A 288,358-nucleotide genomic window follows, 5' to 3' on the forward strand; every position below is an offset into this window, starting at 1 on the left:
TTTATCGAAACAGGCATCTCGCTTCTCTCAGTCCAATGATTCGCCCCCTTCCAAAGTCTGTCAACTAGACAAAATGTCTAGCAGGGCACAATTTATCACTAAAAAGTACAAAACCACTTTTACGCCCTCTTGTGGCAAGAACCAGTGCCTAATCGGACCAAACTTGTAGTCATTTACATACATACTTGCATTCCAAGTTTTAAACCAATCCGATATTTCTATCTGGCTGTGTTATTTATTTATTTTTTGTCAATGATTGTATATGTTCCCCAAAATGGTGCAATCAAACACTAAAAAATTAATACCATATATAGTGTCCTGTGAGGTACTCACTTCTAAGCTTAACTGCTGTCCTCCACTGTAATCCCTTCTTTTATTTCCTAATTGCATTAGTCATTTCAACATTAAGACATGAAAGGGTGATGTAAATGCCCCCTCCCCAATTGTGGTGCAAGAGGCTTCTCTTTTTCCCTCCTCTCAATACCTGCTGTAAATACAATCCAGAAGCAACAGTATCCGGATGGTAAGCACCATTGAAAAAAACCCTAAAAAATATCCTGATGGTAGAGGAACTTGGGTTGTAAACTTCTCCTGACAAAGTGGAGGAAGATGACCTCTAAACTATCCATCAACACCTCTTTGAGAAAAGCGAACTATAAGGTGTTCTGGAGGTGGTCCCCATTTGTCTCTTACTCATACATACAACTGTAGAGGTTCTTTACTTTATGTATTTTGGGATTGCCCGTGGACTTAGAACTTTGGTGAGAGGTTTACTAGGTAATCCACTTGTTGGTACACGTCTTCCATACAATGGATGTCTCTACAGTATTACTAAATGTCTCATGACCTCTATCTGAAAAATAATCACAGATCAATCCAATCTATCTTACTGGTGGGTAAAAGCACCATCGCCAAGGTATGTCGTATTCCCACTCTGTCTGTAGCATTGATGATCACAAAGATCTCATGGACCATGAACAACCATCTGTCCCACATGTTGTCTGACACATTGGATAAATTAGGGAATATATGGGTACTATGGAAGCGCTATTCATCTCAGTAGCCTCACTGGTGCTGGAGCCTCCCCTTCCCTTTCTTGGCCCAATGCTTTTTTTTCCTTTCACCTATACTTCACCTCTTTTTCTTTACTTCTAATTTTTAGGCTCTTTTGTTGACATTTTCATTTTTATTCGAGTGTCTAATACGGTTGTCTGATGCTTCCAGTAGATACCAAGTGTGACATTTGAAGGTAATTTAGCATCAAAGGTAGCCGTTTTCTGGACTAAAAAGAGGTGTTGGTGGCGCTGGGTGCCAAATAAACAGCATAGCGGGTAATGGCAATCCAAAAAAATTGGCTTTATTCAGCTTGTCAATGATAACAGGAACAAAAATAACAAAAGAGCCTAGCCCACACACAGGGCAATACCACGCTTCTTGAACTCTGACTAATCTACTGAGGGCAAGATACTCTACTGAGGTTTGTTCTCAGCAGTCTGGCTCACATTGAGCTCAACCAAATCCCTTCTGAAACCCAGTTCTCTTGGGACAGATTTCCAGTCTGTCTCTAACTGGTCGAAGATCCACCTGCTCCTGCAGGTCACCATCAGCACTCTCTCTCTCTGGAGTTGGGCTTCTTCTGGAATCCAGTCTTCTTGGGACTGACCTCCTCTCTGTCTCCAACTGGTCCACAGTGCACCTGCTCCTGCAGGTCACCAGCAGCACCCTCCTACTGTGTGCACTCCCCCTGGAGTTGGGCCCCTTTCTCAGGTATGGGTGTGGCCAAGGTCCTTTTCAACCCTGCTCTACAATGTCCTCTAGGTTCACACCCTCACACGAGGCAGATTATTTCTTCTATTTTGAAAGCTTAGCACATATATACTATATAGAACATCATGTGCTCTACCTGTACGTGTTATCTCATGTACACCTGAGACGATCGGCCATGTTGGCTGCCTTGTTTCTCTGTATTCTCTGCAAAAACATAATGACAACCATAAAACATGCCAGAATTGCTGCTTTCTGACCATTTGGTATTGGTGTAACTGAATTGGGCAAGAAAATAACTTTATCATGCTCTTTATTTCACATCATGATCTGTGCAAAATTTCTATTGTGAAATTGCTTTTTTTTTTTTTTTTCTCAATTCCCTCCCAGAAACAGTTAATAAAAGTTATTCAATGAGGGAGCGTGGCCTAGGCATGGTGGTGTGAAGAAGCAAACTTACAGATCTCCCGTATCCCCAAGCAGGTTTGCATATTTTCCTCCGGGTGCCTACCTTCCTCCAGGTCCCTCCTGCGATGGTGAAGCGTCTGGGGCGCAAGGCAGCTGCTTCCTCCAGAGTGGAACCGCATCTGGCCCGATTTTTGATGCCTGCACCGCACCTCCCATGAGGCGACCTGAATCGACCGCTTCAGGCGGCGCTATGTCGGGGCCCCGGGGGAGGGAGGCATTTTTGCTGACCTAAGCCAGTCCAGGACAAGCTGTCCTGGACTGGATTAGCATCAGCGTCTCGGCAGCCCGCACGGGAAGCGAGCGGTGGTTTGGGGCGGCCCTGTGGACGCAGTGCTGCTCCAGTGGCCGCCCCTCATGCTTAGCAGAGAGCAGGTCCTCTCCCTGCCTGCTCTCTGTCTGCTAACTCCGCTTGGCCTTGCCCCCTGTCCCAGGTGGAGGGGGGGCGGCTTTCTGACGTCTGCCTCAGGCGGCACAAACCCTAGGTTCACCCCTGCCTGCGGCCTCCTCGACGTCTGCAGTCGGCGGATCCAAAATGGCGCTGGCGCGTGCCGACACCATACTGCAGCGCTGCTGCCGGAGCCTTCTGTTTCTCCTCCAGCTCCCTCCTCCAGGTCTCCACTGGCACCGGACCCCCAGTCATCTTCAGGACTGCAGGATGCACGGCCCCAAATGGCACTGATGTCCCCCCCCCCCCCCGGCCTTTCAAGATAATGACCGCACTGGTGAGCAGGCTCTCCCCCCTCCCCCTGCAGTTCATGCTCTGGTCTCAGCTCCATCAACTCCCCTGCAGCACCTGCTTCCCTCCTCCTCCTCTGGGTCTGAACTCCTAGACAATAACACTGGCTGGGCTTCTCTCCCTCCTGGACCTCAGCAGCCCCCCTCAGCAGCTGAGGTGCTACCTGCTACTCTTAACCAGACTGACCTCCATTCTCCCCTGGTGCAACTTGTCCTGGGTGCCAAGGTCTCCCATCTTGGAATGCCCCCTCCCTCGGCTGGATCTCTCTCTGGGTCTCCCAAGGCCATGGCAATGATCCCCTCTGTGATGCAACCTGCACACCTCACAGGACCACCCCAGGGACTTGTTCAGATGACCTCCACCTCTTACTCTGCTGTGGCTGTTGCCTCTAACTTGGACCCTGATTACTCATTGACCCCTGCTGCCTTCTGCTCCCCGTCAACTTTGGAATCTTCTGATTCTCCACGGCAGGACGCAGCTTTGCGGTTGCCCCGCTCTAAGTGCCCTAAACTTTCTGACATTTGGCAGCTCCTTCATGCATTTCCCACTAAAATTGACTTGGAGGCCTTGATTTACAGAGTGGAGGAGAGGTAGGAGAAAATCGTGGCGGAATTTGTCTGAGATCCAGTCTCTGTCAACGCAGGTTTCCGCTCAACAGCAGGTGGCAACCGATCTGGACCTCAGTCTCACTGCAGTTGAGCAATCCCTTACTTCCTAGCACCTGTAACATGTCTGTCTGTAACATGAGGGCGCAGGAACATCATTAAGCTGATGTGCATATCGGACTCTATTCAACCTGCCGAGCTCCACGAGGTTGCCACCACTGTCTTCAACACCGTCCTGAACCGGCTGCTGGACACTGCGATTAATATTGACTGGATTCACCGGGTTCTGGGCGTACGCAAGACGCCTGCATTGGAGCCATGTGATGTCCTTTGCAGGGTGCATTTCTACCGGGAGAAAGAGGACATATTGCAAGCGTCATATCCCAGTTCCTTTCCAATCCAGATACGACTTCTCCTTGACGTTTCCCCTCGTCACCTAGCCATGAGACGTCTCCTCAAACCAGTTCTACAACTGATCCTGGACGCTGGGGCCTCCTATAGATGGGATCATCCCTTCCACCGCAATGGTGCTGTGTTTGCCCTCCATTTCCCGGATCAGGCCGCGGCGCTGGCCCATTTTCTGGATCTGCCAGATTTACGTCTTCCAGACTGGTTGGACTATCCTCTCACGGCTGCCCAGGTCACTGATCGCTCTTCTTCCTCTTCCCTGCCATGTCGGCTGGACCGGCCTGCTGATTCCCCACAGATGCTGCCTTAGGTTCCTCTGGTGCCAGCCTTCCTGTACGAAATTCGTATACTCTGTTGGTCCCTCTTTCTACTGACTCATTGCTGAGTTTACAGTTTTTGACTTTGACTGTCGCCTTAAGTTTTCTGCCCTGCTGGTGGTTGTAGTTGGTCCCGACCAGCTGTGGCTCCCAGTGGTGTTTGCCGCCCCCTCTCCTCCCTCTCCTGACTAACTTGCCCAGTTCTTCATTGGTGTTTCATGTTGCTGCTTGGGGTAACGCTGACCATACATATTAGTGCATCTATGACAACCTAAACAGCCCTCTCAATCCTTGAACATGCATGCTCAGAAAGACTAAGATTTTATCAAAAAGATTTCTAATAACTATGCTCTGTTCATTTAGCCTTATTATTAAAAAATAGTTAAATATTGAACTCCTTTACCTTAAGGCCACGTTTACCCAATACCAGTACGATACATGGCTGTACAGGCTGCAGACTGGCCCCACTGCAGTATATAATAGAAAGAGCACAGGTGAAAAATGCTAATAAAGCACCCACCCTCACACCATCCATGAGGGGGGTGGATGTCAGCACTTCACACAAGGTGCTAGTCATGTAATAATGATGTGAGACACACACGCCAAGGAACAGTCTATTGGTCATACTCCACTCTATTAGATCAGATGGACTGTCCTGTATCACCATACATACCCCACAAGTACCAGCATCCTGCAAACATTACAGAGTCTGGCTGCATCCTGCAAAAAAGATTAAATAACCATGAAGTGTTAGTAATGTGTTTTTTTTTATTTATTAGGGACTCGAAATAGCATGTCGAACCTTTACGATGGTTTGCGAGCTTGTGTATTTTGTCTAAAATAATACTAATACTAATACCTTATGGATTGTAGGTATGTGTGTGGTTGCTTTCTTCGCATTTTGCACCTTTGCTTCTTCTGCCGTATACTACAATGGGGCATGTCTGCAGCCTGCACACCAATGTTTCATCTGATATTGGGATTTCCTTTATTCTGTGATGTTTTTTGTATATTTTGTCCTTTTCAGTAATACTTTTTCCTTTTAGGAAATGCCATTGATGTCTCTTCACATCAGTGGTTAGATAGGAGGGTCTCCTTCTGTCATCAATGCAACCAAAGGCTCCTGACAGGCTGTTCTGGCAACTTATGCCTAAAGCCTTATTCACATGTCCACATATCACATAGACACGTTAAACCAAAGTCTTTGGTTCTGTGAAAATAAAAAGGACGACATCCAAATATATCAAATGAAACAATAAAAAAAAAATTGGTCTGCTTTTCATAGATTTGCAGATCAACCACCAAGGCCACACTGCCCTCACATAAGGATGAAACCTCTGCAAACTTTCTGTGAAAAGCGTGGCCGCTCTGTATTTTCCTGCAGTGCTTTTATTGCCTAAAGAAGGCCTGTAAGATTTGCTGTGTGTAAAGCCATTTAGCCTTGCACGGACAGGCATAACAACCTTTAATACAGTGAAATGCAATATATTATGTATGTACATTCACGTAATAGCACAATGAAGTATTATAGTAGGATTACACCATTTAAAAAAAAAAAAAGTAAAATGTAAAATAAAATGTTCAGACACAAGAATTTCTGAAAAATAAACCCCTTTCTTCCCATTACTCAATGTAGCTGTGTCCTTAAGGGGTTAAAAAAATAAAATAAGGCAATATATGATGATTGAAGGTGTTATAGCCATAAAACTTTGTTACTCCCAATTACGTGAAATCTTATGTATTTACACCTGATTTATCTGCATATTTATGGATGTATATTTTCAGTGATTCTTTTAAGACCTTTAACTACCACCCCCCATATTGTACAAGTTCATTAGAAAGTATCATTACTATTTCCATATTCATGGTTCAGCTAATGAGCCCTGTGTATATGGACTGAGCTCAGCATAAATGAAACATACTGCTAGAAATGCAACTACTGACAGCACAGACAGTAAGACATTTTAAGATACTAAAGGATTCTGAAAACCGTCAGACTCGCCATTTGTTTCCTTTCCTTCGTCAAATTCTGTTTCTATATCTGCAGTGTCTGTGTTACACATTGACACCAAAAGATCAACTATTTTCTGTAACAAATACTCCACTGGGAGTTGACAGGAAAACATAGATATACTTTGGGGAGTTTATATTTCAAGAACGTAAAGTGAAAAGCATAGCAATAGTTTATCGGAAGGAAAATAAACAGAAATAAAAGGAGAGTCCTGTCTATGTCCATACTGAGCAGACAAAATCTGAAGGCCATTGGTTGTACATAAGGCAGTCGAACCTCTTTCTGAGTTCCATTATGGAAGTGGTACCTAATAATCTCACCCCCACCATTATAAATAACTTTCCATATATGTTCTGGTTGCCACTTTCCAATAACACTTCCCCATGTCCTTTACAGCCAGAGGTGTTTATGTTGCCACAATTAACACACTTTCCGTGTGAACTGTCTCACAATGAACTGTACATGTGCAATTTGAGGACTGACAGCCCCCCACCCCCCAGATTGACTTGCTAATTGCATCTGTCAGATTTGAAGAGATGCCTCCGAGCTGGTAGAGCTCCTTGTCTCTGGGGGGCGCCGACAATGGGAAAAAGGGAGTTAGGAGCCTATAAACTGCTCCCGGCTACAGGCCTGGCAAAGTTAAACAAGCAATAGTATGGAAATAGGTGATTTTAGGAGACATACCAATACCATTTACAGATACAAATGTAGCTCTCGTTTAGGCTTGTCTGATGTCGGATTTGTGACTGATATGGGCTTGTCAGCAAAGAAACTGCATGAAACATTTTTTTTTTCTTTTGCAGAATGAGATATAACAAGGGTACGAACAATCTTACTGGTACTCAAGACATTCCCCACGCTATTACAGTGATATAACATGACATAATAATTTAGCACTTTTGTCAGGCATGATTTATTATATAACACTTGCTATAGATTATACTAGTTTTTACTTTTCATATGAACTTTAATGTGGACACCACATTGTGATCCAAAGAAGCCTCATCGGCTTCAATCCATTTGTACTGGTTTGGGTACTAAAAGTGACCCTGGAGAAAAGTCCATCAAAATCAATCGCTTTGGGTGACTATGTTTGTATATGGCCGGCATTATTCTACTTCCTCCATTAGCATAGACATGTTTGAGCAGAGCGTGCTTGTACATTTCTGGCAGAGTCAGGAGATGTAGCTGTGTTTTATGCTGTGTATGGCCAGCACAAAGTGAATTTCTGCCACTGAACACTATTTTGTCTTATTAGCTGTAAAGATGTTAACTTGTCTGTGCATTAAGAAGTGTAATTTCTTAACAGAGCTTTATAAAGATGTGGACAAGAAGACTCCATGTGCACGTACTCTGGCTATGTCACCTCCTGGAAAACGTCTTTCTAGAAACTTGGAGTAACACTGGCGACAGCTGAACAAGAGAACGAACTGTGTATTTTGGATTTTAGTAAGCTAAGCCACAGTATTTAATGTCAAGCAGCAGCTGCAAATGCAAATCAGATTTTAGGGTGTATAAAAAGAGAGACAAAAATCTGAGATCTCAATGACATATTACCCCTTTACAAATCCCTAATAAGACTAGGGGATCCAGTTTTGGGCTCCACATTCCATAAGGTATATAGGAGAGCTATGGATGGTTCAGAGACAGAAAACTAGATGCAAATTTTCACTTATGAGAGGCTAGAAAAATCAGGCTTATTTAGTGAGGAAGAAACAATCCCTTAAAGGTGATCCTATTTACATGTATAAATATATGTGTGGTCAGAACAACTGGCACATACTTTATTTTCTGCAATATGTCTACAATGGACCAAGAAACATTCTTTATGGGTGGAGGAAGGGAGATTTAGTTATAGGAAAGGGTTAACTTTTGTTCTCCTCTGAATCAACTTTTCAGGATTTATAGGTTGGATTTGATGGACAGACGCCTTCTTCAACTCTAAGGAATCTCAGTTTAGCTGCTTTAATATTACCATACCAGCCTGTGAAGCTTCTACAGTCTTAAGGTCTTTCCTATGCTGATCCAATAAGCAGACAAGGAGGGATATTTAAACCCTGTTCCTGCTCATCCAGGTGCCTGCTGTATGGTTGTACTTAGTGTGGCTTCCATATCCTGATCACTTGTGCTGCACTGCTCTATATTATAAAGATGTCAGAGGAACCGCACACTGGATAACTATAGAGAATATGGGTGCTAGCAGTCAGAGAGTCCTGCGACTCGTACACAATGTAAACAAATGCTGCTGCACACCGTAAATAGGTGAAAGGGTGAAACAAATTTTATTTGTAGTACATTAATTATTGGTACATTAGCGCCATGGATTGATTTGACAAGCATAAAGAGAGTACTAGATCAATAAATGGACATATAACGTTTCGGTCATTTTCGACCTTCATCAGATCAGATCTAGTATACGAAAAGCAGAGTATGCAGCAGGGTCATGGCGCCAGGGTAACTTTAGGGTAACTGCTCTATATTGACCTTTGGCTTGTTACTGGAAATGTGCTTGTCTTCTGATTTTGGCTCTGATGTTACCTCTTGGGCTGATTTTTGGCTTGGATATGATTCATTCGTTCTTCTAATTCATTCTTCTGGTTTTGCCTGCTTTGCAATTTTATTGTGGGTTCTGGTTTGACTTCAGATTGTGGAGTATTTATTTCTTAAACCAGTTTCTGTAGTGATAACTTGGGCAAACAGGCATAACTAGCAAAGACTGAGCCCCAAACTTTTGACTTGGGCTCCACCCTCACACTACATAGCCGTTTCTTTTCCTGGCCCCCACATTGCATAATGTTAGATTTACACATGCTATAATGTCCTAAAGTGGCCTCCAGACAGTATAATATTCCATAGTGGTCCCTACACACACTATAGTGTCTCAAAGTGACCCCTCCACACAGTACAATTTCCCATAGTGGCACCTAAACACAGTATCATGACCCATAGTGGTCCCTCCAAACAATATAATGTCCCTTAGTGTATTCGAAATATTCGTACTCCAGCGTTGATTGGCCGAATGCTATACAGTGTATAGCATTCAGCAAATCAACGCTGGTTCTGCAGAAGGCTCGTCCTTGCTAGTCAGGAGAGCTGGCAGCTTTCTGTTACGAGGGAGCTGACTTTTTCCCATAGGAATGAATTGACCGGCGTTGATTGGCCAGTGTACAGCATTCGGCCAATCAATGTTGGTTCTGCCAGAGGCTCGTCTGTGAGGAGGCGGAGTCTAAGATCGGACCACAGCAGTCTGCCAAACAAACCTGGTGAGATGAATCTTGCGGGGTTCACCGAACAAATACTCTATCCACAGGCCCGTGGACCTACTTACCAATCTCAGCAGGTAACAGGGGTAGCAGGTGGGCCCCTAAAGGCGCAGGCCCTGTAGCAGTTGTTATGGCTGCTACGGCGGTAGTTACAACACTGCTTGGGCCCCAAATTCAGCATAAGTCCATCTGGCTGAAGGAGTTTGAGTGCCTGGGATCTATCTCTCTCTCAGTGCGGTGTAAGTTTAAACAGACCGTTCTACTGCTCTTTGTTGTCAGCCAGTTCCTGCAGTTTCTGTTATTTGCTCACATAGAGACCCTATCATAGCATCACCCTTATTAATTATGTTACTTTACTGAATGCTGGTGATCTCTGTTGGATGACATGGGTCTCTTTTATGTACATTAGGTGGCCCAAGTCTGAATATCCTTAATTCTATCATCCGTACTTCAATTTTATGCCTGTATTGACTAGAATATGTGCTATATGGTTTGCCAGGAATTACCCTATTTAGTGAAGAGAGTGTGTCCATCTACGACTGCTGCAGGCTTATTCCATTATGGATAGCCCAGGCATTCATAAAGAAGAAAATTAAAACCCTTTCATTTCCCCTGTCTTCTCATTTCCCCTCTCTCCTCTTGTTCGCTGTACTTCAGTAAAGCTTCGATCCTATGATTCTTCCTCCCCAACCTTTTTTCCCTCTCCTCATTCCTTGTCTGTAATTCTTTGTTGATCGTTTGTGTTTATTTTTAAATGCTTAAAAGTGTACATGTAGCAGGCGGTGTGATGTATAGTGTCTTATAGGTTAACTTGTAGGGTGTCATGGGATTTAGGGTAACTTGTAGGGTGTCATGGGATTTAGGGTAACTGGTAGGGTGTGTCATAGGGTATAGGGTAACTTGTAGGGTGTCATGGGAATTAGGGTAACTGGTAGGGTGTGTCATAGGGCATAGGGTAACTTGTAGGGTGTCATGGGATTTAGGGTAACTGGTAGGGTGTGTCATAGGGTATAGAGTAACTTGTAGTGTATGCCATGCTATGTGAGTATTATTTATTGTGTGCTGCTGCTCAATCTACACTGCTTCTATGTGATCAATGATTGTTAATAGAGTATTTTTAATTTAAACGAGTATGTATGAAATACTCCAGAATGAAAAACTCCTCTAAGGTCAATACAAATGGTAATATCTCCTTCTTCTAAGCTCATCATCTGAAAAGATCAATGTAAAATCAATTTTTTTTGTTCATGGATCCCAATAAAACCAGCTATCATAATGTTTATAGTACTGTTCCGCTTAGTTACAATGTCCTTTACTATTATCCTATTAAATTTGGTTCCCACTGTATGGCCATTGAATTCACAAAAGTTTGTAATAAGAAAGTTATGTTTTATTGTCTTTTAATAGAATGGTGAGAAAAACTGAGTGTTTAAAGTGCATTTTTGTGAATCTCTGAACCAAGTAAAATGATCAGAATTAGTGCACAGGAAACGTGGAGGAGTAACATCTATCAATAGTTTGCAGCTGTAGGTTCTGGAGACAGTTTGGAACCTGAAAGTGGTGACCTGGCTTCTGTATATGGAAAGTGCTTCACTTTTTCCTTGTACTGGTTTCCACTTCTTCATTTGCATGCAGATCATTGCTTAAAGCTTTTAGTATAAGGAAAATGTTCGTTGTTGTACCGTGTTAGCCAGTGGGTTGGAAATATAAAAAACAAGAAAACTTGATAATCTTCAGTAGTTGATACCTTATTAATGGCTAACTCATAATGATGACAAATGGCTGACGTTTCGGAACGCTAGGCTCCTTTATCAAAGTAAATTTAAAAACATTTCTGAAGGATGCATATATATATATATATATATATATATATATATATATATATATATATATATATATATACAGAGCAGGCACAAAGGGTGTTAGATTTCAGGAGGAAGGGGGGGGTTTATAATGAGATAATGTAAACACTTACAGGTCCTTATCAGTTCACACGTTACTGTAAAAAGACATGAAACTCTGTGACGCATTAAGTCCACACTCGAGTGTTAGAAGCAGTGTCATGAATTTATACTCATGTATGCGTCTTTCTCTCTTTGATCTGAAATTCCCTCTCAAAACCAAAATTTTCATGTGATCGGTGATGTTGTGGTCCCCACTACAAAAATGCTTTGACACGGGAAGGTCAATTCTTTGTTCTTTAATTGTATGGCGATGTGAGTTCATATGCGTTCTAAGTTGCTGTCCGGTCTCTCCAACATACAGATCAATGGAACATTTGGTACACATAATTAAATACACTACATTGGATGTGCTGCAGGTGAACGTACCTGGAATTTTATATTCCTTGTTCGAGTTTGGTATCTCTATCCTGTCAGTGGTCGGTATGTGGGGGCAGGTTTTGCACCTCTTTATTTCCACATGGAAATGTTCCTGTGTTAGTTGGGGGTGATAGTGAGCTACTGACCACCATATTCCTGAGGTTTGGTGGCTGTCTGTAGCATAGGAGAGGGGGGTCTGGAAATATGGATGTTAGACGGTGGTCTTTTTGTAGTAGTGGATGTAATTTGCGTGTGATACCTCTCAGCGTCTCCAGGTGGGGGTTATATGTGACAACCAGGGGCACTCGATTTAAAGCTTTTACTATTCTAAATTTTAAAGGCAATGGCAAAATATAATATTGGTGGTTTTAGCAGCTGTCCAGGATTCAAGGCTCTCAGGATACCCAAAGTTTTAAGGCAGGTGTGGAAAAATGAGGCAAAGTAAGAATGCTTTAAGATATAGAGGTGTCAATAGTTTATTTTTGTCAATTAACAAAAGTGAATGAATAAAAAAAGAAATCAGATAATTCAAATCAATATTTGATGTGACCTTCCTTTAAAACAGCACCAATTCTTATACTTGAAACGGTTCCGTTTTTGAAAAAGAAACTCAGCACACAGGGTATACTTGGCAGTTCACGGGGCTCAAGCAAATTTATGACTGGGGGCCCCCTAATCAAAATTTTTAGGTCACACCGCCTCTGAACCACCCCCATTTCCAGGTCACAAAGTCTGGATAATATATTGCAGTGCTGCACACTACGTTGCTCCCCTGATGCAGCCTAGTATGCTTCCCTTAGGCCTGGACAGGAGTGGGGATTGGTGAGTAGTAAATTTTGGCTGTTGCCCATTGCACAAATCAGATAGCAGTCAATTTTGAAAAAAACCCAAAAAAACAAAAACCAAGCTGTGTTCCAATGCAATTTTGTGGGTTGTGTTATGGCCAATGCTGACATTTCTGCTGGGAGCTTGTTACAAACATCTTGGAGAACTAACCACAGATCTTCTGTAGATGTAGGCTTGCTTAAATTCTTCTCTCTCTTCATGTAATCTCAGACAGACTCGATGATGTTGAATTCTGGGCTCTGTGGGGGTTATAACATCAGCGTTGGACTAAGATGTATAAGGACCACCAGTCCAAAGGGGTAAGAGATAGTACGGGTACTTATTTAGACCAGAGAAGTCCTGCTAAGAATTCTAGGTAAGGAGTAAGTAGAAGCAAGTATGACCTCACTGATCCTTCTAAGGCCTGTTCCCACGGAGTAACGCGCCGCTGATTCTGACACGTAAACACGTGTCAGAGTGAGGCGCTTCAAAACAGATCCCATTGACTTCAATGGGTGCCGACTTACACGCACTACACATTGAAATCAATGGGAGGCTTTTTAATCTATTGATCTCAATGTTTAGCGTGCGTAAGCCGGCACCCTTTGAAATAAATGGGATCTGTTTTGAAGCGCCTCGCTCTGACACGTGTTTACGTGTCAGAATGAGTGGCGCGTTACTCCGTGGGAACGGAGCCTAAAACTACAACTCTCAGCAGATGCTGATGATCTGGGACTGCTGGGGGTTTTAGTTCTCAGAGGGTCAGGGAAGAGTAAGGGCCTGTTTGGATGGCAGAAAATGAAGAAGAATAATCTTCATGTTCTGGCCCTTCACCTTCCCACAGCGGAAAACAGAGCTTCACCTGCTGATCAGCCATTTACTGCCTCCCACACAGTATAACATCCCTTTTTTTTCTAGCTCGCTTCTACTACTGTATCTCTAGTAAACTTGGATTCTGCCAGCTTTGTTGTATAAACTGAGACAGAGTCAGCAGAGGGCAGGAACTTTTCTAAGCTAAAAGGATTTTCTGGGAATATGTATTGCTAGCATAACCTACAGTTAGGCCATCAATGTCAGATTAGGGGAAGTTTGAGGTGCAGTTCCATACTTTTTGAAGTGGCTGGTATTGCAGATCAGAGTTTGAGATGCAAAAAGTTTTAGTACCAGACACAGTCGCTTCAAAATCTACACAACTGTGCCTTGTCCAACAATGAACAGGATACTTTACTTTCCAGGAATTGGATCCCAACTGATTTCATATTGATAGGCTACCCCAAAGATACCCCAAATCAAAGACCCATAAGTCCTTTTAATTCATAGAACTCACTGCAGGACCTTTATCTATTGCTTCAAAGATGGTTTGGGGGACATGACAGAAAGTTCAAGTTATTGATTTGCTCCCCAGGTTCTCCAGATCTAAATTCAATCATGCATCTGTATGCTGTAGTGGAAAAACAAGTCTGTTCTATGAAGGCCCCCCTCGCAACTTACAGGAATTGATGTAAGGCTAATACCCCACATAGAGGGCTGCAGTGAAAAAGTGTTGCGGGAAAAATATGGTGGAAACGCCTTGCAGTTTTTCTCACAGCGCTTTTCACAGAAGGTCCACAGAGTTTTCCTTTGCAGACTTTCTGCTTCAATTATACCTGTAGGGAAACCGCCGGCTTTATCGTAGATATAATTGACATGCTGTGATTAGTAAAGACACAATGGTTTTGGAAATCACAGCATTTACACTGCATGTATTTTTCTGCAATGCGTGGATGGGATTCTACTTGGGACTGCCCCATTTTGTGGGGACTATAAAACACTGTGGTTTTTGCCAAACTGCGGCGTTTATGCCATATGGGACCTCAGCCTTAGGGCCCGTTCACACGGAGTAAACGCGCGTGTATTTTGGCAAAATACACCTGTAAAAATAAGACTCCCATTGACTTCAATGACATTTTTTTACATGTGTAAAAAAACACGTCAAAATACACGTGTAAAATGTCATTAAAGTCAATGGGAGTCTTATTTTTACACATGTACTTTGCCAAAATACACGCGCATTTACTCCATGTGAACGAGCCCTTAATGTCTTGGTACCAGATACCACATGATACCTTAAGAGGTCCTGTGGAGTCAAAGCTTGGAGGGTCAGAGCCGTTTTAGTAGTAAGAGAGAGAGTCCAGATATTTTAATGCAGGTGGTGATGTCTAAACCATGTACTGCTGACATTAGAAATAGAATTTGTTATATGTTTTTAAATACTGCAACACAAAATGCTAATGTGCTCCATGAGCAGAACTACACTAAGTGGTAAACCAATGGAAAACAATGTGTTAATGTTCTGCTAAACTAATTTTATTGCCAAATTCATGGCATGGAAAATAAAAAATAAATAAAATAGCCAGCTCCCATCGGCATGTGGACAAATGCCTTGAAGGGGCCACCTGGATGGGGGTAAATTACACACCCACTGGGAGGTTATGTCCGATTTGTGATTCGCTGCAGGACATATGGGTAGGAAGCAGAAAGGTTTTAATGAAAAATAAACTGTAGAAAGCCTATTAAAAGTGTAATAGTGGAAGGCTATGGGGCACATCTTGGATTTAATTTCAGTTTAAATAGAAAGTGGCACTAGGATCACTAAAGAAGTGATAGGTTATCATGTCCCTTGTAAAGAAAGAGAATACTCAATATCTGGTTTTATCTAATACATATCTTGCATCTATCTTTCTTGTCTATCTTGTGTTTTTAATTTCATATCTATCTATTGTGTGTATCATCTATCTATCTATCTATCTATCTATCTATCTATCTATCTATCTATCTATCTATCTATCTATCTATCTCCTATCTATCTATCTATCTATCTATCTATCTATCTATCTATCTATCTGTTTTACTTTAGGAAAGACTGTCAGAACTGGATTAAGGCTCCTGATCTGTCAAGCTTGATTCAAACATGAAAAATATAAAACCAGTACAGCACTTGGTAGAAATGAACTTCAGCCTTTGTTCAATACTGGTTACAATCCACGTTTTTGAGGTTGACTGCTTACTCAATCTGAATGCTGTCCTCAGACTCAGCTGGATTTAGTTTCCTGCATACATTACTTGACCAGGAGCACAGCTTGTGGACTGGCAGGCAAACCATACAGCAAGCTATTGTATAGCACGATATGGCGGTATAATTACAGCAGTGTAGTGCATTATCATCTTAACATTATATAGTTCTATAATTGTCATCCTGGTTTGTCTTGTTTCCCTTTATAGAATGAGGGTGAGGGCGCCTCATATAAAAATTATATGTTACTATTAATCAGCACAGAATTTTGGACCTAGTTAGAATCAAAAAGTTAATATTGTGTGAGATTCTTTTCTAGTGACCATAGTACTATCACTCCACTGCGGATTTTCTACTTCAATTATATCTGTAGGGAAAATGCCAGCATTTCACTAGGTATAATTGACATGCTGCGATTTACAAAAGCGCAAGTTTTTAAAATCTTTTCACCCATGTCAAACAGCTGCAAAAAGGGGCAAAATTGCATGTGTATTGTGCCACAGCCGCAAGAGCAAAATAATTGCTCGGAATTCCATATACAGTGGAACACATTGCAGGTTACTTTTTTCAGATTGCTTTGTCCTAGCGAGAGTTAGGACACTCTTTTGAGTGAATCCACCTGTAGATTTTGCATTATGTCTATCACCTGCAGTTAGAGGGATATGCAGCTATAAAGGGTGTCTCCAACCAGGGGCGTAATTTGAGGGGGCATGCAGTCACATCTGGACCCAGGAGCCTTTGGGGGCCCATAAATATTGAGGTTCCAGCTTCTGGCCCATAAACCAAGGAAACCCAGGTTGATCAAACTTCTTTGATTTTGTATCGATTTCCAGGGCCTTAGTTATAGGGGATATTAGTCTCTACTGGCCCTGAACCCTGGGGGCCGCCCAAAGACCCCTCTGCCATATAAAATATTCCACTGTTCTAAGTGGTACAATGTAGGACTAAGGCCCCATTACAAATTTTGCACGGGGTCGGGGAGCTTCAAGTTACACATCTGATACTAAAGCTGTATCCCTTTCAAGTATGTGAGATATCACTATTAAGAATTCGCTGTAGGAAGGTTAGGGGACCCCGTATATTAGATTGTACCAGGGCTGACAAGACTTTAGTTACACCACTGTCTCCAACTTTGGGGGACTTGGCATTGTCGGACATTCTATACACACCATAATAACTTGAATGGCAACTGTGTAATGCTATGATTCCCCTGTGGTGGCGCTGCAGAAGGATGGAAGACTTGCTTCCAGTTTCCTTTGCAGATTGTAACAGATTACTGAGGATCGAAGCAATAGGATTTTCTGTGATCAGCTTTTCTTCAGATGACTTTAATGAAAGGGACTTCTCCAAATGGACAATCCCTTTATAGGGAATCTTGCACCAGCACCCAGTATATCAACCAAGCCCAGCTGATAGATAAATAGATTAGGATTTCCTGAATCAAATTTTTTTTCCGCTTTGTGAAATGGTGCCTCCATTGCCAAGATATTGTCTCTTTTGTCAGTATGCTCTTTAGAGCAATAAGTGTATTGCTGTTGCTCCGAAGAGATAGGCAGTAATGCCCTAATTGCTCCAAAGAGATCATTTACATATTGACAAAAAATAGCAATAATTCGGGAACAGAGACCCTTAATTACAAGGGTAAAACACTCTTTGCTTCAGGTACCCCTAAAGTATCAATCTCTGGAATTGGTTTTATAAGCTGGGTTCTAGTGATAGACTCCCTTTAAGTTTTTCAACAAAATCTGGCCTGTAAAAACCCGAGTCATAAAAAATTCATTAACAAATTTCCAAATCAACTTTCTTGTTACCAATGTCTTTCGAAGGTCTACATTCTTCCCGCTCGATGCTGTTGTATGACCAGGCAGTGAAAGTGTTAATACTATCAGTAGCAGCAGGATAATTCTGCTGCTATTTCTGTCTGTCTTGTTTCAGATGTATCTCTGCAAACAAGTTAAAGTTTGATATGCAACACTTCATAAATACCAATTACGGAATTATTAGCACAACCTCATATAATTATCCGCTGCATAATTAAATCATTACCTAATCTTGGCCTCCACATACATTCAGCGCTTCTATTCCTGGCTCGGCCGCTGATTGCAGATGATTGTGCGGTGTATAGGAAGTGGCGCACATGGATTTTACTGATGCCTGATTGAGAAATACACTATTTTGAAGGGACTTGATGTGTACCGTAGAGTTCTAGAAAACACAGGGTATCTTAGACTCTATTAACAATGGGATCTTATTGATATAAAGTACCGTAATAATTTCAGTGTGGAATATACTTGTCAAATATTTATAATGTAGGACATTTTGGTGAAACAATATTCATCAGTGAATGTCTTGTATCTGCAGGCAGCGCCGCACCTCCCATGAGGCGACCTGAAGCGACCGCTTCAGGCGGTTTTATGACAGGGCCCCGGGGAGGGCGTCATTTTTCCTCCTAAGCCAGTCCAGGACAAGCTGTCACCGAGCAGTGGATTGGGGAGGCCGCTGGAGCAGCGCTGCTCCAGCGGCCTCCCCTCACGCTCAGACAGAGAGCAGGTCCTCTCGGGGCCTGCTCTCTGCCTGCTAGCGCCGCTCCGCCCCGCTTTGCTTCAACCCCGCTCGGCTTTCTTTAGTCCGCCTCGGGCGGCGAAACATGCAGGTTCACCCCTGTCTGCAGGTGCTGGATATCTGCGGTTACAGGATAAAGTCCTCACTGAAATGATTGTGGTGCTTTATATCAATAAACATACCATATCTTGATCACAAAGAATAAGAGCTGTGCTACTTTACACATCTTTCATGGTCACCCTGCTATGATATACAGTATAGACCAAAAGTTTGGACACACTTTCTCATTCAAAGAGTTTTCTGTATTTTCATGACGATGAAAATTGTAGATTCACACTGAAGGCATCAAAACTATGAATTACCACATGTGGAATTATATACTTAACAAAAAAGTGTGAAACAACTGAAAATATGTGTTATATTCTAGGTTCTTCAAAGTAGCCACCTTTTGCTTTGATTACTGCTTTGCACACTCTTGGCATTCTCTTGTTGAGCTTCAAGAGGTAGTCACCGGAAATGGTCTTCCAACAGTCTTGAAGGAGTTCCCAGAGATGCTTAGCACTTGTTGGCCCTTTTGCCTTCACTCTGCGGTCCAGCTCACCCCAAACCATCTCACCATCTCAATTGGGTTCAGGTCTGGTGACTGTGGAGGCCAGGTCATCTGGCGTAACACCCCATCACTCTCCTTCTTGGTCAAATAGCCCTTACACAGCCTGAAGATGTGTTTGGGGTCATTGTCCTGTTGAAAAATAAATGATGGTCCAACTAAATGCAAACTGGATGGAATAGCATGCCGCTGCAAGATGCTGTGGTGGTAGCCATGCTGGTTCAGTATTCCTTCAATTTTGAATAAATCCCCTACAGTGTCACCAGCAAAGCACCCCCACACCATCTCACCTCCTCCTCCATGCTTCATGGTGGGAACCAGGCATGTAGAGTCCATCCTTTCATCTTTTCTGCGTCCCACAAAGACACGGTGGTTGGAACCAAAGATCTCAAATTTGGACTCATCAGACCAAAGCACAGATTTTCACTGGTCTAATGTCCATTCCTTGTGTTCTTTAGCCCAAACAAGTCTCTTCTGCTTGTTGCCTGTCCTTAGCAGTGGTTTTCTAGCAGCTATTTTACCATGAAGACCTACTGCACAAAGTCTCCTCTTAACAGTTGTTGTAGAGATGTGTCTGCTGCTAGAACTCTGTGTGGCATTGACCTGGTCTCTAATCTTAGCTGCTGTTATCCTGCGATTTCTGAGGCTGGTGACTTGGATGAACTTATCCTCCGCAGCAGAGGTGACTCTTGGTCTTCCTTTCCTGGGGCGGTCCTCATGTGAGCCAGTTTATTTGTAACACTTGATGGTTTTTGCAACTGCACTTGGGAACACTTTCAAAGTTTTCCCAATTTTTCAGACTAATGATGACCACTCGTTTTTCTTTACTTAGTTGCTTTTTTCTTGCCATAATATAAATTCTAACAGTATATTCAGTAGGACTATCAGCTGTGTATCCACCTGACCCAACCCCATTTATAAGGCAAGAAATTCTGCTTATTAAACCTGACAGGGCACACCTGTGAAGTGAAAACCATTTCCGGTGACTACCTTTGTAAGCTCACCAAGAGTGTGCAAAGCAGGAATCAAAGCAAAAGGTGGTTACTTTGAAGAACCTAGAATATAAGACATTTTCAGTTGTTTCACACTTTTTTCTTGAGTATATAATTCCACATGTGTTAATTCATAGTTTTGATGCCTTCAGTGTGAATCTACAATTTTCATAGTCATGAAAATACAGAAAATTCTTTTAATGAGAAGGTGTGTCCAAACTTTTGGTTTGTACTGTATGGAGTGCTGGGACAATTTGTCTTGACTTTCTGAGCCACTATGATGTCATAATTCCACTATTCTGGCTCATCCAAAGAGAAGTAGTAAGACTCCATTGGCTATTATGGAATCTCTGGGGGTTTACTAGTTTTTGGTATTTCTGACTGTAAGAGCAAAATTACAGACTTCACTAGAATACTCAATAGCTTGATGCAGCCATGAACTCAAAAGTTAATTCATTCTTGGTATCCTTCAGTATTTAGAATAGTGATATATTTTATGTGCCATTTTTTGCCTGAAAATGGATCAGTGGGTTGGGTCTCAAAAAAAAAAAAAATCTAAATTCCAAATCAAATTCTTCTATTTTTTACCAGTCCATAAGGAGGCAGACTGACATGGATGCTGTTTCCAATCATGTGACCTTAATTCAGAACCAGCTTGAAAACCTGATGTACAGTCTGCTCAGAAATATGTAAAATTAAAGGGGTTCTCCAAACTTTTTTTAAATTTTTTTTATAGCGTATCCTCATCAGATGGAATTTTCTGCTTCTGATATTAAATTGCGCACCAGAAGTCCCTGATCATATATTTGTGTCCTATTTGAAGATAGGCCATAAACAAATAAGTACATACGGAATCCAGCACCAAACGCGTTGTTTTTTCTAAAACTTAGCCTTTATTTTCAATGGTTAAAAACCATACATCATGGAAAACATTCCAATTCTTGTAATCACATCAGGAGATGATAACTGACGCGTTTCGAGGACTTATGATCCTCTTAGTCGCAGCCTGATATGGTATAACACATGCCCCTAATATAAAGGCCTCAGCTCTTCCGACAAATTCGGAAACACCTGAGGTTACACATTTGCAGATGACCTGAGCAATCCAAAATCGTATGGTGATAAAAACAAATACAAATTAAAAACAAACTTACACCTGTATAGATAACTCCAAGAATTTAACAATGTTATATATGAAATTCATCTGTTACTCAAACAATGTATAACATACGAATTGCAAAAGATCTTCCATGCAAGAAAACCTGAAGCGATTAACCATCTCACTATCGTACCGGATGCACCGTTGGAGCTTCTGGACCCGGGCATCCGCGATTGTTTGTGGACACTACACCCTATCAAGTCTATGGACATTTTTCATCTGAACAGAGTGAGTGGGCTGTGATTTTCCTTTTCCCTGTGCCCCCTTTTTGTTGCACATAAACAAATAAGCCAGGACAACCCCTTTAATCACTTCCCGCTAGTGACATTTTTCATTTTTTGACTACCCGCCTTCCAAACCCCATAACTTTTTCCTTTTTCCGTTCACAGAGCCAGTTAGGGATTAATGTTCGCAGGACAAATTGTTCTTCATAATGGTACCATTTATTATACTGTACACTGTAATGGGAAACAGTAAAAAAAAAAAAATTCTGAATGTGGTGGAATTGGAGAAAAAGTGCATTTGTGTAAATTTCTTCCGGGGTTTATTTTTACGGCCTTCACGGTGCAGCCAAAATGACATGTCATCTGTATTCTATGTTTCAGTACGATTCCAGAGATACCGCATTTATATAGTTTTATTTGCATATTAAACCCTTAACAAAAATCCACAACTTTGCAAAAAAAAAAATCGCCATATTTTGACACCCGTAACTTTTATATTTCTGTGTATGGGGATGTGTAGGGAATCTTTTTTTGCAGGACCAGGTGCACTTTTTAGTTATACCATTTTGGGAATTGGTATTGCTTTGATTACCTTTTATTCAAATTTTTATCTGAGGCAAAACAGTGAAAAAAATGGTGGCTCGGCACCTGATTGCAATATATTTTATAGGTTTGTAGACTGGGAGTTTTTGGACACAGATACCTATTGTGACGTGTTTAGGCCAGAAAAAAAGATAAATCTGACAGGGTTAGTGGCCTCACACAATGCTCCTTTTAAGAAAAGACCAGGGCAGCATAAAAAATTCCATTTCCAGCAAATTTTGTAACAAATGGCACTTAAAAAGTTGCAAATCTCTGGCTCATTAAAAGGTGAAAATTATACCTGGAACATCAAAGGGGCAATCCCATTTGGGACATGAATATGCCATAAAAGTCCTATTGATGTCACTCTGACCTCTGGGACCCACATCTTGAGAATTGGGGTCCCTGAATCCCTTGTGCAGTGACTGAAGAGCATGCCATGCATGTCTAGCATTCTCCAACCACTACTTTGGGACATTTGCAAGAATACCCCTTTAAGGTTCCAGTTATAGTTTCCATCTTTTTATGAATCTGTAATATCTGTTTTCTTGTGTAGCAATCTGTTATGTTCCTTTCACTTCTCTTCAGTTTTATCTAATTGTAGCCTCGTTTTTTAACAGTTTTCTTGAGTATAGTATTTATGACATGTACATAATATGGGAGTGTTTTATATAGCACATCTCCAATCTCTTACCCCCTTTTTCTATGTTTCTAAGTCTCCATTACCCTTTCATACCATGGTAGCAGCAGTAGTGGCAGCCACAGGGCCCCAAGACATTAGGGGGCCCGGCGGGCCCCTGATGTTTTTTTTTTAGGTCGTTACTTGCTTCTGCATACATACTACATCAGGTTCAGACACTACAGTGCGTTTTTAAACAGCCGGGTGTCAGACCCCACTGATCTCTTTTTGATGACCTATCCTAAGCTAATGAAGAATTGGACTACTCTATTTATTGAAATCTTCATTACAGAAAGTGGGGTAAAACAATGCCAGGGGCACAACTTGTTCCAGTTTTGGTTCACTTAAAGGGGCTCTATCAGCAAAATCATGCTGATAGAGCCCTACATATGCGTGAATAGCCTTTAAAAAGACTATTGAGGCACTGCCAAAGTTATATTAAACTACCCCCCCCCCCCCCGTTTTAAAATAAAACCCTAAAAAAGAATGTTATCTACTTACGGATCGTGCACGCTGGGCGGGCATTCAGGGTGTGTCTTCATCTTCATCCCCGCCTCTTCTTCCTCCGATGTCCTCCGCTCCCGTCTTCCTCCGGCGCTCGCGAGCGGACACTGATATAAAAAAAATGGCCTGGTCGCCTGCGCAGTAGCATGCAGCTTCTACTACGGCTACTGCGCAGGCGCCCAGGCCATTTTTTCATATCAGTGTCCGCTCGCGAGCGCCGGAGGAGGACAGGACCGGAGGACGAAGAGGCGTGGATGAAGATGAAGACACACCCTGAATGCCCGCCCAGCGTGCACGTTCGGTAAGTAGATCATATTCTTTTTTAGGGTATTATTTTAAAACGGGGGGTAGTTTAATATAACACTTACGGTGCCTGAATAGCCTTTTTTTAAGGCTATGCATGCATATGTAGGGCTCTATCAGCATGATTTTGCTGATAGAGCCCCTTTAAGTTGTCACAGATAAAAAAACAAAAAGATACCAAAAACATTTCCCTCAACATAATTTAGCATGAAAAACTGGTTGCTGGTGCCAGCTGATACATCTTACCGCCAGTGTAGTAATACATATGTGATCTATGCTGTGGGGAATAGCTGTGCCCAAAAGTGCAAAGTCCCTATATTTACAATGTTGACACTTATTTTTCAAGTCTTCTGCAGTTCGCCCTGGCATGCTGGAGATCAATGTCATCAGGCAAAATCCTGCCTGATGACAACCCAATCTTACCTAGTCATTGTTTGAAGTTCATCACAATTTCTGTGTTTTTGATTGTTCACCCAATTTTAGAGGATTGAGCAGGGGCGGATCCAGGGCCGGGCGAGCCGGGCAACCGCCCGGGGCCCCGCGGCGCGGCCGGGACCTAACAAAATGGTCCGGTCGGCATGTCCCGACTCCAACTGAGCTCAGCGTTAAAGCAGGAGCTGACAGCTCCTGCTTTAAACGCCTATGTATTTCAGCTCATCGGCGGTAGGACGCCGATGAGCTGAATGCATAGGCGTTTAAAGCCAGAGCTCAGCTCAGCTCCTGCTTTAACGCTGAGCTCCGGCATTTGTAGCCGCGATGTGATGACGTCATCACATCGCGGCTACAATAATTGTATGAGGGAGAGAGCTGCGAGGGAACGAGGAATGGTGAGTGTGTGTGAGAGTGTGTGTGAGTGAGTGAGAACGGCATGACACTGGGGCAGATGGAGGAGGGAGAACGGCATGACACTGGGGCAGATGAAGGGGGAGAACGGCATGACACTGGGGCAGATGAAGAGGGGGAGAACGGCATGACACTAGGGCAGATGGAGGGGGGAGAATGGCATGACACTAGGGCAGATGGAGGGGGGAGAATGGCATGGCACTGGGGCAGATGAAGGGGGGAAGAACAGCATGACACTGGGGCAGATGGAAGGGGGAGAATGGCATGACACTGGGGCAGATGGAGGGGGGAGAATGGCATGACACTGGGGCAGATGGAGGGGGGAGAATGGCATGACACTGGGGCAGATAGAGGGGGAGAGAACAGCATGACACTGGGGCAGGTGGAGGGGGGAGAACGGCATGACACTGGAGCAGATGGAGGGGGGAGAACGGCATGACACTGGGGTAGATGGAGGGGGGAGAACGGCATGACACTGGGGCAGATGGAGGGGGGGAGAACGGCATGACACTGGGGCAGATGGAGGGGGGAAGAACAGCATGACACTGGGGCAGATGAAGGGGGGGAGAACAGCATGACACTGGGGCAGATGGAGGGGAGAACGGCATGACACTGGGGCAGATGGAGGGGGGAGAACGGTATGACACTGGGGCAGATGGAGAGGGGGAGAACGGCATGACACTGGGGCAGATGGAGGGGGGGAGAACAGCATGACACTGGGGCAGATGAAGGGGGGGAGAACAGCATGACACTGGGGCAGATGGAGGGGGAGAACGGCATGACACTGGGGCAGATGGAGGGGGGAGAACTGCATGACACTGGGGCAGATGGAGGGGGGGAGAACAGCATGACACTGGGGAAGATGGAGGGGGAGAACGGCATGACGCTGGGGCAGATGGAGGGGGGGAGAACGGCATGACACTGGGGCAGATGGAGGGGGGGAGAACAGCATGACACTGGGGCAGATGAAGGGGGGGAGAACGGCATGACACTGGGGCAGATGAAGGGGGGAGAACGGCATGACACTGGGGCAGAGACGGGGGGAAATGAAACTGTGGGCAGATAAAGGGGGAGAATGGCATGAAACTGGGGACAGAGATAGAGGGGGGGACATGAAACTAGGGGTAGATGAAGGGTGTATATGAAAATGGGGGGGGAGATATAATTTACAGGTGACTGTAGGAGGATTATACTGTGTGGAATCACATGAAAATTGAATGAGAATGGGTGGAGTCAACATAAAAGTGGACGGGGCCTAATTTGCTGCGGCACGCTGCGCGCGCCGCACGTTTTGTTCCCTCTTTCTAGTCTTCAACAGTTGGGAAGTACAGGTTAGAAGTGCGAGACCCCCAGTAAGTAGGGCCCCGCCAAAGTCAATTGCCCAGGGCCCCGCAAACCCTGGATCCGCCACTTTTGAGTACAGGATTCTCAATGGGATTGAGTACAGGTTCTCAATGGGATTGATATCTGGGGTGTCATGAACCCAAAATTTCAATGTTTTGTTCTTCGAGACACTGCTTTGTGACATGATGCTCAGGTTATTCTTGGAGAGAAGTGGCTTCTAGAAGGAAGACTGACTGGAGAAGAAAGGTGAGTCCTACCATGAGTCCTGTGGCATACCAATAATAAAGCTTCCTGAGACCCTTCATACATGAGTGCGGTTGCTTTCATCCAAAGAACTAGCTAAGAACACTGCCATGAATAAAGAATGGGATCTACACATCCTCCAGGAGCTAATTGCTGATAAACAAATAAACAATGCTTTTTACAGCATGGCGGAGCACCATGTCACAAGGCAAAAGTCATAACTAAGTGGTTCGCTGAACAAAACATTGAAATTTTGGGTCCATGACCAGGAGATTCCTCAGATGTCAATCTCATTGAGAACCTGTGGTCAATACTCAAAATGCAGGTGGATGAATGAAGACAGAAATTGTGATCAAATCCAAGCACTGGCAGGTAACAATGGGTTGTCTTCAAGCAGGATTATGTCCAGAAGCCGATATCCAGAATACCAGGTCCAACTGCAGAAGTCTTGAAGAAAAAAAAACAAAAAGGGTTAAAACTGTATATACTGTATCCTTACATAAACTTGGTGTATTTGTCAATAAGTGTAATAACCTATGACATGCTTAGAATTGTAATTCACTATAACAGAGGAACATCTGACTAGAAAACAAATTGTCAGTGTCAAAACTTTTGGCTGTTACTGTACATGAACAAAGAATATACTCAGCTGATGAATGTCAATAAGACAAAACACTATTACCCCTCGTTCACATCTGTGTTTGTATTCTGTTCGGGGGAGTACGGAATACCAAACGCAATTGCAAGCTCTGTGCAGTAAAAGCACACGGACCCCATAGACTAAAATGGGGTCCGTGTGCTTGCCGCCAGATCTCCACACAGAACATATGGAGAGGAAAGTACTTCACAATCTACTTTCCTCTCCGCATGTTCAGTGCAGAGATCACGTGACAAGCACATGGACCCCATTATAGTCTATGGGGTCCGTGTGCTTTTACTGCACAGAGCTTGTAATTGAGTTTGGTATTCCGTTCGGGGGGTGGTCCCCATGTGGACCCCCTGAACGGAATACAAATGCAGATGTGAACGAGGGGTTACACTGCACAGTCCTTGTGGCTCAGACTGTTGCAGCATTCCAGTGTTCTCTGTTATCAGCCACATCAGAATGGTAGTGTTGTTCTCTGATATCAGGACAGGGTAGTGTTGTTCTCTGCTATCAGGACAGGGTAGTGTTGTTCTCTGCTATCAGGACAGGGTAGTGTTGTTCTCTGCTATCAGGACAATGTAGTGTTGTTCTCTGCAATCAGGACAGGGTACTGTTGTTCTCTGCTATCAGGACAGGGTACTGTTGTTCTCTGCTATCAGGACAGGGTAGTGTTGTTCTCTGCTATCAGGACAGGGTAGTGTTGTTCTCTGCTATCAGGACAATGTAGTGTTGTTCTCTGCAATCAGGACAGGGTACTGTTGTTCTCTGCTATCAGGACAGGGTAGTGTTGTTCTCTGCTATCAGGACAGGGTAGTGTTGTTCTCTGCTATCAGGACAGGGTAGTGTTGTTCACTGCTATCAGGACAGGGTAGTGTTGTTCACTGCTATCAGGACAGGGTGCTGTTGTTCGCTACTATCAGGACAGGGTGCTGTTGTTCTCTGCTATAAGGACATTGTAGTGTTGTTCTCTGCTATCAGGACAGGGTACTGTTGTTCTCTGCTATCAGGACAGGGTAGTGTTGTTCTCTGCTATCAGGACAGGGTACTGTTGTTCTCTGCTATCAGGACAGGGTACTGTTGTTCTCTGCTATCAGGACAGGGTGCTGTTGTTCGTTACTATCAGGACAGGGTAGTGTTGTTCTCTGCTATCAGGACATTGTAGTGTTGTTCTCTGCTATCAGGACAAGGTACTGTTGTTCTCTGCTATCAGGACAGGGTAGTGTTCTCTGCTATCAGGACAGGGTAGTGTTGTTCTCTGCTATCAGGACAGGGTAGTGTTGTTCTCTGCTATCAGGATAGGGTAGTGTTGTTCTCTGCTATCAGGACAGGGTACTGTTGTTCACTGCTATCAGGACAGGGTGCTGTTTTTCGCTACTATCAGGACATTGTAGTGTTGTTCTCTGCTATCAGGACAGGGTACTGTTGTTCTCTGCTATCAGGACAGGGTAGTGTTGTTCTCTGCTATCAGGACAGGGTAGTGTTGTTCTCTGCTATCAGGACAGGGTAGTGTTGTTCTCTGCTATCAGGACAGGGTAGTGTTGTTCTCTGCTATCAGGACAGGGTAGTGTTGTTCTCTGCTATCAGGACAGGGTACTGTTGTTCACTGCTATCAGGACAGGGTGCTGTTGTTCGCTACTATCAGGACAGGGTGCTGTTGTTCTCTGCTATAAGGACATTGTAGTGTTGTTCTCTGCTATCAGGACATGGTGCTGTTGTTCTCTGTTATCAGGACAGGGTAGTGTTGTTCTCTGCTATCAGGACAGGGTAGTGTTGTTCTCTGCAATCAGGACAGGGTACTGTTGTTCTCTGCTATCAGGACAGGGTAGTGTTGTTCTCTGCTATCAGGACAGGGTAGTGTTGTTCTCTGCTATCAGGACAGGGTAGTGTTGTTCTCTGCTATCAGGACAGGGTAGTGTTGTTCTCTGCTATCAGGACAGGGTACTGTTGTTCTCTGCTATCAGGACAGGGTGCTGTTGTTCTCTGCTATCAGGACAGGGTAGTGTTGTTCTCTGCTATCAGGACAGGGTAGTGTTGTTCTCTGCTATCAGGACAGGGTACTGTTGTTCACTGCTATCAGGACAGGGTGCTGTTGTTCTCTGCTATCAGGACAGGGTACTGTTGTTCTCTGCTATCAGGACAGGGTAGTGTTGTTCTATGCTATCAGGACAGGGTACTGTTGTTCTCTGCTATCAGGACAGGGTAGTGTTGTTCTCTGCTATCAGGACAGGGTGCTGTTGTTGTTACTATCAGGACAGGGTAGTGTTGTTCTCTGCTATCAGGACATTGTAGTGTTGTTCTCTGCTATCAGGACAGGGTAGTGTTGTTCTCTGCTATCAGGACAGGGTAGTGTTGTTCTCTGCTATCAGGACAGGGTACTGTTGTTCACTGCTATCAGGACAGGGTGCTGTTGTTGTTACTATCAGGACAGGGTAGTGTTGTTCTCTGCTATCAGGACATTGTAATGTTGTTCTCTGCTATCAGGACAGGGTACTGTTGTTCTCTGCTATCAGGACAGGGTAGTGTTGTTCTCTGCTATCAGGACAGAGTAGTGTTGTTCTCTGCTATCAGGACAGGGTAGTGTTGTTCTCTGCTATCAGGACAGGGTAGTGTTGTTCTCTGCTATCAGGACAGGGTAGTGTTGTTCTCTGCTATCAGGACAGAGTAGTGTTGTTCTCTGCTATCAGGACAGGGTAGTGTTGTTCTCTGCTATCAGGACAGGGTAGTGTTGTTCTCTGCTATCAGGACAGGGTAGTGTTGTTCTCTGCTATCAGGACAGGGTACTGTTGTTCACTGCTATCAGGACAGGGTGCTGTTGTTCGCTACTATCAGGACAGGGTGCTGTTGTTCTCTGCTATAAGGACATTGTAGTGTTGTTCTCTGCTATCAGGACAGGGTGCTGTTGTTCTCTGTTATCAGGACAGGGTAGTGTTGTTCTCTGCTATCAGGACAGGGTAGTGTTGTTCTCTGCAATCAGGACAGGGTACTGTTGTTCTCTGCTATCAGGACAGGGTAGTGTTGTTCTCTGCTATAAGGACATTGTAGTGTTGTTCACTGCTATCAGGACAGGGTGCTGTTGTTCGCTACTATCAGGACAGGGTGCTGTTGTTCTCTGCTATAAGGACAGGGTAGTGTTGTTCTCTGCTATCAGGACAGGGTACTGTTGTTCTCTGCTATCAGGACAGGGTAGTGTTGTTCTCTGCTATCAGGACAGGGTACTGTTGTTCTCTGCTATCAGGACAGGGTAGTGTTGTTCTCTGCTATCAGGACAGGGTGCTGTTGTTCGCTGCTATCAGGACAGGGTGCTATTGTTCTCTGCTATAAGGACATTGTAGTGTTGTTCTCTGCTATCAGGACATTGCAGTGTTATTCCCTGATATCAGGACAGGGTAGTGTTGTCCTCAGTCATCAGCCACATCAGGACAGGGTAGTGTTGTTCTCTGCTATCAGGACATTGTAGTGTTGTTCCCTGATATCAGGACATTGTAGTGTTGTTGTCTGCTATCAGGACATTGTAGTGTTGTTGTCTGATATCAGGACATTGTAGTGTTGTTGTCTGATATCAGGACATTGTAGTGTTGTTCTCTGCTATCAGGACATTGTAGTGTTATTCCCTGATATCAGGACAGGGTAGTGTTGTCCTCAGTTATCAGCCACATCAGGACAGGGTAGTGTTGTCCTCTTTTATCAGCCACATCAGGACAGGGTAGTGTTGTTCTCTGCTATCAGGACAGAGTAGTGTTGTTCTCTGCTATCAGGACAGGGTAGTGTTGTTCTCTGCTATCAGGACAGGGTAGTGTTGTTCTCTGCTATCAGGACATTGTAGTGTTGTGCTCTGTTATCAGCCACATCAGGTCACGGTAGTGTTGTTGTCTATCAGGACATTGTAGTGTTGTTGTCTGATATCAGGACATTGTAGTGTTGTTCTCTGCTATCAGGACATTGTAGTGTTATTCCCTGATATCAGGACAGGGTAGTGTCCTCAGTTATCAGCCACATCAGGACAGGGTAGTGTTGTTCTCTTCTATCAGGACATTGTAGTGTTGTTCCCTGCTATCAGGACATTGTAGTGTTCTCTGCTATCAGGACATTGTAGTGTTGTTGTCTAATATCAGGACATTGTAGTGTTGTCTGATATCAGGACAGGGTAGTGTTGTTCTCTGCTATCAGGACAGGGTAGTGTTGTTCTCTGATATCAGGACAGGGTACTGTTGTTTTCTGCTGTCAGGACAGGGTACTGTTGTTCTCTGCTGTCAGGACAGGGTAGTGTTGTGCTCTGCTATCAGGACAGGGTAGTGTTGCTCTCTGCTATCAGGACAGGGTACTGTTGTTCTCTGCTATCAGGACAGGGTAGCGTTGTTCTCTGCTATCAGGACAGGGTAGCGTTGTTCTCTGCTATCAAGACAGGGTAGCGTTGTTCTCTGCTATCAGGACAGGGTAGCGTTGTTCTCTGCTATCAGGACAGGGTAGCGTTGTTCTCTGCTATCAGGACAGGGTAGCGTTGTTCTCTGCTATCAGGACAGGGTAGCGTTGTTCTCTGCTATCAGGACAGGGTAGCGTTGTTCTCTGCTATCAGGACAGGGTAGCGTTGTTCTCTGCTATCAGGACAGGGTAGCGTTGTTCTCTGCTATCAGGACAGGGTAGCGTTGTTCTCTGCTATCAGGACAGGGTAGCGTTGTTCTCTGCTATCAGGACAGGGTAGCGTTGTTTTCTGCTATCAGGACAGGGTAGCGTTGTTCTCTGTTATCAGCCACATCAGGACAGGGTAGCGTTGTTCTCTGCTATCAGCCACATCAGGACAGGGTAGCGTTGTTCTCTGCTATCAGCCACATCAGGACAGGGTAGCGTTGTTCTCTGCTATCAGGACAGAGTAGTGTTGTTCTCTGCTATCAGGACAGAGTAGTGTTGTTCTCTGCTATCAGGACAGGTAGTGTTGTCCTCTGTTATCAGCCACGTCAGGTCAGGGTAGTGTTGTTCTCTGCTATCAGGACAGGGTAGCGTTGTCCTCTGTTATCAGCCACATCAGGACAGGGTAGTGTTGTTCTCTGCTATCAGGACAGGGTAGCGTTGTCCTCTGTTATCAGGACAGGGTACTGTTGTTCTCTGCTATCAGGACAGGGTAGTGTTGTTCTCTGCTATCAGGACATTGTAATGTTATTCCCTGATATCAGGACAGGGTAGTGTCCTCAGTTATCAGCCACATCAGGACAGGGTAGTGTTGTTCTCTTCTATCAGGACATTGTAGTGTTGTTCCCTGCTATCAGGACATTGTAGTGTTCTCTGCTATCAGGACATTGTAGTGTTGTTGTCTAATATCAGGACATTGTAGTGTTGTCTGATACCAGGACAGGGTAGTGTTGTTCTCTGCTATCAGGACAGGGTAGTGTTGTTCTCTGATATCAGGACAGGGTACTGTTGTTTTCTGCTGTCAGGACAGGGTACTGTTGTTCTCTGCTGTCAGGACAGGGTAGTGTTGTGCTCTGCTATCAGGACAGGGTAGTGTTGCTCTCTGCTATCAGGACAGGGTACTGTTGTTCTCTGCTATCAGGACAGGGTAGCGTTGTTCTCTGCTATCAGGACAGGGTAGCGTTGTTCTCTGCTATCAAGACAGGGTAGCGTTGTTCTCTGCTATCAGGACAGGGTAGCGTTGTTCTCTGCTATCAGGACAGGGTAGCGTTGTTCTCTGCTATCAGGACAGGGTAGCGTTGTTCTCTGCTATCAGGACAGGGTAGCGTTGTTCTCTGCTATCAGGACAGGGTAGCGTTGTTCTCTGCTATCAGGACAGGGTAGCGTTGTTCTCTGCTATCAGGACAGGGTAGCGTTGTTCTCTGCTATCAGGACAGGGTAGCGTTGTTCTCTGCTATCAGGACAGGGTAGCGTTGTTTTCTGCTATCAGGACAGGGTAGCGTTGTTCTCTGTTATCAGCCACATCAGGACAGGGTAGCGTTGTTCTCTGCTATCAGCCACATCAGGACAGGGTAGCGTTGTTCTCTGCTATCAGCCACATCAGGACAGGGTAGCGTTGTTCTCTGCTATCAGGACAGAGTAGTGTTGTTCTCTGCTATCAGGACAGAGTAGTGTTGTTCTCTGCTATCAGGACAGGTAGTGTTGTCCTCTGTTATCAGCCACGTCAGGTCAGGGTAGTGTTGTTCTCTGCTATCAGGACAGGGTAGCGTTGTCCTCTGTTATCAGCCACATCAGGACAGGGTAGTGTTGTTCTCTGCTATCAGGACAGGGTAGCGTTGTCCTCTGTTATCAGGACAGGGTACTGTTGTTCTCTGCTATCAGGACAGGGTAGTGTTGTTTTCTGCTATCAGGACATTGTAGTGTTGTTCTTTGCTATCAGCCACATCAGGTCAGGGTAGTGTTGTTGTCTATCAGGACATTGAAGTGTTGTTGTCTGATATCAGGACAGTGTAGTGTTGTTTTCTGATATCAGGACAGTGTAGTGTTGTTGTCTGATATCAGGACAGTGTAGTGTTGTTGTCTATCAGGACATTGAAGTGTTGTTGTCTGATATCAGGACAGTGTAGTGTTGTTGTCTGATATCAGGACAGTGTAGTGTTGTTGTCTGATATCAGGACAGTGTAGTGTTGTCTGATATCAGGACAGTGTAGTGTTGTTGTCTGATATCAGGACATTGTAGTGTTGTTGTCTGATATCAGGACAGTGTAGTGTTGTTGTCTGATATCAGGAAAGTGTAGTGTTGTTGTCTGTTATCAGGACAGTGTAGTGTTGTTGTCTGCTATCAGGACATTGTAGTGTTGTCGTCTGATATCAGGACATTGTAGTGTTGTCCCCTGTTATCAGGACATTGTAGTGTTGTCCTCTGCTATCAGGACATTGTAGTGTTGTTGTCTGATATCAGGACATTGTAGTGTTGTCCTCTGTTATCAGGACAGTGTAGTGTTGTTGTCTGCTATCAGGACAGTGTAGTGTTGTTCTCTGCTATCAGGACAGGGTAGTGTTGTTGTCTGATATCAGGACAGTGTAGTGTTGTTGTCTGATATCAGGACAGTGTAGTGTTGTTCTCTGCTATCAGGACAGGGTAGTGTTGGCCTCTGTTATCAGCCACATCAGGTCAGGGTAGTGTTGTTGTCTATCAGGACATTGTAGTGTTGTCGTCTGATATCAGGACATTGTAGTGTTGTCCCCTGTTATCAGGACATTGTAGTGTTGTCCTCTGCTATCAGGACATTGTAGTGTTGTCCCCTGTTATCAGGACATTGTAGTGTTGTCCTCTGTTATCAGGACATTATAGTGTTGTCCTCTGATATCAGCCACATTAGGTCAGGGTAGTGTTGTTGTCTATCAGGACATTGAAGTGTTGTTGTCTGATTTCAGGACATTGAAGTGTTGTTCCCTGATATCAGGACATTGTAGTGTTGTCCCCTGTTATCAGGACATTGTAGTGTTGTCCCCTGTTATCAGGACATTGTAGTGTTGTCCCCTGTTATCAGGACATTGTAGTGTTGTTGTCTGATATCAGGACATTGTAGTGTTGTCCTCTGTTATCAGGACATTGTAGTGTTGTTCCCTGATATCAGGACATTGTAGTGTTGTTCTCTAGGACAGCCTCCTGCCCTTTCATCACTACTCTGCCACACATCTACGAGCTGCTGTTTGTCTGTGTCACCTTTAAATTAAAGTAACTCCCCCACTTCTACGAATGGTTTCGCTCTAGTCTTGCACCCTCTTCCCTCACACATCAGTGGTCCGCAACCTGTGGCTTCCCGCGAACTACAACTCCCAACATGTCCAGAGCGGCTGAGCGTAGCTGGCAGAGCACGTAGCACACAGACGTCGCCAGCATCCTGTCGGTCTCCGGTGTGTAGGACTTGCTGCTCCCCCAGTCACGGAGCCGCTGGCCCGGTGTTCCCCTCTCTCCTCCTCGGTCTGTGCTGCTGTCACTTGTCCCGCTCAGTCCCCGCCTCCTGCAGGCCACGCCTCCTGCCTGTATTTCCAGCGCTGTCCAGGGCTCGGTGCTGTTGTCTCTCTCAGTGTCTGATTGAGCCCAGGCTGTGCGGGGGCTCCCTGCGGGATCAGAGCGCTCCCCCGCCGGGACTCCACTCCTCACATCCCCCTGCTGGGACTCCGCTCCATCCCCAGCCCAGCCTGGCTTTATTATGTGTGTCTGCAGTGCAGCCCCAGCAGCAGCAGCAGCAGCGGCGGCGGAGAGAGCAGGAGGGGACAGAGCCGGGACAAAGAGCAGCCAGCCGGCCGGGCGGCATGAGATAGGGGATCGGGGAGGCTGCGGTGGATTTACCGCGGCGCATGGGGGCAGCTAGCGGCGCCGGAACACGGGACACACCGGCTACACCACACAGCGACCGGAGGGACACTGAGCATCCCCCGCACAGAGGGAGACACTGACCCGGACACCCAAATAGGCGGGCGGTATAGCAGGCGAACCCCGACACCGATACGGGGGGCGATAGTATTATCCCGGGGGCAGGAGGGGGCACCAAACAGTGCCAGGGGCAGAGAGAAGTGCTCCAGGAGACGGGACGTACAAAACAGAGGACATAAACTGGCTCCAGGACAGGAAAGAGTGCCCATAGCCCGATCCCCAAGCAGGGTGCCAGGCTACAGTGCCCATAGACAGACACAGGGCACGTAGAAGAGACAGAGGATAGTGCCCACAGCACGACATATATGTATTAGAGGAGGGGGCACCAACACTGGCAAGTAGTGCCCAGGAGGGAAGCCAAAGTGTGGCAGCCAGGAGACAGTATATATATCTATATACATATATAGTACAGCCGGGCTATTACACGGTGCCAGCTCAGTAGGGGGCAGCGGCTACAGACTGGGCACCTCATAGTATTATATGCCAAGTATTAGCCGGGGGCGAGCGGGTCCTCTACAGAGGGCATTACCTGGAGCCTCAGGAATCACTGCCACCTCCATTGTGCCATAGGAGCTGCTGGGCACCTAGACAGAAGCAGCCAGTGCCAGTGCCCGCCATAGCTGCCCAGTCATAACATCCATAGACCTAATTGAATTATCCCCCTCCCCCAGGCGGCTATATAGAATTTATCCTAATTTCATCCTGCAGCACTTGTGTGACTACCCCTAGGGCCTGGGGTGGGGGGCATCAGTGCTCCTCCCTCCTCCATCCCCCCCTCTGCACCCAAGGGAGTCACAATCCCACACAATAGGAACTTTAACACAATAAGTGAAGGAGAGAGAGAAGGGGGAGACTTGTGAGAGGGAGCCGGCTGCACTGCAACACGGAGCGGAGGAGAAGCTGCAGGACTTTCACACAAGTGGGGGAGACTTGTGAGGAGCCGTGGAGATGTCCAGGAGGAAACAGGCCAAGCCGCGCTCCGTGAAAGGTAAGGGCTGACTTGTGGACTTTGTCCAAGTCATGTGGAGGCAGGGACCCCAGCTCACGGGGCAGTCTGCGGTGCCAGCAGGGGAAGCCCGGGCACCCGCTGCCCCCTCAGGGCACCGCACAGCTCCGGGAGATGCTCCGGCTCTCTGAGGAAGTCGCCCCGTAATCTCGGCCTGTATCCTTCCGCATTGAGCTGCGGTTCTGAGCAGACACGTGGGTTGGAGACTGTCTGCATCCCATTCACTGGGCACAATAAACAGTTCCTCCCTTCAGAAGATGGGACAGCCCCATTACTGTGCTCACTGCTGCACGGAAAGTTTCCCTTTATTTCTATGTGTGGGATACAATGAGACTTAAAGGGACAGATGTCTCCAAATGGGCAACTCTGTCTCTATTTATTAGTATCTATCTATCTATCTATCTATCTATCTATCTATCTATCTATCTATCTATCTATCTATCTATCTATCTATCTCCTATCATCTAGCTATCTATCTATCTATCTCCTATCTATCTACCTCCTATCTATCTATCTGTCTCCTATCTATCTATCTATCTATCTATCTATCTATCTATCTATCTATCTTTCTTTCTTTCTATCTCCTATCTATCTATCTATCTATCTATCTATCATCTGTCTCCTTCTATTATAGTGTTTCGTTACATCATTTAAAGGGACGCTAACCCAATACAAAGTATGTTCCATCTATAATACTACTAGGATACACATGTATGTAAATGGCCCTGGAGGGTCTCTGACCTGGAGATATGAAGTAGTGATCATGGCGGCAGACATGTTCTGGACTTCCTGTTAATCCCCTTGAAGAACCCTTTAGCCAGTCTTTGCTCGGCCTCAGACGACTACTTACAGGGAACAATAGTTCCACTTTTCACGTTGCTAGACGTTGCGTACAGTGATGGATGACTCTTATTTGGAATTTTCCTTTTCCTTTATTGGTTGCCTTGAAACTTCAGCTCTTGAAGGATTGTGGAATTGATATTTTTTGTTCTTTGATTTCTCCATTTGCTGGTAAATTTTGATAAACGTTCCATGATCCTTCTGCCCTCTGTGCAGGTTATAGTTGTTTCAGACACAGTGATATGGGGGCCACAGGATAAAGCTGTATCCTGCTGTTGTGTAACTGTGCTGAATATTGTAACTTGTTTTTTATTTTGTTTTGTGTTATTTAGTTTCTCCTTATGTATAATATTTTGTATTTGGTTGTTATTGTATATGTCTTTGTAGAATAACATCTACCCATGTGTTTGGCATCATGTGAAACTGTTATGTTTCTGGTTGAGCAGTGAAAGCCTTGTGTAGATCCAGGTAGCCTATATAGCTGGATATTTGCTTCAGCCACCAAACTTCTTAAGTTATCTACTAAAAAAAAATAAAAGTCAAGAAATAGTGTTGTAAGTGACTTCCAAAGTCTACAGTAATGTGAATGATGACTGCAGAATACGGGTGACAATGGTTTGCCCCCATGCCCATGCTCCATCTGTCACCCGGTGAGCAGTCATATGACATGTATGACCATAAGCATTTCGGGTACATGCTTCAAGTTCAGGAAGAAGGAAAATGGGACCACAGCTAGGTTGTGAATTTTCTGGAAGGCACTGCTTTAAGCACTTGCACTCTTGACAGGTTTACCCAAAGTATCCATGACCCCATAACTTAATGTGTTCTTTTCCAGTTTGGAAGTTTTTCATAAAAGGGTTCTTTGGGTCTCCAGGCAATTTTTATACTATTGACCTATCCCATGAGAATCAGATTGATGCAGAGTCTGGGTGACAAACCCCCATCAATCAGCTATTCGGCGGCCATATGGGGGATGGTGCTAATGTCTGACCAATGGTTATTTTAGAAACAGCTGAGTAGCATAAACAGCAAAAGAAGTCATATACTCAACCCCACTGATCCTTAGGCACTCATGATACTCCTTGGGTTCCTACTGCCTCCTGGTCACTCTCAGCCCTCAGGCTATGCCCACTCAGCGCTCACCACTGGAGCCAGTGACTGACTGAATGGACTTTTACTTTGTGTTGTGAGTGAGACCAGAAAGCAGAAATTTGCAGGGGGCGACGGATGGGAAAATTTGACTTCTTTTATTTATATACCTTGGAAAAACCTTTAAAAAAATATTTGGCTGTTGGGCGATACAAGGTTTGGCATTGCCTTATGTCATTATTTAGACCGTTTTAGTAGTATTTGATAGTGCATTTTTCCTCTTTAGAAGTTATTAGAGTACCTAGAGTAGTAGTAGTAGTACTAAAGACCTAGTGAAAGGGAAACCTAATAGGATTGTCCGACTTGTTAAATCCCCACTACTCCTGCAGCAGTTTTCCTCTGGACCTCCACCGATCAGCAGTGATGTCATCATGTATGACAAAGGCCTGCTCCTAAAAAGTAAGCATAATATTGGTGGGGGATTCAACAGTAGAGTACTGTTTTTGGGTTGATTTATAATATTACCAGTTTCTTCTTACTTTCAGTCTCAGGGTAGCCTGCACCATGGCACTCAGAATACTTACATCACTCTCTTATGGAGTCCTAGATATTCTGCTTGCCCCCACATGGTGCCTCCATGTGGCACAATGGCTTCCCCTAGAAGCAATACTTCTCAGGCAGTATAATACAGTATGGGAGATAGCACTTTTTTTTTATTCTCGCCCATTTCTGTATATTATGGATCTGTAATGGCAGTGTATAAAACCCTAGAGGTATAAAGGTTGGTATTGAAATAAAAACTTCCTACCAGTGGATGCCACTGATATTTTGCATATATCTCAGATATTTTACTTGGGATAAAATCAGTTCTTAAGTAAAATTCTCTTGCTGAATATATTCTGAAGTATCATTTATTTATATTGGAAATTGTTGTACATGTGAAAATATAGCAAGCAGTCTTGTGGGATATATAAAGCTTGTACACATGCACCCTCATACTCTGTATGCATAAGTAGTACAGGACAAATACCGGTCCCTGGTGACATCACTAAAACACCAATGGAACCAGTGTAATCCAGGGGAAAAGCCTACTGGATGAAACGTTTGGGTTTTTGGAGCAAGAACCTCAGTCCCTCATAACATAGTGATAATACTTACTAGGATTGTACCAAAAAAGACATGTTATGGAGGTCTGATCACCTGAGAGGGGTATTATGGTGGTCCTGGTGGTCATCAGCACTCACAATTCCTGGACTCTGAAATAACTGAGTGCTCTTATCTAGGGGCTCTATAACTTCCCATTCATTTCAACTTTGGTTTATGACCGTCCCAGCGTCTGGACCTCTTCCGGGCACACTATGAGATTCTGATTGATATACTTTTATTTATTTTTTTGGATAATCCCTTTAAGTTCAAATAGGTAAGAAATCTTTGGCCAGTCTTAAAGAGTTAGGTATTTTCCTGGTGAGGAGGGGTTTAGTTTGTGAACCTTTTATCTTCCCCGAAGTATCCAGTATGTTGTCACAAGTGCATAAACTAAGAAGATGGTGGCATCGTCGCGGTAGAAATCTGCCAATTTATGAAATTACAGACCATTACTCTGCATGTAGCCTGGGGTTTCATAAATATGGCTGCTGTCCTCCTTAGTTTGTGTTTCCGGGGTAACAGCTGTTGTGACAGATAGAAATGATGGCTTACTTACGTGTTTATTCTTAAGTTTTTCTTTATCATTACAGAGGCTGCAATTAGGTGCAATATTTTATCACGCTGATATGGCCTCCAGTTTCCGTGGAGACACTTAAAGCGAACCTGTCACCACGAAAATGCAGTTCACGTTATGGAGGGGAAGGGAGGGGGGTGAGGCTGAGCAGATTGATATCTAGTTTAGTGGGAAAGATTCATTATGTTCTGTCATTTAGTCATGTGGGCGTTCCTACTTAATGATTGACAGCCTGCAACATGTGACTATGCATAGAGCGATAGCTGTCAGTCACCGATAGCGCCGCCCCCATGACTAGATGGCTGGTTTTAAGGTTACAACGGCAAAGATATAAATAAATAGATGACAGATTTGACATAACACTATATGTGTATCTCCTCAGCTCTTTCTGCTCCATAACACACAGCCTGCAGATCAGACTTTATGTTCATGGTGGCAAGAATCCCAAGCACAGCATCAACGGCGCGTCTTTTAGGAATCGTTCCTTGTGTGACAGTGGCTTTTGCTGGACAACATAAAGACTGTCAAATGTACAATTCATTGTGCAGCTGTTTCTGTTTGTGCCTTTACATAAGGCCTGTGTACACCTCACAACCTAGTGGTATAATTATATTTGTTACATTATTTCTTAATAACATGGGTATAGTATAGCATAGTCTCGTGATATGGTGCGCCACACACGTAGAATTGGCTGATTTCACTATTTGTAAACTTACATGAGTAAAATGCCAAAGTCTCAATAGGTAAACTCAGTCCTGGCATTTTATTTGGGCAGTAATCGGATTAGCAGCAATTACATGTCACTATGGTAACAGATGATTGAGCAGATTGACGACTACTCCATCTCTCCACTGTACATAGGAGGAAGCAGTAACGTGAGACCTTTCCCCCAGATGCCGGTGGCCGACACCTACTATTAGATGTCAGTGGTCTGATGTATGGGGGTGTGTGTGATATGGCAGCTAATACCCTTATTTGTATATATTATTCTCTTTTTGTAATAGGGAATTGGAGATCTACTTGGTTACACTCACATTAACACTGGAAAACATTTAGAAATTGTCGTTTTTTAAAATGTAGATATTGAATTTATGGCACTTAAAGGGGTGTTCCCATCTCAAGGATCCTGTCTTTACTGGTAGCATATGTAAATTGGAGACTTTTCCTAAATATATTGCTTTTGAAATGCTGCTTTGTTTTCCTGCCATGTGAAATTATTCCTTCTATTTACACAGTGTTTCCATAAACACAGACCTGTGTGATAGGACAAGTGACTTCTCACACTGTTATCTACAGTAGGACAATTGCAGTTTGCTTATAAAGCAGAGTCTGCTATCTCTCTATGTAAACACACAGATAACACTGAGTCTGTTCTCTACAAGCATCTGCATATTAGCTGATCTGCAGAAGTATACAATACTTCATTATGTCCCTCCAGCAAGAAGGGGGGGGGGATACAGGAAGTGAGAAGAAGAGACAGCAGGCAAACTGCTGAAACTGTGAGATGGGAAAACCCCTTTGAATATAGTTGGTGCAAGGCTCTGTTCCGAGTGCATATTAATCCCTTAGTGATGTAGCTAAGATTAGTTGTCAGTTTTAGAAAACTTTTTTTTTTTTACATTAGTGTGGTTGTATGAGGGTTTGTTTTTGCAGGAGGAGTTGCAGTTTTCTTAGCAACCATTCTCAGGCAATGTATGTAACGTTCAGTCTATTTACTTAAGAGGCATAAAATTGTAAGATAAATAATCTTTCTTTCAAATGTTTTTTTTTTTTTTTGTTCTTCCATCATTGACCAGTCATCATGCGTGCATTCTTTTTTGTACCAATTAATAAAGACGTTGGTCACACCAAATATACGTACATTATTTTAGTTAGTAGTGCACATTTCTTTATGCACTGAGCTGTTTAGTGAGGTCCGCCATCCAGTACGCAAGGAGTTTTGGTGGATTGCCTTTCAAAAAAGTTGAAATCTTGCATTTTTACTGTCTTGGGTCTAATGGAAAGATAGTTTGGCATACTTAGGACAGCTGGAAATAACTGGTAGTTGTCTTCCACAGTCAAGATATTCTTTCACGATCAAGACCTAAAATCTGTGTATATTTATTCATAATTGTGTAACTTTTTTCTACCAGGTTTTCTTTGGCTTTTGATACCTTACACAATCATGAAGGCTCTACAATAAGGCCCGGTTCACATTTGCTTTCGGGGATTCCGTTCCGCTTTCTGCATTAAAAATGCAGAGAGAAAAGTCCTGCAAACAGCACTTTTCTCTCCACATTTTCCGTACAGAAACTACACGGATCCTATTATATACTGTGGGGTCCATGGGTTTCCTGAGATAATCGCTTTTTTATGCGGATTAGGTTTCCATTCAGGGGTCCACTTGGGGAAACCCATGTGCAGATGTGAACCGGGTCTAAGATAGTGGGGGTGAAAAGAAATGAATCTGAATTAATCACAATGGATCACAGCAAATCAGGACAGATCTATCATTTGCATTTGGGGTCCTATAAAAGTAGAAGCTATGACATCAATGTGAACAGAGCCCTGACTGGATGTTGATGGGGTTTTTTTGTTCATCGTTTTTTTTTAATCAGTCATATATATTTGAATTTCTTTTTCAATTTAGGGTTCAAGATTTATTCAAATAGTGGAAAAAAAAATCTTTTCTTAAGACACTGGTAATTGTTCTAGGCTTGCAAATAAAGGGAACCCCAGGGTTAAAGCAGGGTCTTCCTAGTGACATATGCTGGATGATGAAACGAGAGATGAAGATTAGACGTACCACTTAAACCACTGGAAGATGAAAGAGGAATCATTTTACTCCACAAAGGCACATTACTTGTAAAGAGCTGGGGAAGGCAGCGTGAGCTAATTGGAGTGTTTGTTTTCATCTCTGAATGTGTGTGTGTTTTTTAAGTCTTTATTGCCTGAAGTTAATTGATGGAATTTTGTCTTTTAAAGAACCAGCCATGCTTGGTAAATTTGTTTCTAAACCAGCTTCTAAGAAAACTTGCTTTTATCTGTTTTTGTGCAAATTGTCTTTTTTTTTTTAAATGGAATATTTATTAGGCCTTGTTCATATTACGTTTTGCATCCTATTATGATGGGGCACATTTTTTGTTGGTTTACACCCCTTTTGTAGAGTAATAGAGTAGAAAACCTTGGATTATTTACTTTTTGAACGCCACTGGCAATAAAAATTGTTGCAAGTTGCGTTTACCCCTCCTTTGCCATGAAAGAGATAATGATGAGGGGTGTGGGGGTGGATGGAGCCCCCCCCCCGCTCCTGCCAGATTTATTGTCATTTACTCCAGAAAACTGTCATAAATTACGCCTGAAATCGATGCCAGATATGAGTGACACCTCTTCTGCCATGTATGAGATATGAAGAAATATGTCTTCTAAGGCTGAGTTCAGAGTTTATTTGGACCGGATTTTGATGCCAGAAGCAGCCTCAGAATCCGGTCCAAAAAATGCCTCCTGCGGCTAGCCGCGACTGGATCCCGGTGCAGTACACCAGCATCCAGTCATGGCATTTCGCTCTGGATTAGTCCCAAATGAATGGGCCTAGTCTGGAGGGAGTCTCATGCTGCGGCAGATTCAGCCGTGGAATCCGTGTCAAGATAGGCGGCTCGCTTCTTTTTTCCGCGAGCAGCAAAAAACTGCCAGCGGAAAGAATAAGTGAATGGCTCCCACTGAAGTCAATGGGAAGTGTTTTTTGTAGCCAGATTCTAAGGCAGATTCTGCTCAAAATCCAAAAAATCTGTGTGAACTCAGCCTTAGATGTCCTCCTCTGATTTTATTTCAATTATAGGTAAAACGTCCCTTAATAAAACAGAAAGCAGTTCTATAAGTACATATCCTGTTGTATCTCGATTCCATTGACCTGTGTTATACAAAAGACTGGATCTGCCCTGCTCCTGCTCTTCACATTACAGTGGATGCTCATATTGAGGGTGATTTGTTGTAGTTTATGTATTAGTTGTTATTGAGGCTAGGTCCCATGTTGCGAGCCGCAGCAAAAAAACAAAACAGTACGGAAAAAACAGCAGTGTTTTTTTGCTGCAGCGTTTTTCACAGAAAGCCCACAGAGTTTTTTCCCCTGTATGGAAAACGTCAGCATTTTTGAAAACCCAGCTTTTTTTGCAGCTGATTTTTTTCTGCAATATGTGGATGGGATTAGCCAGAATCCCATCCAATTTGTATGTGATTTAAAAAGCAGCGTTTTTTTCTACAACGTTTCCATAGTTTTTTTGTAACGAAGGGCCCCGGCCTGAAGCAATTTATTTTAGTAGATCTTTAAAGAGGTTCTCCCGGGTAAATACTATTTTCTAATTAGGCCATGGCTGGATGGTAAGGAACGCCCCCTCTGACAGTACAGCGCTATCTATACTGTTAGGAGGGGCGTTCCTCACAGACTGTCACAAACACCCTTCTGACAGTGAAGAGTTACCGTGATGGCACGAATAGCTCTTCACCAGGGGCAAATAAAGGGAAAACTGATAGTGTGCTGAATTCAGTGCGCTGTCAGATTTCTAGTGGTATATAAAACCGCATGTGCCTGAGGAGGTAGAATGACGGGGTTCCTTTCTAGCCTATTGTTAGTAAACTAAAGTAACTTGATCACTGTTAAGCTGGAGATATCCTTAGGTTAAAAGTTTTTCATGTAGTATGGGACTGGAAAGAGGGGGATGAACATGCTAGACTTGAACATTCCCAATCCTGTCAGAGATTTCTGGGCACTGCTTATTTCTCTTACCCTAGTGCAATAAATGTATACACTTTGTACAAGAGCATGTGTATGGTGCAGTTATGAGAAATTTCTGTCAGGGCCCGTTCACATCTGCGCCCGGGGTCTCCACTTTCAGGTTTCCATTTCCTGCCCGAAACTGGGTAGGAGACGGAAACCTGCCAGCATTTTTCAAACCCATTCAAATGAATGGGTTTGAAAAGTGTCCGGCCATGAGTGCTGGTGAGCGTTTTGTGCTCTTCGCGGCAAAACCGTTTTTTTTTTAACCGGACACAAAGTCAGACATGCAGGACTTTGTGTCCGGTTTAAAGAAAACCAGTTTCGCCGCAGAGAGCACAAAACGCTCACCGGCGCTCATGGCCAGACACGGTTTGAGACCGGACACTGGTGTGAACCCAGCGTCAGCTGACACACCTGTCAAGTGTATGGCCAGCTTTACCTTTGTGTCACTTGGTTTTGCTTCGAAGTCCTGACTGCTGCTTCTATCAAAGTTACCAAATAGGGAGCAGCAGAATAGCATTTACTCTACTTTGTATCAAAATACAGTCTTAAGCTAAGGCCCTACGAAGTAAAACATAGCTAAAAAATGTCGCAAAATGAATTGCAATTTTTCAGCAGCTTTTTTCATTGCGTTTTGGCTGCATTTTTCTGTGCATGTTTTTTTCTTGCTTCTTCACTTTGCTGCATTTTACAGTATCAGCATTTTGTTTTCCCCGCTGCGTTTCTGCAGCAGCCAAAAATGCTGCTTTTCTGCTACAAGGGACCTTTGCCTTACGCTGTATTTGTACTTGCTGCTTTGCGCTAAAATGTGTTCTCACTAAGGCATTGATTTGTGAAGTGGCATCATGGCCAAATGATACTCGTGTATAACTCAGTGATGTGGTCATAACCCGGTGATATGAATCATCATTGGTGGATGGATGATTTAACCTCCTGTGGCTAATTAGCTATATAATCTAATTAGGGGGAATTATCTACCAACAAAATAAATTCTAATTAAGAGGCTTTGGTTTTTTAGACCTGTGAAATATTTCACTGTTTTATCATTTAATATGCCTCTTCGGTGTTCATGTTATTGTAGGTGTAAAATCTGGTCAATGGTTTGACTCACAGCACAGTATTTTCTGTCCCCCCCCGCCATCAGTACATGACACAGCCATTGGTAGACTTCCTTTTAGTACAGCGAAGGGACATAAAAAGGGGAGCCCATGTAAAGACCTGATCACCACTGCAATATTTACTTATCACAGTCTTCAGTTCAACGGACGCGGTAAGAAGGTATAGAGGTAATTTTATTTAAAGAGAATTAAAAAACTATCCTACCATGAGTGTATTGTAACTGTATCCATGTATTGCAACTCAGTATTCTAGCACTGAAAGCCCTTTCATAGCAGGTCATTTGAGCCATACATTTTGAACCCTTTTATTATGGACAATTATTTCTTGTGATCACCAATATGACCTTTAGTCCAGAGCCTTTATAGTCTCTCCAGTATGTATCATATCTCTCCTGGCACCTCTGAAATGCCCACCTTCCCTACCATGCTGCTCTTCTCTTATTTCTCTGTATATCCTTCCAGTGCTGCTGACAGTAGTATGCAATATCTAAGAGACATGAATTGGAGTGATATAATTGGGGAGTTCATGCACTGATTAGCTGTACATTTATTACGCTATTCTGACTCTCACTAGCTGACTATGTGTGTGTTCTGTGTGCAGAACCTCCAGTGTACTTCTATGAGGTGCTGCTTCCTATTGTTCCCTCCTGCTTGTATGATATGTCAGTTCTATGTCACTAATATGTGACTGCAGAGTATTAAGACACTACCCTCTCTGCAATCCCAAAGAGATCATGGGAAGTATAGGATACAGTATGGGTACCTAGATGGCAAACAGTTTAGAAATGACACATCAACTAAAATGGGCATACGTAAGGCATATATGCTGCATGATACACATGGAGACTGCATCCTGGTACCAAGAGAAGGTTTGGACCTCTTCGGCTTGAACTGACATTTCATAGAAGTCCTGACCAAAATAAAATGCTGATGTGAAAGTGGAGAACTAGAACATCCTTATTCCTTGACATACACAGCATTTTGCCGCCTTTTTGTGCACATTTTGTTGCTGTTTTTGAGAGTAATTTTCGAATGCTGTGGCAAGAAGGTATTTTGAAGGCTACATACATTTGGTTTGTGTCAATTTTGTGGTGTTTTGGGGGTTAGTGGCCTTCTTAAAAAAGGATTTGCAATTTTTTTCCATAGGCTTCTCTATATGCATATGTCAAATTTACTGAGCAATGCCAATGGCCATACATAAATTAAACTATTACTGCTTTACTTATAGCATTAGCCATCTGTGTCTGACTCTGAGACCCTGCAGGTAAGCAGAATGAAGAGGCTAAGAAGCATTCTCCTTCATTGTGTATACAAACACAGTAGTTTATCCATATAGGAGGCTGTGACTAGAGATGAGCGAACAGCGTTTGATCAAGTACATGTTCGATCGGATATCAGGCTGTTCGAGATGTTCGATTCGAGTCGAACACCAGATGGCAAACTCACTAAAAATTTGATTCTCCTCCCACCTTCCCTGGAGCTTTTTTTGCACCAATAACTGCACAGGGGAGGTGGGACAGGAACTACGACAACGGAGGCATCGAAAAAAAATCGGAAAAAGTAATTGGCTGGCTAATTCAGGTGACCTCCAATTTATACAAATAGTGGATTTAATATCCGGTTCATATGAGACTGTGAACTATGTGACTGTGAGACAGGGATAGATGTACAGGCAGGGTTAGCTAGGGATTAGCTTTATTTAGGTGGGAATGTCACTCACCCAGCTCTTTGGGGCTCTATCTAACAGAGCTGAGTGTGCAGCAGGGTTCAGTGTACACTCTGCCCTTCTACATCTCTGGTTTCCGGAACATGGGTCCTTAGCCTAAAGTAGTTTAGTAAATATGTTCAAAAGAACTTCTACCTCAATCTTATACAGAGATTACATAAAGATGTATTATATGGCTTTGTATACTGTGTGTACCATCATTCTAGCGTATTATGCATTACAATTAAATTGTATGCCGCTTGAAAAAAATCATAAACTTGCTGGCACTGAACGCAATGTTATATGTATATAAAAGGGGGTCTTCTGGACTTAAATATTGATAAGCTATCCTTGGACTATTTATACCTAGACATTCTATACATTACATGGCTGTTTATTCCTGGCGGAATGAAGGCTTAGAATGGGTTTATCAGTATGATCTGCAGGGGTGCCATATCTGGTACTTAACTATTTGCAACTCAGTCCCATTCAAGTAACTGGAACTGAGGTGCATTACTAAGCAAAGCAGCTTAAGTCTGAGGCAAATGTTGCAGAAATGCAGCTTTTTCTTTGTTCCAGATTTTGCTGGGTTTCTTTGAGACAAAGCCGAGAGTGGCTTGAATAGGAATGGGAAATTTATAGAATCTCTTATGCTTCTCCCTTCTGTTAAATCTGCCATTAACTTTCATTTTAAAAACCTCAGGAAAAGAAAGGTGCTTTTTTTTTTTTTTTGAGGGCTTGGGCTGAGGCTCCACGTTGCGGAAATGCATCTTTTTTTCGTTGCAGATTTTCATGCGGTTTTTTGAGCCAAAGCCAGACTGGCTAGAAAAGGAATGGGAAATACATAGGAAGTTCTTATAATTTTCCTTTCTGCTTAATCCACTTTGGCTTAAAAAAAAACGCAGCAAAATGTGCAACAAAAAAAGCTGCATTTCTGCAATGTGGAGCCTTGGCCTTAGGGGTCATATTTTTTTTTTCCTGCAGCGTTTTTCACTCTGTTTTTGCTGAGTTTTTTTTAGTGTTTTTTCTTCCCTTATGAAATCTATAGGGAAAACATGAGCATTTCTGCAGCTAAAATTGATCTACTGCATTTTTCTAAAACCTTTCCACAGCATTTTTTTCTGCAGTGTGTGGATGGAATTAGCCAGAATCTTATTCACTTTGCTGCTACTGTAAGGCTAAGGCCCCATGTTGCAGAAACTCAGCGTTTTTGTTGCATATTTTGCTGTGGAGTGGTTTGAAATGGAATGGAAAATACAAAGGAAGCACTTAGACATTTCCCTACTGTTAAAAATCCACTTTAGCAAAAAAAAAAAAAAAACCCGCAGTCAAATGTGCACCAAAAAATGCTGCATTTCCGCAACATGGGGCCTTAGCCCAAAAACGCTGAATTTCAGCAATGTGGGGCCACAGCCTTAGGCTGGTTGCAGATGTCCGTGGCTGAGATCAGTGTGCTGTCTGTGTTTTTCCAGTATAGCAAAATGACCCATTCATTTTAATGGGCCTGTACACATGACCGTGTATTACACGTTTACATGTGCCGGATGACAGTCTGGGTTGCCAAATATAGAACAAGTCCTATTCCTGTCCTATTATGCGACCATGCTTCCAAGACTACTATTTATTTAATGAAAGGGGCCATGGAAGCACAACCGGTGCACGGGCGGCACACAACTGACATCCTCGTGTCCTCGTGCACCACCCTTGCTTTAAAGGGGCTCTATCATTGGGAAGTCATTTCTAACTAATCACATCCTTGCATAGTCTTTAGAAAGTCTATTCCACACATACCTTTAGTATGTAGATGTCCTCAGTGGTTTCTGAATAAGTCTGGTTTTATTCATATGCTAATTAGACTGGTGCACAATGTATCGTGCACTTCTTTTTGCTATTGTTTCCTATGAGTGTATACAGCACTGGCTGCTGCTGATGACTCAGCTTCCTGTTTAAACACACACATAGGAGATAATAGCAGAGACAAGTGCTGCGGGGAACTTCCTGAGCTGGCTGGAAGCTAATTAGCATATGAATAAAAATTGACTTATTCAGAAACCACTGAGGCGATTTATATACTAAAGGTAGGTGTGGAATAGCATTACTAAAGCCTATGCAAGGATGTGATTAGTTAAAAATGACTTTTCCCAGTGATAGAGCCCCTTTAATACAGAGCCGGATGTTTGGCCACGGTCGTCTGCGACCGACCTTAGCATTGCAATGTACAAGTCTGTGTTTAGTGAAGATGCTGTAGCGCTCATCTGAACAGTGTGGTCTCTTCACCCAGTTTTGGGGGGGCACGTATCAGATCCCCACTGATCTGATATTGACAGCCTGTCATACAGATTGAACATTAATAATATAGAGCTGAAAAAGCCTTTAAGTATGAATATATTAGATAGATAGATAAATATATAGTACATTGTTATTTGTGCTGAACTATCAGACGTCCTCGATTATCAGTCATTCATAAGAAAAGGTAAAAAGGAGAATACAGCACAGAGGAATCTTCTGCAAAAACATAAAGAAAAAATTTATATCTATTAAAAAAAATTGCAAAAAAATGCTGCTATTTTCATTTACTTTTTTAGATAAATTTGGTTTCCATATTACCAGGTAATGCACTATTATGTGTTGATAACTTATATTTAGATACAAATAACATTAACACTTTGCCAAACTATAAATAATTGTTAAATTATTCTATTCTTCTAAACATTTCTTTGCATCTTGCTTCCTCCCATAACCCTCACTAGTCAGTGCTCCAGCATTGTCTATATTAAAACGTGAAAAAAAAAATCTCCAACTCCATATCCGTTTAATGAAGACATTAATTTTAATACCTCTTTCTATGTGAATGTCACGGCTATGTAATCTATACTTTGGTAGGACCACCTCTATTGTGCAGCGTCTGGCATCCACCAGGTCACTTAATCTGCATGAAGCTCTGATGGAATAGCTACATAATTTCAGATCATCTTGGTAATGGCGCTGGACCCAGCATGCAAACAGCTTGCGAGGCCTTCGCTCCAGGTTATTAGCACAACTGTTCTGAGCAGAATTAGAATAAAGCCTTTTCCTTGCCATAAAAGGTTTGTATCAGGTGACAGCGCACTCTTGCCTGGTCTTTATGAAGGCCGACAGGACTCAAGTGTCGGTGCTAAACCACCTGTCTATACCGCAATGAAGAATAGCAGAAAATGTATGGAGCTTAAAATTCAACGTTTGTGGCTAAAATGTATTTAACTCCTTCGCTGTGCAGAGAATCCATAACAGGAAAATATAGAACACAAGGCGGTCAGGTTTATATTTGTGTACGGTTACACACAATAGAAAGCATCTTGTGGATTCATTATCGTGAGTGGTAGCCGGCTTCAGCTTTCCCGGTCAAGGTCAAATTAAATGTGCTTTATGAACATCTGCTGAACAAAAAGCCCAGTGGTCAGGGGGCCTGGGTACTTGGAAAATATTGTAATAGACAATAACTTTTTAGTTGCTTTTAGAAACAAGCCCGTCCTTGTAGGCTCTGGAACAATGATAAAGAAAAAAAACAACAACAAAACAATCATTTACACTATGTAAAGTCTATGAAAGCAAATGAAAAGAACATATAATGTGTGGTTTTACATAAATATGGGTTAATTACAGAATAGAGAATTAATAAGAAAAGGCTCCCTGCTTTGTTGCAGTAGGACAAAGCGCCTCAGTTTGGTGAATGCAGGGCTTCTAAACTGTTCTTCACATCAGCCGAATAGTGTTATATGTTATTTCCCCTCAGAGGTGAATGAGTAGTAAGCCGCTCCAGCAGACAGCCTATGATCTGTATACCGGTGGGGAATTTAAGGCTAGGTTCACATCTGCCCTGGGATCTTCATCTTTGGTGTCCACCAGGGGACTCGAATAATGGAGAGCCTGTCCACTAAAATAATGGTTACTGAAAAAAGTATTTTGTGCAGGATTTTTCTCTCTACCGATTTTGGCCGCTCTCTGTGGCGGAGACTCTGACACAGGTGGGAACCTAGCCTAAGTTTGTTAATACACTCTGTGCTTAAGGTGATTGGTTGGATAGGATAGGTCTGGGATTTTCAGAATATTACCAAACAGTAGTCAATGGTATAAAATTTTTAAAAAAATAAATATTTACTTATTAAATCATCTACTGCTCAAGCACTGCCGCCCTGGTGGTCCCTACTGGTCCCATCATTCATGTGACCACTTCACAACTGTGGATATAGGATCAGGTGCCCATCGTTGAAGAGGTTGTTGGGAATTTTTAGTAAATTGCCTAAAGGCAAGTTGGGGTATAAAATAAAATATAAGAAGGAAGTTACCGCTATTGCTAAGGGTAGTGTTTGCCTTCAGAGGTCACATGAATAATGCAGTGACTTCATTACTGCAGGACCAAGGGGAGCAACTGGAATGGCAGTGCTGCAGTGTTTGGGGGAAGGGTAATTCTTAAAAGAAATATATATATATATTTTGTGAATGTGGTAACTAATGAAAAATTGATTAATCATTGATGCAACCCAATGTCATAAAGATCAGGATAAGGACAAGATACAACTGCTGTACATGGCTGTTCATCATAAGCTGTTGCCATCAATTTGAGATCTCTCAATGGATCAGTCATGATTCCAATTTATCTTGATCTAAAATACATATCAAGAAATGCCAAAACCTCTGATGAGAATTGTTATAAGCTAGAATTATAAGCTAAAATTATTGTTAGAATTGTTATAAGCTACAATTTCATCTACTACAAAACCCAATATTTTAGCTCTTTGCTATGCAGGTCCTCTAATACCAGCCTCAAGCAGAATTGATCCTCCTTGCCTTTATATTACCAGAGCTCTTCATTTAAGTCTGATCGATCTCCCTTAATACGCATTGTAAATATTTAGTCACTGTAAATATTTCATGATATTGTTTTTCCAACACTTATAATGAAGGCCATGGAAAGGATGAGTTTTAGTATATAGATGCTGTATGGTTACTGTATCTGCTGAGGGGATTATAACGTACATTTATTTGCAGGCCACCTCTGACTATAGTCCAGTATACGTATATAGTGTGCATTACAACAGTGCCGCAGTGCCTTTTGGAGTTTGAGCTTGGGTAGGTTTGTTAAAACTAGGAGAACTGAGGATAAAGGGATTCTATCATTAAAAAAATAATCAATTTTTAACTAAAAGCACATCGGTATAGCCTTTACAAAGGTTATTCTACTCCTACTTTTATTTTTCAGATCCGCGCCACTGTTTTTGAGTTTTGTCTTCTTTCTTCGTTATGAAAATTGGTCTTCAGAACCCCTCTAAATTTTAGTAGGACAATCTTACCTTAGTTTTATGGAGTTTCAAAGACCCACAGGAGGGTGGCATTGAGGTAAGGGTAAATTCACATGATACAACCACACCATGCTTTTTGGTTTTCAAACCAATATGCAATATGTTTTCAACGGCTGGAGAAATTCTAACTGGGATTCATCAGGATGGATTTCATCTGTCCTATCCTTTTTGCTTTCTTGGAGTTGTCACCAGTAGAGTTTAGCAGCAGCTTATTCCCCGGGTCTATGAATACAACATACAGGTTCAGCGTGGAAACATGCAATTGTTGGCTAACAGTTGTCCTATTTCTGATCTAGGGTCACCCCATGTATCCAGTTGTATGGACATTCAGTAGATTGTAGTAGGTTCTTATGCGTGTCTTTATGGACAATGACATTAATTGGATTTTTGTGTATAGATAGAAATGAAGAACCAATGTACTGGCACGGCATGGTGGTTGGACGCTATAGCTGCTACTCAAGAGCAGAGGAGAGAGGTTTAGGAGCCCGGGGCATAGCAATATGAAGTAATTGCCCAGAGGGCACTTGCAATTGCGACATGCACCGGTTTCAGACTTGTATTGCTTTTACTATGAACATCTCCGCAGGTAGACTTCCTACCCCATCTGTCCACCAGTTTCAAGGGGTCAAAAGTATTGACCTACTCTCTTTAACACCCATTTCTCAATAGATCTTAAGGACAAATGTGTAATTTGGTTGGAAGATATTTCTGCTTTAACATCACATTTTGTCAGATTGATACATTTTAGGATACACCAAAAACTAGGATCTTGTGATGCTAATGCGTTATCTCTTCTCAGAGTAAAGGCCACTGCTTACGTGTCACCACCAAGAGTTGTTGCTATGAGATATTTGAGGATGAGCAAATAAACAACTCAAACAGATATTAATGACATTTAGTTAAAGTATTTGGTCCAAGTGGGTGATGACTCTTACATCAGTGCTTAAGCCCCTTCCTCACAATAACTCCGTATGGACGTCCATCTTGTTTGTGCTTGCTCTGATTTTCCACAAACAGCTTAGCAGTCTGTAGTCCCCCATAGATATCTTCTTTTTCTCTGAATCGTTATAAACTTTGATGTTGTTTTCCTATTTATAGGCCTGTCTCCGGGGATTGTCCTCCCTTGATACTCTGGTCCTACGTAGGTAGTATACCATCTGGGAATTTCTTGGCTCTGCAACCCACTTTTTCCTTGGTTACAAAGTCAAGAACAGTCATGTCTTTATAGCATATTTCTCTGTGGGATATCTTTCCTAACCAAGTCTAATTCCTTTTGGTAAATGCAAATGAATGTATGTTTGTGTCATGCAAACTAAGGGCGGAGTGGCACATAACATACAGATTCCTACCACAGCTGCAGCAGTAAAAGTTGTTACGTTGGACTTCGGAGCTAAGGAGGCTTTGGAGCTGTCTTCTGCCAGGGTATTTAAGTCTTTGCTGTGTTTACCATGTAAGTCAAATAATAGTTTTTTTTTATGTAGGTTACATATCTTGTAATGGTTAGACTTCAATTTTCTTTGACAGGTTGATCAGTTGAGAGCCCTCTCATAGATTTTCTTGCTTTAGAGTATGATGTATAAGTGGAAGTTTTTACTAATGTCTCGTCTTGTTGGGTGCAAGGGTTCTAGAGACTTTGATCAATTTCAGATTTTGTAGTTTATTGCTAAAATGTCAAAAGAGAAAGTGTATTATATGCATGCATACTAACATGGTTATCTGCTTTGTGAAATGGGATTCACCATACCCATCCTTTGTCGGACTTTCTGTTCCTAAGCAGTAGGACAGCATAAATCATGAGGAACGCTTCAAATGTCGAAAAAAGTTAGATATTTGCCTAAAATGATCAGGAATAGTTCCTGATCATGATTTACCACCCACCAAATTGCTATTTCTATGTGGTCCTTCTTGACCTTCTTGCACCATCCCTTGTACAGATGCATTCTTTACATGATGAAGCAGTTGAAAATTTGTACAAAGGGTGAGACAGATGACATGGACATATAGGGACCATCTAGGGGTGAGACAGATCACATGGACGTATAGGGACCATGTAGGGGTGAGACAGATCACATGGACATATAGGGACCATCTAGGGGTAATACAGATCACATGGATGTATAGGGACCATCTAGGGGTGAGACAGATCACATGGACGTATAGGGACCATCTAGGGGTGAGACAGATGACATGGACGTATAGGGACCATCTAGAGGTGAGACAGATCACATGGACATATAGGGACCATCTAGGGGTAATACAGATCACATGGATGTATAGGGACCATCTAGGGGTGAGACAGATCACATGGACGTATAGGGACCATCTAGGGGTGAGACAGATGACATGGACGTATAGGGACCATCTAGAGGTGAGACAGATCACATGGACATATAGGGACCATCTAGGGGTAATACAGATCACATGGACATATAGGGACCATCTAGGGGTAATACAGATCACAACAACAGTCATTTTTCTGTTGCACAGCTTGAAGCAGGCTAGGACAGCTCACAAGATCTCCTGAATAAAAGCCTCATGTCAAATTTTGGGAGGTTTTAAATCAAGGCCATGTTTTCTATTGGAAAATATGTACTGTACTATACTATAAATTGCCACAAACTTCATGCCTTACCCTCAAAAATACCATAAATGTGAACTGAGCCTAACTGAAATGAAGATCATTGCATGCCAAAGAACAAGATCTGCCAGTTTGCAGTGAGCAATGCTGGTCTACTTTGCTACAAGTTAAGGAATGGTGGTAGTCTCTCTTATTTTAGTTATAAGGTGTTGTAAAAGTTTCTCCCCTGTAGTAAAATCGCTCTGGGTGTCAGCGGAAGGAAAATGAAACCTTAAAGTGTTAATATTGGAACCATCCATTGTATTTTGTGCGTGCTGCACTGAGCTGAACCAGCATCTGTCTCTTGGAAGAAAGCAATGGAAAGAGTTTTAATCTCAGAATTGGCTGTGTGTCATTTACTTCCAGAGATTTCTCCTTCTTGTTAGGACGCATTTCCTCTCAGGACAGGATCTGCAAAATACATTTCCGCCATATGCGTCCTGTAGCTTTTCATCTTCTCTTTTCTGAGCAGAGCAGCCGAATGACGGGAACTGAGTTCTGAGATGCTTTCTGGCAAGTATGGAGTTAATAAGGCAAAAAGAGCATTTATTCTCGTTTTCATAAACATTTAGGACTTTAATAATCGACAATTAATTATAATTAATACTCTGAGAAAAGAGGCCCATTTGTACTGCTATCCTGTATATACTTGTGATTTTAATTGTACACTTGTTATGAACGCCATGTGGTCCGCCAGTATACCATATGACCCCCATGATGACTGTGCACACATAGTTCTATAGGCATCTCAGTGTGAATGTTGTAGCTTAGCATATAGAAAGTGACTTACACTCCACAGAGGAGATGTGTGTGATTTGGACGGTCACAATTTGGATCATGTGATATAGTGGCGGAAACGAATGGACATCATAAGGCTACCTTCACACGGAGTAACGGCGGGCTCAATTTGAGCTTCTTTTTACAGGTGTAGAACTCCGAGGGTCGCGATAACGTTGCAGTCACGCGGCGTTTTTTTTTTTACTATGAGCGCATACGCGGCGTTTTTTGCTCGCGTACACACTCTGTGTTTTATAAAGGAGCGTGTACGCGAGCAAAAAACACCGCGTATGTGCTCATAGTAAAAAAATGCCGCGTGAATGCAACGTTAACGCGACCCTTGGAGTTCTACGCCTGTAAAAAGAAGCTCAAATTGAGCCCGCTGTTACTCTGTGTGAAGGCATCCTAAGAGGGGGAGAATTAGAATCCCAAGAATGTACGGCATAGATATTATATATGGATGAAAAGATAAAACTTTTTCTGGGGAGTTACTTTATAAAGAATGGAGGCTACATTATATGCATTATAAGCATGGATGTTGATGACAGTAACTTGCAATATATTTTTGGACAGAACTCTTCTTTATGGATGGATTTGGCTCGCCAATATTATTCCAAAAACTCAATACCTACAAAAGATGAGCAATGAGAAGGGCAAAAGAAGGGTTTACATATGACTTAGGCTACGTTCACATCTGCGCCATAGTCTCGGTTAAAGACTGCTTGCAGTATCCTCCTCTGGTTTTAGTCTTAAAAAGACGGACGATCACTGGAGCAATGAGGTCTGTCGGAGTCTGTGTGTTACCGCTGTTTTAGCAGGCTGCCTTTCCGGTACTGGTTCTCCGATGGACCAGACCAACGGAGAGATAATGTTAGTGTGAGCCTAATGTCAGACAACTGAATGCCAACTATGTTAGCATCTCAGAGACTCCCATTAGAAGTTGTTCCATTTGTTAATGCTGGGTTGCTAAGTGACATAGTCGCACAAACATCATATTCCTCTCCTGTTTTATCAAATGGACAATTTTGTGTCTGTAAATGAGGCCACAACATTCCATTCCATAAAGAGATTTTTGCTGAACGATGCCAGGTAGAACTTGGCACTGGTACAGCAGCATGCTTTGGATTCCATAAAAGGTACGCCATGCCATAGAATCTGCTACAGACTGGCAAACAGGTTTATAGTAAGTCAGCTTTGATAACTCCATAGCCAACGCTATACATATCATATCCGTGTAGAGAGGCCATTTTCTAAAGCCGGGGTCCCCAGCCTTCAGACACTACATGTGGATAGAAGTTATGGAATGCTATATTCCGTTATTTTATCCTTTATAATCTTATAAATCCTTCCTAATACTTGTTTTGAAACTGTTTAAACTTTCGTTTCTAATATAATAAAAAAAAATAAGAAAACAGAAGAAAAAAACCACCTAAAAACACTCCCGTCACGCTGCCATTAATTTTCTAGTTGAAGTCCAGCTGCTCCTGTGCTCTCTATGAGATCGCCTGTCCGATATCTCAGGTTGATTACACGCCGCTCCCCGCTGCTCCTGAACAGCAATAGCCTTGATTTCTGCTTTTGTATTATTACAGCAATTAGTCCGTGTGCATGAAAGAGTCCGCTTCTTCACTCTGGCCAATTAGAGGTGGCATCCATTGTGGTATTTTTATTTTTCTAATATGTATATTCACATCTATAGCAGCAACATGTCGACACAAAGTTTAACCCTCTCTGGCTTCTAAATTGTTCAACCTTAGTGTTTTCACTTTCTTCTCTTCTATTTTCTAAGGAAAGATATAAGAACAGAATAAAGAAACATTATTTGATTATCTGAAATGGTTTTGTCAAATATTTCCATGCATTATGTTTATTAAAGGTGTAGAGCTATCTACAAAAGTTACCAGAGGGATAACATCTGCCCACCAAGATTTTCAGGAGCCAGACCCACTGCAAACAGGCGACTGTCAGGGTGTCTTCCTATAGAGAAGACATCCTGTAAAGCCTAGAAAACATAAACAGGACCACTACATATTAGCTAATCATTTTTTTTTTGCCTAATATCTGTTTTTTAGGATGGAACAACATGACAACTTTTGTTGTCTGGTTCCATATAGCGCCATAGTGGGATACAAGTTTCACCCAGTGATTCCATGCTCCACGTGCACAATTTCATTACAGTTGCTTTTCTAATTTATATTTATTCAATGAAAATTATAGGCGCCTTGAAGAATTAAAAAAACAAAACTTAGGTACTCGCCTTACCCCATTCCTATAATGAACATTTCAGAGCAGGGTCAGAAAGTTGCTGAAGTCAATTGTTCAGCATAAGTCATCCCCTGTATTAGCAAAAAAATTCATTTTTCCCACAAATACTATTGCACAAATATTCATTATGATTATATTTTTATATATTTTTCAGTGGAAGACTCAGATGACTTTGGATTGAGCTGGGATTCCTCATTGAATCAAACAGGTATGGCTCTTTTAATGTTCAGAATATTTAGATGCAATAGATATATTGTTAAAAAAATTACTTTTTAGCCTGTCATGTAACAAATTTTAACTCTGTAACCATATGGCAGTATATTATTCTTCAGTAAAAGCGAATGCAATGTTCATCTGTGTGCTGGAAAAGAATTCAGTAATGTTAATGGGGTCCATTGGGGCTCTAGTTGGGCTTCCAAGCATTCTTTATGGGAAGAATAGCACTCCAGTGCTGTTCTTGCTGTCAAAAATACAGGTACCTTGACTGAAACCCATCATAACCGTTTATGTCAATGGGGTTCATCAAAATTTTCTGGTATCTTCCGGCTTAGCTGTATGGCTGCATTATACTGAAAGCTGTGATAAAGAACGAAGGGGTACATAGAGATACATGGTTCATATTCAGCGGGGCAAGTCTACTATTGTGTTTACAACAAGGCTCTGGCATAAATGTGGCGCTTATTTGGACCATCTTGGCACATTTAGTTTGAGCTATATTTTTTCTGACTTGTTAGACATATGGGTGTGTCTTCAGAGAGAAAACAGCATAGCTTAAAATTGGCCCAAATTGTGCCAAAATTTTGACATAATTTTTTTTTGTCAAAGTAACCCAACTAATTGGTGGCATAATCTTATACTAGACAGTGTAAAGATGCACTAGATTTATCTTCCAGCATCAGCCACTGTGATAAATTTGATATATTTTCAGATTGCCGCAATTTACATTGTCTGTTAGTAGATTTGTATATAAACACTTGGCACTCAATGATGTAATGATGAAATCCAATTTTTTTTTTTATATTGATATACAAAATACGTGGCACATTTTACTTTTCTTCCTGGGGCTGGGGATGTGTGCAATAAACAGCGATATGCTCCACTCCTCTATCCATTATTACCACTATTGGTAGTAACTGGTGTGCTTAGAATGTCTGTTAAAGAGTAAACAGTCGATAAAGGCCCAAGAGAACGTAATATCTAGAGACACTAGACTTCAAATCCAAGTTATGATACAGTTAAAAGATCCCTAACAGAAGAAAATTCCGAACACAACAAGGAATCTACTTACTGTCTATTACTAATATATCAGTAATAACACAAGCAGCTAGTCTGAAATAAATATACTTACGTTAACATGTGAGAAACTTCTGTGCAGTGTAGAAATTGGGAAAACTGTGTAGCATCCTCCCCTCTCCATTCACTGTGTGAAGAAAGCCCAGCCTCTCTCTCCTGCACTCACTGCGATCCTGTGTTGCTTTTGCTGTTATCTATGGACGGATCTTCCGTAGTAACAGAGTGAGCAGCAAACTAGCTAGGAGGGAGACACCTGGTGACAGCAGCATTTGCATGTTTTTTTGGGAAGAGAAAAGTAACATTTTTGTTAAAGTGCATTACATTACCAGAGTTACATGCTGTATTAATGGAGGCTAAGTTGTCTGAAAAGTTAGTGATCATTTAAGTGTAACAAAAACTTTTGGATGACTTTCTATTTTCTGGCAGTATTTGTGTCATTAAAAAAGTTTTGTAATACACTGTTTACTGCCTTCAGATACAGGGATCTATGTATTTGAGCCTGCAGTCTTTAAGAAATCTAGAGAATATAAAGGTGTGAATAAGCAAATGTACAAATAGATGTTACCTTGTCAGATAAAAATAGTCAATACTAAAAAAAACATGAGGTTGTTAGGTTGTTTTTTTGAGAGCTGCAGAGTGAAGATGAGGAATAGATAATGGAGAAAAGAAAAGAGACACTAGAGGAGGCTGCGATACCCTTGATACAGAGGTACAGTATAAGGTGATGGTTAGAATGAGTGAAGGAGAACATCATTGCTAGATGATGGTATCTGAAAATGTATCAGATGAAGTTCTTCCTGAGTGTAGCAATATGAACTATATTTTAAGTTGTTGCCTCTATAGTGATAAGAATTTTAGATACTAAATGCATTCAATAAAGTGTGTTTTACATATAAATGCACAGATAAAGGTAACAAAAATGGTGGGTTATGTATTCCAGAACAATAGCTGTGACATTCATCCAACTGCAGATTTGTTATTACTCTGCTATCAGAATAATGCAAGCTGATTTATGGAGCAACACAGTGGCTCAGTGGTTAGCACTGCAGCCTTGCAGCGCTGGAGTCCTGGGTTCGAATCCCACCAGGAACAACATCTGCAAGGAGTTTGTATGTTCTCCCCGTGTTTGCGTGGTTTTCCTCCCATTCTACAAAGACATACTGATACGGTAGGAAAAAAAAAGTACATTCTGATCCCTATATGGGGCTCACAATCTACATTTAAAAAAAAAAAAAAAGAATAATACAAACGTCTTTGTCACCTGAGGTCAAGACAGTCACAAAACAAAAAAAATACATATCATGTTTGCATGAGTGGAAACTCTGAAGCAACTAAATTTACATTGTATTAGTCCTTTATGAATTATTACTGTGAAATTCTTTTATTTCTTTAATCTATTATTTGATAATCTGAAACAGAATTACAATACATTGCATAACTACCAATAGTGTACGACTAACAAAAAATTAGCAATTTGGAAAATCCCTTTGATGTGGACAAATAGGATTGAGGCTCAGGACTCAAGTAGCGAACCACAGCAGAAACGTATGGCGATTCTTTTCGCAGAGTTTTTCTTTTTTTTTCTTTTTTTATGTAGATTGTGAGCCCCATATAAGGATCACAATGTCCTTTTTTTTTTTTCTCCCCTATCAGTATGTCTTTGTAGAATGGGAGGAAATCCATGCAAACACAGGGAGAACATACAAACTCCTTGCAGATGTTGTTCCTGGTAGGATTCAAACCCAGGACTCCAGTGCTGCAAGGCTGCAGTGCTAACTACTGAGCCACCGTGTTGCTCCCTTTACGCAGAGTTTTTTGTTGTGTTTTTGCTAGGTTTTCTCAGTTTTTTTCCTTTATATAGAGAAAACGTAAGTGTTTCCGCAGGTAAAATTGACAAACGATGATTGGAAAACGCAGGTTTTCTGCAGTATTTCTTTTCCCACAATGTATATGGGATTATCCAGAATCTCAATTCACTTTGATAATGTAAAATGCAGTGTTGCATTTCCGTAAGTTAGGGCCTCATCTTTAGCCTTGCACCGAACTTTTTAAGGTTTCTTTTTTTTATTTTATTTTTTAATAATGCAAAAAAAAGAGAAGTTGAAGAATTTCCTTTCTACTTTTCTTCCCTTTATGATTCCCTCCTTTTTAGTCTTATAAAAGTGTATCTACCTATAGGGACATTCCTGGCACTGCTGATGCCATATTAAAGAAATTTTAATAAAATAATTTTATAGCTTTGATATAGTTCTTATTCCTGTAGAAGGAAATGGCCCCTGCCCCCTGGTGGACTGAGTTATTACAGGTGCTCATACACGTATATGTCACAGTATTCATACCTATTATATGTTATTTCTATAGTTCTATGAAGAAACACTAGATGAGATTAGGCTTTTGTAAAATAACCTTTAAGAAAATGCATCACTGGAAATACATCAGTTCTAGAGGCGTGGGATTAATATTGTTTTATAGTTGTAATAGCAGTGACTAGTGTTGAAATGTATTTTCTTCTGTTACATGACCGTTTTGCCATAGAAATATCTACTTTCCAGTGCCTGTCTGATATGCGGTCCCCTCTGTGCAGGAGCTAACTGAGCGTGTAAACTGTGCGTTTACTCTCTCTTGCGTGACCCTCTGTTTCAGATGACTAAGGAGAGCAGTTCCCTTTATGTAGCTGGGACCTAGATATTTTAAAAGTGGATTTAGAGTAATGCATACTGTCACAATGCACAACAGCATTTTAGCAAAGTGGCATCATGGACGCTTACGTTTTGTTTACATGTTACACTTTACGATTTGATGCCTTGCTTATCCCACCTTACCATGGAGATTTCCTGTATTGGACCATGTGTGTAGAAAATGGATACTTGTACTGCTTTGTACGGAGGAGATAAAGATGAGCTGTTAGACATGTGGGTATGATATATATATCACCTAGGATCATGGAAAGGAACCTTTTCTTATGTATCCTGATATAAAACGTGTCACATCCCCCCACCCTCCACGCAATGCCCCGTTCTTCCCTAAGGGGAATGAAATTTTATCTGAGAAATTCTTATTTCCGGCAGTCGACAGAAATAATGTTCGTGGAGGCAGATCACTCTCTCATGGAGAACGAGCTTACCTGCCTTGAAACTAATTATGCCTGGGAAGCCTTTTTAATTAGATAATGGCAATAATGAAACAGCGATTAGATTTCCCTGCAAAGTGTTGGAAAAATTTGAGTTTAGCCAGTGTCCCGGCAAATGGGAAAACCTTGGAGCGTTTTAATAACAAATCAGCTTTACTGTTATTGTAAGACTTGAAGTAACCAGCTCAGATAATTCTTATATGTATAAGGATACTGGGCTATCTGTATCATTGGGGTGGTAACATACACAGCTTAAAATATTGTAGAAAGGTCAAGTCAATCGATCACGCAACGCCTAACCTCTATGGCTCGGCGTTATATGGCTCTGGCCTCACTAGTCAATCTGTTGTCATGCACCAGGAATAAAAGACTACCATAATAATACCCTGGACTGAACACATAATACCCTCACCAGCGGTATCCAAATACCACAATACCTGTAAGCAACGCCAAATACCCTATTGCAGAACAAAACACCCCCCCCCCCCCCAGCAGGGCCAAATACCAATGTCCTGCAGAAAGTACCTCTCAGAAGAGCCAAACACAGTGCAGCATCACATATAGTAGTAATGCCCCCACGCCCAACCACCTTTCTCCATACATATACACGTCTGGTTGTGGCTTATCTCTAGTCAGAAAAATACGACTGGGCATGTTGAACCTGATCATTTTTTCCCCATAATATCTGCCATAAAGTCAGGATGCCCCCGTACGCATTAGATGATTTGCCTGCCCAGCTGAATCGCCAACATTACTTTTGATATGTTACCGTAACAGCAGCATACTTCCTAGACTTCAGTTATATTTGATTTGATATTTTGTTTCTCAAACACATTCAGTCTTTTGCAACGTTCAGTCACTCTATATCCTAAAAGAAATCTCTCCTTACCTTACTACTGACCCTGCTAAACATAAATCCTGATCCTAATCATTTCTCACTGTGATACCTGTAACCAGTATTTGACTTTACAGTAAAATGACCGGCTAAAATTCATCCTAAGAACACAGCAGCCAGGCAGATCATTCTGCATAGTGACACCTCTGTTCTCTAGTGCCTATTACATTGGTTGTCTGGTGTGAAAAGGTGACAGGCAGAGTGCTGGAGTCCTGATATATCAGCCCCAGGTTACTGATGTATGTGTGGTCCAGGGTGGGTCTTGAGTTGGCCTCAGCCCCAGGTGTGGGTCCTGGGATTGTTACTAGGCCATAAAAGGCTGAAGAGCCTGCAGTTTAGGGCAAATCCTGGGAGTGAGAGGGGGCGCCTGGGCCTGCCCTGACACACTGAGAGTCTGGTGAGACTGTATTACGCTATTTTTGTTTATTTGTGTGGTTGGTAGTAAGCCATACGTACAGTTAGTGCTTTATTGTTTAGTTAGTGCTCGGATGAGCAGGGTTTTGTTTGACATTCTTTTGCCTGAAGTTAAGGCTGTTTTTTTAATCTGCTTATTTTGTATCTGAAGTAAAGTTTATTTATTTTGCTGTTTTTCTAAATAAACCTGTTTGCTACAGATTTTGTGTCCCTGTCTCTGACTTGTTGGGTCCGCACCATTGCTACTACCGAGCTAACTTCGCCACACTGGATATTGTAGAAAAAATATCAAAACTTTCCAAATAATCTACAAAGTACTGTGTTATATCCGCTCTATTTTCACATTTTACCCATCTACCTATGTTTTCATCTAGACAATAATTTACCACGCTCATCTTCTTTCTTTCATCCTCTCCTTCCCATCTGCAGTAAGACTTCTCCTGTTCTATATAACCTGTTGTAGAGATCAATACCTCAAATCATTACACTTAACATGCACAGTTTAAAGCTTACCTAAAACGTATTTCTTCAAGGCACATAACTATAGTCCATACACAACCTGTCCCAGCCTTGGATATCTGTTCTCCACTAGCTATCCTAGTTGCACTTCATGTCTACATTACGTATGATATTTATGTCCCCCAATGAAGAGTTGGCAGCATGAATCCCATTCCACCCCCGTCTCCTCTTTTAGTTCTTTTTCTATGGTTATTTGTCATTTTATTTCTTTAAGTTATTGCTCACAGGCCAGTATTACAATGTGCTGTAGATAACATTAGTTTTCACTGCATTGGAGTGTGAACTTGACATTACACCTATGAACCATTAACCTAAACTGTGCACTATGTAACGCAATCCTTGGAGATTTGAGTATCTCAAAATCTAAGTTTTCCTTATTTATCCTAGTGTGTCCACAAAGATTATGGAGTCTAGTGCTGTTTAAGCCGACATAGCGTGAAAAGTGCTTGCCTGCTGCCCCTCTACCACATATGTTCTATATACTCCATGGTGTTGTTCATTACGTTAGGTGTGAGCCGTGCATGAAAAAGTCACTATCCAGCGGCTTTATCAAGCAGTGTCCTTGCATAATTTGGGTGGTCAAGGATACAGAGAATGTAATGACTGTTGGCGTTGCTAATGACATTTAGGTGTTGAGTGTTAAAAGCTGAATGTGTGTTTATATAGTGTACAAGTGAATGTGCTGGCCTACTGTTTCCAAGCTAATTTATCACGGACTGTCACAGACCTCTATCCAGATAGAACAGAAGTGGAATCAAGCCTTGCCATGGAACAGGAGCCACAGGAGTGTCCAGTAGGTGCTTGTGAAATGTGTAGAAGAAGGGGGGTGTTGATGCTGGCCGCCTCTGTGGAAACTGTACTGCTGGGAGCCAAAGGCAACATAGAGAAGACTGTGAGCAGGCTCTGCTGAGCACTAGCAGCCAGATGCATTTGCGGGCAGGAGATGTGTGTGCCAGCCAGAGATGGCTTTCATCTCCTGTGTTTTTGCCACGCTGCAATCTAAAGTGCATTTCTATTTTTTTCCCCTCTTTTACAAATTTCCCTCTACAGGAAGCTAGCTGTCTTACATTTATTGACCGTGCATGTCAGTAACATAGGAATTTATAATAATGAAGCATCTATCATTTACCTTGCTGAAAACAGGCTCACATGGACAGGGGAAAATACCCCACAAGGCACTGACCTAAGTACCAAATGCACCCGTTATAGTGATGGCTGTTCTTTATTACAAATGTATCCACATATTGTCAGATCTCGCAAGATGTCCTGTGTGTACAGTGGCCAATGTATAGTCTGCTCACATGTCCTCTCCTTGGTATTGGATAGTGTTACTTGGAAGCTAGGGCTGGACAGAATGGCCTAAATCAGAATCACAACATTTTACCACAATTATGGCTATTGACTGCTTATTTTTGGATACAACCCCTTATACAGACCATGCCAGCCCAGTGAATTTTGGTTGCAGGTATTTTTTTATGAATTGCCCGCACATGCCATCAATGTATATCCCACGTCAGTATATATATATCCCATGTAATAGTCTGCACACACCTGTCAGGGCAGCGGTGTGCACAGTATATATTATAAGGGAATGTCAATAATCCTGATTGGATAGCATACAGTTAGTGACATATACCTTAGCCAATAATAGTGTGAGACTGGATGATGTGGATGCCAAATAACCAAACCAAAATAATCCATGTTAGCAAATTCATGTCGATTAATTGAGCTGACTTGGCTTCATTTGTTTGCCCAGCCCTACTTGCAGTACTTGGGTACTGAGGCCTCCTCACATGTGCATTCTCTCAGTGGGGGATATTTATGAAGACTGGTGTATTCCATGCCAGTCTTTACGTTCCTGGCACTAGCGGAAGAGTCGTCTCATTTATAAGGAGGTGCATAGCACTTCATACATACATTAGTTCCTTCAACCAGAGCATTCATCTTTGATGAAATCTGCCTGGTGAAAGTATTAAATGTAGTGCAGCTCCCATGCCAAGTTGGCTTTCATGAGGAGGTTTGCAGCTTTTATATACCAAAAATCTGGCATGAACTTCATAATAATTCTCCCCCATATTGTGTGCACTTGGGTTCCTAATCATGTTTGTTTATGGAGAGAATTAGAGAGCCATTTTTTTGACTGGTAAGAGTTTATGCATATGAGGGCTTAAAGGGAACCTGTCTGGATGTAGAGTCCTATCTGTGGGCTGTATGTTATAGAGCAGGAGGAGCTGAGCAACTGAATTATAGTTTTGTGATAAAAAATTCAGTACATGCTTAGGAGTCCAGTGGGCGTTCCTTCTTTGGACAGCTTCAATGTATACGTAATTATACGGGAAGGGTGTCACTGAATAGATGTATATAAGATGTATATCACTCTGCTCAGCTCAACCTGCAGATTACGGCAAGTTCACGCTAGCATCAGCTGTCCGTCATATTCTATTCGGTTACATGCGGAGCCCAAAAGATCCCATTGACTATAATGGGGTCCTTCATTTTAAAACTGATACTGGAAGATGAAAAAGCTCTTCATGCAAGACTCCGGCGCAGATGTGAACATAGCCTTAGACGCCATGTTGAACGTGACAGATTCACTTCAAACCACAAATTCTATTATCGAGAAGTGAGTTCTTACATTTCTTTAAGTTCCTCTGAATTACACCTGCTATACCTGTTGTATCAGATCAGCAGTACTTGGCAGTTTTATGTTTAGTTTTCCATTATGCCACCACAAGACTGCCCACTGTAATCACACAGAGCAGCCAACTGTACACCTAAATGGCTGTCGTAATCTCAAGTGCTAATTATCGGGAATCCTAAAATTATCCACTTCATTGTTCATATGCGTGCCATTGTGATTGGCTAGAAGAAAATTAAAGCCTCGGTTTAATTGGGTACAATATAAAATAGCATTTAATGTGCCAGTTTCTGACTGGGTAATGCTGTTATGTCAGCGGGAACCCACAATAAGTTGTGTCATTTCAGATGAACACAGGGCACTACTAGGTGTTTTAATAAGATGGGATTTGAGAGTATTTTAATGTACAGATGGAGCATTGGAGTGACTAGGAAGGCTATGGTCAGTGGTCTCAGTGTCACTATGACTGGATTAGTAGTAGGGGATTTTCACAGTAGGATGGTGCCATGCTGGGATACAATCACTTACATCTACCAAGCAAATGGCCCTTGTCTATCGCCAAAAAGTAAAGTAATTGCACAAATGGAAAGGTTTTTCATTGCAACAAAGTTCAATTTTGTTTTTATCATCTGCATTCATTATGGCTGTGGATGTGTACAATGTAGAATAAGTAACAGCAACTACTGGAAAAGCAGCCATTGTTTGCTGAACTAGCTTTAATCGACATGAACATTATAATTCAGACCATCTATTAGAATATTGGGACCCCCTACTAAATGTGAGTCTATGGTGTCCGAATAATGCACTGTTGTTTTCGGACACTGGTTTGGGCCATTGTGTTTGTTATATACATTTGTAACCAGAAAAATTGGGAAAAATAAAATAAAAACGTACTTGACGCAAAAACATAGTACCTGTGTTCTACAAATACGTAGAGGGCCACAAGAGAAATTGCTGGTTTTTATAAGGTTTGGTATTTTAAGGAATTTTATTATGAAATCATCAACAGAAATTTGCCTGGTGACATGTAATACACAGATGGGATGGCCCACTCTAGGAGACCCCCTATGACCTTTATATACCCTAATAGATACAACTAGAGTTGAGCGAGTACTGTTCGGATTAGCCGATCCGAACAGCACGCACGCATTGAAATGAATGGAAGCACCTGGTGCTTCCGGTTTGACGGCAGCCGGCCGCTTAACCCCCCGTGTTCCGGCTGCGTGCATTGATTTCAATGCGTGCGTGCTGTTCGGATCGGCTGATCCGAACAGTACTCGCTCAACTCTAGATACAACCCCTAATGTTTGAAGCTATGAATGTATGTAGCTTGTAGTAGATTAAATAGGGATGAGCTTGGTCCTCAGTCATACAGCTCATTTTCTACAACCTTAGCCAAGGGGCCACTAGGCACAATTGTGTGTACTAAAGGGCCTCCCTCCAGTTTTGTGGACATCCCTTTTTTATGTCTTTGATTTAGTTCTTCAGGCAGCTTTTATGCTGCCTTTCTTAGTTGAGAGTGTTCAATGCAAAAAATATCCTCTAGTTCGCCAAGTTTTCACAATTTTCTCAAATGGGCTTGGAATGAAAACCTTTTTTTAATAACAATACCTTGTTTTCCCAAAAATAAGTCATCCCCCGAAAGTAAGACATAGCAGAGGTTTTGTTGAATTGCCTAATACAAGACGCCCCCCGAAAGTAAGACATCCCCCAATAATAATAATCTTTCTGCGCAAAGATTGTATGAAGAAAAACATTGCAGCCGGCTGAACACTGTGTGCGATGTTCAGTGTGCACAGGTATGCCGGCTGCTGACGCCGCTGCGATACATTGTATCCACTGTTCCTGCTGCTGTAGGATGAGCTGGGAGATGCCCGCTGTGCATACACTAAGTGCTAATAGGTAACAATTCCTTGGTTTACTTGTACATACACTAAGCATTGTATGTGGTGGGGGGTCCACTCCCCCAGCTCATCCCACAGCAGCAGGAACAGTGGATTCAGCGTATGGTAGTACAGCAGCGGCAGCAGCCGACTTTCCTGTGCATACGGAACATCGCACACAATGTTCAGCCAGCAATGTTTTTCTTTATACAGTCTTTACGCAGCAAGCACATCTCAGCGTAGCACAGTGGTGGCAGCAGCACACAAAAATAAAATAAGACATCCCCTGAAAATAAGACATAGCATATCTTTAGAACCAAAATTTTATATAAGACACTGTCTTATTTTTGGGGGAACACGGTAGAAAGAGACAAAATCTAAAGAAATTTCACGAAAAGGTTGCATTTCCCTATTAAAAAAAATGCCTCTATACTATGTCAAAATTTTACCATTACTTCTCGATAAATCCTCACAAATCCAAGTAAAGATGTACTTTATGGGCGCAATGTTAAGCAATGTTGAGATGCGTAGATATGATGCTAATACCATCTGAATATAGTTCTTTTTTTAATCATTCCCTATAATGTAGAATCCTGGAGGGTTTATGGCCGCTTAATGTTGCAATTAATCAAAATTTAGGGCCATTGCATTCCAAAGAACAAAACATTGACCATACACTTTTTGTCTCAGTTGTTGCCAGCTTTCTGCACACTTCTCTGTATTACCGGCTAATGCCTTTTTAATGTGACTTTTATTGTAATGTGTTTTATCTTAATTGTCTTTTGTGTAAAATGCTTAAGCACAAAAGTTAGGAGTTTTGGGTCAGAGAGAAAAAAAAGAAGTCTGGTTTAAAGTGCTAATTATTATATCATTGGAGCATACACAAGGAAGTGCTTATCCAAAAGTGCACATCATCTAAATTAGGGTTAATTAGAGCCTCTCCCAAATAGTGGATGCTTCATCAGCAAGAGGATGGCGAGCAAATAAATCTAATTTCCCTTCTACGAAAATCTTTGCAAGCTTAATTGCTAGAACAACAACATTTCTTTTTTTCATTAGAGGCAGAGGGTCATTATTAACGCAGTGTAATGTCTTCTATTGCAAGAAGCCCGCTCCCACCTTTCACAGGTGCCCCCCGAGACCGAGTGCGGAGCGGACAACGTTTATCATATGCTGACGAGCCCAATTAAAACACTTTGATATTTTGTGTTTCGAAAGCTTCTCCCAATGTTTGCACAAAACACGTCTCCTAATTAGATTAATTAAACTGGTATTATGTTAATGCACAGCTCTTTTTAACCTCTTATTTGTCATATAAAGGATGGGCAAGAGCAAGCACTTTTTGGCTCTTGTTTATGGTAAATTTTTATTAAGTGAAATTGTTGCCATCATTGTCACAAACATTTGACACAATTGGGCTAAATGGGGAAAGTTGTATAAATGGTACTTTTTTTATTTTTGGAAAATTTAGAAGAATTCTTAACATTTAGCTCCGTTATTTTTTTGTTGATATAACTGATAAGTTTTAATTTTTGCAATTTGTTGGCCTACAATGTGTTTTCATAGGTAAGCAGAGTAGGGAAATTTTTCCCAAATTTCCCACAATTTGACTTATGACACTTTTCAGGTACTCATGCAGTCTCAACTGTTGACTTGAAAATTCAATGTCAGAAGACAAAAATGCAGGAAGCGCTAAGGAGCTTTGTTCTAGAAATCAGTGGTGGTCACAGGACACAGAATATGTGAAATAACATTTTTTGAGGCTTTACACGGTGTCTTTTTTTCTTTTTTTTTTTTTCTTTACACTTAAGAACTGCATAACCATAATAGTATGGCTGATGCCATCTTGTCTTCCAGATTGCCGACCCCCAGAGATCCAGGGGTGGTGACAGCTAGAATCTTATTTAAGGCTGTCAGGCCTATTGTTACCATACTTCTATAGGCTGCCATAGGCAGTGAATGGATTTCTGAATATATTGCAACTGTTGTATACTGCAAAAATTTTTTAAACGTTTTAAAAAATACAAGTTTTAAATCACCCCTTTCCCTAAGTCATACTCTTAGGTCGGGTTCACACACTGTTTTTTGGTCCGGAAACTGAGGCAGAGGCCACCTCAGTTTCCGGACCAAAAAATGGGTAGCTGCGACTTGATGCCAGTGCAGTGCATCCAGTCGCACACTCCGGTCCGATTTAGGCCCAACGAATGGGCCTAGTCGGGAGGATGGAGTGTATTGCGAATCCGCCTGAAGAATGAGCATGTCACTTCTTTTTTCTGGGTCCAGAGCAAACAGCTCCCGGAAAAAAGAACTGACCGGTTCCTATTGATTTCAATGAGAGCCGTCTTTTTGGTCAGGATTTTGAGGCAAATTCAGCCTGACCAATCCTGACCAAAAACTATGTGTGAACTCAGCCTTAGTTTCCCTAAGAAATAAGGAGATTAAATCATACATAAACACATTAGGCATCCCCATGTCCAAAACTGCCCAAACTATAAGCATAAAAAAATATTTCCCCATACAGTGAATGCTGTAGTACGGAAAAAAATCAAAATGGCTAAACCAATGTTGTTTCGTTGTTTTGCCTCCCCCAAAAAAATTTAACAAAAAGGTATTAAAGCATCAGACAATCCACAAAGTGGTATACGTAAAAAGCACTACTTACTTCTCCAGAAAACATGTCTTACTCAGCTCCGTACATGAAAATATACAAAAAGATATGGGTGTCAAAATATGATGAATTCAGAAAATATATCTATTTTGTAAGTTTTGAAGTTTTGTTAGGGTGTTATCACAAAAACTATTTAAGGGAGGCTTCACACGGAGTTTACGCTCTGCTCATTCTGAACGTAAACTTGTTCAGAATGATCGGTGTTAAAACAGATCACATTGATTTCTATGGGTGCCGGCATACGCGCGCTACCCATTGAAATCAATGGGAGGCTTTTTTACCTATTGCTTTCAATGTGATATGCGCGTATGTCGGCACCCATAGAAATCAATGGGATCTGTTTTAACTCCGCTCATTGGAAGATGGGGAATGAAAAAACAAAAATGAAGAAAAAAAATGACTGCAGCCAGAACTGGATAAGTGCATCAATGAGTATTGCAAGTATTTCACCTATATGCTTGTATCCATTACACTGAAAATCTCTGGTTTACTGGAGAAATCTCCAGTCCACCCAACTGCTGGATGACCTATACGTTACGTTATTTTTATACTACAAACACAACAAATTTATACTGTTTTTACTGTTTATTATTACTCTACATATTAAAGAATGTGAACACGTTTTAACACTGTATTTTGTGTATTTTTTTTTTTTTTTTTAAGTTCCATTACCGGACAACACACGGCAACACATCAACTTCCCCAGCCCTGGCATGGGAGTGCCAATAAGAGCTGCCACACTAGTAAACAACCCTATTGACTGTGGCATCTGATGGGTTAAACACCCACAATTAGAGTTTTCTCCGATTGTGGGTGCTGAAGCCAGGTCTCAGCTGCAGGTTACAGCTGAGCCCGCTGCCCATGGCATTGGCTCAGCTCCCAAGCCGGCGCCATGTGGGCACCATACATATATGTTACTGAGATTTAAGTACCATCACTCTTTGCCATACACGTATGGTGCAGAGTGTTAAGGCTATGAACATTTTCTCATTTGTCCCAATGCGATGAGTAGGTCAGCAAGCAGTAGGAGACTGTTAGAAGAAAATATGACTGCAGGATCTTGCTATAGAGGTTAGGATTAGGTTCACACAGAAGATGTATAAGCAAAGCGAGAGAGATATTTTTAATCAAGTCCTATTGCAAGTTACTTCACTTTTCATTTTAGATGCATTGACATGAAGTACAAAAGGTTGGCAAGGTGTACATAGCCTTTAAGTGAAACTGGAGATGACACTAGACATGTGTTTCCCCAATAAATCTCGGAAACTGTATTTTTCCTCTAGTAATAATGAACATGTTACTATTGAGTTACATAACCTTATATATCATTCTCATTGCTTTCCTTATGTATAATACATATGAACTAGCAGACAAATCCTACATGAGGAGAAACATTCTCCAATGATTTACTGCATGATATAGCTATACATACAGGCAAATAATGTGCCGCTGGGAAATGTGCTCCAGCATTCGTAAATATTTCTGTTTCACAATTTCCCTTCGGGCACCAACATTTGCGAAAAACTAATTAAGAAGTCTAAAGTTCTCACATGAGGACGGTTTTACAAATAGAGTAGAAGTGACATTATCAATATTGTGCCGATCTGCTATAGAATAGTCTATCGCCAATGTTATACACTATACTAAGGTAAAGCGTAGGCACAAGATAAGGATTCTTACATCTCATTAGATTGTCTCATGGATCTGATAACTGAAATATACAAAGAGTAGGAGCTGCATGGAGATCTTTTTGCAGGGCAACGTCTCCTAAAATCTTTTAAAAGAGAAGTGCAGAGACAACAATTTTCCACCCCTGTACCCCTCACCTGACTATCACTCTGGGCTTCTTTTATGTATAATTCAGTCATATCTCCGCAGCTCACCGTCCTGTCTTCTTATGGTCAGACACCATCTAAATTTTTAGATCTCTCTCTGTTTGAGCTCTGCTATCAATCCCAGGGGGCCTTGGCACAGCATCTCATGGACAGCTAGAGCCAGAGCTATCTCTGCTTGCTGGGAGGACACAGTAGTTATTCTCTCTATATTTTTTTCTACATAAGCAAATATACTTTTTATAGCCAAACTATATTTAGATGGTTTATACCTTGTTGTGGTTTTTGTCTTAAAATCGGCGTTTATGGTTTATGTCTGAACATTTCCTACATCCTATGTTGAGACTTTATTGTAAAGGGTTCATGGTGTTTGTTGATGATTCTTCCACTTCATTCTAGCTCTATATTAGCTTTCTTAGCTTAGTTTATAGGGGTTGTTTGGCCCCAAATCAATCAGTATGTGATTTGTTGGGGTCCAACACTCCGGACCCTGCACAGATCATCTTTTCTAGCAGCCTCCAGGTGCCGGAAGCTGCAAGTAGAATTAAACCAGTGCAGTGTTGCTCTTATCCATGTAACAGGAGAGGCGCTGCAGTTCTCCAGAACCAACACTATGCAGTGAATGAGACTGCTTTGCCGGTCCTATTACTTGTATGAAACCTTGATTTGGGATTGAACATCCCCTTTAAGCTATGTAGAGCCCACAATAAAACAGAACTATAGTGATGTGGGACTAACATGACAGAATATCGATCGCTCCAAACAGACAGGTTTAAGAGTCACAATGGGAACTAATGTCTAATATTCCAGAAGGTCTGTCATTTAATGTACTTTACTTAAAAGCTGGGTTAAAATTCTACATTTTGTAGCTAATTCTACATTCATTCTTATGTGCCTTTTATAGTAACTGTGATAAGTTGTTATTTTAACACAACGTCTATGTTTTTTTCTTTTGCATGGTCTGGATGACATTTAAGTAAGCTTTGTATGTGTACTGCAGTATTTGATGTGTCTGGGTACAACCAGGGTGTTACACTGTCCTTCCTATGATATTGCGTCTTGTTAAGCCATAGCTTAGACTGGCCCCTCCGGTATCTCTCTGACACTGCTCCAGCTCTCTGTCCACATCAAACACTCAGTGAGAAGGTCTAGAAGGTCAGAACTTTGGGAGGTTGTCAGAAGGTAACTTCAGGAAATGTTCATGTTTCAAGGATAGCCCTAGTCTACTGCTCGGGAGTCTGCGGCTGCAGAGAGATCAATTTTATTAAGTTGTAAGTCATAGGAGGCAAACTCTATTAGCTGTGAGGCTGAACAAATCATTTATTTTGGTATCATTTCGGCCGCTGTTGTTTGTGAAAGAAAGATTTTTTTTTTTTCATCTACCATAGTCAACAAAATTGAGTTACTTTATACAGAAAACATTTGTATGGATAGATACATTTTATCATAGGTAATATTTATTATAGGTTTATTTATTTATTATTATTTATATTATTTATTTATTAAGCATAGACTTATTCAGACTTGCAGGACATGTTACATTCAAAATGAAGAAGCAAAATTCACTTATTAAGTACTATTACTAGTGTCTGGCTTATAGATCAGATACTAAATGCATTCGCTAATCAGATAAATATGTGAAAGTGAGGACTTGGAGGGGTCTTACTGGGGGAAGGGGAGGTGAAGAAAGGAAGGAGAAGAAAGAAGAAATAAATTAAGAAATGATTCCTTGTACCTTAATAAATCACATTGTGATTGAAACTGAAGCATAGATAGTGAGAAAGATTTACTAAAATGTGCCAGAATTCTCCGGTAAATTGTACTAAAAAATGTATCTAAGGATATTAGAGCAACAAAATGACTGTCAATGCCCCATAAAACGGATGTCCAGAGATAGGAAGGGACAGTTCAATGGTGCGCTCTGCAGTATGGCATAAATGTCCATATACAGCAACAACAAAAGCACTGCAACACTCACCATTCAACTCCCATTACATAAACAACATGAACTGGATGGAGTACAAGCAACGTAGCAAACGGAGCTCTGTTTGCTTGTACTCCATCCAGGCCATGTGTTTTATATAACAAAAGATGAAATAAAGAAGATGTACGTGTAATGGTGTGTCTTGTGGTGCTTGTTTTGATGTTGTTCAGCTGTCTACCATGATGTGTGCCACATTTATCAAGTGTTTAGACACTTTTCTGACAAAAAGGAGGCATGGCTTATCTGAAAAGGGGCAGAGTTTAAGATTTAGAAACCAAGATGTTTAAGCCAAGCAATGACTAACATGCCAGATTTATCAAACAGTATCCAACACTTTGATAAATCTTGTACAGTTTAACCCTGTCTATTCTAATTTTGCACTGTTTTAGACAGAATTTGTCTCTGTGGAGTTGGGAGATGAGATTAGCTAGAATCCCGTCCACTTTTCCGTTACTGTAAAATGCTGTGAAAGTGAATGAGATTCAGGAAAATCCCATCACACTGCAGAAAAAAAAATCTGCGTTTTTGAAAATCGCAGCATGGCCCAGGTCCTTGCTGCATTGATCAAATGACGACTCGCAGAACACTAATAAATAGATATGTGTATTTCACACGGATGTAATAGAAACCAGGTGGAAGATTTGGGTAGAACAAGGTCTATGAATGTAGAAGTTATAGGACAAACGTCTAAGCAATAGCTAGCCAACAATGGACATTCTAAAATACACGAAGGATTGTGCCTTGTTCACTTCCAAATCTTCAGTGAAATGGAGATATTGTAGGTATGAGGGCACATTGTACCGTTTTTGAATTTTAAAACCTACTTCCTGCATCCTGCTAGTGATGTAATATTTATATGTAAGGCTAAGGCCCCACAAAAAACACAGCGGAAACGCATCACATTTTTTTCAGCAGTTTTTCATGCAGTTTTTCTGCTAAAAAACGCAACGGGTTTCTGCCATATTTCTTTGCAGCTCACTTAATGGAGCATTAGCCTTAATGTGTATAGGTGAAAAAAACACAAAGACCCCCTCCCCTGCTTAAACAGATAAGTAATTGGAGAATCCACAATGGCAGGGCATGGTATACAGAATGACATATGTGCTCAAAAAGTTTTTTAGGACGTGAATTACTTGGTGAGGATGTCAATGTGTTTGATTCAGTGGCCTAACATGTGTGATATTGGAGAATGCAGAATATATATATATATATATATATATATATATATATATATATATATATACTCATGTACAGGTTTGGGATGTCATCCATATGGAAAGTACCAAAGATCAGCATTTGCAAGATACTTTTTAGATAATGTACAAAATATGTATAAAATATGTTTGTTAAGGTTATTACTATATGTCAGTACCAAAAAAGTTCTAAATTTGATTGTTACAAACTTTTTGTTAAGTTTTTGTGTTTTGTACTCCGTTATACTTGGAGGATTTTCACAGAGAACAAATGGTGTAGTTTTTTCAATGTTATTACTAATCTTACTGATCGATGTTTGACTTGTTTGTGATGTCTGTAAAGACAGAATCATTGGGAAATATTTATTTAATCTGTAGTTGGCATCTAAACTCGGATGCCACCTTAAACAGTTAATCATTTCGAGCCAACTTAATAAGAGTCTTTATGTTAAAGTTAGATGGAGGGGAAAAATGCTAAAAGTAATTATGGTGTTTTGTGGAAGACAGCCCTGTTACTCTATGTTCTTCCTGTGCCTGCAGGTGGTCCTGGAAGGGAGGCTGAAAGAGAGGGACGAGGTTTGGAAGATGGTAACAGCGTGACCAGCCAGGAAGAGAGGATTGAGGAAGAGGAGCTGGAGGACGAGTCAATTTACACCTGCGATAACTGCCAGCAGGATTTCGATTCCTTGGCCGAGCTGACGGAGCACCGGACCCAGCACTGCCTCGGAGGTAATCCCAAACTAAGTTTGCAGGTCTGACAGGTGGTTAGCTGAGTAATTGGACAATGCAGCAATAGGGGGTCTCAAGCGAGAATAACGAATTAATCATGTCATTTTTTATAGATAATGTCATTTTTATTGCTCTACCTAAGGAAGACCCGTCTGCTGAAATCATTGCTACCTTCCATTTCATTTGTTTTTATCTCCAACTTCAGTCCAGGACCCAGTGTAGTAAAAGAATATATATATTAAAAACTGATTTCATATAGGTAATCTATATGATTTTTTTTGTTTACACAGACATTTTTTCACTCGATTTCCTTAGACTTTACACTAAATATAATGACATATAGTGGAAGGAATAGTCTTCTCAGCACCACAAACTTGCAATAAGGAGCCCAATTCTCTATGCTGAGGAAGATTTACTCATTCTGATGACCTGTGCTGTATAGAATAGAATAGCGATTTAAGATCTTTCTTTTATTACTACTTAGTGTTGCTGCCTCATTGTGTTATGTTTTCAGTGTAGCATAAAGCACTTTTAGACTTCTATAAACTGAAGGTTTCCTTCCTTCCAGACGTCTGGATTAGTTGTGTGCTCAAACATTTATGAAGGGGATGAACACTTTTACAATGTGTTTAGCTCTATGGACTTTAATCTTTTACAATTGTAGGATTGCAGCAAGGGAAATTAAAACAAATACTATCTATCGGCATCTCTCCCACCAGTCTGAGGTATATTAATATCTTCATATGCCTCTGATTTCATACAGAGACATATGTAACCAGTGAGAAAAGAAATTATGGTATGTTTCCTTGCATGCTATAATATAAAGATATTCTCCTGTTTCTGCGGAGAATATGGTGTCTGACATGTGGTTCTTTGACACAGACCACTGCTTGGCCATGAGAAGCGCCATCTGACAGTATAACAAATGAGTGCTGCTTGTATATATGCCCTATGTGCTGCCAGATGCAAACTTATAGGGATGAATGATAGTTAATGTGATTGTCCCCATACACTTTGCATTGGAATCACAATTCCATGTGGTACATTTTGCGCAATATTTATCAATGCAATATCAATATGCAATATCGTGTATTGCCTAATTAAAATAAAAAAGGCGCAATGTGCACATGTGCAAAAAATGTGCCTCTAAAATAACACGTACAGTAAAACTAGTCTCAAAAATTAGGCCGGGATTACTCAGTTAATAAATAACCCCCAGTTCTTGAGCACTTCATTGATGTGTCTACATGGCTTGACTGATGGCTACCTAGCCATGTAGAAGGATATGTTTACCTCAGGATAAGATACCATTATCTCACATTGTAACAGAATGATGTTCTCCATGATGACGTCACCCGTCACAGAGTCTCCAGCTCCCTTATGCAGTTTACCTTGGATTCATGTACTATTCATTTTATGTGAATGTAAATCTATGGGAATCATTTAGTATCCCTTGGTCAATAGCATGTATCCATCCACAGTCTAAGACAGTCAGCATTAACCAGCATTGTTAATGTTTGCTTAACCCAACGATGAAAAGGAAATACTAATACCAACCTGTTCATTTAGTCTTATATTTTTAGGAGGAATAAGGGCAAGTTCACACGGCAGATATTTTTACCGTCGTGTGACTTTTCCGCGTGGCTCCTGATTACACCCAAATGAATTGGCCTAAGGAGTGAGTCTCGAGCCGCGGACACCATGGCTGACTCCGCTGGAAGATAGGACATTCCACTTTTTTTCCTGCTAGCTGAAAAAAAATCGCTAGTGGGGAAAAAAAAAGCGAGTGACTCCCATTGAAATGAATGGGAGACGTTTTGGCAGACGTATTTTGAGGCGGATATTACATGTGAACATACCCTAACAGAGGAATTGCACAGCACCGAGATGCTCAAGAATTGTTACTTCATGGAAAATAGAAACATGTACCAGAGTAGACATATCAGTTATCAGACCTTCACTGGTACACATGTACAGATGGATAGAACTGTAAATAAAGACTCATGTAACGTAACAAAAAAGGGCGATGTAACCAAACTGAGAGTAGATCAATATTATTATGTAATAATTGTAATAATCTGTATAGTATACCACTGGCAAGTTACCTGTAATCCAGGACTGGCTTTATCCCCATGCCCCATGACATTGTGAATAAGGGCTGATATACAGTTGGTTCACTTTTAATGACCATTGTGCCTCTTGAATTGCAGTAGGGAAAGGAAACTCGAGCTTTCACAAAGTTAAGCAGATTTACATCCTTATGTTGGCTGAAAGTTGAATAAGCCCTTATTATGATGCATTGTTACCACTGGAGCAATGCTGCCATTTACTGTGATTTTATTACTCTGACTTAGACTGAGTTGCCACAATATAGTGCAATTGGTTCAGCTGAAGTTTACCAAGTAAAATGACCCTAGAGGACAAGCTCCTTCATACACCTTAAACGAAGAGGAGCCTTCGCCGCCATTTAAGTACTGGCCCAAAACGACCTCCAGATCGATAGCGAGAATAATTGTGCTGATAATCCGAAAAAACAGCATTGAAATAAAATAGAGCTAATGGCTTCCAATGGGATACTAAGAGAAGGTAAATCCTGCTGTACTCAGACTTTGCAAGGCAGTTAACGCATCCTCCATAGGACCACAAATATATCCACTTCCTGCTGTCCGTTACAGGCACAAACATAGCAATATGTTACACGTCCTAGTGTTTACTCTTTAATCTTCTTATCCTACTTCTCTGTAGGTGGCGCATTAGTAATTGGGATATTGGACTGTTTCAAATGCTTCCTGTTTGTTTTCCTTCTATATATTATACTGCAATGCATAGCATAGGTGTAGCTGTAAGGAGAAAGAAAACATCGGCCCTCAATACAAAAATATCATATGCCATACAACACCATGACATGTACTAGGTCACGGCATTTCAGAACTTACAGGGAAAGTGGGTTCCCAGACGCTGCAATGTAGACAGTATATTCCCATAGTAGCACTTTTCTTATGCTCCATTCAGATCACGTTTTTTACATCTGTTTAGTAGATCCGTTTAACGGATGCAAAAAGAAAACAGATGCAAACGGATGCCCGTCCATTCACATAGACATCAATGTTTAAAAAAATGATCTGATTCTGCATCCATTAAAAGGATCTGCTAAGGGGATGTCATGTATCTTAATGGGGCCTTATATGCATTACTTATTGAAATAGCAATATATGAAGAATAGACCTCACCTGCATACATATTCTGCACTGTCTGAGGTTTCTCACGGCCATGTTGGAGCCTGGTAAAACAGTCCATTTATTGGTTAGACTTATTAACCTGACTTAGCTGGACTGAATTGTCTGCATTCACTATTAGGGTCCATTCACACATAGTTAACACATTCAGAGTGAGCGGAGTAAAAGAGAATCCCATTGACTTCAATGGGTTCGGTCTTACGTGCGCTACACATTGAAGTCAATGGGAGGCTTTTTTATTTATTGCTTTCAATGTGATACGCGTATGTGCACGTAAGACCGAACCCATTGAAGTCACTGGGATTCTGTTTTACTCCGCTCACTCTGAGCGTGTTTATGTGTCAGAATGAGCGGAGTATTAACTCCGTGTGAAAGCAGCCTTTACGTGTCTTAATGAGCGGCGCGTTACTCCGTGAGAACAGAACCTTAAGCTATGACTACACATGGCAGTTCTCTGTGGGATATCATTGGAATATCCATAGTGGACCCTTCTGTTGCAAAAACTTTTTGGTGTGTTTTTTTTTTTTTGGCACTTTTCATGGTGATTTGAAGAGCAATTTTTTTGCAGTCAAATGTTCCTTTGAAGGCAGTAGTGCAATATAAAACCCACATGAATACAGTAAGTTTTTCCTTTCTATTTTTTAGGAGTACTTTTTTTTTCTTTTAATGAAAACTCAGCATGCTTGGAGTTTGGAATTGCCAAATGATATCCTATAGTACTTGAAGATCCCTGGAAAAATAGATGTTTCGTACGAACCCTAGAAAAACACCAAAATGCCATCAAATTGATTGTTTTATGTAAATGGACTACAAACAGATCCTTCTAGTTTTGAGCCTCTTTGGGGTTTTTGCAGCATGCTCTGGATAGAGTATATATTTTCTAGTGGTTTTCCCATAGGGTATCTCATGCTAAGACAGATGTGGTGCTGTATATAATATACAGAAAAGTAAAAGTTTGTCTCTATTCAACATCATCTCCTTTTGATGTACATGTATGTTATCAGGGGAAGCCTTCACAAGCTTTATATGTATATCATGGTGATCACAGAGACACAGGAGCTCTGTCCATGTGATCACCATGAAAATTCTTGGCAGCTTGGTTCTGCCATAACATCCGGGTCCTCGGCTATTTAAAGAGGACCTTTCATGTCCTTGGGCACATGTGGTATTATATACCACTAGAAAATTAACAGTGCGTGGAATTCAACACATTTCCATTATGTGCCCCTGATGAAGAGCTATCAGTGATGTTACTGTAGCTCTTCAGTGTCAGAAGGGTATTTCTGACAGTCTGTTAGGAATTCCCATCCTGACAGTAGAGTCCATAGCGCAGCCATGATGCTGCATGATGAGGAATTCCCCCCCTCCACTTTCTGACAGTACTCGTCCATAGATGAGTACTGGGGGGGGGGTGCATTTCTCACAGCTCAGCATCATGGCTGAGCGGCAAGGAACACCCCCTCTGACAGTACAGCGCTATGGACTCTACTGTCAGGAGGGGCGTTCCTCACAGACTGTCAGAAATACCCTTCTGACACTGAAGAACTACGGTAACGGCGCCGATAACTCTTCACCAGGGGCACATAATGGGAAAGCTGAATTCGGAGCACTGTTGGCTTTCTAGCGGTATATAAAACCGCAGGTGTCCAAGGACATAAAAGGTCCTCTTTAAAGAGAATATGTCACCAGAAAATGACTTATTATTTAATCCAGATTTATTTTAAACATATTTTTAATGAACTTTTTAAAAGAAGGTTAAGTTTTTAATGAATGTTTTTAAAAATTGCTTGTTTTTAAATATTTAATTCCTAAAAATCTTGACTTCTGACTGTGGCTGCTAAGCCAAATAATATGTTGGTGCTTCCTGTTTCCTGTAGCACGCTATACTTTTCAGCACACTGATGATCATAGGATTTTTTTTTTTTTTTTTAACTATAGATAGTAACGTGGAAAATATAAAACAACACTACCAGCCTTCCTTAAAAAATACATATAAGAAAAAAAGTAATTCAAGCTATAGATCATTTTGTGGCAACACTTTAACCTCTTAGATGACACATTCAGGGATGGCAGCTCCTACGTGGTGATAGTCATTTTTAGATACCTCTTCTCCCACTGAAACTCTAGCAGGCCATAGCCAAAACGCAGCATTTTGTGTTGCAGATTTTGCTACAGCTTGAGCCAAAGTCAGCAGTGGATTAAACAGTAGGAAAATGTCTAAGTCCTTTATATTTTCCATTCCTCTTCAATCCACTCCTAATGTTGGCTCATAAAACCGCAGCAAAATGTGCAACAAAAAAAGCTGCATTTCTGTGACTTGGGGTCTTAGCTTTAAACACGTAAATAACCTCTGTCTCTTCATGCGCAAAATAACCTTTTACCACAGTCTCAGCTGTTATGAAGGGCAATAGAGAGCAGTCAATGGAATCACCAAGGCAGAAAAAGGGAGAAAAAAAAATATATATAAAAAATCAGTAATTAAGTAGTCATGTGATTGGCTCTGGGGCTACAATAGCCTTTCACTTTTAGTGTTGTGTTGTGTTTTCAACAGAGTTCTCTTGAAGGCACATTTTGGTGGACTTCTAGCAGGGGTTGAGCTTAGATGGAATAGGACATACAGTAGCTAATGTAATTGTGAAAGGGGAGGGGATTAGGATGTAACATTGTGTTAAATTTCCTGCACAAAGTAAGCCAACTAATATATGGTGTAAATTTAGACTAAACTGTCTAAACATGCACCAAACTTACTGTCCAGCATCAGCCACTGTGTCAGCTAAGGTGCCATATTGCAAGGTATAGGATATTTGGCTGCTGTGGAAATGTGTGAAACGTCTGTGAAAGCACTGCGGAATATGATCGCACTAAATAAGTAAGCAAAATAAAGTGAATAAATAAATCTACCCCTGTGTTTTCAGGATTAAATGTTTGCTTTAAAAGGTAGGTTGGGCTATTTGTTCCTGTAGTCAAAGGTTGGTTAAAGGGAATGTGTCAATATAAATTACATTATTTGGGAACCTTCACACAGATACGTGCGTATCACATTGAAAGCAATAGTTAAAAAAGCCTCCCATTGATTTTAATGTGATACGCGTGTATGCCGTCACCCATAGAAATCAATGGGATCTGTTTTAACGCCGCCTATTCTGAACGAGTTTACGTTCAGAATGAGCGGAGCGTATACTCTGTGTGAAGGCTCCCTTTAAACTACTTTTTATGTAGAACATAGTTTTTTTACAAAAATTTTCCATATTTGTTTGCTGCAGTTTTGTCACTATCTGTGCACAAACAAAATAGCTCAGGTAGCTTTCACTTTTCTCCATTGCTATGTTGTCAGAATTACCTTCTTTTCAGAGGAGGACAGTTACAATGACAGATGATTTTTATTGTACTACTGAGGGCTCTATTCCTATTATGTCCAGACTACACAGGTGAGGGACCCTTTAAACACAGTAAAAAACGGAGATACGTTTTTGTGTGGTTTCAATATCTGTTTAAGGCTGAAGCCCGACGTTGCGGAAACTCAGTTTTTTTTTTGTTGCGTTTTTTTTTAATGCAAAGCCAGGAGTGGATGATTGAGCAGAAGGTAGAAGTATAAGAACTTCCTTTATATTTCCCATTCCTTTTGTTGAAATTCTTGGCTTTCGCTCAAAAAACCGCACCAAAATCTGCAAAAAAGCTGCATTTCCGCAACTTGGAGCCTTAACCTAAAGTGGTTATCTGGTATTTAATATTACTGGCCTATCTTTGGAAAGACCATCAGTATTAGAGGTGCGGGGGTCCAACACCTGGAATTCCTAGACAACGTAGCTCTTAGTAATGTTCACATACCACGAGCCATGGTGCTCACTTGCCATACAAACTTTAGTGGCGAGTGTAGGTACTGCAGTACTGTCCCATAGAATTCAACCATAGATCTAATCCAATAATAGTTAGGAAAATCTCCATCCTTGATATCCATAGTCCCCAATAATAGCTAAGCACACAGCGCCACAATGACTAGGAATAGTCTCCACTTATTAGATAGCACATACCCTGGATAGCCAGGGACAGTCACCTAATAATAGGTAGGCATATGCCTTATAGGTAATAGACAGTCACAGTTCCGCCATAATTGCCCTACAACCTTTCAAAAATAATATCTAGCATAGGCCGCCAATAATAGTGGTCACAGTCCCCGTAATGGTAGACAGTTCATAGTAGTTATCATCCCCCCCCCCAATGCCTAGACACTACCACCCCTTAATAGCCAGCACAACCCTCGTATGGTAGCAAGGAACAGTTTCTCCCACATAATAGCTACATCTTCTCCCATATACATATCACGCTGCTATGCGCAGTTCTGTCTGTTCAATTACATCCTGCCAGAAATACACACCATGACAGATCAATATACATTTTCATATAAGCACCATATTGAAGTTTTTGTTTTTTTTTCCAGTGTGAGATGTAATGATGGGGGAAGGGAGTAATGGAAAAATTAAAAAAAATGTTTTATAAATAACGTTAAATTAGTTAAAAAAAAAAAAGAGAAATATTCAAAGGTAACCTGTCATGCGATATATGTGATTGACATGTTCCTGGGCTCTGACGTCAGCTGAAATCCCCCCCCCCCCCCCCCTAATTCATTCTGTACAGATGCCATTCTGTCCTCCAGTCATGTGTACTAGCATAGCCTGTACTTGATCCAGTTTCAGGAGACTAGGCGCCTGTGTAAGGCTTTCTGATGGTTAATCTTTTACGGTAAATGTATATTTATATATGTTACCCTCTATACTGGAAGGGGTTAATCCACCGATGGATTTTGGTAACCTATATTTTTTGTCCTGTTTGCTTTTCTTTTCAAAGTGTAGTAAAAGTCAATTACACACCTCCCTTGTACAAGTGCAGTCCTAGTGACCTTGTCAGTGTATTTCATGAGCTTTCCTTCTCCATGCCATCCATGTTTTTTTTACCTGTCCTGTAAAAAGTGACACTTTTTTTTGCCCTTTGGGTCACTGCTAATACACCTCCCACTGTAAGCGGCAATGTAATACTCTTTGCAGAGAGGTAAAGTAGGCTGGCCCCCCTCAGTGCCTCTGATAGCAGAGGTAGGACTGGCGTAATAATCATGGCTCTTAACAGTGGCAGAGTCTATGACACAAGAAGCAATAACACGTCTGTGGTGCCGAGAGCCTGGGGGTGATAATAGGGTGAGTTACCAGTCTCTGCTGGCCATAATAATTGGGCTTCTCTTTCCTTGACCCCTCTTGTGGTAGAACTGCATTAATACTTACAATAACAACTTGTCTAGCGAATGGCAGTTGCAAGGACAGGATAAACATGTGCAATCCTGAGGCCGCTGAAGAGTTAACGGGTTTCGTTTAGCCATCAGGGCTACTAAACATTTTGATTTTGTTTCCAAAAAGGGCATGAAATAAAACACCCTTTTATCTGGATTTTTACAATGCCTCATTTTGGATACACTGCATGTTGCAAATATGAATATTTAATTTATTTGATGCTTCTGATCTCCCGCAGATGAGTTTGACGATTCAATGTCGATACTAATAGTTGTGCAGAAAACTCTTGAGAATGGGCTAGTTTAGAAGAGAGGTCCTATGCAAGAAAGTAGTATAGCGGATCAACTGCTTGAAGAGCCCTTGGCCCTTGGATGAGTGTTGTGGCCTCTTCATACACTGCTCCATCTATTTATTAGTGGATGAGCAAGGTATTGCAGCTTTGTCACATTAGTTGCAGCTTTGTCCTGTTTATGATACGGTTCACACTACCGTTGGTGTCCGCTCAGAAGGTGTCCCATTTTAAAAAATACAAAAAAACAGACACCTATCCTAACGGACAGTAACTGATGGCTATCAGTAACTATCCGTTATATGTCCTTTGCCCATAGACCTCAATGTATTAAAAAAAATCCAAAACGGACACTTACTGTCCGTTTATTCATGTAGGATTTTTTTGTCCACTTGAAAAAATGGACATGGGTGTAAATGGACACAAACGGACAATAATAAAATCCTATTGAAATGAATGGAAATTGCAAACAGACCAGCTAGTGTCCATTGCTAATATCTTGTCCGGACAATAGTCATGGACACTGCTGAGCGGACACCAACTTAGTGTGAGCACCCCCTTAGTGACCCTGCGCGTTCACTAATAAATAGATGGCGTGCAGGTAGGAATGGCAATTTTTTCCTAAAAATAATATCTTAATTTTATTCAATCTTATCTGCGATTCTAAATTTTCATGTTTTTGATTAAAGAGGTCAAACCTGTTTATAGTGAGCCGGCATAGGGAGAGGAGTCAGATATGTTTGATACAAATTTTAATACATTACTGCCCAATTACTGACACAGGTAGAGAAACTGTTTGCAGCTGGAGGACAATGCCTTCATGTCATGATGAATCATGATTCTATGAAATGGTGAATTAATCAAATTAATTCAATATATTGCACAGCCTTACGTGCGCGTATATGAAGCAATGTAAACAATGAAGAGGTCGCAATGATCACTGGAGCATGACAGCCCCCTCAAACAGCTGATGGACCCCCACTGATCTGATAGTCATGACCTTTACTAAGGACAGGCAATGAATATTGTGAACCCAGAAAACCAACTATAGAAATTTCATCTGATAGGTCTTAGGATGTTCCTGCTGGTATCAGCCACATATGAGTTGGTAAGATTGATATTTCATTGCTGTAAGTATGTCCAGCGTAGATTAACCCTCTGCCATGTACTTGTACTCTGAGAAGCTTCTCCAATGTATCTGTGTTATTGGGTGATTTTTGCTTCTGCCTACCCCATGTGCCAGCCTAAAACCAACCACTGTATGGCCTTGCTTTCTTGTCTACAGAATCCACTTTTCCATTCACTCTATCAGGAGTCAGAGTCACAAGGAGACGTTCACACTACAGTACTGTTATGAATTTCATCTTAAGATGAGGTCAATGGACATTAAATACAATAGAGCGCTGGATGCCCCCTCAGTCTGTGTCTGTTCCCATTCACTCTAATGTAAAAAAAATAAAAACACAAAACCTTTCTTCTAGCATTTAGGGAGCCTTCACATGGAGTAATTGCATGTGTATTTTTGCTCCCTTATATTACCTTTGTAACAGATGAAAAAGTTCTGCAGGCAAAAACTTTTCATCCATCAGAAAAGTAACAAACATGGCAGAAGAAAACGTCCATTATTTTTTTACTTTAGTGTGAATACAGACTGGGGTCTTCATCACTACGTATTACAATTTCTAAGGGTAAGTTCACACAAGGTTTTTTGGTTCGGAACCTGAAGCAGAGGCCGCCTCAGGTTCTAGACCAAAATATGGGTAGCTGTGACTGGATGCCGGTGCAGTGCGGCGGTATCCAGTCGCACACTCTGCTCCGGATTAGGCCCAAATGAATGGGCCTAGTCGGGAGGGAGTGTCTTCAGGCGGATGTTGCGAGGCGAATCCGCCTGGAAGAATGAGCATGTTGCTTCTTTTTCCGAGAGCCGGAATAAACGGTTCCCGGAAAATAGAACTGACGGGCTGTCTTTTTGGACACGGCCTCAAAATCCTGACCAAAAAACCCTGTGGGTACTCAGTCTAACAGTAATGTGAACCTACCCTAGTAGGTGGCAAAAAAATGACACCACAGTTACCACAGTTGAGCCCTAGAATTACTCCTTGAATGGAATCTGTCACTGAGTCCTATTTCCTTATTTTAGGTATTTTAACCAGTCCCTTCCGTTGCTTTCGGATTGCTGACTAATATATGTAGGCTGTCAAAGCTATAGGGACTCTGTGTGCTCTTAAGCCTGGTTTCTCTGGGTATTGAATGACGTAGATATAACTCCTAATGCGGATGTCATATAAAACGGAAGTGTAATTTAGCTGTATGTATTAGGCCTTTTCTCACTGGAAATCACTGGCACAAAGCTTATGACACAAAAGCATTGCCTTAATGGTGGAGCTGTGTGTTGGAGATTTCCAGTGATAGGGTAAGTACATAAGTTCAAGTTTTGTGTTGCGGTTTTTATATCTTAAGCTAGATGTAGCTTGGAAAATAGGCAAAAGTACCATATGTCCTATATAGGTTCTTGTCCTTTATGATATGATTAGTACCTGGTTTTAGATTTAAAAACTCCACAGGCTTGAATCCAATGATTTTAAAGGGAATCTATCAGCAGGAAAATAAGTATCTAATGACAGTAACATTAGTACGGCTTCTACACTTTCCAAAGATGCCTTTCTCATTCTTCATTGCAGCGCCATTTTCATCAAAATCAGAATTTTATTCTTATTCAATTTAGCTAAAAGGGACTTTAGGAATCTTTCTTTCCACTCCAGATAGGTGTCCCTAGCTGCAGACAAAGTGGGAGATGTCACTCAATGGGGAGGGGATCTGAGCGGGAGTTAGAGGTGGAAATGTCCCTAAAGCCCTTTTCAGCCCTTATTCTATTTGCATAAGATTAAAATGCTGACTTTTATGAAATGAAGCTGCAATGCAGAATAAGAAAGCCATCTTTGGAAAATGTAGAAGCAGCACTACAGGTTACTGTCATTAGTTTGATATCAGTTTTCCTGTTGACAGACAATCCCTGTAACAGTTCTGAAGATGGATTAAATGAAACAGAGTGGTTCAGGCAACGTTATTTCCACATGGATCTATTTCATTTGGGGCAAGGGGCGGCAGTCCGTTACAATGACACCAAGGAGCCTAGTGAAGGCTTCCAGGCTGCAGTATAATGGATAGATGTTCAGACCTATAGATAGCCTAAAAACAAAATAAAAAAAAAAGTGAAATACATTTTTTAATAATAATTTGAAATTTAATCACCCCTTTTTTTTGAGCTCACATGTAAAAACATAAACAAATATAAAGTATCCCCCCCTCCCCCCAAAAAATATACTCAACTTATATGGTAGAATTAAAGGGATCCTATCATTCACACACTATTTTTTTCTAGGTACCACGCCGGAATAGCCTAAAGAAAGGATATTCGTCTCCTACCTTTCGTTGTCTTCTCCGTGCCGCCGTCGCCTACAATCCCGCTCTTGTCGGTATGCAGATTAGCTCTCTTGCAGCACTGGGGGCGTCCCCAATGCTGTGAGAGAACTCTCTCCAGCGCTGCCTCCATCTTCTTCAGCAGCGTCATCTTCAGCCTCTTCTTCCGGCGGTGGCTTGTAACTTCTAGGCCTCGGGCCTTGGGCAAAGCAGGCTGCGCATACCCACAGGCCATGAGAAAATGGCCGCTTGCACAGTATTGTAACCATTCACAGTTTACACATTTGCTACCGGACCTGGCTCTGCTCAAGGCCCGAGGCCTAGAAGTTACAAGCCACCGCCGGAAGAAGAGGCTGAAGATGACGCTGCTGAAGAAGATGGAGGCGGCGCTGGAGAGAGTTCTCTCGCAGCATTGGGGACGCCCCCAGTGCTGTCTTAGCGCTTTGGCCCACCCCCAGTGCTGTGAAAGTGCTAATTTGCTTACCGACAAGAAATGGGATTGTAGGTGAACGGCGGCACGGCAAATACAACGAAAGGTAGGAGACGAATAGCCTTTCTTAAGGCTATTCCGATGTGGTACCTAGAAAAAATAGTGTGTGAATGATAGGATCCCTTTAAAAATGTCCAAACCACCAGTTTTAACTGTTTCAACCTTCCGCCCCAAAAAATATTTTATAAAAAGCACTCATAATGTCAAACAATCCCCCCAAATAGTATAAGTAGTATAAGCTTGCCTCACAAAAAAATAACTATATATGGATATATAAAAAAGTTGTCAGAATATGGCGAACCAAATAATTTTTTTTTATTTTTCCTGTTTTGGATTCTTGTACATATATTTAAACAATTCAAAAACTATATAAATTTAGTATTGTAGTAACAAAAAATAACAAAAGAAAACAGACATACGAGGGGGGACCCAAAAGTTTCCAACCACGCCTTCTCAGTCAGTGTGCCAAGCGGCGTTGATGCGGAAGGTTTCGTGTTGTCTGGAGTGAGTTGGAGCTCAATTCAGCGCATTTTATCGGAGGATTTGGGAATGTCATGGGTCGCTGCAAAGTTTGTGCCGCGGCTCTTGAATGATCAACAGAAAGAGCGTCGCATCGAAACATGTCGTGCTATGAAAGAACATGCCGAAACCGACCCAGAATTTTTTTCTAAAATTATTACGGGAGATGAGTCTTGGTGCTATGCTTACGACCCGGAAACCAAACAACAATCAAGCCACTGGAAGATGCCAACCTTTCCCCGCGCCAAAAAGGCTCATCAAGTGAAGTCCAATGTGAAAACAATGGTCATTTGTTTTTTTTGATGCAAAAGGGATTGTGCACTCGGAATTCGTTCCAACAGATCAGACCGTCAACCAGGTTTTCTACTTGGGGGTTCTCAAGAGGTTGTGCAACAGTGTTCAGCGAAAAAGGCCCAAAATGTGGCAGTCTGGTGATTGGTTTTTCCACCATGACAATGCCCCAGCCCACACCGCCATCTCGGTGACCACTTTCATGGCAAGAAACGGCATGGCTGTCTTGCCCCACCCACCCTTTTCATCCGATATGGCTCCCAGTGACTTTTTTTATTCCCACAAATGAAGAGGAACCTCAAGGGGAAGCGTTTTGCCGACGTGGAGGAGGTGAAGAGGAAAACGACGGAGGCGCATGCACACATCAAAGTAGATGAGTTTAAAAAAAGTTTTGAACAATGGCAGACGAGTATTGCCGCTAGATGAGAGTACTTTGACGGAATTTTGTACACAAAAATAAATACACGCTTCAAAAACAACTTTTCTGGAAACTTTTGGGTCCCCCCTCGTAGATAACATGTTGGTGCACAGTGAATGATGTAAAAACCCAACAAGAAAATGACCCCATACAGCTCTGTGAACAGAAGAATAAAAAAGTTTTGGTTTTCAGAAAGCAGAGAGTATAGAACAAAAATGAAAACTGGTATGGGAGGAAGGGGTTAAGTAAATGTAATTCTTTGTAGGATGTAAATAAAGAAAAAAATATTATTATTGTGCAGCAATAGCTCATTTTTTTTATTTGTATTTCTTACCAATATACACGGTGTGTTTAATAAATACATTTCAGAAAAGATTTCTCTGCTTGGTATATAACACGTTACTTTGGCCTACTTGTCTTTCTATAACAAGTGTGATATGCTGTTAGGCATGGGTTAAGTGTTGCTCTTACAAAATCTTTGCCCTTGGTGACTTCCACGATCGTGGATGCACCTTTATTCTCTGCATATAACAAGTCTCTTCTGTGTAGATACACGATAAAACCTGCAGCAGCTAATAGAACGCAATATCTGCCGACCATCTCTGGATACAACATCTCACTCTGGAAAGTAGCTCTGTTATCAACGCTCTGATGTACCAGGCGCGGAAATCTCTCCGGCCTTAAAAATAACACCGCTTTATTGCAGTTATTTGTTCCCTGTACAAGTAATAGAAGTGTGATTTGTGACTTGAGTTTACAAAAGAAAAGTCTGTTTTCTGGAATATCTGGCCTTCAGAATGATATGAAAACCTAGAATGTGACCGCAGATAAGAACCACTTGGCTCGCTACTTCTATTTTTTTTTTCAGCAGCTTCTGACTTTGACCCTATATAACCCTGCTGTTTGTACTTTTATATGCATTCATGTGTTTAGTTGGCCATAGGAGTGCTCATTTTCCTTAAAACCCATAAGTGATCTGTTATCGGAACAGGATCTTGTCAAACAATAACCGCAAATTTGTATAGAGTGGATGATGGGGGTTGGAGGCGAAATTAATAACTGCAATTGGTTTAGTGTATCATGGAATAGCAAGCTGGTTACAGTACTATATAGGTATAAGAAAAAAATATATCTTTGTACCGTATTAGCCAGTGGATATCGATGGCAAACACTGGAACACATAGACTTCAATTGTTCTAGGTAACTTCAATCTCTATAGCTATATATAAAAATTGAGAGTCTTCAGTAGTTGATACCTTTTTAATGTCTAACAAAAATGACAGATTGCAAGCTTTTGAGACTACTAGGTCTCTTCATCAGGCATGATATGTACCATGACTGATGAAGAGACCTAGTAGTCTCGAAAGCTTGCAATCCGTCATTTTTGTTAGACATTAAAAAGGTATCAACCACAGAAGACTCTTATTTTATATATATATATATATATATATATATATATATATATATATATATATATATATATATATATATACCGTATATATATACATATACAGAGAGAGAGAGAGAGTGTGATTGAAGTTACCTAGAACAATTGAAGTCTATGTGTTCCAGTGTTTGCCATCCAGTCCTTTCACCTTTATGGGGCTGTTTACTGGATTGGACTGGTCTACTTTACACACATCTTCTCTATGCTATATGGTTGTGCTGTATAAAATTAGCAGTTCCCATGTATTATCATAAGTGGTTTGGCGAATATTGGTTTAATGCTGCCGTATAATACCGTTAATATTACACCCTCATCTCAGTGAAATGACAATGTGACAAAATATAAAGCTAATTTGCATATGATTGACAGTTCAAAACACCTTTTTCCTTACCCCTTAACCCCAAACAAATATAGGATTATCCCTAACACTTTTTTACGGTTTCTTTGTCTGCACAGACAGGCTGTGGTCGAGACTAGCAGAATGCACAGCTTTCAGTATTTAGCTCTGCTAGAAATGAGAGCATCCAAGCCCTGGGTGTTTGGATGTCCCAGGGGGGGTTGGGGGGCTCCTGTCTGGCCTCCCTTAGCTCTCTGCGCCACAAATACATTTCCATCTTACTCTGACTCCCCCCTCCCTTTCTCTCCGTCACCTAGGCAGCTAATTCCTCTGTGCCCCCTTCTCCTTATTAAAGCCACAGATCACTTTTCTGAGCTTAATGCTGTCAGGCCTGCTGATCGAGGGTCCAGATGGACTAAGCAGTATTTTTTGGCCTGTAAATATGCTTGTGTTGGAAGGTACACGTTCGTCTAGATGCACGCTTCGTTACATTTTTCTGAATTTGTGTTTAAATAGCGCACACTTACAAATGTAAGTCATGTAGGGCTAAGCATCCGGCGGTATAGTCAGCTTCTTACTACCCTGTGTTTTATCGTGTGATTCTCTATTTCATTCATACATTTACTGCTGGTGACTAGTCCAGTTTTATATAAACATCTGATAATACAGCACATACAAGGTAATGCCTAAATTGTAAGACCTTTCTATATACCAATATATTAGTGGTAACATTCGCCAGCCAGTATGGACCCTCATTGAAGTATCATAGTCATTTTTCAATGAGGACCTGGTTAAGTTGGCCATACAGATTAGATATCAGTTTTTGCCACATTTGGCTGCTTTCGTACAATTATTAGCCAACTTTTGCAGGTTCGTTGTACTTTTTTTTTTTTTTTTTCCTTTGGCAACACTTAAACTGCCCCCCTGATTGAGCAGTTCAGTTGTTAATGTTGATGCTGGGATTGTTTGTATGAATGGCAGCCACATGACCGCTGTCCAAATCTAAAGTGTATGGCCAATCTTACTCCATTTGCCGTAGATCAGAGTTACGCTTCTGCCGCAAAGTACATTTGGATCGAGCAGACCGAGTTCTGTCCCATTATTTTACCGCAGGGTCTTTGTTAGACCACAAATTCTGGCCTATGTTAGGTAGAATCATGCTTTCTTTATGTCAACTGCATTTCAGCCTTCAGAATGTGGAAATGACTGACTGAAAGGGTTAATATTGGATCTAATAAGCTTGTATCGCTGAGGGATTCCAGTATTCCCCATGATCGCCCCCATCCCCCTCTCTCACCCCTTCTGATCAGCCACACATCTTAGCAGCCAGATAGTCTCCTTCAGATTCCTTCACTAAAGCCCTTGGCACACACACAAGTGTAGTCACAGCTGCTCCCACTTCCAGGGCAGCTCAGCTCATGTACAGAAAGCCAAGCAGCAATTTCTGCTTAAAGTATAGATGCCTGTTTAATGGCGTGTTTGTGGTTGCTGTCTTATGGATGCTTTCTGCCTTTTTTCTTAATGCCTGAAGCTATCTCGTTTATCACCTTCCACTCCAAACCCCTCAAATCCACTTTTTCCATTTTCCCTGCAAGCGCCATCATCTTCTGGTTAATCTGTCTGCTTTCCCCCTCTCCGGTGACACTATCCTTCCACTGTCACTGGATTGTTCCTGCACCTCGAGCACACTGACTGCAGTCTTTCGTTGTCCTCTCTCCTGCAATCCCTCTCTCAGCTTTCTTTTTCCATACCTCTCCATCACTCTTTTCTCTCTCTCTCTCTCTCTCTACCCACTGTATACACTCTCTGCTCTCCCCCACTCCCCATTGTGAAATATGGATGGTACCAGTCCCTGTGTTTCGAGACAGGCTGGCAGAGAGCAGAGCGTCTCTATAGGCCCTGCCTTGTGCATGCACCTAAACACTTCACTGAGCAATCTGTCAACATGTCAGCAACACATGTTTTGTAAAAAGCTTCCAGTGGGAGTAATGACTCCCACCAGGACTCCGAAAATGCTTTGAATTCAGCAGATTTCTATTGCAGGGATCCCCTGGGGTCCCTTTTACAATGCCTACATTTCAGAAATTTGAGCCACAGACCCCTGGGGCTTTCCTTTCATAATGCCTGAAAATGTAGGGTTATATTGTTGGATGTCCCCATGGGTTCTTTATTAATACCTGAATTCTGAGGAACTGGAAATTACCCAGAGCACGGCAGGGTCCCAGATACACACCAGGAAGAGGAGGAAAACTCTGCGGGGAGATTTTTCTCTTTCTCTCTTTCCTTCATGCAAGACTGAAAGAGAAGAATTTGCCAAAGGACAAAATCTAGTATATTTTAAGCCGCCTACTAAAACGCATATTGTAAAAGCAATGAAGGCTGACAAATCTATATATTTACGTACAGCCTGTTATTTGTCTATTTATACCTTTACCTCTGAGTGACTGAGATTGTTTGCTTTAATCAGAAGATAAAAGCCACATTATCTGGATGTTACGTTTGCCCTGAATTTATTATAGAGTGATATCATTAACACTGTCTGCGCTGGTTAGCATGAAAAGGCGAAAGCCCGGTGCCTACGATGTAGAACTTGAAGGCTGCGTGGAATCAAAGGTAATATTCCAGTTCAATGTTCCGCTATTAGGCTGCTGTGTTCTCTCTTGCTCAGGAATCAATGCACCATCCTGTCTCCATTCCACGTGAGGTATCAGAGACCGCAGTATAGATCGAGTTTATTCCCAAGAGACTGCCATTGTGCTGTTTTGGAGGATTCCAGCAAAGAGGAATGGCATCTTTTTCCAGCAAGAATGTTGATCCAAACTAGGCGACGCATTTCACGGTTTCACTGATCGGTTGGTCACATGTTAATAGTTGTGAAACTTTATTATATCTATTTTTACTTTCCATTGCAAGAAACTCAAAGTGTGCCCAGGTAAGGTGCCATAGACACAGTTAGAAATACATGTGCATGTAAGTGATGGCAGCAATAGGGCAACTGGACCAAATACTGCATGCCAAAAATAAGTCAGACTTAGATGCACATGTAGACATACATATTATGCATGATGCCTGTATGGCAGCACACAAGAGACCCTACAGTTCAGTTCTTGCAACTGGTATTCCATTTACCACTATGTAGCGATTTTGTATGACTGTGTACTTATCAGTCAAAGCTGCATATTCAAAACCTGTACATTGCCAATGGTAGTCTTTGTGCTGCCATATAGTGTCTCAATGAGGAACTGAATTATCCCATAGATGCATCAGTTCTAGGAGAGGATACCTCCATAATGCATGCAATGGAACAATGATTCTCATGTTTTCTGTATGACATGTCCATGTTATTGCCACAATGCCTGGACCACAGATGGTCAATCCTACTAAACTGGACTATAGTGTGCCATATACAGATTTTCCTTGGATGAAATAACCAGTTCAGCTACCTCAGATGATGAATGGTTGGCTAGTAGGCATGTAGATGCTGCACACAAACATCTGACTTTAGTCTACCAAAAACAGAATGGTCAAACTGGATATCTTCAGCTGGCTGATGTGTTTGGTATGATCATTGGCCAATCATCAGCCAACTTGCATAGACTTAGTACATTTTTTAAAAAATAATAATAAACTACCTTCTGATCGGCTGTCTGAAATATAAAGTGTATAATCATCCTAGAATCCATTTGGGGGATATTGTCACTCCTTAGGGAGAGACCACCATATAGGTGTGTGGAGACTTGTTAAGCCTTTAGCACTCCACTTTGCAAGGAACTATGGGAAGAATATGCAAATCCACCTTCCATGATGTAATTAGGAAGACAGTTGCTGCCTCATTGTTGCAAACCAATAGAGGGCGCTCACTGGAATGTGCAAGCCTGTCTTAAGACAGGATTCCAGTGAAATAACCCAATAATGGCTGCTCCCTTTAGCCTCATGCCCGACCTTCCAAGAGGCCTTTGTTTAGCAATGACGCTGGGATTATTACCAGGTTATAGTCTCTCAATCGAGGACAGCTGTTTCGATCTGGTTGGATCTCATCAGCCCGATGTAGAGAGGACTATAACCTGGTAGAGGTGAGAGGCTTAGACAGGGTTCGGGGGATATTGTCACTCCTTAGGGAGAGACCACCATATAGGTGTGTGGAGACTTGTTAAGCCTTTAGCACTCCACTTTGCAAGGAACTATGGGAAGAATATGCAAATCCACCTTCCTTGATGTAATTAGGAAGACAGTTGCTGCCTCATTGTTGCAAACCAATAGAGGGCGCTCACTGGAATGTGCAAGCCTGTCTTAAGACAGGATTCCAGTGAAATAACCCAATAATGGCTGCTCCCTTTAGCCTCATGCCCGAGCAGCCATTATTGGGTTATTTCACTGGAATCCTGTCTTAAGACAGGCTTGCACATTCCAGTGAGCGCCCTCTATTGGTTTGCAACAATGAGGCAGCAACTGTCTTCCTAATTACATCATGGAAGGTGGATTTGCATATTCTTCCCATAGTTCCTTGCAAAGTGGAGTGCTAAAGGCTTAACAAGTCTCCACACACCTATATGGTGGTCTCTCCCTAAGGAGTGACAATATCCCCCGAACCCTGTCTAAGCCTCTCACCTCTACCAGGTTATAGTCCTCTCTACATCGGGCTGATGAGATCCAACCAGATCGAAACAGCTGCCCTCGATTGAGAGACTATAACCTGGTAATAATCCCAGCGTCATTGCTAAACAAAGGCCTCTTGGAAGGTCGTGCATGAGGCTAAAGGGAGCAGCCATCATTGGGTTATTTCACTGGAATCCTGTCTTAAGACAGGCTTGCACATTCCAGTGAGCGCCCTCTATTGGTTTGCAACAATGAGGCAGCAACTGTCTTCCTAATTACATCATGGAAGGTGGATTTGCATATTCTTCCCATAGAATCCATTTGGTAATTTCCGTTTGGTTCAGTACAATGTGGAATCTGGGTGTTCAGGGCATAACATAGTATTTTGCCATGGATTCCAACCTATGCATTGCAAGAAGTGAAATGTACGGTCAAAATCAGCAGTATAGATTGACACGTTGTGAATTTAATATCTACACGCTGTCAATTTTTCGCGTAGATGAAATACTTATTTCCTTCAGTCATTGCCTTGTACTAACCATGTTACTATATTACAATCACAGACTTTGCTGCTACTGTAAAAGACTGCACATTTTGTACCTGCAAATCTAGACAGAATCTTCAGTGTGTTCACCAGGTGTAACTGTACCCCCAAACAGGTTGTCCGGCCCCAGTTGATAGGTCATCAGTATATGATCTTTGTGGGATCCAACACCCGGACTCTCCACCAATCAGCTGTTTCTGCATCATAAATCACTGGAGTGGATGGGGAACACATGTAGGCTTTCCTATTCAAGTAATAGGACCAGTGCTGCACTTCCCTAGAACCACCAGAATACAGTGGATGGAGCTGCAGAGCCATTCCCATTACTTGCACCCTTTCCCCATCTGATGCGGTAACATCCAGCACCTAGAGGCTGTCAGAAGAGCTGATCTGTTTGGGGTTCAGGTGTCAGATTCCCATCAGTAGATGTATCATCAATATGAAAAATACTTATGGGGCCAGCAAATCCTATAATCGTTTTTAGAACACATTGATCACAATGGGGACATTCACTTCTCCGTTTTTAGATGTTCGTTTTTTTTTTTTTTTTTTAGTCCACTTGCATGGATACCTGACCAGATTCAAGTCTATAAAAATAGATACCCAACAGATACAATATGGCCATGAAAAAAGCAGATCGATTTATAATTTTTTCAGAGCCATTTTTTTCCCATGGTTATGTGAATAAGGCCTTACAGTCCGAGCTCTAACTTGAAGCTCTTGAGCTCAATGCAAAGCCTTTCCTTCCTTGTTCCATTTAGATCAGTGGTATTTTTTATGTGACAGAGGCACCTTTGGGAACCCCTCAGGATCCATAGCCTAGTAGTGAATGCTGCTTCTGCACCTCATATGGCTACCCTTATCTGATTCTAAGTTCACTTTAGCTTTGGCTCCCCATTGTTCTGGTCTGTCAGAGTACCAGAACAATGAACAAGACTGCTATCATATTGGTTACGTATGGAACGCAACAGATCCCATTGACTAAAATGGGGAATGTTGGGTGTCCTTCGTTGTAAAACTAACACTGGTTTACCAAAAAAAAAGCCATACGTGCAGGACTTTTCGTTCGCCATTTTAGATGGACATTACAGGGGAGTCCTGTGCAAATGTGAACGTAGCCTTAAAAAGGCATAAGACAAACTGTGCATGAATTATTACATAGACATAGTACTGAAACCTTAGAACATAGTGACATTTTTTTTTTTTTTTTTTTTACAAATCATCCGACCATTCCTCCAGTTAACAAGCCACATCAATCTATAGTACAAGTGAATAGAAGATAAGCCGGTGCTGTCCTGAAAATGGCATGTTAAATCCCTTCCTGACATGTGAAGTAGATGCTACTTATAAATCCCTATCTGATTATTCTCGTACAGTAAGTAGTGTCAGCAGTCCATGTTATGGTCAATCAGCATATTGCAGTCATAAGACATTTTGCTGCAATTTTACAAAAATTGCAATATAACCACGACATGTGAATAGACACTTAACATGTAAGTAGAATAAAACCAGCAAATATTAATTATAATGAGCAGCTTTATTTTAGGTTGGCATACTCCCCTTCATGTCCACTAGACCAACCTGTCCTGTTACCAAATGACTTACATCTTATGCCATTCATGGAAATTGCCATTTATTTTCTGTATTAAGTGTGGACACTAAAAAAAAAAAAAAAAAAAAAAAGCTGCCAGTCATCTGCATCCAGTATGTGTAAAGACCCAGAAGTCCAAGTGTCCAGATCATCATTGCCTTTACCCACACAGGAGCTCCCAAGCCTGTCCATGGTTGGAGAGCATTTTTTTTTAATGAAGCTCCCTTCAGTGACAAGACCCTCTTTAACCCTTTCAGAGCTTTTGAAATGTTTAGATGTCTATCCACCCCTCCCAATTATACAAATCTGATCCCCTCCCCTCCACCAAATACCCCCCCCCCCTCTACTAACCATGTTTATTGGCTGAGTGTGTGCAGCAAGGAGACAGGAGTGCACAGTTTAATAACCCTCTTGGAAGAACCCACCCAAGGTTGTAAGTAAAAACAGATGTGCGAGCACTAAGCTCACACAGTATTCTGTGTCTATGCAAGTTTATGTCTGTGCGTATATGTATATGTGTGCGTGTATATATATATATATATATATATATATATATATATATATATATATATATATTAGTGTGTGTATACAATCACATACTGATACTGCTGATATATTTAGTCTTGCCAAAGCCTCTGTGCAGCATAATGCCCTTTCTAGAATGTGCTTTCCTTTATTAGAGTTGCAGCTTGGCTCTGTGTGCATTCCCTAGGGGGCCAGGCCAGCCGCTGGCAGTCTCTCTCAGACACCCAATTACCCCTGACGTCACCGCCGTCTCTCCTGCCTCCCTTGGGTGCTTGCATTTTTCCTTTGTAACTCTAATAGTAGACCAGCTAAGTGCCTGTTATTTGCTTGGCAGAAGATTTGATTGTGTTTCGGGCTGGATACTAAATCCAAAAACTATGTAAAAATGTCAATAGGTGAGTGCACATTGATTTCAGTCTGTCACTGTGATAGCTGAAGCCTTTGGGATGCAAGCCCGGGGAAGGGTTTTACAAGAAAGATAATATAACAGAAAATTACTGGAGCTGCTCAGTGTCTCCCGTGGAATTCTTAAGGGCTTGCAAAGTTCCCATAGAATCAACAATGCTTTATTAATCTAAATTTGTGGTTTTGTTCTATCTGCTCTTGTCACAATGGTTTTTTTTTTTATAATAAGGAAGGAGTGGAAAGGGTAGGTTGTTGGTGGGATTTAGTAGGTAGTGGGAGAGCCATCTCCAAGTAATGAACTCCCAGTGGATTGTGGGAGTAACACAGCGCTGTTTCCAGGGATTGCTCAGCAGACGCTTGGCTGGTAGCTTTGCCAGGCCGAAGTCTGTGTGAACAGATAAAATGGAAGGGCTGAAAGGCTGTGCCGGGCCAGCACCGACTGGGAGCAAGTGATAAGGGCCGCGGCAAGAGGAGAGTGGTGGCCGCTTGTCCCAGCCAGATATCTGACTGCAAAGTAAAGTTTAAAACAACTGGTTCGGGAGACGGCATTGAAAGCTGGAGCAGAAGATAATGGTAATTGATTGAATCAAAGTAGCAGAGCAGGATTGTTCTCCCAAGCAATTATTTTTCCTTCTAATTTTCAACCCAAATGTCCTAGGAGTTCAGGTTGCTCAGTGCGCATCCTGCGGCAGGAGATAAAAAGGCGAGTGCCCTGCTTTTGGGCAAAGGATTTCATGTCGGGGGACAAATAAACAATAAGAAATCAAGAATGTAAAAGAAGCAAGGTTAGAGGGAATAGTATCTGATGCTACTTATTATCACAACACTCTGCTATGCTTGAGCCTTTGTATACTGCATTGTGCCACTCCTGCTCTCTCATCCAGATCACGCACTCTGCTGTGAACTTCTCCATACTTGTTTAGCGAGTAAATATCATTCTCTACTTCTTTAAGTAGACTTCTCTTTCTTTGGATGTGGTGGAGGGATGTTGTAATGAGAATTTATGTCTGTTTTCTTTGCACTGTTTTTGAGATTGTGTACATTTTTCTTTGGCCAGTGTAGTAGGCCAATGGGATGCAAGAAAGTATTGAACCAACCGCCATCACTGCTCGTGATTTCATGCTGCAGCTGCCCCGCAGCATGAAGAAAAAAAAGCTTGCCCCACGAGTTTTAATAAATGGCTTGTCTAGTGCAGGGACCAACCGATTTGTGAAGAGGTCACAGCCTCTAAGGCAGGTAGGACATGGCATAGATTTCTGTTCTAGCTCATGCCAGGAAACTGCCACTCCACAATGGTTACATTCGCAGAATGTGGCTGGCGAGGCATGGATAGGGGCTTGAGACGCACGATTGGTGCAAGAAAGGGGCTTGTGCCAAACATGTACCTCAATATCATTCCTTTACGCCAGATACATTTCCCCTACTGTGCTGTGGATGAGATTTGATTAACTACAGCGGTGCTGTATCCCATGTCAGTTAAAAAAAACTTACATATATATATATATATATATATATATATATATATATATATAATATATATATATCTCCATTGGCCCCCTTTGTTTTAAAAAGAACATTAAAAAACCCCCCATATATGTACTAGTAACCATCTCTCATTACCATTTTCCTCATCTAAGGGGGTGTCTGTACACAGTCTGACTGTGTCAGCAGTGATTGGGGAGTGTCTGTACTAAGTATAGGGACAAGCCTCCAACTGGTAAGGCTTGGTTCATATCTGCGCTGGGTGCCCATTCTTCTGGACCATTAGAAGACCAGAGGAATAGAAAAATGGAGTGCAAAAAAACTGGACAAAAACGGAGCCCATGGGACGTCATTGACTACAAAGGGGATCACCAGATTTCTGCCAGATGTTACTACTTTTTAACTGAAATCGGGCTTGCAACACTTTTTTTCCCCATAGTTTATGATGGATCTGCGCTGGATGGACACCTGGCACAGATGTGAATTCAGTCTAATGCCCAGCAGTCAGTTTGTTTGTTATTCCCCTAACAGAGAACTGGAAAAATGTAGAGTTTGCAGAAAGGCAGCAGAATTAATTAATGGGGAATACAATTATTTACTAAAAGACATGTCAGAAGAGGTGATGGGCCCTCTTTAAAGGGAGTCCACCATCTACATAATTACTGTACATGATATTTCATAGGATAGCGAACACATTTTTTTTTTGTGTTAGACCAAGGTCACACAGGATGGGTCCACTGCTAGAGGTCTGCAGCGGAAATACCCCCAATACCGCTTGAAAAAAACGGACATGGTTGTAAACGGACACTAAAGGACACAAATGAACACTAAAGAACACAAGACAAAATCCAATTGAACTGAATGGAAATTTCAAACGGACCAGCTAGTGTCCTTTGCTAAAATCTTGTACGGACAATGGCCATGGACACTGCTGAGCGGACTCCAACAGTATTGTGAACGCCCCCTTAAAGTGCAGTCTTCCTGCTGAGAAAATGAATTTTTAAGTCATATGCAAATGATCTACATACGGATTAAAAGTAGGTGTTCTTGTCAATATATAAGTGATATAGAAGATGATGGTAAAATCCTTGTAAGGCCGGGGCCCCAGTCCCTAGTGTCTTCATCAGTGTGAATAATTTGGACTTGCTGCTGATATTCGTAGACCGTGTTCCTTCAGTTGTAGGGTATGTGTTAAAAGGATCCTATCATTAAAACTGATTTTTTTTTCTGAGTACCACGTAGGAATAGCCTTAAGAAAGGCTATTCTTCTCCTACCTTTTGATGTCTTCTCTGTGCCGCTATTCAGTATATAATCCGGTTTTCAACGGTATGCAGATGAGCTCTCTCGCAGCACTGGTGGTGGTCCTCAGTGCTCAAACAGCACTGGGGGTGTCCCCAATGTTGCGAAAGAACTCTCCAGCGCCGCTTCCATCGCTTCCATCTTCTTCAGGAACGGGTCTTCTTCGTGTCTTCTTCCGGCGGTGGCTTCAAACTTCTAGGTCTCGGGTAGTCCACTGCGCATGCCTGCCGGCCACAAGAAAATAGCCACTTACAATACTGTGTAAGCGTCCATTTTCTTTTGGCCGATGGGCATGCACAGTCGGTTTTGCCCTTGACCCGAGGCCCAGAAGTTTGAAGCCACCGCCGGAAGAAAGTGCGAAGAAGACCCGTTCCTGAAGAAGATGGAGGCGACGCTGGGCACTCATTTGCACACCCACGAAAACTGGATTATATACCGAACGGCGGCGTGGAGAAGACTTCTAAATGTAGGAGAAGAATAGTTTTTCTTAAAGCTATTCCTATATGGTACTCAGAAAAAAATCTGTTTTAATGATAGGATCCCTTTAAAGTGTTTGGTCCTTCTGTAATATGAATGGTGTATAGATAGATAGTAGGGGGACATTAGTGTCTGATTTTTGATTGATTTTCTTGTATAAATAAAGTAGCTCAGTGGGTGTGCAATTTATTTTACAAGAATCAATGGAACGCCAATGAAGAAGCTGGCCCTAGTGCCCCCTGTCTTCTAGTGTTGTTTCTTCTTGTTCCTTGTGTAACCAATACCTTGAATATACTTGTATTTTTATTTTGGACCATTACTGTTCTCAGGGAAACTTTTCCATTTGTACTTGTTTTCCATTTCCTGAGACTGTCCTTGTCAATTTGATTTTCACATACATTATAAAGACAAGTTTCTGCTTAGGGACAATAAATAACTATAGTTATGATCACATACACCAAGTGTTTCTGGAGCCGCTCCTATGCTTCTGTGTTCATTCTTTGTTGTTTTCTCCCATTCAAGTCAGTTGGAGAAAAAAAGTAAACCTTCCCCATTAGCGTATGTCAACATGGGGCTAATATGCCGCAGATTTGCTTCTGGCAGATATGTAGTGGATCATTTTATATAAAGTCTCTTGCACAGGTTGCAGAATAAATGTGCGTAGTCAGCCAACCTGTGTCGGTTTTTTACCTGCAGCATGATGTATTTTGTACAGTTGTTTTTTGTTTTTTTTTACCCGTTTTCAATGCACAAAGTGATATTGGGAAACAAAAAACTGCAGCAGTTATGCTAAGGGAATTTAGCACCAAAAATTACACAATTTGGGACTAAAAACCACAGAGCCAAGTAACTTGCACTTTAATTTTTAAGCCCTCAGCATGTCCAATATTGTTGCAGGTTTCACCCACAACTATCAATCATTGGAAACCAGAGGATGAAAATCACAGAGAAACCTGTCAGAGGGCCGGGAACGCCGTGATTTGCTGCCGTTGGAAAAATCGCAGCGTTTTACAGTACAGGCAATCCCATCCTCACTTAATGGTGCAGACACACTGCGATTTCCAAAACTGCCACGGTTTTGGAAATTGCATGTCAATTATATCAACAGAAACGCCAGCGATTTCCCCATAGATATAATTGTAACAGAAAGTCCACGGAGGAAAACTTTGCAAACTTTCTGTTTAAAGTGCAGTGGAAAGAACTGAGATGTGTTGCCGCCACAGTTTTTCTTGCAGCGCTTTATTGCTACGGACCGTCCTGTGTGGCCTTAGCCACAAAAAAAAAATCACATATTCAGAGTATTTTAGATGCTGATTTTGCTTAAAAAAAATTGTTTGCTATTCGGTGTATATTTTACACACCTGAAAATGCTGCCGAAGGCTGACACCCCATGTTGTTAAAAAGTTGATTTTTTTTTTATTGCAGATTTTGCTGCTTTTTTGACAACTGTGGCTTTAAAAGGAATGAGAAGAAAAAAAAAAACCCTAATATTGTCAGTTCACAAGGAACAGAAATCTGAGGCTATCTTCCGCCTCAGGTCCCTCTCCAAAAACCCACATTGTGGAACCCACGGTGGAAGGCTGAAGCCGAACCTTTGCTTTCCACCATGGGTTTCCACACTGAATAGCTTGATATACAGTTGGACTTATCAGGTCCGAGACCTCACATCATGGAGGCTATGGCAAGATTGAGCAGAACATGTCTTTTTTTTTCAGCATGTTGGAAAACAGAGTCTGTTCCTGCCTCTCATTTCGAAGTCCACTCTAAACTTCGCTGTCTAAACCCACTCCTGGTTTTGGCTTAAAATCCAGCTAGATTTGCAAGTATAAAATCAGCTTTTCCACAACATGTGTTCTCAGATGAAAAAAGGAATATACCAAAAATGTTTCTCTTTGGAAATCGGCTCTGTAGCAGCTTTACAATGTTCAGCCTCTAACATATGTCATGTGCACATAGGCTGAAACAGCACAGGATAAATCTGAGCAGAATCGGTCACTGCATAAAAATGGTTCCTCTGTAGAAATGTTGTGTGTGCACGTGCGCAATGTTTCTCAGCATTTGCCCACTGTAAGTATTATACCGGAATTATGTCCTTAAAGATGGCCCACAATACAATGTTTCACAAAGCCACTGCCATTCAGTATGTTTGATGCCGTTTCACGCTCTTGTTCTAATAGAGCCATATCATTTTATTTAAGTCATTATTTGTAAGTTGTTCTTGGCATGCATCATACAGAAAATGCTTTCTTTTTTTTTGTAATGCTGGAATAATTTACTCACTCTGGAGATAAGTAAGCTTGCATTGTAATATCTCCCTATAGCGAAGTCTGCCTATAGAAAGGGTAAGGGGTGTTTGATGTTTCCTCATCCTCCTGTTTAAGTCCCATCTCTGGAAAAAGCTTTATTCTGTTGCTGCTGTGCACAAACAGGCTGGCACAGGTTTGATCTGCAGCTTCACGGATCCAGGCCCCTGTGTGCATTTGAAGGTTTTTTTTAATGTATATTTTTTTTTCCTTGCTTCAACCGGGGAATCTTGCAAACAAAGAGCAGCCGCAGGTAGCCAGATTTCTCCATCCCAAAGCAGCTCCTGGGGCACTGCCTGCAGCAGTCCTGCTAGGCTTGTCTAAGCTGCTGCCAGCACTGGTCGTTCTGTAGGCTGCTGCAAGCTTTACGAATACTCAGGGAGGCTGCACAGTCTAGGACCCCAGGAACCAATATTTGTTTTTCAGTTTGGAAAACACAGAAAATGGGATTATTAACCTGTTCCAAGCCAGATTGAAAGCTTACATTGTTAATAACGTTCTTATAATTGCAGGTAAGGCTTCAAAGAAGCCTCTGATAACAATGCGCCAACCTTGTGGTAAAGGAAATAAAGCTTCAGATTGACCTCTGTTAGGCTTTGTTATTATAGTTGGACGTTCTTACAGCGCTACCGTCACGGATTCTGCTGAAAATGCTGGACAAAATGGAACAACATGCTATGCCATTTTGTCTAGTAGATGCTGTGTTACCTGATGAAAACCTGACAGACCCTAGTATAGTCTGAGGGGTCCATTGGGCGCTGTTCATGTCTGTCATGAAACATATCTGAGGTCCTTTTATTGTGATATTCTGAGCAGAACAACATAAATGCTAACCCAGGTGTGAATGTAGCCTCGAAGGGGATTTGTAGGTTAACTGATATCGATGATGTATCCTTTGTATAGGTCATCAGTATAAGATAGGTGGAGGTGCCACGTGTCAAAGCTTCACCGATCAGGAGTAGAAAGTACAGCTGCTGTGGCAGCTCTGATCCCTGCAATAACCCAGCCAGACACTAGACAGAGAATGGTGCTGTGCTTCTGGCTCCATTCCTTGTGTTACTCTATATTCACATCAATATCATAATCTGCTATGTGATGACCGTTCGTCTTTTAACAGCCGTCATACAGCTGCATTAAAATTCATTCATGTGAATCAGGCCATGTGACACCACATTCATCGGTCATATGGTCTGTTTACAGTCCCGTTCAACTGGATAAACTGAGCTACAATATCAAGCATGGCCACTGAACAAATGTACAGCACTAAGCTTGATAAATACTCTGCAATGCTAATACGAGCACTGCAACTTCTTTATACAGCTGATCAGGGGCCTGGATGTGGGACCCTGGCTGATCTTTAATCGATGACCTGTCCTAAGGATCGTTCATCAGTTACGCAGCATAGAAAACCCTGTAGTCTAAAGCTCCATGTAGCGAGACATTGCTGAAAAAAAAGTGGCAGAAACGCATTACGTTTCACAAAGTCCGCAAAGTTTTCCACTGTGGGCTTTCTTCCCCCAACCATACCTATACGGAAAATGACAGTGTTTCCATAGGTATAATTGGTATGCTGTGATTTTTAAAAACATGAGTTTTTTTAAATAAATGAAAAATGCTGCTTTTTCCTGCAATATGTGGATGGGATTATCCACTTTGCAAGTACTGTAAAATGCTGAGTTTTTTTGCTGTGGAGGTTCCGCCGCTGCCAAAAAGGATGCGTTTTAGTAAAGTGGGGCTCCGGCTTTAATGGCTTATTCCCTTACAAAAGATAGTGCATTTATCTGAACCTTTGGAACAACTTATGGTGGGATAGGTAACATAGTTTGTTGCACTCAAGAAAGATCCCCATGCACTTCTTAAACTTCTTAGTGAATATTCTATAATAAGCTTATCTATTTTTTGTGTGAGTTCTGACAATGGGGTGTTTGGTTGTAAAATCCGTTTTCATTAGCAACTCATCTGGACTGGAGTAGTGTTGGTGCTCTGCTAGCTTGGCCTGCCATGTAATGGGGATTGTATGCTTTGACCATGTCTTACATCTTTAAGTTCGCACGCCGTCATCTTGGGAAGATCTAAGTGTGATGTTTTCTGACCATAATTTTAGGTCCACAGATTAGATTGGTGACCTCCTCCTTAATTTCTGCACCCCTTTAATGGCCTGCAGCAGGATATTCAGTGAGGAAAAGGTTAATTTGAAACATTAAGGATGAAATCAGGCCAGACATGAGTATGTGGCACAGAATGAGGCCTGCGCGAGAATCCTCTGGCCTTGAAAACTCTTTTTCTCTATTTATTTTTATTACATCTCCCTTCTCTTTCTCGGCACGACACGGTGGTTGTGGATGGTAATTAAAGGACCCCCCAGATTCTAGTTTTCAGCGCTGGGTCTTTTGATGTGCATCTTGTCGGGCAGATTCGGTTATTGTTCCTGAATCTCTTTCTCTCCCCCTCCCTGTCAGGTCTTTGAAGTGAGCACACTGGCCTTTAGTACCCAAATACAATATGGGCAGGATAATGGGATGCTCCTTGCTATACACATCTCTAGTATAAATGGCTGAGGGGGGAAGGTGCATGGATGGTCTGCTGAGAATCCTATTTTATCACATCCATCTCACTATGGTTGGTTGTTATAATTTCTAATATCATTTTAAATCATCATTCTTGCTATAAATATGGCCCATTCCTTTCTATTGGTCAGGATAGTAAGCACAGCCATAGCAACCCTTAACACAACAACTTTCCAAAGGCTTTTCCAAGGTGTTTATTTTTACATTTTTAGTAACTTTTTTATTTAAAATAAATAAATAAATAGGAGTCCTTCATCTCCTCATCCTTTCTTTGAGAAGCGTTCTAGAGCGCGAGGTCAAGTTAAATGGTTTGGCTTAGCATGTTTATTCTCCTTTGCAGCAAGCTGACTCTTGGACCGCATTCACATTGTAGAGTCATTTTCAGGAGGATTTTATGAGAAATAAATAGACTATTGAGATAAGTTGATTTGCCTGACCCTAAGGCTGTGCAATTAATTGAATTAATTTGATTAATTCACCATTTGAAAAAATTGTGATTCTGATTTTTCATAGCCTTGCGCAGGGGACCTTACAGGCTTTGTCCTCCCAGTCTCAAACTATTATCAACTGTTTCTTCATTGTAGTCAGTAGTTGGGTGATAGGATGAGGACGCCTGCATCAAATATATCTGTGTACTGAACTTTTTACATTTTTTTTTAATCAAAAACATGAACTAAAATTCAAAATATATTTTTAAGCAAAATCACCCAACCCTATCTGTCCCCCAACAACATTTACTGTGTTGTGCCTTACACTAGGTTCACACTAGAGTTTGGGTTTCCGTTCTTCAGGTCTGCTTGGGGAACAGAAAAACAGAAAGCCAGTCCGCTTAAAAAGATAAGATAATCCTAGTCCCTCTTTGGGGGAATTCAGTCTGGTACAGCAGCATGGATAATACAGTGATATATTGCAAGAAAGAACACATACAAGCTCAGAATAGCAAATAGAAAAAGATACTAGCAACTAAAAAGACTCAGGATCATTTAGTTCTCTGTGCGGAGTGATCTTCGCTTAGCCTGATGTTGATTATACAGCCTGACCACGGTTGGGAGGAAGGATCTTCGATAGCGTTCCTTCTCACACTTGGGGTGACGCAGTCGGTCACGGCAAGTACTGTCCAGTGTTATCACAGTCTCATACATGGGATGGGAGTTGTTCTCCAGCATCGAGCTCACCATGGACGGTATCCTTCTGTTACCCACCATCTGTACTGGGTCCCTTCTAACCAGCCTGTCAAGTCTAGTTCTGTCCCTGGCTGGTATGCTACTCCCCCAGCAGGCCATTCCGAAGAAGATGGCTGATGCTAGCACAGAGTTGAAAAAGGCCTTAAGAAGTTCCCCCTGGATGCCAAAGGCCCTCCGCCTCCTGAGCAGGTAGAGCCTGCTGTGGCCCTTTCTGTGCAGTGCATCCAGGTGATCAGCCCAGTAAAGTTTATTACTGAGGAGCACACCTAGGTACTATGAGGTGTTGACTATCTCAATGCCTGTCCCATGGATGTCCACCGGATTTGGGGCACTCCTCCATTTACTAAAGTGGTTACCTGCAGAAACCCACGGGCCCCAAAGAGGACTTTTCTCTCTGCAATTTTTGAGCAGATTTGGGGATGGTATCCCTGAACATAGTGCGAGCACTGCTGGGAGCCTTAACAGTTTAACTTTGCCATAGTGACATTGCTTAGATCCAAACCAGATCTACAGTACTTATTAATGTCCAAACTTAATACTCTGTTATGTCTAGTGCACGACCAGACTGGCAGTACATGGCACAAGGATTCACCACTGCATCCTTAGCTTTGCTCGATTTACGGAAAATAGAGATTTGTCATCGATCACTTACTTTATATATTTCTCTGCCATTCTGCATTATTATATGTCCTGTAGTTTCCTTGTGACTTTTCATTAATGTACACCTAGCACTGAAGAGGTTAATTGCCGTCTCCCTGATGTGACAATGTTACAATCAAGATTCTTGTCTCTCTCTAGCTCAAAGTGGCTGGAAGCGGTAATTCCTATGGGATAGAATGAGGCTGGGAAAGATTTATTATAAAATATAAACCTCCTTCATAATGCTTCACATAATCTGATCATGTCGAAATGCGGGAGTTAATTTAAGGATGTGAAATCAACACGTTTGCTAGTGTTCTGCGTCTGTCAGAAATCTATCTAGGCCGCAGCCCTTATCTGTTCCCAAATTAGGATGCTTTCTTGTTTCTTTCTATAGGTTTTTTTTTTCCGCCGGCATTCCATTTTAAAGTCAAATGTCACACTTGGCGTTGATAAAGTTACATCTCTGCATTGTTTTTGTTTTTCCCACTAGCACAGATTTCGCATTACCTTGTGATTAAAATCTGGAAAGTCATTATTCCTCAGGCCTGAAAAAGCGGTAATTGTGGCACTGTCTGCATACACGAGAGTTCTTCAGGTGATGTGTATTAGGGGCACAAGTGTTGATGACTCCTAAAATGTGCAACTCACTTTAATGAGGTGGCTCACGCTTTGACACTTGTACTGTGCATTCTAATGCCCTTTACTACCTATTATCTGTAAAGCGGTAAATTGCACCTAGTCTACCTCAGCGCTGCTTGAGTGTTGAAGGCGAATATGTAGAGATGAAATATAAAAATTTAAATATCTCAAAATACAAAAAAACTAGTCAGAATTTTAAACTGTCTGTTGTGTTTCATTTATCAGCTTATGCTCCCCCCCCCCAGTGCAATTTGCAGGAATATTTGAAATGAATTTCTCAAACCGCGCCGGCGCAAGGAGTACAGCAACAAAGTTAGCATAAAGCTTATTTATTATTAATGGGGAACCGATGACTTTAGGACACTGAAGCTGGTCTTACACGGCCATAATGTTGGTCCGCAATTGAGGGTTTTCAATTGTGGACCATTTGCGGACACATTATATTCAGTGCGTCCTCTTACACCACCGGATATTTTATCCGTGGTGTGCTGGGTGTCCGCACTGAATAGAGCAGGTCCGTAAAGGCTGTGAATTCAGGGCACTGCACGTACTCGCTCGTAGAACTCTATGTGAAAGTGCGGCAGGACATGGGCGTCTGCGATGTCTATGTTGCTGATCAGCAACTTGCGGACCGTAAAATCATTACGGTCGTGTAAGACCAACCTAAACCACCCTCCCATAATGTCCTGGCAGATTCCCTTTAACAGCTGATCCATGGGGGGTCCCAGGTGGCAGACTTATACTGATCTTCTATTCAAAGGCTTACAAAACTCCTTTTAATAATTTACTATAAGAGGCAGGCTATATTTTATATCATCAAGCAGTAGTAGAAGCGGAAGTGGCACTCACAGTCACATGGTCATATCTTCAGTATCTATTTCCAGCTCATAACAGGTTAAAAGAATACAGCAATATACCTAAAAACAGTTATGGGCAATGGGCGTTTCTCGTCTCCACGCTTCTTCCGGACCAAAGTTATATTTTGCATTCCAGCTATTAAAAAAACCTTTTTAGGCAGTAGGGACACTTTTGTACTAATAATCCTAGCAGTGAGATGGTGGAGCAAGGACTGCATTGGCCCATGTAAAGGACTGATGGAGGTGAACACCGATCGACCAAGTATATTATCAGTGGGTGCATAGGCCTCTGTAAAGATAAGTTTAGGAGCTATTATGTTTGCTGTTACTTGTGTTAAAACATATGCAGTTTTTTTCCCAAAACCAATAAAAATGACATACACTAATCAAAAATGGAAAACCTGTGTGTGGTTTTTTTTTTTTTTTTTTGAATAAAAAAACAAACAGAAACCTCCAAGCTTTATTATGTGTGAAATCCTGTAGGTACATAATGTCACCCTAAGAGAGAAATGAAATCAGTCACTTATTTACATTACACTCGCTCATTTACAAAGGGTTCTCAATGTGCTGGAATCTTACACGGAGCCTTGTCCCAAGATTCCACAGCAATTGAAAGGACTCTAACACTTACTTGACTCGGGTTCTATTTGTCATGAACCGCGCGTAGACTCATGTGATTGGAACCAGCACCTGGTCCGTCTCCTCTCCTCTACTAGTTATCTGTAATACAGTCTGGCTTTCCTATTCTAATGATATAAGTCTGCCAGCCCCCATAGCAAGGTAACCAGAAGGAAACCTTGCTTTCATTACTATACCAGGGAGGCACCCTCCTCAGCTCCAGTTGGCCAAACCATCAAGAGATTTGGCTTTCAATACCATCTTTATACTGATGACACCCATCTATATACCTCATTGCGTGACATCACCCCTGCACTACCTCAGAACACCAGTGACTGTCTCTCTGCTGTCTCTAACATCATGTCTTCTCTTTATCTGAAATTGAATCTTTCAAAAACTGAAAACTTTGTGTTACCTCAATGCACTAACGGACCTAACCCTGATATCTCCATTCTGTATGTGTTATTACTATTGCACCACAGAAGCATGCCCGCTGTCTGGGGGTTGTATTTACCCCACAAATTGAGACACTTGCATGCTCTTACCACCTGAACCTCAAAGAACATCTAAAGAATTTGCCCTTTTCTCGCCATGGAAACATCCAAAACCCTCATCGTCTCTCTGATTCTGTCTCATCTTGACTATTGCGATTTTCTTCTAACTGAGCTTACTCTTACTAATCTCTCCTTTTAGTCAATGTACTGGTTGCCCATCCATCACAAAAAACAATATCAAATTATCACACTCCCCTACAAATCCATCCATAGCGCTGCGCCTCCTAGATCTCCTCTCTCGTTACTGCCTACCGTCTGTTCTTCCAATAACCTTTAGATTTTGTTATCCAAGCATCCCACTCCCATATCCAAGACTTTGCTCAAGCTGCAGCGGTGCTCCGGACTGCTTTATTCCAGATAATCAGATTAATACCCAAGTACAGCAGCTTCAAAACTGCCCTAAAATCTCATCTGTATAGTCAGTCTTATCACATGACATGATCACAGTGTAGTGTGTGGAGGTGTAAAACAATAATATTTCTTAGAAACCAACCATATTGACCCATAGGCCAACTACCACATAAGAACAAAAAGTACGCGCGTACTGATGCATGTTATACGTACAGGTAATGCAAATGTAGTTCATATGCCTTTTCTCATGTCTGCAATATTGTGGGTTAATGTGTTAAGCTTTCAGCAATTGCTAGTGATCCATGATCCTTTCATATACCTATTTGAACACAGTGAATGATACCCACTCTATGGAGTACTCTTGTTTTTGTCATTCAATATTGCATTGACTAATTATTAAGTGCATTCCTTTATGGAAACCTACTAGTATGTATTTCATTGCATCCATTGTTGGTTGCACAAATTGCCTCTGAATCTATATTTATTGTTATTTATGTTTTTCAATAAATTTATACTTTTTATACCGATTTTTGTTCTTATGTGGTAGTTGGCCTATGGGTCAATATGGTTGGTTTGTGATAAACACTACCTAGATTTGCCCTATATTTTTTGTTTGATAATAATATTTCTTATTCTTTTCCATCCTTCCTCCTCTGTTCCTCAGATCCTGTTCCCTCCATGTAGAAGTTACACTGCACTCCTTGTAGTTAGTATCTGTTTATTCACAGGTTCATACAGCTTCAGTTACACAACTTTTTCTATTAAAAGATGGCTGGACCGTTGTAGCAAACAATGGAAGCTCTTGCAAGCAAGGCCCTCAACTCCTACTGTTTGATATGTTTATTTCTTTGGCATGTTGTAATGTCTCATATTGTCTGTTCATGTGTCCTCTGATTTGTAAAGTGCTATGGAATATGTTGGCGCTATATAAATAAAATTAGTATTATTAGAGCTGAGTAGGGTTGAGTTGATCTAAAAATTTCAGGATCGTTTTTAAAATCTGATTTCCGATCATTTTCCATTCGATCCCAATTCTGATCCCAATGCAAGTCAATGGGATTTTTTTTAATAATCGATGATCGGATTTTAAAAACAAACCTATTCACTACACAGGATGTAGTCCAAAAATTGTTAAAATTTTTGGACTCCACGCTGTGAAGTGATTAAAAAAAAAATCCCCCGGCTACTTAGCCCCCCTGGTGTCCACTTGCCTGCACAGATCGCTGCTGCTCCCCGTTCTTCCCGGTCCAGTCCTCTCTCATTGACATGCCTTCAGAGCGCCGTGCGCGCCCCCACCTCCCTAGGCTAGTGTTAGAGATGATGGGAGTAGGCGGGGCTTGTTGTGGCTTAGGAGCGTGTGGGCGGGGAGATGTGAGTGCATCACTCACGTCTCCCCTCCCAGTATCCGTCCACAATCTCCTAAGCCACAAGCTCCGCCTTCTCCCAGCATCTCTAACAGAAGAGCAGTGAGAAGAACGGAACCGGCAGCGACAGCACTTCGAGCGAAGTTCGCGAGTAGATAGATACTATCTACTCTTCTGCTTCGTCCCTGCTTTACTGTATACTCAGATTTGCCACATCTCAGATGTAGCAGAGTTGAGTATATGGTAAAACAGGGACGAAGCAGAAGAGTGGCAGGCTACGCTAAATCCATAGGAATGAATGGACGCAGCCGCTTCCATTCATTCCTATGGCTGCATGTTCACTCATCTGATACTATAGCTTTTCCCACAATGAATGGCCAGTAGCCAAGCATTGTGGGAAATAACCTCCGACTTCGATCCCGCCAGAAAAGATCGGGAGCTGAGGTAGATTTTTTTTTTTCTTAGACCTTCTGAATGACTTTGCCCGCACGTGTTTCATGAGGGCAGTGCGCGGCAAGCACACAGACCCCATTATAGTCTATGGAGTCCGTGCACTTTGACAGCACAGAGCTTGCAATTGCGTTTGTATTCTGTCTGGGGGGTCTCCATGCAGACTCTCCACAGACGGAATTCAAAAGCAAATGTGAATGAGGGGTTCACGAGGAGTAACAGTGATATCGGTCCGACAGCTACTTCCTGTTCCAGAGTCTGAGACTTGAACAACTGGGCTGCACAGTCACATTATCTCTTTTGGCTAGGGGTCTGCAGAATGTCTAGATTATATCCGTTTTTCCATTTAGTGTTATTTGTATGATGATAGTATTCCTCAGCCAATGCAAGTCATCTGCAATAACCCTACTAATGTGTTAAAAACTATTTCCTGAACATATTCCGATGGATTATCACAGGATATAGGGGTGGTTTTGGGATTATACAGGATCAGCTTTGGACCCACTGACCGACGTTGCAGTGTGCAGCAAGCAATAACTGAATTTCTGAGTCTGCCATAACAACTCTGTTTCATGAAGAAATAATGGGCCCTCTGTGTATAAATGGGTCTTAGAGTGCATGTCAGTAAGTAGCTCTGCAAAATTATTATACAACAAAATACAGTTTTGTAGCTGCAGTGTCCTGAATGTGATATTACTGGCAGGGTCCTGAAAATCACTGTAGGAAATATTAAACATTTCCTATATTGTTATGCTGTAGGAAATCTCATCAAAGCTGTCAAAATATTTAAGTGTTAAAGAAAAGGATATCCTGTGTCATCAGTACCTTTTTGTAAAGCATTGTATATGTATGCAGTTGCTAGTCAGCCATTTCCTCCTTGCTATGTAATCTTACCCCTGTATGATGATAACCACTGTTCCTACTAATGTACAACTGGTGAAGGCCATAATAGGATTCTCTTCTTACTTAAACATTACAATCTCATTGACTTGGGGTATTGCTCAGAGCAATCCGGTATGTTTTCCTGCTCACGTGCGGCAATTGCATCTTTCTCGGTGATGGTATACTTGTAGTTTAGAATCATTCTGTTCTTTCTGTAATAGGACTTGGCTCTATATATTCTAAAATTCCCCAGAAACTTGCAGTTTGCTGAATATGTCAAGTTCATCACAGGACCATCTGACACTGCGCCATTTTCAGGGCGCAGGGCATCACACAACCATGACTGCACCAACACAACATCAGAATTTTGGAAAACTGATTTTCTGTTTACTCAAGAAGTGATGTGATTTTATATTTCCTTGTGTTTGGTGTTCTTTTGCCTTTGTATTCTTGGGCCAAGGTCAAGTAACATCAATGCCCTCGCGGGAGAGAGAACCAGGTCTGGAGACAGGCTTACTCATTAACTGACTATAAATTTGATGCCTTGAAATTCTATATGCTCGCTGTAAATTAAAGTGTCATTGATACTCTGTTACGGAAAGCAACTGGAACGTGCTTCTCTTTTCAAGCCCTCTTTCCGTATACAAATAGCCAAAAAATTGTCTACATTGTTGATTTGTAGGTATTAAAATTCTGCATGAAACTACCTAGGCAACAGAAAACTGTACAAGGAGCATAATGCCTCCTCTCGCTGCCCCTCATCTCTAAGGTGAACAAATGGTTAGATTTGCTTTATAATTATTTCTTGGTAGTTTCTGCTAAAACTTTTATGCATATGAACAGCTTAGCCCGATGAAGTAGAGCTGAATGTGTGTGCTAAGCACACACATTCAGCACTGCTTCATCACGCCAATACAATGCATTAGCCAGTGCTGATTGGCCAGAGTACGGAATTCGGCCAATCAGCGCTGGCTCTGCTGGAGGAGGCGGAGTCTAAGGTCGGACCTGAATGGAGACTGGTGTGGAGCGATCTTAGACTCCGCCTCCTCCAGCAGAGCCAGCGCTGATTGGCCGAATTCCGTACTCTGGCCAATCAGCGCTGGCCAATGCATTCTATTAGCCCGATGAAGTAGAGCTGAATGTGTGTGCTTAGCACACACATTCAGCTCTACTTCATCGGGCTAATAGAATGCATTGGCCAATCAGCGCTGGCCAATGCATTCTATTAGCTTGATGAAGCAGAGTGTGCACAAGGGTTCAAGCGCACCCTCGGCTCTGATGTAGCAGAGCCGAGGGTGCACAAGGGTTCAAGTGCACCCTCGGCTCTCCTACATCAGAGCCGAGGGTGCGCTTGAACCCTTGTGCAGCCTCGGCTCTGCTACATCAGAGCCGAGGGTGCGCTTGAACCCTTGTGCACACTCTGCTTCATCAAGCTAATAGAATGCATTGGCCAGCACTGATTGGCCGAATTCCGTACTCTGGCCAATCAGCGCTGGCTCTGCTGGAGGAGGCGGAGTCTAAGATCGCTCCACACCAGTCTCCATTCTGGTCCGACCTTAGACTCCGCCTCCTCCAGCAGAGCCAGCGCTGATTGGCCGAATTCCGTACTCTGGCCAATCAGCGCTGGCTCTGCTGGAGGAGGCGGAGTCTAAGGTCGGACCAGAATGGAGACTGGTGTGGAGCGATCTTAGACTCCGCCTCCTCCAGCAGAGCCAGCGCTGATTGGCCAAAGTACGGAATTCGGCCAATCAGCGCTGGCCAATGCATCCCTATGGGAAAAAGTTTATCTCACAAAAATCACAATTACACACCCGATAGAGCCCCAAAAAGTTATTTTTAATAACATTCCCCCCTAAATAAAGGTTATCCCTAGCTATCCCTGCCTGTACAGCTATCCCTGTCTCATAGTCACAAAGTTCACATTCTCATATGACCCGGATTTGAAATCCACTATTCGTCTAAAATGGAGGTCACCTGATTTCGGCAGCCAATGACTTTTTCCAATTTTTTTCAATGCCCCCGGTGTCGTAGTTCCTGTCCCACCTCCCCTGCACTGTTATTGGTGCAAAAAAGGCGCCAGGGAAGGTGGGAGGGGAATCGAATTTTGGCGCACTTTACCACGCGGTGTTCGATTCGAACATGGCGAACACCCTGATATCCGATCGAACATGTGTTCGATAGTACACTGTTCGCTCATCTCTATACACGATATAAATATCCGCCTACAAAACCCCGACACAACTCTACTCTCTTCCTGTAATAATATTTAACATACGTTTTCTCTAATAACGTCCTCAGAGAAGAGGCTTACGTAAAATTAGTCTGATGATTTGGGGCAAGGCTTGATAAATTACATATAGGCCATGTATGCAAATGCCAATACAATTAGCTACCTCTCATAGCGAGGATATCTACAAATGTTAATATCATCAGTGAAGGGCTAGGGAACACTTCGAGACAGACTCATGGGATTTGAAACTTATTCATCTTTTTTTTTTTTTTTTTTCTTTACATAGATTTTTGTGTATTTTTTTTATTTCTTTTTAAGGCGATGACCAAAGGTCTTTATTTTTCCAGTCCTAGGCTGCATCTTTCAACTACTGAATGGTAGCCAAGAAGGTATTTAGAGGTGGTGGCATTTGTCTTCATGTGGCCACCTCATCCTCCATCTCTAGTCACAATGCATTTCAATGCGTCTCCTTCTCCGTGTACCACAGTATTGTAAGCAGCACTCCACAGCCCGGCCACAGTATGAAACAAAATGTTATCAGATTGGGCCTTTTCATACAGATCACTGATCTGTATTTATTCTGTATTTGCTATATACTTTGTCAGCATAGACATGTAGCCTAGTGGATACATAAATTCCTATTCGCGACAATAGAACCTGGCAGGCAGCCAAGCCTGCGGTTACGTTTTACATTTCTACAACAATGCTGTCGTTAAGTTATCTCTTAGGGTTATCTTAAGGCAAAAGATGGTACATTTTTGCTTTAGTTCTATTATGGATCAGAAATGCAAATATTGTTTTGCAATCGGTTGTGAGGAATCAATATTGATTATGGTATTGTAATAATTTAGCACAATCAAATACTGTTGTATGGTGACACTTCTATTGTGATCATGACCTTTTTATTCCCTACAATAATAACATTTTGTGCCCACAGCTTCTGTGTAGAGCTATGTCTCCATGGTAACAGACTACAAACCGAATCTGTGTAGTCTGATCCTCAAGTCATCCCCTTTTCCACCCGTCTTATTATTCTTACCCCCTATCAGTATGTCTTTGGAGTGTGGGAGGAAACCAACGCAAACACAGAGAAAGCATACAAACGCTTTGCAGATGTTGTCCTTGGCAGGATTCGAACCCAGGACTCCAGTGCTGCAAGGCTAACCAATGCGCAAATTGTGCTGCCCTTATTATTCTTACTTTTGGTAGGGTAGCAAGATTTGCCTACTACCTAAAAACCATATAGGTTTGCATGGGAGGTGTACACACGCAATAGTCCATTTTTTATTTTGGATTTACTGGAACAATATCAAAGATAGCTGCAATGGCAGAACATCCCTTTAAGACACCAGAGGGATCCATATAATACAAAACCTGAATATGATGGTAATTCCATATAGCTCTAGAATGTGTGGGCTTTTTGTTGGTGTATTTTTTACTTTAATACTTCTATGTGTGTTTTATACCGTACAGTGAATGCACTGTAAAAAAAACTGTTCTGTTGCCATAATACTCCTTTAAGTTGTAAGGTGTTCACAATCGGTAACCTCTTTAAATCCCTAAAGCTATGTTCAAACTGAGCTGTGGGGCAGTTTTTGTGTATTTTGTGTATAAGCCTATTCACAGTTTACGGGTGAATCTAAAGTTTCCAAATATGTCTCTGTTACTCAGGTTTGCTGCCCCTTGTTATTGTAAGTTGCTGGGGTTTTTTGTTAGCAAATGTGGGGAAAAAAGTGCTTTGCCTGGGAATCTAGAGTTGAGACCAAAGCCTAGGCAAGCTAAGGAACGCCGCCAAAGCATTTTACCCTCATTGGCATATGGAAAAAAAAAATGTTGGTTTACATTCGAAATCTGAATAACTGAGGCATATTTGGAAACTGATTAGATATACAAATGAATTTCCTGCTGGCCATGCACATAACATAGCTGTCAGCATGGTCTCTTGGCTCCACCATAGTCTCGCATGGTCTTCTCGATCAATCTTGCATGTGTTCTCAATAAGGTGATGGGAGAAGCAACTTATCACCCTAAGAACAAAGGAACTGGTCGTGTTGAAGTACAACAGTATGATCCTTTTATGCTGTCACGGAGGGTCAGTAGACCAAGATTTGTTACTATTAATCTAGTATTATTGTGAATATCTAGCTTAAGTCCTTCCTCTATTAATTCCCATTCCCTTTGAAACCTCTCCTAGCTTTGACTCACAAAACGGCCACAAAAACTGCACGTGTGATTCCCGTCTTGTATAGATTTGCATCTTCTGTGGGTGGTTGCGACCTTAAATAATATCATGCATGTCAGCTAAATCTCCAGAAGAAGTCCTCCTCCCTGTGAGCTGCTTTGGAAATAACTGTAAGCAGACAGCACCCCCTCCTCCTCTGGGGATGCCCGTTTCTCTTTTGAGCTAAGGAGGGACCAAACACGCTTCGTGTAACTGCTCATAATTCCTCCATCCTTGGCAGTTCTTGAAAGTTTAACTGAGGCAATCCTAGATTCTGCTCCAGCCAGGAGATTTGGTGTTATCCCCAGGAGGAGAGAAGGGTGGGGAATTTCTTGTAAGCATCAAGGTCAGTAGAGGGGCAATGTCTGGATTTCTGTCCCCACGGGGATGGGTGAGACGCAGAAAGTTTCATTTTTCCCCTTTACTTAACTTTTTTCCCTGCCTGGTTTCTTAGAATTGCAATTTCTTTATAGTTACATTTCACAACCAATTATTGCAGTATGGTAGAACATACGGATAAAACAGAGATATTGGAATAGATGCAGCAGTCAAAAATCTTTTTTTATTTATTTATTTTTTTAAATTTCTTTATAAAAGGAAATTCTGTCTTTTGCCACTGTGATCTGTATGAAATTCTGGTTTGCTGTGGATATAAGTATGTGCGATGTATAAACTGCATGCACACACACCCACACACGTACATACCAACTCCTCTAGATAACATCATACGTGTTACATACAATAATAATAATATACTTTATATAGTGCAAATATATTCTGCAGATCGGTACGGCTACATATCTGTATATAGATGGAGTGATGATCTGTATGACTGTACTTAATACCCCCGTATACATGTACCTAATACAGTAACTGTATACATGTAGCAGTGCACTAGATTATGAAGCATGGTATCTGTTTTGTACTATTTCTGCATTCAGCATGAAGACTTTTAGAATACAGGTTACCATTGAATGAACATTAATATTTCCACAGTGAGTCAAAGGATGATAAAGGCGCGCTTCCGGAGTCTGTGGCCAGATCTGCCCTCTGTGTTGGCTTTAGCATCAGGATATGAAAGCCTCCCTGTACAATGAGTCATCCTTTTTACTGGGATGTTAAACTTTTTTAATTTTTTTATTTTTTGCTAATTACAGAATCTCCCGGATAAATAATAATCGCCCATCACATGATTTAAATATAGAATCTGGTTGTGAGTCCGTTGAAAGTTAGAGAAGTGGAAACTTCCATCTTTGCATGTGCCCACACAACGAGTATTGGCAGATCTCTGTATAGTAACAAGGCGTTATGGAAGAAGGCGTCATATATGCACATCACGATGAAATGACTTGGATATAAGACAATCACAAAATACCTATATTTATATATATATATATATATATATATATATATATATACAGTCAATCCAGCTGGCAGCCTGCACACCATGTGCTGTCTGCCAAAGATTTTATTGCACCCTAGCTTCATGAGAAATTCTATAAACATTAAGTGGCACATGAACTGGAATAGATAACATATAGTATATCTCCATTAACTACTTGGATAGGAATGCTAAGCAATGTGCGATGTGTTTCTGTCCTGTGAAACGGAACCGGATTTCGGAGTAAATCTGCTTTCTCATGGCGTACCTGGTGTAACATCTGCACTATGGCTTCCTGTCTGGTGAACTGAAGGTTAGGACTGGGTCCCTGCTGTGCTAGAGGTAATACAGGTTACGCATGGTGTCTTTTATTGGCCATATGTGTTGGTCAAATATCTCACTGTCTATGGATTCTATGGGGAAAATAATTGCTACCTTTCGGTTTCCTGTTTGACAAAAACATGTCAAAATGTTGGTTGGATTAGTATCAATATCAGCGAGCAACCTATTTTAGGCTAAAGCCCCACGTTGCAGTTTTCTGAGCCAAACATAGGAATGGGATGGGAAAACTTCTCTCTTCTGCTCAGCCCACTCCAGGCTCAAAAAACTGCAGCAAAATCTGCAACAAAAAATGCTGTTTTTCCGCAACGTAAAGCCTTACATTGTTTCCTCTCATTTTTTTTGTTTCTCATGTTGTGAAAAGTCACTTAGTTTTAGCATTTTCAGCACTATTTTTACCTTGTATGTCCCGGATGGTTTCCTTGTGATAAACTGGTTATTGCAGTGGGTGCTAAGCTCTGGTTCTATTGATCTGTCCCAGAGAGTAATCCTGGGGCCAGCAAGGATGTCTGTTATCCCAGACAAAGTGGCACTGGGCCACGCAGGAAATTTCTCCTTTTGATCTGAGAAACAAAGGGAACCCCTGGGGGCAGGTCTATTATAAGTATCCAGGGCTGGAATGACAGCCACGCAGGGCTAGGGTGAAGGCTATGACTCATGTTGTCTTTGGTATACAATGGTGCACGTAAATGGTTCTGTCTGTTTTACCTCACATGATCTGAACACTGTTTTGATATTTTAGTTCACGTCTTCATGTATTATATTGTAGCATTGCTTAAGTATTTGACAATTACATCTTTCTTTAGGACACATTCTTTTTGATGGTTGACAGTGATGATATGTTCTGGCTTGGATATCTCCTATTAGAACATTGGGTTAGATTTGTCAAGGCTCCATGTACTGTACACGTGTCCACTTGTGGCAATGTTGTGTCTGGTTCCAAAGCCTCTATTATTACAGCTCTGTATGTGTAGTAGAAGGGTGTCTCTGCTGAATAGTCCCCGTAGAGATTTAGTGTGTTACTGAACTTGAACAGAACATTAGTGGGCAATTTCACAATAAAGTGTGCGATCAGGATGAGAAGAGAGAGACAATTTGTGCAAAACTAAGACACTGTTTGATTATACGAAAGGGGCAGCACCTTTTAATCCTGTATTTCAATTCAATTTAAAAGGGGTTGTCAGGTTCCTGTTTTAATGAACAAAGAGTTGACAAAGGCAGACGGCTCAGGAGCCGAGACTAATTGTGTGTCACAGTAAGGCATGGAATCCACAGGGAGCCCTCGACCTGCTAATATAGAACAGGTCCCAGTGTGCACCAACATAGGTCATTGTAGGTGAACAGGTCACGTTTGCCCCCAGGGTGCCAGCTGGGGCGGCTTGATGAGGCCAGCGATCAGCAAGAGTGTATTTGGGGCAATTTCTGAATAATTTAGGCTGCTGAGGAATAAAAGGGGATTTGTGGTAGAAAGTGTTAAAATCATCTTTTTGATTTTTTTTAATATAGTTTCTTTTGTCTAAGATTCTTGTAGTATTCTCTTAGCACATACAATATCTTATGTTCTTTTACAATATACAATTATTATTTGCTCTTAAAGGGGAAATGTTACAAATGAGAATGAATTTTGACATGTTTTACAACATTGTGCACACGCTTTTTGGACAAAACTATTGGGGAGCCTACACGTTACACCTATTGGAACTTTTAGGTCCTCCTCATCTAAATGCATAGACATTAATATGGATTTGCGCCCCATCCAACCCCCACCAAAATAACTTCCACTGTTCTAAGAAGATTTTGTACCAAATTTTGAAGTGTGTCTGTGGGAATATTTGTCCATTCATCCAGAGGAGCTTTTTGTGAAGTCAGACACTAATGTCAGACGAGAGGGCCACACTCACAGTCACCGTTCTAGTTCATTCTACAGAAGTTCAATGGAGTTGAGGTCAGGGCTCTGTGTGGACCACTCAAGCTTCCATGCTAAACTCACCCAACCATGCCTTCATGGACCTTCCTTTGTGTCACGGGACAGAGATCGAGCTCGAAAAGAAAACTAAGTGTAGAATTGTCTAAAATGCCTTGTGTGAGCAGCAAGAGTTCTCTCCACTGGATCTCGGGCCTGATATATATATATACACATATACTCACCTCCCCTAACCTTTACAGTTGGCACAATAAAAATAGGCAGGTGACATTGTCCTGGCATTCGCCAAACCCTGGCATTTCCACCAGACTGCTAGACATGGAAGTGTGATTCATTATTCCACAGATCGTGTTTCCACTGCTTCAGAGTCCAGTAGTAACGTACTGTACACCACTCCATCTGACACATGATGATGTAAGGCTTGCATGCAGCTGTTGGGCCATGAAAACCAATGCCATTAAGCTCCTGGTGTACAGTTCTAAAACACAGCACTGCTGTTAAAGGGGCTCTATCATTAGAAAAAGTCATTTTTAACTAATCACACCATTGCATAGCCTTTAGAAAGGCTATTCCACACGTATCTTTTGTATGTAAATTGCCTCAGTAGTTTTTGAATAAGACCGGTTTTATTCATATGCTAATTAGCTTCTCAGTGCACCCTAGAAGACTCTTCGTGCACTGTCTACCGTATATACAGCACAGGCTGCCGCTGCTGATGATTCCTCCTCCCTGCTCTCATACACAGTTGAGCTGGCTGACAACTTCCTGTGTACGCTAGAGGCTAATTAGCATATGGATAAAAACTGACTTATTCAAACAATACTGAGGCAATTTACATGCAAAAGGTAGGTGTGGAATAACCTTTCTAAAGGCTATGTAAGGATGTGATTAGTTAAAAATGACTTTTTCCAATGATAGAGCCCCTTTAAAGGAAAAATCTATTTCCTGGCAGGAGCCTGATCACTGAAACCCCTAATGATCACAAGAATGGGGTGCCCAGGTATCCCCTCTATAACTGGAAACATGTTCAATTTTGTTTACTACCACTCTATTCTTCTCTATAGTATTGCTGAGGATGACCCAAGTACATCAGTGGCACCCACAATAATGAATGGAAAGCTGTCTTATAATAGCAATTCAAGGATAGTGTTAAACTATAGCATAGGTGATAAATGTCTCATCGGTGGGGGTCCAACCTAGGATGTAAGTGTAATACTTGGTGACGGTTCTTTAAATGAGCACATTTTGCATTTTACTTTGCTGTGGGTGTGTACAATAAGGGGCAGTCTGCCCCCACCCTATCCATTATAACTAGTTTGGGTTGTTTACATGCAATTTTGCCAGGGGTAACTGTATAGGAACAAATATCTGAGAAAATCCCAAGTGACCATCAAATAAGGAACACTGAATTGGAAATATAGAGCAGATATAGGCAGATACCCACTACATTCTCTCATCTACTATGTAGGCATGACAGGAAAAGAGAAATCTATGAGCACAGTGAGTAAAGCTGCTTGCTGTCTGTGAATGATATCCCTATCTTCACACAAGCAGCCAGAAGTGCGTACAAGTAGAAAGCAGACTTTTTTTTACATTATAAGTTGTAATTGGGGTTGATTCGGGGTATAAGAGTTCGTGGAGTCTCATCTTCCTCATAGTTGGTGACCGCTATATGGGGAGGTGGGGTGGGGTGGGTGGTTTGGGGTATAACAGTTTCTTTCTGTCTTGCGCCCAGGGACGTACTTACCTAGTAATAAAGGAGTCATCAGTAACACTAGGTTCACTCTAGCCTTCGGGTTCCCGTTCTTTGCATGTTGTATGAAATGAGGCTAAGTTGTCTGAAAAGTTAGTGACCATTTAAAGTTTGTTTACAGCTTAAATTTAAAAGTCCCCACTAGAGATGAGCGAGTACTGTTCGGATCAGCCGATCCGAACAGCACGCACGCATTGAAATGAATGGACGTAGCCGGCACGCGGGGGGTTAAGCGGCCGGCCGGCGTCAAAGCGGAAGTACCAGGTGCTTCCATTCATTTCAATGCGTGCGTGCTGTTCGGATCCCTCAACTAGGGAAGGTTGATCATATGCACTTGAGAAAGAGCAGTATGCTCGAAACGCGTTGTGCAAAATAAAGTCTTTTCATTGTACCTGGGCGAGCGCGGTTTTCCTTTCATCTTCCACAAGGAGGACGGTCCCTCTTTCGCTTCATTGCCTTGACGTCTTGCAGGCGTTCTTTCCAGCGGCTGCCCGTGTCCCTATTGCTTCCAATATTATACGTCATAGAGTTGTTGTGTCACACACAACTCTTCCAGGTGAGCGGACAAATTTTTTGCTTACCTACTTTTTACCCATCATTTCTACACATTGGTCGGCTCGGTGCCCCTCTCTCTCTGTATTTTCTCCATCCAAAATGGGATTATTAGTGGACATGTCCATAAAATGTGGTACAGAGAGTCTCCTTGTGTGTTGCAGCACCAACATATATTTGGAACAGTGGCATTAACATTACGTAGCAGCTTTGGCACTTGAGTTTAAATGAATTTTCTAAGTAATGGCCTCATATGAAAATGTTTTTCTCTACACAAGACCAAATGGGTGATGGCCCGGTTGAAGGAACCTCCCTGCCCAAACAGCTCTCCCACCTAGCCACATACAATGCTTAGGGATGGGGGAACTCACATGTACAAACAAAATATTGTACATGTTTGTGATGACACCTGGATTGGAGGAGCCATCTATAAATAAGCAGATCTTATTTGGAGAATTTGGTGTAACTTCTGCCTGTCCTTTTGAACAGCAAGGTCTTAGTCCTTATTTTCGTCTACAAGACTGCTGTTTGTGTCTTTACACGGATATTTAGCCTTGAGCATTTCTGTTAAAGAGCAAATAGTTACTCCTACACGGCCAGATTTCCTTCCCAATTGAAATGTAATGTTTATGGCTAGGCTCATTGAGGACAGTATTCCACATCGTGAAACTCCCTGTTGCCTTCACTTTGGTTGGGAAAAGCGAAGTACAGGAAGGAGATGGTAATGCCTCTGTGTTTCTCTCTTTCTCTGTCCCTTTGTGGAAGTCAAAGACATAGCTAAATATACGGATCACCCTAAAATTTCTCGGGAAATTGGCAGAATTATTATCGATTCACAGAGCACGGCCAAACATCACTGCATGAATTAGCAAGCAGCTGTTTCTAATTTGACTCTAGAACGGTACACAGAGGAACTTGCTTTAGTGCGCGATCCTTTCATTTATAATGAATTTTAATCACCGCTACAGGTGAGAAAAATGTAGAAACAAGCTTGTATCTTGTGCAAGAAACAAAGGCAAGCCAGATGCTAACAGATTTACAGCCTGTGATAAAAGGAATGTTTTGGTACAGTTTACATGTAATTAGGCTGCAGCTGTTTGCGCTCCCCAGCCCGTGAAAAAGAAGCAGCGTATAGGATCTCGCAGCCTGTTTTCCAAAGGGAGTCAAGAAAAACAGTGATCCAACCCTAGAACCATTTATAGCGTATTCCTGAGGCTGACATAAAACTTTTCTTTCCCTGCCGCTCGTAAGCCGTTCAACGGAACTGTGATTCCTATTCCTGGACAGCCGGGAGAAAAGTGAGCAGTTACTGTCTATTTTCTGGAGAGTTTGGCCTGACATAGGGCAAGATGCAACTTAACTGTTTCGGTTGTATAGTAAAAACTTGACTACGTGACTTAACTGGAATTGGGATCACTTTGGTGCTTGGGGCTGAGGTGCAATACCAAACACAGCCTATGGCAGTATATTGGTAAAAAGTCAAGCGTGGCTACACTACTTCAGAACTTGGTATGGGACAATCCCCGTTGGAGTCCTCTTGGGTTCAATAACACATTCACGTCTCTTACGCCTTTTTGTTGCATAGTCAAGTGATAGTCACCGAGTGTGTAGGGCAGCGTGCACCGGCTTACGACTTCTGGGTCAAATACGTAGCACAATAGGGTTGTTAGGGACTATATCTCCAAAATACAGAACCAATCGCGCGCTCCCTCGGTGGAATCAAATTCTGGGATCTGGAAAGTCATTCAGAATGTTGTGCTGCTGGAGCTGGGTCCTGTGTATTTGAACTTGCTATTATAGATCTGATGAAGGGGTGGTGCCTGTGGAGTACCTAAAAACCCCGAAATGGGTTATCTTAATAAAATCACTTTGTTGATACATCCGCGTACCAGAATTTTTGATTCCACCAAGGGAGCGCGCGACCGGTCCTGTATTTTGGGGATATAGTCCGTTACAACTCTATTGTGCAAACACAGCCTATGGAAAAGAGTGATGCTGTTTCTGGAAAAGGGGCCATGTTTTATAATCCCATAGGGCACCTTAGGCCTCTTCAGATTGAAGCATAGTGCCACGATTTGTAGCTAGAAATTGCAGCAGATTAAGCGCCATGGGATGTACATGAACGTGAGCTGACTTTTTTTTTCCTTCTTTTAATTCTCATTTGAGTCTTACACTCTGCTTGTCTTTGTAGTACTTATAGAACTGCAGTATATAATGGTACTGATCCAGATTTTAAGGTTGAAGACACAGTGTGAATTTTCCCACATTAGCCCCCACTTTGTGCTCCGTCCATGTGTGTGTGGGACCCAGCTGGCCTGACAGAACCCAGCTCTGCCTTTTCATGTTTCTCATCCAGCAGACACCCGGGATCTCTCTGTGCAGCTGACTCCTTCCTGTTTTTTCACACTCAGGGGAGTCGCTTTCGCTCTCTTTGGGGTTACATGTCCTTGAAAGCTTGTGTACGCAGTTGAAACAGCATTTAAAATGCCTTGAAAATTTTAGATGTAAATTCGTCTTCCATTTGAAAAGCTCAAAATGCTGAAAACTACTTTTTAAGTTGGAAATAAATGGCATGCAGTAAAGTAGATGTGTTTTTCTGAATCCCATTGCAATACACAGTTGTTTTACAAATTACTGATACATTTGTTTCCTGGCATAGATGCGCCACATTGCATTTAGTGTTTTTATAATACACAGTATCGCGGTTTAGATGCGGAGGACATGGCAACTGATTGGAGGTGTAAATATTTACTCTCCTTTTTCTATTTTCTGGGAGGTTTTGTATGGGAGAGTGTGAACTTTGCATGAGCTCACGCAAAGGCATATTATATACTTTTCCTACATATAGGGAAGCATTTTGTTTTAAGCTCTTTTTGCATGTGCATTAGAGAAAACATTAATATTTTAATAATAATATAACCCATTGGTAGAACTTAACTAGATCCATTATAAGTTAATATGGTCTATTGAGCTCCTCTGGTGTCCATCATGTGATGGCTGTGGTACTGCAGCTTGCATTTTCAAATAAACTGCAGGTCTAGTGTGAACAAACCCTTAGGCCAGAAACGACACGGGAAAAATTGCTGCGTTTTACAGTATCTGCAAAGTGCGAAATGCAATCCCATGTCCACTTTGCATTTAAAACCGCAACATGGACACGCTGCGATTTCCAAAACCGGTGTGGTTTTGGAAAACGCAACATGTCAATTACTGTATATCTACGGCAATGCCGGTGGCTTTCCCATAGATAAAATTGTAACAGAAAGTCCGCGGAGGAAAACTCTGTGAGCTTTCTGTTCAAAGCACTGCGGGAAGAACCGTGATGCGTTCTTGCAACATTTTTCCCCGCAGCACTTTAGCGCTGCGTATCATCCTGTGGGGCCTTAGCCTTGCAATGTTTTGTTATTCACACTTGTGACTTCAATACCTTCTAGCTTTAAAAATACAGTTATCTTAAAGTAAATTTTTCCCTTTTGTTCTCACTCCTTGAAAAAGCAGAAATTGCTGTTTAGTTTGTCTTTGCCTTGACCACATGATGAACACAAGGATCTGGTTGTTGGACAAGAAATATAATAATATATTGAAACTAGGTTTAGAGGAGACCTTTCCTGTCCTCTGCTATCGGCGGTATTATGTACCAATAGAAAGCTAACATTGTGCTGAATACAACGCACAGCTTTGTCAGTATATGTCTTGGTGCCATTAGTTATCCCTCCACTGTCAGAATGGCGGGGCTGTAAGGAACAGTCTTCATGACCATAGAAGGCTATGGAAGAACACTGTCAGGGGGGCATTCCTCACAGCTCAGTGATGATTCTCTTCTGACAGTGGAGGGATATCTGTGCCAAAACTAACGACACCGGTGTCTCTGGTATCGGCGCACACCAGTAAAGCTGAGAGTGTGCTGAATTTGCTGTACTGTCAGCTTACTAGCGGTCTATGACACTGCCGATCTCTGAGGATATAACATTTCTTCTTTAAAGGCAGTTCATCAGCAGTAAATTTTCTAGTAGGCCTTTATTTTAGGTTTGGGGCCCCATTTCCCTCACTTGTGTGTGAATTAAACAACGGCATATGAAAATGGGGCTCCAAACCTTCATGGGAGGAAAAATTAGAGACGCACCTGTAATGGGGATGGCATTTCAGAATCCATCATATTCCCAGGATACCTGGATCAAGTTTCACATACAGAAGGGGAACGCTATGATAATTGGTATCCTAATTCTAAAAATGTTCCAGTGCCACCATTAAGCAGCCTGTCCTCCATCACATTATATGTTTATGTAATTTCCAGCTTCAGGAATATCGCAGCAGTCATTTCATCCAGAGCTAGACTTGAGGGTTAACATTGTGAAAATAGTTTTTCTTATATTTTTCTTTTTTTTCCATTGTATTCTTTGCCTTTACGCTTTGTCTATGTGGAATTATTTGTTAACTGTTAGAAGATGTAGATTGGTAGAAGCCCTAGGTTCTGCTAAAGAGCTGTGGCCTTATTTCACAGATGCACTGGGAATTGTTTTTAATCTCCTTTCTGCTTTCCCATTACAGATGGTGATGACGACCCACAATTCTCCTGGGTGGCTTCATCTCCCTCCAGCAAAGACGTTGCATCACCCACTCAGATGATAGGGGATGGGTGTGATCTCGGCATAGGAGAGGAGGAAGGGGGATCTGGGTTGCCATATCCCTGCCAGTTTTGTGACAAGTCTTTCAGTCGCTTGAGCTACCTGAAGAGGCACGAACAGATCCACAGCGACAAACTTCCCTTTAAATGCACGTACTGCAGTCGCCTATTTAAGCACAAGAGAAGTAGAGATCGCCACATAAAACTCCACACTGGGGACAAGAAGTATCACTGCCACGAGTGTGAGGCCGCATTCTCTCGCAGTGACCACCTTAAAATTCATCTGAAAACTCACAGCTCTAGCAAGCCTTTCAAGTGTACAGTGTGCAAGCGCGGATTCTCCTCCACCAGTTCTCTGCAAAGTCACATGCAGGCGCATAAGAAAAACAAGGAACATTTGGCCAAGACGGACAAAGATATGAAAAAAGACGACTTTATGTGTGATTACTGTGAGGAAACCTTTAGCCAGACAGAGGAACTGGAGAAGCATGTGATGACACGACATCCTCAGCTCTCAGAGAAGGCCGACCTGCAGTGTATTCATTGCCCTGAAGTATTTGCAGATGAAACCTCTCTGCTCACCCACATTGATCAAGTCCATGCCAACAAAAAACACAAGTGCCCCATGTGTCCAGAGCAGTTTTCCTCCGTTGAAGAAGTCTACTGTCACTTGGATAGTCACAGACAGCCTGACTCAAGCAATCACAGCATTAGTCCAGATCCAGTCCTAGGGAGTGTGGCTTCAATGAGCAGTGCCACCCCGGACTCCAGTGCATCAGTCGAGCGGGGTTCTACCCCTGACTCTACCCTCAAGCCATTAAGAGTGCATAAGAAAACGCTATCAATGGACAGAGAGGATGGTCAAAACTGGCCCAAAATTACCTACAGTTGTCCTTATTGTACGAAGCGAGATTTCAACAGTCTGGCCGTCTTAGAAATCCACTTAAAAACAATTCACGTGGACAAACCTCAGCAAAGTCACACCTGTCAAATCTGTTTGGATTCATTGCCCACCTTATATAACCTTAATGAACACGTAAGAAAAGTCCATAAAAACCATGCGTACCCTATGGTGCAGTTCAGCAACATAACTGCCTTCCATTGTAACTATTGTCCAGAGATGTTTGCTGATATTAACAGCCTTCAGGAGCATATCCGTATCTCTCATTGTGGCCCTAATGCTACACCTCAGGAGGGCAATAATGCTTTCTTCTGTAACCAGTGTTCTATGGGATTCCTTACAGAGTCCTCACTAACTGAACATATTCAGCAAACCCACTGTAATGTAGGAAGTTCAAAGCTCGAGTCCCCTGTTATACAGCCAACACAGTCCTTCATGGAAGTTTATTCATGCCCATATTGCACCAACTCCCCCATATTTGGATCTATATTAAAACTTACAAAGCATATCAAAGAAAACCACAAGAATATCCCATTGGCAAATAATAAAAAGTCCAAATCTGAGCAGAGTCCGGTTTCTTCAGATGTTGAAGTTTCATCCCCTAAAAGGCAACGGTTGTGTCCAAGCTTAAACTCTGTATCCAATGGAGAGTATCCCTGTAACCAATGTGACCTAAAGTTTTCCAATTTTGACACATTTCAGACTCATTTGAAGTCGCACTTAGAGTTGCTCTTAAGAAAGCAATCCTGCCCACAATGCAAAGAGGACTTTGACTCTCAAGACTCCCTCCTGCAGCACCTCACAGTACACTACATGACCACATCTACACATTATGTGTGCGAGAGCTGTGACAAGCAGTTCTCATCTGTGGATGATCTGCAAAAACACTTATTGGACATGCATACTTTTGTATTATATCATTGCACACTTTGCCAAGAAGTCTTTGATTCTAAGGTTTCTATCCAAGTACATCTGGCGGTAAAACACAGCAACGAGAAGAAAATGTACCGTTGTACAGCATGTAACTGGGACTTTAGAAAAGAAGTAGATCTTCAGCTTCATGTCAAGCATAGCCATTTGGGCAATCCAGCAAAATCGCACAAGTGCATCTTCTGTGGTGAAACCTTTAGCACAGAAGTGGAGCTGCAATGTCATATAACAACTCACAGTAAGAAGTACAATTGCAAGTTCTGCAGTAAGGCTTTCCATGCAATCATTCTCCTAGAAAAGCACCTGCGCGAAAAACATTGCGTTTTTGACACCAATAGCCAAAATGGCACTGCTAATGGAATGGTGCCAACTAGTAAAAAGTCTGAGACTGCTGATGTCCCAAGTGTATTAATGAAGAACCCAGAGGTTTCAAACAGCCACGAAGCCAGCGAAGATGATGTTGATGCTTCTGAACCCATGTATGGCTGTGACATCTGTGGTGCAGCATACACAATGGAAGTCCTTCTCCAGAATCATCGTTTACGAGACCATAACATAAGACCGGGAGAAGATGATGGTTCTAGGAAGAAGGCAGAATTTATCAAGGGCAGTCATAAATGCAATATCTGCTCAAGAACTTTCTTCTCTGAGAATGGTCTGCGAGAACATATGCAGACACACAGGGGTCCCGCAAAACACTACATGTGCCCCATTTGTGGGGAGCGTTTCCCATCTCTCTTAACGCTAACTGAACATAAAGTTACTCACAGCAAAAGCTTGGATACCGGGACCTGCAGAATCTGCAAAATGCCTCTTCAGAGCGAGGAAGAGTTTATTGAACATTGTCAGATGCATCCAGACCTTAGAAATTCTCTAACTGGTTTTCGTTGTGTGGTCTGTATGCAGACTGTCACATCCACCCTTGAACTTAAAATTCATGGAACATTCCATATGCAAAAGCTGACAGGAAACTCTGCTGCCTCCTCCCCTAATGGACAAACCTTGCAGAAGATGTATAAATGTGCCCTGTGCTTAAAAGAATTCCGAAACAAGCAGGACCTTGTAAAGTTAGATGTTAATGGCTTGCCATATGGACTGTGTGCTAGCTGCTTAAACAGAACCACCAATGGACAACCTTCCAATCCCACCTCGCAAGAGGTCTGTGAGCGGCTATGTGCCAGTCTAAGATGCCCTGAGTGCAGTGTCAAGTTTGAGAGCGCAGAGGATCTGGAAAGTCATATCCAGATTGACCATAGAGACTTAACACATGATGGCCAAAGGAAAGTGGCACAAACATCTCCACTCCCCAGAGTAAGTGCACGTTCCAAATTACTTTGTGTTTAAATAGCCTTTAAGGGACGCTGTGAGATGTATTATTCCACCATATCCGATCAGCTGCCGGATGAATGACCTCTCCTTTGCTGCCCCTCCCAATCTCATCCAGGAGGTAAGAGATTAGTAACAGGACAGATTCACTAGGCTGAATCTTCTCCCCTCCCTTCTTCACTACTTAGGTTACTGTACATATGACTTTTATGCTTTCAATCACTTATAGCTAAGATTACAGAGTTGAACCAATGGAAAGGGATTAGTTTATCTTACACATGATGGGGCCACTTTATAGTGAAAAAACACCTGACAGGTTCCCTTTTTACCTGACAGGTCCTTTTACCAACTTTACACAGCTCCAACTTTGCTCCTTTTAATAGGTGTCTCTGCATATTTGGACTTTTTTTTCTCTAGTCCCCACCATTCCCAGCAAGCCGTGCAGTTAGTTTCAGCAACCAATATGCTAATTCGACTCTGTCAAGTGGGCGGTAGCAGACTGTCTGCTCCAGCCCAGGACTGCCCACCTGACAGTAGAGAGCCTAATTAGCATATTGTGAGCTGTAGCTAGTGGAAAGAATTTCTCAGTTACAGTAGTGGTTAGAAAAAATTCCATCTGTGCCAGATTCGTGTCGTGGCACCTATTGAAGGATGTAGAGTTGGTGGAGCTGGTGATATATCCTCTTTAACTATATTCTCTTCACTCAGTGGTATTAAAGGTTTACTACCGTGTGAACTGTAGCACTAGTCAAACACGAACAATCTGATCTTTGGTAGCTTCTGGAATAGGATCGAGCATGTTTTTAAAATGATTATCCAGGATATAAAAAAAATGGCCAAGAGCATAAAATAATAATAATAAAAAACTATAGTCACTATACCTATAATGTTTTAATCCTCTGCCGTTTCAGCCATCCTTGCTGGTCTCTGCTGACTTCCCACACTGCTGACATGCTGTACATGAGCATGTGATCACTGACGCAAGTGCTTGGCCTTACCTGCTGTGATGTGGCCAGGCTGCCAGGGTTTCACTGCAGCAGTCACATACATGTCTACAGCACATACGTGCTCCAGTAGTATTCAAGCAGAATCTGTCTGAGACCGCCGGGACAGCATCGATTCTAAATCTCAGACAACCCTTTAAATTCACATATTATTAGTATAGAAAAGAAGCTAGTAGTAAAATAATGACAAAATTATCCAAAATGTATCCAATTTTCTGATTACTTTTTCAATTGCTTACTATTTTCATGGTCTGTCCACTTGTGTCCTAAAATCCAGTGGTTTTACAATACCAGCCAATAGATTAAGATTTCTCAGTTTTTAATCCACACAGCATATTTTTGTAGTCTGATTTTGCACATAATCCTAGCTGTAGGAATTTCTCAGGTTAATATGGGTCACTGAACTACCCACAGGTCTTTGTGGACTGGGGTTTAGTGTCCCAAAATGAACTGTAGCAATGCCATTCGTGCTCACATAAAAAAATATGATAGGAGTCGTCTGTGGTACTCCCAGCGCCTGCACTGATCTCATCCGGGGTGTATACCTTTAGGCTCACTGAAGAACTGCGCTGGCTTTGGGAGTATACAAGTTGGATGAGTATAGAGTACACAGTCCTGTGGGTGGTTTAGTGTCCCAAATTGTCCTGACCTGTTTGCTTTAATTCGCGGATTATCTCTTTTGAATGTATGACGCATGTTTTTTGGTGGAGCATCACAATGGACCTGACCTGTGTAGATGGACCCTCAATATCTATGTGGTCAGTAAACTGAAAAATGTATGTTATATTCATGTAATGTCATCCTATTGCATTTTATTTTTGCTGACATTTTCACAAAATCACAGCAAACTGTGTCCATGTACAGTATATAACCTTAGGGTATATTCATACATAGGAATTTGGAGCCGGAGCGGAGTACACCACAAAATCTGCTTCAGATTCTGCCTAAATTCTGATATGGGAGGAACATGCAAATCTGTCTCTCAATATGTAAATAGAGAGACAGTGCCTCTGTTATACTGCCCTATGGAGTGACATTATCCTGTTATACTGGACTTATGGAGTGACATTATCCCCATAAATTGTGACACTCAATTCTGTTATCTCACTTTTTTTTTCACCTTTTGGGCCGAAGCCCGTGTGGATTAGACGCTGTGGTTTGGCCATGGCGTTTTACAGTGCCAGCAAAGTGGATGGTAGCGAATCCCATCCAGACATCGCAGCGTCTTCTCCACTGGGCCATGTACCTGTGCTGAAACCTACACCAGCTTGTAGCTTCATGAACATAGAAATTTGCTTCAAATTCTTATTTCAGATTTTCCGTAGCTGGCTAAATCCATCCTTGTGGATGCACCCTAAGGGTGCATGCACACTACGTAACGCCGGGCGTGTATGAGAGCCGTACACGCCGGCATTACGGCAGACTGCCGAACACTTCCCATTCACTTCAATGGGAGCGCTCGTAACAGCGGCGTTTACGAGCGCTCCCATTGAAGTGAATGGGAAGTGTTCGGCAGCCCTGCTGTAACGCCGGCGTGTACGGCTCTCATACACGCCCGGCGTTACGTAGTGTGCATGCACCCTAAGGCAAGATTCGCATAAACATTGTTTCTTTCATTCTAGTGTTCCATCATATCAATGCAAGAATCTAAAGAACCGTGAAAACGGATCTATCTGGTAACAGACACCGGTGGAGCCTGACAGATCCCATTGACTATAATGGAGTCCATTTGGTATCTGTCAGGTAGAGTTCAAACAGGGTTTTTTGGACTGGATTTGTACGCGGAGGCCGCCTCAGAATCCAGTCCAAAAAACGGCTAGCTGCGACTGGATGCCGGTGCAGTGCACCGAGATCCAGTCGCGGCATTCCGCTACAAACTAGGCCAAAATGAATGGGCCTAGTCAGGAGGGAGTGTCGTGCCGCGGACGCCACAGCGGATTCAGCCACGGAATCTGCGTCAAGATAGGGCAACTCACTTCTTTTTTTCTGTGAGTGGCAAAAAAAGCTAGTGGAAAAAAGAAGTTAACGGCTCCCATTGAAGTCAATGGTAGGCGTTTTTTGGAGCCGGATTCTGAGTCAGATTCCGCGTCAAAATCCAGTCCAGATTTTCCTACATTCACATGCAGATTTTCAAGCCATTTAAAAAAAAAATTAAAAAAAATTAAAAATCTGTTCTGGGAATGAAAAAGGAGAGATTTTAAAACCCACACTATGGCTGAGGCCCCACATTGCGGAAACACAGCTAATTTTGTAGTGGTTTTTTTGAGCCAAAGCCAAGAATGGCTACAAAAGGAATGGGAACTATATAGGAAGTTCTTATATTTTTACCTTCTGCTCATTCCTCTCCTGGCTTTAGCTAAAAAAAAAAAAAAAGCAAAAAAAATCTGCAACAAAGAAAGCTGCGTTTCCGCAATGTGGAGCCTCAATCTATAGGTCAATTTCTGTGCGGAAAAAAAAATCTGCATCCGCTGCATGAGAAATAGAATTTCTATTTAAAGCTAATGGATTATGGTGCAGATTTTCTGAATATAATCCAAATTATGTGCAGTTACCCTCAAAGGACCCAGATTATATACAGCTTCAAATCCTTTATTTTCCCTTCATACAATTTAGGATTTTTATCCTATCTAAGATTTATTACAGTGTAGTTCATCACAGACAGCACAAAGATCCTACTGAAAGGAGAGACATGTTTTCCCAAGGGGTGATCTGTTTTTCATGTTTGTTTAAAATGGATAAACATTTTTTTTTTTTTTTTACAAAATGTCTGTACTTTTCAATTCTTTTGGATCTGTGAAAACTGGAGAACACAGGGGTGACCTCTACGTGCTGTCCGTGCTTTTCACAGACCCATCCTGGACATCTCCATTTTGGACTATTAAAAAAAAAAAAGATTGTGAATAACCCCTAAAAATCTACACCCTGACCACCTGTACCACAGAATTTCCTTTACAGTCCACAGTGTTTTCATCCAAGGGGAATGTGTACAGTAATATTCTGTTTAGTAAGGTCAGGATTCTGCAAATTACAATGCTAGTAACCAATATAATTAAAATCAGTTCACACGACCCTGACGGGGACGCACACAACAGTGAGATATTATTAGCTATAATGTATACTAATAATTCAATATGAAAGAATATAATGGAAAGTCATCTGTAAATTTGGGTTGGAATTCTTGTCACTTAACTAAATTATTGAAATGGAATTATTCTGGCCCATATATTACTATAACATGTGTAATTCATTGTGAAAACCCTTTGACTTGTTTTATATTTGTTTTATATAGAGTATATGTGGTCTTGCACTCTCCAGCTGCCAACCCTGTGATGGCCATGAACATTCATGATGTGTCTTACAGTAGATGTACACCTTCACTAAAGCAGTCCATGAATATGTCACAATGTTATCTGGCCACGTGCACTAGTGATGGCGTACTTCTACTGCACATCAGTGGTGAACATGCTAGTATATGAACATCCATGTGCAGATGGATATATATATTCTGGCTACTGAAGCTGTATTGTGTGTTATTTCAAGTGTCCTGGGCCTCATTTATGAACTGGCAAACAGTAAGGCTGTTCTTGTGGCCCTTAGCAACCAATCTGTCCTCAGCTTTATTTTTTCCATAAAAGATTAAAAAGTGAAAATTGAGCTCTGATTGGTTGATAATATGGGCAACAAGCGCAACCACTATTACAGCCCAGCCACGGTTATAGCAGAGTCACAATTACATCACAGCCACTGTTATGGCAAAGTCACTATTACAGAAGAATCACTATTACAGCACAGTCACTATTACAGAAGAGTCACTATTACAGCACAGTCACTATTACAGAAGAGTCACTATTACAGCACAGCCACTATTACAGAAGAGTCACTATTACAGCACAGCCACTATTACAGAAGAGTCACTATTACAGCACAGCCACTATTACAGAAGAGTCACTATTACAGAAGAGTCACTATTACAGCACAGTCACTATTACAGAAGAGTCACTATTACAGCACAGCCACTATTACAGAAGAGTCACTATTACAGCACAGCCACTATTACAGAAGAGTCACTATTACAGCACAGCCACTATTACAGAAGAGTCACTATTACAGAAGAGTCACTATTACAGCACAGCCACTATTACAGAAGAGTCACTATTACAGCACAGCCACCATTACAGAAGTCACTATTACAGAAGAGTCACTATTACAGCACAGTCACTATTACAGAAGAGTCACTATTACAGCACAGTCACTATTACAGAAGAGTCACTATTACAGCACAGCCACCATTACAGAAGTCACTATTACAGAAGAGTCACTATTACAGCACAGTCACTATTACAGAAGAGTCACTATTACAGCACAGCCACAATTACAGTACAGCCACTATTACAGTACAGCCACTATTACAAAAGAGTTACTATTACAGCACAGTCGCTATTACAGCACAGCCACTATTACAGAAGAGTCACTATTACAGCACAGTCACTGTTACAGAAGAGTCACTGTTACAGAAGAGTCACTATTACAGCACAGCCACAATTACAGTACAGCCACTATTACAGAAGAGTCACTATTACAGCACAGCCACTATTACAGAAGAGTCACTATTACAGCACAGCCACTATTACAGAAGAGTCACTATTACAGCACAGCCACTATTACAGAAGAGTCACTATTACAGCACAGCCACCATTACAGAAGTCACTATTACAGAAGAGTCACTATTACAGCACAGCCACAATTACAGTACAGCCACTATTACAGAAGAGTCACTATTACAGCACAGCCACTATTACAGAAGAGTCACTATTACAGCACAGCCACTATTACAGAAGAGTCACTATTACAGCACAGCCACTATTACAGAAGAGTCACTATTACAGCACAGCCACCATTACAGAAGTCACTATTACAGAAGAGTCACTATTACAGCACAGTCACTATTACAGAAGAGTCACTATTACAGCACAGTCACTATTACAGAAGAGTCACTATTACAGCACAGCCACCATTACAGAAGTCACTATTACAGAAGAGTCACTATTACAGCACAGTCACTATTACAGAAGAGTCACTATTACAGCACAGCCACAATTACAGTACAGCCACTATTACAGTACAGCCACTATTACAAAAGAGTTACTATTACAGCACAGTCGCTATTACAGCACAGCCACTATTACAGAAGAGTCACTATTACAGCACAGTCACTGTTACAGAAGAGTCACTGTTACAGAAGAGTCACTATTACAGCACAGCCACAATTACAGTACAGCCACTATTACAGTACAGCCACTATTACAAAAGAGTCACTATTACAGCACAGCCATCATTACAGAAGTCACTATTACAGAAGAGTCACTATTACAGAAGAGTCACTATTACAGCACAGCCACAATTACAGTACAGCCACTATTACAAAAGAGTTACTATTACAGCACAGTCGCTATTACAGCACAGCCACTATTACAGAAGAGTCACTATTACAGCACAGTCACTGTTACAGAAGAGTCACTGTTACAGAAGAGTCACTGTTACAGAAGAGTCACTATTACAGCACAGCCACCATTACAGAAGAGTCACTATTACAGCACAGCCACCATTACAGAAGAGTCACTATTACAGCACAGTCACTGTTACAGAAGTCACTATTACAGCACAGCCACCATTACAGAAGAGTCACTATTACAGCACAGCCACCATTACAGAAGAGTCACTATTACAGCACAGTCACTATTACAGAAGAGTCACTATTACAGCACAGCCACCATTACAGAAGAGTCACTATTACAGCACAGTCACTATTACAGAAGAGTCACTATTACAGCACAGTCACTATTACAGAAGAATCACTATTACAGAAGAGTTACTATTACAGCACAGCCACAATTACAGTACAGCCACTATTACAAAAGAGGTACTATTACAGCACAGTCGCTATTACAGCACAGCCACTGTTACAGAAGAGTCACTATTACAGCACAGCCACCATTACAGAAGAGTCACTATTACAGCACAGCCACCATTACAGAAGAGTCACTATTACAGCACAGTCGCTATTACAGAAGAATCACTATTACAGCACAGTCACTATTACAGCACAGTCACTGTTACAGAAGAGTCACTATTACAGCACAGCCACCATTACAGAAGAGTCGCTATTACAGCACAGCCACCATTACAGAAGTCACTATTACAGCACAGTTACTGTTACAGAAGAGTCACTATTACAGCACAGCCACCATTACAGAAGAGTCACTATTACAGCACAGCCACCATTACAGAAGAGTCACTATTACAGCACAGTCACTATTACAGAAGAGTCACTATTACAGCACAGCCACCATTACAGAAGAGTCACTATTACAGCACAGTCACTATTACAGAAGAGTCACTATTACAGCACAGTCACTATTACAGAAGAGTCACTATTACAGCACAGTCACTATTACAGAAGAGTCACTATTACAGCACAGTCACTATTACAGAAGAATCACTATTACAGAAGAGTTACTATTACAGCACAGCCACAATTACAGTACAGCCACTATTACAAAAGAGTTACTATTACAGCACAGTCGCTATTACAGCACAGCCACCATTACAGAAGAGTCACTATTACAGCACAGTCACTATTACAGAAGAGTCACTATTACAGCACAGCCACCATTACAGAAGAGTCACTATTACAGCACAGTCACTATTACAGAAGAGTCACTATTACAGCACAGTCACTATTACAGAAGAATCACTATTACAGAAGAGTTACTATTACAGAACAGCCACAATTACAGTACAGCCACTATTACAAAAGAGTTACTATTACAGCACAGTCGCTATTACAGCACAGCCACTATTACAGAAGAGTCACTATTACAGCACAGCCACCATTACAGAAGAGTCACTATTACAGCACAGCCACCATTACAGAAGTCACTATTACAGCACAGTCACTGTTACAGAAGAGTCACTATTACAGCACAGCCACCATTACAGAAGTCACTATTACAGCACAGCCACCATTACAGAAGAGTCACTATTACAGCACAGTCACTATTACAGCACAGCCACTATTACAGAAGAGTCACTATTACAGCACAGCCACCATTACAGAAGAGTCACTATTACAGCACAGCCACCATTACAGAAGTCACTATTACAGCACAGTCACTGTTACAGAAGAGTCACTATTACAGCACAGCCACCATTACAGAAGAGTCACTATTACAGCACAGTCATTATTACAGAAGAATCACTATTACAGAAGAGTTACTATTACAGCACAGCCACAATTACAGCACAGCCACTATTACAGTACAGCCACTATTACCGTACAGCCACTATTACCGTACAGCCACTATTACCGTACAGCCACTATTACAGTACAGCCACTATTACAAAAGTTACTATTACAGCACAGTCGCTATTACAGCACAGCCACTATTACAGAAGAGTCACTATTACAGCACAGTCACTATTACAGAAGAGTCACTATTACAGCACAGCCACTATTACATCACATCCACTATTACAGTACAGTCACTATTACAGCACAGTACACCTACATGCTGTGCTAACTTTAACAAATAAAACAATGGAAGGTTTTTCTTTTCCTTTACCCTAACCATAATAATTTTTATTTTGCACATCCCTGACACGTTTTTTTATTTAAATTAACTTATCCTAACTTCAGATAGTAAAGGTTACAAGCATGAGAGCGTATGCATTCACTAGGAAATGTGGATATACTGGGCAGATTTATTGCGTCCACGCCAGTTGTGAATCATTAGATGCCAGTTGTGACAAAAATTGTCGCAATTGGCGGGGTGTGCCACATTTAACCCCTTCCCGCCGATGGCATTTTTTGATTTTCGTTTTTGACTCCCCTCCTTCTAAACCCCATAACTTTTTTATTTCTCCGCTCCCAGAGTCATATGAGGTCTTAATTTTTGCGGGACAATTTTTTCTTCATGATGCCACCATTAATTATTCTATATAATGTACTGGGAAGCAGGAAAAAAAATCAGAATGGGGTGGATTTGAAGAAAAAATGCATTTCTGCGACTTTCTAACGGGCTTTGGTTTTACGGCGTTCACTGTGCAGCCAAAATGACATGTCCCCTGTATTCTGTGTTTCGGTACGGTTCCAGGGATACCAAATTTATATGGTTTTATTTACATTTTGACCCCTAAAAAAAATTCCAAAACGGTGTTAAATTTTTTTTTCTAAAAGTCGCCATATTCCGACGGCCGTAACTTTTTTATACATAGGTGTACGGGGATGCATAGGGCGTCTTTTTTTGCAGGGCCGGGTGTACTTTTTAGTTCTACCATTTTCGGGAAATGTTATTGCTTTGATCACTTTTTATTCAAATTTTTATCAGAATTAAAACAGTGAAAAAACGGCGGTTTGGCACTTTTGACTATTTTTCCCGCTACGGCGTTTACCGAACAGGAAAAATATTTTTATAGATTTGTAGAGTGGGCGATTTCGGACGCGGGGATACCTAACATGTATATGTTTCACAGTTTTTAACTACTTTTATATTTGTTCTAGGGAAAGGGGGGTGATTTGAACTTTTAATACTTTTTATATTCTTTTATATTTTTTTTTTACTTTTTTTTTTATTTTTTTTTTGCATTTATTAGACCCCCTAGGGGTGTTGAACCCCAGGGGGTCTGATCACTAATGCAATGCATTACAATGCTAATGCATTGCAATGCATTACAAAAAAGCATCATCTCTTTTGCAGGCTGTATACACCAGCCTGCAAAAGAGTGAATTTGCAGACCGGCTGGGAGCCTTTAACAAGGCTCCCGGCTGTCACTGCAACATGACGTCGGCCCTGGAGCATGCTCCAGGAGCCGGCGATCCTTGCCAAAATGGCGGCGCCCATGCTGTCAAAGGCGCCGGAGGGGTTAATGCCTCCGATCGGTCCGGGGACCGATCGGAGGCATTAGAGCCGGTTGTCTACTGCTTAAAGCAGTAGACACCCGGCGGCTATGACGGCCGCCCGGCTCCTGGGCGGTCGCCATAGTTACAGACCCGACACGCGCCGTACTATTACGGCGCATGTTGGGAAGGGGTTAATATAATGCCAGTGATCACTGAAGTGTATGCCAGCTACAAGGTAGTCTAGATCTCGGCACAGATGCTTGTCCCCATGGAGAAACTGTCTCTTTTATAAAGAGGTGTCCTCTGATGGCGCAGGGCATATATCCCTGTTATTTCTTCACCATTTGCTGGTTACTTTAGTAGAGGTGTCCCTTTACTAGTAGTAATTTACATTTACTGTACAATGCACTTTCTCTGTGACACATACAGTTTACCACTATGCCTTAGTTCTGATGTCTATGGCCTACTGAGCCATAAAAAGTCACCTATAGGTTTCTGTAGGTCCCTACTGTACCTCCCGTATGCCTTTTTTTTCATCCAGAGACAAATGAAGGTATGTATTCCTAGTGTTGTGTTCATGATGACTTCAACAAAAAAGTTGTCATGGCGTGTTCCACAGGATGCCTTTGCTCCGAGGAGAGAATATCTACAGCATATGGCAGTTTACAGAGTCCCTGTGGCTGGAGGTGCCACCATACAGCGTCTAGAAACACTATGCCATGTGTATGAGCTCTAATAATATACCTTTCATACATAATTCTATTTCTTGTCTTTTTTTATTATATTTTTTTTTAGCAATATGAATACGTAAAATTGTAGATGGTGGAGTCCTCTCCATGGTACTACTTCCAGTATTATAACCTGGAGGCTCAAATTTTCAAGTTGTGTAATATAAATCTAATGTTATAAGGTGCTAGTAAGGAAAACAGTCAAGGTTGTTTATAAGGAATAACACTGCCCATTTTAATCTACAAAAAAAAGTTCCAGTATTAAAAATCTGTGTTGAACGTTCTGTAATGATGATTCCCGGTATAAGTCCGGGTGACAAACATTTGTCACACTGTGCCTAGTAATGACTGTGCAATGGTTAGTAGCACTTGCTAGGACTACATCAGGATTTTTCCCAATTTGTGGGTTCTATATGATTAACTTGGTAATGTTTCCATTAGTGCTTTAAGTGTATGCACTAACATAAATGGCTGTATAGGAAAAAACGGACACCATGGTGTGTCAGCTGACTATTTTGGAGGCATGAGTATGTTCACAAAGCAATTACTTCATTTTGACCTCAAGTTTTTCTCTTTGCTTATATTGAAATGTTTGCCCGATCTTTCAGTTTTTTTTGTTTTCTTGTGTACTTAATAGAAGAAGACTTATCAATGCATCAAATGCCAGATGACCTTTGAGAATGAAAGAGAAATCCAGATTCACGTTGCCAACCACATGATAGGTAAGGATTTTTTTCTCTGCCATTTGCAAATATCCCCCTGGTTAATACATTTCAGTTTTTCTTCCCAGCAGTGCTATATCACACAGTCCATTGCCATGCTGAAAATGGTACATAGTGAGAAATGGACTTTTTTAGCAAATGCACATCTATTTAGCCACGCAAAAAGCACCTGTCGCTTTTCAACAGTTTACAAGCAATTATACTTCAATTTTTTGTGTCATGACATTTGAGTGGATGTAACTGCCTGCACTTTTCTGGCAAATTCTTCAAACAGATTTGTCATTTTTTTGCTTGAGTGTATAGACGTGCGTGTGCGTGTGTATTTGAGCACATATATATTAATATACATATAAGCATATATATGTGTGTGTGTGTGTGTGTTTCCACATTTGCACGTTTTGTCATTGGTGCTGTTTTTGGTTAGAAAAAAAATAAAAAGCTACATAAAAACCTGAAGTTAAACCCAGTGAATGACAAACTATTGAATATGTAGATGCAATGACACCTCTAATGGGGTGCAAGTATATGAGGCAGTAGGTGAACAGGTAGTTTCTTGAATATGATGATTGGGGTGCAAGAAACAAAATGGCCGAATCTAAGGATAGAAATGACTTTATCAAGGGCAAAGAGCGTCAGCTGTGATGGTTGGTTATGACTTGGTTATGAAGTCTCCTAAACAGCAGATGTGGAGTGTTGCCGATATGCAGTAGTTAGGACCTGGCAAAGGACCTCCAAAAGAAACTACAATGGGTAGGTAACCATCAGTACTAGACCATGGAATAGTGGAAGAAGGTGGCCTGTTGGATATATCACATTTTCTCTTTACATCATGTGAGAGCTGGTTGTGTTACCTGCCTGGGGAAGCGATGTTGCCTGGACGTATACGCAACAGGGATGACTTCACTTGGCTGTAAGGGCACCTTCCTCAGGGCTCGGTCATGTCACAATTCAGTTAGTCAATGACACAATTTTGCTTCTAGGAATGAGTTATATAATCTAGTAGATTGCTGGGAGTGCCTACAAATGTGACTTTCTTACACGTCCAACGATGTGTGTCGTGAGATGACCAGCTTTGCAAAACATGATTTTGTGAAACATCTGTATTATATATGTCTGTGTGGCCATAGAGGTTGTGCATTTTTCATATCACTTAGGGTGTTGCAGTTTGTATTGAATTATTTAATGAGAAATTGGAGTCCTTATCAAAACGAACGCTAACGTAAAGATGAATATTTCTATATTCCGATTTTCCTTTCAACCAGTTTTAATAAAGAAGCATAAAATGCAACAAAATATGGCACTACTAAAATATATAGTATTATATATTTGGGGAAATTGTCACTGAAATAGTTAACAAGTCCTCGACATTTGCCAATCTAAATTCCACGTATTGAGTAGAAGTTGAATTTGCTGTCACTTCTCCGTCTACTATCTAGTAAAAGATATTTGTAATGATTCTGTGGCAGCACAGGGGTCTCTCATCTCGGTGCCTGTTTAAGTGGTGATATCAAGTCTCTTCCAACGCCAAGCTGGCAGCGCCCAGGGTTTGTTCCCCTGCAGAACGTGGCAAAGCAATTCTGCAATTGCTCTTCTTGTAGCAGCCGGCAGATAGCAACAAGGGCTTTGGGGACCTTAAAAAAGGGAAGCCAAATTATATTGATAATAAAGTTGAGACCATTTGTGAAAAGGGCTGCCACCTCAAGGGTCTTTGCAGGAGAAGAAAACACTGCATTTGCATTTTCCATTTCCATATATTGACTGCAAAAAAAATGGCCTTTACTCAATTAAGACTTACAGCGTTTGGGAGGCATATAACAATTTTATAAAATATTTACAAGGCCATTTGCATTCCTCATGTAAAACGTATTTATTAGCTTGGTTATTGGTGAAGACCTTTGTTAGAAGACGTGACAAAAATACATTAAAATGACTTTCTACTACTTGTAACTTTGTGCCAACACTGAGCTTGCTATAAGGCAGACCTAAGATAGGAGCAAGGTCTTTGTTTTATGGCCATATATCTTTTGCTACCGGTTTTTGACCTACACTGTGCTGACAAGGGCCGTCCGTCTAAGAATAGACATATAGAGCACAATATGTTGCCCAATGTGGCATGATATGTTTGTGGAGCTGACAATCCTTCTGATGATGGAAATTTCCTAAATTTGGAGGTGATAGTGCATTTATGTGATTCTATCCTTTAAGAGAATGGATCTCTGAGCACATTAGGGCAGATTTATTAAAACTGTCTAAAAGCAATCATTTGCTATGAGAAACTAAGACATAATAAATCTGCCCTAGTATGGCATCTTACTGTAGTAGTGTAATAAGTTATCAGTCATGGCTAGCTTAGCAAGAAAACCTGTCAGAGTTTTTTTTCACATTCTCTCCCCCATTAGACTGAATGGAGACAATACATTGAAGAAGCCTGATCAATAGTGACTAATGCAAATGAACAGTCAGAAGCTGACTTTGTGGTTACATTCCAGAACATTAAGATAAATTATCATAATACAATAAAAAATATTCTAGAAAAAAAGTCTTCAGTTTTTTCTGCCGTTTTTGGGGGCATTTTTGCCATCCTGTAAGATTTTGTTCAGGAATGGGGGAAACAGTGATGCTAAAGGACGGTAATGGCATAGTATGAAGAAGGAACCATTACTCACCCGATTGAGCCCCTACCGGTCTTTTGTTGGTTCTTCTGCAGCAGTGATCTGCTATACTACCACGTGACGGCAAATCTCCATCTAGCCATACGTGTCATCATCTGCTGGGGATGTATCAAATAATAGGTCGATTCTTTTGAAGTAATTTTATGGCCTATCCAGTCTTTACTGTATTCTTCTTAATTCCCAGAAAACCCACATAAGCCTCTGCTATTATTACTGTATTATCTTCTGCTGAGGTCTTTATTTCCAACAATAGCCCCCTTACCTGTGTCATGGTCAGTATTGTGGTTGTATGGAAGACCTGTGTAAATATCAGCACATCTGAGCAATGTAATTGTAGTTCCTGAGTTAATTTTTAGTTGTATATTTTATGTTAATTTCAGCCAGATTATTGCCCCCCTACCAGGTTTACTAGAGACTCACTGCGATATGAATAATTTTTGTCAATCCCCCCCCATCGTTCTTATTTAGAAGATTTGGCACCTTTCTTTTTTAAGATTTCTGTGGTAGCCGTGTTCTGGAATCTTGAGAACAAATGAAACCTTACAGCCAAAGTAACTCACGGTGCGAATTAATGTAAAATAGCAAGAATAATTACAAGGAAAGCGTCCCTCACAGATGTTGTTCTCCCATCTAATGTAATAACTGTTTACAAAACTGTTTATTTTCTGCTGTTGATTAGGAATGAAATATTGCCGCTCGCTTCCATGCAGAATTTCCCATATTTCCTCCTGCTAATCTGCCTTATATCCTTTCTTTTTAGGGTATAAATTCCGCTCAGCATTGCTTTTGCCACATATGCTAGGTTTGCTTGAGATTCACCCTTTATATGGTTATGGGGTTACACTCATACACCTGTACTCAAGTATATACAACCGATTGCTATATTTCATGAACATCATTCTTTTAGATATAAACAAAATCATAAGATCCTCATGTGTATATATGACAATTACTACGTTTATTGAACACCATTTTTTGCATACATGTCACATTTATATATGTTGTGTCTATGAAACTACCCATAAGTATGATGGATTCTGGACTGTAACCAGTTATTATTTCATGTCAAAAAGTAAAATATAATGTTTAAGTTTTTGCTGTCTTATCATCGTATGCGGTATTCATTGCTCTCATTGTATATTACAATATTGTCCGCAGCCTTTCTAGAGCGATCCCATGAAATAACAACTCTTTAAGAGCTATATACAGTGCTGTCCCCTTGTTATTGGTTCCAAAAATTGTATTTCTACATACTTAGGAGGAATAACAGAGAAATATTGGGATCATTAAAAATGTCAGTTCTTTGCTTACATAATAGTTGAAGAGCCTAAAAGGGTATGCCAGTACATTTATATTGATGTCCTTAGCTGATTCTTAGTGATGTGACATATCCATGAATCACATCATTCTTCTACAGCTATGTCCCATTTAAGTGAATGGGACTAAGTAGCCATACCAAGCACAGCTGCTATGCTAATATACAGTACTGTGTCTGGTATACAGTAGAGTCAGTGGATTGTGGGGGATCCTGAGTGTTGGGCCCCTACACCTCTGATATTGATGACTAATTCTAAGAATAGGCCTTCGATATAAAAGTCCCAGACCACACAAAGCAGCCTTTTTGGCCAGTATGGAAATGCAGTGGGAAAAGGCTGTGTTTTAGGCTAAAGTCTCACATAGCGAAATGCGGCAGAACAAACTGCAACGGAAACGCTTCATGTTTTTCCCCGCAGCAATTTTCATTGTGTTTTCGCAGAGTTTTTCTGCAAACATTCTGCCCTTATTAAATGTATACGGAAAAGCCAGCATTTCTGCAGATACAATTGATATGCTGCAATTATTGAAAGCGCAGCTTTTGCGCTGCAGATATTTTTCTGCAATGTGGGGATGACAGTAGCTAGAATCCCACTTTGCAGGTACTGTAAAACACGGCATTTCCTCAACGTGGGGTTTCAGCCTTAGGCTTCTTGCAGACAACCGTGACCGAGATCAGTGTTCTAGCTGACCCATTCTTTTCTACGGGCCCATACACATGGCTGTGAATTACACAATCTTGTGTGCGGACTGACAGGTCCTATTCCTGTCTGGTTTTGCAGACCGTGATTCCAGGGCTCCTATTCATTTAATGAAAGGGGCTGCGAAAACACGACGTTACAAAGGCAGCAGACGGGTGACATTCACATGTTCGCAATGTGCCACCCGAGCCTTTAATTCACACCCAGTTGTTCAGTCATGGTCACCTGCAACCGGCCTTAGGGTTCACACTGGGTTTTTTGGTCAGGATTTTGAGGCCATAACCGCCTCAAAATCCTAACCAAAAAGACGGCTCCCATTGAGCTCATTCTTTCAGGCGGATTCACCTCGCGGCATCCGCCTGAAGACACTCCCTCCCGTCTAGGCCCATTCATTTGGGCGTAATCTGGAGCAGAGTGCGCGACTGGATGCCGGTGCACTGCACCGGCATTCAGTCTCAGCTACCCATATTTTGGACCGGGGTCCAAAAAACCCCATATGAACTTACCCTTACAGTCACACCAACTTATTACATTGAAGAAAAAACACATTGCAATTTTTTAGCTACTTAGATGCATTTCGCTACATTTGTCCTTAGCCTTGAGCAGATATGTCAAGCGAGAGAACATGTCTTTTAAAAGTGGCTTTGCTATTGAGTTTGTGATGTGGCTTTGTTTGTTTATTTAATAGTGTTTAATGTTGTAAAAAGTGTCTCCACTTCTCATGGAGGGGTTCAATCATATCTCATAGAGTAAATGACCTCAAGAAATCCCAATATTATTATCCCTGCAATGTGCTTTGAGGACTCTTATGAGAAAGCATCCCCCCCTTCCATTTCTAATCCTTACAATACACTTTTTTGTGAAGATTTTGGTTCTGCCGCTATTGAATTGGGTTTAAAACATGTTTTGACTGTAAATCCTGCACTTAGTATAATGTGCATGGTGCACTACTGGCACATGTGAATAAGGCCTTAAGCTTGCTTCTTGACTTGCTGCATTTCTAGACACGCACTGATTTTATTCTACTGTCGATTTACTAAATACAGTAGTTGAATGATTTGCATAAGAAGTTTATGGAGAACGAGAGTGAGATGTCTCAGTGTCTCTGCACAGAAGATCTTCATCCTCCACATTTAGCAACCTGCTGACATAGTAAACTGGACTTGTGTTGCTAGGTTTGTGTTTCTGTATTTCCATCCTCCTTCCTTTCTATTCCATTTCCATTTCTTGTCACTGTGTCTGTAATGCCTTTGTCATTATAATATTAACCCATGGTGGTGCAATGAGCTCAACTACATTTGTGAAAATCCAGCAGACAGGAATACAACATGAAAAGCTCAACAACCCTATGGAGGATATTGACTTGGGAAAGCTTGTCATTGGAATCTGCAGCCTGATTACCCATGGTGCACAGAGCAGGTATCGCTCATGCAGAGCGCTGCTACCTGCCCCATGCTGTCTGCCCAACATGCTTCAAAGCCTTTTCCTGAAAGACTGCTCGGAAAGGGGGGTTGGGATGTAGTACTGCTCCCTATGAGCTTTCTTCTAAGACATGCAGTGTGTGAGTAATATATGTTGGTAAATATGCAAGTCAGTCAGTGGGAGCCAGGAGGACGAAGGTTGAGATCCATGTATTATAAATGGCTCCTTTACCATTAGTGGCATCCTTGGAGTGGGCACATTCTGTAAGACTGCAAGCTCTCCGGCACGCTTAATGGCAAGTGGGGATGTGTCATGTTCTTGCGGATGTACCACATTATTCTCATCTTTGTGTCTTAAAGAAAAACAATTTGAGGCATTTCACGCTTCTATAACGCTGAAATGTTGCTAATGATTTCTAATTCCCAGTGCGGATATAAAAAGCCCAATAATAAAGAGCAATTATTCAGATAGTACATTAACTCATTTGGTTGCAGAAAGGCCTGTACTAAATTAGTGACTTTATTGTGACAAATTGCTTGGGCTTCTAAGGTTTTTTTTTTCTCATTCCCACTTTCTGAAAGAAATCCTAAAATCTAGTTTCACACAAAGGATTTTATACTATGTAGTTCTGAAAAGATGAGCAGACTAATGGCCCTGGCATGTGAGCAGGTACGGTGTGTGCGTGTATACACATTAGAAGTTTGCTGCTGGATTTCAGTGTCTATTACAAATACCACAGGTGATAGATGACATGTTGCTATACGTTTTGGACCATTGTGATCAGCTGTATATTGTGGGACGACTATTCAGCACTTGTTCAGTTTTTGTGCGGTGTCAACAAATGGGACCTAACATGTTCCATGTTGTGCACTGAAAACAGGCCATAGTCAACCATTTTTTGATGGAGGTCCCCTCTGTTTGCTCAGATTGCTGTCATAAGGGATTGAAAATTGGTTTTCTAGACCAGAAATTGACTGGATCTACAGTGTTACTGCTGGGAAATGCCACTTTTCGGGTCAGGGTTATATCCATTCTTTCCATTAGAGAAGCTTGGTTAAACTAGCGTTAAGCTGGCCATACACTTTTTAATTTCTGACATTTTGCCCATTGATCTATATCGATACGGCAAACAACCTGTTTGCCAAATGTAGGTCGGCTGTGTTGAAAATTTTTAACCCCACCCCCTTCCTGATTGGGTACTTTATTTGGTCATGGTGGGATTGTTGGTATGAACGATCCCTCCATCTATCAAATGAGCACATCACGACTATTGAAAATCTACCATGTATTGCCAACCTTATAATCATTATATACTTCTGCAGACTGTTATGGAAAAGAATTTTGGTACAGTTGACTAATTCTTTCGGTTTCAGTGCTAGGGCCGTCATCCATCCTCTCGTGGAAAATACATGAGGCTGACACACTGGTGGCACATCAGCATTACTGTGTAGATAAAAGCATGGCATTTTCTGTTTATTAAAGGGAATCTGTCATTTCCTTTCACGCTCTAAACTACCATCCGTACCTTTTATAGCGCCTCTCATATGTTGTCTCACTGTATCTTTATAACACCATTGCAACTGCTACCATCTGCAGAAAAATAACTTTTATTCTGTATTCAGAAGGGATGGAGAGCTAAAATGATGGTGATGTTAGCGGAGCTGACGGATGTCACAGGGCAGGGGCAGGTTGGAACATGTAGACCTTGACTTCTTCCTTTAGCTCTCCACCCCCTTGACTCAAAGGAACTAATTTACATACATTTACATCAATTCTTCTTCTGCATATGGTGGCCGTAGACTGTAATATCACGATACCTGTACACAACACATGGGATGCACTGAGATATGAGATACGGATGGTAGTTCATTGGTGAAAAGGAGCCGATGGGTTCTATTTAAAGTCTTAAATGTTGCAGTTTTATTACATGTATGTATTATGTATTAATTTTCACTTGACCATATTCTATCATATTGGTCTTCTCACCTTTTATAGCACTCCTTTACACACTAGTATCATTTTCTATACACTATGGTAGGGTACACACTACCGTAGGTGTCCGTTTAAAAAAAAACTGACAGCTATCATAACGGACAGTAACTGATGGCTATCAGTTACTGTCCGTTATATGTCCATTGCCCATAGACCTCAATGTTAAAGAAAAAAAAAAAAAACGGACACATACTGTTCATTTTTTTCAAACGGACAGAAAAGTCCTGCATGTAGGATTTTTTTGTCCGTTTGAAAAAACGGACATGGTTGTAAACGGACACTAAAGCACACAATATAAAATCTCATTGAAAAGAATGGAAATTGCAAACAGACCAGCTAGTTTTGTTGCTAAAATCTTGTACGGACACTGGACCTGGACACTGCTGAGCGGACACCCAGTAGTGTGAACGCCCCCTTAGTGACATTGGGTACACCCTGCACTATGTGCACCTCACGTTCACGTGCAACCCATGTCTGTAACTTATAAGGAGACCACACAGACCTCCACAGGATCAGTCACCTCTGGCTGTGGGATCTGTTGCTAGGCAGCTGTCGGAGCTCACGCAGATGCTTTTAAAGACACTTGGGGGCCCGGAGGACTCCCTAATGATAATATCGATGAGATACCAATGTCTTCCTTGCATACCAATAGAAATCAAACTTTTTTTTTTGTCTGATCGGGCAGTGATTTATCTTCTAGTACAAGATATTCACATCTGTGGCAATGACCTGAATGTATCAGACAAGGAATGAAATTGTCGAATGGACAAATATATGTGAATAAGTGGATTGCTCTGCTTATTGGAGGGAAATCTTGGATTCATAGATTCAGTAGGGAGACTTGTTATCCAGCCAGCCATGTTGTTGTCACAATTTTCAGATATAAAGCATTAGATTGCTCAGTGTGACCAGCTGATGGCATGAGATGCCTTACAATACAAATGTATTCTGTGGATCTTGTTTGGAGGTGTCATGTAAAGGCTCCTTTTTGCCTTTTGCCTCACTGGATGAATTACTTTCCCCAATTTAACATTTGTCTTTCCAAGTCTCCAATATGTTCAATATGAACACAACTGTTTTGTTTATGAGGCAGCTGAATAATTGAAGACTGAAAACTGCATGGGCCTTATCTCACTCAGCCTCGACTGGCATGTAGTCTAATACATTACAAGACAACTGAATCGGGTGTCTTTGCTTAGAGGGAATGTGTCGCCAGGTCATGACATACTGTTTAAATCACAAATCAAAAATTTTTTTATGCTAAACTTTTTTTTTTTTTTTAAAGCATTTTTAGTGATGTTGTTTTAATTTTCCAAATTAATATCTATGTTAAAAAATTAAAAAAATCCTAAAAGTCTTGCAATTCCAGCTTTTGGCACTAACCCAAAAACATTCTGTGACTTCCTGTCTCCTATTGAAGGACCATGATCTGCAGATACAGTGGACTGGAGTAGATTCTATTGACTTGTATAGGAGAATTTTCTGGGCATGCTCTGTCATCTAGGCAGAGGTCCTTGCATAATGATGGGACTGAATAAGTTGTGAAATCCTCTATTGTTACTGGTGGATTCTTTGTCTTATCTACATATATATGATAGCTGTGATTCTCAGAGTGCTGGGGCTCCTACAGAATTAGGAAGTCTCCACATATTATGTTGCCTAGTGGACAAAGTCAGAACTGCAGGAGGTTTTCTTTTTTTTTTAATATAGGTAATAACATGGAAAAATTTTAAAAATCGCACCAAAAATTGTCTAAAAATGTGTTTAACATAAATTAGGTCATTTTGTGGTGTCACGTTGCTTTTAAGTGAGTCAAGGGACTGAAAAAGCCCAGCATTTGTCAGTATTTCTCTCACTCTCTCATGGGTGCAATGGCATTTATTTGTATGTATTCTATACAGTGTATATGTGTGTGTGTGTGTGTGTGTGTGTGTATATATATGTGCATATTATAGACAGCATATAGGTGTGTATATGTGTGTGTATATATATATATATATATATATATATATATATATATATATATATATATATATTATAAAATTGGTAATACATTATTTTCTTACAGATCCTAGTGTGTAACTCTAGCTTGGGTATTTGGGCATGCTGTAACTGAAGTGGCATTCAGCGAGTGTTGGCATCCCGTCAGCTTGCCATAGAGGCAGCTGGACTTCATTAAGCGCTGGTGTTAATTACTGGGAGACTGTTTGTTTAGTATGCATGCACAAACACTGGGGGTTACTCACAAAGGGTCACCTTGACACGAAGGACACTTATTTATTTATTTGCTTATGGAATCGCAGCCTGCCACTTTGTATCAACTGCACCTTCTTGATAAGAAAAACTATATGTTTAAACACTCTTCATGTTTTATGACATTTAATTATACATTTTACATACTAAATCCATGACTGTGATTAATCATCTAAACTATTCAATGATGCTGTGGTCGTGGTCATGATGTGATCTTGACAGTTCAAGTGGTCGGAGCAATAGTTACTGTGACTGATGACTATTTGATTGTTTATCATTGGGAGAAATTTTGTCAGTCTAAACATCAATTGAACTTCCTGAATTTTTAAAAATATAATATATATTTTCAAAAAATTTAGCTTATACATATATATATTATACACATTGCTTTGAAATATATTCTTGTAGGGCCACACGGTGGCTCAGTGCAGCCTTGCAGCGCTGGAGTCCTGGTGTTCAAATCCCGCCAAGGGCATAAAACCATCTGCAAGGAGTTTGTATGTTCTCTCTGTGTTTGCATGGATTTCCATCCCATATTCCAAAGACATACTGATAGGGAAAAATGTACATTGTGAGCTCTATGTGGGGCTCACAATCTACAAAAGGAAAAAAAAAAGAAATCTATTCTTGTAGTGTAACAGAATATAATGGCACCTTTAATATCTATCGGTTGAGGGACACTTTTCCTCCGACTGCCACTTACTGTATGGGAAGAGAAAACAACTGCATATTATCATTTTCACATGGTGAAATTCACATGGTGAAATTCAACACACTCAATCCTTCTTTTTCCTGACAACATCTTTTGGGGGAGAATCAACGCTCTTCTCTACACAAGATGGTCAATACCACAAAAATCAGAGGGTTTGGCTGACTTATCTGTATTGGCACCTATTCAATAGATTGTATTGCATAATTTTAGAATATTTCTTGAATTAATTTTAATTTATGAAATGTTGACATAGTTGTACTTGAGAACCATGGACACAATTGCAAAATAACAAATTATTTGTTGGATCATTTAAAAAATGTTAGCCTTTTTGAATAAAATTGCATTGTATTTTATCAGATAAAATAAAAATATAACTGCTCATAATTTAGAAAATAGTTGACTTGAATGTCTGTACTGGAACTGGCCTATTACATGTGTGTTTTTTCACCCCATGTTTTTCTGTGCTCAAGAGTCTATAGGTGGAGATACAAGCAAATTTTTTTAATTGAAGGGCATTGCAGGGAATAACCGGGAGACAAAAAAAAAATCAATTGAATTATTTGCGGTCATGAATCGAGACGTCTATTGACGTGTATGTGCTTTCAATGTCTAATTGACCCTGAGTGACATCCATTGGTGTGATATGTGGATCACACGTAATATATAATTAGTAGTCACTGCTTATAACTTTGTTCACACCGGTTTCTGATATTTTGGAGGACAGAGAGAGCACTGTTGTTGGTGCCAATGCTGTAACCCTGATGAATCTTATTAAATTAAACAGGGTTCGTTGGTACCTATCTGTCAGGTCTTGCATAGCTTTCATGGCTCCAGTATTAATGAAAGCCATCACAATAGTTTGAACAGAGGCTAATGAATTGTGTCCTGATAATGCCACATGGCAAACTCTCTCTTTTGACATAAGAACAATATTTTTTTCTTTCTTCACAAATACACTTTTTTTTGCCAATAACTTTATTGGATGGTGGGACTAGTTTCCTTTGCTTGAACCACTCTTATCCCTACATCACAGTCCCGATTATTTTATCTATGGCTTTACTATAGCTGAAACAGAATTTGTGATCTTCAGAAGCCAACAAATAATTTTGGCAGGGTTCTATGTCTCTGCTGCAATCCTCGACTTGAAGACGTGTACCTGTAATTAGGATGGCAATAATGTCCTTTGTTTGCTGTGAAGGCTGAGCTGGAGCAAAATGTGCCTTTCACTTATCTTTGTAGATCATGTCTTCCTCCATAAATTGCTCTATGTGACAGATGTGCATTTTCTTGAAAACTTTTTTCGAAATCGAGGTGTTGTGCGCAGTAACAATGAATAACAAAATATCAGCTGCTCCCAAGTGTATAGTCTCCCAAGGTGCCTCTCTTACAAAATACAATGTCTGCCAGAGCTGGCTGGATTTTTTGTCTGTGATCCAACCTGTATGGCAGATGCTGGGTTGGTGAAAAAAAAAAAATCTCCACCTACAACGGCTGCTCGTTAGGGCATGGAATGTGCCGTTAATAATGCATCTGTGAAACTCAGCTGCGAGGAAGCCGAGTAATTATCCCACCGCAGTGTTCCGAGCATTGGTGTCATCACTTTGGGGGTTCCATTAACTCCACTTATGCTGGCTAGGTAGAGTGGAGAGCAGTACACCCCCTCTTTGTGTGAGCTGGGGTTAAATTTCTTTGCAGCCCCGTACATCACACACACACAAATAACGTGCCATGCCATAGCTCAGAGGTAATTTGCCTCTTTCAAACCTTTACGACCCCTGTGAATTTCTTTTTCTCCTTTCGCTCTCGCTGTTACGCCAGCTGAAATCCCCAGAAGAACAAAAGGTTTAGCTGAAGCTATGAAGCATGTATATATTCACCAGCTTCTGGCATTCAGATAGGGTAGAGAAAGAGGAGCGAAATAGAAAGGGGGGGGGGGGTGAATCAAAGTGCTCCATTGTACATGTTAATACAGAGCAAAATGCACACAGCTAGACATTAAACCTTAGCAGGATTTAGGCATTGTGCAAAGTGATACTCTGATCAGACTCGAGTCAGGCTGCGTGGCGAAGATGAAGGAATCTATTTATTTGATGTTAAATAGGTGGACAGCTTAAGTGTTTATCATGTTCACTTTAACACGAGCCTTTTTTTTTTTTTTTTAAAGTAAGGGAGGAGAATCCCAATAACCAAAAATATTGTAACCCAATATATCAACGCATGGTAATACAAGTAATGGTTTCGGGTGAATTGGAATAAAATTTTGAATGCAAAATGTAATGTATTTTTTTTAGATTATGTATATGTATGTTTAGTTAAGTTTTAGTATTAGCCATTTCTTGGCGTTTTTTATTTGCTATGTCCTTTTACGCTATATTATAAACTCCCAGGGTTTCAATGAGTCCAATGTCACAGAGATTCTTGCAAATACGACAAATACTGAACCCACATTTCCATACCTTTCCCCCTCCCCATGTTAAAGAACGGAAAAAAAAAAAAACAACCAAGTGTTTGAATACTGTGCTATGAAGGGAACAGCCCTGCAGTGAGGCAGTTGTGATATTAGAGCAGATCTCCTAAGAGTTCCCCTGGCTCCTGTGTACTCATCGGAGTGGCACAATCCCAGACAGCTGGTCTCTCAGCATGGGTTGCGCATGCAGCGAGGAAGTTGGCACACTGGCGTAGAACAGGTAATGCTCTAATTTCCCCTGTGCAGATGCGGCCAGGAATATCTTAATTTATTGGTGTGCTGGCATGCAGGGGGGAAGCTGGCAGTGCAGTCTTGCATAAGTATTAGCAACAACAACACACAAAAAAATTATTAATATATACGGAAGGGCCAATGTGATTGGGGCTTGGCTTTTGACTACGGTGGTTAGTAATCATTGCCTTTTGTAGTGTTTGGAAAGACCAGAACCCTTCCTAATTATTTAATTATAGATATGTAAGTAATACTCAGGGAGCAGCGTGCAACTGAGCATGCAAGAGTGTTTAGTTACAGTATTAAAAAAGGATAATGAAATAGAACAGTCATTTTCTTCTGGATCAGCGTGAGCCAAAATTCCTTCTCCAATTTTTTTTTTTTTTTTTTCTATAATCCACCAATAAAATAAAACTAGTCTGGCGTTCAGTAAGTGAATGAAGCTTCTACACCTCCCCGAAACATCAGAGCAGATGATCTATCCGCGCTGCATCTCTAACTTTGTGGAACGTTAAGTTCTGGTGACAGACACTCTTATAATTATCCCACAAAACCCTTCATTGTATTCATATCATTAATTTTGTTTGGGCTGTTAGATTTGATAGATACATTACGCGTTTATATTGCTCTTTTCATACACTAGATGGAATTGCCTTTGAACATTCAGCCGGCTAATTGCTGGTAATTTGTGTTACTAACGAGAGACAGAATAGTAGCATAACATTAAACTCAACAGTCGGTTAACAAATTTGCCTTTTCAGATGAGAGACGCACCGGTTGTGGCAGTGTAATCACGTTCTGTGTGTCTTAAAAATAACAAGGGGGGAGGGACCAGACACTATTTTAGCCATATCTCTCTTTATATGGAGGCTTCTGTAAAGTCCAGTTTAAACAAGCAACTTTTATATCTGCCTAAAACGGTCAAACCTGCCAATTTGGGTGGGATTCGTTGACAATCTAATGTGTATGGGGGTCTCCAACCTCTGCCTAGCTGGCTGCGGTTTTATTTTATGTATTATTTTATTTGTCAAAGATTGTCGATATAGTTGTTATCATATCTTGCTTTCCATTATAGAGGTTTCTATAGGTTTAGATAATCATACAGGAATCTTAGTTTGGCAGCTTATTGGTCATATTTAGAATTGGGTAACAATCTGCCACATTTAGGACACAATTGTACAATTAACTTTGAAAAAAATAAAACTGTAAATGATATTAAATCCCCTATATATGAATTTTCATTATAGTGAAGTTTTTGCGAAAGAGCATATTAAACCTGAGATTATAAGTTCATTGGGGCACAATTCCTGCCTTGTTGTGGCTTGTATAGGTAAATTTGGTCTTTGTATTTGGATTTGCCATTCTATAGTTCTCACAATGTCTTACAAAGCTGTCTGACCAATGGTTCTACAACTTTAAGCAGGTCCAAGAAAACCAAACAAATGTCTTTGATTCTGTGGTACCTTTGATTTTGTTTTCAGAGTGCAGATGGTGAACATTCTGAAATCATCATGGGTGTGAGATTCCTAAATCTTCAGTCCAAGAATTGTCTATAATTACCAGTCTTAAAGCCTGTTCTGGTTCTCCACATATGTGGCTTAATAGAAACTTGATCATAGATTGCTTTTGGTGTACAGATATTTCCATGCTGTCCTGGCTAGCACAGTAGGGCAAGGTCAGTTTCAGACGGTTGTTGGTGTGCATGGTCTGTGTAGCATGGTCTGTGTGACAGCTGTATTTCTTAGTCCAACCATAACTTGGCTTAATCTAATTCAAAGCCTTCTAGTGATAAGACACAAGATGTAGTGGGTTCAGTTCTGTTGGATTGAGGATGTTCTTCCAGGACCGCACACTACTGTCTGAATTCACCCCAAATCAGAAGCATTATTTATATTGTTAGGTCATATTACATAACACAGTTTTGATACAGTTTAAATGGCCTAACATAGAACCCTCTGGTCACTACTATACATACACTATAGTGTGTCCAATAGAAGAAAACCACATTTAGAGCTGATCTGGACCTCCCCAACTGCATTAGGGTCTATATTTATTTATTTTTTAATAAACTACCTACTAGACCTTGACAAAAACGTTCAATAATGATCAAAGTTTCTGATTATATTCAAAGTGGCCATTCACATGTTCTGTATTGGTGAAGGGTGGACGCCTTTTGAATTATTTCAACATGAACTGAGTTTTTGGCTTTTTTGTTCCCATGATTGAAACTTCACTCCTTGTTGTAGCACCCTAGGGATTATATGAACTATGATACACTGACATGTATAATAATGTCTAATATAAATGTTAAATCATTTTCACAAATTAGTCTCTGTCTAAAAAGCAATTTAAGGTTTTCTTCCAAATTGTACCATGGTGCTTTGGGCATTAGATCCATGACAGATATAACAAATCCATTTTCTAACCAATCCTATTTATGTACAATTTACTCTATTGCAATCATCTAAGAATGCAATTGTAATTATTATGGGAATAGTCTCAATTTACCTCTACAAAATTGAGCCTAAAAGTGACACCCAAATCCGCTTATTTTATATATTTTTTATATAATAGTAAGCCTTATTTAGTGTAATCATTTGATTTGATAAAATTTAGCACTGGTGCGTAAGACCTTGTGGCCTATGGTTGTCTCCTTGGCTATTCGACACAGAAGAAAAGAAGATGCAACATTGGGATGTGGCTACTTGTTAAATCTTTCATACAATTTATTTGTGTGTGTTTGGTTCAGATAGGGAAACTGGATACAAGTCCTGTTATGGATTAGGACTGATGTGATTGTGGCAAATTGACAGTTCTGCAGAATTTGTTGCTGCAACAATATAGCTGAGAGCCCCCCCAAAAAGTTCTCCATTCCTATTATAGTAATAATATTCATGCCAATATTTTGTTAAGACGCAGGATAGTACAGGGAACTTAACATAGCACCTGGTTGCTGCATTCAGCCGCAAAGCTTGAGCGAGGATTTTTAGTGCGTTGTATTACCGCCCTATCTACAATGTATCACTGTATAGATGTATCTAGTAAGTAAGCACAGAAGGATATATAACAACATATCGAATATAAACCTGCTACTGAAATCAAGTCATCGGTAGACTATTTCAAAAAATGGCTCAGATGGCTTACAAGGTAATTTAAAGCCTGCTCTCATCTGAGCGACATGTCTTATTTAAATCAAAACCGCGTACATTGCCGCCCCCCCCCCCTTTCCTGCGCTACGTAAGCACGCCTGATTTTATTTCAATTGAGCGTTTGCTATTCCAAAAACTGCACTTAATAGGATTGAATGAAAAGGGACGTTACTTTTCATCACACAAGACAACAAAGAAAGCCGAGCAAACGAAAATATTATTTCGTTTGAACAAATTACAGCGCAGCTCTCTGGGGCTCTTCCTGGGCCTAGATGAGGAAAAGCACTTAAACAGCGTTCCATCAAACTAAATTTTTAACTACAATTTTTCCTCAGATAAAATGTGTTGGGAGGATTCAAAGAAGATTAGAGTTCACCTCAGCAGCGGTATTCAAATTTGAACAGCTAATGGAAGTCTGCAAAAAACTGTTAATGTCTATATCTGGCCTCTCAGGAATTCTGACTTCAGAATTCTTATAAAAACACACTGAGTTGATTTCATTTCCGTGTCTCCATAGACTGTATTCGTGTAATTTCAGTAAGTGTTATAAGTGTTATTTTAAGTATTATAATGATAATCCCCTCCGACAATAAAGTTCGGAATCCCAACTTCTGGAGGTAAAGTAATATTTATCCTTGATTTTCAGGTTTTTTTATTTTTTATTTTTTAACTATATGATATCCATGGCAGCAAATGCTGTAAAAGAAATGTATAGTTCATAAGGTGTTATTTGGTTAGTGAACCTGGGGCATAATAGGGGGCAAAGAGAAAATGTCCGAAAAAAACTCCATCCAGAAAACTTTTTAAGCCCAATAAATAGCAACCACCCACCAACTCCACTCAAGAAATAGGACTGGGTAGAAGAGAAGAAAGAACTAACAACTCCAGCAGTTATATTTCCCCTCTCGTTCCAGCTTTCCCATAATGGATAGTTTATGGTTTCTAGTAGCCAAATGATTCTTCCCTTTGTAGATACTCATTCACAAGGTGCCTCCAAATTCCTGCACTTAAAGAGAATATTTCACCAGCTCAGTAACTCCAGTTTTTGTATCCTTTAATAAGCATAGTTCTATTGATTCCATAGTAGTTGGATCTTTTTTTTTTCTCTAGCTCCCACCATTCCTGAGCAATTGATGCTGTTATTTTCAGGCAATATGCTTATTAACCTTTCTACCATCAGATGGGCAGTGCCAGGCTATTTGATACAGCTGAGGACGGTCCACTTGACAGAAGAGATCTTAATTAGCATATTGGAAACCGAAACTAACAGCACCGATTGCTCAGAAAGGCGGGGAGCTAGAGAAAAAAAATTCCCTGTGCTGAAATCTTTAGAGCGGTGCAAAGAACTGGAGTTTGGATGTGGTGAAAAGTCCTTTTTCAAGAGCAAATCTGTTATTACTTCTATTGATTAACATCTATCCACATGCTCCTCGTGTAACCTAATACACATATCCAGGGGATAATCTTATAGGTATCTTTGATGGGTTTTACTATGTCACATGAATAAGTATGGCGTTTAGAGCACTTTGAGAACCAATAAGACCTTGTATCACAATATATAGTACATTTATCTTTTATTTTATGACCAATTCTCTTCCAAAAATGTGTTCAACCCGTGTACTGAAAAATAGTGTACCTGTGTGCAATGTGTTATATCATACGTTAGGTATCATAGTGATAATGTGAGCCCAGTCATCCTCTCTCATCTCTCGCCCACATTTTCCCACTTCACATTGTAAAGGAACCTGTCGCCTTCAAAATGTTGTGCAATGTATGGGCAACATGTTATAGAGCTGGGTGAACTGATCAGACTACTGGAGTTTTTTTTCCTAAAGTTTCAGTTGAACTTTTATGAAATTTTATTAACTTATTTTACGGGAAGAATATGCAAATCTGACTTCCATGATGTAATTAGGATGTCAGTGCCTCAAGTGTGCACACCTATAGAGGGCGCTCCCTTTAACATCATGCCAACCTTCTAAGAGGCCTTTGTTTGCAATGATGTTGGGATTATACCAGATACAGTCTTCTCAGCTAAGGACAGCCGTTTCGATGTATTTGCATCTCATCAGCTTGGCGTAGAGAGGACTGATCTGGCAGAGGTGAGAGGCTTAGACAGGGTTAAGGGGATATTGTCACTCCATAGGGAGAGACCACTATATAGGTGTGTGGAATCTTAAGCCTTAGGAAGACTCTGTCTTCCTAATTACATCATGGAAGTTAGACTTGCACATTCTCAGTCAGCGCCCTCTATTGGTGTGCACACTTGAGGCACTGACATCCTAATTACATCATGGAAGTCAGATTTGCATATTCTTCCCATGTTCCTTTGCAGTGGAGCGCTCAGGGCTTAATAAGACTCCACACACCTATATGGTGGTCTCTCCCTATGGAGTGACGATATCCCCTTAACTTATTTTATTCAATGAAATCCTTGCTTATTCTCGGCTTTGGAGTCAAGTAGGCAGTCGTGCTCCGTCTTCTTTGTATGAGTGTGATCTTACCACCCATAGGACTACTACCCCACAAACCCTAAACATTCCCCTTCCTTATTCATATTCTGAAAGTAAAAGCTAAAGATTTGATTTCTTTTTATGGGTATTGGGGCTATTTTTTTTTTCCTCTCAGTGTTCATGATTTGGACCTAAAAATGTTTTCTTTTGGACCACCACTTTGTTTCTTGTGAAAATTGTACCTCTACCTTATCAACTGGAAGTGAATACTAGCCATTAAACCCTTCTTCAGACAAGGGCCATGAACGAGATATTTACCCTTATTCTCTCGTAGGGCTAGTTCACATGTAAATTACTTGTGGCTTATTTTTGTCCGGAAAAAAAAACACTTCCTAATTAGGAAGCGGTTTTTGGACCTTGACGCGTTTTTTTTTTGGTAAAAACCGCTTCAGAAAACCCCAGGTGGTTTTCCCGTCCCATAAAGTGAATGGACTGTAAATTAAACGCGTCGCTTTTTTTGCAAAAAAAGTGATGCGTTTTTCGCCTCCCATTCACTTCTATTGCTTTCCTCAGGTGGAATCCGCCTGAAGAAAGGTCATGTCCCTTCTTTTTACCGCTAGCAGCTAAAAACTGCTAATGCTAGCAGTATCCATATACCACCATTGTATGGAGGCGGATTTTGAGGTGAAATCCGTGGTCAAAATCTGCCTCATTGCCCCCGTGTGAACTAGTCCTTAGGGCTAAGACCCCATGTTGCGGAAACGCAGCTTTTTTTGTTGCAGATTTTTTTTTTGCGTTTTTTTGAGCCAAAGCCAATAATGACTACAAAAGGAATGAGAATTTTAATGTAAGCTCTTATACTTCTACCTTCTGCTCAATCTACCCCTGGCTTTGGCTCTAAAAACCGCAACAAAATCTGCAACAAAAAAAGCTGCTTTTCCGCAACATGGGGCTTTAGCCTAAAGCTATTTTTTAATGATCATGTCTGAGATACTTGTACGTAGATCCTAATATCCTACTTTTTAGGTGAAATAGCTGTGAGGAGATTAAGATAAGATGGGGGTGAGGGAACATTGTGTCATCTCGCCAACTAGAACCTTCTTCTTTTGTATCTGCCTCACCCCTTTATCTCCTTCTAAACATATTCTGAATAATGGATGTATTTTTGCATCTGTTTGCATAAATAAATGAAAAATATAGGATTTGCCTGGCTCTTCCAATATGACGTTCATTAGCATACCCCACTCAAGATTCCTCTCACAGAAGCAGATGTATTAATAGGGCGCCCAATTCCACAAAGCACTGAACATCCATCGTAGTGTGGCATGAGTCCCTGCCAGTATTACAGAACAGGAAAGCTCACCTGGGCACCTAAAGTGAAAAGCAATAATAAAGATTGGCAAACTAAATGTACTGCATGTAAGTCAAGATTTTAATTTGTTTGTAATTTTTTTTTTTTTTTTTTTTTTTTTTTTATAAGAGTGGTGTATGGGTTCAGGGTTTAACTGTTTGCCCTGTTTCCAGACAAGTTGCAGGCTCACTCAGTAGGGTATATTTCTTGTTCTGGCATGCATGGACAAATGCCTTGAGGCATAGCATATATACTGTTACTATGCATGTCCTGTTAAAATGAGGTGTGCACAGTATGGTGGCTCAGTGGTTAGCGCTGTTACCTTGCAGCCTGGGGGTCCTGGGTTTGCATTCACCCAAGGGCAAGGAACCTTATCCTTGTGTTAGGGACGGTAAATAGTGACATGTTTAAAGTCCTGCAGAATATGTTAGCAATATACAAGTGCAAGAAATAAATCCATAAGGTGCAGACATAAAACACATTGGTTATTTCCAGTAAAACACGTGGAATAATACTAGTGTGTACTGTCATCTTTGTGTACTTTCATCTCAATATACCGTAATACCAGGTAAATAGGCACTAAATACCCTCCTGGTGTGCACATAGACATAATGAATGTTTCCGGTAAGTACCAGGTCTATAGCAGTACGTCATTCTGTCCAACCACCACCAATAAGTAGTTATTTTAATGTCATTTATAAAAGAATCGTCATTTCACTAAAGGGTTTGCCTGGGATTAGAAAATTAGGTGTTTTCATCAGTAACATCTCTTGTCCATGGGCTGCATTGTGTTCCTTCAATGTGACTAACCTGCAGTACCTGACTTGGCCTATCGATCAGAGCGGCACTGTTTTTTGGAAAAACAGTAATAGCCACGGTTTCTTCAGCTTGGTCTATAGAGCACCTTTCTTACTGAAAAACCGCATGCAGTATTTAATTGCAGTCATGCCTAGCACATGTTATATGTGTCAAATGTATGGTAATAGGCATTAAACTGAAATCCTACAGTATATAACATGCTAGGCATCACTAAAATTGCATGCAGTTCTTCAGTTAAAAAGCACTGTGTAAGCCTAGCCTAATGCTAACATTTAGGGTAAGTTCACACGGGTTTTTTTTGGACTGGATTTTGACACGGGGGCCGCCTCAGAATCCGGTCCGAAAAACGGCTAGCCACGATTGGATGCCGGTGCAGTGCACGTATAGGTCATGTATAGCAAAGATTATTTTAGCAACCAGCGGTTTGATGTTGTAATATTCTGAAAATTGTTAATCATCAATCAAGGTCCGATTGTTTTTTTGAAAAAATCCCATGCTTCACATATGGTGTCAGAAGTGGGATTCGAACCCACGCCTCCATTCGGAGACCAGAAATTTTGAAATTAGCGCATGATATTCCTGTTGCTGGACATTTGGGTTATAAAAGAACTTTGGCCAGAGTCCTCTATCGGTTCTATTGGCCTGGAGTTTATGATGAGATAACTACTTACTGTCGTAGTTGCCCAATATGTCAGTACACGGCTTCAGCTCCTCCCAAAGCAGAGCTTATACCCTTACCAATAATTGATGAACCATTTAATACTGTGGGTATGGATATTATCGGTCCACTAGAAAGAAGTTCCAAAGGTAACCGTTTTATTCTTACAATTGTTGATTACTGTACCAAGTATCCTGAAGCCATACCTATGCGCACAGTTACTGCTAAAAGAGTTGCAGAGGAAATTTTGAATGTGTTTAGCAGGGTTGGATTACCTAAGCATATCCTTACTGATCAGGGGAGTAACTTTACATCTTCCTTTCTGTTAGAAGTCTATAAGCTTCTTGGTATACAGCCCCTCAGAACTACCCCTTATCATCCACAAACTGATGGGTTGACTGAACGGTATAACCAAACCTTGAAAAACATGCTTAGGAAATTTGCACATAATGATCCAAAACTGTGGGACAAATGGTTGCCCTTTCTATTATTTGCCTATCGTGAGGTTCCACAAGAGTCTACAGGGTTTAGTCCTTTTGAATTGTTATATGGGAGACGACCCAGGGGACTCTTGGATGTTATTAAAGAGGTATGGGAAGGTAAAGATGGTCATCAGAAGAATGTGGTGGAACATGTATTGGAAATGAGAGAAAGATTAATGAAATTGATTAAGGTAGCTCATGATAATGTCCACAAGGCAAAAGTTTACCAAAAGAAATGGTATGATCAACATGCCAAAAATAAATCGATTAAAGTTGGGGATAAGGTTCTTCTCTTACTTCCCAGCAGTGAGAATAAGTTGTTGGCCAGATGGCAAGGGCCATATAAAGTGGTTAGACAAACAGGTCCTGTTGACTTTGAAATTGAAACCCCAGATAAAAAACAAAAAAATAAGGTTTACCATGTAAATTTATTAAAACGTTGGATTGAACCAGAGGTTGGTCCTAAAGATAACACTACGTGTACTATTGTAGCAGAGTCTTCACAAGATGTGTCTGAAGAAATGTATGATTTGTTGAAAAATTGTGCTTACTGGTCAGAGGTAACATTGAATCCAAAGTTATCTAAAGAGCAATATTGTGACCTGAGGAAGATTATTGGGTCTAGTTCACATATTTTTGGAAGTAAGCCTGGCCGTGTGTCTTTAGTTTCTCATACAATAAATACTGGAGATCATCCACCTATCAGACAGAGACCTTATCGTATACCTGAAAAATTAAAGGGTAAGGCTGAAAATGAGGTTCAGGAAATGCTTAAATTGGGCGTTATTGAACCCTCTAAAAGTCCTTGGTCATCACCTGTAGTGATGGTTGGGAAAAAAGATGGGACAATAAGATTTTGCATAGATTTTCGTAAAATTAATGCTATATCTAGTTTTGACAATTACCCAATGCCGCGTATTGATGAGCTCATAGATAGATTGGGGTGTGCAGAATATATTTCTACCCTAGATTTATGTAAGGGCTATTGGCAAATTCCACTTGATGAGAAATCAAAAGAAAAAACTGCCTTTGTGATGCCTAATGGTTTGTATCAGTTCAGAAACATGCCATTTGGTCTTCATGGTGCTCCAGCCACGTTTCAAAGAGCCATGGACTTACTCTTGAAGGATCATACGGAGTACAGTGCTGCTTATTTAGATGATGTGGTAATCTTTAGCAAATCATGGGAAGAGCACTTGTATCACTTGGAAAAGGTGATAACTGAAATTGGGAAAGCAGGATTTACAATTAATCCACGTAAATGTGCTTTGGGATTCCAAGAAACAAAGTACCTTGGGTTTATTGTGGGTAGTGGTAAAGTAAGGCCAGAGATATCCAAAGTACAAGCCATTCAATCTGCGACTATTCCAGCCACAAAGAAAGAGGTCAGATCCTTTTTAGGTCTTGTTGGCTATTATAGACGTTTTATTCCAAACTTTGCTACTATCGTTGCTCCCTTAACCGACCTAACTAAAAAAAACAGTAGAGAGGACGTGATATGGACAACAGAATGTGATTCAGCTTTTGAACAAATAAAAGAAATTTTGTGTAAAGAACCAGTCTTACAAAGCCCAAACTATGACAAACCATTTATTGTACAGACGGATGCATCTGAGGTGGGACTTGGGGCAGTCCTGAGTCAAGAGATTAATGGTGAGGAACACCCTATTCTTTATTTAAGTAGGAAACTTTTTCCCCGTGAACAAAAGTATTCTACAATCGAGAAGGAAGGGCTGGCGATGAAGTGGGCATTGGAGGCATTACGCTATTATTTATTAGGAAGAGAGTTTACTTTAGTGACGGATCATCATCCCCTCACTTGGATTCATACCATGAAGGACAAAAATGCCAGAATAACTAGATGGTATTTAGCATTACAGCCATTTAAATTTGAGATACAACATCGGTCAGGGTCCAAGCACCAAAATGCCGATCATTTGTCTAGGTATGGTGCTGAAGTGAAAGCGGTCTGAAGAAGGACAAGCTTCTTCTTAAGGGGGGAGGAATGTGAAGAGGTAAACTATTTTGTGTTATGTTTCCATGTGATTTCTTCTTTGTAACCTTAGTGGTGGTACATAAGACCCCAGATCTGGTAATATCTCTGTGTGAATGTTCTATTACTGCTTCTTATTTCTTTCTTTCCTCATTAGGCTGGCCACCTAATGCTCTATTTTCCTACTATTTCTTGTCTTACCATCTGGGAACCATATACTAACACTAAGGAACTGTTCACATTAACATGGATTTATAAAGTGTTTTTGCATATTTACCTGCATGAGTGGAGTTGCACTGGGTGTGTCTCCCCTGATCTTATAAGAGGCAAGTCTGCAGCAACTCCAGGGTTTTATAGGGAAAACTGCAGAGTATTATGGGAAATGTCTAAGGTATAAAATGATTCCAATTCCCAGAAAGCTGGGTATGTGTTGGTGAAGTTCACATGATGAATTGTTTGTGAGACTACAGCAGCCTGAGGTACAAGGTGTTTGTTGTATGCATTATGGAAATTTTCTGAAGAATTATTTTTTTTGTTAAAACTGGACTTCCTGAAATAAACTCCTTGGATTCTTTTCATCAATCAAGGTCCGATTGTTTTTTTGAAAAAATCCCATGCTTCACAACATGTACTGTGACTTATACATGCATGTACACATTTTTAACACATCAGCATACAATTTTCTGAATTTTACAACATCAAGCTGCTGGTTGCTAAAATATTTTTTGCTATACATGACCTCCATAGCATATTATACAATGTAGATATTTATCTAAATGTATAGAACTCCTATAACATTTAATGGAAAGGTGGATTTTTTTTAATGTTCAAGAGCAAGGCAATTATACAGCGGAGCAGAGGACCTTCTTGGAGGTGTGCAGCTAGCGCGTCTCTGCTCCCCAGCCAGCAACATAGTCTTGCTAAATGAACACCGGCATTACAAAGTCCCCATGGGTGATATAGCATTGAGGACAAGCAAGGAGTCACAAGTTTAGTTGAAGGCAGCATTGCCCACTTCTGATCCTTAAAAGTGCAGGCTAAGTTCTAACACAGACCTTCTCTTCATTCCCTTGTTGGTTCTGTATTTCCCAGCAAGTCTCACTTGAGAAAATGCACATGCCATTTGTAAACTCACCGTCATTAGTCACAGTCTATTGCTCTCTGACTCGCAGGTGTGTTGCGCACTTCTCTTCCTGAGAAAAGCATTGTCTTCTATGGATAAAGCACAACGATTGGAACCTCTTAGTGATAATCCTGAAATGTACCCCAAAGTGATCATAAAGGAAACAACCCATTACCCCTTGTGAATAATGATCTAGTATGCATGCCAGTGTTTAAAGTCCACTATAAGAAATCACATTTACGGTTTGAGCTGTAGATGCTTGGAGTAAAAAGAAAAAGTAAACTTTAAACAAAACCAAAAATTGGGTTCAACCTGCATTACTATTTTAAGGAATTGCATCAATTAGAAATCTGTACACATACAGGACTGTAGGGAACTGGAACAGATACTAATGTTGAAGAATCCACCATTGTAGAAAAAGACATAGACCACACATCCAAATATTATACATATTATTCTCAGAATAATCTTTAAAAATGAACCCAAGGTTCTTTAGTATATATTTTGATTACAGTGTAGAAGCCCACTAGCCACTTCATGGGGACCTGTGTATAGCAAGTCCATAATTTTTTAGGTGTAGCATTGCATGGAAACAGCCAACACTGCAACACAGTGCCCACAAGCACAGTGACCTAGCAGTCCAACAACACCCCTGGTGCCAGGCAACAGCCTCTGTATACTGGGTGCTTACTCAATAGACTCATAGGCAGGGGCATAACATGAGGGGGTGTAGAGGGTGCAGTCACACCAGGGCCCAGGAGCCTTAGGGCTAGTTCACACTGGGGCAGGTGGGGCGGATTTTGGCATCAGGAGTGACGCGAGGAGCCGCATCACTCTTGGGTCAAAACCCGGCTTCCACGACCGTCACGGTCTCTGCTTCTTCTTCTAGAGTTGGCTTAAATGAATGGGCCGACAGCGGAGGTTGCTGCCGCCAGGCAGGAAAGGGCAGCTTGCTGCTTTTTTCCGCTATTGGCAACATGCCAATAGTGGAAAAAAGAACGCTAGTGGTCTCCATAGACTACCATTGTATGGAGGCGGATTTCAAAATCCGCCTTCTTGCCCCCGTGTGAACTAGTCCTTAGGGGGTCTATAAGCACTGGCATCAGTATTGAGATTGCAGCTTCCATCTGGCCCATAAGCCAAGGAGACCCGCAGATTACCCGAACCACACTAAGGTTAAGTAAACTCCTTAGTACCTGTAACCATCACTATCAAGAATTCACTGTAGGGAAGAGGTAGGGGGCCCCAGGCAAAAAAATTGCATCGGGGCTCACAAGACTTTAGTTATACCACTGCTCATAGGCTCAATAGACTTTTCATATCATATTTCTGAGTCTTGTTCAACATATATGACAGGAGATAGATAGATAGATAGATAGATAGATAGATAGATAGATAGATAGATAGATATGTTAAGCAAATGCTTCTAACCAATGCCATACACTGCATCTCTCACTCAAAAGGACCCACTAGGAACAAATAAAGGGGGGAAAAAAGTATACGTATAACCTAACCAGTCTACTTTGGTATTGATTTATTTTTATTTTTTTGCGGTATACTAAGACAGATAAAGGCCAAATGGACTAAGCCTAATGGAACCCTGTGGATTTGTTTAGCGTGGATGTAAGGAGCTTTCCCAGTGTACGTGCTAAACATAGGGCAATGATGTGATGTGACTGCAGCCTTAGGGAATTGCTACTTAAACTTATCTGCGTAACTTTGAATTGTATTGGGTGCTTTGAAATAAAGTGTGGTCTTTTACCCAGTTTTATGTATGCGTTGTATGTCTTATTCTGAGTTTTCTTTACTGTTGCTTTAAAAAAGTGGAAATGCCCTCCTCCCCATCTCACACCTCAGTCTCCCATGGCACCGGTGTACTCCCTAGATTGGACTGGATTGCTATGTGCCACTGGCCTGTCTGAATAATGCAGGAGACATCATTACAAAACTGTACGGTTGCCTCTATTAGATCTCCACTGCTGCCTATTAGCAGGTTATATTACAGGGAAGGGGCTTCTGTAATGGCCACAAACGTGTTAAATATATTTATTGTTAACGGGATATGAATGTATATGCCGGGGTCCGCAGAATGAAGCTTTGAGATTGCAGTCTGGAATAGTAATTCTATTCTCCCGCCTCTCTTCCGTGCCCTTATTCCACAGAGCCCTGGTACTGCTTTGCCTTGCTGTATCATTTAAGATAAAAGAAGGAGCTCCATATTTCTTACGGTGAACTCCTATTACATCCACACAGCAAAGAAATGTGCCCTTGCATGACTAATAGCGATGAGGTATTAGATCATTATTGCCATCAGTGCAAAGTGCTTGGCAATAAAGTGCAAAGGAGCCTGCTTAGAAGCGTGAGAGACAAATTAGAAATGTTCAAGCCACTTGCTCTGCTGTCCCCTGCTGCTGCGCCTGCTCTTATCCACAATACAAACACATAGCCAGTGACAAATCTGTTTGCCGCTGTCATGATACAGGGCTTTACAAGCTCATCGAGAAACAGGGGCACATTTTGCGTAGTGCTGACCCCCAACATGTTCCCACATGGGGCAGTAAAGTGTTAGCACACACCAGGGCTCTACAGCATCAGCATTAAAATCTACTTGTATCCTGTGATGTGGAGAAAGTTTCTGTATTCCACGTTTTCTCTCTCCCCCTCCGCATTAACTCTCTTAACCGCTTACTTATTTACCGCAATTTAATATCTGGTTTGAAGACATCGCAGAAGAATATTACACTAGATGGTAACATTGCATTTAATTGTATCTCATAACATTTATTAACTTGATGACCTACTCATTTATGCTCCATTTTTTATTGCAGGGCTGCCCTTAGAACATGGATAGGGAGTTTCACGCTTTTAGTAATCCATTAAAGGGATTCTATCATTAAAATCACATTTTTTTTCTCGATCACACATAGGAATAGCCTTAAGAAAGGCTATTCTTCTCCTAACTTTAGATGTCTTCTCCGCGCCGCCATTCGGTAGAAGTCCCAGTTTTCGTCTGTATGCAAATTAGTTCTCTCGCAGCACTGGGGGTGGGCCCCAGCGCTCAAGCAGCAAGAAAATGTCCGCTTACCCCAGCCTACTTTGTAAGTGGCCACAAGAAAATGGCCGCTTACACAGCTTACTGTGTAAGCGTCCATTATTCTTGTGGCCACGGGCATGCGCAGTTTGCTCTGCCCGAGGCCTAGAAGTTTGAACCCAGCTCCAGGAGAAGACACGCAGAGAAGGCGTTCCTGAAGAAGATGGCGGCGGCGCTGGAGAGTTCTCTTGCAGCATTGGGGACGCCCCCAGTGCTGTTTGAGTGCTGGGGACCACCCAAGTACTGCAAGAGAACTCATTTGCATACAGACAAAAACTGGGATTTCTACCGAATGGTGGCGCGGAGATACATCTAAAAGTAGGAGAAGAATAGCCTTTCTTAAGACTTTTCCTACATGTGATCGAGAAAAAATGTGATTTTAATGATAGAATCCCTGTAACATGTTCCACATGGGACACCTTTAATAAGACCTCACTCAGATTAGCCTGTTGAACAACAGACAGATACAGGCCTAGAAGTCACGTTTTGTCTGTATTTCCTACATACTGATATCATGTTGTATCCTCTCGGCTGTTCTGCCCTATTACCCAAATGCACTGGCTCCTAAGAAGAACAATTTTTGAAAAAGTGATCTATTAGAAATTTCTCATGATGCAATTCCCCATTAGGGGTTAATCCATAATGTCAGAATTTTGTTCTTGAAATTGAAGCAGTTGTGAAAAAAAAACCCAAGAAAGTTATCAATCTTGGGTTAGACCAACCTGCAAGTGTTGTTACTCTTTGCTCTGCTTGTAAAATATTACAGGATTTTGAGGTTTCTGTCCCTTAGAAAATAGGAGTCTCTAATTGTTTGGAGTTGCTGCGGAGCATGGGCTAGTGTGAAAATGAGGTTGAGCAGCAAGACATATTTAATTTCCTTCACTATAATTGTCCACATGCTGTGTACCCTTTTCCTGGTTAAACAGCTTTTTGTGAAAGGAGAGGATTTTACTATAAAATGCAAACTGTTGCTCTTTCCTCACTGTCCTACACCCTTAACTCTACTTTTGCTGGATGGTCCGCCTTATCTTATAAGAAATCGCTGACTTGTATAAAGCTCTCCTGTAAAGGTGCATTCAGACTACCTTCACAGTCACGTTTAATGTACGTCCACAATCCAAAAGCATAGGTAATGCTAAACGGTCTACAATCCTGCTATGTGAGATTTGGAAACTAGAATGTAGGTTCAACTAGAACCAGGAACCAGGGGTCTTTGTTGCTTATTCACACATATAATAGAGTTTGCAGGTTACCTACAGGTATAATATAATTGCTTGATTCTTGCAGCCATAGTCCAGGAGTCCTGCAGCCACTCCACTATTGCTTACATCGTCACAAGTACCCAGACATGTCCTTGTGTATCAGAGGTGTCCACCCCTGCTGTCTGCAGTTCTCGAGTCCTCTGTTCCCCATTGTTTTAATACTTAGATTCTTTAATTTTGTATCCCTTCCCTTGTGCACACCACAATAACTGGCCATAAGTAGCCATCTCTGAAGTAATGGGGCAACTCTATGTGCTTTGACATCTAAATTTAGGGAATTAAAGAGGTTAAGTATGTAGTGTCCCAATAAGAACAGTGCAGAAATTGCAAATGTATTTATTGTATGCGTAACATTGGTACCACTGTGGATGTTTAATGTTCACTTTTATGTGAATCATTTGGGCTGTGTGAACTGAGTAGATGGTAGAACCCATGATTTGGGAGCCTCTGGTGGAAGGAGAGGCAGGAGAATGTTTCTTCTTCCCTGTTTTAGGAGAATTTAGTGTGAGGGGAATTAGAGTTTGTGGTTAAGCAAGCCTGGAAGCCAACTCAGAGGCGGTCTACCTCCTGCTCATTGTGGATATTGCATTCAAGCAAAGACTTTCAGAAGAACAGGTTATGGACCTCTTAGCTACGGCAAGGAAACCCTTTCTGCATCTGTCCTCCACAGCCAGAGCATTGTAGATTAAAGAGTTTCTGGGAACTGTTGAAGAGGAAGATTGTCCCAACAAGGGAGACACAGACTGCCATTAGGAAATGCCATTTTCACCACTCTGCTCCATTACTTAGTAACCCTGTATCCTTAGTCTCATTCCTGCATATACCATCAATGGCACTACAACTACCTACCATCAGTCCCTGGGGGAAAACTACCACCACCATCTGACACCCTGTAGGCCCCCTCACCCTTGGTAGAAGCCTTTGAGGGATCTGGTAGAGATCCTTGCCACTATGACCACCCCCACGCCATCCTCTTGGCCTTCCTTCCAACAGGCTGCTGCTCATACATACTATCAATATTTTTGTGAGAGGTATAAGTATAAAAATTGTTCTTTAATATGGGAAGGCTGCCCTAAGGAAACTTTGAGCAATTCCTCTTTGGTAACTTCTCTTATGTGAACTTAAAATTTACTGAAGCATTCTGCGGGCTGTCCTGTAATATGGAGAATTCAGAGCAGTTCCCAGTGGTCTGTCGAATTTTCCCTGCCCTCCAACCACAGTTTGCACAAATCCTTTCTTTATGCGTTTCATTTATCATTCAGGAGAGAGACGCCGGGCTTAGAGGTCAAATGCTTGGAGCAAGGATTCAGACAATGTTACTCTGTAGAATGTCGTGTGCTTTTGTTAAGGGGAAAAACTTAATGCATTCCACTTTTTATTTGTGTATGTTTTCTTTCCTAAAGTTCTCAATATGCTTCCCAAGAGATCCTGTGTTTAATGCTTTTCCAAAATTCAGATTATTGTGAGCTTCTATATAGAACAAGTTGTATACCGTACATTCAACAAAACGGAAAATAACCCGATAAATATTCCACATTTTACGTAAGGCGTTCCTGTTCATACAGCGTTCCTCTTCACATAGACATTGCTTCACAAGGTTGTTGCTGTTGTTCACTCTGCCAATTTTTTGGGGAAAACACAGTTCTTGCTCTTGAACTCACATGATCACTTCCAAACGGACAAGTGGACAAAGGACACTTAGCAGTGCCAGACTTGGTACCAATTCAATTTGGGAAAACTGCACTTTTCTCTAGTATGTCCCAGAACAAGCAGTGTCAGATGGCATTTAGAAATACAGTGCGATCTTGAACCATACAATACCAAGAAACGCGTAGAGCACAAAGGCGTGCACACAACGGTACAAGGCCTTATAAGATGGCTATTGCACAGTTACAGACACAAGCCAACCATATGCATGAGATAATGAGTGGCCACAAGATGGATCACAGGAATGATCCCAATAGGACTAAAGTGGTCAATAAGGAAGTTAGTTTGTAAAAACCCTTACTCTGTAGGACTTGTGCAAGGTGATCAGCCGGTCATTTTGCGCATTTGTAATGCAAAACCTGCGTGATCACTTTTTCAGGAGGCAGAGGTCTGCTATTGGCCATTGCCACTGATGGCTTTCCTTCATTTTTTGACATATATGTCAGGGGATTGCAGACACTTGCTCAGATCTGCAGTTTATCAGCAGGATGCAGTTCATGCAGTTTATCAGCTCATGCTGCATTTCTGTTAACTTTATATTTGTGAATTCCTATGCATGCACTTGTACTGTGTTCTTTAATGCAGGTGTCATGGTAGAGCTTCGTTCAACAACCTTATTGCATTTACTGATCTTACAGCCTCATACAGTCACTTTGTAACACTTCTTGCTTTTTGTGCCATTAGATTATCCTCTCCTTGTACCATGATGGCTGTTTAGTTGTAACTGATTTAGTGAAGTCTGGTAATACAGTATTGGCCAGTGTTTATCCGGGGAGTTTTAGAGATGATTGATCCATTTAGCACCCTATCTATCACCTGTTTTAATAAGTGTACCTGATGTTAAGAACTGAGAACCGGAGATAATTCTTCACATGGCAGTGTTTTTAACGTTTTCTAAAGGAAGAGAAAAAATGTGTTAAAAGCAAGTGTAACCCCCAGTGGTCTTAAATGAATTGCCTGGCGATGGTTAGCACTCTCTTCCCTGGGAGTCCTGATTGGGTACATACAAATTATTTTTTTTTCCTATAGTAATAAGCGAGAAGAATGATACTTTTTTTTTTTTTAATGATTTCCTGGCCTCCAACCTCCTTCTCACATACAAGTCCAGTGCGTGGGAGCTAAGACCACCTCTACATTCAAATATATAATAGGCTCCGCAGCAACTGAAAGCCCAAGAGCAGTAATTTAGGTGGGAGGGACGTCTTCATCAGCATAGCACATGCATTAGGGCAGCTTAATCATGTAAATCTATCCTATTAGTAAGTTAGCAGAGAAAGGAACATGAAAGGTGTTAAAGAAGCCTTTAGCATGTTATAGAGAGCAGGGTTATGAGTCTATTAAAATGTTATTTTGATAATTAAGACGGCAGCTGTTCCGAGGGCATTGGGGGGCTCACAGCCTGGTGAAGCAGCACCATGTACAGTGAACTGGGCAGAAAATGGAGATAATGAGGGATGGATCGAAGAGAGCAGTTTTTTAAAGAATGGTACAGTAAGCGATTTGTATCTATTGGGGGTGCTGTGGGATTACAATAAACCCCACTTGTACATTACATTACATTCAGTCTTAGATACCGGGGATTACACAGTACAATGACTGGTGAGTGACAGAATGATACACAACAGCGGGTTATATATACTTAAACATATCATACGACATGTCATCTGCCAAGACACCTTGCACCTCTTAGGCTATGTTCATGACTACATAGGAGGTTCAGTTGAAGATTCCTTTTTTGGGTGGTAGAAGTAGTGCTGCGTGCTGTACTGTATTTCTTGGAAAATGAACACCTTGCTGGGACTCCACAGTCCCCGATGTAAGTAAGCGGGGTGCGGTTTGTGTCCATTCAATTACTGATCTACCACGAGTTGTAGTTTCTACTTAAAAAAAGAAAACTCAACAAAGATGTGAAGAAACCCTTGCCCATCCAGTCTGACCCATGTTTGACCCAATGCTCCCCTCTCTTCCCCACATATGAACGCCTCAGGACCCATATAGACTTGTGATCCATAAATCTTGTCATTTATCAGCATAAAATCTTATAATTTTAAGTTGCTTTCTTACACAGTAAAGCTTGTCCTGCTAACATGTCAGGTAGATGTTACTGCTTCTGAGCACTCTAGGGTAAGTATTTGACTATAGGAGTTATTGAGCTAACCACTGAGAAATTGGGTATGAATATATGTTAGGGGAAAAACATATTCAGTCTTGTCTAGCTGCACCCAATGCAGCTGCCACTTCAGCCTCCTGTCCACTTCAGAAGAAATGCGTGGGTGGTTGCAGCGCCAGCTGTGCCCTGCCTGAGCAAGACCTGCAACAATCTGCTGAGTGCCAGGGCAACTCCAATACTAAAAATGTTGTCTGTTCTGAGACAACTTAAACATCTGGACTGTAGAACTTTCCCCTTGGCTGAAAATCTACAAATCTATCATGGTACAATGATTTCCAGTCAAACTATATTTCCGGGGGGAGGGGGGCATCGCAAAGAATCTTTTAAGCATGTCCTATTAAGTCATATGTGCATCAAAGTGGGATGCCCCAGTATAAGCCAAAGAGACACAGAAAGGGGCACTGTATTTCTTTCATTACATGGTTAGTTTTTCATTGGGCTGTGAGACTGGTATATTACAACTCAGTACCAGTCACGTAAATGGAATTGAGCTTTGATACTGACCACCAAAAGCATAAAGCTATATCTAGTACACTATAAAGGAACACTTCTGCATTCACTAGACTGCTATATCCCCTTCAGACAGCCCAATGGTGGGGTGCCAAGATCCAGACCACCACCAATCTACTGTTGACTACTCAACCTAAAGATAGGCCATCACTATTTTATACCCTTTAAAAGCAAATGGCCATTTGTGTCCGATACCGCAGTAGAATCCCCCATCTGTATTTTCACAAATGTAACATGATGGAAGAGCAGTGGTGAGCTCGGTATTTGCTAGTGTCAAGACCTAATTTGATTTCTTTCCGAGATAATTTTATTTAGTAAATGTAAAATAAACAGATTGTATGCAAACTATTATATTGAATTCACTGTGATTTATAGTATGTAGTCAGGGTTTTTTTGCGCATAAAATTATGGCGACTCTGTAGCTTTTATAAATGAGGAAATAAAAGGCTTTTGAAAACTACAAAAATTGAGCTTCACTGAACTTGTGCTTTCTTTGTCATAGAATATCTGTATTTGCATAATCCTTTCAACTTTCCAGCCACTAAATCCCTAATCTCAAAAACACTTGAAAAAACATCTCTCCCTTAATCAATACACTCCCTGAAGATGCTTTAACTTGTAAAATATGACTTGTAACATCAAACAAGTATTTGATTTCAATTAAGTTATTTTGTAGGGACAGAAATTAATTAAGCATACAGATTTCTATCAAAAAGCTCTTGGTTTGATGGGACCACAAACAGAGGTTTAAGTGCGAAATACCTTGAGTGTTCGGACTTTCTACCTCACGACCTATAAGAGCATCTTCCAAGTGCCATGTCTAGAAGAAAGGTAAGTCATATGTGAGGCTTTTTTTTCTAAATAATAACCTATAGATTTTGTTCTACTGTGTGCCTTTTATACATATTTATATAATGGGAACTACATCAGCTCCTGCCTAAGCGGCCGCTTTATTCATTAAACGTGCCTTTATGGCAGATACGTTTTTAAGTTGAGTTGTGTATTTTAGGTTAATTTTGACCTACAAAATAAAGGCCAAGTTTCTATCCACCAACAATCCCTTCTTGGGTTTCTCTTTTTTTCTTGCTGACCCTGTTCTTCAAAAATAACGACTTGTGCTTCACGTAGGTCTCCTAGCATCTCGTGTAGACCTGGCCTTCTCTTGACATAAATTGATCACTTAAGTGAGCCCAATCCAGCCTAAGTTATTTTCTTGTAACCCGGTGCCCTGTAGTATCCTTAATTCTGTTCAGTCTAATGACTTAATATCTTTGCGGTGTAATTGTGAGGGTGGGAAGGAAGGTATCTCAGATGATCCTTGACATGAGGCCACTCAGGAACATGACAGCATCCATATATAGCAAATGTGAAAAAGATAGAGAAGGAACGAGTACCTATGATGAATGTGTTCTGGTCTGCCCCGGTGACACAGCTGGAGATGAACTGAGGTGGGAACACAATCAAACCAATTATTAGTGAGTGTTGAGAACTAGTCTTGATGTTCCTAAGCGAACCACAAAGGTCTGAGAGATGTTGTACGCTTACAAGTTCTACTCTGTAGTCTGATGAATTTGTAAGAGAATCCGGCAAACAGACCCTTAGGAAATCTTTATTACTAAGGCTATAGTTAGTTGGCCAGTCTTTAATTAGATTGATGAGTTTACTGTTTGTGTAGCCAGTGGTCAGGTCTAGGGATGGGGTCCAGGGACCGCTTATGAATCAGATGTTAATGTAAAGTTTTTAACACTTAGACTTACTTTTGTTAAGAGGAAGAAAAGTTTCTTATTAATATATTTTGTTTAGTAGGTTAGCTGTAATTTATTCACCTAGGATTCTGGCTATGTCTAAAGTGACTGTTTCAAGTAGACGCCGGTCATAAACCTCTAATTATATTTTTTCCATCGAGATAAAATTTTAACAGATGCTGCATTCCTCTGGTAGCGTGTGGTATAGACCTTGCCAAGTGTAGAAGCTACGATTTTTACCTAGCAGTTATCCGGTTAACATACTGTAACCTTACTACTCTTCAGAAAAGCAAAATATGTTTTCTCCAAAGGTAAAGAGCATTAATGTGCGCCCAGCTCCAAATGGTTACATAAGCATTAGCTTCACCGTTTTATAGTAGCAGCAGAGTCATTATTTTCAGATTTACAAGCATTAAATATTTTAATTTAATGCCTTGGCTCTCTTGTAATTCATCCACTTAATTATATGATAATTAGTCAAATGAAAGACATACAGCTGCTGCTGGTATTTATTCTTCCAGGAAGCTTTTGTTTCCCAGATTTTTCTCTTCTTTTTTTTTTTACCATTTGTTGTAAATGAGATATAAGATAATCACATTTGTGTGTACAATGTTGTGTGATATGTTGTTTATTGATCTACTATTGTTCCATTACAATTAGTCACATTTTAGTGTGAAAAACGTAATGTTGGGCCGCTTTAAAGAGACTTCATGGAAAAACATTAGAAGAGCTGATCTCGTATGAATTTGCAGAGCTGGCTGTATATGCCAGTCACTGAACAAAACACCTTATCTAAAAGAATGACATTCTGTAGAACTTGCAAAAAATGTCTTTCTTTTGGAATATTGTCCTGCGTTACAGTCAGACATGTTGAGGGAAATGTATTGAAGCGCAGCAGTTTTATGGTGTAAGACTTTCACATTTTCTGGCAGATGTGCAAAAAACGGCTTCATTTTTACATCAATATATCTGTGGTGCTTCACAATTAAAAAAAAAAAAAAAAATGCGGTGAAGTAGAGCAGGGATCAAAGCAGTCCGGCCTGGCAGGTTTACTATAACTTGCACCAGAAACTGCAACAAGTTATAGCTGAAATCTACTTTAGTACCTGGCTGTCAATTTTGGTGCACAGGACCCAAGATGCTCCAGAGTTATTATGAGACTGGAGTTTCTTAATCACCTGATCCACTGGCGTGATATGCATCAGAATTATTACTATTGACCTAGGAAACATCAGTCTTACTAAATTCCCCCCACTGTACTGAAAATGTAGTGCACTTACACTTAAAGGGATTGTACAGGATTAAAAAACATGACTGACTTCTTCATGTTTTTTCTGATTCTGCACAACCCCTTTAAAGACTTTTCACCACTTCCAACAAGTCCAGCTCTTCACATACTTTAATAAGTGCTGCTCTACTGATTCTGGCACACTTGGAATTTTCTCTCTAGCCCCCATCATTCACGTGCAAACTATGTTGTTAGTTTTGGTGCCTGATATGCAATTTCATCTCTGTACTATCAGGTGGTGGTGTCAGGCAGGAGCAGACAAGGGGTGTGATTCTGAGCTCTGACACTGGCTGCCTCTGATTGGAGCTCTGAATCACACCCCCTGCCTGACACCACCCTTCTGACATTACAGAGCTTGGCACATCAGCCACCAAAACTAACTGCTTGTGGCTCAGGAATGGTGGAAGATATAGAGAGAATTCCAGCTGCGCTGGAATCCATTGAGCTGCGCTTATTAGATGCAAAGAACTGCAATTGGTGATGTTGAAAGGTCCTCTTTTAGTTTTAACTTTAAGACTGAGTTCACACAGAGTTTTTGGTCAGGAAACTCAGCCTAACAACCACTTCTATCCTGACTTTTGGTGTTAATGTACAGACTGTGTTAAATGAGTCAGTTGTGATTCCATAAATTTTCTTTGAACTGCATGACTTTAGCGGATGATATGTTTTGGTGAGAGACATAAGATAAGATAATCCTTTAATAGTCCCACATTGGGGAAATTTCAGACATTAGGTTAAGGGTAAGTTTACACTGACTTTTTGGTCAGGATTTTGAGGCCGTATCCACCTCAAAATCCTGACCAAAAAGACGGCTCCCATTGAAATCAATGGGAGCCGGTCAGTTCTTTTTTCCAGGAGGCGGTTTGTTCCAGCTCCTGAAAAAAGAAGCGACATGCTCATTCTTTCAGGCGGATTTACCTCACGACATCCACCTGAAGACAATCCCTCTCGACTAGGCCCATTCATTTGGGCCTAATCTGGAGCGGAGTGCGCGACTGGATGCTGATGCACTGCACAGGCATCCACTCGCAGCTACCCGTATTTTGGTTCGGAACGTGAGGCCGCCTCTGTCTCAGGTTCCGGACTAAAAAACCCTATGTTAACTTAACCTAATAGACTGTCATTGATCTCCAAACCTTTGCCATACGTGTTTGTGTGTGAATTAATATAAAACAAAGATTCAAGAACAAAAGCAAAATATCCCAAATTATCCCAATATGCTGTGGATTTTCTGTCAGGATCTGCTAGCAGAAAATCTACAGTGAAGAACAGTACCAGCAAAGTGGATGAGGCTATAGTGAATCTTATCCACGCACTGTAGAAAAATTGACATGTGATATGGATTTTTAGATCTGCAGAAGGTCCATTTTATACTGTGGATTTTTCCAGCTTATTTTACCCTTTGGAATGCATAGTGTGAATTCTGCAAGGTTACATTTCCGCAGTGAAACATCTGTACATACAGACATACCCTAAGTGCCTTTACATGGTAAGATACTTCACTGCTTCCTAGGATCATTGAAACAGTTACTTGTTGTTCGGGCTTCATGTATCCTCATACATGATCTTAACTTGAAGCTCCTAGGTCCCAATGCAAAATGCAGTGAGGCTCCTACCTAATTTGTGGCATTTAGAATAGTATTATATTTTATGTACTGAGGGACTTTTGGGACCCTCTTAGGGCCCGTTCCCATGATGTAACGCTGCACTCATTCTGACACGTAAACACGTGTCAGAGTCAGCGCTTCAAAACAGAATCCCATTGACTTCAATGGGTTCCATCTTACGCGCACTACACATTGAAATCAATGGGAGGCTGTTTAACCCATCGATTTCAATGTGTTACACGAGTTAAATGGAACCCATTGAAGTAATTGGGATTCTGTTTTGAAGCGCTGACTCTGACACGTGTTTACGTGTCAGAGTGAGCGCCGCGTTACATTGTGGGAACAGGCCCTCAGGGTCTAGGGCCCAGTAGCAACTGCTACTACTGCGCCGTCTATAGCTACACACCTACCCTCATATGTGGTACCACTCGCAGGGCATTGCTGGATGAGGAGAAGTTGGCAGGGCATATGATCTGTTCCAGGGTGTCAAATGTAATGGGGGCAATAAACTACTCTACTGTGACCAGGTACAGGGCTATAAAAGGAGTATTTGCCCCAGGAGAAGACACTAGCAGTTGACCCTGCCATAGATAACCTGGTGTCCTAGCTGATCCTCGCCTCTGGCTAAGATCTATCTGATTTTGGGCTCTTTAAAGTGAAGCAAAAAGAACATTGTTTCATTTTATTTGTACTGTATTAGATATAATAAATAAGATAAAATAGCTAAATGATTATTGTATATAGAGTTTTGTACTGTTTATGTAATAATGGACTGAGACGCAGAGGCTGTAATGGTCAGAAGTCCTTCCAAATTGGACATTAGATGGAAAGGCTGGGATGCCATAGATAACATTTCTAAGGTTAGGCTCCTCTGCAAGGCAAAGTTTTGCAACAAGGGCTAGGTAAAAGTTAAGCCCTGCATGCAGACAAATTTTCGGCTAGCTTACAGCAGCTGTGGAGTCCTGCTGATAGATTAAAAGCAGCTCCCAGTCCTAGACTGAAGCACATTAGCTCTCCTGCTGGGGACAGCTAGGGAGAGGCCTACGCAGCTGTCATTTAAGCCAAGTTTCCAACTGAAAACTAGAGAAAAAAAGGATGAAAGTAACAAAAATAAAAAAATAAATAAATTACACGGAAGAACATATCTGGCATTAACGTTTCCCTCTTAAATTGGATTTGAATTCACCTGCAGCTCCTGCTCTCCATTTTATAGAATGGCAAATTGACACAAAACGATACTCCGACAACATGAGAGATTTGTGTCTAGGAAACAGTGATGCGGGTGGGTACCGGAGCCTTCAGATGATTATAGCTGCTCCCTACCTCCACCCCAGCTTCCTCTACACTGTGTTTAACGTAAAAGAAAAATACATTGAGGGGTCTGCGCAATCCAGTGTAACCTCTTACATGCCACGGCAAACAGATTTGCATACTCCTGGGGGTAAGAGGTTAATACAGTTGCATGTGGCGTTGTAGCGCTCTGCCACTGCAGCGTTCTGATATTACCAGGTTTTAAAATTGAAATCTGCCATCAAACAGGAACACATGGAGAAGCCACAATAGGAAGTAACAAAGCCCAAGGTTATATAGAGCATAGATAAACCAATTACTGCTATTCCTTTGTGTGAATTGAGCATACAGAAAGCTTGACCAGTACTGTCTGGACTTTTTTTTTTATTTTTGTGGGATGAACGACGCTAGGTAACAGGTGGCATGGTTTGGCTACCACCCTGATCCTTTAGCCAGGTACGTTATCCTGCACGCGGCAGTGTCTCTACCTGCTAGAAGGTCTCGCTTTTCTGTTGCAGATCCTAGAGCAGTAGTCTTATAATAAAAACCCCTGTTGGGGTATAAGTGGATCATAGTCTGACTTCATGGCAGGTGGCACACTTTCATAAACCAGAGTAGAGCACGCCCATCACTGGATGACTTGGTGGAGCCATTTATTATGTGGTTGCCTTTACTCTCATTTTTTGGCCACAGCTTTCCTGTGATAACAGCTGATCGCTGTGGATTTCTGGAACCCCAAAATCACACCATTTGATCAGTCAATGGAAGTCTCCAATAGATGCCACTGCAGACTGGCATATTAACCCCTTCCCGACATCCGCCGTAATAGTACGGCACATGTCGGGTGTGTAACTATGGCGGCCGCTATAGCCGCCAGGTGTCTACTGCTTTAAGCAGTAGACAACCGGCCCTAATGTCTCCGATCGGTCCCCGGACCGATCGGAGGCATTAACCCCTCCAGCGCCACAGTCAAAGATTTTTGGGGCTGTAATTTCAACCAATTAAAGTCTGCAGTATTATTGCCATTAATTGTTATTTATATAGCGCTTATTCCACTACACTACAAAACAGAGGCAAAACCAACCATTACAGAGTAATAAATTTATCATAAAATAGTAGGGCCCTGCATGTGAGGACTTACACTCTAAGGCTTGGTTCACATCTGCGCATGGGTTTCTGTTTAGGGGATCCACTTTTGGAACCATAATCTGCATAAAAAAGCAGTTACCTTGGGGGAAACACGGACCCCATAGACTGTAATGGGGTGCGCGTGGTTTCCATTTGGTTTCCACCTGAAAAGGGCAAAAAACGCGGAGAGAAAAGCGCTGCTCGCAGCACTTTTCTCTCTGCATTTTTCATGCGGAGAGGGGAACGGTATCCACGTACGGAGACCAGGCACAGATGTCAAATGAGCCTAAGGATGATGGGTGGACACTGATAAAGGATCTTATAATAATAATAATAATAATATATTTTATTTATATAGCGTCAACATATTCTGCAGCACTTTGCAAATTGTAAGATTCAAGTACAGAACAAAAGATACATTGCAGAATAATAGTCAATTCGCATGATGGGACTGAAGGCCCTGCTCACAAAAGCTTACAATCTATGAGGTAGAGGGAGATCTTGTACAATAGTCTAGCCACCTGAGGACTGACACATCTGATGACATGCCCCCTCTGATTTGTCAGGCACAACATCATGGGGACAGCTTGTTAAGGATTCTTTTATTTAATTCATGTTTACATTTATAAACCCATCAGAATATTAACAGTTAAATGTCTATTTATGGCCTATTCATGGAAATGTGAAAATAAATGTCCCTATTGCATCCTGAAAAAGTAAATTGGGCGTATTTTCATCTGTATGTAGTTCCATAATCATTACATCTGTTTGTCTGTATTAGATCCATATTGTTTTTTTGATATACCGTAGTAAAAATTATTTTAGATGTGATCCAACTTGCAATCCGCTATTGTCTCAACTCACTGAATACATCTCTAATACGGACCCAGCACAGATGGTTTTTCTTCACTGTATAATGGAAGAGATTTTGGGTCTCCATTCACTGCTGTGGGGAATTCTCTTGAAATCTGATGATGCATGCTGCATTTTTATCTTCACTGGATCTGACTATGTATATGTCCATACAGAAAACCAATGAGGTGGGTAGAACTTATTGTAGGGTACAGACGTTATTGCAGTTGGATTAGATTAAGATACAGCAATGACAGGAACAAAAAATCACGCACACGCATCTACGAAATGTATCCTATTCTTGCAACCTCGGTTTATATAGTCTACTTGGTCACATAGCGGCTGAAAAGTGAATCGCGCAGTTTGTGAAAGTCTGTAACAAATATGACTCGGGGCATCCATGTATTACATGAATGGCTGCCATTCTGCTGCGAGATAAGTAGCGGGCAGGCATTGGTTTCCTCCAGCAGTTATTTGGAACATAGACCCTGGCGCCGGTGAGACAAGGAACTGTTTTTTCTTTGTATAGCGGAAATGTTTTGCGATATCACGCTCTTGTTATAATATGACAGTTTTTGGTGCAGATGAACTCCGGTATTTCTCATAAATCATATCCTCACCTAATAAGTTTTCCTTATCCAGACTTTATATATCACAACTGTTTTTGTGTTACCGCTTTCTATTCCATGTAAAGTAGCTGTGGGGCAGAATGCAGCGTAAAGTAGCATTTGTGTGCGTTGTTTGAGGCTAACAATTAAAAAGGAGGCCATGTGTATTTATTGTGTACTGGTGTACGGTTTACTGGTGTAATAAAAATGGATTGCTTCACCCTGCCAGCTGGTGTCTCATTCTTTGGGCACACCAAATGTGTAGATAAAATACTTAAGCACACAGTGCCCTAGAGACGCCAGCAACCAAAGACGACAGAGCTGTATTGTAGGACTATTGCCCTTAAAATAACCATCAATATATGTGGAGTGTGTCATTCGAGTAATAGTGGCAATTATAATCATGCTGGGATAATTGTAGTAAATGCATATTGTGGTACTCCCAACAAGTACTTTTTAGTTGATTAAATAAGCATTATTTACTAAATAAAATGGGGAGCGAGGTTGTGTCACGCTTTACTGAAAATGCTGAAAAACGTTGTTAAGCATATCGTCAAACGAACTGATCGTGCTCCATATCCGAGAGAGGAAGGAAGTTAGAGGGTGTCTGATATGGCAGCCATCTTTAATGCACCTTATAATAAAGTTCCAGACTTCATTTCCCCCGTTTTTTTTTTTTTTTTTGACTAGCAACCTTGAAAAATAACGGCAAAGCATGTAATTAGGAGTATAAAAGCTAATTCGAACGAGAAGTACATCTACATATAGTATTTTTTTATGTTAGGGGCACAGTAAGTGGTACTTCGACTTTAATCCTTTCCCCTTCAGAAAGTTTATTGGTGGGTGGTAGCATTTGGTTTTCCTGAGCTTGTGAGAATTCATACGCCTGTAATAGCACCAAAGCACGGCAGGATCCCAGTTACTAATAAAGTAATCGCCCGCTATGGAGCCCCCCTGAAGAGCCGAGGTCTGAAAGGACTCAGTGGGAGAGATTCCATTCTTTCAGCTTTTCAAATGCTCGTCCGGCCCCATGAGGTGATTGGATCATGTTTGCCAATGGCTGATGTAAGTGCCTGTAGGAAGGTAAAATTTTTATTATTTTTTTTAATTACCCTGTTTTATGTGCTTCTAGTTTAACACTAAAGTAGACAAAGAAGTAGATTTCATTTGCCTCTAGATAGTAAGCTCATGGGTCTCAATTTTCTGCGTTACACAAACAGATTATTTTTTATTTTTTTGCTTCATATGTTGGGAGAACTGTTATTTCTTATTAATATAAGGAATCTAGTCATTCTAGAATTTACAACCTGACTTTAACCGTTTTTGTACCAGACTGCTGATCTAGCCCACGGGGTTTCAGTACAGAGATTTGCATCAATTTGCCATCTGTAATAGTATGAATTATGTTCTATTTGTGAGGCTATTTTTTTCTTTTTCAGTTAGTGTAATGTTATTTTGCTGCAGCTCATGCTGTGAATTCATTTACCTGTGTAAAAGTGCATTAATGGACACACAGAAGGGGTCATGTATGACCAGCACACACATAACATTTACAACAGAAACATTTTTCATATCCGAGTCCGGTTTAGATTTTTTTTTTCTTTGGGGGTTGTGGTTTTTGTAATCCTGCCCATTTTCCACTGACATGTTAACATCGTATTTACTAACTGATACCTTTCATCTGTGGGGTGGGAACATCTATAGACGGATCACTGTGCTTAGGTACAGACTGTAATTTATATGTCAAACCTCTCAAATTCAATATCATCCAGTAACCCCTTAGAGGGTGTATCGCGCATCATACCATCATATCTTGCGGCTTACATTTGGAGAATCTGATCATCTTGATCCAGCGGTATGCTAGGTTCCACCTGAAAGTACATGACATATAAATTTATACATGAACACAATACAAAATGAATTTCATAACTAAGGACAAACGTCGTGCAGCAATGTTTGATCCCAAAAAGTTTAATGTGCATCTATCTCCCGGTATGTCTTTTTGAGTAGTAATAACCTAAGGAAAAGTCTCCATGTCTTTCTAGACATAATCCAACAATAGATTATGTTTCCCAGTGCTGTGCTCCTTGCTCTCAAATGAATGCACTGTGCACTTTATATTTGGTGTGTTCTGTCAAGCATGTGATATATTTATGAACTCTGACAAATAAGGCCCTTTTGTATCGGAATGCATACGTTTGTTGTGCGACAGAGTCCCCCATGTGCTGGTCCCTGTTGTACGGCGTTATGGAATACGGTGATGCTTTATAAATAAAGGATAATAATAAGTAGCTTGCCGCTGTAAGCAAGCTCTGCAGAATTGCTGCAGGTTTCCATCAAGCTATTGTTCTCTTATTCCTTCACACTTGGTTTGCACACTGCAGAGCACCTAGGGAATGCCAGCAGTTGTAATATACATGAAAAGAGACCTCGCTCTACTTTCCTTGAGGTCTCTCGATGAGCAGGACGGACCTCAGAGGCCCCACGGTGGAGCAGGAGCTGCATTCGTATTCCTCTCCAGCCCCACACATGTGATCGCATGTAGCCCAGACGTGACAGTAAAGCCTTTTGATTTCACGGGGAGGCCGTCATCCAGCTGAGAGAGGGGAGGGAACAGAGCCCAAACTCGACTTCATACTGTGGCAAGTTTGAAATCCCAGCCCTACCACCGAGCTGGTTGATTGGAATAGTGGGAAATTCTGCCTGGGAATGTCTCTGCTGCAGTTGGAACTTAGTGTTCGGTGTCAGAGAGGCCGGAGGCACATGGCAAAGCAATTGCAACACAGGAAGAGTCTGCACCTACCTTGCACAACACAGATAATACCTTTATTTACTGCCTCTCCAAGGTCAAAGACAAGGTCTTTTCCATTAAAAGCCAAGCCAGTCTGTTTTCTGCTGGCAGTTTTAAAATATCTGGATCCGACTTTTTTTTTTAAAATTACATATTCCTATTGGTTATGGCATACTGATTGCCCACCCCCACCAACACAATGATTGAAACCGATCTAATAAAGTCACCTCCCAGTGATTATAAGTTGCGCCCGTAAAATCCTGCTTTGTTTTTAGACCCAACATAGGGTCTTTAAGTGTTTGTGGTCTTCCAGGATCCCACAGAACAGTCACTCACAGTACCTCGAGTTATAGAAATAAACCCTGAGAAAGCTGGAATAGAGGTTAATTCTCCACCATAGAAATGAAGCTATTGCTCGTGCATTAAACTTCCATCTGTACGAAAAAAAAATGGTAGCATAATTTTTCTCTCTTCGCCCAGGAGAAACCGAAATGTGTACAAAATTAACGTTCCTGTGAGCTAAAATGTTCCATGAACTATACTCTGCCAACAGCATATTTGGCTCAGTCGTTGGCACAGTTACCTTGCTGTTCTGGGATCTTGAGATTTAGTCTCACCAGGAGCAGCTTCTTTCTGGGGGCTTGTATATTCTTCATATGCTTACTTTCCGCAAACCAAAATGCATCAGTAAATTAAAGGGGTCCTCTGCTTTAGATAACCTTTAACCATATGCTTAGAAATTGGGGGAACAGTTAATGTGGTTGTCGAACTTCAAATGAGTCCTTCCTTGTGTTTATATGTGCCTTAGCGGTGACAGGGACTGGTGTATGTATATATGTTTTACGTATAGGGGCTTATTCATATGGCTGTATTACAGATTTATAATACGGCAGCCGTATAATCTATGAGCCTATACTGTTCCTGCCATGTGGAACGTGATTTCTAAGGGAGAATATAGTACTGTAGTCTGCTGTCAATATGCACGAGGACTCACCATATGTAATATTTCTTAAAGGGGTTTAAACTGAACCTGTAATATTGGTGATTTAATGGTAGGTTAGCATATCAATATAAGATCAGTGGGGGGTCTGGCTCCCTGCACCCCAAACGATCAGCTGTTTAAAGGGGCTGTGACACTTGGTTCAAACACTGCAACCTTTTTGATTGTTTACCAGGCACAGTGCCTTACATTCTCTAGTGGTTGCATGGGGTACTGCAGCTCTGACTCATTCTATAGATTATGGAGAAGTTACAGTGCTGTGCCATGTAATGAGGAGACTGCAGTGCTCGGTTGTATGCTGCAAATTCTTCAAACAGCTGATCAATAGGGGTGCTGGGGAACAGACTCCCACCGATCTGCTACTGATGGCTTTAATCCCTAGGTCACACTTATGTCATGATGTTGTAGGCAAAGCTATCAACCATCACCTAGACAAAGTGCAGCTGCCTGCCATATACTTACAGCGGAAGTGCTACCCTTTTATGTACATGCATTATTTTTTGAGTCACAACACTATGTTTAATGCCCTAATAATGCACAGCTGGTTGGACTAATCCTATCTGTCATGATTTATATGCAAAGCATTGCTTCTCTTTATTACCACACCAATAGGTGCTCATGTTTGAATTCCAAGGGCTTTTCCATTGCAATTATCAGAAGTGCATATAAATGTTATCTAGCCCCTGGTGTCTATGGGCTGGACGCCAAGAGAATCACCCTGGATTTAAGCAATATGTTATATAGAGAAATCTGTGAATTTAATTGAATGACTAGTCCATTTTTGTGTGCACACATATGGCATCTTGGGCTGAACATTTGTATGCGTGTGTGTGTATATATAATACATAATATTTGTATAGATATGTGTTATATTTTGTGCTTGCGCCTATAGGTAACGTGTATATACGTGTCATTTAGTGCACTTTATCTTTTCTCTGCCTCTTTTTGCAGCGCTGTTTATTCTGAATAATAAAATGTTGAAATAAAGCACCATTTTGTTTGTTTAGCTGATGTATAAACCTGGCAGATCCGGAGCTATATATAAGCTGTTTTGGCCCAGCATCCTCTCCTACCAGGGGTTCATTTGTATGCTGAGGAGATTAGCCAGAATTTACTGTAGCTTTGCCCTGGGGAGCTCTGAACTCCCTGGGAATATGCTCTGACGAAAGCGTGCAGTTGGTAAGATTAGAACGAACCCTTCTGCTACAGAGAAGAGCCTTGGTCACTCGTGAGGCCTCCTACGTCGAAATCATTCTCATTTAGAACCTTTTTGATCATTCAACCTCAAAGACAACTTGGCTTCTTATGATAGCTTGCACCGAAATTGCCCAATTATTTGAGGGGGAGAGTGAAGGGGGTGAATTTGAAAATGGTCATATGCTAGAGACTGGGGTACTTGATCAGTGTTTCATGGATTTTTTTTTTCTTCTGCTCCCTTCCGCCTACCAATATTTTTACAGCTGTTGACATATATTGAGTTACATGTGGCTGTACCGTATCCCAGTGGTACAGTTTCAAAGATCTGTTCACCATAAACTGTGCTGTTCTCAAGTAAATGACTCTGACTTGGAGAAAGCACAGTAGTTTAACTGTTACTATAAATACGGGAGCTAAGACATTTTAATTATAATTTTTGAGTTATATAGCAGTCTGCAAGGATACCAGGCATTTATTAAAGAGGGACAATAAGTGTTCAGGTTGCAGTGCTCTCTTGTGGGCAGAAGCAGTAATTGCAAGTAATGTATTTCTCTTAATTTGTTTTCTTCCTCTGCGATATTGACAGTGATTTGTTGTGAGCCATTTTCCCCCCACTCGCTGCTCTCAATTATGTATGTTTGCTGGGATTTCCTCACAAAATGTATTAATGTGGTGTGTTAGCAACATCTTTTATACAGCAGTTAGGAAATGGTTACCAGGTTTAACTAACTTTTGCCAACCCTAGATATTTAAGGCATATAAGTACCAAGAGGTTGGCTATGACGTGATGCTGATCCTTCCTGCCAAAGGTTGGCGCACACTAATACATATGCGACAATGAATATCTTATACATAAAATGGATTCCTTTGTAATCATTGTGTTATTGATCTTGTTGGGCATTGTGGGATTATAACAGTGTCTGTGTTAGATTTTTGTCAAATTCCAGAGCCTGTTATTGATACCTAATAGAGATGAGCGAACACTGTTTGGATCAGCCGATCCGAACAGCACGCTCCCATAGAAATGAATGGAAGCACCTATGACGCCGGCCGACCGCCGGCAAAGTCAGCGTCACAGGTGCTTCCATTCATTTCTATGGGAGCATGCTGTTCGGATCGGCTGATCCAAACAGTGTTCGCTCATCTCTAATACCTAACACTACATGAACCTCCTGTCCGGTGCCCACCACTGGACTCTTTTGAGTAGATGTCACATAACAGTGAGTATAGAAGTTACCATGGCAACCCCAGAGCAAGCAATGTAATTATATTGCCGTAGCAGTTTGGAGAAGAGAAAGCCAAAACTAGATGTACAATACCGTGTAAAAGTTTTAGGCATGTGTGGGGAAAGTGCTGTAAAGTAAGCATAGAAGTGTTAATAGTTTTACCTTTTCAGTTACCAAAATGAAGTGAGCGGATACAAGTGAAATCACAATCCCATCAATATTTGGTGTGACTGCCCTATGCCTTGAAAACAGCATCAATTCTTCTAGGTAAACCTGCACACAGTTTTGAAGGAACTTGGCGGGGAGGTTGGTCAAAACATCTTAGAGAACTAAGCACAAGTCTTCTGTATATGTAGGCTTACTGAAATCCTTCTGGCTGTTCATGTAATCCCAGACAGACTGGAGGGCTCTGTGGGGGCCGTATCATCATCTTCAGGACTCCTCCAACAAATGGTGGTCACACCAAATATTGGTTTAATTTAGATTTCGCTATTATTCATTCATTCATTCATTCAATTTTGTTGTTTGACAAAAATAAATTAATAACTTTTTCTTTTCTTACCAAAAAACATTTGCTTACACAGTATATTAGTGTAGGTTTAATATTGTGTAATATGTTTGTTTCTTAAAGTAGCTGAAAAGCATTGAATAAAAAGAACCAAAAATTGGGCAAAAGGAGAAAGTATTGATCACTATAAAGGCGGTTTTATTATTACAGCCTGTCAGTTACATACATTATACACGTTGGATCAGCGCAAGTTCATTCAGTAGAACAAACATGAGGATTTGTCAATTCAAGCAAGCAATGGACCAAGTGCAGGTCAGGGGACATAGCTGTAAAGCCGCCTGTATGTTTACTTTTTTGACACTTCCCGTGACCTTTATATTTGTACTTCTAAAACATGTTTAGATATTAATAACTTGCATTATTCCATTTTTTTTTTATAGCTGTGCTACATTTCCTTGAAGTGTTGGAAGCTCTGCAGTAGTTACTTGTATAGCGTTCTGCTCACCATCCTTGGTTGGAACACAATATTTTCTTTATTTTTAGTTGTTTTCTTTATTTCGGCATTTTCTCTTCTCTTGTATTCTGGCACCTGCTGTGCCCGTGCTATTCTTACAGTCTACAAAGTGTACCCAGTGAGCAGTCACACCTGCATGTCATTACTACTTTGTGATGGCATCTAAATCTCATACCAACTGTGATTCTTTTTTTTTTTCTTAAGTGTCACCATATGCCCCCAAGACAAGACCAGACTTATAACAACTCTTACCTATAGATCTATTTTTATTTTTTTTTAAAGAAAATTCTGACTTTGTAGATGCATGTCTCTTTAAGACGTGAGAGCTATGGTATAGGCTTGTGTGAGTGTCACAATTACTGAACTAAAATGCCATCTGAAGGTAACACAATATTCATACAAAGATGGCAGGATCACACAATGTATGTTCTTATTTCAGTGTATGTACAGCTCACATTGGAAGGTCGAGCTTTTCACAAGTGGAGGTGTAACTAGAGGCTCCTTGACCCCAATGTAAAATCTGTAACAGGGCTCCCACCTACCATGTGTCATTATATATAGACTGGAAAACTTGTAGTCCATTACAGAACCCAAAGCGGGTGAGACTTCTCTACAGCCATGGCCAAGCTCAATGTTGACGTGTAGACATGGCCTACTTATGAAAGACTAGCATATAACAGATGAGCCATCTCCATTCAGACACCAATGCGATCAGTCACTTCCTTATTTTATGAAAATATTAATTAATATAGATATGGTTTCTATGGCTTTTCTCTAAACAATCTGTTTTATACCTACACAGAAATTTCCAGCTAAAAGGGTTGTTTGGCCTCAAATTGGTTTTTGAAACTGATATCCTATCCACAGGATAAGACCCAAACCCCGCACAGATCATGTATTACTTTATTGGTTTCTGGTATATTTCTGTTTCTAGTAAAGGTCCCTACATGGCACTATTGGTTCTAGAGGCATTGTGCAAGTGGCATATTGATAGGCACAATTGGCTTTGTGGCATTTTTTGCCCCTATTTTTGCACAATTGCTGCAGTGGTCACTGAAGGTTTTACTGCTTTTTTTGTTACTGGTATGTGTGACTTCATAAATATTTCACCGATGCAAGAGGAGTACTAGCAGTTCTGTGGGTATTGAGCTTGCGGTGAGTCCCTACTGGGACTTCACCATTTACACAATCCATTAATATTTGTATAACTTTTTATAATGCGGATAAAGCCTTTACAGCTGTGTTCCACTCCAGCTGCCCAGCAATGACCAATGGTCACATAATTTTGAAGGTTTTACGTGGCCACCATAATAGGGCATGATACTGGCCACATGTGACAGCCCCTTCATTTTCCGTTCCATGTTCCATCCTTCTAGTTATAAGGTTATTGCCATTGATTCTCTCTTCTATTTTCATTAGACCTGGGATTAATGTAATTATAAAGTTCGATGATAAGTTTGTGATAAGCTGGCATTGAGACACATTCTACACATTGTGCCCAAAAACTGGTTAATTTCTACATTTCCTTTGGAAAAAGCAAGTCTTGCAACTCACTCAGATGGCATTGAAAGACATAGAAAAGGGTTGTGCCAGGCCTCCCGGCGTAATGTGACCATGCCAGTCTGGCGTGGATTACAGGAGATCTGACATGCATATGCCAGTGCTAGCAACACGGCCAAACTTTAAAACTTAAGCTTGAAACCTGTAAGAGGATCAGACTCCAGTTGACATGTTGCTTTTTCTTTATTGTACATTTTGCTAGGTTTGGGGTTTTTGTATTTTTCTAAAATGCCAGAAGATGACTTCAAGTCTTCTCTGTTCCTATTGATTTTTACATGATGATACTTGTTTAAGAGAAAAAAAAGAAAACCCTTTTGTAACTAAAGGAGATTCTCTATCGTACCTGTCTGCTGCACTAATAATACAATGTCATATTTAATATCTCAGGCTTCTGACATGATGATATTCTTATTAGTTTTCCTTGTGTCGGTCGTATTGCTAGAACCTCCATCTTCCCCTGTAGTTTGAATCTTAAGGTTTCATAATTCTTTATTGAAATGTATTGGCTGAGAAAACAGACTTGTGTTTGAGGGGTCAGCACTTGCACCTGTTATTGGAATATTGAATTCTGGGAAATAAAACTCCTCCCCTGCCCAAAATGAACAGTAGCCGTGTTCTGGTATTCACTCTATGTCCTATTAGCTCTGTGCACGTTCTAGTAGATGTAATTCCCTCCTAATAATTTCTAGAACACTTTTTCTTATTGTGCTGTTTCTCTATTATTTCTCCTACAAATTTAGGAACAAATTGACAATTGGGTGTTCCTGTTCCCATTGTCAGATGGGTGTGTCACGGTCAGTCCTGACTGGACAAAGTCAGGCTGTGTACAGTAACACCACCAACTGGTAACACCTATGAGTAAGGGTAAGTCCACGCAGAGTTTTTTGGTCAGGGTTTTGAGGCCGTATCCGAATCAAAACCCTGACCAAAAAGACGGCTCCCATTGAAATCAGTGGGAGCTGCTCAGGTCTTTTTTCCGGGAGCCGTTTCTTCCAACTCCCGCAAAAAAGAAGCAAGATGCTCATTCTTCAGGCCGCGTCGCCTCGCAATTCGGCCTAAAGAAACTCCCTCCTCCGGACTAGGCCCATTCATTGGGCCTAATCCGGAGCAGAGTGCGCAGCTGGATGGCGGTGCAGTGCACCAGCTTTCAGTCACGGCTATCCAGGTTTTGGATCAGAACCTGATGCGGCCTCTGCCTCCAGGTTCCAATCCAAAACACCCTGTGTGAACTTACCCTAACTGTGGAAAGGCACAACGTAAAGATTCGCCAGAATTATTTAATGGGAATATGTTATCTACTTAGTAAGAGGCATGTCAGATGCAATGATAGATCCTCCTGACATATCCTCCATAAGGAAAAGAACTATACAAAGATATATGGAATGCTAGCATGATATCCTCCACTCTTCCAACCTACTATATGTGAGCTATCCATTACAATGTACAATACGCACACTATACGGCATATGCACTACAAAGAACAGTAAGAATAAAGACTGATGGACGGCTGCTTGTGTTTCCAGATCATAAATCAGGTTTGGTCTCAATCACAGTCCCCATCATCCTAATAGCAGATATCTAATACAAGTCTGTAGACAGTGAAGGGAGCTGGATTCAGCTCTGTGACTGTTACCGCGAGTTTGTTCTGTTTTTATGCCCCACGGGACTGTCAGAAGATAGAACAAATCTTTTTCAATAAGCACCTTTTCCTCTCTCTATATATAGTATGATTGCTGACTTTTGTGTACAGTGTTAAACGAATAAAAATGAAGGTTGGAGAAGAGGGAAAAAAAACTTCAGTGGATGAATCTGCAATGCAGTAAATAACAAGCCCAAGGGTTATGGCCGTCTGCACAGAGACAGCCTGGAGATAAGGCGCAGGAAGGCATTTGGAGGAGATAATATACGGAGTGTAGGAGGACAGTAAACCTTCCATTTATTCTCTTCTAACTTTATTGTGGAGCTGAGGACCTAGGTGATGTTCAAAGAACTTTATTTCTTTACTAGTGAGGCAATGTGATCGGTTTATTGATATATTAACACTATATTGTGATTTTATATTTGTCATCATTGATTTACACAGGACCTAAATATTCGAAGGCGCTATACACACTAGTAACCGCACACATCAGTCCATGTCCCCAGTGAGGCCTGCCATCTCATTTCCCTATGTCCACACGCACAGTCAAGGTAGACAATGAATCTATCAGTATGTTTCTGGCATATGGGGGATGGGAACTAAACATGAGAAAACCATGGGAAGGAAAATCCACAGAATCCATTGAAATTCCATGCAAGTTTTTCTCCATTAGATGTGAGTCTGCCTTACTATGAACTTGTAGTGTTAGTTGTTCTGTGACTTTGCTTTTAAAGAGAATTTTATATCTCTGTTTTTATTAAATAAAACTAGGTAGTGAAACATATTACTGTTTTTTACAGTCTTTACTTTCTGTACACCTTTTTTAGTCTATTTACTGTGCTTGACAATTGGGAGATGTCATCTTGTCTAAGCTTCTACCATAGACACGAGAGCTTGGAGTTGTTCATTGAGGACTATGAGATACTATTCCTCACATAGGCCTGTGACCATTGTAGAGGCCACTGTGCAGTGAAGGGGAGTAGATAAATGGTGTCTTTTACCTATTGAGAATGGTGGACCATATGTGCTTGACAGATGTAGATGATACATGTTATTGTACTGATATTATGCCAATACGAGGTGACTACTAGTAAGAAATCTCCTACAGAACATGAAGTATGAGCCAACTAGTGAAAATGTTTTTTTTTTTATTGTATTTTATTGAAATGGAAAATGTTTGGGAAAAAAATCACCAAAAATTCCTCTATTTTTTGACAACACATGTCCTTTATGTAGCAAACCAAAAACCTAAAGGGACAGTTGGGTAGTAGGGCTGGAGTAAGTGCAGAGTATCCATGATTTTATTTATTTATTTATTTTCAAATAGCCCTTTGGTGTAGAGGAAACGGCATGATACCGTACCATCTGTTAGTTTGGATTGAAAGGGTGTTGTGGCCCTGTAGAGTATCACCAGAGCCCATATTGTGAAGTCTCTGAAGGCGAATGTACATGTATAAATGTATTTTACCTTGGGATAATATGGTACAATTTTGAATTTCTGAAGACATTTATAAAACATTCAGACTCCTTTAATTTGAGTTCATGTTGGACTATGCAAGTGTTATTCTGAGCTCTGACACTGCCCACCACTGAATGGAGCTCTGAATCACTCCCTCTTTCTGCCCACTTATAGAGTCTAAGTAGTATATCAGGGCAACAAAACAAACTGCACTGATTGCTTGGGAGTGGTGGGGGCTAGAGAAAAAATTCCGGTACTATTCCGTTATCGGGCCAGCAGCAGCGCAGTTCAGCAGCAGCTTTCGGGACAGCAGTTCAGCAGCGGGAATTACAATGACATCCGAGGACTGCTGGCCCGATGCTTGTGCCCAGTAACCAGTACATCGATGACCCCCCTCCCCCATCCTTCTCCTCCTGCCAGTGCTGCCCCCCAGCTCTCCTTACATCTTCCCCGTACCCTCTCCCCGCCACACGACTAGGCCTCACCTCAGCGCTAGTACCGAGACCGAAAGGAAAGACACCGGGGCTCAATCCAGGCCCTGACAAGAAACACGCCGACTATAGGAACGGTGAGCTACAGCGAGCCGGAGGGACAAACTTTCTGCAGCGTCCGGCGGCTATCTAGTAGCATTCATTGCTCAAGATTTACGGTGAGGCCTATTACAGGGAGAGGGTACGGGGCAGATGTAAGAAGAGCTGGGGGGCAGCACTGGAAGGAAGAGGAGGATGAGGGCATCGATCGATGTACTGCCTACTACACACAAGCACGGCCTCTATCATCGGGCCAGCATCGGCTTAGTCATGTGGCGGGGAGAGGGTACGGGGTAGATGTAAGGAGAGCTGGGGGGCAGCACTGGAAGGAGGAGGAGATGGAGGGGGGGTCATTGATGTACTGGCTACTGGGCACAAGCATCGGGCCAGCAGTCCTCGGATGTCATTGTAATTCCCGCTGCTGAACTGAACTGCTGTCCCGAAAGCTGGTGCTGAAATGCGCTGCTGCTGGCCCGATAACGGAATAGTACCAAAATTCCAATTGTTCCAGAATCAGTGGCGCATTGCCTACTAACAGAGGATAAGAACTGGAGTTGGTGGAGGTGGTGAAAGCTTCTTGTTGAGGCACAGGAGAGGCCCCAGTCAGTGACTATGCAGTAGCTTCTCTGAGGGGCCGAGAATGTTTTGGCATATGGGAGCTTTAGGCTGAGGCCCCACATTGTGGAAACACAGCTGATTTTGTTGTGGTTTTTTTAAGCCAATGCCAGAAGTGGATTGAGAAGACGATAGAAGTATAATAACTTCCTATATATCTCCCATTCCTTTTGTAGCCATTCCTGCAACAAAATCTGCAGCAAAAAAACTGTGTTTCTGCAACGTGGGACCTTAGGTTTAGATTGTTTTTACACTTTCATTACTATCATATGTAATAGTCGCCATTTCCTTTGCATATTTGACCAGAATACCATATATGGTACTTAAAGGAGTTATCTGGTTTCTAAGATTGATGATATTAGAAACTTAGGATAGGCCATCAATTTAAGATCTGTGGGGATTCGACAGCCTAGACCCCTGCAGATCACCAGAACCGAGGCTTCATGTATGGGGCAGCTCTGCAGCACCTACACTTGTCTTTACAGTTTGGGCAGTGAGGGAGCAGTGCGGCTATCACACTGCCTTGGTAATGGAGATTTACAGAGGTTCCGGGTGACGGACCCCACCGCATATATAATATTGATGGCCTACCCTAAGGAAAGGTCATCAATCTTAGAAACCGGATAACCCCATTAAACAGCAAGACTTCTAAGCTATGCACATGTTACAATTCAAGAGAATCGCACACATACACATTTGTGAATTGAAGTTTTTTTTCCACAAAAAAGTTTGGTTTCTTATTGGTTTGACCGAGGGCTACAACCGTTGTACGTATAAAGCCAGCTCTATATACCTGCATCTATGTTTGACATCTATGGCTTTATTGCTGACCAAACAGAATTATATTCTTACCTGTAATATGTTATTAATTCTATAAGTCATATTGGAATATTGCTTATGGTAGAATGTTCTAGAAGCAAGGTCATAGAGTGGCCCTGCACGTTCTGCCTGTAAAGAGTGATATGTGCACTGTATTTCTAGCTCTCCCTCCCTTCAGCTCTCCTTCCCTTGTTCTCCTGAGGTGCAGATGGCCACATTTGCAGGTTAACTAGAACAGCTGGAGACACATTATTAGCTTCCTGCTGCTAACTCTTATTTGCTTAGATTTTTCCCCTCCCACCCCCCTCCAAAAAAAAAAAAAAAAAAATCTCATAATTCACAACTTGTAGACCAGAAACAATATTCATCCTTTTATCAATCACATTGAAATGCATTTGGTTGTGTTGTTTACTGGCGGAGGGCGTCATAATTATCACCCTGTTCCATTTAATGGCATAAATACATAAACTGTTATAGGAATGGCAGAGGCCAACGTCTCCGGGGAACCCTAGACAAATTTTTAATGTAGCGCATTTGTCTGTGGTGGCAGATTCTATGGTATATCATAATGTTGATAAATTTCACTGTAGGAACTGACATTTTATAGCATTAATCCTAGTGGTAAAAAAAAGTGATGGAATACTATCTTTATGTAGGAAGGAGCTGTAAGCGATGACAAGAGCGGACATTAAAGGTGCACGGAAATGCTTGCAAAGTAAAGGCTGTGCATCACTTTGTCATCTGTAATGCATTTTCATTTTCTCTACATTTTGGAGCTTTTCTCCAGATCTCCAAGACATGACTAGAAATGGGGGCCAGATAAAAGCTTGTAGTCAACTTAAAATCAATAGCAAACCTATAACCTAAATACAGCAAAGTGATAGCATGCATTACTGAATGTAGAAGACAATTGTCCCATCAATGCGTATTCTTCAAATATCCCTTTAATTCACTGAGAAGGAAGTCTGCCATATATGATGGGAAACCTTGGTACATATCTTATCTTCCGATATTCCTATGACAGCGACATATGTCCTATTTCTGCAATTCCACATTTTCTTCACATAATGGGGGTGGCCTCTTAATAAATCAGACGCAAGTTGGTGAACCAGAACTGAAATTTACATATAGATCACTTATAGATTATTCACACCCGTTGTCAGGCCAAGGCATCCCTGTCCTACGGATTGGGGATGTGGCACACCTTTGGCACCAAAAGATGTTTCATATGTGCGCCAAAGATGTTACATATCACCAAATGGTTGAAAAAGTCCACCCCCAATGTGAAATTCTATGCCATAATTTCCAAATGGAAGACTTATGTCATTTTACCAGTGCTTTCTACGTGCCCAGATTGTTTACTACAAACACATGCTATATGGCCTTGGTAAGGGCCAGTAGTTGTATTGGTACAGAAAGTAAAGGTATAAGGTCCCTATCATTATCCACAAAAGGTGTTCTCTTTATTCCTACATGGCTGTGCCTTGTCTATGTGTACGAGGACCAGTTGGTTGTTGCTGTTTTTCCTCCTTCTCCACAAATAGGGTCATCCCCATTTTTCCCTTAGATTTTTTTTTCTGATTTCTATCTGTCGAGAACGTTTTCAAAGTCAAAGCAGTGCCTTTTGCTGAGCCGCTCAAAGGGCATTTTATTTTCTCCTGTCTGTACGAGGCTGAACACAATTCCAAAAGCTTCATCATTATGCAGATTAGCTCAATTGGATTTGCTCCCACAGATGCCTCACCAGGCAGCGGAACGACAGGAGGCTTCTTCAACTTGGATTGAGTTTAGGCATAGAACGGCCTTTCTGCCCTCGCAGACGCCAATGCCCATTTTAATATAAAAGTCAAAACCGAACTCTGACAGCACTCTGGATGTCAGCAAAGCAAACGCTATGTTATTCCCCCCTGGAATCCAGTTAAAGAGACACAAGGTATTATTCAGTGCAATAAATGGAACATCCCCTTTTTTGTGATTTGAGGTCTGTAATGCCTCATCACTTAGTATATACCAGCTGAGGGAGTGATTTCTCCTTAACAAGCTTATAAAATACTTGAGTAATTTGTGAGTTTATTGGAGAGCTGATTACAAACATCCCCTTATGTACACTTCAGCGCTAAATTAACATCACCAATAACAACAGGATATCTTCAAGCTTTTTGTATTCTTTTTGATGTCTGACACAATGTTATATTGTTTATGTGCAGGACAGGTGTTTGCCCCTTATGTCAATAACCACTGCTCTGGCGGTGTTCACATTACTACATGCAATATGCTGGAAGCCATCATACAGATATTAAATTGGCAATTGGTTCATTAGGAAACCAGTTACCTATGTGTATTATTAAAGGGGAGAACTCCCATGTGTCCTTGTATTCCTGATGATTTCCTTTACTATTTTCTACTTTAGGACTTTGATCAGATTGTGCCAATCCAATTTATAGGGAGCTACAATTTTATTGCCAAGGCTTCTTACTACACTATACTGTAAGCCGGCCATGTGCCCTCGTGTGGTGGTGCCGGATATATTCTCTTAAAGCAACACTGCTAGTGGAGACTAGTCCAATAATAAAGAACATGGCCATGTAACATGGCTTGCTGAAATAAATAAAGGAAATCTTTCAAATACTTGGCAGGTCTTAAAGGGGCAGTCCATGAATTACAGAAGACTCTGGGGTGGTCGGGGTCACTGTAAAAATAAATAAAATAAAAAGCATTCTCCCCATTGGACTTGTTGGATCTGAAGCAGTAAGATCACATGACTGCTGAGACGATCAGTGGTCCGTGGAAAGGAACCAGTGATGTAAGTGAGTGACGTCACTCTTCCCTCTCCAGCAACTGCTGAGGTCACTGATAAGTCTCTGCCATATTGTGAGCCTTAAGGCTGGGTTCACACAGAGTTTTCTGGACCGGATTTTGAGAGGGAGGCCGCCTAAGATTCCATTCCATGACTCCACCAGCATACACTGCATCGGCATCCAGTCACGGTATTCCGCTCCGGATTAAGCCCAAATGAATCGGCCTGGGAGGGAGGGAGTCCACGGAAAAAAAAGGGCAAGAAAAGTTTGTTCCTGCTCACGGAAAAAGGACCCCATTGAATTCAATGGGAGGCGGTTTTTTGAGCTGGATTCTGATGCAGATTCCACATCAAAATCTGACCCAAAATACCCCATGTGAACCCAGCCCTACCGCATTGCGGTTCTTCCAGCAGCGCTTTGAACAGAAAGTTCACGGAGGTTGTCTCCACGGACTTTCTGTTACCATTATATCTACGGGAACGCCGTGAGCATTCCCGTAGATATAATTAACATGCTGTGATTTCCAAAATCGAATTTTACCGCAAAGTGGGCATGGGATTCACGTGAATCTCATCCACTTTGCAGTTACTGTACAATGCTGCGTTTTTTCCCTCGGCGTTTCCACTGCGGGCAAATCGCGGTATTTCCGGCCCATGGGGCCCTGGCCTAAATTGTTTGACAACCAGCCTGGCTGCCCCAGAGTTCTCTCTAATTCCTGGACAACCCCTTTAAGCATATATACAGACACAAACACACACAATAGTGTTACTGTTTTATATGCTCCTATAAGCTCTAGAGTCATTTGCTTTTGTTGCATCATAGTTAAACTGACTACTTGCACCCTCACAGACACAAACTGAGAAATCTACCTTTGTATGTATACTATACATTTTATCTTATCTATTTGGCACAGATTTATTGCTGCACCATAAATTCTGGGTATAGCATGTTTATATTTCTTCTAGTGCATTTTAAGTAAAAATATAGTTGACACTTCATGGCATAATTTGTTACTTTATTATAGACAATATTTTTACATTACTGTATATGTGATCTCCTAAAGTCTCATATACATATTAATGATTCGTGACTACACAGATTACTGGATTATTTTTTGTTTTATGCTTGGATCTATTATGGGTACATACTGTTCCTCTGTGTCCCACAGACTTTTTGTTTTCTTCGTAAAGATACTATATGAAGCATTACGTGAATGGGATATTTTATGCCTATAACTTTGTAACACACATGTACAATGTCCATGCACACAGTTATGCGGTGCTCATGAGCCTTAGATGTCGCTTTACCTGCAAACGCTATGTTACAAATGATATACTGTATATAACCCACCTAGTGAAGGAAAGGAAGCTGCAACCAAAATGATATTAAAACACAGCACTGTGCACTGACCAGTTGCTTGTAGACCTTGCTGTCCCAGAGGACTTCAAAGCACACATCCTGCATTTTTTCATTTCTCGGCATTTCATATATGATTCACTATCCAGGCAGGAAACTGTATTTTATCAAGGGACTCCCTGGTGCAGTACATATATTTAGCCTGCAAAAAAAATCTCTTTGTTTATGTTCAGTACTAGCATCTATTGTTTTGTCCTTGAATGGCCATGTATGAACCGCACTGGTATCGTCCTCATTCTGTGCACCTGGGCCCCTAAGGGAAATGAACGGGTTGCTATTTTTGTGGCTAATGGTGGCTTTAAAAAGGGCATCACTGTCGAGTTGCGTAACTGGCACAACAAAACGAGTGCTTGTCACAGAGGATCAGTGAGATCCTGCCACCTACTGTTCCAAAACTCAAAAGGAGGCTCTGATCCTGTCAAATCCAGCCAAACCTCCAGAAAATATCTCCACTAGCAAGTCTCCAGATGCACAGAGCAAGAGACGCTGACAATTATCTGTTGTCAGACCAAACGTAGCACTGACAAAAACAGCCAAGGAGGAGGATGTCATTGGTAGTGTGCTGAGGCAAAGAAACAAACTCCGCAGGATTTCACAAGAAATGACTCCTGCTTTTTATTCTTGCTAACTTGGGCAACATAATTTTGTCCATGTCTAAATTCAATAGGTGACATGTTGTAGAAAAGCTTGTCATAATGATTCTTAGCTTTGCCAGTATTTTTCTAGCTTTTACAATATTCTCTTAATCATTTTGGTACCTGACTTTAATAATGCTGCTTCGTGATGGTTGACGTCATAGTCGCATATTGATTATTTGCTCGGGTATGTGATTTTGCAAACGCCAATTGTGACAATAGGTTGTGGTGGCTGTATATGTACTATCATTAACGCCAGGCCTCTGGTGCAAATGATCAAAGAAATCTGCCCGGTGGCTAGTCAGAAAGCAGGTAGCTCTCCCACTAATGCCAGGGTTATGAAGACTAGCATTCAATATGCCAGTCTTCATAAATATGCCCCTTCAAGTTTTCTATGATGCCTAAACAGTCAATATAATATATCCTACAGACCTCATTGATCTTAAGTATGTTGATGTCATCTCTTGTGATCAAGTGGTAGATGTGTCACACCGAGACCCTTGGCTTGAATATTCAGAATCTATACATTGAGAGAATTTTCCAATATATGTCTCACATATAGACTTTTGATAGCATGGCGACATGCCAGAAAATATAGTATAAGGATAAATGTTTTATCGGCGTGTTGTTTATCAGCCGTGTTGAAAAGCCCGTCTGACTGCTATTCAGATAAATCCTGTTAATGTTTTTGTTCTCCTTCTGCTGTCAGTCACTATATCTAAGATCTTTTTTTTGCAGGTTGCTCTTCACAGAGGTTAATTTGTATCAAACTGCAGGATATGTGTGTTACAGATTTGTAGGTTGAACCTCGGTTTTTATGCACACCCCCTGGAGACGTAGATTTGCGTTCCTCCTCCGTACGTAGTTGGTATTAGCCCTGCTTTGTCCACTTTCACCCTATAACACCCTTTATTTTTTTCAAACTATGACCAGATTATTTTTCGCCTGAATTCTAGCTGTGGCCCCAAGTGGCCCATGGATAGAAAAAAAAAAAGAGAGAAGGGTCAGTTACAAGGTTGAGTTCTTTCAGTGTTTCCATAGCAACTGACCTAATGCAAACCCTGGAGACTTTAGGAAGGCTCCCTAGGTGATAAACTCACTGTCCGTACCATCAATCCCAAGCCTTTGAGAACCCCAGTGTGCCTCATTGTCAGAGAGCTGTTTTGATAAGCATCTCTGTCCCCTCTGTGTCAAGGTAGGACTCGGAGACCTCATTTGTGCCTTCGGAGCCCCCAGGAGCTAGTGGATAGTCCCGTTTTTGCCTGACACACATCGGAGCACAACCTCCCGGGAAATGAATAAAGGGAGCTTCGTGTTTTCCTCATGGATTAATTAGAAAGTAGGTAGGAACAGAAATATAGGGCAGGCAAAGGATTTGGTGATACAGAAATAAACAGGGAGAGAAAGGTCTTTCCAAACACAGTATAGCAATACAACGCACTAGGAATCCCATACTGTCATGTAATGTACTTCTATTAGCTCTCTGCATTAACAGTATACATCCTGCCGCACAAGTTAAGGCTTTTGTTGACTGTAACTTTCCGATATGGGTTTGTGGGTAGATGTTGTTAAATATGACATATCTGTGAAACAAACAAGTAGCCATTTTTCAGCATTAGTAAGTCACCGTTTCCATTTCCTGCTCTTTATTCTGATAGACGTCTGCACAGATATTGCAAGTGTCAAGTATCTCATTGTGTGGCGTGATGACCTTTGGATATGGGCAGGGCGAGGGCACGTCAGATGACCTATGAACCGCAAACCACTGCATTGCACCTATAATTCGTGGTTAGCTTTTCTATTCTGGGGTCCTGAGCTTAGATCCTATCAGCGTCATCTCTCTGGTTTGCCTGGGCCTGTCCCACAGAAACTTGTTTAATCATCTTTTTATGATGTGTGTTTTATCATGTCCTTGAGATTAGGAAATGTAGATTATGGAGAACCAATCGGAGTAAAATTTATTGTATTGTGGAATATTTTCAGGCCGTGTAAATAATAAAAGAAAAATGCAAAACAATACAAATACAAAACGCCTTTGGTTGTGACAGAATACAACTGAATTGTATTAGTATATATGTAAGTTACATGTATAATCCCCTCATCATGGTGGTTCTGGTACTTTGTATTTTACGTATACCGTACGTAACAGTAGCCAGTGATCTACCGTCATGTCTGTGAGCTTCTGGTTGCTTCCATTAGGCCACACAGCAACCCGGCATTGTGCTGCAAGGAGATTTGTTAATGTAAAGAATCCAAATAAGATGCTATAGAGAATTAGTACAGCGTCTCAAGTTACAGCCTAATGACAGGGGCGCACCAGCGACAATCCTTCTGAGCATATATGTGCTTGCTCATTTCTACATTTACAGCCATTAGCAAGCTGTAGATTGGCACAATTAGAAAAGCAATTGATGCATCAGCTAAATACTTATTATTAATTACATTGCATGCCCACCAGGAGGTTGCTGTAATTGACACAGCTCGCAAATTGTAAGAATTGTTCAATGCATCTGTGCCTCGTGACAGATTTGATTGCCTAAAAATCAGAAAATAAAATGTTACTTTTTTTTTTTTTTTTTTTTTTAACCCATTCAGATTTCCAGGTAATGTCAATCAATGCCTATGCAGAATTTACCAATTTTGCAGCAGCTCCTACAGTATGCCAATTCACGATCTATTCTCCCTCATTGCAATAATATTTCGCTAAATGATTGCAGTGATTTGGCTAAACGTATTGTACGCAGTACACGCCAGTCAGATGCATTTGAAGAATGAGTATTGTGTAGTCAGTGCGGGGAGGTCAATGCCTTTCTAACAGGCACTAAATTATGTGCCAAAAAAAAAATTATACAAATTCCTGCCTTTGACATCTCCAGGCACCGCCCAGGTTTCACCTTCAGAATTCACATAATCGGCTCTGATTTGTATCCGTGCCCCCTCCCTTCCAGACCGTTATGGAAATAAGTAGTTGTCTGTCAAGGATCAAATGCTTTTGCAGACAAAAGTAGGTAGTGAGAACATTACAGGATACTATCATCTCCCCATGATACTTGTGCACAAAGCTCTCTCTGTGCCTCTTTTGGCCTGACATAGTTTCAGCCTGACAGAATCCAGCAGGCCTGCTTGTTTTAAACAAGAGCACATCCTATTATTTTTTTGAGTAGTGAAGTGGAAAATGAATGCTTATTACTCTGCTATTCATTTTTTTAAGATAATCGTATTTGCATCACTCAGTGCTAATGGATCACATTTAACTTGTTCGGTATCTAAAGCAAAGGGGTTAAACAGAATTATTTTACTCATTTCGATACAGCTGAAATATATATAGATCATCGATCTAGGGTGGAGATGACCACGCGAAGATGGCGCAAGTTTGACCCCTAATTTATCACTTTTGAAGAATGTTTTTATTTATTTATTATTTTTGTTAATTATTTCGAGCATTTTTGTATCAAACCCGTTTCATGTATCCACTCATCTTATCCCCCGGTAATTATTATTTTATATAATTATCTCCATGTGCCAGTAATTCAATGTAAAACAAATATATAGACGCACAGGATAAACCCTTGTGTGGAGAAGCAGACATCACATTATCTCTGACACTGGCTTGTCACATGAAGAGAACAAGGGCTGTGTTAAGATGTCATATGCACCTATGTGTTCATACATTATTCACGAGGCCTCCTTTGTGAGATGTGTGTCCACATAAGTGTTTGATATTTTTTTTTCCATCTACACAAAGCTCTCTGAAAGTGCAAATCTATGCGTTGTGTCTACCTAGGAGGATTGTGCAAATGTGTGTTCTATCATATACCTGCCATAAAACAATGCTTATTGTGTTCATTTTTTTTTCTGGGGGAGAAAAAAAATGGAATGGTAGGAGAGTTATATAGATCCCCAGGGTTAAGGGGGAAGTCTTTAGTATTCTGCAGATCATTTGGAAATCAAATTGTCTTGTCATGACTGGGATGTAATACAATGCCAACCTGCTGTGCTGATCAATGGCCATAGTAGCTGGCATTAAAAGTAGGACAAAAAAGTGACATTAGATCAAAATTAATATTATAGAATTTATGCAAAAAATACATATACACTTGTGTATTATAATATTACCTATCGACTGGTGTACATGTAATATATCATTCTAGTTACATTTCTGTAGGCATATATTACAAATGTGTTTCTGAATGAATGTAGATGGCATAAGTAGAATATAATTATAGTAAGTGTAATCATTATAGTATATTTATATGCAAGTTGCATATTGTAGTATATTTATTTTTATTACTGTTACCTTTTTATTATTGCACATTGGAGAGTACAGTGTCTGGAAAACAGGGCGTTCAAAGTTTGTGGATCTGTTTCTTGTTTTTTATTAGTTTAGTTCCTTAAATATTGGGAATTGTTTTATATAGTGAGCAACCACGACAGCATTTTAGTTAATTTTTGCAGCAATGCGAGTCAGATTTAGTAAAATCTTATTCATATTACAGGTACTGTAAAATGCTATGTATTTTTCATAATTTTGAAAAATTTACCGTATAAATGCATCAAGATATACTAGTACATTGTAGTAGATGTTGGTTTTTTTTTTTAGAATTTTTTAGAATTTTTGTGTCTAAAGAAACGTATAGAGGTGCGATTTTTACATATTTGTGTATGTGTATATATATATATATATATATATATATATATATATATATATATATATAACACTATGTATATGTAATAACACAAAATTATCAATGTGCCTTGCACGTAGTCTTCAGAGTTAATAATCCTCCGTAGTGACGTGCTATTATTCAGTTAGCTAGTAATGAAATAATTTATGGACCTGATGCCAGAATCTCTCACATTCAGAAAGGTGGCTATAAATTACCTATTATTAGATTATGTGACATTGAAAGAAGTGGTCGTAAGAAAACAGCTACAATAAAGTTGGTGGGTTTTACTACTTGGTCATTTCAGGAATACAAAGGCAGAATTATCCATCTAGCTGCGAGCTTAGAATATGTTTGGTATAATGCCCTCTGACCTTAGTTGACCCCACTGGTCATCCAAGACTGAACAAACAGAGAAGTAGAACATTTACTGGTTTCAAATAGATATTTGTTAATGTATATATGTTTTGTCAACCAACACGGTTTGACTAATGTATCTTAACAAGGAAGAAAATTGTTTGCTAAAGCCGCCTGCAGCATTCACAGAGTGTATCAATGCTTGTGTGACAGATCTGCAATATGCAGGAAAAGATGGAAGGTCCCTAGACTGTAAGACAAAGATGCTCGACTGTAGTCAGGACAGAGCCAGGGCTCCAGTGCAGACAATGAATTGAATGTCAATTTTCCTTTGCGTCTGATGAACTTTAATTATAATGAGATCTGGTGTCTGACTACAGATTGGGAAGTAGTGCCGACTGTTTGCGCTTTGGAGCGTAATGCTGCGTTTCAGATCCTAATCTGCTGTGTCACTAACAAGTGTGCATCATTTGAACCTTACAGAGGAAGGAATCAATCACGAGTGCAAGCTGTGCAACCAGATGTTTGACTCTCCGGCGAAGCTCCTGTGTCACCTGATTGAACACAGCTTTGAAGGAATGGGAGGAACCTTTAAATGCCCCGTTTGTTTTACAGGTAAGAGTTAAAACCACGGATCAGGAATCCTTTGCTCCAGAATGGTACCCTCATGCATAGCGCCCAGCTTATTTGATGTCTCCATTGATTATTAGCATGACAACAAGCACCATAGCAATTCTGACTGTTTGCTCTTCACTAGTATCCAAGTTTCATCTGTTCATCCGCCATGGGGATCCTGATTTGATTCTGGCATAAGTCTATTTTTCACTTGTGTTCCAGGACATTTTGGTTTTGTTGATTTTTCTCCTTTCAGGGCTGTATATTTCTACTTGCTTTTTGGCCCAATTTTACCACAGATGATGTCATAGGGGAGTTGTACAATAGAGACTGGATTTCCCAGGGAAGCCGAGGCCCAGAGAGAAATCCCCCGAGGGCCCTCTGTTGGACAGTTTTTCTGTAAATGGATACCAAATAAAAATTCTTGACATATGATTCTACTTAACCAGTTTCAATCTGACATTATACAGAGACTCCATTGTCAGGAGAAAGTTAGAGAAATGTGTATTGAGACACACAGAACATTGTAAGGTTGTGAAGTGAATCAGTAAAAGCTCCAAATCTTTGATGTTTTACTTAATATGTGACTAGCTTTGATATTACAAAGACTTGATGTTCTGTCCTCTAGGGGGAGCAATTTTATTTTGTTTGAAGTAAAAAGATCTTTTGGCTATCTCACCTTCATAGAATCTCGCTACTTCATAAAGTGTATTGCTTTTGTAGAATTACCATGTCCTTTAAAGGGGGTGTCTTGGAAATGCAACCTCTTTTTAAATGAAAGCCGACATTGCAATTTGCTAGCCTTAACCACTCGTGATTTGTTGTGATGGCTAGAAGCCCCTATAGGGTAAAGATAGCATTTTCTGCTAGCCATTCAGATGAATGTCCAAGTATTGTCAGTATCGTACTGACTATGCTGGAACAGGAGTCGCCTTTACAGAATGGATCTGTCATGGCTCATAATTGAGATATGAGGTTTGGGGCATATGGACAAGGGTTATTTTCTTGGGGTATATAATGCTCATATTAGAGTATATGAATGTCATTTAGGGGTTGGATCCGCTTCTTGTCAGAATAGAGCTAGCATAACCTCCCTGCATAGTGGTAGATGGGAGTGGTTGTCATTTTCTGGATGTCTATGAAAATGTGTCCATCCGTAAAGTTCCAAAAAAAATTTAAGGATGCCAGTTTTGTTCAATATACATTTAATAATATAACAATGTATTACTGAAGTGTGCTGGCTGGTCACACTGTGGCAAATTTACCATATACTTCTCTTAACCGAGTATTATAAAGTCATGTTTACAGGTGAGAGTGGAGAGGTGGCCATTCATGTTTGGCTCTTTATATTCACTTCTATGGGAGTTCTAAGGGTTAGTTCACACGGCTGCATCCGCCTCAAAATCCTGACCAAAAAGACGGCTTCCATTGAAATCAATGGGAGCTGGTCGGTTCTTTTTTCCGGGAGGCATTTGTTCCGGCTCCCGGAAAAAGAAGCGAGATACTCATTCTTTCAGGCGGATTTGCCTCGTGACATCCGCCTGAAGACACTCCCTCCCTACAAGGCCCGTTCATTTAGGCGCGACGGCCTCCGCCTGAGGTTCTGGACCAAAAAACCCCGTGTGAACTTTCCCTAAGAATAGCCGAGCAGGCAGCCTTGAGGAGTATATATGGTTGGAGCTAGATGCCTCATTCCATATGTGATATAAGAACACTATAGGATCTACAGTGCTTATGGTTCAGATCATGGCACTCAGCCATGATTCTCTACCAAAATGAGGCCGTACTCCGATAACAGATTATTGGGGAATCTCCTATTATGCAGTCCACAAATGTATCCTTTAAAACAATTTTAGCAGTACAAATTCTAATTCATGGTATCCAAGTATCCTAAAGATTCAATGTAAACCTTGTTGAGTTGTGGCATATCATTGGAGACTTCCACAATCTCCAATTACATGGCATGAAAAGAAAATGGCTTTACTCAACTACATCAACTTAGCGCCTGTTTTTTATCCCTTTACGATATACATCTCAACAGCGTTCTTCTCATCTGTAACGTTCAGCACATGGGAAGAAGGTGCAGTGTGAGAAATTACACACAATACAACTAAATGTGTTTACAGGTAAAACTCCACGTCCCGGCGTGTCATGTGTGGGAGTTTGCCCCAGAACATAATGAAGAGATAGCTGTGAAATGCATGAATGACCACAGGCAGCAGTCTGCAAATTAAAACAAAAGGATGCAAATAGACAATGTGATGATTCACATCACTGTGTATGATACACAGAAGACCAGGCTTTGACATGAAATCCTTTGAATTTCATTACAAGGGGTGACTGATGATCAAATATCATTCTGTATAGTAATATCAGCATGCTAATTGGCAACCCTGTGGTATATGCTATTTATATTTATTGAAATAATCTTTCTATGAATATGTTGTATGGTGTATGTGACGCTAGGTTCACACCTGCGTTCTCCTGTCCGTTCTGTGGTTTCCGTCTTCTGCATGCCAGAAGACTGAAACCACAGACCGGGTCCGGCCGTGAGCGGCGGTGAGCGTTTTAGGCTCTCCGCCGCTAAACCAGATTTTTTTTTATCCGGACACAGAGTACTGCATGTCCGACTCTGTGTCCGGATTATAAAACCCGGTTTCGCGGCGGAGAGCCTAAAACGCTCACGGCCGGACATCTCTCTCACCCATTCAAATGAATGGGTGAGAGAGACTCCTGCAGGTTTCCGTCTCCTGCCTCTGTTTTAGGCAGGAAACGGAAACCTGAACTACGGAGACCCAAACGCTGATGTGAACGAGCCCTTACCAGTATGGCAACTATGGCTTTGTCACCATTTTTATAAAACATGTCATCTACTATCGCTGAGGTAGTCTATAGTGTCTATAACAAGCCTCTCTCTGTAGAAAGTGGGTGGATAATGCTGCATCAGCTTAGGACGGGTTCACACCTGCGCCCTGGTCTCCGCTTTCAGTTTCCGTCTTCTGCCCAAGAAACTGGACAGGAGACGGAAACTGGCAGTCATTTTTCAAACCCTTTCATTTGAATAAGTTTGCAAAGTGTCCGCCCGTGAGCATCTTCTGGTCTCCGCGGTGAAACTGAAAGCGGAGACTGGGGCGCAGATGTGAACCCGCCCTAACTTAAATAGAACCTTTCACATTCTCCACCAAGTCCAGGTTTTTTTTACATCATTTGGCACTACTCTACTGATTTTTTTTTTCTAGCCCCCACCATTTCTGAGCAATCAGTACAGTTAGTCTTCGTGCCTGATATTGTCTTTAAGTTCTGACATTGTCCACGTCTGATTGGAGCTCCGAATCACCCCCCCCCCCCTTTATCTGCTACTGCCTGTCACCGCCCACCTGACAGTACAGACTCTGAGTAACATATTAGTCACCAAAACTAACTGCACTGATTGCTTAGGTATGGTGGAGCTATAGGGAAGTTCCAGCAGAACTGGAATCAGTGGAGCAGCGTTTATTAATAGGCACTAGGAACTGGAGTTGGTGAAAGGTGCTATTTAAAGGAGTTGTGGGCTTCGGGGTGAGTAAAACATTGAAATAGTACTCATTTTATTGACAGCGCTGCTGCTTCTGTTTAGACTGGTGCTGTTTCTCTAATGGTTTCTGCTTCCGGATCCCAATTTGTCACAAAGTAAATACCTGGAAATGCCTATTGAGTTGAAGTGAGTCGGCCCGTGATTGGTTGAAAGACATTCCCTTTCTTCATTTTGTATCAAGATGGGACCAGAAGTAGAGACCAATGGAGACCCGATAAGAATCAGAACAGGGCTGGCAGGGGATTTAAGGCGACTACCACACCTTTTATGTCTGTAACCATTCCCGGCCCATTTAAAAATATTTTCCCTGTCGGACAATCCCTTAAATCTGAAGTTTGACAATGTCATAACTTTTTTAAATTCAAGGCATGGACTCCAGAGCAACAAAAATTGCCCATCCCACTCTGATTCTCAGGGTTTACCTATAGATTTATTACCTATATTGCTAATAGAAAACATTGCTATGATTTTCCAGTTCACACCTAGTCTAATTGTCAGTCAACCCTCATCTAGGATGTAATATTAATTTTTCTTCTCATCTCTAGTTTTTGTACAGGCAAATAAACTACAACAACACATATTTGCAGTACATGGGCAAGAGGATAAAATCTATGACTGCACCCAGTGCCCACAGAAGTTCTTCTTCCAGACAGAGCTTCAGGTAAGATTTGTGATCAGTACAACACGACCATTGTTCCTCTCCACATAAAATCCTCTCCTAATTGCAAAAACCAAGACAAAGCTGGACATAAATCCTCTGTGTTTTAGATATTTCATTGTTACATTTAATAAATCGTATATGTAGGTATGAATGAAGATGATGGTAATGCACTAGGGCTTACTATGAATGAGCATTGCGTCATCTAATGAATTATTAATAGTGCGAATGAAATCTCTGAATGATAAATGATTTTTACTCTTGTATTTATGGCATAGTGAAATTCAGGAATATATTTACACCTACAGTATTTAGGAGCTTCAGTTTTCATGTTTTGGATGTCCTGGATTAGACGCTACAATTGTCATTTCTGGACAGATACTACATTAGAAAATACTCCAATGGATTCAGGCTCCACTCTTAACTAGCTCTATGTTACTTAGATATTAGCCAGAATCCCATCCACTCTTTTAGGGACTTTATGCTTTGTGGGGCCCCGACCTGAGGCTGCGGCCCCATGTTACAAAAATGCAGTTTTTTATGTTGTGGTTTTTTGAACTGTAGCCAGGAGTGGATTGAACAGAAGGTAGGAGTATAAGAACTTCATATATATTTCTCATTCCTTTGGTAGCCATTCCTGGCTTTGACTCAAATAAACAAAACAAAACATAATAAAAGAAGCTGCGTTTCCGCAACGTGGGGCCTCACGTCCCACGTTTAGTCAGTTGATATTTATTATATTTGTGGCATGATAATATAATGCATACCGGCATATTTATGTCTAACTATTGTCAGTACTTTCTCACTTGATAACCAGAATAGAATATTGACGGTGACCCCTCTTAACCATCCGACTGCTTACATAGTGTAAATGATCTCCTTCCCCTTATTGTATAGTCACCATGGAGAATAAATGTAAGAATCTATAGGAATTTGACCCCATAGTGTCGGTATTACTGTACATATTTAGTAATAGAACATTACCAAAACCACACGTGCGCCATGAGAACATGTTCATGTTCTTGGTTCTGATTGTTTGTTAAGAGTAATGTCTTTCCTGTTATTTTGGAGATGTCCGATGGCTTTGCTTCCTCCGCACAGTAATGCTCCCCCAGGGTCTGTTAATGCCTATTTGTTTTTCAGTTGACATCTGTACAGCAGGTACCTTTTTAGAATGAGATCAAGTCAGGGTAAATCATCTGTGCATCAGCCCAATACAGGGAGGACGCGTCGATTGGTCACAAAGCAAAAAGTGTCTCTGTTCACCTCACATGCTACTCCTCTTATTTGGTGTTAATCCGTATGAGTGAGCCCTGTGTTAGCGAATCTCTTAGGAGATTAGGCACTCTGCTGTATTCACTCAACTGGAAGCAGCTTTCAGCATACAGCCCTTCGCTCCCTCACTAGACAGCCATGCTCTTACAATCAGAGCTTCGTTCTCTTGCTATGTACCATGGATATAACATGTGGTCAGGTCCACTCTCATTTTTATTTAAAGGGTGTATCTATCTGTACTAACTTTTTATGATAGATGTATTAAAGGTATTTTCTGGAACCTGGCGCACCCACCAGTCTGCTGATATTGGAAGCCCCTGCCACCAGACCCAGCACAATGCAAGGAGAATAGTAGCGAAATATCAAATCATATGTATTAGTGAAGCTCGTAATGGCAATGTTAAGGTGGCGTTCATGGTCATATGTAGTCACTAGTTTTATAGGTGAGTTTGTGTGCGTTAGATATCAAGACTGGACACTATGCCAAGAGATTGACTTCTAGCATTATATATTATATGATGCTTTCAGCTCTGCTACATACTATCCTGTACTGTAATCACTATGGGACAGTATACAATATGCATCATAGATAAGTAAAGTGCTAGGAGTTTGTCTCGCGGCATTGTGTACGGCTAGTAAATTTGACGCACATGGACTGAGTTTCACTCTGTAGTTTGAAAGCAGCCTAAGCAACATGGCAGATATCTAGGAGGTCAAGGTTCAGATGAAGAAAAGCAGTTTCCTGCAAGGATAGATGTTGCCATGTAGCTCATCTATCTATCTATCTATCTATCTATCTATCTATCTATCTATCTATCTATCTATAATTTTTTTTACTTTTTTTTTTTTTAAGAATTGACATCAATTCTACCAGTTTAGCCATGTGATAAACATCGTCTGTAATATTGAAACACAGGAAAACAACGTCAAGTACTGGGTTTTTTGCTGGTTGAAAGCCAGTGAAATCCTGTCACTGCTTCTATTTTCAACTTGGTAAATACTATAAACCAGTGTCCTGATTATAGTCTTAATGGCCAACTGTTTTACCCAATTAGCATTCTTAATTACACGGTTCCTAATTTCATAAGAGCTACGCATAGCAATTCTGTGCAAATATCAGCTTTCAGCGAGCTGGAAATTCAGATTTCTGCTTGTGAGGATGTGCTTTATATTGTGGTGTAATATGAAAACGAAAACTCTACAATTTGTTAAACGCTGGAGATGGCCTTCTGTAAGAGGAGGAAGAATCTAGAACAATTCAGGTTCTAATGGTCTGGCCTTCTCCGTCATGTAGTATGACTGCCAAGCTATTCGTTTCTCCATATGTCTGTTCTTTTTAGGTGAATTTTAGTTAAAATTCAAGGCTGTGGGTACATGGAAATATTTTGTAGCACAACTTCCCACCATAAAGCTCAAGTAAATTTGGAACGTTGGCCTTAAAAGTCTTGTGTAGAGTCAAAATAAAAATGAATACTTACGATGTAAGCATTATGTAAATGTTAATTCTTTTGCCTGACCCTGAGTGTCATCTATACTTTAACATCCAATGACCACCAGGTACCCTGGTGATGGAAATGTTAAGGCCAAGAATAGGGTCCATTCACACAGAGGAAAATGGTGAGGAATTTGGTGTGGAATTTCAGTGCTGAAAATGAAAGCCTCCCATTGACTTCAATGGGTTCCTTTTTCTGCTCCGTGTGAATGGACCCTTAGGGGCATTCACACGGAGTAACGCCGGGCGTGTATCACAGCCGTACACGCCGGCGTTACGGCAGACTGCCGAACACTTCCCATTCACTTCAATGGGAGCGCTCGTAACAGCGGCGTTTACGAGCGCTCCCATTGAAGTGAATGGGAAGTGTTCGGCAGTCTGCCGTAACGCCGGCGTGTACGGCTGTGATACACGCCCGGCGTTACTCTGTGTGAATGCCCCCTAACAGTGGAAACACATCACGTTTTTTGCCTGAAGCAAAAAAGTTTTGATTTTCAAAACCGTTGTGAAAAGTGCATCAGGTTTTTTTCGCAGCGCTTTTTTGCTCTGGCCCCTTACGTGGGCCTTAGTCTCAAGGAGGTTTTTTGGGCTTATCTATTATAGACCTATCCAATTTAAGATGGGGAGGGGGCACCTCAGCCCCTGCCGATCATTTGCTTGAAGACATCACAGTAATTAAATTTCATTGTGTCTATCCTAGGGTAAGGGCAGCCTAGATGGACCATGTGGACCTATTCAGCTGTCATTCTTTTAAGTTTCTACATAGCTGCAAATAAGGCTATAAGTGTGCATGCATATGGATAATATCTGTGTGCCAACCAATGGTTCCATGGACCTGATCATTTCATGTAGTGAGCCCAGCCACAAAACAGACAGGAATAGGACATGTACTGAGTTTTGCTTGAGCTCACGGCCCCCTAAACAGACCCTTGATAATACATAGGCATTTGTATGGGGCCATAGAAAAAATTGGGTCAGTGTTCTAGCCATTAAAATCATGGCTACCACACTGACTGGGCACACATTTGTGTGCATTGAGCCTGAGTTAGCTGATAACTTCAGTGCAGGAGTGTGACTTGCTTGCAAATGTGTTGAGCCTTGTAGTGGCCCAGGCCCTGGTCGCTTACCCCTTCTAAATCCTATGCAACAGCACCCTTTCCAATTCTTGTAGCTGAATATTACCTGCTGAATATACCTTTTATTTTATCACCAATTTGTATTTGGTTTCTACAATATAAGAATCGAACTTGCATAGCATAGATGTAGATTCTAATTCTGAGCTTGCGTAGGCGCTATATCTTATTTATTCTTGTATTTTCAGTCATTAGGAAAGTATAGGTAAGGTTTTTTGGAAAATATAAGAATCTGTGACTGTTTCACTCTTGCAGTCCTTTGCTTATTTGATTTATCTTGGAATAAAGCTGGGCTGCTTATCCAGACATAACAATATATATATATATATATATATATATATATATATATATATATATATATATATATACACATATATATATATATATATATATATATATATATATCTGAGTGTTTTTACAAGAAATGTCTAGATCATTAAATATAATATGTCTCAGCTGCAGTTTTGATCAGCGAAGCATGCACACAATTCATCACAGCAAATTAGGTTGGTCTCTGGAACTTATTCTTTTACCGTTCCCTGGCACTTTGGAATTGCTGAAACTTATAATTAGCACAGACACCATTTGGGGTAAAAGGATGGAGCACATTTACTGGTAGAGACTGTAATAATAAGAGAACGGAGGAACGTTCCCCATACCTGGCCGATGTGTTCTGGAAAGCAGAGCAATAGCAGTATCAGCACATATCCCTGGTCACATCAATTATTTATTGTTCTTAGTGAGTTTCTTGTCTGCAGTAAAGGAGATGTAGCCTTCAACGTTTTATTCTGCCTGTGCTACAGTTGTTGCGCACACACTGAAAACAGCCTTGCGTTAGCTCATACTGTTTGCAATATTGACTTTTTGTCCTGACAAACAAGCTCAAATATCTTTCATTTAGTGAAAACAGAATTGCCATAAAAGAATCATATAATGTTATTAGCTAGATACAATTGGTCATAAAAAATCCCCAATAGATGCACTGTTACTACCCGAAGAATGGAGGATATTAAAATATATCAAAAACCTCAAACTGTGTTTTTTGTTTTTTTCTTTGATATTTGTCTTGAACACAAAAAATTGACACAAGGTGTTTCCAATATCTTGGATGGCACCCTCCAGTTCTAAGGTCTGAACCTGCACAAAATGGCAAATGATTGGTCAAATTCCACTGTCATGCCATACAATTACTTTCTTGACCCAAACCATATCAACACATAGGGTCAGGTTTTTTTTTGGCAGAGAGTTAGTTGCCATTGGCTATCGCAAACATTAATTTCAGTATTTTTTTAAATTGATTGGCCTTAATGACCAATTTCACAAAATCAACGATTTCCTTAATTGATAAGTGTCTGTGAGGTATGGGTTAGGGTATTAGCATAGTAAGGGAGCCTGCACACGGAGTTTACGCTCCGCTTGTTCTGAACGTAAAACTTGTTTAGAGTGAGCGGCCTAAAAAAAAAATCCCATTGACTTGAATGGGTGCCGGCATATGTGCGCTCCCCATTGAAATAAATGAGAGGCTTTTTCACCTACTGTTTTCCATGTGATACACGTGTAACACATTGAAAGCCATAGGTAAAAAAGCCTCCCAGTGATGTCAATGTGTAGCGCTCGTATGTCGGCACCCATTCAAGTCAATGGGATCTGTTCTTTACACCACTCACTCTGAACAAGTTTACGTTCAGAATGAGCGGAGCGTAAACTCCTTGTGAAGGCTCCCTAAGTCTTTGCGAAGACCATCCCTGACTATGCGTTTCTTTTTTGCGTGTGCGCCAGAATTTCAGTTCCCACTCAGTACTTTGGAAGTCCGTTTATTACTTGGACTTTGGGTGGATGTCACAATGAAGTTGTAATGTATCTGTTTAGCATGGTTTCTGTCATCTCAAAGCAAAACTCCGATAGGAAGTCATAAAGTCCTTGTCTACTCCAGTTTTTGTGATATGATAATCTCAAGGACTGACAACCACCTTAATTCCCCGCAATAGCAGTTGGGTTTTCTAAGTTATTAAGGAGGTTCCGTAACAACATCTAGCTGTGAGAAACAATCTTGGAATAAAACTGAGAGAAGCCTATATTGACATGCGTTGCATGAAAGAAATTAAAGTGTAAACTTCAATTCATAGATTCATCCCCCTGAGTACACCACACTGTTACTCCTTTGTTGGGTGCGCTCGGCGTCAGTCATACCTTGTTTTCTGATTGTTTCAGTTCTCTCTATGTCAACTCTCTCTGGAGACTCTTGCATTCAAAACACAGTGGTGAGAAACATTTCCCAAGGCAACTTAAGACGTTTCCAGTGGCATCTCTTTACTGACTTACAAAAATCTAATGTACATTTTTCTTATTAAAATGTTATGTTTGCTACAGAAACGTACAAAGCAAACAACTTGTCAGCCAAGCGAGTCGTTCAGTGCAGTCTGTATATGAGAGATTTTGTTTGAGGGAAAGACTAAGGGTAGGCTCCTGTATTCCCAGCCCGGCACACATGTAATACGCAATAGGCGCGCTCACATGTGCTTCCCTCCATAATTGATATACTTTAGCGCCTACAATATTATAGATTAGCTAAGATCATATTTGCCAGATATTATGGATTCTGTAATGCAAACAATGCACCAGAGGAAATATACATTTTTAAAAATGTTTTCTGCCCCATTTCTTGCATTAAGACAATAGTGGGATTCCAGAATTGCAGCAGAACGGTTAAATCCATTAAGTGCTTCATGTTTCTTGTAATGCCCTCTGACACCCTTTGCAGTGGTTTACTGAATTAATTCAGGCTTAACTGCAATTTGGTTGCATTTGCTTGGAAGGCAGAATGACATCAAAATGATGTTGTTACATTAGCATAATGCTAGGAAGACTTATTACCAGCGCCATTCGTTTGTTAAATATTTAGTAGATGCATTTACATTCCGATTGAAGGCACTGACCAGAAAAGCTGATGGCTACTAGATACTCTATTAAGGCCAGTGGTTTACATTCAAAGAATTTTGACAGGTATAACAGTAACTTGCGTTGGGCAGGTCCCAGCCTTGGCCTTCCAGAGATACCGGTGTTTTATTTAGTTTCTAATATCCGCTGTTGTTCCAGCATTTTAATAACTATGTCTTTTCTAGCGATCTGCTTTATGCCGGTGCTTTATAAATAAAAGATAAGTGCACTATGTGTACGGAAGAATACACTTTTTACAAATCTGCTGTCTGACTGGGAGTGCCAATGTACGTCAAGCTTTTATGATTACACTTATCTAACCAAAATGTTGCATATAGTTTAAATAGTATGTCTTTATTGGACATTTTCTACTGTTCTCTGTAACTTTTCGGCAGACCTATATCTCTCCATGTTTGCAGACTACAGACAATCCCTGTGCAGTCTGGCAATGTGATTATACTCCCTTCCATTTGACCATTACTTCTTGGTACCTCACCAAATGTATATTTGCCTTAAGAAAAGGACACATGGAAGTATGAGGACTGAACACTTTGTATGTAATACAATCTTTTTCCCAGATTGCCCATACAACTAAAGGGAGTCTATCAGTAGGAAAATCAGTATCAAACTACTGGCAGTACCTTGTAGGGCGGCTTCTATACTTTCCAAAGATGCCTTAATTATTCTGCATTGCTGACCCATTTTCATGTGTTTCTTAGATAACAGCTCCTGTCTATGCCCAACCTTACCCCAATCACTTGAGTGTCATCTTCCATCTAGAGCGGAAAGTATAAGAAATGCCCCGAAAACCCTTTCCAGACAGGTAGCATACAAATAAAATGCCGATTTTCATGAAAACGGAGTTGCAGTGCAGAATAAGAACAAGATCTTTGCAAAGTATAGAAACATCCCTACAAGTACTGTCATTAGTTTGATACTGATTTTCTTGCTGACAGACTCCCTTTAAGGGAACTGTCCATCATAAGTTGTTTTAAAAATACATATGGCTGTACTACCCCTCTAAAGGTACAATTTTCAATAACATTATTTCATCCAAAGTGTCCAGTAACAAGTGTTAGGGAATGAGCAATGCATAGACGGAATATCTTACATGAAAGGTATATCGGAGGTTTGACTAAATTCAGACCACATAACATAATGGACAGTACACAGGATTTGCATAGAAGTTATATTAAGTCTATATGTATATACGGCCTCTTTTTAACAGCCGGCTACTATTCAGTGCTTTGGCTACAATGGCGAAGATCTTGTGTCTTTCCTAGACCTTAGTAGCCAGTGGTTTGTGAATGACAAACTCCATATATCCTTTCAATAACCCGCATCTAGTTAGTAGAATTTTTTCAGTCTTATTCTATTATTTCCCATGAATGAACGTCACATGGTGGCAGCAATAACATACAGGTCACCTTTACCCTCCCGGTGATGGAGCATAAAGCCTCTACCTTGTCGCCAAGCAAGGCAAAGCGTTTCGAGCCAGCTAGAAGAGGTAACATGGATGAGGACAGAGACGCATAATCATTCTGACAGGCCGTTTCACTTTGCATTTAATGCATTTCTGAACACAGCAGGGATTATTTACTGACAGTTCACGCCTGTTTTACCCCTTTTTTCCACTTGAACGTAAAGGAATGTATTCTCTGATCTAGCGTACCACCAGCACACAGATGTGATGATGTTCGGATTATTTATTATCTGCAGCGCCGTGTGTCAAACACGCTGAAATGTCAGAAATGACCAAAATCTGCTGTTTCCCATAGAAAATAAGCTATCCATGTGTGTTAGAATTATATGGCGAATAAATGAGCAACTGGGAGGGAGAATGAGTTTGTCTTCTCCGTACTTGGTGATATATTAAACTCGCACAGCGCAAAAATATAAAGGGAAATTGCTCCATTGTAACTCGTGATACTTATATTCTTACAAAAATGTCAGATGCAATGATGTTAGTCATAGACGGTCTTCCCGTTACCTTGATGCATCTTATATCTAACAACCGTGGCTGAGGCAGTGCGCCGTATTAGTACCTGGGATACATACATAGGCTATGGTTCTGATAACAATATTACAGCTTATCATAGGAATCATATCACAGAAACGACCTACATTAGGACCAGTCTAATTACTATAGAAGAGAGTTTGTACAGGTCCAAAATATCAAAGAACCCTCACTTGTACACCCAGGCGGCTAAGTGTTCTAACTATAGTATACAGCACCATTGCTGCAAGTCACGCACCATGCTAAGAGACTGTTCACATTTTGTTCATCAATTCATCTGATCGGTTTTACGGAGACAAAAAAAATGATGCAAAACCATCTATTTAAATAGTCAATGTTGAATAAAAACGGATCAGTTTTTGGACAGATAAGTAGGACGACCACACTTTTATGATGTGATGTGAATGGCCCCTTACATTGGTTACGCTTATAATATTTGATGAATTGGGCTGCCCAGCACCTTCCAGTCATACTCCATAAAATACAGACATCACACTATATCCCAATGTTACAAGTCCAGGCTGCACCCTGGCAAAATGATAAATTTGAGGTATTTGATATTTTGACCAACATACGTAATATTTGCATCCCGTTTTAAGGTATCTCATTGTCTTATGGATATTTACACTAAACTCTGAAGCAAATCACTAAAAAGAATATCAGATTTCCAACATGTCCTCTAGTAAGCCGTATTTATGTATACAAGGGTAGGTAAACATATCAGTCTCCTGCAGGATATAGACAGGTTTGTGTTGTAAGGTAGAAGTGCATGCTGTGCCCTGTCCTGTGACGTTCCCCTTCCTTTCTGTTCCCTTACACTGACAGGAGGAGCAGTAATATATCTGTCTTCGGTTCTGCGTTATTATATAGGGAGTGTTTTACTTCAAGGGTTGTTTGCAGCTATCTCCTTTATTATTGCATGCACCAGTTTTTGTCATATGATCTCCTACAATGTAAAGTGGTGCTTGCTATAACAATATATAATATACTTATAATAAGTATGGGCTACATTCAAAAGAAAACTGTTTATGCACGTGCCCTTTGTTTGCCTATGTGGTCCTTTACCCTTTGGTGGGCAGGCATTCAACCTATCCCCATGTGACTGCCACGCAAAAAGAAAGTACAAGGAAATTACATCAGGGAGGCATTAAGTTGCAAATAAGTCAGATTGAAAAAATGTACTGTATATGTTGATCTGGCTATTTCTAAAATAAAGAACCATTGCGAGACCCCCTGTGAGAAAGCCCTTTAAAAGCTATGTAACTGTTCAGACAGTCTTAAGAAACTTGCTAAGTGAAGTGGCGTTACCCTCCTACACAGAATCTGTTATGTGCTGTAATTGTTCAGCGTCCATAAAACAGATCCTGCTTATTTGGTCCTGTTGCTAGGTTTCTACTTTTTGAAGCATGAATTTGCTTGTTGCTAGATATCTGATTAATCTCTTTCTAGCATTCCTTACATTTTGTGCCTCCAACTTGATAAATGTCATGCTATGTTTCATAGGATGGTATATTATGGAAATTGCATCTAGGGCAGAATGGTGGTATATGTAGTATGTGTGGCTCCTTAGCATGATACTCACTGTTGTGCTGCCCAGGCTGTGTGACCTGATTTCCTAATGAATCTGTCCCACAAGTATATGTAATAATCTATTACTATTATTACTCTCTCTCTCGGGACACCCGAGACCTCCACCAATCAGCTGCTCACAGTGGATGGAGCAGGAAGGAGACCACTCAGTCCATTGTGTAGTGGCCATGCAAGTCTGATCTCATTTGCAATGCCATTACACAATGTGCTGCTGGCTGCTATGAACATCTGATCGGAGGGGCTGCTGGGAGTCAGATCCCATCAATCTAATATTTATGACCTGTCCTGAGCATATGTTTTTATTATTAAAAGGCTGGGGCAACCCTTTAAAGGATTTGACATTTTCTGCCTGTAGTTTCTGACCTCAGTTTGTGCATTTACCAGTAGCAACAGCAGCCAGAGAGGCACAATGTAATACAGTGCCAAAGGGGCTGTCAGGATGGTTTATGGGACAAGGATACAATTAAACACCAGCCTGACTTTGCATGTTAATGCTCACAAACTCTTAATTGTAAACCGGAACAATGCAATCCCTCAGACTCCATTAAGAGCACAGAGGGTAGTCTGGAACAATGAAATGTCTGCAAGGCCCTCGGTCACACAGTATAAGGCAGGTAATGGCGCTAGTAACTGTGAAACCAACAGCTTATCCCAAACAAGTCTACTGTACAATCCACATTATGTCACATAAGAGGGGAGAGATGAAGCCATTGCAAGGTGCTGATATAGCAGACGCCTGTTCTGAATAGACCTGCCATGATAAACCAGCCAGGAGCACACCTGCTTTATGGGAAACATTGCTTATTAGTTTTAATGAAGTGTATTAGCTGAATAGCAGCCGAATATTCATTCAGCTCTGTTTATGGCACACTCTTGAGTACATTTACTGTTTGTCAGAAGTGCAAACTAGTGAACATATGAAGCTTTAAGACAGGCCATCTGTTAGTCTTAGGCTCTTGGATGACGGTCAAACTGCTCTAAAAATAAGCGTGTCTGGCTGCAAGGGGCAGTGAACGTGGCTTTCATTCACCCGTTGGAAAGAAATTATCTAAAAATATATAGATTTCATTCTTACAAATTCATTGATTTTTTTTTTTAACAACTAAATAAATCTTGAGTGTATATATTATAATATCTGTGTAGAATTGAGAATATCTGGTCACGCTGGTGAGAGTCCATGAGCTGCGACCACACATTGACCATCATGAATAAATGGAGATGGGTTTCACTATATACAGTATAACATACATATTCCACATGTCATTACATTATTCTATACCTGACTGAATTTACCCATTTCTATGTACAGTGAAACCTCTCTAAGCGACCACCTCTTTGAGAAGACCACCTCCTTATTTTCTGTGACAGATTTTCAGTTTTCCTTACTAGCCAACCTCTCGCTTTTTCATGCAATTTTGAGTGGTCGTCTCAAAGAGGTTTCACTGAGCATACTTTGCTTTCCAAGCCTGACCTATACTGATGTATTACTAGTGTAATGAATGCCAGGCATGTTTAGCTGAGCGTGCCATGGTTCTGTATTGTTCCAGAGAGCAGAGTTCCCATTTGGCACTTCATTATCAGATTTGGAGCCACATACCATTCCGTTATTGACCCGCCTGTTACAATCAATGCCGCAGCCGCACAGATTCCAAATGCTGTCTTTCTGCTTTCAGACTGTGTGTCCCCATCTAGTGATGATTGTACATTATCTCTTAAATGACACCAGCTAAATGAGTATGGATTTGTCTAGTGTGGATGGTAAATGTACAGTTTATTCATTCACTTGCATTCTCTACTAAAGGCTCATTATTATACTTAAGACATATTTTCCCACAAAAATCTAAGTTTATACCTTCCAATAACTTGCAAAAATGACACTTAAGAGTAAACATGTCCCAAAACTGTCTGATCGTTTACTTCAGATATCCCCCCCCCATGTTGATTATATATCAGAGATCCATTACAATGATGTGATGGTCCTTTTATGTCTGCCACCTTGTGGCCACTCTTGTGCATAACAAGTATTAGAAGATCCATTTCTCTTAAATGGGGTCACTGCTCCCCAGGAGAGACAGCCCTCTGAATGGAAGGTTCATTAGTTAACTATTTCTTCAAGACAATTTTCATTAAGCACATGTCATTAGAATGATGGAGTGTCATTTATCAGCTTCTTTGCAGATTACACTTGTAATTTATGCATACATATGAAATGGAAAATGCTTAACCCTACTGGTGCCCAAAGTGGTCATTGTTGCCATCACTGGAAACTAAGAAAAAGCTGCTTTTATAGTGAGGAATCTAATCTACATTGCTGTCAAATATTTAAGGTGCATGCAGTGACTTTCACATATGTTGACTTTATATTTCCTTCACCCTACGATTGTGCCACCCTGAATGCCACCTGGCTGTACCAAATGCTTTGTGATCTCTGTAGCAAAAATAGAAGACTCCATGCTGCTGTTACTTCCATAGAGCTCTGCTACGTAGCATTGACAGTGGCTGCAGAGCACAGTGCTAGAGTGTTTTCTTTCTGCTTGCTTGCTGCTTCATTGGGTGTCATAATATTCAGATGACTGGATGCAGTATATATCTGTAATGCCTATGGTGGGTGTTATAGCCTGATATATATAGTAGTTTGCTACTGTACCATTTCCAATGACTGGTGCACTCCTATTCTAATGCCCCTTACCATCCTCCCCAGCATCTTATTGGTTAATACAGTATATCCTTCTTAATCCTCTTTATAGTATGGTTATATGTATCTATGTCACATACTTTATGTATGCAGCTGGTAATTGTATTTGTTAGACTAAGGCTAATGTCACGATCCCGCACTCCTCAGTAACCTGTTTATGGCTTTTTCTGTGAATTTATTGTAACCTGAATATTAAAATGGGCAGAACCAGATTATTTAGCAATAGCATTTCTTGCACTTGATACATAGGGTCTGAGTGGTGGTTTCCATACGCCTGTCGTAGATGCCTGGTTACCGGGTCTGGCACTCAAAAGGTTATCACCAAAATGAACATGTGTTGCTGTAGAGCGGTCTGGAATTCAGCTGGATCTGCTCAGGCATTTCTAGGGTTGTAAACACTCATCTCTGCCAATTTCCTTTCTCCTGGCAAAGGAACTCTCTCTCCAGTTGTTGTAGAGAACAAAGGACACAATACGGCAAACGGCCTGAAGGTGATGGGAAGGGATTTTTTTTTTTATTTTTTTTTTTTATCGTCGCCAAAAGAAAAAAAAAAATCCCCCAGGGTAGACTTTCTCCCTTTCCCGTTGCGACTTATTTCTCTTCTCCTCTCTGCATGGATTGTAATCCTTGTGGCAGCACAAGGCTGGTACAAGGGGAAAAAAAATGTGATGTGTGTTCATGTCAGCATCAGTACAAAGAAGTCTGTGTCATATTGGCAGCCATTCCTTACCAGCTTTTTTTTCCTTCATTTTTGTCTTTTTTTTTTTTTTTTTTTGTAATAAATGAGAGGCTTTTATGTGGAGCTCTTCATAAATGGTAGTGAGTAGGAGGGTATGGGCACGCTTTCTATTATTGCGCCCCTCATGCATTTCTCCTTTCTTCGTCTCTTTAGAACCACACGTTGAGCCAGCACGCACAGTGAGCCGGTGGCACTACAGGACTTCTCTCCGCAGAAGACTTGACGGAGGCACAGTGGGGAAAACCATTTGAACATTACATCCAATCAAAGTGTCATTTGCAACCCAGATGTAAAACTCTAATGATTTGGCCATGAGGCGCTGCTATTATAAGCAGCTGGAAATGAATATTAATGGGAGAGATTAAAAGTATTTCATGCTCAGTATTTTTATTGTCCTGCTTCTTACTAGTGTTCTTTAGAGCTTCTGCTTCTGACTGAATTTATAGTGTTAGAATAATCAGTTCCAATGTTGTCGTCTTTTGTTGCTTCTTGTATTATATTGATAGTTCAAAGCTTGAAGTGTTATTTTTATTTTCTATTTTTCCGCATCCTTTAATTGCTATTTTTTTTTAGTTGTATGTTTTGTGATGTGATGGATTGGCAGCTGTCTATTCCATTTTATTATTTGATTTTTTTACTTAAAGAAAAAAAAAAAAGAAATTTAATGCTTTGATTGGATTTGTCGGTTCACAGAGGACGGTCTATTGAATATAATCAGCAACTGGATGGTCTGCTTTTTAATGTGACTTTATCTGATTTGCAATAACTAAAGTACAGTTCAATAAAGGGAAATGAGTTTAAAACCAAATCTTCAGGTGTCTGTCTCTTTATATTCAACTTACTGATCTGAATTTATTTCATGTATATGTGTGTATTTGTCTGTCACATCACATTGGCTGATCTGTGACTATGGCAGAGGTGAGATATACAAGAGAAGAGTCATATCTTGAAGTTGATGTTTTTCTAGGACCAAAATACTGATGACCTATCAATATTAGATTGCCAGGTCAGACACCAGGCTATTTAAAGTGACAGTAGCGTTCTACTGGCCACGTCACATGCATTGGTCATATAGCACGTTTGCAACTTAGTTCTATTCAAGTGAACTTGGCTGAGCTGCAATACCAAATACAGCCACTGTATAATACAGCACTATACCTGGTAAGTAGTGAAGAGAACACAGCTCATTATGGCTCATCAGTGTATATCTTCTAGGCCATAAATATTAACAGCTGTTGAACTATGAGAAACTATCATAGCCGATGCTAGGATCAACCGGATATAGCTTCTGAAAATGAAGTTCTGGCTAGCCATGAATTTTTCCTGCACTAGCAATGTCAATTTATATACTATTCAAATGAATGGTTGCCATTTTTGGCTGTGGACTGTACAGGATGATCAGAGCAGTCTTCACATCCCCTTCTGCCAGTGGAGGATGCATGCTTTCTCATAAATGAGGCATACCCACCACTGGGCCATGTGCATGGAGTGAAGTCTATACCAGCTCATAACTGTCATAGATTTTCTGCATAATTAATGCAAGGTGTAAAAGATGGGGTTTAAGGCCCTGCCTCTAGCATGCCCTCACACCACCATTCTGGGAAGTGAAATAACACCAGCTCCAACAATTAATGACTCAACTGAGCCATTTATCTCCTTAACCACTTCATGACAGGGCCTTTTTCCCTGATCCCTGGTTCATGGTTTTTTGGCACATGTGCTTTTAACCCCTTCCCGCCGATGGCATTTTTTGATTTTCGTTTTTCGTTTTTGACTCCCCTCCTTCTAAACCCCATAACTTTTTTATTTCTCCGCTCACAGAGCCATATGAGGTCTTAATTTTTGCGGGACAAATTTTTCTTCATGATGCTACCATTAATTAATCTATATAATGTACTGGGAAGCAGGAAAAAAATTCAGAATGGAGTGGATTTGAAGAAAAAATGCATTTCTGCGACTTTCTTACAGGCTTTGGTTTTACGGTGTTCACTGTGCAGCCAAAATGACACGTCCCCTGTATTCTGTGTTTCGGTACGGTTCCAGGGATACCAAATTTATATGGTTTTATTTACATTTTGACCCCTAAAAAAATTTCCAAAACTGTGTTAAAAAATTTTTTTTCTAAAAGTCACCATATTCCAACGGCCGTAACTTTTTTATACGTAAGTGTACGGGGATGCATAGGGCGTCTTTTTTGCAGGGTCGGGTGTACTTTTTCTACCATTTTCGGGAAATGTTATTGCTTTGATCACTTTTTATTCAAATTTTTATCAGAATCAAAACAGTGAAAAAACGGCGGTTTGGCACTTTCGACTATTTTTCCCGCTACAGCGTTTACCGAACAGGAAAAATATTTTTATAGATTTGTAGAGCGGGCGATTTCGGACGCGGGGATACCTAACATGTATGTGTGTCACAGTTTTTAACTACTTTTATATGTGTTCTAGGGAAAGGGGGTGATTTGAACTTTTAATTCTTTTTATATTTTTTTATATTTTTTTAACTTTTTTTTTTATTTTTTTTTTTGCATTTATTAGACCCCCTAGGGGTGTTGAACCCCAGGGGGTCTGATCACTAATGCAATGCATTACAATGCTAATGCATTGCAATGCATTGCAAAAAAGCATCCTTTCTTTTGCAGGCTGGATAGACCAGCCTGCAAAAGAGTGAATTTGCAGACAAGCCTGGGAGCCTGTACAAGGCTCCCGGCTGTCATGGCAACGGGACGTCAGCCCTGGAGCATGCTCCAGGAGCCGGCGATCCCGGCCAAAATGGTGGCGCCCATGCGCCGCCGGGAAAATGGCGCCTCCGGCGCCTTTGACCGCGGCGCCGGAGGGGTTAATGCCTCCGATCGGTCCGGGGACCGATCGGAGGCATTAGAGACGATTGTCTACTGCTTAAAGCAGTAGACACCCGGCGGCTATGGCGGCCGCCCGGCTCCCGGGCGGTCGCCATAGTTACAGACCCGACATGCGCCGTACTATTACGGTGCATGTCGGGAAGGGGTTAAGGGCTATAACATTTGTTTTCGATTGGATTATTAAAAAAAAAAAAAAAAATTGTTTTTTTTTTTTTTGGGGGGGGGATACCCGTCACTTTAAGTTTAAACAAAAACAAGGAGGGGAACGGTTTGTTTTTGCCATTTTTTTAAAAAAATATTCCAAAGTGCTAATATAAATTTTTTTAAATAGTTTTCCCTTTTTGTTACAGTGATTTTTATGTCGGAGTCACATAGGCGCATATTTATTAATAAGAGAATGACACTTTTCTCGTCTATATTTACACTACAATTTATGGTGCACGGTATTTAAAATGGTGTAAACTTAGGTGAGGTTTCTATTGAGACAGAATTGTACAGCGGTCGCAGAGTCTACATAGCAGTTCCAATAGCTGTATAAACAGCTTTAAAGAGGACCTTTCACCATATGGAGCACATGCAGTTTAATACACCACTAGAGTGCCGACAGTGCTACAGCGTACTATCAACTTTCCCATTCTGTGCCCCCAGTAAAGAGCTATCGGTGCCGTAGCACTTCACTGTCAGAAGGGTGTATCTGACAGTCAGTCAGGAACGCCCTTCTTCACAGCAACATCTATAGCTCTGTACTGTGAGAGGGAGCGTTGCTTACTGCTCAGCCATGACACTGAACGGTGAGGAACACCCCCCCAGTACTCGTCTATGGATGAGTACTATCAGGAGGGGAGGGGGGCATTCCTCACCGCTCTCACAGTACAGCTGCTACTGTGAGGAAGGGCACAGTTGGCTTTCTAGCATTACACAGCATGTGCCTGAGCACGCAAAAGGACCTCTTTAAGCCCACAGACATCACAGACATGCCCAGTATGGTCATGGCTGTGATTGGCCAGACTGGACATGTGACCCTGCTGTATAAGAGGCGGGGTCACAGGTCCTGTCACCATTCCAGCTAGTTAGGTTAGGTAGAGAGTCTGCAGCTGGAGATGGGGACAGGCAGGGCCTGAGCGAACTGTAATAATTGTCAGGGCAGTGCAGCGAGGTAGTGAGAGGAGCCGGATACTGTGAGGGGCAGTTACCTAGAAATAACAATTGCCCTTTTCAGGGCAGTGACACTAAACTATGTGTGTACCCATACATGTACAAAAAGAGACCGGACCACTGGGTCGCTCGCCCTGCGGGTGCTGTGTTGCGGTTGTGGCAGTCGCTGTGCAGTGCCATGCCCAGTAGAGTAGGGACCCACTATAAAGAGGTCACCGTGAAGTGGCTAGTGGGCTTATGCACATTGATCAACATGTATACCAAGAACTTCATGTTCGGTATTTTAAAATTTGCTGAGAAGCGCTAGATCAATGTATAAGGTTGGGATGTGTGGGCCATGTTTTTCTCTTTTTGTACACGTGTGTACCCATACGGTCTCCTAGTGCAGTAACAATAACTGTGTGTACCCATACGGTCTCCTAGTGCAGTAACAATAACTACGTTTGTATACACATGCTGCCTTCTAGTGCAGTAACAATAACTGTGTGTGTACCCGTGCCGTTTCCTAGCGCAGTAACAATACCTGTGTATGTATACAGATACCATATCCTAGCGCAGAAAAAATAACTTCGCATGTACTCATACTGTCTCCTAGTGCAGACTTGGACATAGTAGACAGAAGCCTCTGTCGACACGTTTCCTGGTACTAAGCGATGTGTCCTCCCCCGTTCAATTTCTGTGTCGGTAAATTGGACACGTGGCCAGAGCTTGCCATTTATGCTTTGGAAGTGCTGGCCTACCATGCGGCAAGTGTCCTATCAGAACGTGTGCTCAGCATCGCACGGGGTGTTATCAACAACAAGAGGATCCATCTATCCACAGCCAATGTGGATATACTTAAAGGGTTTGTCCAGGATAACTGGAAATCCCTACATTAATCCAGACACCCTCCTACTTTCTAAATATCACAATTAATCAAAAATGTAAAGTCACATCCATGGGACTGCCCCAGGGACATTTTATGATGATCTGGTGATGATCTGTTTCCCCATTTCTGGAAACGGATTGTCACTACTACTCCCCCCCCCATCCACCCCATGATACCCTCCACGCTTCTTCTGACAATACGGCTCCTTCTCTTGTACTGATTCTGTCTGTCTTCTCCAGTTACTTTAACCCCTTCCGCTGTATTATTATGGCATATATCAGGTTTTTAAATATGGCGGCCACCCTGCTGCAGAGTCAATTGTAATGTATCAGAAGTCTCACAAACTGCAATACAGTTGTTTAGGAGATTGCAGGTTCTACAAACACTCTAAAAAAAAAATTTTTCAAAGAGCCAAACCAGCATTTTTTCACCATTTCGTCTACCATAAACATTTGATGAAAAAGTGATCAAAACATCAGACATTCCCAGACAACCGTATAACTAAAAAACGCATTGACCCCACGAAAAAAAATGCCTTATGCATCCCTGCTACACCGAAATCTAAAAAAAAGTTACAGGTATCAGAAAACGGCGACTCCAAGAAATAATTTTTTTCATAGATTGTAAGCTTTTGTGAGCAGGGCCCTCAGTCCCATTGTGTGAAATGACGTTCTTTGTTTTGTATCTGTCTGTATCTGAACCCTACAAATTGTACAGCGCTGCGGAATATGTTGGCGCTATATAAATAAAATTTATTATTATTATTATTATTATTTTTTTTTCATTTGCAAAGTTTTGGATTTTTTATTTAAGAGTAAAAAAACTATATAAATTTGGTATCTTCAGAATCGTACTGAACCATAGAATACAGGTGACATGTCATTTTTACTGCACAATAAACACCACAAAAAGGAAGCCTACAAGAACATCGCACAAATCCAGATTTTCTAAAAATCATTCATTCTGAATTTTTATACAGCTTAGTACGTCGTGCAGAATATTAAATGGTAACATTACGTACAACTACCAAGTACAATTTGTTCCTCAAACAATAAGCCGTCATATGGCCCTGTGAACTAAAAAATAAAGTTATGTGGTTTGGAAAGCAGGGAGTCAAACACAAAAATCAAGAAATGCCTGCAGCAGGAAGGGGTTAATGCAATGCATAATGAATTGAAAAACAGAATGTTCCTCCAATTATAAAGCAACTTTTCATACTGCAAGTGAATACTGCAAGTGAATATAGGAAACTTTATCTTATTAAAGAAAAATGCTTCTTTCTTCATTTACTAGACTACTTAATTCCCGCTAACTTTAGTCGGTTTGTCAATAATGGAATCCATATTTATAAAGACTGTGAGCCAGCCTCATAAACAGCTAACATAGGGCTAGTTCACACAGGGATTCCGCGTGTGCACACTCCGTCGCGGCTGCCTTGACGGGATACCGGTGCAGTTCACGGCATCCCGTCGCAGCTTTCCGCTGAGGATTAGGTCCAAATGAATGGTCCTAGTCCAGAGGGTGCTGTTGCGAGGCGGACGCTGCAGCTGAATCAGCCGCGGAATCCGCTTGAAGAAAGGGCAGCTCGCTTCTTTTTTCTGCTAGCGGAACAAACAGTTATAGGAAAAAAGAATGCTAGCGGTCTACATAGACCTCTATTGTGAGGGGGCAGATTTTGAGGAGGATTCCGCACCAAAATCTTGCCCTGTGTGAAGTAGCCCATAGAAGTCTGAGAAGAAATACACACACTATGTCTCACTTCTTATACCTGCTGCATGCTTCTCTTCATCTCTCCTTCCAGCAGTTTCCTACTTCTCCATAAACTTCTATGTTAGCTGTAAATTTGGGTGTCCATCTGACCATCTGTGTCTCCTTAAGCTGAGTTCACACAGAGTTTTTTGGACTGGATTTTGATGTGGAATCCAGCTCAGAATCCGGCTCCAAAAAACGCCTCATATTGACTTCAATGGGAGTCATTCACTTCTCTTTTCCGCAAGCGTTTTTTTCTTGCTCACGGAAAAAAGAAGCAAGATGCCCTATCTTGACGCAGATTCTGCGGCTGCATCTGCTGTGGTGTCCAGGGCACAAGACTCCCTCATGACTAGGCCCATTCATTAGTTGCGGCTAGCCACGTTAGCCATTTTTTGGACTCGGATTCTGAGGTGGCCTCCCCGTCAAAATCCAGTCCAAAAACTCTGTGTGAACTCAGTGTTAGGATACAGGTTCCATTAGTGAGAACAAAACTGAGTAAAGGAAAGCAGCCTGATAAATGGACAGAGGCAGATGCATTTTTCTTTAATAAGATATATTACAAAGTTTCTTATATTCACTTGTGCTATTTCTTTACGAAGCGTTGCGTTATAACTGGTTGTACTCTTTTTCTTGTTGCGGAAAAGCTATTTACCATAGTTTTTTCGACTTTGTTTTTATGGTGTTCACTCCACAGTGAAAATGTTGACTTTTGTTCTGCAAGTCCGTGTGATTACAGCTATATTAAATTAACCCCTTCCCAATATAATATAGGGAGGATATTAAAATTTTAAACATTGTGCCCATTCAGGAGTTGAGCAGGCGCCATAGATGCTTGATCTCTGCTGTTTTAAACATAGACAATCTATGCAGGCATTTTTCTCCTCTGATGCCTTGGTCAATTGTGACTGAGGCACCACAACAGTGGCATCACACCATCATATTGCCTAGGGTCACCATCCCTGGAGAGAGATCCGGGGCAGTCATCCTCTACCATGCCCATTGCAGGTTTCCAGGCCTGTTATTATTGTACTTCTATGAAATACTTCCATAATAGAAGTACATGGATTTTACAAAATACTACAGTGCATTAGTAATGCAATATATTGTGTGGGTGATCAGACCACTGATCAAAACCACGAAGCGGGCTACAACTAAAAGAATAAAAAATTTAATTAAAATCTGGGCAACATAGTGGCTCAGTGGTTAGCACTGCAACCTGGAAGCACTAGTGTCCTGGGTCCGAATCCGGTCAGGAACAACATCTGCAAGGAGTTTGCATGTTCTCCCCATGTTTGTGTGGATTTTCTCCCATTCTACAAGACATACTGATAGGGAAAGAAAATTACATTGTGATCCCTCTATGGGGCTCACAATCTACATAAAAAAAAAATAAAAAAATCAATATTTAATATTTTAAATCACCTCCCTTTCCATAGACCACGTATAAAAACAAATAAATACAAAAAAAAACGAGAAATAAATAAATAAAATAAAACATTATGGCAATTCTAGGGCTACAGTACAGCTTGTCCTGCAGTACAGTGCTACATTATGGAGCTGAGACCCTTTACCTTTTTTTGCTTGCAATTTCCATTTTAATAAATGGGTTTTCTAAGACAAACTTGTTTTTATTAATTGTCTTAATATGTTATTTAATTAAATATCTCTGACACCCAATTACAATTGCCTAGATTTTTCAGAGGCGGGTGCTTGTTACATTACATCTAGCTGTCACTTTCCTGATCACATGCCACCCATTAGGTATGTGGATTCCGCTAGTAAGTATACTATTAAGCCTATACAGTAGATCATCTAGCCAAGGTGTTGCTATCTACCAGCAGGAAGTAATAATACATAGATGCCTAGCTGGAGCAGGAGTAGAATGGAGTTGTGACATCACAGAGAGCCAGAGCGGCAGCAGGGGAGGCGCTGAGCGGAGACTTCTGGCACCCCACTGATCTGCAAATGTAATCATCCTTGCTCCAGGGAACCTTCTTATAAATTAGTAATGCACTGGTAACGCTAGATTCTCTAGAATGTCGTAGAAGACGCCGTGCAAAATGTACACCTGAGGGACATTCATTTTCACAGATCCCTCAAACATTTCAGTGTTTTGAGGGATCAATACAAATGGACAAAAACAGGAAATGTCCATTAAAACATACCATTAAAAAATGTTATGGAATGCAACTTTGTGACGGACATTTTCTTCAATGTCGTGTGAATGTAGACTGAGCTTTATTTCACTAACCCCCCATATGTCGAGGTTAGTCAAGAAATGGTTCAATGAAAATGAAGTAGAAGTGCTGGATTGGACCTGATAGTCCCCAGACCTTAATCCAAGCGAACTCTTGTGGGTACAGTTGAAGAAAAAGCTGTATTTGTGCCCAAGTGAGTCGAGTACAGTATGAACCAACATACGGGAACGTGTAGAAGAGACCTCAGATCAGATTTTGGTCGAGACATGCTTGAATCTGATCCAAGGCATGCCCAGAAGGAGTCAGGCAGTGTTGAAAGCCAAAGGCGGATTTAAAAAATATTAACAAAATAATAAAAATTTAAATTTAGATTGTTAGGCACAAAACAGTAACAATGCAGTTACATGATAAGAATCTGCATAACTAATCATATGCTAAATAGTTGCTAGTCAAATTTATGTATGAGATAGCCAATATGGTTGTCTATAAAATGATGGTAGTCTCACGTTCGAAGCTGTAATGGATGGTGAAATAAGAAGGCTGAAAGTCAAAGGTTCCAAACACAGCGTATTACAAAAGGTTTATATATTCACATGTTGTTTCATAATTGGAAGTATGTAGGGATTAGCAAACCGATTTAGTCAGAATTGCATTTCAATCAAATTTTCAAAAAGTTTTGGTTCACCACCTGTGAAACACTATTATACTCTGGGGTCACCTCATACCCCAGAGGGTAATAAGTGGAGACCCAGGTGAGGTGAGTACAAATAACAGTCTGTTCTACTCACCTCTAGGGTATTGGCCAGAGGCCTGAAGAGGACGCTGTAAGGATGCCCAGGAGAGGTGAGGCAAGGGAACTATATCCGGACTGAAACAAGCCAGAGGGTCGAACCTCATAAATATTCAAAGAAAGGAATCTCGTAAGGTTTACCTATCTCTAGAGATACACTTTAATTTCTGTAGAGTATGACATGGAGGTCTACTATGGGGAGGAAATGTAAATAAATAGGTTATTCAAAAAGGGGAGTCCCTGAAAGAAGGCTTTAACTGAAAGCATTGGACATTGATAGATATGTATCATATGCATCATAAGATACACAGACAAGCACACAACCAACAACCTTACATAAGCCTACAGGTTCCATCCACATGAGGTGGTCACTGAAGAGCGGATAACTTGGCTTCTGCAGTAGTGCAACTTGAGTGATAGTTTGATACATAGTGCAATGATCCATCCTGTGCTAGGCCATCCATCTTTACAGGGTTACCGCTAGGAACCCCCAGGAATCTTAAATGCTTTCTCTTAGGGAGATTCATGGAAAGACAAGCTTTAGAAGTCAAGTTGCTATTTTGTCTGGCCTGAGAAGACCTGTTCTTTATATTGGCCCCTGGGAACATAAGTCCATAAGTGCCGTACCAAAATATATCATGGGCAGGTAACATTTCTTTTCTTGTTTAAGCTGCACCAGAACTCATACTCATGCTAAGCAGATCAACCCAGGCCCACAGATAAATAAGTTATATATATTACCAAAATATTGCCATTTTTGTCAATATGCAAATGAGCTCTTAGGGGCACTGGCAAAACTCTCATTACTCTAAGGAAGCCATTTCTACCTTAGCAGAAACTGGGTTATCTTTTTGATACAGCAATAATTCTTAGGCCGAGCAGTCTCATTGCTTTCTATTACAGCCAGCATTGGCTTCTTCAGTATTTATTCTATAGTAACTCTTCTGTTGGAATGGACTAGATAGGTTAGCCCTACCCCCCCCCCCCCCCAACATGTATCAATAAGCAATGGGTGCCCATCTCTGTATGCTCATACCTATTTGAAGTGAATTAGCTATTCATTTGCTGATTATCCTATCCCACTATCACAGGGGTCACCAACCCCCGACACGCATGCTAAGAATGGCACACAAGGCTTATTTCCCTGGCACTGGAAGCCGGAGTCCTCACCCAGCTTTTTCTATTGAACCAAAAAAACGGCCAAACAAAATTCCTATTATTATCTCTTCAGACCCCAGTGTATAATAAGTGGAGTTCCAGGGGCCGCTATGGGACATAATACCATATGCCAGGGCTGCTATGAGACGTAATACCATGTGCAGGGGCCGCTATGGCTATGGGACATAAAACAGGGTGCAGCGGCCACTATGGCTATGGAACATAATACCGTATTCAGGGGGCGCTAAGGGATATAATACAGTGTGCAGAAGCCGCTATGAGACATAAAACTGTATGCAGGGGCCGCTATGGGACATAATTCCATGTGCAGGGGCCGTTATGGGACATTATTCTGTATAACAGTGCGTTCACGGTTGGTTTTTGCACAAAAAAAAAGCCTGCGCTCCAGTTCCAGTAAATGCATGCGTCCTAAAGCATCTGGTGGCAGCACTTCTGTGTTATGGTTTGTGGTGTATGACTTTATCATAGGGGTCGTCAGTTTTACAATTATTGACCGTCACTCCGAGGACTTCATCTGTTTTTTTTTTTTCATTTAAATCGGCATACGGAACAAAAAGGTTGCCTACCCCTGTACAGTCATATACCTCTCTTTACAGGTTCCCTGTCACAAGCTAGGATTCACTTCACCTTTTTTATGCTATGGCTGCTTATAGCAATGTGAACAACTCCCAGTATTGGAACAAGAATGGATCGATGAATTTTCATTAGGAAATTCTTCCTCATTTTGCAAATAAGCCCTAATGTGTATGTAGACGTCTGTGTTTTCAATATGTCATATTTTTGTAATATATCTTGTAATATTTAAATTGTTTTCAGATTCTAACATGTGAACATATTAATCCTGCATGTGATTTAACCATTTCTCTACTTCTCCAGGCTTTAATTGTAAACAGGGCTCAATGGCGAGTACATTGTGCTATCTGTCTTCCCTTGCTGCAGCTGCAGTATAGCATCAGGAGCCCATGATCATCACTGTGAATAATTTGTGCCAGCTCCTGGGAAAAGAATCAGTTGGCCAGTTCTGTGATTCAGATCCAGTCCCCAGGCAAGGCTTTTTTTCTAGTTCATTGGTGCCAGACTTTAAAGTAAAACATAGACATTTTAATATTCAATGCAGACATTACTCTTGTTTTATGCAGAGTGGTTGTCCGACCTGGAGACTACATAACACAACCACGTCTTGCTATATGCAGCCAGATGTCCTATTAGGAATAAATCACAGAATCTTCATAGGGAACAAACGTTATACAGAAAGGGGGGCACTTATTTAATTTACATTGACAGATACAACAGTGTAAAATGACATTTTACGCAAAATGTTACTTTGTTTTATTCAGTTTTTTTTTTTGTACATATTTTTCCTACCCACTTAAAGCAATACAAACTATTTGGCTCAGGCTACACCACAAATCCACACTATGAGCTGTTGGGTTGAAGACTTGCTATGTATTGTGCACTACTAAAGTTTCTGTTGGAGCGTGATATTAGTATGGATGGTCATAATTTTTACTGTAAAACTGACAAAGCTGCAAATATTGTGACTTTTGCATGGAACTTTCTGTTCTAAAGCTTTCAAAAATTTCCTTTAGTATATGATTTGCACAAACCAAGCGCAGAACACAAGCTTTGCACATGTACCTGTCTTGTAGCCCCTTTCTGGAAATCCACCACTTTTGCTGCCCTACAAGATAAATGGTTTCAAAGGCTGCATTAGTATAACATGCAAGTATTTGACTAAAGATGGGCAAAACCCTCAGGAGTCATTTAGTTTCGGGTTCATCTAGTTTGGCTCCCTGATTTGTTTTGGGTCAAACAAGTTTGGTGGGAACCACACCTTAAATTGGCTTAAAACGTAGTGTAGGATATTCTCAGGACTACTAGAAATGCATCCAATGTCTAGCTCTCTGAGGTAAACAGAGCTGAAGTTATATCAATATGAAAGTGACATTATACTCTGCGGTCTCCTCATACTCATGACTCTCGGCCTGTGACAGCTGGTGGTCTATTTACAGGCCTCATCAGTGACCCTGGGCCCATGACGTCACAGAAGAGTACATGTCTTCAAGAAAGCACTGACGCCACAAGGAGACCCAAAAGAGGCAAGGTAAATATGATTGTTCTTTTTATTTTGTTCTCCTCCCCTGGGCCTCCACCTATTATACTAGTATAGAACAATGCAGCAGCCATTTTAGTTCTCAAGAAAACAATTTCCATTTGTTTGTTTTGATAAAAATAAAATAATTTTGGATACTTGGGTCGAATCTGATTGGTTACAAACCAATTCGCCCACCTCTACATTTCAGCGTACCATCTCCAAAGTGTTGCACTACAAAAAGTCTCCATGTTGCCCCAAACTAAATGTGGATACATTAGTTTCCTATTGATAGTAAGGCCTGGTTCACATCTGCATTCGGGTTTTCATTCAGGGAGTCTGTTTGGGGGCCCCCCGAACGGAAACCTTTAGTATTAAAAAGCGGTTACCTTCAGGAAACCCACGGGCCCCATAGATTATAATGGGGTCTGTGTGGTTATTGCTCGGTTTCCAAACGAAACATGCAGAAAGAAAAGTGCTGCTTGCATGTTTCATGTGGAAACCGACCGGAAACCACACGGACCCCATTATAGTCTATGGGATCCACGGGTTTCCCAGGTAACTGCTTTTTAGTGCGTATAGGTTTCCATTCAGGGGGTTCCCAAGCGGACTCCCCGAACGCAGATGTGAATAGGGCCTTACTATGAAAGCTGTCATATAAATGCCAATATTGTGTTGTTTTATGCACTTGTTTTTTTTTCTCTTGCTGTTAGATTGTCACATTGAGATGCCCTGATCTTCTGCAGTTGAAAAAAAAGACCTTGAGAAAAGGTTGATAAAATGTACGTACAAGGTAAATGGAAACTAACAATGTATTATACTAGTGAGATGGAACATCTAGCCGGTGTGGTATTGTCTAGTAGGTTACTGCTTAGGAGAAATGCCATATAGATCCAGCTACAGTATACGGCTTTCTAAGTTTCTGTCCTGAGACTTTCAGCTTCTCTCTTCCTCATGATTTAATAGCTGTAACAATGGCGGTAATAAGTTATGTAAAATTGGTACATTCTAGGAGAAGTTGGCAACGTTATTCTTTCTTAACAAGTCAAGATTTTATTTTCTACAAACAATCCTGTTTTCCCTATTTAGGATCTCTGAGCCGCTAGTGGGAGACCTTAGCACTGACCTGTGGGGACTATAGCACAGTGTGATACTGTTGTAACAAAAGGTATTGTGGAATAAAAATATGCGCTGTCACTTCATACGTTCTACAAAGTGTGAGCAGTGGAGACAATATTTAAGGGAACATTCTTAGTATATTGATGTATGTTACAGATTTTGCCTAATGCTTGCACTACTACATGGACTACTGTAGATTAAAAATAGTGTCCTAGAACAAGATGATTTTTATGTCCACAATGGGGAAAATAGAAGCATTGCTAATAGATTTGGAGTTGTGTAATTGCTATAATATTCATGGAATTTTTTTGGAATAATAAAAATCCCATCTGAAAAAAGCACATATAAAGGTGCTAATGGCTACAAAATAAAAATTATTACAATTATTATCATTATTATTTTTTAGCATGAAAAACATGTTAAAAAACTAGAACCAAAACTAGAAACTAGAACCTTTTTTTTTAATCATTACATGACTTTTGTCTCATAAGTCATCAGGATCAGCTGTTGTATCTCTTAGGACCATTTTGTATTAAATATGACTTTTGATAATGTTTGATTTATTTTTTTATTTTTTAAGGCAAAATGACCAAAAACATAAATTTTGTATTTTTTTTTATTTTGATTTTTTTATAGTGATCACTGTGCTTGATAAATAATGTTCTATTTTTATAGTATGGGTTGTTGGAGACCTATTAATTCCAAATATGGCTATTTTTATTACCATTATTTTTCTGTTAGCATCTGTTACAGTGGTGACTGCCTTTTGACCTGAAATTTAAATCTAATTATGGTCACAGGAAAACCTTTGTAAAGATGTTAGAATGTGGGGAAATTAAAGTGTACTAAAAATTTGGTGCTAATTTTGATAAAATATTAAACATTTCACTAACTTAAGTTGCTTGATATAGATGTGTCCTTCTTTATCCTTCCTTTTGGCAGGACATTTTCATATACACATGTTGTGGGTGAACAGCTTTTCAAAATAACATGATTTTGTGATATTGTGTCATGAGGTGCTTCTCCTACATGTATGTACATTATGTGATCAAAAGTTTCCAGACACCCCCCAAAACATACGTTTTTCATATTAGGTGCATTGTGCTGCCACCTACTGCCAGGTACTCCATATCAGCGACCTCAGTAGACATTAGACATTGTGAGAGAGCAGAATGGGGCGCTCCGCGGAGCTCACGGACTTCGAACGTGGTCAGGCGATTGGGTGCCACACATCACACAGGTCAATGCCAAACAACGCCTTGCATGGTGTGAGGAGCATAAACATTGGACAATTGAACAGATGAACAATGTTGTGTGGAGTGTACACAATGTGGCGATCCAATGGCAGGGTGTGGGTATGGCGAATGTCCGGTGAACGTCATCTTCCAGCGTGTGTAGTGCCAACAGTAAAATTCTGAGGTGGTGTTGTTATGATGTGGTCGTGTTTTTCATGGAGGGGGCTTGTACCCCCTGTTGTTTTGCGTGGCACTATCACAGCCCAGGCCTACATTAATGTTTTAAACACCTTCTTGCTTCCCACTGTGGAAGAGCAATTCGGGGATGGCGATTGCATCTTTCAACACGATCGAGCACCTGTTCATACTGCACGGCCTGTGGCGGAGTGGTTACATGACAATAACGTCTCTGTAATGGACTGGCCTGCACAGAGTCATGACTTGAATCCTATAGAACACCTTTGGGATGTTTTGGAACGCCGACTTGGTGCCAGGCCTCACCGACCTACATCGATACCTACCTCTCCTCAGTGCAGCACTCCGTGAAGAATGGGCTACCATTCCCCAAGAAACCTTCCAGCACCTGATTGAACGTATGCCTGCAAGAGTGGAAGCTATCATCAAGGCTAAGGGTGGGCCAACACCATATTCAATTCCAGCATTACCGATGGAGGGAGCCACAAACTTGTAAGTCATATTCAGCCAGGTGTCCGGATACTTTTGATCACATAGTGTATGTGTGATCACCAAGAGCTTCAATTGAACTAAAACCAAGGATTTCATAGCATGTTGCAATATTATATTGAATAGGTTTCATGAGAACCAATCCAATATAACCAGATTCAAGCTAAGATGAGGATGCATACATTTGCATATTCTTCTTTTCCCTTAATTTACAATTTATATTACTTTATTTTATTATTAACCTATTCCTGACATTTGCCACAATAATACGGTGGATGATAAGTACTTATACATGGCGCCCCCTCAGAAGCTGAGCTAATGCCACAACTGTTTTGTCTACACTGTAATACACAGTAGAGGCCTGACAGCAATGAAAATGATCCTCTTTGATTTCGGTTTTTAACCCTTCAAATGTAAGCCAGGCATCTGATTAGAAGTGGCATGTGGGTATCGCCATTCCTGGAACAAGATTGCAAGGGTTGGTGATCTATTTCTATGACCACTTGAAGCTTATTGAAGGCTTACAGGCCTTTCATTGCTATACTTCTCTAACAAATGTTAAAGGAAAACTAATATTAATAATTAATATTCCCCAAATGTTAAAGGGGAATTAATTATGGGGTTATTAATATCTCATCATTATATTAATAACTCATATTCATTGTTCCTTTTATATTTCCTTTTCCCTATTAATGCTTATTTCTATTTCCTCCCACAATATGACAATATATACAGAGATAATACAATTTGTTTATTATTACCACCTAACACTAACATACTAAACTAAGTATAAAACAGTACAAAGTAAATGCAAGATCACAATGAAATGTCAAGAATATGCATAGTTCTATGTATAAAGCAATAATACAATATCAAATATATAAAACCCAAGTTACCTCAAAGGGTATGTTAAAGGGGCGCTATCAAAGAGGCAGTTCTCACATTTAAGAACGCACTCACCTCTGCAAAGCAGGTCTACTTCACCACACCCATATCTGCGCTCTCTCGCAATCTCAAACAGCTATTCACAACCTTCAACCCTTCCTCCGTCCTCCTGCACCCCCTCCGATATCGCTTATCTCAGCTGACGACTATGTCTCTTACTTCTAAACTAAAATTGACACCATCAGAGACAGTCACACCCTACACCCCCAACAACCCCTCCACCTAACTGCCCACTGCTCATCATCCTTGACCTGTTTCTCCACCATCATTGATGAAAAACTGTCCTCCCTAATCTCTAATTCCCACCTCACCTCCTGCGCACTTGACCCGATACAGTCACATCTCATCCCCAAACTCACTGAAGTCATTACTCCGACCCTAACCCATCTCTTCCACCTATCTCTAGCCAATGGATTCTTCCCCTCTGCCTTCAAACACAGTCACACCTATACTTAAGAAACCATCCATCGACCCGTCCTCTCCAGCCAACTATCGTCCTATCTCACTGCTCCTGTACGCCTCAAAACTGCTTGAGCAGTACGTCCACTCAGAACTCTCCTCCTATCTCTCGTCCAACCTGCTCTTTGACAGACTACAGTCAGGCTGCAGACCCGGTCACTCCACTGAAACTGCCCTAACAAAAGTCACTAATGACCTTCTAACTGCCAAAGCCAAGCGCCATTACTCTGTCCTGCTCCTCCTTGACCTCTCCTCTACCTTTGACACAGTAGACCACTCCCTCCTGTTAGAAATTCTCTCATCCCTTGGTATCTCAGACCTGGCCCTTTCTTGGATCTCCTCATACCTCACATTCAGCGTCTCCCACTCGCACACCACCTCCTCACCTCGCCCTCTCTCTGTAGGTGTCCCCCAGGGCTCCGTCCTAGGACCCCCTCCTGCTCTCCATCTACACCCTTGGCCTGGGCCAACTCATAGAATCTCATGGTTTCCAGTACCATTGCTATGCCGATGACACCCAAATATACATCTCTGGACCAGACATTACCTCCCTGCTGACCAGAGTTCCAGATTGTTTAGCAGCTGTAGCCTCCTTCCTCTCCTCCCGCTTTCTCAAACTCAACATGGAGAAAACGGAGTTCATAATCTTCACCCCACCTCGTATGGCCCCTCTTCCTGACCCATCTATCAAAGTTAATGGAACCCCACTTTCCCCTGTCCCTTGGGCCCGATGCCTTGGGGTAACTCTGGACTCCGACCTATCCTTCAAGTCACACGTTCAAACCCTCAACACTTCCTGCCGCCTCCAACTCAAGAACATCCACCGAATCCGCTCCTTCCTCACCCCTGAAACTACTAAGATGCTCGTCCAGGCCCTCATAATCTCCCGCCTAGACTACTGCAACACCTTCCTCCATAGACTCCCAGCAAACACCCTCACCCCCCTCCTGTCCACCTTAAACTGCGCTGCTCGTTTAATTCACCTCACCCCCCAATCTTCATCGGCTGCTCCCCTCTGCCAGTCCCTCCACTGGCTACCCATAGCCCAGCAAATTGAATTCAAACTACTAACGTTAACATAGAAAGTGATCCACAACCTGTCCCCTCCATATATCTCCGAAATAATCTCCTGCTACCTGCCCACACGTAACCTCAGATCCTCCAATGACCTCCTACTCCGCTCTACTCTCATCCTTTCCTCACACAACCGTCTCGCGTCTCCCGTGCATCCCCCATACTCTGGAACTCCTTACCATGACACATAAGACTGACCCCCACAATCACAGGCTTCAAGAAGGCCCTGAAGACTCACCTATTCAGAAAGGCCTACAACCTCCAATAACACTATCACCGTCATCTGAACAGTCTCTCCTCTCTCCTTCTCTCTCTACCCCCCTTCCCTCATAGATTATAAGCCCTCGCGGGCAGGGCCCTCTACCCCACTGTGCCAGTCGGTCATTGTTAGTATCATATCTATCTGTATATTTTGTGTATTGTATGTAAACCACCAAATGTAAAGCACCATGGAATTAATGGTATATATAATGCTATATAAATAAATGCTATAAAACAATCATCATCATCATCATTTGGAAAAGTCATTTTTAGATCAGCACATCCTTGCATAGCCTTTAGAAAGGCTATTCCACACTTACGTTTTGTATGTAAATTGCCTCAGTAGATTTGGAATAAGTCCGTTTTTATTCACATGCTAATGAGCTTCCACCGTGCACCGGAAGTGTCTGTGTGCACTGTCTGCTCTTTGTGTATGTATAGCAGAGTCTACTGTGCTGATGACTCGTCCCTGCTGTGTATACACATAGAGCAGACAGTGATGAAAGACAGGGGTGAACCTGAAGCGGTCGCTTCATGTCGCCTCATGGGAGGTGCGGCGCTGATCAAAGAAACTTTGTGTATGGTGTATGGTGGAATCTCATTAAGGGTGCATTCACACTACGTATACTGAAGCTTATTCTGAACATAAAACACGTTCAGAATCAGCGGCGTATAAAGCAGCTCCATTCATTTCTATGGGAGCCGGCATACGAGCACTCCCCATAGAAATGAATGGGCTGCTTCTTTCACTACGAGCATTCCCATTGAAGTGAATGGGAAGTGCCGGCGTATACGGCTCGGCATGAGCAGAGCTTACCGTACACGCCGCCACTTCCCATTCACTTCAATGGGACTGCTCGCAGTGAAAGAAGCAGCCCATTCATTTCTATGGGGAGTGCTCGTATGCCGGCTCCCATAGAAATGAATGGAGCTGCTTTATACGCCGCTGATTCTGAACGTGTTTTACGTTCAGAATAAGCTTCAGTATACGTAGTGTGAATGCACCCTAACATATGAATAAAAATGGACAAAATCTACAGAGGCGATTTACATACAAAAGGTAGGTGTGAAATAGCCTAAATGCTATGCAAGGATGTGCTTATCTAAAAATGACTTTTCCCAACGATAGAGCCCCTTCAACCACTTCAGTACCGGGCAATTTGTGGTTCAGGACCAGACACATTTTCGGGGTTTTTTTGTATGTACGGTTTTGAGGGCTGTAACATTTTTTTCTGTATGTCTCTATTTTTTGCGTCTTTTTGCGTCGGGGACACATAGGGCTTTATTTTTATGTTGTTTTTATTTTCAAATGTGTTTTAATTTTTTTTATATCCGGGAAAATATAAACATAATAGAAGGGAAATTGTGTCTGGTTTTCACTTTATTATTATTTTTTTTTATTTAATAACACAAAGTGCTACTGAAAAACTTTATAAAATAGATTTTCCTCTCTGTTACGGTAATCTTTATTTTGTATGGTGTCATCGGGGGTGGGGCTATAACCTTTAATAACGGCCTTTTATTAGCATATTATTTTATTTTTTTTAATTATTTTATTTTCATTTTTTTAAAACTTTTTTTTTATTATTATATTTTTTTTTTTTTTTCAGATTGTGTCCCCATAAGGTCATAAGAGACCTTTGGGGACATCTGATCACTTTTTTTTTTTTTTTGTTAGGGAGGCTGATTTCTATAACTATAGCTATAAATGAGGCTGCTACATTTAGCCTCAGTTGCAGGAGGAATCCAGCCTCCTGCACACTGTTGTTTACACTTACAGAGCTGATCTGGGTCCTGTAGGACCCAGCAGCTCTGGTAAGACGCTGCTCCCGGCGGATCACGTGACCGCCGAGTCACAGGGCGGCCCCATCATGGTGGCGCCCATAGCCATGTATACAGCGCTCATTGAGCACTGTATACATAGCGATCAAGAAGGCAGGGAAGGGAATAAACCTTCCCTGCCATCCAGTGGCGTAACTACCACCATAGCAGCAGAGGCAGCTGCCACAGGGCCCGGGACATTAGGGGCCCGGTGACAGCTGCTACCGCTGCTATCATTATTCTCGGAGGTCTTTTCGGACCCCTGAGTATAATGATTGGGGCCCCCTGTTGGTGGAATACTTTCCACCAACAGGGGGCCCTGAAGCTGCAGCAACGGCTGACACACAGGAGCTGCAGGTCTGGCTCCTCTCAGCGCTTCAGGACGCTCCCCCTCTCTCCCCCCTCCCTTTCTCTGCCTGTCCTCTGCCCACTAATAAGAGGGCTGAGGAGAGCCCAGGAGGCGGGGCTTATCCCTGCCAAGCTCCTGCTGTCCTGCACTCAAGAGGAGAAGAAGAAGAAAGGAAGAAGGAAAATGAAACTAAAGATACACAGGTACATACTGGGGTTACTAGGCTTATTAATATCAGGCATTTGGGGTGATTACTTTTGTTTTAGTAACTCCATGTGCCTCATATTAATAGCTGTTAACCCCATCATGTCCCTCACATTAACCCCTGTGTGCCTCACCATAAGAGTTACTGATATGTGAGACATAGGGGGGTAATAATAATGAAGATACTTTATTATTACCTCCATGTCTCTCACATATCAGTAACTCTTATGTGAGGTACACAAGGGTTAATGTGAGGGACATGATGGGGTTAACTGCTATTAATATGAGGCACATGGACTTACTAAATTGTAATGCACATGACCAGATTTTTTATCCACAATTGTCCTGGTATAGCGGTCAGCGGGTGACATGATAGTATTTAGTCCTGTAGGGGCCACTATGGGACATAATACTGTGTGCAGGGGACACTAAGGGACATAATACGGTGTGCAGGGGCTACTATGGGGCATAATACTGTGTGCAGGGGACACTATGGGACATAATAGAGCGCGCAGGAATGCGTAGGAGGGACTCGGTCGAGATCTTCGGTGATGGGGGGGCCCCATGTCAAAAGTTCGCCACGGGGCCCCGCCATTCCTAGTTATGCCACTGCTGCCATCTCTCTGGGAGCTCTGGCTGAAGTTACAGCCGGCTCCCAGCTTCAACAGCTGCATGATCTCCGTGCAGCTGCTGTGTTCTGATTGGCCATACCGGTATGTCCTGTCAGAACTAGGCAACCACTACGCGGACATTTATAGTCTATGGGTGGTCCGGAAGTGGTTAAACTCATTCACAACTGCAAGGATCTTATACACATACTCATACCCACCTAACAACTAAATATCCCTATACTTGAAACATAGGAGGAGATGATTAGATATGAAAGTTGGGCAGAGAGGGAGTAGGAGGGGAATATAGAGTTAACTGGGAATCGGTTCCTACTGCGAAATGGAGCTAAAGGGAGAGAGTGCTAGGTAGCCATACCAAAGGGAAAGAAGGATATCCTATTACTGAGTATCATTCCTCCTGGGCGAGCACAGGAGTGTCACTAGAATGTGTTGAAGTGTGGTGGACATGTCACTTCTATAAAGTTGGGTTGAGATGGCTTTTGGGAGATGAAACCACTGAAAAAACAAACAAACAAAAAAAAAATTACCGTTGTGCAAAGGTATTAATGTAACATCTTCTCAGGCCCCATTACATGCACAAATGTAGTCTGGAAATTACTCCCAATTACCAGACTGAATGCGGTTTGGAGACCAAGACTTCTTGCACCATAGTGATCTATGATGCTAGGAGCTCCATATTGTATATAATATGGAACAGGAGGCAGAAGGCAGGGATACAGGGACTCTTAGCATCATAAATCACTATGATGCAAGTCCTGGACTCCTGGTTTCCAAACCATAGTTTTCCCTGAAAATGCAGGTCTGCATTTTTCAGACCATATTTGCCTGTGTGCATAGGGCCTTAGTGTCCGACTGTTATATTATTTTAACAAATATAGCACTGGAAACATTTTAAAAGTAATAGTTTTAAGTTATAGGTCAGTGAGATTTACAAGAGTATTATCACAGACTAAACAGGTATTTTTACACACATTAGGTTGCATGGTAGTATTTCATAGCACTGTAAAGGCAACTTAAATTCCTCCAGTTGCCCTACTAAACTTTTACATACCTCCAATGGATTACCACATATTAGAGTATTACTGAATGTGTCATTTTGTAGAGAAATGTGTATGGGTAATTTTATCTTGATTCACAAATAGAGTTGGTAGAACTAAAAATGCCTAGGGCACCATGAGCTCTACGGCTCTGAAGGTACCCTTTAACAGATTTAGGCCTCACCGGTGTCATTTCAACCTGAAATGTTCCTGGCCATTGGGGAGGGATCCCATTTAAAAGTTTGAAATAGGCCCAGTCCTCCCTAGTTATGCCCTTTACGTTCCATTACTCTGCTACAGTTAATGTATGTTGTTCTCATCCTACAACAGATTACAGCAACAGACATTAGTAACAGAAGTGTGAACGTAGCATAGCCTAAAATACCTTTTTGGGCTGTATTGAATTCTTGGTGGCAATGGACATGGATCTCACATGTACAGATTCAACATAAAGCTTTGCCTTTTAACTGCTCCCTCCTCTCTCAGTGATCCTATCCAGTACTATCAACAGGGGGAGGTGTCATGGCATATGACTCTCCTTTTTCAAGGGAAAGAAATGAGGCGACTCCACAGCTTTTGACCAAGGTACATAATAATAGTGTGAGTCTCCTCCTGCTTTCCTTTGCTCCACTTGACACTGCTCTCAACTTGACTCCTGGTTTACCATCCTCTCATCATCTGCAGTAACATTGGTTGAAGGTGATGATCACTTAATGCAGGCCTTCCTTCCATTCAAGAATGGAGTGGAAGTAATAAAGCAGAGCTTGGAGACAGCATGGTGAACTGAACTGTCACTTGTAAGGGATATCTGGACTTCATTTGAAGGTACAGCAGGCTACTAAAAGGGCAATGAACATCCCTCAATCAACTATAAATTCTCATTATATTTTAGACATAAAGCAGATCCTTGACTTCTGATACTAAGCCTCATAGACATAACATCAAGATCCATGAGATTCCAGAATCTACTAATACAACTTAATTGCAGAAAATTCTGATGCTCCCACTCTTGCAAATCTAGAGTCAATCGTACCTTCCACTTTCCAGATTGCTAGAACCCAACCTGCATACCCTATTGGATCCAAGGACATTATCTGTTGCTTGCAAAGTCATATAATACACAAAACCCTCTTGTCAAAAATTTTAATTCAAAAAGTTGAAAAATTACCCTTGCTGGAATTCAATGGAGCACAGGTTTTTATCTATACTGATCTGCCTAGACAGATAGTTACTTTATTCATCTTTCAAACCCCTACTAGGACACTTACAAGACATAGTTCTTTAATACAAATTGAGCTTACTGTGTGTGTTGTATATTGTTCCACAGACACAAAGTCCCCACTCTTGATATGCGTGTGGGTTTATCCCACTTCTGCAAGTCTCTGGAACTGCCTTGTGTAGCTTTATCTGTGTGATTTCTAGCTTTGATAATCCCTGTTTGTTCCAAACATAATAATGAGCTGACTCAAATAACAAAGTACAAATACATGAAGGGACAATACAAAGAACTTTCTAAGGATCGTTTTACTCCTAGGCCAGTGACAGTGACAAGAGGACATCCTCTACGTCTGGAGGAGAGAAGGTTTCACCAGAAACATAGAAGGGGATTCTTCACAGTAAGAACAGCGAGGCTCTGGAACTCTCTGCCCCAGGAAGTGGTGATGGCGGATTCACTGAACAAGTTCAAAGTGGGCCTGGATGCCTTTCTTGAAAATAAAAATATTACAGGTTATCGATTCTAGATTTTAAAGCCACGTTGATCCAGGGTTTTTATACTGACTGCCAGATTGTAGTCGGGAAGGAATTTTTCCCCCTGAAATGGAGCAATTGGCATGAGCCTCATGGTTTTTTTTTTGCCTTCCCCTGGATCAACACTGTAGGGGATTGTAGGGTTATAGGTTGGACTTGATGGACTGATGTCTTCATCCAACCTCATCTATGTAACTATGTAACTATGACTCCAAACTATACAACTATGGGGAAACTTTCCCTGCAGTGCCACCATAAGCTTACTGTGTAATTCAGGATAGAAAGGTTTCCATTGCAATATATGGTCTTTTGACTGTAACTGCTCTATACTTTGAACATGGAAACCCCCACCATTTCAAAGCTTCATGCTGTTATATGAACATGGATTTTCTAACACAGAGAAGATATTTGACTTTTTTTTTTTTTTTTTTACACGTTTTTTGACGCGTTTTTTACAGGTGTAAAAGATTTCATTTAAGTCAATGGGAGTGTTTTTCTTACACATGTATTCTATATACCTGTATTATGCTAAAATACGCTTGCGTTAACTCTGTGTGCACGAGCCCTAATAGGCTCTAAATAGTTTTTTCTTCCTTGACACCCAGACATCTCTTCTATCGGAAAATAGATAACACTTGTAGATTTACTTATATATGATGGAGAGAGATCTTAATGCCTAACATAAATTGTTCAAAGAATTACAAATAGTCAGTTCCCATTAACTTGCAATAATACAAATATGGAAAAGTAGTGCATAAAGGAGGTGAAGCGGGGGTTTGGAGAGCTATGCAAGGTATGTAGTCCAGGTTGGCTGAATATACATCTTGGAGTGCCAAATGAAGAGCTCAACGGAAAAATGGCCTAAGTCCACATTTTGTCATATTTCAAATTATTACCTAGAAAGCTTCTTTGTACCTCGTTCTATGCATTGGGTTTACAAGGTACCTAGGATTAATGACCTAAGTCCATATATTTCAATGCAGAAGAATTTACATTCAATGGAATAATGGCCTAAGTCCAATACAAACTTACTTACTTCACTCTCGTTGGTCATTTTTTCATTGAAATTGTGACTTCCGGTCTGTTGTTTATATTAGTGTAAAAACTTTGTCTTATTGTTTAAAAGGCTCTAAATCGACTTTTGCACATATTTAGCGCCGAAAAGGGAGGCAGGTAATTATTATTCTTCATCGTTTAATAATTTTTACGGTATATTTGACGATATTAGCATAAGATTGCACTTAAGCCGACTGCTGCGGCAACCATAAAGATACGTGTATATATGTGGCTGTTTACGTGAAAAGGGCCCAGATCGTCGATACTAATTATAGAGAAAATAGTCCAAAACATATTTGGGTAAAAAAAATCACAATTTTGTTTTATGCAAAAATTTTATTTAAAAATATTATTTATTTATTAAAAAATATGTTTCGGACAATGTTACACCATAACCGTTACAATGATACCAAGAACTCCATATCGACAGTGTGGGCCCTTTTCACATAAACAGCCACATATATTAACGGTGTTCATTAGCTGATTACATTGGATAGATATATTCCACAATAATGCCCATTTGCTTTAGGCTAAAACTTTAAATTTCGTTTTTCTCACAATATTGATTTTTGGACTTAGGCCATTTTTCCGTTGAGCTCTTCAAATGTTGTTCATATTGTACCCTATTTTTTAGGGTAGACTTCACTATCTCTAGCACCCCAGTAGCTCCCCTTACAAGGTCAGTCTCAAACCTAACTCTATGTGATGTAGTTTTCCCTGTCTTGTTCTAACCATGGATACATATTGTCCTCCTGTTAACCAGGACTCACCAGGGGACATAATATTTCTACTGACATCTTAGTAATAATTTCTGACTTTGCTGATAAATGATCTGCTGTCATCCTGGTTCAGGGCAGCCATAGAATATTTACTGTACAGCTACACGAGTGACCAGAAGTTGTGAAGTGTTCACCCATATAACACTGTCTTGAGCTCCTCCAGGTACATATTTATCTCTATTGGCATATACCATACAACGCGTGTCCCCTAATGACATTTTTCTAGTAAGGTCTTGATCATAATAGTATATTTGATGAATTGTTTTCTACATAAAGTAACTTATTTACCATTAATGTTTTTGAATTGTCTTTGGTTTTGTTTTATTATAATGCTTTATGCTTTTTATCTTTTATTCACCTATCTATGCCAGAAGTGTAAATGTGGCACATCTTTGGCACACTGTCCTTTCTTGTGCCAAAGATGCACCACATTGTTACTTCTGCTTGCCACTTGGGCAGATGGGGAAAATGCCAAGGTGGTGTAGTGTAGGATGCCTCATCTCAACAAGTTTATTAGAAAGTTGATGCGAGTTATACCTGAAATCTATGCTGGTCCCTGACTAGTGTAGATTTCCATTCTGCTGCCTGAATTATTAAGAGGCTAGAGGCTTTTAATAATTCAGGTACATCTCGAACTAGCCGGGGACTTCATTAAGACTGGCGTACAAAATGCCAGTCTTAATAAATTCTCCCCATTGTCTTAATTTTTCATATTAGCCCACTAACAACTTAACTATAGCATTATGACTGCATCACTTGCACCTACTGCAGTTTAGCTGAAACAGACATAGATCAGCCTCAGGTTCTTTGTTGATCTAAATCAGGTCTAGTAGGTAGTCCATAGATGCAGGAACATGTAAAATGCATAGTGTGGGTTTTTGTATGCATAATTTCCTTGAGGTGAATTTGTGCAAGATTTATTACTCATATTGCATGGGCACACCCAGTAGTCCATTGCTGGCACAGGGACTGTGGCAATATGGCACTCAACTGGCTACTGCCTTAGTCCTCAGTGGTTTGCATACTGCTTATCTGGTCAATCCTTATGGAGCACCTACATTTGCTGTCACACCATCCCCTTGCAAGTCACTTACTAGAACTTCCCAATGGCAGGAGAAGGAACACACAATCTGGACATGGGGGTCTTCACTCCAAACTTGTTTAATGTGTTGAGGTGTTCACAACAGCAGATAAGTTGACACAACAACTGAACAGTAGAACTTTATAGAAGTAGAATAAGAGGGCAGATCTCCAGAACTCGGTCTCTAGCATGGGGAATGCACCTTCCTCCTATAAACCCATGCCACTCTTTAGGATACTGGTGGTGCCCTGGTTTCAGCAATCAGTTGACGTTGAGTCTAATTCTACCTTTGTCCCCAAACTCTCCAGGCCTTTTGTGCTGCCATACCTTGAACTGGTCTCCTAGCAGAAAGTTGCTGCCCCTCAAGCACTGATATGGATCTTTAAATACCATGTCCCTTCCAGCCCTCAGGAGACTGGGCAACCCCTGAGGTCATGATAACCTGAACCAACTAGAGTGCCATGTACTCATCAATGTGATACACCATACAGAGTGCAAGTACAACACAACGTGATTATAACCCTTACAATCATTCTGAATGTGTCAAGCTGTGGCACACTGTGCCAAAAATGAATTCAGTGTGAACAACAGGTTAGCCTCCCTGTGCCTATCTAAGCAACTGTTCCTGTGGACCAAGTGGAGCATGGCCAACTTTTTGAGGTGTATGTCAGCACCACCTTACAGGTACATGAAAATACACCACAGAAAAAAGATGCACACAGCTAAAAAGGAGCTATAAAACACAAATAAAGCCCCCCACTGTTTCTTTATCCACTGACTTCTCTACAGCATATGCTCACCTGGAGAACTACCGCCGTTCTGTGCCCTTCCTCTCTGGTTAAGTGCACACTAATGGATTTCAGATAGAAATGTGATTTATTTTTCCTAACCTACAATATCATCCAGTGAGAAAACAGTTAAAAGTTTATCACAAAAGTTTAGTATGAATATCTTGCTATCTGTAATAGAGCTTAATAAAACATATATATCTATCTATAAGTTCTTGCAACATCTGTTATCTATTACATAGGCAGATGCATTTGTAATTCACAGGCAGTGATATAAAAAACAGAGCAGTATTTCACTACAGGTGCCTTGAATTCAAACTGTAAGTTTCATGCCGTAGGATTACTAACCATATACCAAAAAGCATGGAAGAATACTAGATTGAAGCCCCATGCTGCAATAATAGGCAGGAAACCATAAGCACTCAAACACATAATTCATACATACTGTTTGTACAGTTCCTGCTAGATTTTTATGATAACTAATTTATTTAGTGCTCAGGCGAAGACTTTCTTTTTTTTGAATTGCATTTTGTACTCTTATTTTCAATTCATCAAATTATTCAACTTTTACTTTAACTTATACAAGTAAGAAAGAGGTTAGCAAGTCACTCAGCCAGCAGAAATCCAACTAGTCAGAATTTGATCATGCCGTGCATAGACCATTGTAGTGTCTGGTGGATTGAGGAATTGTACAAATAAATGTACTATATTTACATTACTGGAGTTTCAGATTTTTCTTTGTTCTGTAAAAATGTTAACCCTTTTCTTTATCATCAAAGTTGCTTGTGACTAAGTTCAGTGTATACGGCTGAATTGTTCTCTCCAAGCAATTCAATTTAGTTCTTCTTATGCTATGTTCACATCTGTGCACCAGTGTCTGGTATGGTCAGTTGGGGGAACAGAACAATGGACATATGGACTACTAAAACAACGGACATCAAAGGTGATCATGGACCCCATTGACTATAATGGGATCTGTTGGGTGTCCGTTGTTTTAAACTGCAAACTCTGGATGGAAGGTCAGACTTAAATCATTCAGGCGCATGGCAGTCACTGCGACAGAGTCTGCAAATGGAGACTCTGGTGCAGATATGATCCCAGACTTATTTATATAGCACCAACTTATTCCATAACACTGTACAAAGATTGCAATTATTGACTTACTTACAGCCCCAGGCAAAGGTCCTACAAACTCTAACACCTCAATAGAAATACTCTGATTAAATGTTATTAATCCCCCTCCCCTATCTGCTTGCCAACTACAACCTGCAAAGATGCAAATCTTGCAAATTAGAAGTCCTGAGCATATTTGACCACACAATTGATTTTCAAGGGAAAGTTGAGCTGGGGCCCCTCCTCCTTATTGCTTTTCAATTTCCACCCACTTGCCCAACACAAAAACAATGGGACTCATTAGATATACAAGTGAACCAGAACACAGTGGTTAACTTGGCAATGCTATTTCCACCAACTCTGTTGTTAATGTACCAAAAGATTAAACTTTTTCTGGAGGTGAGTGAGCTGCCTTAATTTTTTTTAGATCATGAAAAATTGTTTAACAATTGTTCACTAATAATAGCTGCATGATTTTGTGGGCATACGTGTCTTTTATTACACATGTATTTTTCAGCTATTGCCTCTGGTTTATTCCTAAACAATATGAGCTTTTACTATAATGAGGGCTCTGGCAAGTGGTAGCAGATAACTCATGTGTGCCTCTTATATTTTCTGCCACGTATAACTCTGGACTACAGTATATACTCCTGGAGCATGTAAAAATTGGTGAATATATTATACCACATAAGAGCTGGACACTGACTATATACTATGGCAGTGTGACTGCTACTGTAAAAGCCAATATGCCCAACCAGCAGCCAAACCCAGGGAATGAGCACCTAAAGCAGCATTATTAAAGGAAGGGGGGTATTTCAAGACTGTTTGGACAACATTTACCACATACTTATATCTCATGGCTCACATTACCCATAAATAATCACTCAATGCCAATCCTTGTGGGTAAAACTTGGGGTCGGCCACAGCATTTATTTGTAAACAAATTACCATAAACCCCAAAACAACAATAAACAAAACCAACACTCCATGTCCTGCTTCTTCCTTCCAGATCCTTCGCTTGAATGCTGAACCGCTGTCCAACAACGGGCATGTGGGCTATCTGTTTTTTTCACCAGGACATGAGACAACTAAAATAAAACCAAAATGACCAGGTACACCATCATATGGGCAGGGTGGGAGGGCATTGCTCTCGCCAATTAGGTAACTGACAGAAGGTGGAACTCCACCCCATGTGCCCTGAGTTTTATTTCATAAGCCCTGTCTGTAAATCTGGCCTTCACCAAGAAACAGGAGGGGAGAGGAGTCAATTAAAATTAAAAGATAACAGTCAGGATGCATCCGCCCAACAGTCCCAGACCCTTTTCACTATACATTTTAAGGGTACATTACTGGACCGCCTAAAAAAACCTATACTCACCTGTCCAGGGGCACACAGGGGCTTGTTCCGGTGGAAGTCCAATCAGTGGCCTCAGCAGTCACAAGAAATGACCCTAGACGTCACCGGTGACATATTTCAGTGACAGCTATGGTGGAACTATTTATAAGTAGTATTTGAGATACCTTCTTTTGTGATCCCTTCGTACAATTTAGAGCAGATTTTAACATCCGTTCATCAAACACATTTATTCTATACATATGATAAGGTAAGGCTGGAAACAGGAGGTGGCTCTTTTTACATTTCCATCACTTTGTTACTTTTGTAGGACAGCAAAATAATTTTGGTTGTGTCTTAGACGCTAGTAATAAGTAGACCCCTTTCAAACTCTATATTATGGAAAATCATGGAAACCACCTTGAGAGCTCTTCTCTTGCTTGGTATCTTGTGATGTAATTCTTCATATAGTCTAAGTAAAGTGATTGTAGGCAAGGCATAAAAGGATTGTTTACAAGATTCTATACTGTGATTTGTTCATTTGTTATCAGACTTGGAAATAATTGTAAATTCTCAAGTCTATAAAGCCGGAAACCGACTGTTTCAGAGGATTAATTATCCTAACATTGCAAAATAACATTCTCCAAATTCAAACACCCCCATGCCAATGCTTGAACTGCAGAACACATACTGGTTTCTGACTTCCAAACATTTCATACACAGGTTTACAAGACGATCCAACTGTGAGCTCAGGACTAATGTAAGGGAATAGTGGTAGCATCTTGACACTGTGTCAAAAAAGTGTTGTTATCAGGCTCGGAAATGTCCTGAAGGATCCTGTGATTCAGGTAAAGGAAACAAATGTCAAACAAAGATAGGATGAGGACTGTCTGACTTCTTCATATTGTGTCACTTTTAGACATATAACTAGTGCTGAGGATATTTGTACACAGAAGGACAGTAACAGAGAACATCTAATTAATTGTTATAATGTACTAAGGGGCTAGAATAATTATCAATCCAATCATATGATCAAGGCTGGCTTATAGCCTTCTGAATAGGCCTTAAAGTGAGTCTACCACCAAACCCAAATATATTCAACTACTACTACTACTACTACTACTACTACATCACAGAGCACATTATAGTAATAAACAGAATTCCTTTGTTAATTATTAGAGATGAGCGAACACTAAAATGTTCGAGGTTCGAAATTCGATTCGAACAGCCGCTCACTGTTCGAGTGTTCGAATGGGTTTCGAACCCCATTATAGTCTATGGGGAACATAAACTCGTTAAGGGGGAAACCCAAATTCGTGTCTGGAGGGTCACTAAGTCCACTATGACACCCCAGGAAATGATACCAAACACCCTGGAATGACACTGGGACAGCAGGGGAAGCATGTCTGGGGGCATAAAAGTCACTTTATTTCATGGAAATCCCTGTCAGTTTGCGATTTTCGCAAGCTAACTTTTCCCCATAGAAATGCATTGGCCAGTGCTGATTGGCCAGAGTACGGAACTCGACCAATCAGCGCTGGCTCTGCTGGAGGAGGCGGAGTCTAAGATCGCTCCACACCAGTCTCCATTCAGGTCCGACCTTAGACTCCGCCTCCTCCGGCAGAGCCAGCGCTGATTGGCCGAAGGCTGGCCAATGCATTCCTATGCGAATGCAGACTTAGCAGTGCTGAGTCAGTTTTGCTCAACTACACATCTGATGCACACTCGGCACTGCTACATCAGATGTAGCAATCTGATGTAGCAGAGCCGAGGGTGCACTAGAACCCCTGTGCAAACTCAGTTCACGCTAATAGAATGCATTGGCCAGCGCTGATTGGCCAATGCATTCTATTAGCCCGATGAAGTAGAGCTGAATGTGTGTGCTAAGCACACACATTCAGCACTGCTTCATCACGCCAATACAATGCATTAGCCAGTGCTGATTGGCCAGAGTACGGAATTCGGCCAATCAGCGCTGGCCAATGCATTCTATTAGCCCGATGAAGTAGAGCTGAATGTGTGTGCTAAGCACACACATTCAGCACTGCTTCATCACGCCAATACAATGCATTAGCCAGTGCTGATTGGCCAGAGTACGGAATTCGGCCAATCAGCGCTGGCTCTGCTGGAGGAGGCGGAGTCTAAGGTCGGACCTGAATGGAGACTGGTGTGGAGCGATCTTAGACTCCGCCTCCTCCAGCAGAGCCAGCGCTGATTGGCCGAATTCCATACTCTGGCCAATCAGCACTGGCTAATGCATTGTATTGGCGTGATGAAGCAGTGCTGAATGTGTGTGCTTAGCACACACATTCAGCTCTACTTCATCGGGCTAATAGAATGCATTGGCCGAATTCCGTACTCTGGCCAATCAGTGCTGGCCAATGCATTCTATTAGCTTGATGAAGCAGAGTGTGCACAAGGGTTCAAGCGCACCCTCGGCTCTGATGTAGCAGAGCCGAGGCTGCACAAGGGTTCAAGCGCACCCTCGGCTCTGATGTAGGAGAGCCGAGGGTGCACTTGAACCCTTGTGCACCCTCAGCTCTGCTACATCAGAGCCGAGGGTGCGCTTGAACCCTTGTGCACACTCTGCTTCATCAAGCTAATAGAATGCATTGGCCAGCGCTGATTGGCCAGAGTACGGAACTCGACCAATCAGCGCTGGCTCTGCTGGAGGAGGCGGAGTCTAAGATCGCTCCACACCAGTCTCCATTCAGGTCCGACCTTAGACTCCGCCTCCTCCAGCAGAGCCAGCGCTGATTGGCCGAATTCCGTACTCTGGCCAATCAGCACTGGCTAATGCATTGTATTGGCGTGATGAAGCAGTGCTGAATGTGTGTGCTTAGCACACACATTCAGCTCTACTTCATCGGGCTAATAGAATGCATTGGCCAATCAGCGCTGGCCAATGCATTCTATTAGCGTGAACTGAGTTTGCACAGGGGTTCTAGTGCACCCTCGGCTCTGCTACATCAGATTGCTACATCTGATGTAGCAGTGCCGAGTGTGCATCAGATGTGTAGTTGAGCAAAACTGACTCAGCACTGCTAAGTCTCTGCATTCGCATAGGAATGCATTGGCCAGCCTTCGGCCAATCAGCGCTGGCTCTGCCGGAGGAGGCGGAGTCTAAGGTCGGACCTGAATGGAGACTGGTGTGGAGCGATCTTAGACTCCGCCTCCTCCAGCAGAGCCAGCGCTGATTGGTCGAGTTCCGTACTCTGGCCAATCAGCGCTGGCCAATGCATTCTATTAGCCCGATGAAGTAGAGCTGAATGTGTGTGCTTAGCACACACATTCAGCTCTACTTCATCAGGCTAATAGAATACATTGGCCAATCAGCGCTGGCCAATGCATTCTATTAGCTTGATGAAGCAGAGTGTGCACAAGGGTTCAAGCGCACCCTCGGCTCTGATGTAGCAGAGCTGAGGGTGCACAAGGGTTCAAGTGCACCCTCGGCTCTCCTACATCAGAGCCGAGGGTGCGCTTGAACCCTTGTGCAGCCTCGGCTCTGCTACATCAGAGCCGAGGGTGCGCTTGAACCCTTGTGCACACTCTGCTTCATCAAGCTAATAGAATGCATTGGCCAGCACTGATTGGCCAGAGTACGGAATTCGGCCAATCAGCGCTGGCCAATGCATCCCTATGGGAAAAAGTTTATCTCACAAAAATCACAATTACACACCCGATAGAGCCCCAAAAAGTTATTTTTAATAACATTCCCCCCTAAATAAAGGTTATCCCTAGCTATCCCTGCCTGTACAGCTATCCCTGTCTCATAGTCACAAAGTTCACATTCTCATATGACCCGGATTTGAAATCCACTATTCGTCTAAAATGGAGGTCACCTGATTTCGGCAGCCAATGACTTTTTCCAATTTTTTTCAATGCCCCCAGTGTCGTAGTTCCTGTCCCACCTCCCCTGCGCTGTTATTGGTGCAAAAAAGGCGCCAGGGAAGGTGGGAGGGGAATCGAATTTTGGCGCACTTTACCACGTGGTGTTCGATTCGATTCGAACATGGCGAACACCCTGATATCCGATCGAACATGTGTTCGATAGAACACTGTTCGCTCATCTCTATTAATTATATTACTTTTGTAGATTTGGAAAACTACACCAGTCTTATAGGGGTAGTGCTACTTATTTCCTATCCACAGGACACTGAGCACAGTCAGAAAAACTGTTTGCTGTCTAGGACTAACATCCCATCAGCAACAGCACAAGCAGCTAATCAGAAGTAGAGAGACTCTCCTTATACTTCCTGGGAGCTGTGAGAAGCAGACTCCTCTCCGTTCTGTCTTGAGCCTGCGGGTTTATAAAGTCCACCCTATGTCCCACATTCAATTTTTCCTTCCTAGGGGCTGTGTTCCAGTCCTTGCCTCTATGGTGTGCTGGCCTATTAAGAAACTCTATAACTTAAAGTACACTCCCACTTGATCTCTTGATTACACTGAAACGACACATGTGGGACAGACAAGTATGCTTTTTTTTCATTTCACACTTCCCTGGCTACCACAGCTGTTGCTCCAACCTCTTCAAAGGGGTTGTCTGGGCCTAATTTTTTTTTTAGGCAACTTCACTAGTCTCAACCATACAGCGGTCTGCCCGCTTTTCCTATTCATCACTGTTAATGTTCTGCCATGTTGCCAAAAGTAACTGTACAACTGCAAACAAATACCTGAGAAAAGCCCAAGTGACCATAATATAGGAGATTCAGGAACATCGGACATTAAATAATGGGCAAATAGATGGCAAATACAATCAGACAAACAGCTAAAACACAAGAAAAAACACAGCTGCTTTCTGTCGGTGAATAATATCCCATCTGTAACCACACAAGCAGCTAGGAGTAGATACATGTACAGAGCAGACTTTTCTGACATTGTAAAGTGTGAGATTTTCAGAATTCTCTAGAAATAGTTTGCAGATGTGTCTGTGCAGGCTGTGAGGAGAATCAACCCCTCCTCACTCCATTCACTATGTGAAGAGAGAATAGGACAGCCCCCTACAGTCTTTAACAGTTTTTATCTTTTTATCTTGACTTTATCTGGCATCTATGACTGGACTTCCTTGGCAACTAAAAAGTGTACAGCAAATTAGCTAGAAGGGAGACATTTAGTGGCAGGAAGTTTTTTGGTGCAAATTTTTTATTCCTTTTCATAAAACTTTTCCTTTCTTAAGGAACCACTCCTTGGCTTTTGCTTCTGCGGATCCATTAGTTGCATATGGGTAAAAAATATGCAAATTATTCTCCAGGATAGAATTAGGAGAACAGTGCACTCTGTACACCACCCTATAGAGGGCAGCATCCTTAACATCATGAACGACTCAGTTATAAAGTCTTTTAATCATAATGTGGATTTAATTGCCAAATCAGTATTTCTGTCCCAAAAGGAACAGATTCCCAGCTTTTGGGACAGAAATACTGATTTAGCAATTAAATCCACATTATGATTAAAATACTTTATAATGGAGTTGTTCATGATGTTAAGGATGCTGCCCTCTATAGGGTGGCGTACAGAGTGCACTCTGTTCTCCTAATTCCATCCTGGAGAATAGATTAGCATATTTTTACCCAGAATCCCTAGCGGAGCAGGAATGACTTGTAAGTCTCCGTACTGCCTATGTAGGCAAATACTCTCCCTGATGTGTACCATTGTCCCCTGACCTTAGTTGCATATGGAATTGTGATGTCAGCAATTGTGAAAATTCAGATTAAGGCTAAGGCCCCATGTTGCAGAACCCAACTAAAAACACTGCAGAAAAAAAAGCTGTGAAAATGCGTCACAATCTACCCTGCAATGTTTTTCATTGTTCTTTAGCTGAGTTTTTCTCAGATTTTCTTCCCTTATTAAACCTTTAGGTAAACTACGAGTGTTTTCGTAGGTATAATTGACATGCTACGTTTTTTCAAAAACGTCTTTGAAAACACTGCTTTTCTGTAGAGTTATTGTATTTCTGCAGAAAAACACTGCTTTTCTGCAACATGAGGCTTTAGCCTGAATGTCCAAGTTCCTTCATTTTGATTATGGAAGACTCTAAAAGGTCACAGGGTGAATCATGTTACATCAGCAACACATTTAGAGTTGGTTCACATCTGCTTTTGTACTCCGTCCGGGGAGAGTCCACATGGAGACCCCCCGAACCGAATACAAACGCAATTGCAAGCACTGTGCTGTAAAAGCACTCGGACCCTATAGACTATGATGGGGTCCATGTGCTTGGAGCGCGCTGCCTGCATGAATCATGCAGACAGGAAGGTAGATTGAGAGCTACTTTCCTGCCCGCACGATCCCTGCGGACATCTGCCGGTAAGCACATGGACACCATTATAGTCTATGGGGTCCGTGCGCTTTTACAGCACAGCACTTTGAACTTGTGTTTGGTATTCCGTTCAGGGAGGTCCCCATGCGGACTCCCCCGGACGGAATCCAAAAGCTGATGTGAACAGGGCATTAGATAGGTTAGACTCATCATGAAAATTCAGGCCTCTGTTGCAGAGATTTATTTATTTCAGGTAAACAGATACCCTCAAAAGGTAGCTGACACACTAGGGGCAACACGGTGGCTCAGTGGTTAGCACTGCAGCGCTGGAGTCCTGGGTTTGAATCCCGCCAGGAACAACATCTGCAAGGAGTTTGTACAGTCCTATGAAAAAGTTTGGGCACCCCTATTAATCTTAATCATTTTTACTTCTAAATATTTTGGTGTTTGCAGCAGCCATTTCAGTCTGATATATCTAATAACTGATGGACACAGTAATATTTCAGGATTGAAATGAGGTTTATTGTACTAACAGAAAATGTGCAATATGCATAAAACCAAAATTTGACTGGTGCAAAAGTATGGGCACCTCAACAGAAAAGTGACATTAATATTTATTAGATCCTCCTTTTGCAAAGATAACAGCCTCTAGTCGCTTCCTGTAGCTTTTAATCAGTTCCTGGATGAAGGGATTTTGGACCATTCCTCTTTACAAAACAATTCAAGTTCAGTTAAGAAAGGAGGGGTGAAGAAGGGCATATTAGAGCAGTGTGGGGCATAGCAGTTTGGAGCCGCCCTTGGTGCTCCAGATTGCTCATTTGCATTCTAAAATTGACGACAATGGAGGCATGAGGCACTAATTCAGTTCCAAGCAGTTTTTCAATGGTGTTACATCACTTACAATTGCTTAAAGTGTATGGAACTTTTCAGATAATTTTTTTCACATAATGTGTGTCCATGACATACAGCAGTAATGAATAGTAATGATATAAATAAGGCACCCTGGTGTGATTGAAAACTTACTATTATCTGCAGCAACTTCTGTTTGTCTTAAACTGTCAATCTCTATGACTCAGCCCATCTCTCTCCTTGCTCTTCCCCCTCTAAAGACTTCTGTAGCGAGATCTAATTTTATACTTCCAAGGCTAATTGAAGGACTTTTTGGAAGAAGGAACAGTGGAAGAGTGTTGCCAATGCCAAGTCCTTTTCTGTTGTACTGCCAACCTCAAGGATCTAGAGTAGTATAGAGTAGATTGTACTATGCATCTACTAAAACCAACAACAACAACAACAAAAAAGAATACATTTACATTAAAAAGATGGTTTAAGCCATCGATATCACATAAAGTACACTACTTGATAAACCCACTAGGGAGACCAATTATCTCAGGTATATCATTACTTACCTGTAACCTTTGACAATATGTTGATATATTATTACAGAAACATGTAAGGGATTCTGCAAACATCATTGTTGCCTGTAAGATGAAGACATGATCAGAGGCATAGTTGTACTTGGCACTAGATGTGGCACTTATTCAGTTATTCCCCATGATAAAGGTATACAGCTATTCATTTTTATAAAAAAAAAAAAAAAAAAAAAAAAAAAAAAAAAAAAAAAAAAAGTATACCGGATAAAATTAGATTCATCCTAATGTATAATGCCCCAAATGTACTAATAGATAGGGCAAACCTAGGAAAGAAATCTGAAAATGTGTCAGATTGACAATAGTGGCTAATGAGATATCTGGCTTATCTGTATACCTTTAGACTGTCTAGTCTATATTTACACCACCTGTTAGTTGGTTTACATTGAGCCTGATTTTTTCGACACATATAATGGGGTCTACCGGTTACCCATTGGGTTTACACAATTTTTATAAAGGAAACGGTGGAGAGAAAAGTCCTCCATGCAGGACTTTTCTCTCCACTAATTTTTGGTGGAATGTGCAGTGGAGTCTGCTATGGAAACTCCAATACAGATGTGAACCTAGCCTATCAGTAAATCTGTACAGATAACAGTTAGATTTCAAGAATGTATTCTATTAAAAAATGGAAACTTTCTATACCTCTAAGCAGATTAAATGGCTAAAGCAGATTTGTTCTATCCAGTGTTTAAATTGGGAAATCATTTTAATAATAATAATAATAATAATAATAAATAATTTTTATTTATATAGTGCCACATATTCCGCAGCGCTGTACAATTTGTAGAGTTCAAATACAGACAGAAAGATACATTACAAAGAAAGTCGTTTCACACAATGGGACTGAGGGCCCTGCTCACAAGAGCTTACAATCTATGAGGTAGAGGGGGTGACAAGAGGTAGCAGGGGCGGCATTGCTTATGCAGAGGTCAGACACTTTTGTAATAGAGGTGACTGTCATTACACAAACATAAAAACCTTATGAGCCATCACTCGTCATGTCCTGTAACATGTGGATGGAGCTTGGACCGATAAAGTTAGCATGAGATGACATCATATCATGTGGGGACAGAGGAAGGTTAAGGGTTTACGTCAGAAATTGTGATAGGCCTGTCTGAAAAGATGCGTCTTTAGTTTGCGTTTGAAACTGTAGAAATTGGGAGTTAATCTGATTGTCTGGGGTAGAGCATTCCAGAGAAGTGGTGCAGCTCAGGAGAAGTCTTGTATACGAGCGTGGGAGGTTCTGATAATAGAGGATGTAAGTGTTAGGTCATTGAGTGAACGGAGAACACGGGTTGGGCGATAGACAGAGATGAGGGAGGAAATGTATGGAGGTGCGGCATTATGGAGAGCCTTGTGGATGAGGGTGATAACTTTATATTTTATTCTATAATGAATAGGCAGCCAATGTAGTGACTGGCACAGACCCGAGGCATCGCTGTAGCGTCTAGCCTGATAGATGAGCCTGGCCGCTGCATTCAGAATAGATTGTAGAGGGGAGAGTTTAGTGAGGGGAAGATCGATTAGTAAGGAGTTACAGTAGTCAAGGCGAGAATGAATCAGAGAGACAATAAGTGTCTTTAGTGTATCTCTGGTGAGGAATCATTTTAGGGGTAACTCTGCAATAATAAACGCCGACTCCCCCCCCCAAATACCCCGACCAACTGGCCCCCCTCCCCCCCGCACACACCATTATGCCCCTGCACACAGTATTATGCCCCATAGTGGCCTCTGCACACAATATTTTTTCCAACAGTGGCCCCTGCACCCAGTACTATTTTGCATAGTGGCCCCTGCACATAGTATTATGCCCCATAGAGGCCCATGCACACAGTATTATGCCCCATAGTGGCCCCTGCACAAAGTATCATGTCCAATAGTGGCCCTTGCACAAAGTATTATGCCCCATAGTGGCCTCTGCACACAATATTTTTTCCAACAGTGGCCCCTGCACCCAGTATTATTTCGCATAGTGGCCCCTGCACATAGTATTATGCCCCATAGTGGCCCCTACACAAAGTATCATGTCCAATAGTGGCCCTTGCACAAAGTATTATGCCCCATTGTGGACCACCCATGTACAATTATTATGCTCTGGGGTCTTTTCAGACCCCAGAGTATAATAAACAGAGACCCAGGGGAGGATACAAATATAAAAAAACTATGTTACTTACCTCTCCTGGGCTCTGTTGCACTCCTGGCTATTGTCAGCCATTTTCAATGATGGAAGAGACGTAACTTGAGCCGTGCTTATATTGCGACGCTTAAGAAAGCAAGCCCAACCCATGTGATGTCTGTGATGTCACCAAGTAGACCCAAAGCCTTCCAGAGTCAAGAGAGGTAAGTAACAGTGTTTTATGTTCCCTCACCTTTCCTAGCCCTCCGCTCATTATACTTGGGTAATTATGACCCCTGGGTATAACGATAGCAGTGTTTGTGGGGTTCTTTATACCGGGAACGCTTAAAGACAGTTTATCTTTATGTCAGAACTGAGTTTCGGCGCATTCTGGCCCAATTTAAGCACTGGTTACATCATTCTCTTAATTGAATGGCTAGCCCCAAAAGGCAGCTAAAACACTAACTCAATAAAAATGTTTGTTTCTAAGGAAAAGAGAGGTTGACATCAAATTGTTTAACAATAGTCTATTCTGCTGGATGAGCCTTAACTAAAAGATAGTCTACTGAAAAAAACTAAAATTAGGACAAAACAGTGAGCTTGATGCCACATGCTGACGGCACTCGCAGCACAGTCACTCTCCAAGTTAAAGGTCCCTGGCTACATGAAACATAGTGTATCAAAACATGCCTTTCAAACACACTAGTGGGAATTTTCATGTTTTGCTGTAATACTAATTTAGAGCAAATCGGAACCTATTTCTCAATGCTTCCAAGTCCTACGCATGCTATGTATTTTAATATAAACTCTCTAGAGTAACACAAGCACTATACACATGCGTATTGATGCTAAACACACAGTTCATGCACATGGCGATATGCTTGTTGCTATCAAACACCAGTCGCTTAACATAATGAGCCCCACAATAAGGATCAGTACATAGCCGATACACAATGTTTGTGGTATACATTGTCGGTTTTGGTAAGTTCCCTGTGGTATGAATCCAACCACATTATGAAATGTGTCACCTCATGATTGTCCGTTTTTGCCTTCATGCTACATTTCAGTAGTGATCTGATTCTGCTCATTGGGAGGTGTTCACATCCAGCATCATGTTTGACACTTCTTTTATCAGTATTTCGACTGTGTTGGGAGTCATTTCCACTTGTAAAAGGGGTCCTGGCAACACTGAAATGCATAACTTTCAGACCTGAAAAAATAAACCAGAAAGTAGCTCTTTCCTTTTGGCCTACATTGGAATAGGGGTGCGAAATTGCGCTACAAATATTCATTTGTTTTTATAATGGGAACATGTAGGAGACAGATGCCGCTTTTATGCCTATACAGTGCCATCTGAGGCATACATCAGGAGTATATGTCAAAAAACCCTCCCAACATATACCTCTGATGGATACTGCAGAACACAGTGTGAAAAAAGCCGAAAATGGATTGGAGACATACAGCTAGAGCTGTGAATTTGAATATCTCCATCTCTGTAAGCGTTGTGGTCTTTTTATTTTATTTTATGTTTTTTTTCCTTCAAAATCAGACCTGCTGACAGACTTGGAAAGCTTGTGGCTATAAAGCTTTCACCTTGGAAATAAAAAAGAGAAATTAAAAGAATAAGGACCCAGAAGAAGTTAAAAGAAGCATAGACAAATGAAGTGTTCAAGCTATGTTTCAGAGGGGGGTGAGTGGACTTTTTATCTAGATACCTTTGAATTGTGAGTCAAGCTAGTGAAAGTTACAACTGGGTTAAAGTTTAAATGGCATAGAAGAAAGATGAAAAATATTTTATCCGGACGGTGGAACAAAGAGCTTGACTCTTTATCTATGTACCTGTCTAAAGAAAAACTACCAGGAGTCCTAGAGATGAGCTCACCTATTGTTCATATTTAAGAATTAAAGTAATTGAAAGGAAAAGCTGTAGGAACAATATTCAGTATTACACTTTCAGCATTGTAGTTAAGATATTCATTGACACTTTAAGTGCTGGTTGACAGTTCATCTAGCAATGTTTAGGGTCAAAAGAAAATCGTTATCATCAGGCAATTATCTATCTATCTATCTATCTATCTATCTATCTATCTATCTATCTATCTATCTATCTACTGCACCCCAAAAATGAAAGGAACGCTTAAATCACACATTAGAGCTTATTGAATGAAATATTCAATATATTTACTGATATACTCAATGATCAGTGGACATCAAAACCAATTGTTGGCTGGATTTCCAATCACCCAAAAATTAAGGTAAAAAATGATAATCACAGATGGATCCAATTTGCTTGAATTTCATTATGTCAACTCATATAGTGTAAATGGCCTCCACATGCCTCTATAATGTCTCAACTACATCTGAGCATGCGCTTGATGAAATGGTGGGTGGTGTCCTGGGGGATCTTCTCCCAGACTGGGATCAGGACATCAGTGAGATCCTGGATAATCTGTGCTGCTACTTGGGCATCACTAGATGGCCAGTCAGTGGCATCAATGTCTTCATCATCTATAAACTGCCTACACATCATGACACATAAGGCATTGACTTTCACCAGGAGGAACCCAGAGCCACAGCCAAGATACTGCTGGCTGTAACGTAAAGGTTTGTGCACCTCTCCAAGGATATGCCTCCCAAGACATTAAGAAACCACTAAACTGGTCATGCTTGATGATATTGTAGGCAACACAACATTCACCACGGTGTATCCCGTTCCTCCTCACACATAAGAGCAGATACCAGTACTGCTGAAGGGATGTTCTTCTATTACCTTGTATGGCTCTCCTCATGTAGCAGCCTGTGTTATGTATGCATCATCTTTCTGCTCCATTCTCTTGGGACTATGCTTGGAGAGACATCAATCCTTGCAATGGCAGGTATAGAATGCCATCCTTTGTAGCTGGACTACAGATACTGCCTTATGCTACCAGTAGTTACCAAGACACCAGCAAGACACTAAACTAGAGAAGAATTAATCAGGAAGGATAAGGAGAGTGGAATTTTTTATTTTTTGCGGTTGCCTCACCAGTGCGTCCATGGCTACTTTCATTCGCAACAAAGCAGGAGAAATTGAATCACAATAGCTTACAAAGTTTAGTTAACTTGGGGGTATATTGTGATGCTGAAACAGAATATGTTCAACACAAGGAAAAAGCACATGCCAAAGCAATCAAATAAAAATTAATATAAAAAATATAAATTTATTGTAAGTATCAAATAAATAGAAATAATTAAAAACAATAATACAGCAGGGCAGATGGAACAGCCAAAAGACAACAAAGACACTGGGAATCAAATTCAAGCTCATGAGCACAGATCTAAAGTCATATCCCAATAATAGGAATTTATAATTGATACCTAACTGTGAGATAATGAAAAAGTATTACACAGACCACGTTATATAAATGGCCATTCAATAAATGGGAACAAAAAAGTAGTCCCTATTATAAAAAGTTGCACCAGATAGTCATAAAGTCCAACTAGAGTGAGCAAATCGCTCAATAGTTACCAATATGGCAGAACAAAGTGGATGGGATTCTAGCAAATCGCCTGCCCACTTTGCAGTAAAAAACGTGTTGTGGACACGCCGGAAATCGCAGCATGTCAATTATACCTACGGAAACACCGGCGGTTTCCCCATAGGTATAATTGAAACCTCTGCGAACTTTGTCTAAAACGCTGCAGGAAGAATTGTGATGCGTTGCTGCCGCAGATTTTCCCGCAGCTATTTTTTTTCTACAGGACACCAAATGGGGCCTTCGCCTTACAGGATATGATGCTGATGAAGAACAAAGGCTGGTCACACCAGGCCTGTATATTAATTTTTTACACAGTGTGGGTACACAGACCATTGTTGATCACTATGTGTGGACGGGATATTCAGGACTCTCACAGTCTCTCCTGGAGTCCTGTCAGGATTTACTCTCCTTATTCCCCAAAATCCTGCTATCACAAAAACCTATTTATCACAGAGCACAGGTTCTATCCCTTTATCAGATCCTGATCTCAAGACAGCACAAATCTCCTACCAGACTTGCTTTAAATATACATAATGTTCCACTGCAGTAGTAGATTCTATCAGACATGGAAAAGTTAAACCAGACGCGTCCACATGCTGCAGCTGAACATTCTTTTGGATCATTAATTTTTAAAATATTAGAATTAATCTTATAATTTTCTATTTTATATTTCTAAATTACATTTTTGTGATTCTAAAAATCACCTTTAATGTGAAATGTCGTGCATTTTACAATGTATGCAAAGAAGCTAGAGATAAATCATGTGGAAAGCGCACATTTAATATCTTTATTCTTATTCCACAGATGTGTTCCAGGATTTAGATTTTAGCAGCGCCCCACATACCGATATCTACAGGTACATTCTAGGAGGTGCACAGCATAATTGTTCTCACAGTTTAATTCAGAGAGATTTGCTTGTTGCTTTGTAAGTAGGGCTTTTATCTATTTCCATATAGTGACAAGCTGAACAAACAGTGACATTTTCAACAGCCTGTGCTTATTCTTAATCACGTTTTAAAGAAAAGATTTCATTTTAAAAAGACTCGTTGGAGAAAAATTATTCCCTTAAGTGTGAGCTATTTTGAAAAGAAATTGTGTCTTTTGTTCATAAATGCATTTTAAAGTTTGCCAACTTTGTAAACTGTGTTATTAGTTGTCTTGTTTTGAAGAAAACACCGGTACCTTTTTTTTTTTCATTTGATTTCCTCACTTTTTGACTATTCCATTTTGTGTATAATATGTAATAAAAATAGATTCCTCTTATATGGAATTTCAGATTTTGAACAGTATAAACTAAATAAGAGCGGTGGTGTTAGGCTGATCTTCAGGGGTGTTTATGACCCCTACGAAGAAAGGTATTCCTATGTTCTATTAGGAAATTACAGTAAAGAATGACTGGTTACATAAAGGAGTTGTCAAAATGAAGCAGTTTGCCTAATATTAATTTATGGTGGGCAATATGTGGCGCTATTATAAGGGGAACTAGAAGTTCTTGGATTTAATAGTTTATTCTGCCTCTAAGTGCGTTGGTTAGTACTGTATATGCATGACAATAATATGATATCAAATCTGGGGAACGGTGGCACCGAGTTTTCTGCCTGGGGTTCAACCACCTTAAAGAGGACCTTTCATCAGATTGGGCACAGGCAGTTCTATATAATGCTGGAAAGCTGACAGTACGCTGAATTCACTGCACTGTCAGCTTTCCCGATCTGTGCCCCGGGTAAAGCGCTATCGGTCCCGGTACCGTAGCGCTTTACAGTCAGAAGGGCGTTTCTGACACTCAGCCAGGGACGCCCTTCTGCCCAGCAGAGCCTATTGCACTGTAGAGTGTGAACGGGGAGGAACGCCCCCTCCCTCTGCTCACAGTGCTCGTCCATAGACGAGTATTATCAGGAGGGGAGGGGGGAGTTCCTCCCCGCTCCACAGTACAGTGCGATAGGCACTGCTGTGCAGAAGGGCGTCCCTGGCTAAGTGTCAGAAACGCCCTTCTGACTGTAAAGCGCTACAGTACCAGGACCGATGGCGCTTTACCCAGGGCACAGATAGGGAAAGCCGACAGTACGCTGAATTCAGCGCACTGTCAGCTTTCCAGCAGTATATGGAACTGCCTGTGCCCAATCTGATGAAAGGTCCTCTTTAACTGGGCCTTGCCTATCGTGCTCATTTCTCAGTGGAAGACTTTTTATTTAATGACTTTAAAGATTTAAAGGGGTTGTCGGGCAGTGAAAAAAATAAAATAAAATTTCCGTGCTACCCAGCGTGGTCGGGTCTTCTTCTAGGACTAGTGTTGACATGTGGCAAAAGTCCCAGTCACAAGTCACTGCTGAGGCAAAGGCAGAACCCTCAACGAAGGGCATGCGATGTCACTACTTGTCTCTTCATGAGGCCTGCTGAGACCACTGATTGGCCTCAGTGATCACGTGACTACTAAGGCAAATCTATATATATCTTCGTCAAAACTCAGGATGAGAATACGCTGGAGCAGAAGGATTGGACTGCACTGGGAAGACACTTGATAACAGGGGACAGGTGAGTATGATTTTTTTTTTTCACCTCCTCCTCCATATATAAAATAAAATTAAAAAAAATGGCTGGACAACCTCTTTAAGCTAGCTATACACATCAGATATATACAAAGCAAATCTGCAGATTTTAGTGGTACCAGTCAACCATTTGATGTGTATGGGGAGCCTTCAAATATCATGGTTGGGTATGCCCTTTCTTTTTGTATTGTAAAGACTTTCACCTCTGTCACCATTCAGAACATATGGATGCTCGGTGTGTTACTTATGTGAAAAACTACTGTATATGAGGAATTGTCATTGCAGGTACCCTACCGCAAGGCTATGTTCACACTAGTATCATGGTTTACATTAATAATCTTCATCAACAAACCCCACTGGCTTTTGACAACTTCATAGAGCATTATTCTTTATGTTAAAAGTAATGGAAACCACAGTAGAATACAGCCTAAAATGTCGCTTTACTATTATTGTATAGTAGAAGGCAGCTCCTACTGTACTCCAATATATTTTACTGCAAATTAATAATTTTTTGATTTTTGTGCTGTTAATAACTGCAATTTTTGCAAATGTGTGTTTTGTGTCTTTAAAGGGATCCTATCATTCAAACACATTTTTTTATGACTAACACGTCGGTATAGCCTTGTCTTCTCTGCGCCATCGTTCACCTGAAATCCCGTTTTTTTTTGTGGTATGCAAATGAGTTGCAAATGAGCATGCTGCCCCCATCTTCGTCAGCAATGGCCTCATCATCTTCTTCTTCCGGCACGCGGTTGGTCAAAATTCAACGCATGAGCAAGCAGACTCTGCTAGCGGGACTTGGACAGAGCTGACTTCACATGTGGGCGGCCATTTTTTTTGTGGCCACTTACGCGAGCAGGCGGAGTACGCTCCTGTAGTTCTATGGAGTTCTTACTGCACCTGCTCGCGTAAGCGGCGACAAAAAAATGGCTGCCCGCATGAGAACTTGGCTCTGTATAAATGTACAAATAGATGCGTTTCAGTTGGCTTTCGATTTCATGACTGTATTATGGGGATATGACAGACTCCTTTTTAGGTTCATTCCTTTTTACTATTTTCTGTGGCTGTTGTGCTACATAAATCTGATGTTCTTCACACTTTTCATAAAATTTCATATGGCAGCAATGAGAGTTCAACTCAACAGAATAAAACAGCCTTAAACAAAAGACTGAAATGCTAAAATGGCGTATAGCAATTGTGGACACTCATTTCCTTTGTTACGTGCTATAGAGCAGAATTGTCTTTATACTTTGTGTTTTCAAGGAGAGCAGGAAGGGCATTTTGCTTAAAGATGCATATAAATAAGATGTATATTGCATAGTGTCGTCCACAACATAAATATTATGAAGAGATATGAGACATGAACTGCATGAGAATAAAATGGGCCACTAGGGAGAGAAACTGGGAGCTGGCCAATACTGGCTTCAGGTACTGAATATGTAAATTGTATGGAGAATTCTGCTTGACAGTAAAGAAGCTTTGAGATTCTAAATATCATGAAATAAATATACATACAACTGGCTGGTGCGGGGGAACATATGTGCAGGTGTGGGTGGAGGTCCGGTTGCTGTTCTGCTGACTTAAAAGCGACAAAGCTATATTGCTGTAGACTTGATGTCAATTCTGCAGTATATTCAGCCATTTAATAGATATCTTTGTAATGTGTGTGATATATTTCTGCAGAGGTATAAGACCATATCATGGAAGTCAATACAATAATCTCCTGACCTGTCTGTTATTCCTCATAAGACAAGAACCTATGGAATTATTCACTACCTTATGCTGTCTGAGTTCTCCATGGACAGCACACGGTCCCATTCATTTTAATGGACAAATGCAGACAAGAGAGACATGACTCAATTTACTCCATTTTGCAGACCTAACATGCCCATCAGGGGCGTAACTACCATAGAGGCAGCGGAGGCGGCTGCCACAGGGCCCGGGCCATTAGGGGGCCCGGTGACAGCTGCTACTGCTGCGTTTTTTTTTTTTTTTTTAATTGGCCGTTACGGGCCCTATTTACTTGCTGATCCTGGACATAATACTGTGTGCAGGGGCCACTATGGAGTATAATACTGTATGCAAGGGCCACTATGGGGGATAATACTGTGTGCAGGGGCCACTAATGGACATAATATTGTGTGCAGGGGCCACTAATGGACATAATACTGTGTGCAGGGCTTACTAAGGGACATAATAGAGTGCGGAGGAGGGGGTCGGTCTAGGTCTTCGGTGTCGGTTGGGGGGGGTCCCATGTCAATAGTTCGCCACGGGGCCTCGCCATTCCTAGTTACACCACTGATGCCCATTGAAGTCTTTGGGTCTGTGAAAATCACATAAAGCTTACTGATGCCATCCATGTGCGCTCTGTTTATCATGGACCTAAGACATTGCGAAGTATTGCAGTTTCTTAAAAATGGCTGATACATTTTTCCCAGATGCGATCGACCATGGACAAAATATGTCTATAAAATCAGTTAGGCGAAGAGCACAGATAGCACGTGGCCAGTAATAATATAAATGGGAATAAACCTTTACATACTGTAACTTACACAGGCTATAGATTCAGACACTGTCCATTTAGTGATGATAGAGTGAGAGTATGGATGGACAAGATAGCATCCAATTGTCAATGTATTCAGAAATCTCTATGGAAAATCAGAATTACTTCAGGAGTAAGTAATTATTTAGTAAAGAAAATATTCCAGTAGAGTTGTGTCCCATCTGTGAAGGGAACCTGTCAGCAGGAAAATGAAGGCACAGCTCAATAGCTTTAGGGATGCTGGTTTCAGGCCACTACAATGGAGCACAAGTCCAATGTATTTATGGGATGCAATGATTATTCCTCCCTCCCACAACCTTCTGTCTGAGATTCATAGTGTCGCTCCATTATACAGGACTCTATAAATTCAGTCACAGGCTTTGTTCCGGAGAAGCCATTGTCATAAATAGACTGGACTTCTGCTCCTGGCACTAGCATAGGGTTCTAGCACAGGAAAGGCTGACATGATGGAAAGCATCCCTACACCTAGCAGCCCTATGACTATTAAATGGTTTCCTCAGATATGGTATTGTTTTTCTGCTGACAGTTTGCTTTAATAAGTAATAGCTAAGATATGTCTCAAATATTGATATATGTAAGTAACAGAAAATATGACAATGCACAAAACCAATGGGACAGATTTATGAAGCTGTATAAAAGAAGAACTGCTATAAAAGTTTATTATTATACAGTGTAAATATTGTCCATGGGGACACAGGCTGTGAGCGGTGGCATAACTAGCAAAGCGTAGGCCCCATAGACAACTTTTAGCACAGCTGCCCCACACGGTATAGTGACCCCTTTCCTGGCACCCACATGGTCCTCCATAATCCAGGTGATAGAAATGACTGACCCACAGCTGGAACAACTCCTCCTTTTATTGTTGCTTTTCCCGCCATTTAGCACAGCTGTCCAATCAGAATCCACATCTGTGAGGGAAATCCTCCTGACAACACTCAGCTGACAGAAAACCTGCTCATGGATTACCACAGCTGACCTTTGATTGACCTTCAGTCAAAAACTGAAGACAAAGTGATTATCATATAAACCATGAACCTTATCAATGAAATTAACCATTAAGATATAAATTAAAACACCAAAATGGAGATGGAACAGTATCTCCATGGGCCCCTACGCAATATTCCTGAGGGCCCACTCATGAGATGAATATCGTGAGGTTCACCTAACAAATGCTAAAGTCTCTATTGGGGTATATACTCTGTGTGTGTGGGTCTGTAAAGGGGTCAGTTACTGCAGGGGGACTAATATTGTGCAGGGGAGTCGAAAAGACATAACTTGAAGCTTTTGGGCCCCAGTAAAATTTAGGGGGCACCTATATACCTTATGCCATTTCATGGTATAGTTTACAAGGCAGAGGGCCTACAGCCTAGTAGTAACTACTTACACTGCACCCCCAATAGCTACATCCCTAGGGGCCTGTAAAGGAGACATTTAATGTGTGGAGGACAGAAAAGTGGGCAGCATATTGTGGGCCAAGGAGGAGGTAATATACCATATGGGCAGTAAGTAAAGGGGGCTTTATACTGTGTGGGAGCCAGTAAAGGAGGATATATATTGTGTGGGGACCAGTAAAAGGGGCGTTATACCATGTAGGGGCTAGTAAAAGGTTCCCGGTCTTTTCTAGTTCTGTCCCTGACCTCGCATTATATAACCTTTATCCGTGTGCATTTGGAATAATGGGCATCCACAACCCCCTCATGGATTGTAGGAGAACTCATTCAAACACTAAGGTTTACTAAGATTATGTGCTGAGGAAATTCTTGAATATATCTTTACAGGGAGGAGGTAATAGCTAAGTACATAGATCCATACACAGTATTGCTTGATAGATTAACCATTAGTCATTTTTTAATATTTCTGCATAAATTTGTCTTAAAGGGGTATACTGCTTGTTAATGTGAATGTAAGACTTTTCCTAAATACATTGCTTCAGCAAAACTGCTTTGTTTGTCCACTATCTTAATTTATTCATTTCTTTGTTGACACATCCCTTGACTTATCTGGTCAAAAGTCAAGTGATCTATCTGCCTGCTGCCAGGGGGGAGGGAGGAGGGGCTAAGTGCACGGGAGCGAGCCTGGAGGGGGGGGGGGGTTTAGTTTACACTTTGGGGGAAGGGGCCGCCAATACAGACCTAGCATCCGCTGTAATAGAGAGCATCGCTCCTGCCGCTGCTGGCTTCATGCAGGGCAGGAGCGTAGCGATGTTGCAGGCACCTGTGCCGGAGTGTAACCCTCCCCGGCATCCGCCTCTCTATTATAGTGGATGCCGGGTCTGTATTGGCATTGTGAAGGCTGGGGAACTGACTGGTCTCACCATCTATGAGCGCGCACGCAGGGCCAGTGGCATCTCGCCGCTGGCTTTGCATATGTAAACTGCCCACCAATGACGCAACAAAGCAGGAAGACAGAAGATTTTACAGCAGCAAAGACTGGTTAGTATGCGACGTGGGAACACCCCTTTAAAACTTAAAAATCAGATTTTCGCACAAGTCCTAAAAGTATATAAAGACAACCAAATGATGCTACTCCCCCTTTCAGGAAAACGCTGGGGGTAGCCTGTTTGCAACTTTTGAATGCCAAAAATTTGGTGTAGTTTTTTAATAACCTCTAGAGATGAGCGAACAGTGTTCTATCGAACTCATGTTCGATCGGATATTAGGCTGTTCGGCATGTTCGAATCGAATACCGCGTGGTAAAGTGCGCCATTACTCGATTCCCCTCCCACCTTCCCTGGCGCCTTTTTTGCTCCAATAACAGCACAGGGTAGGTGGGACAGGAACTACGACACCGGTGACGTTGAAAAAAGTAGGCAAAACCCATTGGCTGCCGAAAACATGTGACCTCTAATTTAAAAGAACAGCGCCGCCCAGGTTCGCGTCATTCTGAGCTTGCAATTCACCGAGGACGGAGGTTTCCGTCCAGCTAGCTAGGGCTTAGATTCTGGGTAGGCAGGGACAGGCTAGGATAGGAAGGAGAAGACAACCACAACAGCTCTTGTAAGAGCTAAATTCCAGGGAGAAGCTTGTCAGTGTAACGTGGCACTGACGGGCTCAATCGCCGCAACCCAGCTTTCCCAGGATCCTGAATGGAATACACTGTCAGTGTATTCCCGTATACCCGATATATACCCCCGATACCCGTTCCAACGGTGTGCCCCCCCACCTTCACCCCAGAAATACCCTGCAAGTCCCCTAGCAATAGAATTGGGGCTATATACACCCACTATTTTTGCTACTGCCATATAGTGCCATTGTCTCACTGGGAATTCAAAGAATATATTGGGCTTACATATAACTTCAATTCCAGGGAGAAGCTTGTCAGTGTAACGTGGCACTGGCGGGCTCAATCGCCGCAACCCAGCTTTCCCAGGATCCTGAATGGAACACACTGACAGTGTATTCCCGTATACCCCATATATACACCCCAAATCACCGTTCCAACGGTGTGCCCCCCCACCTTCACCTCAGAAATACCCTGCAAGTCCCCTAGCAATAGAATTGGGGCTATATACACCCACAATTTTTGCTACTGGTATATAGTGCCATTGTCTGACTGGGAATTCAAAGAATATATTGGGGTTACGTGCACCCACAATTTTTACTACTGGTATACAGTGCCATTGTCTGACTGGGAATTCAAAGAATATATTGGGGTTATAAATACCCTCATTTCTTGCTACTGGTATATAGTGCCATTGTCTGACTGGGAATTCAAAGAATATATTGGGGTTACGTGCACCCACAATTTTTACTACTGGTATACAGTGCCAGTTTCTGACTGGGAATTCAAAGAATATATTGGGGTTACAAATACCCTCATTTCTTGCTACTGCCATATAGTGCCAGTTTCTGACTGGGAATTCAAAGAATATATTGGGGTTACGTGCACCCACAATTTTTACTACTGGTATACAGTGCCAGTTTCTGACTGGGAATTCAAAGAATATATTGGGGTTATAAATACCCTCATTTCTTGCTACTGCCATATAGTGCCAGTTTCTGACTGGTAATTCAAAGAATATATTGGGGTTACGTGCACCCACAATTTTTACTACTGGTATACAGTGCCATTGTCTGACTGGGAATTCAAAGAATATATTGGGGTTATAAATACCCTCATTTCTTGCTACTGCCATATAGTGCCAGTTTCTGACTGGTAATTCAAAGAATATATTGGGGTTACGTGCACCCACAATTTTTACTACTGGTATACAGTGCCATTGTCTGACTGGGAATTCAAAGAATATATTGGGGTTACGTGCACCCACAATTTTTACTACTGGTATACAGTGCCATTGTCTGACTGGGAATTCAAAGAATATATTGGGGTTATAAATACCCTCATTTCTTGCTACTGCCATATAGTGCCAGTTTCTGACTGGTAATTCAAAGAATATATTGGGGTTACGTGCACCCACAATTTTTACTACTGGTATACAGTGCCAGTTTCTGACTGGGAATTCACAGAATATATTGGGGTTACGAATACCCTCATTTCTTGCTACTGCCATATAGTGCCAGTTTCTGACTGGTAATTCAAAGAATATATTGGGGTTACGTGCACCCACAATTTTTACTACTGGTATACAGTGCCATTGTCTGACTGGGAATTCAAAGAATATATTGGGGTTATAAATACCCTCATTTCTTGCTACTGGTATATAGTGCCATTGTCTGACTGGGAATTCAAAGAATATATTGGGGTTACGTGCACCCACAATTTTTACTACTGGTATACAGTGCCATTGTCTGACTGGGAATTCAAAGAATATATTGGGGTTATAAATACCCTCATTTCTTGCTACTGCCATATAGTGCCAGTTTCTGACTGGGAATTCAAAGAATATATTGGGGTTACGTGCACCCACAATTTTTACTACTGGTATACAGTGCCATTGTCTGACTGGGAATTCAAAGAATATATTGGGGTTACGTGCACCCACAATTTTTACTACTGATATATAGTGCCATTGTCTGACTGGGAATTCAAAGAATATATTGGGGTTACGTGCACCCACAATTTTTACTACTGGTATACAGTGCCATTGTCTGACTGGGAATTCAAAGAATATATTGGGGTTACGTGCACCCACAATTTTTACTACTGGTATACAGTGCCATTGTCTGACTGGGAATTCAAAGAATATATTGGGGTTATAAATACCCTCATTTCTTGCTACTGGTATATAGTGCCATTGTCTGACTGGGAATTCAAAGAATATATTGGGGTTACGTGCACCCACAATTTTTACTACTGGTATACAGTGCCATTGTCTGACTGGGAATTCAAAGAATATATTGGGGTTATAAATACCCTCATTTCTTGCTACTGGTATATAGTGCCAGTTTCTGACTGGGAATTCAAAGAATATATTGGGGTTACGTGCACCCACAATTTTTACTACTGGTATACAGTGCCATTGTCTGACTGGGAATTCAAAGAATATATTGGGGTTACGTGCACCCACAATTTTTACTACTGGTATATAGTGCCAATTTCTAACTGGGAATTCAAAATGCGCAAGGCTCCCGGAAAGGGACGTGGACGAGGCCGTGGGCGAGGTCGGGGGAATGGTTCTGGGGAGCAAGGTAGCAGTGAAGCCACAGGGCGTCCCGTGCCTACTCCTGTGGGGCAGCAAGCATTGCGCCACTCCACAGTGCCAGGGTTGCTTGCCACATTAACTAAACTGCAGGGTACAAACCTTAGTAGGCCCGAGAACCAGGAACAGGTCTTGCAATGGCTGTCAGAGAACGCTTACAGCACATTGTCCAGCAGCCAGTCAGACTCTGCCTCCTCTCCTCCTATTACCCAACAGTCTTGTCCTCCTTCCTCCCAAAATTCCCAAGCTTCACAGAACAATAACCCCAAATGTCCCTGCTCCCCAGAGCTGTTCTCCGCTCCTTTCATTGTCCCTCAACCTGCCTCTCCACGTCACGATTCCACGAACCTAACAGAGGAGCATCTGTGTCCAGATGCTCAAACACTAGAGTCTCCTCCATCTCCGTTCGATTTGGTGGTGGATGACCAGCAACCCACCCTCATCGACGATGATGTGACGCAGTTGCCGTCAGGGCATCCAGTTGACCGGCGCATTGTGCGGGAGGAGGAGATGAGACAGGAGTTGGAAGAGGAAGTGGTGGATGATGAGGACACTGACCCGACCTGGACAGGGGGGATGTCAAGCGGGGAAAGTAGTGTGGATGTTGAGGCAAGTGCAGCACCAAAAAGGGTAGCTAGAGGCAGAGGTCAGCAGCTTAGGCGAAGCCAGGCCACACCCGGAATCTCCCAAGATGTTCCAGTTCGTACCCAGCCCCGAAAAACTCCCACCTCGAGGGCACGTTTCTCGAAGGTGTGGAGTTTTTTCAAGGAATGCGCCGAGGAGGAGGAGGAGGAGGAGGAGGAAGAAGAGTTGTCCGATGATGTGATGGTGATACAGGAGGCTTCCGGGCAACTTCGAATCGTCCCATAAGCAGCGCGGATGGGTAGACATGGAGGATGAGGAGGAAATGGAGATTGAACTTTCCGGCGGGGCCAGAGGAGTCATGCCAACTAACACTGTGGCAGACATGGCTGAGTTCATGTTGGGGTGCTTTACAACCGACAAGCGTATTGTCAAAATCATGGAGGACAACCAGTACTGGATCTTTGCTATCCTTGACCCCCGGTATAAAAACAACATCTCGTCTTTTATTCCGGTAGAGGGGAGGGCCAATCGCATCAATGCTTGCCACAGGCAATTGGTGCAGAATATGATGGAGATGTTTCCAGCATGTGACGTTGGCGGCAGGGAGGGCAGTTCCTCCAGTAGGCAACCAAGTTCTCACCGGTCCACACAAACGAGGGGCACACTGTCTAAGGTCTGGGACACCTTGATGGCACCCCCTCGCCAAAGTGCCGCCACGGAGGGTCCTAGTGTCACCAGGCGTGAGAAGTATAGGCGCATGTTGCGGGAATACCTTTCCGACCACAGCCCTGTCCTCTCCGACCCCTCTGCGCCCTACACGTATTGGGTGTCGAAGTTGGACCTGTGGCTTGAACTTGCCCTATATGCCTTGGAGGTGCTGTCCTGTCCTGCCGCCAGCGTCCTATCTGAGAGGGTGTTCAGTGCAGCCGGTGGCATCATCACTGACAAGCGCACCCGTCTGTCAGCTGAGAGTGCCGACCGGCTCACTTTGATAAAAATGAACCACCACTGGATAGAGCCTTCATTTTTGGGCCCACCTGTGTAAAGCACCCCAACATGAAACTCCATGTCTGTACTCAACCTCTCCAATTCCTCCGCATCCTCATACTCATCCACCATAAGCGTTGCACAATTCTGCTAATACTAGGCTCCCTCCACCCTGATTTCCCCCAACTCTGCTGGTTAGAGGCTCCCTCCACCCTGCTTTCCCACAACTCTGCTGGTTAGAGGCTCCCTCCACCCTGATTTCCACCAACTCTGCTGGTTAGAGGCTCCCTCCACCATGAATTGGTCCAAACTGGGCTGTTTAGCTGCTCCCTCCACCATGAATTGGTCCAAACTGGGCTGTTTAGAGGCTCCCTCCACCATGAATTGGTCCAAACTGGGGTTTTTAGAGGCTCTCTCCACCATGAATTGGTCCAAACTGGGCTGTTTAGAGGCTCCCTCCATCATGAATTGGTCCAAACTGGGGTTTTTAGAGGCTCTCTCCACCATGAATTGGTCCAAACTGGGCTGTTTAGAGGCTCCCTCCACCATGAATTGGTCCAAACTGGGGTTTTTAGAGGCTCCCTCCACCATGAATTGGTCCAAACTGGGCTGTTTAGAGGCTCCCTCCACCATGAATTTGCCCAAACTGAGCTGTTTAGAGGCTCCCTCCACCATGAATTGGTCCAAACTGGGGTTTTTAGAGGCTCCCTCCACCATGAATTGGTCCAAACTGGGGGTTTTTAGAGGCTCCCTCCACCATGAATTTGCCCAAACTGGGCTGTTTAGAGGCTCCCTCCACCATGAATTGGTCCAAACTGGGGTTTTTAGAGGCTCCCTCCACC

At 41.3% G+C, this 288,358-nt stretch overlaps 1 protein-coding gene across 2 annotated transcripts; it reads left to right on the plus strand.

Annotated features, from left to right (window-relative positions):
• The first annotated feature begins 34,475 nt into the window (after positions 1 to 34,475).
• ZNF423 (zinc finger protein 423) lies at positions 34,476 to 232,104 on the plus strand. 2 transcript variants are annotated; one of them, XM_075281857.1, is made up of 8 exons: positions 34,476 to 35,793; positions 58,189 to 58,242; positions 77,024 to 77,212; positions 131,218 to 134,435; positions 145,719 to 145,803; positions 213,065 to 213,196; positions 217,316 to 217,431; positions 231,460 to 232,104. In XM_075281857.1, the coding sequence occupies exons 1-8, from the start codon at positions 35,754 to 35,756 to the stop codon at positions 231,487 to 231,489; spliced, it is 3,864 nt and encodes a 1,287-aa protein (XP_075137958.1). In that variant the 5' UTR covers positions 34,476 to 35,753; the 3' UTR covers positions 231,490 to 232,104. The 2 variants fall into 2 exon arrangements, with proteins under 2 accessions (XP_075137958.1, XP_075137959.1); XM_075281858.1 differs by lacking the exons at positions 34,476 to 35,793; positions 58,189 to 58,242; positions 77,024 to 77,212 and adding an exon at positions 100,055 to 100,099.
• Positions 232,105 to 288,358: the final 56,254 nt, after the last annotated feature.

Source organism: Leptodactylus fuscus, chromosome 7 (assembly GCF_031893055.1).
Source record: "Leptodactylus fuscus isolate aLepFus1 chromosome 7, aLepFus1.hap2, whole genome shotgun sequence".
In the NCBI taxonomy this organism is placed as follows: domain Eukaryota; kingdom Metazoa; phylum Chordata; class Amphibia; order Anura; family Leptodactylidae; genus Leptodactylus; species Leptodactylus fuscus.

Excerpts from the sequence above, each read along its gene's own strand:
- ZNF423 (XM_075281857.1), top strand. The coding sequence starts at position 35,754 with ATGTCCAGGAGGAAACAGGCCAAGCCGCGCTCCGTGAAAG. Across the intron at positions 77,213-131,217 it reads GACCCAGCACTGCCTCGGAG|ATGGTGATGACGACCCACAA; the intron begins GTAATCCCAAAC and ends TTCCCATTACAG. Across the intron at positions 213,197-217,315 it reads ATGCCCCGTTTGTTTTACAG|TTTTTGTACAGGCAAATAAA; the intron begins GTAAGAGTTAAA and ends TCTCATCTCTAG.